The sequence below is a fragment of the Phocoena phocoena genome, chromosome 9 (genome assembly GCF_963924675.1).
Source record: "Phocoena phocoena chromosome 9, mPhoPho1.1, whole genome shotgun sequence".
Lineage (NCBI taxonomy): Eukaryota > Metazoa > Chordata > Mammalia > Artiodactyla > Phocoenidae > Phocoena > Phocoena phocoena.
The window spans coordinates 91,845,447-92,051,703 of record NC_089227.1 but is presented as its reverse complement, the minus strand read 5'-3'; the positions used below and the strand labels follow the sequence as shown (position 1 = coordinate 92,051,703).

Genomic DNA, 206,257 nt, shown 5'->3' with positions numbered 1-206,257 from the left:
AAAGAGGGTACAGCCTGTGCCTTGCCAGGCTTGTGAGCTTCCCATGAGTAATACTCATGGTTATTATGACGTCAGAACTTGACTATTCTTTACCAGGAACATAACCGTTGCATCATGCAACTGGGGACAGGGTGTGAAAAGTCCATTTTCCCCAGAGAACACAGCAGCACAGGGCATCAGCTGGTTCTCCCACGAGGGCACGTAAGCCTAAATTCTGTAGTGCCAAACTCCTGTTTGGGTTTGGAGAGCAGCTTCCCATTTTTGTCACTGCAGAGTCATTTGCCTCAAAGTTTCCAAACCAAACAAGAAGCATTTGTGATGGGTGATCTTATACCTTCCACTTGTTCAGGAAAGTTATTGGGTGGGGATTAATGCATGTACACCTGAAGTCACTAATAGCTGTGAGGGTCAGAGCTGTTCCACCATTTGACCCACTGATCTCAGGAAGCATTTTCACAAAGCCCAGAAGTGATGCTAAAATATGGAAGCTAGGGACTGAACTATTTAATTTTTTTTTTTAAGTTGTCTCTAAAATATGTGTGCTCTGATTTTGGTGGGTGAGGATGCCGAGCGTCAAAAGGTAATTACAATCAGCCTCATTAATTCAGGCTCATTAGAGATAGGAGCATTAAGGAAGGTTACAGGGCTGGCTAGGATGGGCTAAGTTATACTGCGGCAGCAAATACCCCCCCCACACACATTTCAGGGACTTAAAATAACAAAGGTTTGCTCCACCATTTTTCTGCCTGTCCCCCTTGAGTCAGCTGGGGTCTCCGCTCCTTCTAACCCTCATTCCATCCTTCCACCCACCCCGGGATCATCTCTGGTTATGTTCGCAAGGAGAAGTGGGACCAAATAGGCAAATTGCACACTGGCTGTAAAAAGCTTCTGCCCAGAAACGACACTTGTCACTTCCTTTTTATTAGCCAAGTCTAACCATATGGCCAAGACTAATTCCAAGTTACTTGGCTTTAGCCACTCGAGTTATAACAGGGATTTTCAAAATGCAGGGCTCAGAACAATTTATTGGGATGTAGAAGAAAATATTAGAATACGTATATTTTATCTCATCCTTTTAAATTCTCTATTTTTGTGTTTTTAATAAACATAAGAGTAAAGTAGAACATATATAATTTTTTTTTTTTTTTTTTGCGGTACGCGGGCCTCTCACTGTTGTGGCCTCTCCCATTGCGAAGCACAGGCTCCGGACGCGCAGGCTCAGCGGCCATGGCTCACGGGCCCAGCCGCATCCGCGGCATGTGGGATCTTCCCGGACCAGGGCACGAACCCGCGTCCCCTGCATCGGCAGGCGGACTCCCAACCACTGTGCCACCAGGGAAGCCCGAACATATATAATTTATTAAACATAATTATCACATGTATTAGAGTCTTCAGTCTTTTTACGGATTGTCGATCACAAATGCTTAGGTCATAGTTTATACAGTAGATACAAGTATGCAATGAGTACACTGTGCGTAGAAACTGGGTCCTGTTTATGACCAGGAGTAGTGCTTTTCTTTTTAGTTTTTTAAAATTGAAGTATAGTTGGTTTACAGTGTTTCAGGTGTACAGCAGAGTGATTCAGTTACACAAAAATATGTATATATATTTATGTATTTTCCAGATTCTTTTCCATTGTAGGTTATTACAAGATACTGAATGTAGCTCCTTGTGCTCTACAGTAGGTCCTTGTTTATCCATTTTGTATATAGTAGTGTGCAGGAGTTGTGCTTTTGATTAAAACGTTACACAGAAAAGAAGGACATACGTTTTTAAGGTAAAGTAGGTAAAATACAGAGTCTGTATCTGAATCTTCTGAATCCCTCCAAGTTTCCCTGGTGTCCTCTTCAGAATCGTTGGAAGTTGCTTCCTCCTGTCCAAACCTGCCTTCCCTCCAGGAACAGCATTTGAGATAAGTGACAAATGAGCTCTTGTCCCATTTCATTGTCTTTTCTGTCTTTCCTCGTCCGGTCATTCAGAAATAGGGTACCGAGGCCCTCGTCCTGCCAGGCGTGGTGCTGAGGGGATCCCTGGTACCCTGTGAACTTGGTTCATCTCAGGCAGCCGGCGTGTTGGCCGTGCTGCTTGTTAGATGGGCCTCGGCGAGCCAGCTGACCTCCCCCTCCCCCTCTGTCACCGGACACTTACGTAGAGCTCACTCTGGACCAGGCACTGCTCTAAGTGCATGATAGACACTGACTCATTCCCTTCATACCAGGACCCTGTGAGATACTGTCTCCATTTCAGAGAGGAGGAAACTGGGGTGCCGAGGCTGCATCACTTGCTGAGACTCGCAGCTGGCAAGGGGCAGAGCCCACATCTGACACAGTGGCTGGGAACTCAGAAACGATCTGAATTGAGCCCTTGGAACACAAACCACTGTTAAGTTGGGACCAGCTATGTCACCAGCTGCCATCCTCTGTGCCCCAGAGCAGGACACGTGAGAGCTTTCTGACGCCTTCACTGTGCTCTGGGGGTGGGAAGCAAGACCCGGTATCATCAGAGTGGGCACCTCCCCTCAGGCCGTGTGCCAGTGCCAGCACTGTGGGGTTGCTGGGTCACAGCAACACCAGGACTGGTTTGATGACAGTGACTCACAGCATAAAAATGTCCTCGCAGCGGCCCAAAGAGCCCGCTTTAATTTGCGCGGCTTAGAACGGGCTGTTGGTTGTCCTGCCAAGGGATCCCTGTGCCAGCTGGTTTTTATATCTGCAGCATCCACACACAAATACATGCCTAAATATTGTGAATAATACCATGTAGCATTTTTCTTGTGCTAGATAGTTTACAAAACACACCGCAGTGTTCCTTTATTATTCTGCATGTGCTCACAGTACCATTTCACTTGCATTCTGTGTTCTCCCTTCCCATCTTGTATTTCTTTTTCCTTTTCCTCCTCCCCAACCTCACTCCCTCCCAGCATCCCAGCCTGCTTTTTCCCCATCCCTCCGGCTTTTCTTTATGTCTTTCCGCCCCCCTTCCTCCCTTTACACCATCGGGCGGCGTTTCCTCTACCTTTTCCCAAATTGATCGCTAGTTGAGTTTCATCAGACGTCAGTTAAAGGCAAACTGAGAGTAATGAAAAAATTCTCCGAGGAGCAAAGGAGCTGTAACGTAGAGTTACTGTTGTAAACAGCAGTCACCATTTAAATCAAGTAGGAAGGATTATATTACTGTGCTTTTAAGAGGAGGGATGAAAGAATATTGTCTTTGAAGAGAACCCAGGAAAAAGAGCTCCGTGCACTTGGCCTCATGGGCATCCCTGGGTCTGTATGACATCTTCACAAAGTTTTCTTTGCAGGTAGGTAGCAGCCCACGAGAGAAATGTTCAAAGAAACACATAAACATGAGTGCAAGAGGCAGCGACAGGTGTTGCACTGAAGGCAGGACGCAGATGGTGGTCTCTTGTCTTGGTTTGTCTGTACAATAGCAAGAAGCTGAGGTTTAGAGAGGGCAGGTCCAAGGAAGTGCTGGCCGGGACTCCTTAACTGTTGCCATAGCCGGTGAGAACAGACTGAACTTTTCTGTGCCTTCCAGAGAAGTCACATGTTGGCCACGAAGAACAAACATACTTGCATGAAGAGAAGAGGTGTTTAGCAACCCCCTTCCAGGACTCGGAATTCAGATGGGGGCGTGTAAGGCTGAGGATGCTTCTCCTGTCTTTCAAGTGAGAGCCTGAGAAGACAGGCTGTCAGGGCAGACTGCTGTTCCGGCCAGCGTGACTCTGCAATTGTTATAAATACTTTATCGTAGCTTGAGTACAAACATGTTTTCTCAATGAAATATATCCTGAATTACATCTCAGAGAGTATAGTTTCCTAGGGCTACTATAATAAAGTACCACAAACCGGGTGACCTAAAACAACAGATATTTATTCTCTCAGTTTTGGAGCCTGTAAGTCTGAAACCAAAGTGTCAGCAGGGCCATGCTCCGGCTGAGACTCGAGGCAGAACCCTTCCTCGCCTCTTCCTAGCTTCTGGTGACCCCCAGCCATCCTCAGCGTTCCTTGGCTTTTGCAGCTACATTACTCCAGGCTCTGTCTCTGTCCTGATGAGCCATTCTCTCTGTGTGTCTGTGTCCTTTCTCCTTTTCTTATAAGGACGCCAGTCATATTGGATTAGAACTCACACTACGGCCTCATCTTAACTTGATGACACCTGTAAAGATTCTATTTCCAAATAAGGTCACATTCACAGGTACTAGGGGATAGGACTCCAACATACCTCTTGAGGGGTCACTTCTTAATAGAATTTACCCAGAGTAACAGAGTAATAGATTTATATAATTTGTTGGTGTAAAAGAAAGTTGACAGTGGCTCGATAATAAGAACACCAAAATGGAAAAGAGTAAAGTAGGTTTTCAATTCCAATTCTGAGCGTGCCAAACATTGCTGAAGGAGAAGCTAATTAAATTCACAAGACAAATTAGTTGTGGACTGGGCACAGGATGGGTAAGGTTAAATAAAACACATAATTTGGTAAGAGGAATTTAAGAATAACTACTTTTTTGCCTAAAAGAGAAAACAAGCCTACCAGATTTTTGGTCTTGATTTGGACCTTATAAACCATTTCTGAAGGGTAGAAAAATTCAATCTGAGGTTTACCCCAGCATCGCCTGACACGTAGCTAACCCCTCAGTACCTTGCCCCCGCTGCAGCTCACCACTTTCTTGAGGTATTCAGTCCGGGGACACAGTGCTTTTGTAAAGATTTGTTGTGACTCAAACACCTGAAAATTAATGCTGCTGAGACTTTGACTGCCTCATTTAGAACATTTCAGGGACAGTGTGAGCAGCCTGCTAGATCTTTGAAAAATGTGTATTTAAATGAAATTCTGGGTTAAACCCAGAAGTATAGCTGATTTTGTTTTTCCGGTTTGTGGGTGTGTTACCTTTTTCATCCCACCAGATGTGTTTAAATGTTCTCTTCTTGAGATCCTCAGTTGGAAAGAAGATGCAAAGTTGAAAAATGTAAGCCTCTACCACCTTTGGACTAAAAGGACAACATGGGTAGCAGAAGGGAAGTAGAGTGTGTCTGAGAAAAGACCCATCCGAGGCTCTATTAAGGCGAGAGTGGCCCTGAAGAAGGAAAGTTCCTCGTCCTCGCCCAGCCCTCACCTGATTTGCCTCTTGAGTGTACTCATGTCTCCTTCAGAAATGTTTGGAGCACTCAGAATCTGAGCTAGAAACTTAGAGTTTACTTTCCCATTTTGGTATTATTAATATGTGACTTTCAGTTCGCTTTTATACCAGAATGACAACAATTATTCCTCGATATACATTGCAGAGACATTCCTGCATGGCCTTTTCCGGAAGCACTGCATAAGTAACATAAACTTATGCAGAATTTAATTTGAAAGAATCACTTTGCTTTTGCTTGTATCATATTTGACTAACTGAAATCCCCTCCTGGGTCCAGTGAGGCAAGATATAGGGAAATTACAACATGGAATGTCTTATCTCCAAGGAGGGAAAAACAGAGTTCTTTTAAAATATGGCAATATATCCTGAGAAGGTTATGCGTTAGTAAAATGCATTTGGTTTCCTTAAACCTTCCGTTAAGGGTTGAAGTGTCTCCCTAACTGCCTTGCCTGTAAAAACACATGTTTAACACTTAACTCCATTACCTCAGAATGTGACCTTATTTGAGGAAGGGTCTTTACAGAGGTAGTCAAGTTACAGATCATTAGGGTGGGCCCTAATCCTATATGATTGGTGTCCTTAAAAAGGGGAAATGTGGACCTAGCGACATGCACAAAGGGAAGACAGCCCCCTGCAAACCATGGAGAGGCCTGGAGCAGATCCTTTCCCTCAGGGTCCTCAGAAGGAACCAATCCCTGCCAACACCCTGATTTTGGACTTCCAGCCTCCAGAGCTGCAAGACAACGAATTTCTGTTGTTTAAGCCCCGCAGTCTGTGGTGCTGTGTTATGGCCATCCTAGCAAATACATACACCTATGTTGAGAAGTATTTTTTTTAAATAATTAACATTCTTAATTAATGCAATTATTGCTTGAAAACAGAGTTTTTGAGGGTTTTTTAAATACACTTGTTTTCCTTTCATTGATTCTCCAGTTTCCTGGAGAAAGAAACTGAAAAGCATGTTTATTTTATCAGTATCATTCTTTTTTTTTCACCAGAATTATCTTGGATTGGTAATTTTTAGATTGCTTATGAACACTTGGTAACATGGCCTCTAGATAATCAATTTATAGGCTACATTTACTTACCCACTGCAGTGAAAGGCTGGCACATCCATAGTGATTTATGGCTTAGTCCCAGGCAAAGAGGCAGAGTCACAGGAAGGGGAATTTGAGAGAGGCTTGACTCTGTTATAGGTGAAATTAACAACTTTCAGAAAGAGAAAGTAAGTCTGAAGGTGGATAAGGGCTGACTTGGACAAATAATGAGCCAGTAGGTAGATAGATATGTGGAGAATTTGCAAATGGTAGGAAAAGGATGTTTTCTCAACTGGAGAAACACAGCTTATGGTAGAATTTGCAGATTCAAGGAAGATGACGTAAAAGATTTTGAAAGTCCTTAAGAGAATCATATTTCTTGGGAAAGCAAGGGGCATAACATGGTGCACTTGGTTCTCTTCCCAGGGGAGTGCCACTTCTTTCTCTCCTCCTGACCCTGTGGGAAAAAAGGGCTGGTGGCTTATTCCTAGCCAGGCCCAGTAGCGCTTTCTCTGTTTTCATTCTCCTGGATCAATCCCTTAATTGTTTTTTGGTTTTTTTTTTTTTTTTTGCTTTTTCATCATTTTATACTTGACTTCTTCACTGTGACTCATACTGTCCTCCTCATCCTGTTTGACAACGTCTGTGCCCCCAAGGATTACTTTATTTGCCATCTGCTCTACTTTCTACACCATTTCTCCTGGGAAACAGCTTTACCCACATGGATTCCATTTTCATCTAGGTGTTGTTGGCTGCCCTCAGGCCAATGACCCCTCGCCCATTCTCCCATCCTGGTTTTTCTGTTGGTACATATAGAACGTCGTCTCCTCTCTGTTGTTACTAATGCCTTCAGTGAAATCTCTCCAAAATCGAGCTCTTCCTTGGGACTTCCCTGGTGGCGCAGTGGTTAAGAATCTGCCTGCCAGTGCAGGGGACACGGGTTCAAGTCCTGGTCCAGGAAGATCCCACATGCTGCAGAGCAGCTAAGCCCGTGCGCCACAACTACTGAGCCCACATACCACAACTACTGAAGCCAGCGCGCCTAGAGCCTGTGCTCCACAACAAGAGAACCCACCGCAATGAGAAGCCCGCGCGGCGCAACGAAGAGTAGCCCCCGCTTGCCGCGAATAGAGAAAGCCCACGTGCAGTAACGAAGACCCAACGCAGCCAAAAATAAATGTTAATAAATAAATTAATTAATTTTTAAAAAATCGAGCTCTTCCAGCTCACTTGGCTCTCATCTTCAGCAATACCGTTCCTTTCCCAGTCTCTTTGGGATGTGATCCTTTGATTTCAGTCTTTTTCCCTTTCCATATTTTTGTCACTCTGTCCTACTGATATTTGTTTAGCCATATTTTTGTCTTTACCCCTTTGTCCTTGGTCTTATGCGTGGACTGGTCCAGGGTCACCTTGCCCTCTCCCCACTCCGATTCATCCTGTGCAAGCTTAGCCCATCTTATTGATTTCCATTGTCTTTTCAAAATGGTTTGTCTTCATTCAGGATTCAGCTCAGCAAATGGGAACTAGATGCTTGATTGTCAATGACCAGCGGCTCCTGACACTGTAACTTTGGTAAATTAAGCACTTCCCTGCCTCAGAGTTTCAGTATGAATAGCTGAACAGTGAAGGTTTCAACTTGGATCTCTTGTCAGTGCTTGTAATTCATCTTGTTCAAAACCCATTCCATTATCCCATCTCCCTAGAGAAACAACACTTTAAGACCACCTGAGGGCAGAGACCACAGTGCTGGCTGCAAGCCCCCAACACCCAGTTAGCAGGAGCTGGAACACTGTCCTTATGCCCTTCAAAAGATATTAACATCTCTTTAGTCGCAGCTCAATTCTTACCTCCCCTGTAAACCCTTGCCTAACCACCGCCCATAGTGATTCCTGCCTCTGAACTCCTGTTGCATTTACTTTGGCAAGTTGCTTATGTTGCCCAGAATTGCCAGTTGTCCATTTTACTTTGCAGTGAACTTGGCACCCCCATGAGATTTTAAGCTCCTTTAGCGCAGTGTCGATGTCTTAGATGTCTTGTGCTTCCTTTTGTCCCCAACTCCAGTCTTTTTATATAGAGGGCCCTTAATGGAATCAGTAGTATTGTGATTGTCATTATTGATAAAGAATGCTGTAGAGCTTGTGGTTGATCCTAAACTGTGCTCTGGTGGAATATACTACACATTTAACATTACACAACTAGCAGATAAATAGACTTTGATGGAAAATGATATACAAGCCCCATAGACATTTAGTATACACTGTTCTGGAAATGTATTATTTAGAAATGGGCTAACCTGAAATTATCTTTGTGCTACTTGTAAAATATATAAACTTGACAAGCAGGATTACTGTCATTAAAATTTATGAATATTGTTACATATATCAGTGAAGAAAATTTTTCTATTACTGTTCAACCCCCTGAGGCATCAAATTATGGTAATCAATGATTATACAGATTAACCCTTTTTAGGCGTTTTTAATGTCCATTCAGATGCGTATTTCTAACATTTGTATATTTTTTGAAATATTCTATAATTTTACTATACCTTATGTGCATAATGTGACATGTAAGAGAGATCTAGCAGTCAGCTGGGTACAAAAAAAAGATCTGTAGCTTCTATCAAATACTTACTATTCGGTAGAAGTGTGTGGCCAAAGGACTATAGGAAGTGGGGAAGTTGGCACCTCCTAAACTAAGGTGTTCTTTTTCTTATTTTGGTCGTACTGTGCAGCTTGCCAGGGTCTTAGTTCCCCGGCCAGGGATGGAACCCATGCCCACAGTAATGGAAGCATGGAGCCCTAACCACTGGACTGCCAAGTGAATTCCCAAACTAAGGTGTTCATGATTCTGTTCTCTTTAATAATATAACTGGATTCTGAGTGGTGATCTGCAACACCAAAATTAAACTTTACATACTGATAAAAATGGTGCCACTGTTTCGCTTATAGTTCCTCGAGCTTTGATAAGAGTCCAGTGAAATTGAATTCAGCTTAATTATTGTTTTAATCATAGTTGAACCCTCACTCATCCCTGTAGTATCGGCAGAGTCTGATCTTCCAGTAGATAATTTTGGGGTGGTGAAATGGAAAGGAAATGTACTCAGATGTGAAGCAACTTTTCAGTTCATCTAATTGTGAAATATAAAATTATGAAGAAACCAGGCAAATACGTGGAAAAAATGAACTAAATGAGCCAATCCTTTAACAAATGACCTTTTAAAAATTCTTGTGACTTAAGAGCTCAGGAAGATCATGAAGATTTTTAACTATCCTTTTTTTTTTTAAGGTGGAAAAAAATTATTCTTAACCCTAGAAAAATAAATTTCTCTTTAAACTATTAAGACAAAGGGACACATAGAATTACCCAGATTTGAACTTCTGGGGTCAAGGTCTGGTTTTTCCACTTACTATGGGAGCCTGAACCCATCACTTGACTTCCTAGTTTTCAAACTAGGACCCTCATAAGAATGAAAGTGGAGAGGATGCTCTTACTAATTCATTTGGAATAGCAAGGGTAATTCTGGATGGTCCCAAAGTCGGATGTACGTTTACCCTGTTCGTAAAACATCCCGCCCAGAGCCTGGTACTTACTGGGTGCTCAAGATTTTAAAATCTGGAGAATCGTGAGACTCCTGAGTGATAGGGTTTGAATTCAAGTGTGACAGCATTTGATGGACATAAATGGCAGCTCTAATAAAGAGTAGAAGGCAAATGTTTTTAAAATATTATTTTGAAATGCAGACTTTCGTGCATATCTTTTTAAAAATGCAAAATGAGCATGTGAATAAAATGGCTAAAAGAGGGCCCACCCAGTGCTTTCATTGCCTTTAGCAGTGTCAGAAATGCACCCTAGGTAGCTGGGACCTGGATTTGTTTGGGGCATGAAAGAAGCAGTCTTTCATCTTTGTGGTAATAAGAAATGACTTCTTACAAATAATGGAGTTTAATTCTGCTAACTATAGGATGTATTTTAGTGCCTGTTTTATAGGGGCTCTGTTTCATTTGCCATATGCAAGGAAGGACATATTACAGTTGTGTAGTACAAGTTGACTTAAATTTTAATAAATTTGTTTTTAAATGCTTTTTACTGGTCACTTTTATAACATCTGCATAAACTTGTATCAGTAACATTAAAAAGCATGCAAGGCCCTGATGAATATCTAATATTCAATGCTTATAATTTCGACCTTCTTATGAGACAGATGGTAACAGCGATGTGCCTTTTAGAAAGTTTAGTTCTAAATTGTGGTGACTCACTGCTTTCACATGAGTGACAATGCGGCAGTCCTGTCAGGAGTTATTTTGGGAGGCTACTTGGGCTTTTGTGGAACAGTCTGGGTCTCGTGGCCCCCTCTAGGGAGCAGGTGTGAGTTTTGCAGATTTATCTCACAGTGATTTCCCTGGTGCCTCACTCCCCATGGGCTCAAAACCTGCCCTCACACCCATATGGTAAGAGCCTCCCAGTCTCCCAGGGAAGGTGGAGAAAAATTCACTTCCTCTTCCAAGAACCAAATAGGAAGGGCAGAGATGACTTAAAAAGTGATTGAAATGGTGACGTAGGATCAAACTGAAAATGCCCATTAAACCCCCTGCCTTTTCTGAGAAGAAAATTGACAGATAAGGAAGGCAGCAGGCCTTGAAGAGCACAAAGGTCAACACAGAAAGAAATGAGAGGAAACAGCTCTTCCTAGAGTGGAAAACATAAAGGCCCTTGCCTTCCTCGGCCCCAGCCTTGGGGATCTGAATAAATAGAATGCAAAGGGTGTGGGCTGGGATCCCTGGGATTCTCCACGAATCAGGAGTACTTGTTCCAGAAAAATACTCTCAAGGAGAAATGTTTGGCAATAAGTTTGGTTTTTCCTGTAGGATTGTTTTGAGACTAAGCTACGCAACTATCAGAAACGGTTTATCACTTATAAGATAGTTTAGAGATTTAAAAATAAGTAACAGTAGTAGTAATAATAATAATTGCTATTATTATTATTGAAGACTTTCTTTACCTATATTTTCTTTGAGCAGTTTGCTTCGCAGAGCAAAATGGCCTCTGCTACAGAATAAAGGTAATAAGACTGTAATGGCAAACTTCCAGCTCTAAGATAAATAAGTTCTGGGATGTTAACGTACAGCCTGTGACTGTAGTCAACAACGGGGTATTGTGTATTTGAAAACTGCTAAGAGAGTAGATCTTAAATGTTCTCACCACACACACACACACAAAAGGTAATTAGGTGATGGAGGTGGTAACTAACCTTATTATGATCATCGTTTTGCACCATATATTCGTATCAAATCATCACATTGTACACGTTAAACTGCCACGATTTCATGTGTGTTATATCTCAGTCAAGCTGGAGGGGGAAATAAGGCGGTATCGGGAATTGCTAATCTAGTTCTTAGAATAGTGGCTGCTGACCTTATAAAGGAGCAGCAGTGGCCACACCAGGCCAGGCCAGAGTCTGCAGCAGGCGGTGCGGCGAAGGGTGTCTCTAGCCATGCAGGTCTCCTCTCTGATCCCGCGAATGTCACCAGAGGTACCCAGTGACAATTTCCACAATTTTATGACCCTTGGCTGTCATCCCAGTAGCAAATAAGTCATAAGCCATTCTCTTCCCCTCTGTAAAATTCCACTGCTACACCCTGGCCTTTCCACCAAGATTTTTCTGAAACAGTGAAAACAGAGAATAGAGCTACATCTCCTTTATGTAACATCAGCATATTTCTTCGGCCACCTCTGACCCCTCGCTGCCCCCCTCCCTGTCCTTCTGCCACAAAGCACTGAGGATGGAGCAGTAAGGGGCAAGCTCGATACCAAAGAATAAAGGAAATGCTTATTCCTTTGCCCCTTCAGTGGATACGTTACTAAAAGCTGAGGGATTGGTCATTTCTATATTGTATAAAATATCTAGAACAATGTGGTTATTTAATACTGATAAATGTAGAAAAGCTATTTTCTGTGTTATTATAGAATTAAGGGGAGATTGACTTGAACAAAAAGTACCATAGGAAGAAACAGGTAAAGTGTGAATTCTGAATGAGCAAGCCAAAATTGTCTTTGTCAGGCAGAAGGCTGTCCACAGAAGTATAGTCATGTTACACAAGTAGATATTGGAGTTCAGGAACAAAACAAGAAAGGAAGCTTCTGTCAGATCTATGGGATCAGGGTCAAGGTAGGGTTCAGAGCAGGTGCTGGGTGTTAGACAGGTTGAGGTTGCCGCTGGGAAGTGAGAGCACATCCAGGATGAAGTATAGACAGAACATGACTGCTGACAGGACAGGAGCTGCCTGGACTCTGCCTTAATTTGGGTGGAAAAGTATTGGCAGGTTTTTCTTTATTCTCCAGAGTGAGGCCAGGTTCCATAGGTGCTTGTGACTGGTAATTGCTCTATAGCTAGAAAACTAAGCTCTCCTCGAAGCCTGATCAGTTAGAGTGCTTTATTCCATCAACTGAGTGCCTCCCATATATAACAAACCCGGCTTAATGCTAGGGGGAAAAAAGTATAACCTGTAGCTCGCGCCTTCCGAATATAGCCTGGTTATGGAAACATGACTTAAACGTATAAAAAGTTATGTAGCACAAAAGACAAGTAATTCAGTTCAAGACAAGAGATTCTGCAAGGCAGAAATGCAGTTTGTGGGCAGATGGGCAGTGCACATGGTAAGTGCCTTAGGAATGGAGAGTTGGGAATATCAGTGTAGGTTGGAGTTGTCTGGGAAGAGGAGGCATCTGAGTTGTCTTATCTTTGGATAAGCTGAGAGAAGAGGTGAAGGCATGTCGGATGGGGGAATTGTGTAAGAGCATGGAGGTAGGAACTGTAAGAGACATTGTAGAAACAGTGAGTAGAACAGCTTAATTTAAATTGAGGGTTCAGGAAGGTTAATAGTTGGAGGTGAAGCCAACAAAGCAGTTGAAATAAAAATGTGAAGGTGTTAAGAGTCCTCAAATTTATCTTCTAGACACTAAGGAATCATTGAAAGTTTCTGGACAGAGACGTGACATGCTTAGAAATGTTCTAGGAGGATAATCTGGTGGCTGAATATGGGCAAATTAGAGGAAGAAAGAGTGCTCGGGTAGACCAGATGTCTATGCTTGCTTTTGTCTACTGGAGAGTGATAAATGTTTTAACTGTGGAAGAGGCAGCAAGAACAGAAACAAAGAGATGGTTACAAGAGACATTTTGAAGGACAGAGAAATGAGACTCCAAATCTTCTTGTCTATGGAGGCAAAGAAGAATCCTCAAAGGTTTGGAACCAAGTGACTAGAAGAATATTTTATGAACAGTCATGCAGACATTATCATGGAGGGTGAAATGGCTAGATTTTAAGGAAAAGGTAAGGAGTTCATCTTTGGAAGATCATCCTTGATTTTGTAGCAGGAGGCAGAAATACGTCACTGGAAGGCACGAGGGAGCATTTCGCCTGTGATGAACGTGTGGGGGTCGCCTGCATAGAGGTGACAGCTTCGATCCAGAGAGAACAGAGTCCAAACATTGGAGACGCCCACATTTTAAAGGGGGAAGAGGAAGAGGAACCAGCCAGCACACAATGTGCAGTCAGACGCGGGATAGGGAGGTTACAGATTCACACAGCACAGATAAGAGCATCAAGAAGGAAGTCGTGGTCCGCAGTATCAGATTGGTCAGTTGCCGAGAGGTCAAAGGGATTAGAGGCTGAAAAAAGGCCATAGGATTAGGCAATTAGGAAGTCGTTTACCTTTAAGAACAGAGTCCTGTAGTGTGTGTATGTGTGTGGGGAGATGGATTAAGGAGTGAGGCCTTGAAGAAAAGGGAGCATAAACCATTGATTTCAGGTGAGAAGAAGGGAAGTATCAAAAAGGAAGAATACGGCTGTTACTCCTCTTACCTTCCAAGTTGGGGGTTGCCATGTGCAGATGTGAAGGCAGAAGAGAAAGATTGTCACTAATTCTTTCGGCAAAACTTTATTAAGTACCTACTAAGGACTTGGATCCAATCAACAGGGAGAAGTTGAAAGCCAACAGAGCGGACAGCGGAGGGAGCATAGCATTCAAGAGAAAATGAGAGCGGCTGAATCGTGAGAATAGGGGGAACTTTTAGTGTTGGAACAGAGAGACACCTCTTCCTCTGAGACCAGAAAGATGGAAGAGAGGATGGATGCAAATTCAGGAGTGTTTTGAAATGAAGAGAATAAAGGTGGACAGCAAGGCTGCTGGCCTCAGGCTTCTGGACAAAGTGGAAGATGGGTTCTTGCTGAGAGAGAGGGTGGACTAGGGTGATGGGTGACAAGGAGAAAAGGAAAATGTTAAATAACCACCCTAGGTAATGCTACGGGGTCAGAGAGACACGAACACTGGGATCGCTGAACACCAACGGTGCTTGATCGAAACCCCAGTTTCCTTATGCTTTTATAGGAAATGTTTCTCAACTGCAGCTTAGAAGATGGGCAGTGTTTCTGCTTTTACCTGTAAGGACTTATCCTTCCTCATCACCTTGTTACTTCTCCTTAATTAATTTTTATGAATTTTTGTTTGTTTCCACTATCACCATAATTATAATTGTACAGCCATTCCAGAGTTATGGTCTTACAGCTTTCTGAGGTTATCTAAATTGTGGGTGAGGTTTTGATAGGAAATAGTATTACTTTCTAGATAAATTTATTGATAGATAGATTTAGCAGGAGCGCTGAGTGAACAGAGCCCATGAATTGTGCTGCCCACTCCTCCCCTCCAAAACAAAGCTGATAAAATGATTTCAGACTGTCTAAATGAAAACATCAGACCAACTGCTGGTCGATTCAACCCTACAGAATCATTTAAGGTGACTGAGACGCCAGGGGGTCATTATGGTTCATCCAGAAGCCAGCAGATCACGAGTGGCTCTGTGATCGGACCTGTATGGAAGCTGTTTCCTCACATGAGTAAGCCTGACAGTCTTAGGGCCTGTGACAGAGAGGAGCTGGCCACATGAGACAACTAAGTATGTGACAGCTGGGCCACCTGATACAGTCTTCAGTTTTAATAGGATTGCAGCCCAGTGAGAACTGAGGAAGAATTTGTTTCTATCACAAACAATATTTATTTTAAAAAAACTACATAATGAACTAAGTTCGGGTATTCTAATTGTGTTTCTGAGTCTTGAATGTCTTCCCACCCTGCGAGTCTCCCACCCTCCTGATGGTGGCGGGCAGAACACTGGAACCCCTGGAGCCCACAGACTGAGTGACGAGCCGGTGCTTCTGGGTGGAATAGATTCACTTTTCCGACGTTGTTTCGAAGTGAGAAGACAGTATACTCTAGGACCCATGCCGCCGGTCCGAACTGCAGTGGCTCTGTCACGTTCATTCGTGTAAGGGTGACTAAGATATTTCTTTTCGCCTTTCTCTTTCTCACAGGTATGGCCTCACATGTGCAAGTTTTCTCCCCTCACACCCTTCAATCAAGTGCCTTCTGTAGCGTGAAGAAACTGAAAGTAGAGCCGAGTTCCAACTGGGACATGACCGGGTACGGCTCCCACGGCAAAGTGTATGGCCAGAACAAGAACGCGCCGCCATCCCAGCCAGCCGCCACGACCGTCAGCGCCTCCCTGCCCATCCCAAACCCCAGCCTACCGTACGAGCAGACCATCATCTTCCCAGGAAGCACCGGGCACGTCGTCGTGACATCAGCAGGCAGCACTTCCGTCACCGGGCCAGTCCTCGGCGGACCGCACAACCTCACGCGTCGCAGCACTGTGAGCCTTCTTGATACCTACCAAAAATGCGGACTCAAGCGGAAGAGTGAGGAGATCGAGAACACGAGCAGCGTGCAGATCATCGAAGAGCATCCACCCATGATTCCGAACAATGCGAGTGGGGCCACCGTAGCCACTGCCACCACCTCGACTGCCACTTCCAAAAACAGTGGCTCCAACAGCGAGGGGGATTATCAGCTGGTCCAGCATGAGGTGCTGTGCTCCATGACCAACACTTACGAGGTCTTAGAGTTCCTGGGCCGAGGGACGTTTGGGCAAGTGGTCAAGTGCTGGAAACGGGGCACCAATGAGATTGTGGCCATCAAGATCCTGAAGAACCACCCGTCATACGCCCGCCAAGGCCAGATCGAAGTGAGCATCCTGGCCCGCCTGAGCACGGAGAGCGCCGACGACTTCAACTTCGTCCGTGCCTACGAGTGCTTCCAGCACAAGAATCACACGTGCTTGGTCTTTGAGATGCTGGAGCAGAACCTCTATGACTTTCTGAAGCAGAACAAGTTCAGCCCCTTGCCCCTCAAGTACATTCGCCCGGTCCTCCAGCAGGTTGCCACAGCCCTGATGAAGCTAAAAAGCCTAGGTCTTATCCATGCGGACCTCAAACCAGAAAACATCATGCTGGTGGATCCATCTAGACAACCGTACAGAGTCAAGGTCATCGACTTCGGTTCAGCCAGTCACGTGTCCAAGGCTGTGTGCTCCACCTACTTGCAGTCCAGGTATTACAGGTAAGGCCGTTCGCCCCGAGACAGGAGATGCTGAATGAATGCCCAGTGGCATTCACAGAGCACGTGCAGTGTTGGTCACTGCCTGGGAGGTAAGATTGCTGCCCTCAAGTGATCACGATTTAGTCGGGAAATTAGGACATGTGCACATTGAAATGATGATTAGAAGCCATGTAAGAATGGAGCCGAGTAAGATTCTTGGTGTAGAGGTTCTGAGTTGGGAGGGATTCCTGGGGGCTGTGGGCAAAGAGCAAAGGCATGGTCGGGGAGTCAGGTTGTCACGGACGGGTGGAATCCAGACATGGGCGAAGGAGCGAGAGAGACACGCATTATGATCACTCTGGCAAGAATGCCCAAGACTCGCACTGCAGACCAGGAGGACACCTGCCTGGCAGAACAGAGAATCCATGGGTGGTGGAAAATCGGATTGCAGGGATAGGTTGGGACCAGGATGTTGGGGTCTTAGATACCAGCTGAAGGGGTTGCAACCGTGTCCATAAACGTGGAGCAAGTGCCGAAACATTTGAACGACAGAGGGTGGGTCATAGGATGAAAGTGATGCTCTGAGAAGATGACTCTGTGTTCATGTGGGAAGGGGGTGGGAGGAGGGAGGGTCTGTAGCCTAGGGACCAGTCAGCGTGCTCCGGTGGTGGGAGAACTCTGGGGTCGGGAAGATGAAGGATTGTAGTAGCACCCTTGGTGGGAAAGTGTGACGCTTTCGTTCCTTCACTCATTCAACAAGGATTTATTTCACTTCTAACATGAGCCAGGCACAGCGCTGGGGACCGGGACACAGCCGGGAGGGCAGAGGCAAGGCCCTCGCCATCCTGGAGTCTGTGGCGTACTGCTTCCCACCCTGGCTCCATGTCAAAAGCACCGGTGGGTGAAGCGGGCTTTACAAAATAACCTGATTTAGGTCCCAGTCCCCACAAACCGAATCATCGACAGCTCTGGGGGTGGCGTCCTATATGGGTGTTTGTCACAGCTCTCCTGGGGCTCCCAGTGCGCAGCCAGGGTTAGGAATCGCTGCTCTGGTGGGACCCAGATGAGAGCACTGGCTCTGGAGTCAGGAAAGCCTCAACCCTCCACTCCGTGAGCTGTGCGACTGGGCTGGTTGCCTCGTTTCTCTAACCCCTTCGTTCCTGACCCATAACCTGGGCGAGTCCGGGCAGCAGCCGTGTTGGGGCTGTTGGATGGCGGAGCCGGGACGCAGCTGGGTTCTTGGCTCCGTATCTGGCATGTGGTCAGTGCACAGGGCTTGGATGGAAATGGGAAGCGAGTGAGTCTGTTCTGGGGAGATGGCGATGGGCTGTGTCTGAGGGCATGTTGAACGGTCTGGTGAAAATGGAAGTTGGCGAGATACGAAACTAAAACTCCCATGAGAAGATGGGGCTGACAACACATTTAAGAGGTTGACACGTGGGCAGTAGACCCAGGATCCCACGACTCCTCCGTGCCCGAGCCCTGCTGGCCCGACCCCCGAGTGAGCACGTGCTTTCCCCACACCTCCTTCCCGGCCACGGAGGAAGGCGGGGAATGTGCTTGAGCCGCATCAGCACAGTTGGCCCGTCACACGTTCTGAGGCACACCCGTCCCCCCCACACCTTGTTTGCCGATTTGCTCACCCCTCCAGCCGGCTGGCTTTGTCACAGGTGCCCTCGCCCGGCCCTCAGCCCGTGGGTCTCTGTCCTTGACCTCGTACCCCTTCCCCTGCGAGGTCTGTGGCCACAGGCCACACGTCCACACTGCCCCCTCACCTCCCTCATCTCAGTCCCGAATTACACAAGTCTCTAGGCCCCTCCACCCATGCTGTCCTCCCCCCACCCGCCTGCCCTGAGCTTCCAGGGAGGAGCCTCGCATCTGCGTCCCTGCTCTGCTCCGGGAGGGGTGGATCTGTACTGCTCACCCGGTTCCTCTCCGCTCACCAGCTTCTTAGACACCTGCGGTCTGCTGTCAGGCCCGCAGCCCCAGAGCCAGGCAGAGGCGGAGGCTGTGAGCCCAGGGCTGTGGCCACCGAGGAAGGGGAGCCTGGGCCTGAAGGTGGAGGGAGCAGGCCCCGCGGACCCCCGGGAGAGGGTGAAGGAGGACACTGGCCAGGGGCTGGAACAACAGGCGTGCTCTCTACAAAGTGCCCTTCTCTGAACGCAAGCTCTGGGTGGCACCATCTAGGGTCACCAGCCCATCCGAGGGATAGCCAGTGCCTTGGCCAGCTCCCCGCCGCCGTTGTCACTCTACACTGGGGGGTGCCGGTTCAGCATGCCAGTCCGCTCCTTCCTAGGTCTTGGCCTGAATTTAGGGTGAACTGCAGCAAAGTCAAGGCTGCTTGGACTTTTATTATTTTGTTAACTTGATGCCGTTTAATGGATGATACCGGCTTTATTCATGTTTTCTAAAACTTGAGCCGAGCAACTTGTAAAATGGCTTTTAAAAATTCTATTTAAAAGGCAATGCAGGGGCTTCCCTGGTGGCGCAGTGGTTGAGAGTCCGCCTGCCGATGCAGGGGACGCGGGTTCGCGCCCCGGTCCGGGAAGATCCCACATGCTGCGGAGCGGTTGGGCCCGTGAGCCAGGGCCGCTGAGCCTGCACGTCCGGAGCCTGTGCTCCGCAACGGGAGAGGCCACAGCAGTGAGAGACCCGCGTACCGCAAAAAAAAAAGAAAAAAGGCAGTGCATACTCATAGCCAAACTTGATGCACTGGGTAAGCTGACTTTGGGACTCTTGGCCTCGCTCGTGTTCTCACCTTCCTGTGCCCACGTGACGTGTGGCACCCCTCTCGCAGCAGACAGACTCTCCAGGCTTCCTGCGCTTTCGTGTCGGCCCCGGTGCCCGGGGACCGGGGACCCCAGCGCAGGAGCTCTGGGCGGCAGGAGAAACCGCTCCGCCGGGTATGGAAGGCTCGTGTGCCGAGAGTCCAGGGCTCTCCTTAGCCCCCCTCTCCGTCTTCCACTTGCAGCCCCGGTGCCCCCATTTACCTTGGAAAGCTCTCCCTCTGGTTGTGATGTGACCCCTTTCTTTAGACCTCATGTGACTGTTGCATAAGTTTCTGAGCAGGACCTCTTCCTCCTGTGGTCGCTTTGACCAAAAAAGGCGAGTGTCCTTCAGGTCCTCCTGGTGGCCCCCGTGTGCCCAGCTCTGCTTTTAAGGGCACAGTCAACATGAAAGCCAGCCCAGTGTTTCTGCCTGAAGTGATGCTTCATCTCTAAATTGGTCACAGCGTCCTGTTCCTCCCCCGGGGCTCGTCTGAACCCCGGAGTAGTTTGCTACCACACACAGCAGTTTGAGGGTTTGAGGACAGCCTCCAGCCCGGTCGGCATCAATCCTTGCTGTGGGACAGCCAGCTCCCGGCCACATTGGTCCAGTCGAGTTTCCTGATTGTGTTGCCTCTTACGGGGGAGAGGAGGTGGGTGGAGAAGGCTCCTCAGTGGTCCGTTGTTATCTGAGAAGGTCGGCGTTTTCAGCTGCGTCGTGAGAGACTCTGTGTTTGAGCCACCTGGAGTAGAAGAGTCATCACCCTGTGGACCCAGCCTTCGACAGGGCCTGGGTTCCCCAGGCCCCCTGTGTCTGAGCTGGGCCATCATCCCCTGGCGACCTCACTTTCAAAGAGGAGGACATTTAATGTCCTGCCCTGTTTTTAAGTGGACAGTATTAAATGTCTCAGCCCACCGTCGTCCCCGCCTAGTGATGTGGAAACAGTCTGATATAAAGAGATGTTCCTGTCCTCGTGGGGCCGGGGCGGGGGGGGTGTACCTGGAAAAGTAGGTGTGTCTTGGGGAGCAAACGGTTTCCCCCGGCTATTAGGCACGTGCTTGGTCAAGGCCAGGGCATATTGCCGTGGTATCCTGTGAAGCAAGCCTGACCATGTGTTTTTCAGGAAACAAAGGCTGCTTTTTTCATTGTTTAACCATGATGCGTGGGTAGCCCCTTCCAACCTGACCTTCCAACTCGAAGGTCAGTTACCTAGTTAAACCATCAAACCACGCTGGTCACAGGCTTTATTGTGCCTAAGAATCACTCGGAGAGCGTGTTAAGAACACACTACCGCCACGGCCCTGCCCCAGACCCACTGCACCCCGGTCTCCAGAGGGCTGTCCCCGGAGACGGTCCTCGCCCTGCACACACCCGAAGACTCGCCACGGGGAATCAGAGGTGAGCTTGTGCAGGTGGCTGGAGGCCCACTGAGAGAGAAAGGGGTCCTTAATGGTGTCTCCTTTGAAGTGTTCACACCCTAAGGGATGGAACTGAAGCAGATCCTGTGCAGTTCTATGAACGTACCTTGGAAGTCCCTGCCGTTTCCCTACAGCAGCCCTGCCTTATCCTCCAGGTTACGTTCCAAGACCCCCAGTGGATGTCCCTGAAACTGAGGATAGTACCAAACCCTGTGTACACTGTGTTTTTTCCTATGCATACATACCCGTATGCATAGGAAATTTACAAATTAGACACAGTAAGAGATTAACATTGATAACTAATAATGCAATAGAACAGTTACAACAATATACTGTAATAAAAGTTATGTGAATGTGGTGTCTCTCTCAGAATATCTTATTGTACAAATTCGGTGCCTTTTCCATCTTAACAAAGCCCTATCATACACTGGCCGTAACTTGCAGTTTGAGGTGCGACAGCAAAACTAGCATGAATTTTTTTTTTCCTTCTTCACGATTTAACGGATAGAAGATTCATTCTTACCGTAGATCTTAGCAACCTCAGCATACTTTCTTTTTCTTTCCTTATTAAATAGAGAACTTTCACCTTTTCACTTAAAGGAAGCACTTTCCAGGCTTCTCTTTGGAGTATCTGAATTGCCAGCATCAGTGTTCTTGCCATTTGGGGCCATTATTAAGTAAAATAAGGGCTACTTGAACACAAGCACCACGATGCCACAGTCAGTCTGATCACCGAGCGGGCTACTCGGAGACAAATGGGCAGGGCGTGTCGGCCAAAGGGAAGAGTCCCGTCCTGCGTGGGACGGGATAGAACGGGACTTTGTGAGACTTTATCACGCTCCTCAGAACAGCAGGCAGTTTAAAACTTAAGAATGGTTTGTTTCTGGAATTTTTCACTTAATATTTTTGGATCGCGGCTGACTGTGATTAAGGGGGGACTACTGCATTTGATTCTGCATTGATGCCAGTTATTTTTTTGAAGCAAGCAATAAATTGATGCTGGGGTATTTCTGCTGTCAGTGTGACCAGCAAACTGAAAACAAGACTAAATATTAAGCTCTACTCAGGAAAAACAAACAAAAAGCCATGCCATTCAGGCAGGAGATAGCGATTAAAATGTGTGGATTCTTTTGTTTCTGCTCCGGTTATTCAAAATACTCTTGTCTAGACTTAATTTGAAACACTTAAGACCATTACCAGGACCAAAGAAAAAGGGTGGGGCGTGCATAAAAATTTAGGACATGAAGAAAAGGCCAGTAATCTACTCTTTCAGAATAATGTAACCTTTTTTGTCTGGTTCTTTTGGTTTCAGACACGATCTTCAAATTGATTCCATGGTGGTTTTAGGTGGTGGGGGGAGATAAATTTTAATTCAGTTCAATTCATCAAACATTCATTGGGTGCCTACTGTGTGTCCTGTGCTGTACTGACGGGTAGGAGATAAGGCGCAAGATGTCTAATCTGGAGGAGTTTATGGTTTCTCTGAGGAGATTAAAATTGCCTAGAGTGTATTTCTGATACTTTGATATTACACATGCTTGATCACTCCGCAGATATTCATTGAGACTCTAGGGAACCCGTGACGAGAAAAACCAGTTAAAGAGATTCAAAGCCAGTGAAAGATTTTGCGAGATGGGTTAATAGGGAGGGTTTTTATTTTATTTTATTTTTTTTTACGTCTTTATTGGAGTATAATTGCTTTACAATGGTGTGTTAGTTTCTGCTTTATAACAAGGTGAATCAGTTATACATATGTTCCCATATCTCTTCCCTCTTGTGTCTCCCTCCCTCAATAGGGAGGGTTTTTAGAGAACAAGCTATATTGAAGTACTCTTGAGGTCCATCTTAAAGGAAATGTGAGATGGGGGTGGGAGGAGCCTGAGAGGCATGGAGATTGGAATTAATAAGGGAAGATGGGGGGAGGGGGGATGACAGTGACACCTGCAAGGAGTTGAAGGCTTGGGCTGGCAAGTAAGGGTTAGGTGAGGGAGGCCTGACCGTGGAGAATTTTGATGGAGGCTTGAGGGGCTTGGACTTAACAAAGGAGTAATTCAGTGAAGTTAAGGATATTAGTGAAGTTAGTCAATTGAAATGGGGGCAAAAAGTTGGGGAGCACCCAGAGGCTAGGAGACAATAGTAGTTATTCATAAATAAAGGGAAGAGGCCCTAGATTATAATGGGGATCCCCTCCCCATCCCCCATCAGTAGCCAGTATAAATGTGAACACTTTTAATGCTTTTAAATTCTGGTACTGTGATTGCAGAGTTGGCTAAGAGGGAATAGGTTTTGTTCGTTTGTTTGTTTTGCTGTCTTTTGTTTATGGACTTTGCTTTCCCTAAGGCACAGTTGTGAAGCTCTGGCCTCCAGAACCGGGTTTCAAGTCCCACCACTGGTATCAAGTAATAGCCTCTGGAAGGAGAGTTAAGAGACCTTAGCTCCAGTCCTGGCCCCGTCCATCCCCAGCTGACTGTGTTCCACTGAGTCAGTATATTGGTAGAATGTCAACTGTGAGGCATCCACAGCCCCACATCTGGATCTCATTATGACCGGGGCCTGTGCTTAGTCCATGGCCAGGGGGCAGTGTTCTCTCCTGTGGGCTGACCTTGGCCTCATTGGCTCAAACTGGGGACCCTCCATCATCTCCCCATCAGCAGGGAACACGGCATCTTCCAAAATATCTTTCGCTAAGTCGCTTCAAAAAAGGGGCATAGGGCTTCCCTGGTGGCGCAGTGGCTGAGAGTCCGTCCGCCTGCCGACGCAGGGGACACGGGTTCGTGCCCCGGTCCGGGAAGATCCCACATGCCGCGGAGCACCTGGGCCCGTGAGCCATGGCCGCTGAGCCTGCGCGCCCGGAGCCTGTCCTGCGCGCCCGGAGCCTGTGCTCCGCCACGGGAGAGGCCACAACAGTGAGAGGCCCGCGTCCGGCAAAAAAAAAAGGGGGGGGGGCATAACTTAATAAAGTCATAAAAATAGTTTCCAAAATTGCATAGCTTGTGCAGATTCCTGACTAGAAGTTAGGTTTGATTGAAAAGAAGAGCTCTGAAAGCATCTGCATTGCAGGCATTAGCTTTTTAAGTTAATTTGTGTTTTATTACTAGTAGATACAACAGGAAAGGCTTCTAGTTTACCCTTGAGAAGATTGAGTGAAATATTCAACCCACTGACAGTCTCATTCACCCAGATGAGGGAGGTGGTTATAAATATGTAAAAGCTTTTAGAGTTGCAGTGTCTTTTCTGAGGAGAAGTGATCAATAAGTTATCTGGGCTATTAGGTTATCTTTAGTTTTCCCTTACTTGTCTCTAGGACCTTGAGTTGTGTGGTGAAATAATTTGAAATCGAATTTTTTTTTTTAAGTATGAAATAATTAAAGGGAGAACCTCTCTGTGTATTTGAGTGTATCTCTGCCCTGGTGTTCCAGTCCCGCCTACACACACGCACGTGCACAGTCACACGGATAAACACAGATAACACAATATAAGCCCATGCGTGACACACGCACAGCTAGGTGTGCTCGCAAGCACCTTGGTGACAGAAGCTAATGCTCAGCTGTAGCAAAGATGCTGATATACATAGATGCCTGCCACATGGAGGGAGACACACGCATCAGACATGCGTATACACGCAAGGACACACACACTTCAAAGACATTGAAAAACCATGTACATTCACAGACCACATGAACCAACCAGAGCGACCCCAGAGCAAGGGCCCAGGTGCAGAAGCAGTGTTGATGCCCCAGAAACTTGGCCCAGTTTTCTGCCTTGCTGCAGAGTTGCCATCTACATGTCCCCAGACCTAAGGACAGGAGGGCTGGAACCACTCTTGAGCTCAAGGTATAAACCAGTTGTTTTCAAAGGGTGATCCAACGATCCTCCTGCCGAAGTATCCCCCAGGTGCTTGTTAGACATGGAGATTCCTGGGTTGCAAAAGAAATCTAAGGAACAGGCTCTCTGGGGGGTGGAGCCAGATGACAGATTTAAGCAAGCTCTAGGGTGAATTCTGTTTTTAAAGCCACTGTATTGAGGTATGATTGACATACAAAAAGCTGCACTTATGTAATGTGTACAGCTTGGTGAGTTTGGAGGTAAAACCATCACCACAGTTTATGCCTTAAAGAGATCCATCACCTCCAGGAGTTTCTTCCTGCTTTAGTTATTTATTTACATTTTTTTAATTATTGTTTTGTCCTTTAAGAACTGTTGCCAGAGGTGGCTTGGATCCCAGAGTCGGTTGCCCCACAGAGGGGGCTGCCACCTGCCCCGTCAAAATGGGAGAAGTGGGGTGCCGTGGGCAACCTGGCACGGGGCTGTTGCCCTTTTACCTGGGTAGCTCAGAGCCCTGCCGTGGGGCCCAGTTGTTAGATTCCTTGTGGTCCAACCCCTTACGCCTCAATGGTGGTGACAGTGAAGATCCAAAAATCATTGGTGCGTGCTACAGGAGGGGTTACTGGGTGGACTGGTGAACTGCCAGGTGGATGGTTGGGAGGGGAAGCAGATGGACAGAGGAGACATGAACACGCGTGACTTTTTGCATAATTTGCAGTCGACGGAGTACTTACTGCTTAGTAGCTACTGAACTCTCCCTGTAGCCACAGCTGGGTTTGGAGCTATAATCCTCACTTATGCATCGAACAAGTAATTTTTTGAATTCCGAAGATGTGCCAGACACTGTGCTTTGTGCTGGGGTTTCAAGAAATGAGTAGGAGTGCCCTCAGCTATGCAGCTCTGCCCCCGAATCTGTCATGGAATGAGCTGTCCCTGGGGAGCCAGCGGTGGGCGTGCCAGGCTCCGCTGTCCTCGTCTACCCCGGTGTAGACATCTCTCCTTAAGCCAAGAAGGCAGAGCATGTTGCCTTTGAATCGCTTTGCCCAGTCTCCCTGGGCCGCTTGTATTATATGTTCTGAGTCCTGAGTGCCCTCCCCAGTGAAGGGGCCCCCTCCCCGCTGCCCTTGGCCTCCCCTGGCTGCGGGTCTCTGCATCACAGCTGGGACAGATCGGGCCAGCCTTTCCCCACCGCCTCACCAGCTCCCCAGAGGAGGAGGGAGCGCCCAGCCACAGCCTTGCCAGGGCAGCTCGAGCCCGGCGTTCTCTTTCGTCCTTGGCGCCATCGGCCTCTGGCTCCCCGGGTCTTAAAGCCAGGTGGAGGAGCAGGGCTCTTGGTGACGAGTACTGGACTGTGGCCCTTGTTCCTGGAAAGAGATGGAGATGGTGACATTGTAGAAGCAGTTGTCGTAGGTGAGGTGTCCCCAAAGCAGAGCCTGAGGCAGGGCTTGGGTACAGCGTGTCTGTTTGGGAGAAAACTTCAGGAAGCAGGAGGAAGGGAATGGGGTGGGGGGATACCGGGAGGAGTTAGGGGGTGGCTCCATTCTCCCTCCAAGGGGCCTGCTGTAGGCCTCAGGGACTGTGCCCCGGGACGGGGGAGGCTGGGGCTCTGGGCCCTTTGAGACCGAGGGCCCTCAAGGGTATTGGCTCTCCTGTGCCTTTGTTTGGGCCGAGCTTGTTCGAGGACTGGGTGGGCTTGAGGCTTAGGGGAGACTGCGAAGCAGAACAGACCACATGACTGTGGCCAAGGTTAGCGGGAACGTGACACGAGCCCAGAAGGACCCAAAGTGTGAGCACCAGCCCTGTGCTCGGGGATCCGCTCTGTCCTCCCCACCGATGACCTGTGTGCCATTTTTAAATGGAAAGGGAATACAGGGGAAATGCCTTTGTAGGCAAGTTTAAGTATTGCAGTGTAAGAATTCAGAGTTGAACTCCAAATTTTGGTTTTGGGGAGAGTTGGGAGATCTGAATGAAACGCTAAAAAAAATCTTGCCTCCACCCCACTCTCCTTTTTTATCTGGCCAGCCTGCCCACTAGAGGTGGGAGATGGAGGCTGTGTCTGGGAGAGGAGACACCTGAGCAGGGGGAGGTGCCTGAAGCCTGAGTTTGTCAGAACCGTGGGGCGATGTGGAGGCGGGTTACTGTCTGCCACGTTCTCTCTGCTGGTGTGTGTAGCTGGTGTGTGTTCCCCAAGGCGCCTTTGTTGAATGAGCGAGTGACTAACTGGCCGGATGAACGGATGGACGGATGAACGGATGGATGGATGGACGGACGGATGGACGGATGGATGGATGGTTGGATGGATGGATGAACGGATGGATGGATGAACGGATGGATGGATGGATGGATGGATGGATGGATGGATGGATGGATGGATGGTATCAGTGGCCTCATGTTTATAGCTCAACTCACACTGTCACAGCAGAAACATCCACATGCCCAGCTTCTTGTAGTCCTTCCTACAGTCCTTTCACTGTTGCCCTAAACCTCAGGCCCATGGCATCCAGCATCTCCAAACCCTGGATCATACGGGCCCCCTTTATCAGCATTCTGGGGATCAGACATCTCACCAGAAATGTTCGTTCCGTCCACCTGTGCGATTTCAATTTAAAACCTGAAGACAGCTGACTCAGGTTTTAACAGATTAGTTCCCTGAAATCGGCCAACATCTGTCATGTCCCATTACACCTTGACAGAAAATTAGAAATGACTTCCCAGTATGAAGAAAGGGCCGAGCCCAGCAAGACCTGACTAGGGAACCTTGCACGTGTGGAGACAGCCCTGTCCTCTGGGCCGCTAACCCCTTATCTGCTTTTCTGTTTCTGAGATGTTACGGACATGCTAGTCGTGTGCCCCGGAACTTTGTCTTCATACGTAGGAACTGAATGAGCAAAGATCTCCCGCGGAGGATAAAGTTCCTGGCACATTACTCAGCGTGTTCCTGGCACGAGGCAAGCACTCAGCCCATGTTTGCTGCTATTATTACTTTTACTGCCACTACTGTTATCATCATTATCATTATTCTTATCGTCATCACTCTATTGGCAGAGATCTGGATTTGAATTCCAGATCTGCTGCTTTATAGCTGTGTGACCTCAGGCAAGTTCCCAAACCTCTCTGAGGCTCATTGTTCTTTCTCTTATGAGGGAAGTACGACAGCAGTTCCTGAGGTTGTTCTAAGGACTAAACGAGATGGCTGTGGTGCGTGCTCACCTGTGTGCACCTCGCCTCTGCTGTAAGTAACCATCACGCTCTCCCCTGGGCCCCCTTCCCAGTGTGTGTGCCTCTGGCTTAGCATTTATTTTATTTGGCCTGGTGTCATTGTAGGCTATCGACATCCCCAGTGTTCCCGAGCTCCTTGGGATCACGTGTTGTTTCTTTTTCATCCCCGTGGACACGTGGAAGCCCAGCACGTACTTCACATCCAGTAGGCGCTAACGGAGTATGTTTGGTGGGTTTCCTCTGGTGTCAGGAAGGGACAGCGTCCAGCGCGATGGTGAAGAGGTTAGTGTTTGAGGAGAGGAACAACATCTCTTCCCCTGAGTCAGGAGGGAGACACGGGTGCAGCATTCTTGACTGGAGGGCACGGGCCCGGCACTCTCCTGCCGCTGCTCGTGTACCTGCGGTGAAGCTATAAATCCTGCACTTGGGCTGGGCACACGAGCCTCACGGCAGTGGGGAGTGGGCACAGAAGCCTCAGGAGGTTACATCGCATTTGCCACCTGCCGTGCTTCCCGCATCCACTGTCCGTCTCCGCTGACCTCAGAAGGATCCAGGAGCCAAGACTGGAGTGGCGGGCAGGACGCTGCTCAAGGACTCCCTGAAGGCGTGCGTGCGTGTGCGTGCGTGTGTATGAATGTGTGTTGGTATGTAGTGTACGTGTGGTGTGTGTGTTGGGTGTGAATGTGTGTTAGTGTGTGTTGTATATGTGAGATGTGTTGGTATCTGGGGGGGGTTTGTGTTGGCTGTGTGTGTTGGGGTGTGTGTGTTGTACACGTGGGGTGTGTGCCTTTTATGTGTGGCATATATGTTAGTATGTGTTGTATATGTGATGTATGTTGCTCCGTGGGGAGAGTGTGGGTGTGCGAGTTCAGTGGCAGCAGGTAGGCTGGTCCCTAGGGTTCCCCATACTCGGAGCCCCTTCTGATCCTGCTTCGTGTGACTGGGGAAGCGTACTCTCCAGTCACAGCCTCATTTATGTAATTATTGACTATAAAAATCAAAGTTGTTTGGCCAGAACACGAGGGATCAACCGTTGGTGCCGTCTCTTTGTCATCCACTGACCACCAGTGAAGGCTTTCTATTCCTCTTCTCTTTGTAAATTAGAACTTACATTGGCAAATAAAAATAAACTAAATGTGAACCCCCAGAACAGAGATAGCTCTGGCACTGAGAGTCAGATGTTCTCACTGTGAAAGGTGAATATTCACCCTGACGAGCGGCCGGGAGGTCTTCGGGAGATGGCACTGCTCTGTGTCCTGACTGTCGTGGTGGTAACAGGCTAAAACTCATAGAACTTACATCCGAAAATTTAAAAATTCCAAGTGAAAATTTAGAATCTGTTTACCCTTAAAGATCTCGAAGAAACTGTTGGTAATATTAAACCCTTCAACTTTATCTTGCCTAGTTTTTCTTCCTGTTTTTGTTGCGTTGTGTTTGGGTAAAAGAGATACCTTTGTTCATCCTGTAACAGGATGGCCAGCAGGGAAACAATCATTTCTGGAAACTGCTGGGCCAGGGAACTATGAAAACAACTCTGGGGAATAAACAGCTGTTGATGACGGAAGCATTTCTCTCCCACAGTTTCTTTACTTTACATCTGCCGTTTCATGTATAGGTCATGGACTTGCCCTCTAAAAGTGAAGGGCAGTGACTGCTAGAAACAGAGAAGTGAGGGACTGTTACCCCTGAAATGCCAGAGTCCAGGAGGAAAATGAAGTCTTTGTGGAACTTGGTCATCCAGCCTTACTGTGCCTACAGTGCCCTGCCCTTGGCTCTTACATTATCATGGCCATGGCCAGCAAACCCAGGTGTGAAACAACATCGTTTTCGATAAAATAGCTTTCCTAAAACCAGCTTTTCCCAACGGCAGGCCTCCCGTCTGTGGGGACATTCATGCTTATTACAGAGAAGTGGCTGGTTTTGTAGGAAAGGTCTTTTATCCCCTCGAAAGAGAGGGCACCTGCCTGCCATCTTGGATGCAGTGGGTTCTGTTGTCTGCATTCTGAGTGATGGGCCTTGGAGAGGGGCTCCTGTCCCCAGCGGTGATCCCAGGCGTGATGAGGCCAGTTCCCAAGAGCACCGCCTGGGCCACGCACCCCAGTAACTGGGCCGTGACCCAAGGCCACATGCTGGGCACAGAGCCACGTTCCTTCTGTTCCCTCTCCACTGACAGGAACTCTTCACTTGTTTCCTTGGAAGAAACGAGCCCACAGCATGTAAATGTCGTTGCAGGGGGTCCTCTGCAGCTCAGAGTGGCGGGTTGAAGACGCGTTTTCTGTGACCCTCCCGGCAATGAGATCCGTGCGTTCACAGATACGAGCTCGTGGCCACCCCACCCGTTTCCCATGCCCCGTGATGCCACCCAGGCTGCTCTCTACATTAGTTCCGAGGAGAACTGGGGGCTCCTTCCTTGCTCTTCCACGTGCCCTTTTCCTTCTCAGAAGACAGCCCTTTCTCCCTCCAGCTCCCTCCTTGATTCCATGTTGCCTCCTCTGTTGCCTGCTCTGGCTCCCACATCCCAGTTCCCAGCCCGGAATTCGGAGTCCTGTTCCACGGCCCCAGCCTCACGCTCAGCACCCGTGTGAGCCCACAGTGTTCCCAGGATACCTCCCCTGCCCGCCGCCGCACCCAGGCCCCAGAACCCAGCCCTGTCCGGCTCCTGTGGCGGAGCCCAAGTGCCAGATGTGCCACAGCCAGAAATGGTTTCTTCCTCCGGAGACATTCGGACGTTGTGTAATCTGGCATGTTATGCACTTCTGGGGCCAGAGTCTGGCTCTTAGACCCTGTGAAAGAACCAGGGCTGATATTATCAACCCACTTTACAGTGACCTGAAATGACCAGCCACCACTGGCATCGTCGAGGGAGGTGACGCAGAGACAGAGACCCGGGTCTCAGTGTCCCACCAACCATGTGACTCAGGTGAATCTCCTAACCTCCCTGACGTGCCATCTCCTTAGCTGGGCCAGTGACATAACACACCAGGGCCGTGGGCACCTTGAAGGTCTATGTGAGTTCGCCCCGCTGTACTTAGCCTCACGTAGCCCCTCCGAGCCTTGGGCATAGCGGAGACTGTAAATAGGTTACTATTTCTAACCATGCCCAGCCTTTCCCTTCTATCCTGCCTTTTCCTTTTTCTTCTCTTCCTCTACCTGTGTCCCCAGGGTTCTCCCACGCTAATCCAGGTGGACACAGCAGTGGTGGGACGTCTCCAGGCACCAAGGCACCACCATACGTAGACTCTGGGGACACAGTTAAGCGAGAGCTCGGTTCTTAGAAGGTTGCCAGTTAATTGCTTTGCTGCCCCCGCAAGATATGTATTCATGTGCGGCTCTCAGTTTGGGGCCATGCGGACCCAAATGAGGTTTCTGCTGGTGCAGACAGAAACAGTAAGATTGAAGATAGATTTTTCTCTGAAAATGAGCCATTAGAATTTTTTTTCCAGCTTTTCCTGTTCATATTCTATGTCATGGTTTGTATAGAAAGACCCATATGCTCATCTCGTTGCTTTACTTTACAAGCTGTCTTCAGCAGGTGATGACATCAGATACCTGTGTGCACGACACTGCAGATGCTGTGGGTACCCCCCCCCCCCGACCTTTGGGGAATGTGCCGCAGCTCCTCCGGAAAGAGCCTCTCTTAGGAACACACCCATTTGACGAAAGTCTCAGGAACACGAAGCCACCAAAGAAATCAGCAGAAGTGCCTAGTGGGGCAGACCCTGTCGGAGGGGGGAGTTAACTGTTTGTATTTGCCTAGGCCTTTGATTACAATGGTGACTCGCATTTTCTGTGTTCCAGGAACTTTATGTGACCGTTATCAGAACTCCGAGGGTAGCTCGGGCAGCGATGTTGTCCCCGTCTCACTGTGCGGTCATTGTCTTGTCGGGGGTCACCCACATGTTGGTGACCAGCCCCACGAGTGCAGCCTGCGTGTCCCACTCTGTCCAGGCCATTCCTGCCCTGGCGGAGGGCCCCGGGCCAAGACACCTAGAACAACGTCAGATGCAGAGGCACGGCCTCTAGCTCCTGTGCACAGGCCCGGGCCGCACGCAGGCCCAGAAATGTGTTTGGTCTGAGCAGGCTCCCCTCCACCCTCCTGCCCTCCCCACCCTCATACAGACTGGCGGCCTGTCCTCTGGAGGGGGTGCCGCGGAGCCGTGATTCATTTTCCCATCACGTTGGGAGTCCGTGCTTGGTTCCGCATGGACACTGGGATTTGCATACTGCTTGGTTTTGTTTGTTGCTCCCTCACTGTCCCCGTGGTAGCGAAAGGTGGTGTCCTTGGCTCGAAGAAACAGACGGCATCTACGCCCGCTCGGAAATGAACGAGTCGGGCTGTGAGAGGCCATGGGGCAGGCGCGCGGCCACAGTGCGCACGCGAGTCCTCGGGGGCGTGCTGCAGCCCCGCCCCTCGCCCCTCGGTGCATTCGGGGACCAGTCAGCCTCGGCCCCAAGAGCTTACCCCCCAAAATGTAAATAGGATGGATGCAGACAACGGCAGTGCCAGGTAGAGAGCAGTTGATCTGTCAGCTCGCTGAAGTTCAAGTGCTGCGGGCTTCTGCGCTGCGGAGGACCGCGCCCGGGCGTGGGGCGCAGGGACCCGCACTCCAGGCCCTGCCCGGCCCTCGGACGGCAGGGTGTGCCCGAGTGTCACACTGACCTGCGCTTTGATGAAGCGTCCCTCTGCACAGAAATCTAACTTATTGCTGTGGAAGGAAGGCACACGCAGCCTAGGCGCGGTGGAGGTGTCCAGGCACTGCAGGGGAAGCGGGGAGGGACCTTGTACATACTCATGTGATCCCTCCTTCCATCTAGCAAGCCAGACTCACCACACTTAAAATACAGTTTTGCCCGCACAGCGTGAGAATTGCTGGGTTTGTTTTGCCACAGAAATTGAACATTTCTAACAAAACACGACAACGTCGCCTTTCTTAGCAGGTGGGTGGGGCGTTCTTCTGCAGGAGATTTGCTCCCTGCCGCCCTTGGGAAATGAGGTAGGGCTCTGTGCTGGCGAGGCAGGTTGAGGATCCCAGCTCTTCGTTTCCTTCTCAGGACGCTTGCTGCCCAGGCTACCCTGAAGTAACAGAGCAGAGCACCCCTCAGCCCATAAGGCGGCCATTGGATGGAAGCCAGGGGTTATCATGTTTCTTATTTATTATACCCGTCCTTCAGGGGATCTTACTCAGGCTTCATTTCTCTATTCATCTTTCTTTGGCCACTTTGCTCTCCGTGCATCTCTCCCTCGTCTGCTATAAATTCTTGTTGCATTTAAAAATCTGTATTTGATGCCTCCTTACATTCGATGGAACTTCTGGACTTAGATTTGTTTTGTAATTGTGTCCTGAGTGTTAGTCCTGGGCAACTAGCTAGATTGTAAATGTCCTGGGTGTCCGTTCTGGTGATTAACATATTCTCCATACTTGATGGGGGGGGGGGGGTGAGGGGGTGTTGAAGATTAGAGATTTCACAAGGACTGTTAAAGGAAAGCTGTTACATAAATCCCCTAAGCCTTTCATGAGCTGCAAAGGTCAGCATTAATAAAAAATCATTTCAGGAATTTTTTTTCATAAATTAGATATGTTTAAAAGAACTTTTTCAGGAACCTTCATACATTCCCGGTGGGTATGTAAAATGGTGCAGCCACTATGGAAAAGTTCGGCGGTTCCTCAAAATTTTAAATGTAAAATTACCAGATGATACTTACAGTTCCACTCCAAAGGAATTAAAAACAGGTACTCAGACAAATACCTGTACATCCATAGCAGCATTATTCACAATAAACTGGAGGTGGAAACCACCCAGATGTCCAGCAGTGGACGGAATATTAGCTATGAAGAGGAAGGAACTTCCGACAACCCTGCCACATGGGTGTACATCCAGAACACCGTGCTCAGCGCAAGGAGCCAGGCACAAGAGGCCTCATGTTGTGTGATTCTTTTTATATGAACAGGACAGATAAACCCGTAAAGACATAATGCAGGTTGGTGGTTGACAGGGCAGGGAGCGGGGAGGAATGGGTGAAACTGCTGAAAGGACAAGAGGGTTTTCTTTGGAGTGATGGGAATGTTTTGGAACTGGGTAGAGGTAGTGGTCACACAGTATTATAAGTATACTGAATACCACAGAATGGTACATTTTATGTTATGTGAATTTCACCTCAATAAATAACTTTTTAAAAAGAAAAGAAAAACTTTTTCAGACTAAAAAGTTGGAATGGGATGAGAATTTACTGGGAACTGAGATTTAGGCCCTTTTTGGTTTATTTGTACATGGGACCCAGCATTGTTAAAAATGCCAGCTTGAATATGAGTAGCTTTGAGAACTGTATTTGTGCGGTAACTATGGAGCTGATTTTAAAATCCTTACAAAAGCAGATTTTTTAGGATCATTTATACTTTCCTGGTACTAGGCTGAAACACTAAAGAACATTTTGTTTTGTTTTGTTTTTTCCTTGACTGGGGAAGAAAAGGGACAGCTTTATCTTCACCCTCTTTGACGGCCCCAGGCACCAAGTGTGCAAAAGTGTAGGTCGGTGCTGTTCTGAGGAACACGATCTCACCTACAGAGCAGGTGCAGTGTGGATGGTGAGCCGGGGGTGGCTCTCGCTCTCTCCCTCTGTCTTATAAGGGAGACTAATCTTGGTCTAAAAAAAAAAAAAAAAAAAAAAAAACACCTTTGTTTATGGCAGTTTTAGTATTCTTAAAGTATATGGTATTGCTGGTTTTAGAGCAGGCAAACCTGAAATAAAATTCTAGTTCTGCAACTTACTGTGTCCTTGGGCAGCTTATTTAACCTTCCTAATCCCTACATTTGGGACAACAACACTGTTTTAGAAAAGTGTGAGGATTAAATGAAATCCACGCATGCAAGGCCTGGCCCGTGGAAATACGCGGAGATGTCAACCTCTCTGGAGAAGAAAATGCCGAGAGTCCCCTGGAGAGTGTGGACCCCAGGGAGACGCAAGTACTTTTCTTTCATGCTTGCCTCCCCCTGGCCCTTTCTGCCCTTCCTTACATCTGTGCCCATTGTGTGTCACACCCTTCCTTGGCCCTGCCATTTAGAGGATGTACAAAGTACCTGGGTTTTGTTTTCACATTAACTGTCTTCCCTAATCAGTAAAGACTCTGCGTTTCACCCTCCCCAACCCCTGGATTGCCACGTAGATAATTAGATTTTATTCTCACAGGCCTTTAGATGAAAAAGGAATTTGCATATTACCACACGTATATTTACATATTTGCTTTTTTCCCCCTACTCTCTATAAAACGAACCAAAGTTCCACAAACATTATCTTATCGATGGCTTTCCAGGTACCTGCTCCTTGCCTTGGTATCTGCTGGTCTGCAAGGCACTTTCCCCTTCTGGCCAGTTCTCCCAGAACTGTCGTAAACATTCATAATGTATCTGTTCTTCTCCAAGTCTTGACTTACAGCTTTTCGTTCCCCCTTCATTCAGGAAACGTTTATAGGATACCTGTCACAAGCCAGGCAGTGTGCCATGATGAATCAGAAGTAGACCCCTCTCGCAAGGAGAATCCAGTAAGGAAAATTAGAAATCGCTGTGATCAAAGTTAAGCTGTCTTAAGTGGGATAAGATTTCATTAAACTCTATTTTTACAGCCATTTTATTCCCCAGTCATGCTTCCCCATGATTTGGGGTGATTTGTCCAAGCCATCTTTTATGGGGGATACTTCCCTACAGTTTTCTCCTGAGTGTACATTCTTTGTCCTCTTGGAAGTTTGTATTGGTTGTAACAAACTTTCCGTCCTGTAAATTGTCCAGTAGAACAGCTCTGATTTGTTCTGGTTCTTTGCTTTCCTCTGGCCCCCTCGGAAAACTTTCTAACGTCCTCATGCTCAGCTAGATCCATTTCTGTGTCATGCATACAGAAGTTTTCCTCCTGGTAGCACTGACGTCAGGTAACTGGGTTGACATCATCGGTCCCATTTCATGGATGGGGTGGCCCCAGGAGGTGGTGTGGTGAACCCCCCAAGGCCACCCAGCTGGCCGGTGATGAAAGGTGGTTTCTGACCTCTCGATGGCTGTGCAGTTATATTTAGGCCTCACCCTTGGCTCTGGAGCTGCCCGCTGTGATGGTCCCTTTGATGACAAGGACCGCTGTTCCTGGAGAACCGGCTGCCAGCAGCCTCCGCCTCTAATGCTAGAACACATGTGGCTGCTGGCCCACCAGTGGGAGACAGTGTGAATATTCATAAACTGTATGTCACTTTTATTACTTTTTCCTTGGGTTTTCGTGGAGGTGGTGTTGGTGAGGGAAGCCCATGTGCTGAGCTGAAGATGGGCATTTTGTTTTCTTGACAAAATGGCGAAGTCGTGGCCAGAAGAGGGCATGTTGAGGAGCAGCTAGCCAGGAGAAGCTGGCTTCTAAAATGGGGTGACCCTGGGAATTTTTTGTGTGTGTGTGGTACGCGGGCCTCTCACCGCTGTGCCCTCTCCCGTTGCGGAGCACAGGCTCCGGACGTGCAGGCTCAGCGGCCATGGCTCACGGGCCCAGCCTCTCCACGGCATGTGGGATCTTCCCGGACCAGGGCACGAACCCGTGTCCCCTGCATCGGCAGGTGGACTCTCAGCCACTGCGCCACCATTATATTGTGACCGTCATCTGAGGCAGATAAGTACCATCGTTCACCAGTTTTGCAGGGAATTTCTAATGTGGCCGCGGCAGCGTCTCGCCCCTTAAGTGATTCCCAGGCACTTGCCCCGGGTTGACATGGGACCATCGCCCTCCTCGCAGCCCTCCTCCCCCACCTTCCTCCGCTCATCAGCATCCTTCCACCAACTCAAAGCAGACACCGCTTCCCCCATCCCTCACGTTGCACCATCTTTCTCTGTTCTCGCGTGACCTTGGACAGCACTGGAATGTACAGGAGTGATCGGGCTGGCAGGTGACGGTAGTCTTGTCCAGACCGCTGAACCCTGGCCCGTGGCCCTTTGAGACTCAGGTAGACCAGGACGGTGTGCCCACGTGTCTCCAGAGACAGGAGGTGGTTCTGCACGGGAAGAATGTGCCTTTGGTCCTGCCCTGGTGGGGGGGACACCCCACGGAGCTCCGAGCCGAGTGTGGCTGGGATGTCGCGGTCAGTCCACGTTATCTCTGTGGTGGAGAGGAGGGTGTTGCTCGCTGGGCTGGGTGACAGAACCTCACTCTTGCCCTACATCTGGTGTCTGGTGGCACTATGAGTGCACGTGTGTCTGGGCAGGACAAACTGTGTGAGAGTTGTGAGGGCACGGATTTTACTGAATACATCTCTTTCATGAGTCAGGAAAATGAAGTGAATTTCTGCTAACTCGAAGTTAACTAGTCTGTGTCAGCCAGGTCAAAAGAGAAACTTGAGAAACCCAAGGTACTGAGTTGTGCAGAGCACCTAGACTTAACCATTCTTGATTATTTACGGAATAGGAAAAAAAGTATGTTCCTGCTTTTTCAATTCCAGATTTTTTTTTCTCAGTTTAGAACGAATTATTGCAAGGAAAGACTGCACTTTTTTTTTTTTTAATGATTTATTTATTTTAGGCTGCGTTGGGTCTTCGTTGGTGTGCGCGGGCCTTCTCCAGTTGTGGAGAGTGTGGGCTACTGTTCGTTGCAGCGCGCATGCTTATTGTGGTGGCTTCTCTTGTGGCGGACCACGGGCCCTAGGCTCACGGGCTTCAGTAGTTGTGGCACACGGGCTCAGTAGTCATGGCACACGGGCTTAGTTGCTCCGCGGCATGTGGGATCTTCCCGGACCAGGGTTTGAACCCGTGTCTCCTGCACTGGCAGGCAGATTCTTAACCACTGCGCCACCAGGGAAGTCCCAAGATTGCACTTTTTATGCACATAAAAGTTGCTTGTTTTTTGGTTGGATTATCACTCCTTTCATGTATTCAATTTGCAGCAAGTATTCATTAAACGCTTACTGCATGCTGTATACTGTGTTTTAGTGCTCTAATGAATGCAGATTTTTTTCAGAAATGCTCACACGAGTCACACAATACTGAAGACTAAAGAATATCCTGTGTGTATAAGTTTTCCAAGTGACTGAAACTTACCCATTTCAACACCATACTTAAAAATGTTTTCATTTTTCTGGACAGAAATCTAACAAGAAGACATCAAAGCACCCACTGCCATCTGATATGGAGTAGAAGACAAAGGGGGAAAGGCTCTGACATTTAATAAGCACCTGCTAAAAGCCAGGGGCCTACATTTAATTCTCATGACAACCGTTATTATCCCCATTTAGTAGATGAGAAAATTGAGTTTCAGGAGACCAATGGCCAGTGTCACAAGGCTAGTAACTAGGGCTGCTGGGATTGGGACCAGAGTGTCAGACTCCCAGACACAGCTTCCTCCCACCAAAGGGTGCTCTCCCCTCAGCTGAGCCTTTTCTGAATCCCTCAGGGTTATCATTATGATGTGATGAAATGTGCTAAATTCAGAGATGCACTTATGTATTCTATGTAGATGTTTCATTCTCTTTGCTCCAGAGTTAAAAGGCTCCTGTTAGCTGTATTCATTGAGTTCGTAAGATAATAACTAGAGCTGCCATTTATTAAGTGCCCATTATGTGCTGGAAACTTTACGTACATTCTCTCTTTTCTGCACAAGTCTTGCAGCTAGTTATTATCGCCGTTTTATAGATGAGGAAACAGGCTCAGAGAGGTTAAGAAAATTGCCCGTGATTGTGTAACCACTGAGCCATAGAGCTCCCAGGGTTCAATCATCTCCGCTCACTGCTGTCAGTGTGCCGAGCCCTCCCCACTTCCAGTGTGATGTTCTAATCCGTTCATGACTGCAAGTAGCCACCTTGTTAAAGGTAATGAAAAAATACGCAGGAACCAAAGGACCTGGATTCTGGCCTCAAGGCTGGACGTGTGACCTTGAGCAAGTCACTAACTCCTGGGATTTCAGAGCTGGAGGCCCATAGTTTCTGCTTCCCTGCCTGGACCTTGGTCACAAATGTAGGAGGATTCTCTATGCTCCCCCCACATAGTGTGTGTTCACTACTTATGTTTGGTACAGGTGCACAGGACTTTTTTTTTTTTTTTTTGAGGCATACAGACGTTCTTGTGATGAAAATATTGAAGAGCATTACTTGGCTGTCGTAGCTTTTTGGCATTTTGTATTATCTCAGTTAAAAGATAGTAAGAAAAGTACAAGTACTGTCACGTGGCTCTTACTGCCCCCCCCACCCCCATTTTGCAGAAAAGGACAGAGTTCTCCTTAATGTCTGGGGCCACAGTCCCCACCGCGGGGAGGGTACCCGCCCTGTACCCCTTAGCAGGTTTGCTGTGCATGTCCAGGATGTGGAACATTGCAGGGGACACCGAGCCAGCCCCATGGCTCTGCCCTTGCCCAGTGGCGCTTGTGTGAAGCAGGCTCTTGGGGAGGGCCTGACCCCCTCGCCATGCGGCGCGCACGAGCCTCATGTGTAGACTCCAGGACACCTGTCTGTGGCGCTCTAAGGCCTTTTGGAGTTCACTTCCAGTTTCTGGATTATATTCTAGGTCGTCGTTGAAGCCAAATACATGAGCTCCAAATGTTACTACATTTATATATCTCAACTAAAAAGAAAATGGTGTTTCAGATACTTTATGGTTAGAGATTGCATCAGACTAGCATTGCTCTGAGCACGAGTTTTTTTTTTTTTTTAAAAAGTAGATTTTTATGCATGTTGGTACAGTAAATACCTTTTACCTTTAAGTTTTATTTTTGAATAAAGAATTTTCTGGAAACTTCTCTTTTTATACAACCGGGTTGTGATAGTTTCAGTACCTTCCCTGAAAGGAGAAATAAGTGTACCACATACATATTTCTATTCCAAAGAATATCTGGATTTCTTTTATAGGACACAGTTCTTAATTTATTGCTTATTTTTAATATATAAATATAATTGTATACTTTACAGAGCACGACCTTGTGTACGATTCCCTTTACTCATCAGAACAGCTCCGTTTCATCATCCCCACTTACACACGTGGAAGCTGAGAACCTACCTTACCCCAGGACACAGAGCCAGAAAGGTGGCAAGCCAGCGGTCCCCAGCCCCTGCCTGCTCCCCCGACACCCAGGCTTTCATTTTAGTCCAGTTTCTCATGCATAAATTGTGTTCCATACAGTGGTGCCGGGTCAGAGTTACATGATTCCAAGCAACATATTACTATGAGGGGTGAAATAAATCTCTAAAGAGCAAGCCCCAGTTACATTGGATATCTAATGTGTTGTCTTATAAAAAGAGAATATTAAGTTTGTTGGCACTCCCTCCGCAGACCTGGACGCTGAAGTTTGTTAATGCTGATGGTAAAGGGCTCATCCGAGTTGTAAATGACCAACAACTGCCGTGTTGCTGGATGCCCAGTTTTATCAGCAGCGGTGCCAGATGTTTGCACGATAGAAACTATAGAACTGTAGGGGCTCTGCAGCTCACCCCATATATATCCAATACTGGACGGTGATGGCAAGGAGGGGAATTTGCTTTTGTCTGAAGAGAACCTTTCCCACAGAGTCCCAGCACCGGGGCGCCAAAAGCCATCCGACAATTACGTAATCCCACCTCCTTCGGTGTAGGTCCCACTCAGCACATTTACGTCTAACACATACTAGGTTTAGGTTTAGGGTTCAGGCCTCCAGCCAGGGGCTGAATAGGAGTAGCTGGAAGGCCTGCGTGGCTGAGTTTGGCCGGGATCAGACCCCGGGTTGGGAGGGGGCTCGGCATCCATCAAGGGCCCGAGTGTGTGTGCGGGACCGCAGCCCGGCTCCCCTGACGCCGTGTCCTGTGCTTACGACACTAAACACAGGCAGACGTTTCCACGTTGGTGTGGTCCCTGATCCTTTAACCGGCCAACATGTGCTCTGTGGTGCTCCAGAGGCCCGCCGGGCACGCCTCCTCCGAACACTGCCCTGCGGCCCCTTTGAAATCTGTTGTCTCTGCTGCTTGCTGTCCTCGGGTCCCTGACATTGGGCCCCCGTGTGCCTCTGCGCCCCGGGCCGCCTTTGTCTCTGACCCCATCAGGGAAGCTCTGTGTCTCTCAGGGTTACTGACTCATTTGTCCTGACCCTTTCCTCCTCCTCCTCTTTTTTTGATTTCAAGTTAGGTACCTCTAGACCCCAGTTAGTCTCTAGCAAAGTTCAAGCCATGACATTGGCGTTCTGAGCCACGTGGTCCAGTGGAAGTCAGGCATCACCCTCAGACCACCCTTGGACCAGTCGGACGTGGGGGACGGGCAGGGATGGTCAGGTTTGTAGGGGGGGAGCTCTGGTCTGGGCTCATTAGGTGGGAGCATTTCTGAACAGCTCCCCTGTAGCAGGCAGAGTACTGGGCACCTTCAACAGTTCCGCGAATACATGTAAATGACGTTGTATGAAAATAATTTGGGACCGTTTCACAGGCAATATTTATTTTCATTCTAGAATGGATAGCAAGTTGATTCTTCTCATAAGAGAAGATGTGACATAAATAACTTCAAGGTGACGCACTTGTACTGGCTAAACCTTAACCGTGAGAACTTCGGGGTTCTGTTTTGTGCAGGAACTTCACTGTAGTGATTGGATTAGGCAGCCCCATTAACACTAGCAAAACGGGACCACTTCTCTCTGATTGCCTGGGCCCGACTTGGTCAGTGTTCACCCGCAGCAGAGCAGGCCTCCCTGACAGAAGTCCCTTATTTCCCCAGCTCTTGGGGAGGAGACCACAGGGTCCACGGCTGCAATCACACCCTGGGCAAATTTGGCACTCAAAAGGCACCTCCTGGCTACGACAGGATTAATCTTTCGCTATTGCTCTGAGTCACCAACTGGCAATTATGTTTTTTTCATTTTGAGAATTTCTCTTCATATGCCTTGCGAATACTGGGGTTTGACTTGCAATGATACCTGAAGACATGAACTTAATAAAACTAGAAGTAAAAGTATAAGTATATTTTAATACACGAAAGCTACTGAAAGTACCCCCAAAGTCTTGTGTGTTAAGGGTCCTTTTCACCAACTATTTTTCAGGTTCTATACTGGTAACATTAAATATACACATAAGCAGAACTCACTTTGTAGTGAACGTTAATATTTTTAAGTTGGTTCTCCGGGTCTGGGTTGGATAGGAGGTGAGAAGAGGGAAAATGATTGTACATGGAAATTCATCTCTGATGTTAAAAAAAAATAGTAGTCAACGGAGACATACAAGTGATAGACAAATATTATCTCGTACCACATTATTCAGGGAAACATCTGATGCCAAAGTTGTAGGCTGTAGTAGAAAATAAGTAGAAGACCAGCCCTCTGAGATACGTACCTGTAGCTGGGAGCAGACCCCCCAGCAGTAGCCCTGGGAAGAGACCCCGACGGCAGCCGTCAGCTCCCACCTTCTGGTTCTTGACATCTGACCCAGACTCTAGAGGTGGGAGAGTAAGAAGCCAGTTCTCCCAGACCTTCCTGGGTCTTCCAGTCTCGGGCTGCCCTCCACTGCTTCTGACATTCAGAGGTCAGGTTATCACTTACTCGACACTCCCAGTTGGCGGCAGCGGCCAGAGAGGATGAATGTGGAGAAGTCTGAGGAACCTGTAGAGCCAGGAGAGCATCTGGAGGATGAGCGTCATCCGTGCCAGACCCACACGGCCAAGCAGGAGCAAGACCTCCCTGGGCTGGGTCCGGTCAGGCTTCAGGGAGAGCGGGAGGGACGCAGCGTGCGCGGGTGCGTACACGTGGTGGGCGCTGGACTTGTCCCTGCAGGCCCAGTGGGACGTTTGTGTCTGTCTGCCAGCCTTGGCAGCACCTGGCAGTGGGTTGGGCTGACAGGAACCTGTGTTGCTAGAGAACAAGGCCAGACTTACCTGCGGGTATGCTCAAACTCAGCTGTTCAGAGCATGGCTAGGAAGGGCCCTAGCTGGGTTCTTTTCAGAGATCTTTGCCTCTCTGTGGGAAGTCTTGTTTCATCTCGTATCTAGATTGTTCTCTCATCCACCCATCCATCCACCAGCCCCAAAACTGCCTCAGAATATTATTGAGCACAAAGCTGGGCTGTTTTGGCCAGAATTTTGTTTAGTTTGGAGCAGGAGGGATTGATAATGAGACCCACTCCGTACTGCTTGATGTTTGCAAGTTTAGGAATCCAAGGAACTAGTATTTCCTCCCCAGTGCTGGCCTCCTGGTCCTGGCAAGGGTGCCTGGTGGCAGACCTGACACACGGAAGGGGGGGATTGAGACAAAACTTGGAGATAACTTAGCACCCACACTCTTTGTTAAAATTAAAACCGAAATTCTTAAATAACGGCAGATGTTCTGTGTTCAGCACATTTCTGTTTTCTTCACCAATGTGCTCCATATCCCAAGCGCCTAACAACGCCTGGCACGTTATAAAAATTCAATAAATATGTTGTTGAACGTTACAAATTAATTTTTTTAAGTGGTAGGCATTTAGAGTTTTGAAAAATACATAAAATTCCATCACTGACCACTTATCTTTAATCCTTATCATTGACACTTGATTAAACCCTAGATGAGTGGATATGCCTTTAGACACCCCCTCCATCCTCTGTGGAATGGCCCCAGGGCTTTGGATGTTCTGGCCTCAGAAGCTCTCTTAGGCAGCGGCTCTTTCCCCCCTCATTTACACGGAGCCCCGTTTCACCTTGTGATGGGTACCCGTGGCCTAGTAAAGGAATTGTTTCATAGGCCAGATGGCCATAGTTTGCTTTCCTACTGGAGAGGAGGGAAGAACTTTTCTCTTTATATATTTATTGATTTTTAAATTTTAAACTTCCCACCCCAGCTGTTTAGTATTATTATCTGAGTTTTGTAAGAGCCAAAGTTGCGTTATAATGATTGATATTTCCTTTGCAGAGGCTCTCACTCAGGATCTGTTGTAAACTTGTCTCAAGAGGGCTGTTTGTTTGGATTTTGAAAGAACACATATATTTTACTATAGAACATTCTTTTTTTAAGTGTTATTAGCCAAAGTGTCACATTTTTAAATAGAGGTAAACCTGAGTTTCTTTACGGTCATTCTTGATACTCACCAGGTTGCCATGCCCCAGCCTGCACCAGGTGGAGAACCAGGTGGAGCCCAGCCCAGGGCGGGTCCAGAGAAGATCTACCCTCATTCCTTAAAGTTTCCCAACCACTAACCTTGGCATTAATTCAGAGACAAGAATACTTTCTACTGAGGTCTTGAAATGATACTGTATCAGTGACATGGATAGTTGAAAATGTTTACAACGTTTACATATTTAAAAACGTTTAAAAATAATCTTCGTGGACTTACCCGGTGGTTCAGTGGTTAAGAATCCACCTGCCATTGCAGGGGACACGGGCTCGAGCCCTGATCCAGGAAAATCCCACATGCCGCCGAGCAACTAAGCCCGTGGGCCACAACTTACTGAGCCTGTGCTCCACAACTGCTGAAACCCGTGCGCCTACAACCCGTGCTCCGCAACAAGAGAAGCCACAGTGATGAGAAGCCCGCACACTGCAACAAAGAGTAGCCCCCCGCTCGCCACAACTAGAGAAAGCCCACACGCAGCAATGAAGACCCAATGTAGCCAAAAATAAATAAATTAATTTAAAAAATAATAATAATCTTTGTAGGGAATTCCCTGGCACACCAGTGGATAGGACTCGGCGCTTTCACTGCATGCGTCCCGGGTTCAATCCCTGGTCGGGAACTAAGAATCCTGCAAGGTGTGCCGCACGGCCCAAAATAATAATAATAATAATAATCTTTGTGCACCCATGTTCATAGCAGTATAATTCACAATAGCCAAAAGGGGGAAGCAACCCAAGTGTCCACAGATGGATGAATAGACAAACAAAATGTGATATACGTATGCAACGGAATATTATTCAGCCTTAAAAAGGAAAGAAATTTTGACACGTGCTACAACATGGATGAATCTTGAGGACATTACACTAAGTGTAATAAGCCAGGACAAATATTGTATGAGTCCTCTTATATGAGGTACTAAGAGTAGCCAAATTTATACAGACAGAAAGAATGGTGGTTGCCAGGGACAGGGAAAAGGGGAGGGTGGGGTGTTATTATTTAATGGACACAGAGTTTCAGGTTTACAAGATGAAAAGAGTTCTGGAAATGGATGGTGATGGTGATTGCACAGCAGTGTGAAAGGAGTTAATGTCACTTGCCTTACACTAAAAAATATACATGCATACATGTGTGTGCGGGGGGATAGATATAAAAAATACACATGCATACATGTGTGTGGGGGTAGATATAAAAATATACATGCATACATGTGTGTGGAGGGTAGATATAAAAATACATGCATACGTGTGTGTGGGGTAGATACAAAAATATACATGCATACATGTGTGTGCGGGGGGTAGATATAAAAAATACACATGCATACATGTGTGTGGGGGTAGATATAAAAATATACATGCATACATGTGTGTGTGGGGTAGATATAAAAATACATGCATACGTGTGTGTGGGGTAGATACAAAAATATACATGCATACATGTGTGTGGGGGTAGATATAAAAATATACATGCATACATGTGTGTGTGGGGTAGATATAAAAAATATACATGCATACGTGTGTGGGGGGTAGATACAAAAATATACATGCATACATGTGTGTGCGGGGGGGGTAGATATAAAAAATACACATGCATACATGTGTGTGGGGGTAGATATAAAAATATACATGCATACATGTGTGTGTGGGGTAGATATAAAAATACATGCATACGTGTGTGTGGGGTAGATACAAAAATATACATGCATACATGTGTGTGGGGGTAGATATAAAAAATACACATGCATACGTGTGTGGGGGGGGTAGATATAAAAAATATACATGCATACGTGTGTGTGTGTGTGTGTGTGTGGATAGATAGATAACCGTCCTCAGATTCTGAGCCTATTAAATATTTCACAACCATTCTCTAAAGCATCTATAGCCTTCAAAATCACAGGAGGGAAAAAAAAATCTATCTGTGTTTGTTGTGAGCAGCCCAGTAGAGTCCCATGTAGAAAGAAACCGAGGCCTCCAGCCAACAGCCAGAGTGACTGAGGCTTCCTGCCAGTAGCCACGTAGGTGAGCTTAGAAGCAGATCATCTTAATCCCAGCCTCACGAGACACCCTGAACCAAACCACACAGCTAAGCCGCTACTGTATCTCTGACCTATGGAAACTATGAGATAATGACTGTTATTTTAAGCCACTGAGTTTTGTGGTGATTTGTCACCCTGCAACAGTAGCCAGTGCAGTGTCTTACAGTGTTTTTATCTGGATACATGTAGCATATGCGTGTATAGGAAACACATGAGCGTGATGTGCTCATGGTGGTCGTCGTCCAGACTCTACGTTTGAAAGCCGGGCCCCCCTGGGTAATGCTCCATATCACACAAACAGCAAGGTTTTGTTCAGTAATTAGCGAGTGACCTTATTGAAGGGATGGTGCGTGAGTGGTGAACATGCTTCCTCTCTAAGGGGGGAGGTGCATTCTCCATCCACCACCAGAAAGTCTCGTCCTGCTGCTGTCTTGCTCCCCGGGGGCCTGGACCTCTCCTTCCACCTGCTCCCCATCCGGGGCCTCTACTGTCCTGCAGATGCAGATGGGGGACAAGGGCCGGAGGGGTCTGAGGACAGGCTTTGGAAAGCACACAACTCAGAGTGGGGAGCTGGGGCCGGCAGGCAGACTCCTGACTTCAGTCGTCTGGCACGCTTCTGCCCCTTCCATCAGAAGAAGGAGGAACGTGGGTTCTCGGTGCAGTACTTTGGGAAGGTTGCTGTTCACCCTGAGCCTAAGATTTACTATTAGGTACATTTGAATCAGCTGTAGACATGCACGGAGCATTCGCCGTGTACAAGCCAGGGTGTCTATCGAGGACTGTTCATGCCTGTGCGGGCCGAGGTTGAGCACATTCATTACTGCCCTGCCCCCCAAAAGGACCCAGAGGAGGATGGGTGATGACGGAAAGCTTCCCGTCAGAGGTGGCATCCAAGCTGGGCCCTAAGGAACCAAGAACTGCCATCTCCGTCCTTGGTGCCTGGATAGAACCCTTCGTCCGGACCTTTTACTGCACATACATGCTTATAGGTCTGCCTACCACTACTCAAGTGTGAGTTTCTTTTTTTTGTTTTTTAGGGTTTTTTTTTTTTTTTGCGGTACGCGGGCCTCTCACTGCTGTGGCCTCTCCCGTTGTGGAGCACAGGCTCCGGACGCGCAGGCTCAGCGGCCATGGCTCACGGGCCCAGCCGCTCCGCGGCAGGTGGGATCTTCCCGGACCGGGGTTCGTGTCCCCTGCGTCGGCAGGCGGACTCTCAACCACTGCGCCACCAGGGAAGCCCAAGTGTGAGTTTCTTGAGGAAACTCGGCTAGAGATGCGTGATATTTAGTGTCTCTGGTACCAGGCACAATGACTTGCTGTAGGCCTCAGGGGATCTTTATGAATGAATGAACAGATGAAAAAGGGAGTGAGTGAATGGACATGGTGGTGATTGATGAGACTGGCAACTTGGACTGAATTATCAGGGGCTGGGATGCCATGAATATTGAGCTAGTAATTGGCAGTCAAGAATGTTTTCCTTCTAGGGTGGAATGAGCAGCACCAAGGAAAGCTGGAAGGTGGGGCAGTGGCCACATCGGTGTGTTACCATGAGCCCAGCGCCACCCTGGGTCTGTACCGAAAGTGGCACAAGCTGTGGGCCAGCAACAGACGTGGCACATTAAGGGAAGGAACCAGACTTGAAGAATGCAGTTGTGATTCCTGGGCTAGAAAGAACAAAGCCCACGCAGGCCAAGCAGCTGTGGGCTGGCACAACTCTCACTCCACAGGGAGGCTGTCCTGCAAGCGAGGCTCTGGGTCACTGGGCAAAGACCTATGGGGGGATTCTGGCTCGGAGAACTTGAGGCCTTCCACTCCCAGGAGCGGTGGGTGCTGCAGTGGACTCGGCTTGGCCAGCGGAGAGTCCAGGCTGCATTCTGAGACTTTTCTTAAAGAAAACCTTTTGTCCCTGGGGTACCGGGACATGTCATGTGAGAATCTTTAAATGCGCTGCCTGGTAGGGGCTGCGGCATCCTTAATTTTCATTTAGAGCAAACAGCTTAATTTGGGTTCACAGAAAATGTGACGTTTTTCCTATGTGGCATTAAGCAGTTGCTGGAGATGATTTTCCATGGTCGCCTCTTGATCGTCCAGGCTGAAGGGAGGAGGAGATGGGAGGGTGGGTGGAGCATTGGGGCTCAGTGTGTAAAACGGCAGATAATCCAGACATGGGCTGTGGAAGTGGATTTGTGCTTCTGTTTATATAGAGGGGTTATACCTGGCGTTCTGAAAATTCACCACAAACTTTTGAAATCAACTTTTAATAAGGACAACTCAGAAGGACCCAAAAAGCAGGGTTTCTTGCTCCCTCCTCCCCATTCGCCCCCATCCTGTCCCCGGTCCTCACGTCGGATAGCAGCGGGCTTGCATTCTCAAAACAAGCCAAGAAAGAGAACGATTAAAAGCCAAAGTCCGAGAAAACATCGCAAGTTTAGTTTTCAAGTCGGTTATGGGATGTGGCAGTGAAGACGTTGACCCAGTTAAAACTTCAGAGGCCCGCACTTAATGGCCTCTCCTGTACGTTTATAGTAGGAGAGGTGTGTTACCAGCTCCCCCGAAGTGCATAGTCTACCCGAAATAGAGACTGAAGAGTGGCTTTATCATGTAGTGAGTCAGCGTCAGCCAAGACGAGGATGAATAGTAGTCTCCACGGGAAATCCACGAGCGGGTACCCGGGACAGGGGGTGCTGTGTAACCCAGGGGCCCTGTGCTCTAAGCAGGGTCCTCGTGACAGGCAGGAGACACAGCCCGTGGAAACGGCCTTAAAAGGACACGCAGAGCCACCATCGGTGGCTGTCCTCCGAGCTTTATCAGGTGCCATGTTCTGAACCGGGGCGGGGGGCGGGGTGCTGTGCCCTTCTGTCCCGGCTGGGAAGTTCAGCGAGCATATTTAAACATACACATACCCACGGATGTGAGAAAGATTCTGTCTTCTGAAGACTTTGGCCGATCTTAACATCAAGTTAAAAATGGTTTGCCACGTTTGAGGCATCCTTCAAGCCAGTTTGGGATACAGACTCTGATAATTCCGTTACCGGGGGCATTCAGTACCCATGTCTGTCCCGGTCTATACTTTTCAAAACAATCCCTTGCCGCCACAAAAGCCTTCATAAAGCAGCGTCCCCAAAACACCCAAGGCACCCTGTGAGGCAGGATTTTAAGTCAGCAACATAAACTCAATATTGGGTACCTGAGCCAGAGGCTGCTCCCTCCCAAGTGCCCCAGGTCAGGGCTCTCTCCTTCTGAAGGCCCCATGCCCACCAGAGCTGTCAGGGCAGCATCTAAGCTGGGGTGTAAATCAGGTTCCCAGCTGGGAGGAGGCTTCCCGGAGTCGGGTCCTTGGGAAGCAGTCTGGATCCAACACAAACAGCCCTGGGGCAGAGAGGACCTTCCCTGGGACCTGCATCCAGAGTGGTTTGAAAATACAAGACTTAAAGAGTCTTGGGGAGGGGGAGGGGTGTTTTTCAGAGATCAGTTTGCCTTAGAAAATTCTGTGTTCACCCCTGCTTTCCAGCCTACATACACTGTACACACGGTCCCTCGGCATCATCTGCAGAGAACTTTGCACCGCCAGGGTTCTGGCTTTGGGGACCGAGAGAGACTAATGTCTGTCTCAAAATGTTTCTTGATAAAGGCATCCTAGGTGTTAAATATTTACTTTAAGCGGAAGGTTCTATTTCTGAGAGGTTAAAGAACAAATGTAATTTCAGGCAGAGCCTTTTACTAGTCAGGGTATGAATGTCTTGGGGCTTTTTTTTTTTTTTTTTTTTTTGGCTCTGCAGCAGCCCGCTAACAAAGTACATTCCTGAGGTGAGCTGACAAGAGTGCAGAAATGAAGAAATAAACAAAAAGCCATGTTAATTTCAAGCTTCAGTAGGAATACAAAAAGAAACATTAACATTTGCTGAATGACAAATATTGAAACGGCTAGGAATTTTTAACGCTTCTAGTGAGGTTTTGTAAGCTCTCATGGAATTTTCTCCCAGTCGAGTATAGCACATTTATAACTGGCAGTGCCCCGTGAAGGTGTTTTGATAGGAGGTTTAGTTTAAAGGTGGTCCCTCCAAGCATATGGCGTTCCTAATACGATTCCATAGCCCCATTTCCACTTCTCTAATCTACTCGGAGTGGTCACGTCTCCTCAGGGTAATCTTTGCAAGTGCATGTCCACAGAATAAGAGTCATTTCGCCAGCTAGAAGGATGGTCACAGAGCTGTTGTGTTGTTGTTTGACACATACGTAAAAAAATACGTATGTCAGCCTCCAGCTCCTACTTATTTCCGGTTTCTTTTATGGTTCTGTTCTTTGGAAATAGGTCCCCTCACCTTAACATTGTATTATATTTATTGAAAAATATTAAAGTTCTAAAATTTTTTATTTTTAAAAAAAATTTATTAAAATTCTTTTCAGCCTTACTGAGATATAATTGACATATAGCATTGCTTAAATATGAGGTGCACAATGGGTTCGATACACCTTTTTTTAATTAAGTTTTATTGGAGTATAGTTGATTTACACTGTTGTGTTAGTTTCTGCTGTACAGCAAAGTGAATCAGTTATACATGTACACATATCCACTCTTTTTTAGGTTCTTTTTCCATATACGTCATTACAGAATATTGAGTAGAGTTCCCTGTGCTATACAGTAGTTTCTTATTTAAAGTTCTAAAATTTGTATGCATGTGTCAGGTAGACGTGAGGCACTATTAATTTAAATTTTAATTCACTTTATTAACTGTTTTTTGAGTACCCACTGTGTGCACGGAACCATGTGAGGTGTCTTCTCCAGAGGGGCCTCAACTCCAGGGTGTAGATGTGGAAGCGCGAGGTGTTCCGTTGTAGAGAGCAGGTGCCGTGGCAGGTCAGAGGCAAGGGAGCTTCATCCGGGTCCTCCGTGCTGTTGAGGTCATCCTCACCTGTCTGTCACCCCTACTGGACTCTAACACTCCCATGCGGGACCAGCCTTCCACTCTGTATACCTGGCGCTGAGCACACAGTGGGCGGCCCACAAATGTCTGCTGAAGGGGCTGGTTGGGGGAGCAGACGGGTGTAACGGCGGAGGGGCCTTTGAGGCAGGCAGAAGAGCGTGTGGGATGTTGACAGCCAGTAATGAGTGTGAGGGGACTCCGTGGAAGGAGGTTGGTCTCTCGGCTGGAAGGCCCAAGTGGGACGGCCAAGGGCTTAGCATGGCTGGGCCCAGCCTTGGGATGTCTACATAAGGGTCAGCAAACCACGGGCCACAAGCCAGCCCCGTCCATTCATTGCCAGGTGTCTGTGGCTACTCTTACGCCAGGCCAGCCGAGGTGAATAGTTGCAGCAGTGTGGCCTGAGAGCCAGAATTATTTATCACCTGTCCGTTTGCAGAAGGAGATTGCTGGCCTCTACTCAGACGAAGGAACCAGGACGAATACAGTTACCTTAGGACCATATTTTAGGGTGACAGCCCGTACTTGGTCCTCCAGAGCAGGGGACTGACCTGATGGGACGTGTAGTTTGGGAACGTTGCTGTGGGAGTGATTCATACTGGGGAAGGAGCTGGGTGTAGGAAAACCACCGAGGAGGAGCGTAGCGCAGCCATCTGTTGAGGCATCGTTGAAGGAAGTAGGTTGTTTTGAGTCTCATCAGAGAGTTGGCTTGTCACACTTTGTCCCTGGACTGGAAACCCTTGCCCTCTCCTAGCTCTTAGCACTAGCTTGAGGGTCCACCTCAAAGCTCCTTCCAAAAAACTCAAGTCAGCGCCACGCAGCTGGCCAGGCCCTGACTTTTCGTGTTGTTTTTTGGTAGGTGTGTGTCCCATCTCACAAGCTGTCCATACCCTGGGGCCAGGGACTTCAGCCCGCCACACCTCTCTCAGTGGTTAGCTAGTATTTTTAACATAGCTACAGTCACTTTGAAATGTTTGGTGATGATACAGTCACTGAGCAGGATGTGTTGCTGGAGAAAACGTACCCTACCTCGTTCCATAAATTAGTCAGAACGCACCAGGCTAATAAGTGTAGGAGCGAGCATCTGTCCGTCGGATGAACCAACACCCATCTGAGAAAGCAGTTAAACCCACGTCAGTCATTTTGGTACAATAAAACTAAAATTAGACACAGCACAAATACAGAAAAGATGAGAGCACTTATCCCAGGATTAGTTTTAAGACTGATAGAGGCAGACGCTTAAGGCATCTGGATTCCAAGGACAGTTCAGTTCGATGGTTCTTACAGAGAACAGCCTGGCTGGATGGAGGGAAGGTGATGGCCAGGGCTGGAGTCCCAAGTTCATATCCAGCACCTCTTTCTCGTCTTGACCCTAAGCCCTATCAAGGGTATGAAAAGCGAAAGTTTTAGACATACAAATCCAGTTTTACTTAGTAATATTCATTAATGACTGGAATCAAGGGAGAATCTCCTACTTAATGAAGTAATTAATTTGCTCTGGTAATTGAGGTTGGAAACAGAAGACTAATTGATTAGTATGATTACCGTGTTCCTCTTTCTTCCTCTCGTGGAAAGGAGCAGCATTCGGTCCATGCCAGGTTTGATACTCGGGGCCAGACTAGACCAGTCTGCCTGAGAGCTGCTTTTACTGTTCTGTCCTAGCCGGTCTGGCTCCCCTCTCTGTGCCCCTGTTCCTACTTTATCCCCAGGCGAAGGCCCTCTCTCTACCGCGTTCCCTGCAACACCTTCCTTGCTCAGGCTCAGCTCACACCTTGCTCCCTGGATGGATTCGGGCTGTCTTGTCCTTATGGATCTCTCCTTTGTTTAAGTCACCATTTTACCTAATCAATACCAAGCAGTTTCTCGTTTAATTTTTCTTGCTGCTTTCTATGTGGGATAACGGAAGAGGATTAAAAGATGAAAAACAAAAATCTCTCCTCACTTTGCATAGTGTGAAATCAGACCTCACTGAACCCATAAGCCGCCTTCAGCACAGCTCTGAGGGACGGAAGACAGGGTGTTGGGGAAGACACCTTATAAACTGTGAAGAGCCACACAAACTTTGGTTATCGGCATCACTGTTATTTTTGGCCATATATAGCTTCTTTACTACGTTTATACTGAAGATCCCAAACCGAAAGACAGCAGGTGTTTGAACACCACCCTCTATGAATGGGCTTTACCCGGTGCCAGACGATGTGCTGGAGATAAAACATTTTAAAAATAGACTTCTTTAGGGTACCTGCTGCCCTTGCAGGTAGAAGGACAGCAAAGACCCACTTGAAACAGTGAGAGGGAATTCGAATGCAAACACCTGGGGCCACAGCCCGGCCAGCATCTCCACCCGACCCCAGCCCGCCCAGAGCCTCACACAGGTAGCCCCACAGACCTCAGTCCCCAGGGGCTCCCGCATTTCATCTTATAAAAAGAAGCAGACAATGCTGGGCTGCTGCTCGGGGAGGGGGGTTTTGGCAGTGTGCTCAGAGCACTGGTGGCTGACTGACTTTTCCTCTGTGAGGGAGAGAGAGAACTGACAGAATATGAATGAGAGCGAGAGTACATCACTGTCAAGGTCAGGAGACTGCCACCACTCCCTTCGTTTGCTGCCAGCCAACATGCTCCTTCTGTTTCTTCCCGACTGACACTCTTTTCCAGTCTCGGCGTTGTCAGCTCATCCTTTGCCCACTCTTCACCTCTACCCGGGCCTCAGAGCAGGTGGGATGACTCTGTAGGTCTCTAATGTCATTTACTGGCCATCCTCTCCCCCAACCTCCCCTCCCCCTCCTTTTTTTTCCATAAAAATGTTCTAACCACTGCTTTTCTAATCACCACTGTTCTAACCACTAGGACTTTCTGTTCTAGACAGATTTATGGCTGTTAAAATATTTGTCTTAATTGTTGCAGGTGGTAATTTTGCCTTCTAGGCTTTGTTCCAACTTGCGTTATTGTTTTTGCAAGGAGGATACTGAATATGTTATAAAATACTAAATCATACCATGTCTGAGGATAGTAAAAGTGTAAATTCTTTATAACTATGATAGGAGTTAAAGATGAGGTAGTCATGTGGAGGACAACCCACAGTGACTAAATAAATCATGATTCTGGTTTAATGATCTTAATTGACCCCAGAATTAATAAAAATGTTACTTTTAAGTCCTTATGTTCTGAAGTCAGGACTTGAACTGACCTTTCTCCAGTAATTAATGACTAGTTGATATGACATATTTAAAACTTTCCCAGTTATTCTTATAAGCCTGACTAGTCTTCCATATCAAAGATATTGTATAATTTCATGCCAGCTTAAATAAATGTAATGTATTTTCAAATCACTAAGTCAACAGCTAATCAATTCTATTAACATTCCGTGTGTTATATGAGGTAAAATGTAAATTCCATGAGGGCAGGGAGGTTTGCAGTGGGTGTGTCTGTTTTATTCACTGTATTATCTCTAGCATCTAAAACAGTGCCCAGCATGCATTGTGGTCACTAGATTAAATATTGAGTTAATGAATGAATGAATGAGCTGTAGACAAACTATAAGAAATTAATAAAAATTGTTTTACAAAAATCCAGAACAAGGTATTATAATGTTAAAATTCAAATGTGTCATTTTAAACTAGATCTATAAATACAAGCATACCCTGATTTATTGCTCTTCACAGATATTACAGTTTTTACAAATTGAAGGTTTGTGACAACCCTGCATTGTCAGATAATGGTTAGCATTTTTTAGCAATAAAGTACTTTTCTTAAGCACAATAGGCCCACGGTATAATGTAAAAATAACTTTTATATACACTGGGAAACGAAAAATTCGTGTGACTCACTTTATTGCTGTGTTCTGGAACCAAACCTGAAATATCTCTGAGGTCTGCCTACAGTGAACAAATGGGAGTAGTTAAAATAGTCTGCGTTGCCCATCTGAACTATAGCACTCAAAGCTCAGAGTCTGGCAAAGCCCGTTTCTAATAAATACATTGAAGTCACTTCATTACAACTTTACTCACAACTGAAAGCACTGTAATGGAGTCCAATCCATTTGGGCACACAGATCGTGTAAATAGTTCTCAATCGGCTTTGATTTTCTGATCTGCATTAACACTTTTTTTTTTTAACATCTTTATTGGAGTATAGTTGCTTTACAATGGGGTGTTAGTTTCTGCTTTATAACAGTGAATCAGCTATACATATACATATATCCCTATATCCCCTCCCTCTTGCGTCTCCCTCCCACCCTCCCTATCCCACCCCTCTAGGTGGTCACAAAGCACGGAGCTGATCTCCCTGTGCTATGCGGCTGCTTCCCACTAGCTATCTGTTTTACGTTTGGTAGTGTATATATGTCCATGCCACTCTCTCACTTCATCCCAGCTTACCCTTCCCCCTCCCCATGTCCTCAAGTCCATTCTCTACGTCTGAGTCTTTATTCCTGTCCTGCCCCTAGGTTCTTCAGAACCTTTTTTTCTAGATTCCATATATATGTGTTAGCATACAGTATTTTTTTTCCTCTTTCTGACTTGACTCTGTATGACAGACTCTAGGTCCATCCACCTCACTACAAATAACTCAATTTCGTTTCTTTTTATGGCTGAGTATTATTCCATTGTATATATGTGCCACATCTTCTTTATCCATTCATCTGTCGATGGATACTTAGGTTGCTTCCACGTCCTGGCTATTGTAAATAGAGCTGCAGTGAACATTGTGGTACACGACTCTTTTTGAATTATGGTTTTCTCAGGGTATATGCCCAGTAGTGGGATTGCTGGGTCGTATGGTAGTTCTCTCTTTTCGTTTTTTAAGGAACCTCCATACTGTTCTCCATAGTGGCTGTATCAATTTTAGAGACTGGCATAAAGATGGGTGCAGAGCAATCACAGTATTAGAGAAAATGTCACATTCGCAGTTCTTTTCAAGTCTATAAATACAAAGTTAACCAGTGTGGTTTTCTATAAACCTGTCCTGGGTATAATTACTGTTTCTTTTAGTTATCCTACCTTTTACTCTTACAGTCTTCTGTTGTGTTTGACGTGCCAATTTCACTTCACCAAATTCCAGTTGTAATACTTCGTTTTCAAGTATTATGAAAATACCTTAATGTTCTTTCTGTCACAAATTACTCCTTTGGTTCACTGTTTCAAATTGTGGGTTTTAAGAATGTTGCTTTTCAAGTTATCATCAAAGCTGGAAGATGCTTAAACTTGGCTGAAAACAATCCGATCTGAATATCAGGAGTGAGAGGTGCAGCTCCCCCTCCACTGCCGGCTACGGGAATGATCAGGAATTACATCGTGTCGCTCCTGCCACCTGAGAGTCCAGAATCTTAATCAGGGCGCAGACCTGGGGGGACCCTTTGACTCTGCACCCCTCCACCAGTTGTGTGGGGAGAGGTGTCCACTGAAGGAAGAACAGCTTCTTGTATGACTTCCGAACCTTCTCAGGCCGGCCTCTCAAACCCATCATGAGAGTTGAAAATGTTTAGCGTTTACCGTATCCGTTCTCACTTGCCCAATGTCTGAAAGCAATTTAAACCAAATCTTTTAGTAGAGCTAGTAAAAAATACATTTAACCTGTTAATTGTGCCACGTCTTGCTCTGTCTTGGAATCTCCATAAATAAAAGATTTAAATGATGGGCATTGCAAGACATAAATAAAGCTTAATGATCCCAGTTTAAGATTCAGCCAGGTACGCCTGTGCCTAGCTGTTGTGCTGACCTCATTGCCATGACTGCCGTCAATAGCTCTTTATATTTCATCCGTTTCCTCTAAAAGCCACACTAACACATTTATAATGTTTGTAGACTATTTTTTTCCATCATAGTTGATGTAGTTTCACATTATTGAAGTCTTTTTTGAGATACAGTCTATTTGGTTATCCTAGGCTTTAGTGCTTTTCTACTTCATCACTTAATTTGTGTGTGTGTGTGACTGTGGTAGTATCGTTGCTCGTGAAACAATTCGGTGACACCTAGGAATTTCCCATTGCGTTTACGTGGTTTTAGGTCATCCTCCACTTGCCATATATCATCTGTGTAAGAACCATACTCATCAGATAGTTTATGGAGAACCTTTTATAGTCTTGTTTTCTCATTCACAAATGAGTCTTGAAAAGCTGGATTTAAGAAGACCATTTTTAAGATCTTTCCCTGTTACAAAAGAAAAAAATGGGCTTATTAATGGTACCGCTGTCTTTAACTACGTGAAGTCAGTGTAGCTATCTCCCCTGCCAGATCACCAGCTCCTCAAAGTGAGAGATCAGGGCTTCTGTTTATGGTTCATCCTTTTAAATGACTTAACAGCAGGCTGAGTACACAGTGACCCACTGGCCTAGGGGGTAGACTGTGGCCTCCTGAGTGGGAGGAGGGCTCTGAGACTCTTCCAGAAAGGTCACTCCCTAGTCAGAATGATAAACCTCCATTTTTTAAAGTGGTTGTTAGCTAAAGGGATTAATTAACCCAAAGGAAGGGATTTTAAGGCCGTGTTCTTGGTTTTGTTTTTGATAAGAAAATTGAATTGGCCCTTCTGTAAATTCTACACCTCACATTAGAAAGCACAGGTTAAGTTGATCCTGCCACTTCATGAATTCTTCCATGGTCCGTTATTTTCAGAATATCTTGACAGTTGGAAGGCATATAGACAAAAGCCAATCAGTGTAAATAGTTACATTTAAAGGAATAAAAGACAGTCATCAGTCCTTTTTTACTTCACCATTTTTAACCACTTGGATTCAAAGCTGGATTTTGTCTCAACGAAATAGAACAGCTAATATCCAATCAAATGTGCAATTTTAACATTAGCCAGACAGTCCTAGAAAATCTGAATTAACATTTGTAATTTTAATCACAAAATTAATGGCATTAAACTCTAATAGAATTGATTTCATTTATTAATTTCTTCTAGTCAATCTAGAAGAAATAAATGTGATAAAGCACACTTATCAGTGCTTTACGTGAGTGATGTCTCACCAGACACCCAGTTAAATACAAAGTAAATCATGTCTGTTTCCCACAACATGTAGCATTAATCAGACTTACTTGGTTAATAGTAAGTTATCTAACTGTTGTTGCATAAGATAGTGTTAATTTTAATTTATGTGTAAATAAATGCTCTCTTCTGTCTTACCTAAAAGATAACCCAGGTAAAATAGAAAGTGTTCACAACTTATTACATATGAAACCAGATTGTTCTGTGTGTAAAGGAGATTAACCAATATGTTTTGTACATTGTACAAATGTACAAACTTTTTCCAGGATATATGGCTTTTTTTGTGAGAGCTTTCCCTTTGTTATTGTTTTTCTTATTACAAAAGCCAGCAAGTCAATGCCGTTTTTGAAATGGCAGTCACTATTTTAGGACCCTGCAGCAGTGACTCAACACAAGAGGTAGATCAAAAATTATAAAATTGAATTTAAAACTATATGTTTGTACAATCCTACTAAAGATCAACTTGGCAAATTATAACAGCAGCCATAAATATATTTATATCCTTTCACCTGATAATCTCATTCCTTAAAATTACAAATAATTGATTTTTAAGAGCTGTATGCATATATATAATTATCCAACTATTTTTTCTAAGAATTGAATATTAGAGACAACAGAATCAGCAAATGAGCAATGAAGAATAAAAGTTTGAAAATGGAATATTAATAGTTGGGTGGAGTCTGGGTTACAAGTATAAAGATCAAAAGTATACAGGAGTAATTACAAGCTATCAGTGACGAAAGAAAGCAAAATTGTACGTGGACTGTGATTACGACTATATAAAAAATTGTAAGTGAAAAACTTTTGTGTTAGAGTGGCAATACAGATTTTTAATTTTTTTATTATTACTATTTTTTTGCGGTACGCGGGCCTCTCACTGCTGTGGCCTCTCCTGTTGCGGAGCACAGGCTCCGGATGCACAGGCTCAGCAGCCATGGCTCATGGGCCCAGCCGCTCCGCGGCATGCTGGATCTTCCCTGACTGGGGCACGAACCCACGTCCCCTGCATCGGCAGGCGGACTCTCAACCACTGCGCCACCAGGGAAGCCCCCAGATTTTTTTTTAAATATAGTTTTTTAATATTGTTACAAGGTTGTTGAATACACTTTCTAGCATGTTTTTGTTCCGTACCACTTTAAGGAGGAATTGAAAGGATCAGTCAAAATGACTGCAGGTCATAGCATGAAAAATAAGGTGTCTCATGGTGCCATTTAGCAAATGACTGTATCTATTTGTGGCATCCTCAAAGAACGACTGCACTTTCTGGGAGTCCTTTACCACCTCCCAGAGAGTCACACAGTGGGACAGTTCCTTCTGGAGTGTCTTATCTGTCTAGTTAAAACTTCAAGGAAGAACATGATATTTGCCAGTCCATAAAATGACATGGACTGACCTTTGACTTTTAACAGGGAAGCCCTGACTTACTGATGTTAAAGAGCTTATAGTCTCGTTGGAAACAGAACAACTGAAGAACTTTCTCAAAGCTCAAAATGAACAGGTCGCACCGTGAGCATTGGCACTGAAACCCCAGTCCTGGGTCATCCTCAGATGAGCAGCAGGGTCAGGTTAGCTGAGCCCTGGGTGTCCCAGCTGGGGTGACTATATATGTAGGAGAAAGTTAAGTACCAGGTACTAATTTAACAGGGGATGAGTTTGGTAACGTAGTGAGAATAAAGAGCAGTTGTAGATTTCTGGAAAGTGGGTAATGGAATAATAATTGTGACTAGGGCGTGAATTGATTGATGAATGTGGCCAGGGGCTGAAGACAGGAGTCCAGGCAGAAGAGCTGGGTCAGTGCCTGCATAGCTTGGGTGTCTGCTGAGAAAATGGGGGAAGACACAGCAACGTTAGATCTTTTACAGAAAAGGAATCTGCTGGGTTTCATAAAGTATTGAATGTGAGATAAGAAGAAGGAAGGGTAACCAAGGGAAAGGAATTTTAAGCATTTGGAAACCGTTGTTGTGTTGGTGTTGATGACAGGCTGGGGACAGAGTACCTATAATAAGACAGAAGAGGGATTCCGAGTTGCTTGTTTGGTGTGTTGTCTCCATCCAGTATCAGTAGAATGTTCATGTGGACAATTAAGGTATAGAATTCAGGAGCAGTTAGGAGCAAAGATTAGATTTATCAGTCTTGTGTGCTTTGGACGAGTTCGCACTCAGAAGGAAAACGCAGTTGAAAGTCATGGGGAGGATTAAGTCTGTGGTGGAGAGGGGAAAAGGGCCAGCAGAGAAATAGGGCCATAGTGTGGCCTCAGACCCACATCACTGCCGCCGCAGAGACCACCAGAGGGGACGCTCTGTGGCCTCCACAGGAATGTTCTAACACAGCAGCGCAAACAGAAGCCATGCTGTAGGGATGAGGGAGAGAGTTTTCAGGGGAAAAAACTTATTGGAGTAGTTGAGAAAGGAGGACAAGAAAAACGCAGATGACAGGGAAAAAAGGAAGATGAAAGCAGGGTGATTACTACTGTGAGGGTTTTTCCAGTTAGGAGAAGCCTGGGTGTTTAGGCATGAAGTGGGGGTGGCAATGAAGCCAGTGACCAAGTGTGAGGAGAGAAAGTCCCCATGGGAGCAGCCTCTTGGAGGGAGGCCCAGACACCACTTCATTCTGCTGGGGACAGTTGCTGGACGGAGCACGCTCAAAACAAAGGTGGGCTTGAGGGGACCTGGAGATAGAGTGTAGGTTTCTGGGCTAGTTACTTCTTATCAGTTACTCTGTGGCTAGTTTCCAGGGTTGGAAGGTGGAAAGTGCTGGTCTCTCAAGGTCAAATTGTACCCCAGAGTCTAACCGAATTTAGCTTTCACATGTTTCTGTTTGTTTCTAATGTCTCATGAACCCAGTTTTACCTGTAGCTGTTATTTAAAGTTTGGCCCCTAATGCTTATAAATAGCACTATTTAAAGCTAAATAAAGCCCCTCTCCATGCACAGTTAACTCTAAGGTTTTCACCCTCTAGCTGAGGGTACTGGTAATACCACCGGCAGCCAACAGCCGTGTGGCTCTTTCTAAAGAACTTGCTATATAGTCTCGTATCTGAGCCTCAGGCAGTTGAGGAGCCCATGGGGTGTGTCACCCAGCTCCTATGGCAGCGCAGTCACTCAGGCCCAGGTCCTGGGGCCCTCCAGCTACATGTGCTGCTGCATCTCTGGGTGTAAACTCCCTTCTAAAGCTAAAGGGAGAGCTCAGCCTGGTGGTCTCCAGTCCAGTCTTCCAGGTTGTAAAGGCCATTATTCTATGACTCCACAGCTGTAAACATTCAAATGAATATTATATAAAGAAGGCAAAGGTCAGTGAGGAACAGAATTGAGAGGAAAGCTTCATGAAGGAAAGCTTCATGGAGGAAGGGGCTTGAGGTGCACCTTGAAGAGTAGGTAGGAATGAGCAGGGCAGAAGGCAGGGAGAGTTTACGGGCTGAGGGTGGTGGAAGCAGGACTTAGTGTAGCCAGCAGTGGACAGACGAGAGGCACCAGACATAGAGCCGAAGGCGGGCGGTGGCCAGGTGGGGTGGCGGGGCCAGGAGCGTCTTGAACACAGGGCGACATAAAGAAAGTGGCGTTTTAGGAAACTTGGTTTGGCTGTAACACACAAGAGAGTGAGCTAGAGAGATCTGTGGGAACCTGGGTGAGAACCTAGGTGGTAAACCTGTTGTTAATTCCCAGGAAGATTCTAAAAGGGATTAACTGGCAAGTGGTTTATAAGCAGCTATGGAACCATCATAAGGTCCCCGTTATTTTCTTCGTAACACTTCTGGAGGGATAGATCTGCAGGGGGGTGGGGTGGGTCAGAGGCAAATCCTTACCTTTATATAGTGCTTTTCTGCTAAAAGTACATCCTAAATTTCAGCTCAGCATTTGATAGGTGTTTGAAACTCTAGGAGCAAGATGAAGAAATATGGACTGGACAGTGGTAGAGTCGGTGGATTTTAGCTGGTGGGAGGAACACACTCAAAGATCATGGGTTAAAGAATCGTTCAGTGTAGAAGGAGGTCTTTTACAGCTGCTGCAGAATTCTGTCAAAGTGAGTGAATTGGATGAAGACATAAAAGGCTTGTTTATCAAGTCTGTGGGTAACACAGACTGTGGAAGAATAACTGCGTTACTGGAAAATTGGAAAAGATCTCAGTAGGACAGAAGCCCGAGCCAAGCTCACCATATAACATTTAGTAAGAATAATATAGTCATAGCATATGGTGTTTTTAAAAACCGATTGATGGAAGAAACCTGAATTAGTTGTGGAATATATTAAAAGACTTTGGGATGCAGGGTTGGCCGGGTTGGGGGCCTTTGGGAAAGACAGTTGTGTAGGATGAGTCGTCGGTATAGGATGGCTGTCAAAAGAGTTAATGCAACCTTAGGACAGAGTAAGAAAAACGTAGTATTTACAACAAGGGAGATGATAGGGATATGATTCTCATTGAATCATATTTGGGTCATGTTACATACAGAACATTTTCTTTTCATTTTATTGTGGGGGGGCCAGTTTTACTTTTGATGTGAAGGGTGGTGATTGAAGAATCTGAGGATGTTTGTTTAGTAAGGAGAAGAAAACACCTCCAGGTTTATGGTAACTGTCTAAATATGTAGAGGGTTGACATGTTGAAGACACCACCCCAGACAGGTAGATTTATCCTGCACTCTTCCACTGGGCACACCTAGGGGATTCTAGGGTGAGCAGATTTGGACTCAGTGAGCAGCTAGCTCATCAGTGGAGGATTAGACAGAGCTTTGATGAAGAATTGTCAGGGATTCTGCAGAAGAGACTCTTATTGGTTGTAGGGTTGTACTCCATGGTTTCTAATGTGTTATCCAGTGGTGTGCTGGTGGCTTATACCAGCTTTCAGGGGCTAGTGGTTAAATAATCAGGAATTTTGCAAGCCAGGAGTTCAACTGTTGGTGGCTAGAAGTCAGCCATGGGGGCAGTCTTTACACCACAGAAGTCCACAAATATTACAGATGACCTGCTCCACCCCCACCCAGTGCCAGCGTACCAGCACACCCCGGGATTGTCCCAAATAGAGTGTCTGTTAGGGGCTTCCCTGGTGGCTCAGTGGATAAGAATCTGCCTGCCAACGCAGGGGACACTGGTTCGAGCCCTGGTCCGGGAAGATTCCACATGCCGCGGAGCAGCTAAGCCTGTGAGCCACAACTACTGAGCCTGCACTCTAGAGCCCGAGAGCCACAACTACTGAGCCCGTGTGCCACAATTACTGAGCCTGCACTCTAGAGTCCGAGAGCCACAACTACTGAGCCCATGTGCCACAACTACTGAGCCTACGTGCTCTAGAGCCCACGAGCCACAACTACTGAGCCTGTGTGCCACAACTACTGAGCCCACGTGCGCTAGAGCCTGCGAGCCACAACTACTGAAGACCGTGTGCCTAGAGCCCCTGCTCCACAAGAGAAGCCACCACAATGAGAAGCCCAAGCACCACAACAAAGAGTAGCCCCCGTGAGCAGCAACAAAGATCTAACGCAGCCAAAGATAAATAAATAAATTTTTCAATTAAAAAAAAAAAGAGTGTCTGTTAGAAGCCATGAGCCTGTGGAATGTGAGACAGCAAATCGGAGAAGGGAACGTCCACGTTTATGTTCTTTGGACTTTTCAGATTCTGTTTCCTTCCATTGTACACAGCTCCCCTTGTTGGTGCTCAAGCCACTTCCTATCTCCTGCCAAGATCTGAGGGCTGGGAGTTTTTCTGTCACCGGATCTGCCAGGGAAACTCAGATACCTTCTGTTTCTTGGAATAATTCTTTCCTTGTTAAGTATCTAGACTGGCTAGCCCTGGGCACGAGGCAGCCTGACTCCGTTCTCAGCACCAGCCTACAGAACTGTGAGTCCCAAATGAGTTCAGCCATCGAAACAGGATTTGGAAACACCTGGGCTGTGGAGGACAAGTGATCACAGGTGCAAGGTCCAACTCACAAGTGTAACAAAGCCCTGGAGGCCATATGGCAACAGCAGACCTCAGATCAGCCTCTGTCCCCATGGCTTGTGGGCAGAGAGCAAACAATGATTTTAATTCTGTTTCTCTTACTTCTTTTTTCAGAAAGGATTTGAAGGAAGTCTGAATCGTGTGTAAGGGAAAAGCACATGTCCTGTGGTAGACATGACAGCAAAGTCAGCTGTGGTCACGCAAATAATACTTATTTGAGTGTGTTCTGAAGTTCTAAGTCAGAAAATTGTTTTTACTTTTCTCATATGTCTACGACGTCCCACTTGAAGCCCCCAGTGCTTTTCTTTTTCCCCCAATGCTGCCTTCTCCTCACTCCCACCCGTTATTGGTTCCCCAGGAGACAGACAGCAGCACCCGGGAATGGTTAGGCTGTACACGGGGGATGGCCCTTCCAGGAACGTTCATATGGCCAGCCAGTGAACGGCTTGTATTTGATAAAAAGTTTTCTTGCCAAATAAATCTATGCAAAGGTGATTTTTGAACTGTGGAGCAAGCTACTCTGAATCTCAATATCCAAATTATAAATAAGGAGGCTTCCCTGGTGGCGCAGTGGTTGAGAGTCCGCCTGCCGATGCAGGGGACGCGGGTTCATGCCCCGGTCCGGGAAGATCCCACATGCCGCGGAGCGACTGGGTCCGTGAGCCATGGCCGCTGAGCCTGCGCGTCCGGAGCCTGTGCTCTGCAACAGGAGAGGCTGCAACAGTGAGAGGCCCGCGTACTGCCAAAAAAAAAAATTATAAATAAGGGAGTTGAAGTATAGGGGTTGCTTTTATCATTCAGTAATGTGTTGTGAAGCTGTAAAGAGGTCTGTTTTAGAAGTGACAAAACCAGTGACGATGAGCTGTATCCCCGAATGGAGATGGAGTGTGAAGAGGGGTCAGAGAGAACTGAATAAAGGAATAAAGGCAAGACAGGAAGGGCAGGAAAGAGACGGAATGCAGCTGTAGCACCACAAGGTTACAGGCTAGGGACCCACCCTTAGAAAGGTGTAGGCCAAGGACAGGGAATAAAGAGAAGACGGGTTCCGACGGGTTCCTACTTCAGAAGCTGTAGGATGACAGGAGGTGGTGACTTGATGATCATTTTAACCGCAGGCCGGGCCTGGGACCCTAGGAGCCCAGGGAAGAGCGTCACTCTAGACTTAGAGAAGCCACAGCCTGGGCTCGGAGCTCTGCCGAGCCCTGGGCTCAGGACCTGGAGAACCTTGCAAAAGGATGGACTTGAAAAGGATTGTTTAAGACTTGCAATAAGTACAGAAAGAACTGAATGCCGTGCAGTTGTGCCCGTGAAAATCTTCAGCTGAGTGAAATGCATACCTGAGTGCAGAGTAGAGAGTTTGGTTTGAATGGCCTGATTGTGATGCAAGTCAGGGAGAATGTGAGGAAAAGGGATGCTCCCAGGAAAGACGTGGGGCAGCGAGGGAAATGTGGACACAGGGGTATAGAAAATGGACTGAGTTCCTTAAGGCGGTGCTCGTGAGTAAAGAAAGTCCCTCCTGCCCCCTTGCCCTTGGTGGCAGCAAAGAAACAGGGGCCCTGTTGGTTTTGGTCGACACATGCTGCTGGCCTCACTGAGAAACACATCCACTGGTCGGCATCTCACCTTCTCCAGCCAGGGCTTCAGGGCAGAATGAAGCCCCGCCGCCCTAGACATCCACTGTGTGTAAAGAGTCAGTTTCTCGGGCTTCCCTGGTGGCGCAGTGGTTGAGAGTCCGCATGCCGATGTAGGGGACACGGGTTCGTGCCCCGGTCCGGGAGGATCCCACATGCCGTGGAGCGGCTGGGCCCATGAGCCATGGCCGCTGAGCCTACGCGTCCGGAGCCTGTGCTCCGCAACGGGAGAGGCCACAACGGTGAGAGGCCTGCGTACCGCCAAAAAACAAACAAAAAACAAAAAACCGTCAGGTATTTTAGCAACCTACTGGGGTTCTGCCTAAAGAGGACTGCAGAAAGCAGCTGGCCTCATGGGCAGTGGGGATTGGGAATGTACAAAACAAGGTCTTACCCACCTTTGAAACATTTCCCAACTTTGCTGTACCCATCAGAACCCCAGCTGTCCCCTCTCTTTACCCAAGATGAAGTCTTTTATTAGTAAACCAAATCTATGCTTCCAAAGGCTCACCCCTGTCAAAAAACTTTTAGTATTGGTTTCTAGTCGTGTTGGCATTAGTTAGTTTCTATGAAGAAAATTTTGTTTTTGCCTTCCCATTTTCTCATGGAAATTATTCCATGAAAATAACTTCGTGGGATTGAAAATTCTTGTCTCATCATCCCATAACAGCTTTGTCATTTCTATAGTGTCCATTGAATAATTGAGTGAGTGAGTGAACTAAGCTTACGATTAACAGTCTTTCACGTATATTGACACTCTGTTGACCTTTACCCCAATATATAAGGCGACCAGGTAGGAATTATTCTTAGCATCTTACATTTGAGAAAACTTAGGCTCATAACAATTAAGAGACTCAACCAGGAAAACAAAGTATGTACATGGCAAAGTTGGGTGTAGAACCCAGGTCTCCCGATCCCTGATGCAGAACTTTTAAAGGGAATCTAGAAGAATGATGGCCAGGTGCATGGTGTGAGACAAAATAGGACAACCAGTTGTGTCTTGATGAGCACCTAGTATATAACACTGGGTCCTCTGATGTGGGTGTCCAGGAAAAGAAGATGCCATGGTTTCCCATCAAGAAGCTAACAGCTTAATTGGAGGGATCAGACTGCCACACCTAGAAACAATTAGGTTTAATGGAAGGTGAGTGAAGGGAAAGAAGAAAGTTCTGGAATGCACCAAAAAAGTCCCTGGGGGAAGAAATGAAACTGAATCTTGGGCAGAGATAGGACTGCATAACCATACACCAGCAAGAGTGAGGGTCTAGCAAGCAGGGCCTTCTGGCCAGGGATCCTGTGGGTGCAGGCAGAATGTGCAGGTCCTGTCATATCTAGAGATGAGCTAAAGGTGAGGTCTGAAAGCTCCACAGAGGTCAGGCCCGAGAGTTTGGACCAGTAAAGTGAAAAATTGAGTAAATGAGGTCTGAAGGGACATTTGGGTCAACTCGAGCCACTGTAAACAGTGTGATCATGAGCTGTGATGGCAAAGCAAACATTGTCTAACAGAAGGCTTGGGGCTGATGTAATGCCTCCCGTGGAGAGACAGTGGCAAGGGGGGCAGAGAGCAGTCTGGGGCTCCTGATGGGGCAGAGCCTGGGTGAGGCCTGGAGGGACGGCCAATAAAGGGGGTGGAGCTGAACCCCGAGGATGTTTCAGATTTGAATCGGAGAGGGGAAGGCATTTCAGGTGGAGAAGGCAACACACACAAAAGTATGGAGTAAGAAGGGAAGATTCTGGCCTGACAGAAGAAGTTAGGAATTGAACAGAGAGAGACAGGATGGGATAAAGAGACGGGAATGGCTGCTCAGGGGCTGGGAGGCAATTCGAATTTGGATTGCATGTGATAAGCAAATTGGTTCTGGAGGAAGGAAGTTGGTATGATGAAAGCGGTTCTGGGAAAACAAGTCTGGCAGCATCTTAGATGGGATTGGAAGGGAGAAAGATTAGAGGCAAACCAGCCAGGAGACTGTCAGAAACCTGGATAAAGCCACGGGGGGGTTGTGGCACTGAGAAGGAAGAGGAAAAGGTGACTGAGGAACAAAGAAAGCAGAAACTTGCGATTTAAGGGAAGATGCCATGGGCAGAGACGACCTGAGGGTCCTAACTTTGGAAATGAAAAAATAATGGTTCTACTGGGATCAATGGGGCGGTCTGGAAAGGAACCCCATTTCGAAGGGGGAAGGTGATAGTTCAGTTTGAGGCATCCAAATAGAGATACTTCCTTCCGTCTTTGAGAATATGGACCTAGAGGCCGAGAGGTTGGGGCCGGGGATGCACCTGTCTGACAGCCAGTGCCTGACAGTGAACAACAGTGGACCAGTCCCACAGGAGGGTATGGGGGTCCAGAGTGACGAAGAGAGAGAAGGAAGAGGAGGCAGCAAGGGAAAGAGAAGAGCGATGGGAGAAATCTATGGAGAGCCGGCAAAGCACATTCTAAATCTAAATGGACTTCGAAAGAGTTGAAGGTTATCAGGGTCTGTTATCAAAGAGAGGGGAGGCTAAGGGTGGGAACTGAGGAGAAGGCCAGCGGGTCTGCACAGAGGGAGGTCAGGGCTGGTATGAGAGCAGTCTCCCTAGTTTCCTTAGGGTGGGCCTCCCCTGAAATTATCAGCCGGGCTCCAGACTCCCTGCCCCCAGCCTTCTCAGCTCTGACTGGTTCTCTGGAGGCCTGTCAGGAGAATGCGCTTGCTCTAAAATCTTAATCATAAGCTATTAATAGTTATGTTTCTAAACTACAGATCTAATGATACATCTTAAATTGGATGGGTGAGTTACCTGGGCAGAGGAGGAAGGTCGTGTGGGCTCTAGGTCAGTGGGGAGAAGAGGGACGTGCTGAAGAAAGGGAGGGCGGCACAGGCAGCAATGCTAACGAGGAAGAAGGGGGGACTTCCCTGGTGGTCCAGTGGTTAAGACCCCGAGCTTCCACCGCAGGGGGCGCAGGTTCCATCCCTGGTCCGGGAACTAAGATCCCACATGCGGCACAGCACAGCCAAAAATGAAAAGTAAAAGAAAAAAAGGAAGAAGGAGAGAAGGGAAAGGAGAAAAGAAAGAGGGAGCGAGCACGTCTGAACCCGAAGCAAAAACTTTACAGCCTGGGATGAGGTGCAGCGGCTACAGCAGGAGACAGACGGCTCTGCAGGTCCCTCCTTCCTGCATCTCCGGGAGCCCAGGAACTGGCCGCCACCTCCAGCGGAAGGCCTCTCCCACCTCGTCTCCCCACGAAGCTCTGCTAACCTCCTCTGCACTGCGGCTTATAGCTTAACTGACGGTACATCTTCCCTTTGTTCCAAAGGGAAGATTTACGTTTGCTTCTCGATCATAAATTGCTTCATTTGCTCTTGTCTTCTCAGTACTTCCGTCCGCTGTTTCCCTGGTTTGCATTTATCGTGAAGGTGTTCCCTCAACTAAGCGTGGTTGTTGCCGTTGACTCTGCACTTTGTGGGCACCTGGAATTCAGTCACTTGCTCACAGCCCTCAGCTCCAGCCTTAGACCCTCATTCCCAGGGACGCTTTCTGATCGGAGTGGGTTCCCTCCGCAGTCATACAGCCCTTCATGCAAATGCGTGATCTTCCACTGCTCTGTGTTGCCTGTGCCTGTGTAACTGCGTGTTCAGAAGGAAAGCAGAATTGAATCCTAGAATCATGATGTTGGCGAGGACTTGAGAAATCACCCCATCCCGGTTCCCGCTCACAAGGAACCCTTTCAACGGCTTTTGTTTAACTTATTAAATAAATAGCTTTTCTCTTGATTTAAACTGTTCCCAAAATAAATATTGGGTGGGTGATCCAAGGAGTGGTTTGAGAGTTGATATTACCAAGATTATCGAGACGGGCATGCTTTCTGCAAAAACAGAACTTTGCTGAATTTGTAAGAATCGGAGTCTCGCTTGCTGCCATCCCCTCCGTGGAGACAGCGCTGGTGCTGTCATGGGGTGGGGGGCGGAGGGGGCCAGATGACAGGCTCAATGAAGCCCTAGTCCAGAACAGACCCACCCCTTCCTAAATGCGCGAAGCAGCTCCAAAGATGTTGTGAACGATGTTTACCTTGAAGAGCAGCATTCGTGCAGCAGCCGCTTTTCTGTGTCCCGTACCATTAAGCCCACGTGAACACGGGCCCCGTCAGGTCTCTGCGCCGTTGGGACCCCGTTTCGCCTCTTTGTCACCCGACATGCTGGGCTGCATGTGTGTAAAACTGTCTCGGGTTGTTACAGACGCAGACTTCGGGGCGGGGGGAGCGTGGTTTGCTTCTTCCCCCCCCACCTTTGAGAGGGAAGAAACACTGCCCAGGTGGAAAAGCCTTGCTAACGCGACAGAAGACTTGGCAATGTGCGTCACGTGGGGCCGGGGGTCCTGGGCTGTGCTCCCCAAGGCCATGTGTCTCACTTCCTTTGTCACTTCTCAGCTCTCAGTGGCATCTCCAACAGGAGACCTTGGCCTCCTTCCAAGGTCGGTGTGTCAGGCGTTTATGGTATGTGCTAGGAGCGTGGGAGTCCCATCAGATCTCTAATCCCACCATCCATCTTACAGCGTTTAATAAGTCTCAGTACCACCTTTTCCAGTTACTCATATTTAGAGACAAACACCCTTGTGTCTGTACTTTCTGAGTAAAGGAATCAAAGAATAGCTTATTGTCTTACCTCAGGGCCGGGGCCCCAGAAAGGCAGAGTTAGTGTTTGCTGCCCTGGGGTCTTTTACCCGTTACTCATGCCGGCCTAGCCCATCGTGTCCCTTGCTTGTTCTCTTGGACATTCCTTGTGTTCTCCTGCCTCTGCGCCTTCGCTTATAGTTTTCCAATCTGCAGGCCCTCTGCCTTCTCTGGACCCTCTAAAGTCAGCTGAAAGTCTACCCATCCCTAGCAGTCATAGTTAAATCCTACCTTCTTGTGTTCTTCCCAGCCTGGAGTGAATCACTGAAGTCCACTAGAGTGTAAGCCCCGTGAGGGCGAGACCACCTTTTTTGTTTATTGCCAAATACTAAGCGCCCAGGACAGAGCAGATGCTCAGTAAGTTTTGTTGAGTGACAGTGATTGCTCTCTGTAAACTTGGTGGCCATCTGACATATATCCCTTCTGTCTGTATCCATCCTTCTCTACATGTCGACCAGATGCTAAGCTTCTTGAGAACAGAATCCATGACTTCGTATCACCCTGTAGCAGGGTCTGGAACACGCTGGGAGCTCAGTAAATACTGATGATTGCATTTACGACGTAATCGCTGAGCGTGGGGCGGGGTAGGGGTGGGGAGGCAGGCAGAGTGTCTTTCTCTTGCTCTTACATAAAACCACCCTGAGCAGCTTTCTAAGCCAGTCCAAGGGCCCCTGTCCTCCCGCCCAGCACTTGAGTGTTTAAGAAGGACATTCTTAAGAGCATGATGTTAACATTGCATTCCTCTTCCGGTAAATTAGCGAAGGACTGTATAGAATTGTTCAAGAATCAGCTATCCAGGGGTTGGCTAGTTGACTCCTGAGTAAGCCACTCTGAAAACTGATTATAATCCTATTTCAAATGGAGAGTTGGGCGAGGGCCAACAAAGGGTATATTATTGTATCTTGTAGGAGGGAAGAATCCGGCAGATAGTCACTGAGTTATGGCGCCAGAGCCTTCCTTTCTTCTGTTATTGTAAATTATTGTTACAGTAGAAAGCCAGGTCAGCAGAGTGAGACTCCAGCATCACACTTCCTCTCAGCTGAGGTCTTATATAATGGAGACTTTCATAAACACACACTGTATACACTTCACGTGGGATCCTTTTTAAAGTTCATGCTGTTCAGTGTAAAGTGTGATAATTGTTTTCTATTCCTTCTAAGTTCTAAAGTGTCCCTTGCTTCTGGGGTAGCTGTTGACTAAACCTTCTTTGTTTAATCAAAGAAAACTAGTTTTATACCACTCAAAAGTCCCCAGTATATAGCTAAAAACAATCATTTTCCTTAGCTACCCCATTTGTCTTGCCTCTCGCCTCTTTCTTAAGGGCTGCAAACTCACATGCCTGTAGGGCCAGGCGGGGCAAGTCAGCGAAGGTCAGTGAGCAGTGAGGGCGCAGCAGGGGGCACACCTGGGTGCCATTTAAGGGGGCAGCGCTACTTGGCCCAAGCTGATGGCTGCCAAGCACAGACATGTAGCCCTGAGTTGGCAAAGCTTTGGATTTTCAAGAGAGCTTTGGATTTTCAAGAGAAGCTGGAAATCTAGATTTTTAGGAGATTTCACTCGATTTCTAAATGTTAATAACTAATTCCAAAAAAATTTTTAACTCTTTACAGGCCAGACAGTTTATGTGTCTGTGTCAGATGCTTCCTATGGGGATAGCAGTTTGCAACCTTTGCTCTATCCCTCAGGCCTTCCTGCCTTTGGGCACTTGAAGGTCCTTCTTGGGCATCACTTTCATCGTGCCACCTACCTTTTTAAGAGGGTGATCGGGGCTTCCCTGGTGGCGCAGTGATTGAGAGTCCGCCTGCCGATGCAGGGGATACGGGTTCGTGCCCCGGTCCGGGAAGATCCCACATGCCGCGGAGCGGCTGGGCCCATGAGCCATGGCTGCTGAGCCTGCGCGTCCGGAGCCTGTGCTCCGCAACGGGAGAGGCCACAACAGTGAGAGGCCCGTGTACCGCAAAAAAAAAAAAAAAAAAAAAGAGGGTGATCGTTGATTGACATCCAGGGTGTCTGTCCCTGCAGGGAAGGGACCAGGTGGAGCGTCAAGTACAGCATTGGGCACCAGGCAGATGCTCAGCTGAGGCTTGTCAAATGAACAAGTCTCAAGCTTCTTTTGCCTGATCCCTCCTCTCTTAGAGGTATGGTCACATGTGGGTGTTAGTTATTTACCGTTGCATAACACACGACCTCACAATTCATTGGCTTAAAACAATAATAAACATGTATTATTTCACAGTGTCTGTAGGCCTGGAATTTGGGAGCAACTTGGCTGGACAGTTCTGCTCACGTTCTCTCGTAAGGTTGCAGTCCAATTCTCAGCTGGGGCTGCAGTCGTCTGAGGACTTGCCTGGGCTGGAGGATCTTCCACGGTGGCTCTTTGTCATGGCTGGCAAGCTGGTGCTGGTGGTTGGCAGGAAGCCTCAGTTCCTTGCCGCGTGGGTTTCTCCATAAGATTGCTTGAGCGTCCTCACAACGTGGCCGCTGGCTTCTCCCGGAGTGAGTGATCCAAGAGAGAGCAAGGTGGCAGCTGCAACATCTCTTATAACCTAGTCTCAGAAGTCACATGTTATCACTTCTGCAGTATTCTGTGGGTTACACACATTTGCCCTGTTCATGTGGGAGGGGATTCACTGATGAATACCAGGAGGTAAGGATCACTAGGGGCCATCTTGGAAGCTGTCTGTCACAGCCGTGCTCACAATAGTCACTAAATCCTTTTTAAACAAATGATCAAACACTGAGAGTAGTGTTTGATCTCCCAAAAAAACCTAAGGGAATAATATTTATGTCCTAGTGATTTGTCCCTAATATTCATCTCATTTACTACTGTGTTCTTGAGATCAACCTCAGAAATTAAATATCCTATTTTTCATAGCCCATCTCAAAACTGTCATCCCTGAATGTGTCAAAAATCACTTTTTAAAAGTAGATTTAAAAATTCTACCTGTATCACCTCTTAGAGTGATAGACTCAGGTGTACCATTTGCTTTTCAAGGAAGCCCTTTCAATTATTGCTTCCCTCTGTCTGCTTCGTGGGGTTTCCTTGTTCTCGTATTCTCTCGGTTGCCAGAGATGACACTTCTCTACTGAGCCTAATGGTTTTTTTAAGATTTGAAAGGAAAATCCCCAAGAAGTAGTGTCCTGAACAAAGAATAGTACCCTCTTTGATGTATTAATAGCATTTGTGAAGACAAATAGCCCCCTGAGATTCCCTGGGGCCCTCTGAATTGGTAGGAGAGGGGTGCCAGTTATCAGAGGGTCAGAAAGAGAGAGGAGTGACCTCAGTTCCTGCCACAGGATCTATTTCAGGTACCCCCTGTGCAACTCCCCACCCCGACTCCAACCGCAGGACCAAGTGGGAGCTGCTACTGCTTCCAAACATACACACACACACACAGAGTCTCTCTCTCTCTGCACCTTTCCTCTGTGGGAGCTGCCGCTACTTCCAAACATAGACACACACACGTGCTGCACCTTGCCTTTGCCTCCTTTAAGACCACCCTAAAAACTCATTTTAACCATATTTCGCCTGAATACAAATGTTCAGGGGGAAGGAAGAGTGCCCCACTGTGATTTCCCCTAGGAAAATCCCCGCTGGTAGCTAGTGCTTATTTGTTCAATAAACAAAACCTTAGGCTAGGAGCTGAAGGGGAGCACAAGGCGAGTCCACGCGTGCGCACTATGCGCGGGGCTCAGGGGCATGGAGGGGGCAGCGTTTGCCTGCGCACCTGGGGGAGGGGCCTACTCCGCCCCGCCCCGTCCCATCCACTCCGCCTTAGCAGTGGTCACCGAGAAGAGTGCTGCTAAATGGAAATGACATGCATAATTCATAAGGCCGTGATGGCGTGCCATCTGTGGAAAGCGGGGTGGTAGTTACAGAATTGAGAAATGAGGCTGCAGGCGGGTAAGTAACCTTTCTAGGTTAGAGGCTGCTGTGATAGATGGCCTGCATTGTTCTCTTTCTGACCTTTTTCTGAACTTCCCCTTAGAAGAACAGAGGAAATGCAGTTCTGCCTTTTCCCGTATTGTTTTTGAATAATACCTTCAGATGCCAGCTTTTAGCGTTTGCGTTCTTCCATTTGGGGTTTTGCTTTCCTGACCCGCCCCCTCCCCCCCCCCCCCCCCCCCCCGCCTCGGGTCCCCCCCTACTCCGTCCCCGCCCCGCCCCGTGCTTTGCAGCTTCCCATAGTAAAATCTAGTCACTACTTCATCCCGGTATTAATGATAAATACAGAGGCTACACATGTGTTTGTCCATATTGAACACTGTGTACAGGGAAAAAATACCCCTGCAGCATCCTTTCCCCACCTCTGCCCCCTGCCTTTCCCTCCCAAAGCTGGCTCCCCCAGCCAAGCAAGACAGACCTGCGAGTGGCCCTCGGGGATGATGCAGATGGGCCGGTGAGAAATGTGTGGGACGTGGCCTCTCAGTAGGAGGGATGACGGAACCGATGATGGACCGGAAGCCCCAGCTTGCAGAATAGACTCATTTTCACCAGATGTTAAGGTGCATATGCAGGAATGAGACTCATCTAAACTACTGAGGCAATCGCAGAGGAAAAAAAAACATAACTAGGCTGGGGAATGTGTGCCATTATTTCTTTCATCAACCTTTCCTCTCTGCAACCCGAAATATTTGGTGTTGTACACTCCACACTTCCTCCACTGGTATTGATTTCCTGGTCTGAACTGTGAGTCCCCGGCAATGGCCCGTAACTTTGGGCTCTATGATCATCTGAAGCCTATCAGCCTCTGTAAAGTCAGGGGACCCCAGAAGAGAGAGGAAGGAAGACATCTGTTTGATTTTCACGCAAGTAAGCGTCGTTAAAGAGTCAGGCAGAATTGTTCCACTTAGCCTCAAAGTTGAATCTAGAGTTGAATCTTTGGGGTATTTGGTGTTGTTTTGTTTCTTGAAAAACAGACCCTTTTTGAGGCTGAATGAAAAGGAACTAGACAGTTCTGTGTCAGAGGCTTTCAAACCGGAGGGGATGGAATTTGGTTAGTTGCATTTCGTTGGTTAATGCTGATTGAACACCTGCTGTGTGCAGAGCACCACTGGGCTGCATGGCAGCTCAGCGCTTGCGCAGGAGGCAAATACAGGCTCTCGCTTCTCCAGGAACTTTTGATCTCATGGGGGAGTCCAGGACAAGCCTAAATGTGTACGTACAAAAACCTACTTACACAGCCGACACTCTACAGAGGCGCGAGTGTGACAAGCAGCCGCTCGGTTACTTTAAATGATTTTTCAAAATTTTTATTCTTTGACAAAAAAAAGAACCCAAAAAAACCGAGCTCTTCATACCAAGGATGACTGCCGTTCTTTCAAACATCCATTTAATTGCTTGTGGTTTTTTTAGTTGTATTTTTTAAAATCTCCCTGGCTGCCTCTTCTCTTCCCATCTCCATTTGCTATTCCTTTCCTCAATTCCAGATAAATAGTTTCTCCTTTTCTGCCACCATTCCTCTGCTGACATATCTTTTAAGGATACAAACTTCCTGTGTCAAGCTTCTCCCACTAAAAATAAATAAAGCTGTATAGGTTTCTCTTCGGATTTCTCCATGGAAATCCCCACTGTCAGAGAAGTACTAGAAAGGGCTTGCTTGTTCCCTACCCCTTCTCTTTCCTTAAACATAAACACATACATCCATAAATACATAAACAACAAATAGTAGGAAGTCCCCGTGTTTACTTCTTTCTCAGACCATCACTTCCGTTCAGCACGCATCTGTATGTTGAGCGTTTACTACGTCTTGCGTGGGGCTTGTGGTAGGAAAAAGAGTGAGCCCGGCGCTTCTCCCGGCCTGTGAGTGTGAAGCGTGACTGTCCATATCTGTGGAGAGCTCACCCCACAGCACCTGTGCCAGGTATACGGATGAACAATGAACAATCCACTGCCTCAAGATGCCTCCAGTCCAGCTGAGAAGCTGCCAAAAGAGTTTTCTCGTTTTAAGAAATAATTATCAGGGCAGGGATGAGTGAAAGACGGAATCGTCAGGAGACAGATGTGGGACACAGAATAGGAGCGAGCCTCAGGGCAGAGCTCTGGAGGAAGCAGGATTCGAGTTGGAAACCTTGCGGTCCAGAGGAGTGCTTTCCAAGGAGGCAGACTCGGGGTGGCAGTGGAGGAGGCGGGGGATGCCTGAGGGTGTCCAGGGCCTCGTCCTGACCGCTCTGGCGAGTCTGCAGGGTTCTGCCCTGTTTCCTCCCGTGCTCCCAGCAGGTCAGTTCCTCCCTCCCTCTCGAGTCCTTTCTTCCCTTCCTTTTACTCCCCCTCTTGAGCCCCAGCTGATTGGCGTGCGGCGCCCTGATTCCACACGCGGGTTAGCTCCCTCGGCTGGAGTGGGGTTCGGTGCTCGAGAGAGCAAGGTGAACGTTTTCATCTCTTTTGCTGGAGGCTGCTCCATTCCAGAGGCAAGATCCGAGTCTCATCCCTTGGATCACAAAGAAGCCTCCTTGTTATGATGAGAAAAACAGTTTCTGGGTAGATGAGCAGTGGTGTCCTCGTCTGCGAGGACAGCCGCCTCCCCTTCCACCGACAGAAACGTCTGCCGGGCTCTAGTCTGCAGTGTGCTGTGGATCTGCCACCATGAGGTCCCGGGCTGTCCCCCGTGGGCTCCGTCCCTCGGTCCCGCAGGAGCCGAAGGTCCAGGGGCCTCTCAGAGGGTGTGTCCGCTGCTCTCCGGCAGCCCCTGATGTCAGCTGCAAAGAGCCAGCTTCGTTTTTCCTCCGTGACCCAAGCAAGCACAAGAAAGCAAGCTTGAGTTTCGTTTTGTTTTGTTTTCCAGTTCCTTTAGGAAGAGGTGAATATTGGAAGGTTTTCCCTAAATCAGCTGCCCTTGGTTGGAGACCCGGGATGTATGCCCACTTTGTTTGGCGAAACTCTCCCGTCCTAACTCCTGCCGGAACCGACAACCAGCCGCCATGGGTGCGGCCTCCTTGAACTGACCGTGGCGGGTCCTAACAGACCGTGGTTAAGTCCACTCTGCAGCATGTCCTGCTGTAGAATTGGGTGAAGGATGTGTCCTCAGCCCTCTTCTGCCCGCCTGGTCTCCTGGCAAAGCCAGAACGGTGTGCACGTCCCCAAGGGAGCAAAGCCAGCCTCGCCTTCCCCTGCTCGCGCCTGTCCGCTTGGAGATGGGTCGCATCCTGCTCTTTGTGGGCCAGAACCTACTCAGTCGGCCAGGATGGCCCCTGACTTTAGTCGAAAACTTGCTTAGGTAGCATGTCAGCTGGCATTGGCCCTTCTTTCTCTGTAATTCTATACGAACAGCGCAGTATCGGGAGGGAAGCCTTCTCTGAGGAAATGGGAATATCCCTGCAGCTGCAGGGGAAATTCACCCCCCAGCGTGTGTTCAGCATCTTTACTCAGTGGATTCCTTTTCCTGTCTCAGGTTTCGGCGCCCGCTCTCTCCATTGGTAGTTCTCCAGTCAGTGACGCCAAATGCATCTCCCTTTCAGAGAAGGAACAGGTTTGTGTCTTCAGGCCTTGTCTTCCTTACCCCCATCCATCAGCCATAAAGAACGCCTCGTGATTTAGCCCCACGAGCCACAGGATCAGCTGGTGCTGTAGGAAAGGAAATAACCTGAGGATGAGCCTTGTCTTTGGTACCGTTCGCTTGCTGAGAGCTGGGCGCTCAGGGGCCTCTATGCAGGGCAGGCCCAGGGACCCCCGGGAGGACAGCATCCGGATTCTCCAGCCTTGTGCTGGTTCAACCCTTCCCCCGACAAACGTTTCTGAGTACTCCCTACAGAGCCAGTCGAAGCTAAATGTCAACCAATGGGAAGTTTTACATTTAAATGGTTACTTTGCACATAGGTAAGTAATAGTACCTTCTTAGTGAGCTTTGAATTCACTGACTCAAAGGTGTGAAGGAGGCCCGCCTGCCTTCCTTCCTGGCCTGGTGTCCCACTTTCACTCCACTGGGGGTGACACATCACCACTCTGAATAAAGTGGAGGGGCTGCATCTACACCTGGTCCACGGGAATTGAAATTCCAAATTCCCTCCTAGCGCAGAGAAAAGAGGAGTGGCCTCGGGAAGACAAGGGTGACAGTGTGACAACATGGGTTAGGCCTTCCTGGTATCAGCATGCTTCCCAGGGAAGCTCTAAACGCACGGTTTTAACCCTCAGCTTCAGTCAGCAGACTAGCAACAAAGCAGAAGAAACAGTCAACCAAAGGAACTAACAGGAACGTCTGAGGTTTTGTCTCCTTCCTCTCCCTCAGCCGGCCGCCCCGGGCCTTTGTGCTGAGCCCGTTACTGCAAAGCCGGGAGAAGGCAGAGCCCGGCGGAGGCGTGCGGTCTGCACCTCCATGTACGTCACCACTGCGTGCGGACAGGGGACAGTGTACGGGAGGGGCTTTGTGATGCCAACCGCGTCTCTCTACCCGGCTGGGAGTGACACCGGGCGTTGCCTTCTGATTAAGTCATGGAGCTATATGTCTTTGCTCTGTGCACTTCTTGGTATGTGTGTTATCTTTCACAATCAAAGTGGTTTTTTTTTAACTTTATAAGAACCTGGAGCAGGACATGTGTAACATGAATCATTATGTGTCGATAGTGCGAACCTGAGATTCCATTTCCCTGGCTGACAGGTGCTTCCACAGACGTTTACTGAGCATGTTCTTTGGCCAAAAGTATGAGTATAAAACCTGATAACAGGGCTTCCCTGGTGGCACAGTGGTTGAGAGTCCACCTGCCAACGCAGGGGACACGGGTTCATGCCCTGGTCAGGGAGGATCCCGCATGCCGCGGAGCGGCTGGGCCCGTGAGCCATGGCCGCTGAGCCTGCGCGTCCAGAGCCTGTGCTCCGCAACGGGAGAGGCCACGACAGTGAGAGGCCTGCGTACCGCAAAAAAAAAAAAAAAAAAAAAAGCCCTGATAGCATTATAGTCCTCTGGGGTGTTGGAAAGCAAGATCCAGCTTTCTCCAGCAATCCTTGGCTTCATGGTAAAAGCCCCAGAGACCAGACTGGGAGATACAGGGCTTGGGACGGACCAAGTAGACACAGCACAGTGATATGTGTCAAGAGGATAAGGAAGGCCAGGGCAGTGTGCATGTCTTTGAAATGACCCATTGTGGAGTCCAAGGCGTTCTTCCTATGAACATTTCTTACTGAGGTTTACAAGGAATTAGAGGCTGACATCAGATTATCCTCCAGATTCCTGGGAACTGGTTTCCAGTTCACACCAGCATCATTTAGAAGCCTTTGGAGATTTTAGTCATTTGAGTTCTAGATCCAACCTTTTTTTCTGGTATGTAATCAAGAAGGTTAGATTTTGGCCCTGCACTTTGCAGCGTTGGAGCAGTGCTGGGAACCAAGGGTCGGCACAGGGGTGGGCGATGGGAGTGGAGAGATACATACGTTTCTTTAGGGCACACCAGGAAAGTCTTCTTCCGAGCCAGGATGTTCATTGCTAATCCAAATCCAAAAAACTTCCACTCTGATTGTAACATTGTACTGAAAATGGTCAGTTGAATCAAGGAAGCTCACTTCCTTTGGGAGGCTGTCCCAGTATGGCGTGAGAATGACGTCAACACCACAGCCAAACCCACAATCAACCGAAGTTGATTTTATATATATATATATATATATATATATATATATATATATATAAAATCAACTTTCCATATGGATGTGATGCTTCATTCTGATGTCTTGAGCATTTCTGTTGGTGAGAGCTGGAGATATTCAATTACAGCAGAATCACCAGTGAGGGTGTTGAATCCTCATCAGCTCACACACAGTTTTATGGATATCAACAGTGGCCCCAAGGTAGAGCTTCTAGAACCTCTCTGCAGCAATTCTGTTGCATATGTAACATCAAGCTGGGACCACCACAGGCACGAGTGGGGTGTCTTTCCTGGCTTTCCTTCTAGAGTCAGAGCCATGGTACCGTCAGATGACATGCCATCCTCAGCTTATTACAGGGCTGAAATACTCTTCTGTGGGGTGTGTCTGGAGCTCTTAGGGTGCACAGTGTTTGGCTAGGCCGTTGGTAATAAGGACAGTCTCCGTATTACCTTGGCTCAGTGCAGGCTCACACAACAAGGGGGCTCCTGGTCAACCACACCCTGTGTTTTGTCCCTGGAGCTCCGTCTCTGAGTTCCTTTGTCTTTCACCTCATCTTTCTAGCACCCCAAAGACAGAGCTGTTTCTTTCATATCTCCTGTTCACCAAGGAAGCTGTGTCTTTTTCAAAATCAAGTCCCAGGTTGACCTTAGATTAGCCAGGCCTCTGTTGCTATGTTGATCTCCACTTGGACCTTTCTGGATCCCCCAGACATGGTATGAACCCATGCTGTCTTCCATGCAGATCCTTTGGGCTTTGGGGTCCAATTTCTCTAAAATAGCCTCCTCGTAGCCCTCAGATTTCTGCCGTTTCTCGGGTCCTGTGTTGCTCTGATGTAATCCTTTGCCTTCTACTCCGGGTCACCAGCTCAAATAGTGGCTCTGAGAGCATGTCAGCATTTCCAAGTCTCCTTATTTTTGTGGTGGAAACATAGGATTTAACAACCCATCTGAAATACAGTTTTACATTTTGATTGCTTCTGCCCTAGCCATACCGAGGTTACCTTCAATCTACATATATTTGTGGGAACAGGCTTTTTTCACTGCAGTTCAGTTCAAGTACACCTTATAATATCAGTGAGTATGAAATACCATGGGCTAACAAAGTGTCTTGCTTCCAAGGAGTTCAAACTGCCTTATAATTCTACCGACCATAATTTATCTTCACAAGCTGCTGTAGAGGCAAGAAAAAAAAAAAAAGGCAAGATTAATAATCACATTTTATAGATGGTGAAATAAAAACTCGGAGAAATTGAGTAACATTTTTCCAGAAATGCACAGTTCTTCCTGTGCTCTCTGATTAGTGTTGCAGATTTATTGCCCAAGCTGGGAGTGGCCGTGAACCTTGCACTTGTTTTATTAGTGTGCTGTGTGGTTGATGGAGACATGGACTTGGCCGGGGGGAGGTTGGGTGAGGAAGAGACTGTACCGTGAAAGGCAATGCAGACTTAGAGCTGTGCTTCCCGGTAGGAGGAAGGGAGTGGGCTGCGGATGGGCAGTTTTCTTTCTAAAGCTAAATGGTAGCGACTTAGTTGTTGGTCATATTAATCTTTGTACCTTTTTCATATAAATAAATGAAGCAAAAATGTTTAATGCGTATGCTTCAATATACTTAAACAGTTTTCCTAATGTCCCAACTTATAAGGAGGAAATGGACCTTAAAAATGAGGGAAAGGGATGCTCTTTATTTAACTGCTGTCGCGTGGACTTAGACACGTTATAGACAAGTGATGTGCTATCTGTTGATTGCCTGCTCCATGCTAGGCCCTGGGCTAGGTGCTTCCTGTGATGCTGTTTCGTTTCATCCTCCTACCAACGTCAGGAGATCGGTATACAGCCACAACCTAATGGCACTGGATTATTCTACCTGTGAACATGGGATCTTGCATGTTTCCTCTCAACTCGGGTGGTGTCCACATCTCTGTTGGGGGTCATTCCCCTATAGGGTCACAGGATCTGGACATCTGGGAATGCCGTATCAGCCATGTACACTGTCAGGAGAGCCAATGGAGTGAAATATCGAAGCTTAACCATTGGTGTGTCGAAAATGACAGTTGTCCATTCTCTTTCTATAGAAAAGTAGAATTTTCCACGTCTTGCTATGGGAATGTTGGAAAGGAACAGTCTCTCTCTTTCTTAGGTGCAAATTTTGTCTGACACTTCATGTATGTTTAAAGTATTTTTGATGTTCCAGAATAGCACCGAAGAGCCTCTGTAAGAGGATTCCACGGGCTGGTGAGTGAAGGATGAGTCACTGACAGGACCTGGGCGATTCTGAGCCCAGAGGGAAAGGCCATTTCCCAAGCCAGCCATCCTATCTGCTGCGGAGCCGAACGGAGAACAGAAACGGCCCCCATGCAAGAAACTGGAATGTGATTTTTTTTTTTTTAAGCATGTAAACTTTGAAGCAGAAAGGCCAAGTAGTCTGTCTTTTGTCATAGGAGGTGTTGCCAAGGAGAAGGTGCCAGCTTCAGGGAAAATTGGCACCTGCTGAGGGTGTGGGGTTGAAACAGAAAGATGCACTCCTTCTACAGATGTATAGTGAGCACCTACATGCCCCAGGCGCTGTGCTAGGCGCTGGAGGTATAGCAGCGACATGGGCGAGAAGCCAGGGAGGGACGTGCACTCACCCTGCCCTGTACCTGGAGGCCACCCCACCTGTCCACTTCTCCTGAGAAGCGCCCTGGGCTTTGCCTCTCCTCCCCGCAGTACCCCCTCTTTCGTGTGCCGGGCGCGCGTTTTGTGTTAGCCGTAGGCCCACTGTTGCCTCTGACTAGATGGTGAACTCCTAGAGGAGCCACAGGGTCTGGCTTCTGATCTTCAGCACCCAGCACGGTGCCTGGCATATAGTAGGTGCTTAGGAAAATGGCAGTTGAATTGTTCCACTAAGTGAGTGAATGAGTGACGCTAAATTCTGGCATGGAATAACCCTTGGTAAGAATGGTTTCTTCTTCACTGAAGACTAAGCGCACCTTCGCAACCATCAAACGTGCTTCAGGTGTGCTAAACAAAAAGAAACAGATTTTAGACTTGACTTTGAACATCCAGGAGCTCAGAGCCTTATGGACCAACAGAACAGGGGCCAGGCATCTGCCAGGCCACAGCAGAAGGATCTTCATTCCCCAAGGATTACTGAGGGGCCAGAGAAGTGCCTTCCTTACCCGAGGGCTGATGGCCTGGGTTTTGAGCAGATTATTATGGAGCATCTGCTGTGTGCCAGACTGAGGATCAAAACACACGAGACAGGGCTTCCTTGGTGGCACAGTGGTTGAGAGTCCACCTGCCGATGCAGGGGACGCGGGTTCGTGCCCCAGTCCGGGAAGATCCCACGTGCCGCGGAGCGGCTGGGCCCGTGAGCCATGGCCGCTGAGCCTGCGCGTCCGGAGCCTGTGCTCCGCAACGGGAGAGGCCACAGCAGTGAGAGGCCCGCGTATCGCAAAAAAAAAAAACAAAAACAAAAAAAAACACACACACACGAGACACAGACTCTGCTCTTGGGAAGGTTTAGTAGAGGGCAGACACAAGGACATATATCTACAGTAGTAGGTGGTCAGTTAATATTTATTGGACCGATCTGGTGGTTCGTGTCGATATGTTCATCACGTGGTCCACCAGCACAGAAAACAGGGTGTGTTTGAGTGAGGAAGGAGGTGGGGAGGGGACAGGCTATATCAGAAATATGACCAATGTGTCATGCATGCAGAGAAAAGGACACAGCCTTTGAATGAGGGGGAGTTTCGGGGTAAATTGGAAAAGGTTGAAATCCAAGGCAGGAGACCAGTAGGGAGTTACAAGAGAGGCCTGGATTGCATAGGGCACCAGCAAGCCCGCAGCTGTGGAGGTGAGAAGGGATGGGCCTTTGCAGCCCTGTGGTCCTGACCCTATATTCTCCTGGTGCCACCTCCAGCCCCCCCACTACCTTCGCTGGCTTTTTTGCTATAATTCGTGAGCCACCTACAGGTCCTCCGTCCCTCGGTGCCAGCCCCGCCATGAGTGCCGTGCTTGGCTGAGCAGGGCCTCGTGCCCACGCCTGCCTCTGGGCCTCCACTCCTGCGGGTCCCGCCCGCACAGAGGCCCGCTCTTTCCCGGGCGAAAGCCTCGTGCCCAGTCTTCCATCCTTTGTGAAGATTTGCCCCTTCCATCCTCCTTTGTTTTGTGCTGCCTTAGAACCTTCCATCTGAATCACGTAATTTAGCACTTCCTTATATTTAATAAAGGTTTATTCAGTCAACAAATCCTTACTGATTGACTGGCTACTAAATACCAGGGACTGTGCTGCCCCTGTGGGCTGAGCAGGGGAGACAGACAGTAAGCAGGTTATTGGGCAAGTGCTGTAAAGTGACATTTATGGCACCGTAGACAGAGACTCACTGGTGCCGAGGGATGCCTGTCTGTGGCGGTGACGATTAGGCTGAGGTTTGACGGCTGAGAAGGAAGCCACCACCTGAGAGCCAGCGGAGAGAGCATCTGAGGCAGAAGCGACGACACTGCGTGAAGGCTCTGGGTCCAGAAACTGAGAAACGAAGCTGGTTAGTCTGGAGCTTATTGAACTTGGACAGTGCCAAGCTGGGCAGGGCCCGGCCGAGGAGGTCTCCGTGGGCCTGGAGGGCATGGAGACCTCATCCTAAGTGTGGCAGGGAGCCTCTGAAGGGCTTCAGGCCGAGGGACGTGTGACCTGTCCAGCCAGTAGAGACTGGACAGGAGGAAGGGGTGACGAAGTGGAAAGACCAGATAGGAAGCTCCAGGTGAGATGGGTGGCCAGGGCCAGAGCAGTGGCAGTGGGAATGGAGAATCAGGGGCCAATTTGAGAGGTACTTCGGAGCTGCCATATTGATGGATTGGGTGGTGAGGATGGAGAGGGAGAGAGAGGAATCAAAGGTCAATTCCAGGTTTCCAACATGAGTAACAGCGGGGTGGGGTGGTAATTCCATTTAGTGAAACAAGGACAGAGGGAGGAATTATTTAAGGGGTCGGGGGCGGAGTGCAGAAGAGAAGAGTTCCCTTTCAAACGTAGTAAGTTTCAGATGATTGTGAGATATTCCGGTGGAGATGCCAGGCCATCAGAAACATAAAGCTGAGGCTTCCCCAGTGGCGCAGTGGTTGAGAGTCTGCTTGGGAGTCCGCCTGCTGATGCAGGGGATGTGAGTTCATGCCCCGGTCCAGGAAGATCCCACATGCCGCGGAACAGCTGGGCCTGTGAGCCATGGCCGCTGAGCCTGCGCGTCCGGAGCCTGTGCTCCGCAACGGGAGAGGCCACGACAGTGAGAGGCCCGCGTATCGCAAAAAAAAAAAAAAGAAAAAGAAACATAAAGCTGGAGCTGACAAAAGTCCAAGATGGAGATAGACATTTGGAAATACACAAAATGGGATTTAAACCTGTAAGAATGGATACAATGACTATCTCAGTTTCCTAGCACTGCAGAAACGAGTACCACAAAATGCATGACTCAGAATAACAGATATTTATTCTCTCACAGTTCTGGAAGCTAGGAGTCGAAAATCAAGGTGTCAGCAAGGCTGTGCTCCCTCTGAAGCCCATAGGGGAGGATCCTTCTTGCCTTTTCTGGCTTCTGCTGGCTCCTGGCATTCCTTGGCTTGCAGCAGCATCACTCCAATCTCCGCCTGCATCTTCACATGGCCATCTTCCCTCTGTATCTGTGTCCAAACTTCCCTCTTCTTCTAAGGACACCAGTCACATTGGATTAAGGATCCACCCTACCCCGGGATGACATCATCTTAACTAATCTGTAATGACCGCGTTCCCAAAGAAGGGCACATTTTGAGGTAGCAAGGGGTTAGGACTTCAACATGTCTTTTAGGGACACAATTCAACCCATAAGAGTTACCTAGAAAAACAATGAAAAGAGAGAAGAGAAGGGGTCCTAGGGCTTTGCCATCAGGTAGCAGCTGGATAAAGGAAGACAAGCCATGAGCAGAGGGGCAGGACAAATGCGGCAGTGCATGGTGTTGTGAAAACCAAGACTGCGTGTTTCAAAACAAGACAGAACGGTCAACTGCGTGGAAGAAATGCGGCTCTCGGGTTCCAGAGCTTACAAGCTGACCAGGGGATGTGACGTGGTCCCTGCTGGTCTCGGCGAGCTCTGCAATTGAGTGGAGCGGAGGGGAAAGTTCAGTTAGAGGAGGGAGGGAAGGTGCATGAGGCAAAGCAGTGGAAGCTACCGGAGATGACTCTTTAGAGATTCAGCTTTCGAAGGAGAACAGAGAATTAAGGCAACAGCTGCGGGAGCTGAAGGGATTAGGAGAGGTTTGGTTTTGGGTTTGGCGTGTTTTGTCCTTGCGTTCTGCTTGATTTTTTTGTGTGTGTGTGTGGTACGCGGGCCTCTCACTGTTGTGGCCTCTCCCGTTGCAGAGCACAGGCTCCAGACGCGCAGGCTCAGCGGCCATGGCCCACGGGCCCAGCCGCTCCGCGGCATGTGGGATCCTCCTGGACCGGGGCACGAACCCGTGTCCCTTGCATCAGCAGGCGGACTCTCAACCACTGCGCCACCAGGGAAGCCCTGCTTGATTTTTTAAAACGGGAGATGCTGGAGCAAGTTTGTGTGTTTGGATTAGCTCTGTTTTCATATCTCTGTGTGTGTGTGTGTGTGTGTGTGTGTGTGTGTGTGTGTGTTGTGTACGTTTTGTGCTCGACCTCACTTGACGTGTGCTTTAGTGCTGCCTTCCCAGCATTGGGGCCCAATGGACAGGGCTGCGCCCTCTGTTTCTTTTGTCTCCCGGCCGCCCTGCCTGACGCTCAAGCATTTTTGTTCACTATGGTCACGACAAGAGAAATCCTCTGCTGTAGACGTCGCGGTACCACGAATCGCCGCCGTTCCCTTTTCCGATGGAAAATGGACTGAACAATTTTCTCAGGCCCTGTCCGTGTAACGTCCGCTGACAGAGTCCACGTCTAGTGTTTCTCTCCAAAGAACATTGCTGGAGCGCCCTTTGCGCGACAGTCTTACTTGTTGGATTCTGCTAGGCAGAACATCAGGGAACAGAATCTGGGAGATGGATTTCCAGAGGTTCCCAGTGACCTGCTTAGGGGCATGGGGACCAGTTGATTAACCTGATCGGAAGGGCAGCCCCATGGTCACATCCAGAGACTCCCCATGGAACAGCAGCCGCCTGTTCCTAAGACCCAACCTGGAGACTGGAGTGTCCAGGCTGCAAAGGGCAAGGGGACAGGTCACAGGAAGAGGGGACAGAGGTGCCGAGATGCTTGATCCTGAGGCAGCAGTGGCTGCCACAGGAGGGGCTTCTCAGGACCAGACCAGAATACCTCTCCCAGGGAGAGGAGGCAGGTGGACACATCTGACTCTAGAACAGAGGGGGCAGAAAGCAAAGCAGTTTCTGACACATATGTAGGAAAAGCACGTTCTCTCTATAATGTTCTTTTCAAATATTCCCTTCTTTCCTAAAAGATGTGTTTTTTTAAATAAACCAAAACCACCTCTGAAGAGATTGCATTACCAGAGGCAACCTGCAACAATTTGGTCGGTTACACACAATGATCGGGGGGGCTCCTGAAGCCCTGGTGTGGGGCGGCAGCGCTGGACAGTGACCTAGGCCAGTTGTGGGATCGGAGGCCCTATGACACAGGACAGTCCAGCAGTGATGTGTCATAAAACCGTCCCCAGGGCGTCAGTGCCAGAGGGCGAGAGCAGCCTCCCATATTCACACGGACCGTCAGCTACTAGGCTTGGAGGAGAAAAAGACCAAAGACAGGGCGAAGTACCAGGCAAACCCTGGCAGCTGAAGATGCCCAGCAGTGAGGGGATGGGCACAGGGCAGACCCATCAAGCAGCAGCTCGCTCCCCCCACCCTCCGCAGCAACTCCCTTCTCCCGAGCCTGGGGAGACCCAGCCTTGGGCCTCAGGACAGGCACTCTTGCCTCCCAGATCGTGACTGTGGAGCTCTGGAAGCACCGGCGGCAGTGCTGACTCTCCAGCTCCAAGGAAGTGAAGAAACTCCTTTTTACACCTGAAAAGTCAAAAGACTTGGTAGCAAGACACTTTGGTTCTTGTTTTTTGTTTTTTTTCAGTACCATGATGTAGAGAAAAAGAAGATTCGCAATGAGAGCAAATTTAAAGGAGCAGGTGGGGAGATGCTTTTTAAGCAGGGAAAATTCAGCTTGAAGCTCCAAGTGGAGGTGTCTCTGACGCCTCCTCCCTTGCCACCCCCCGCCTCTCGTGCTAGCTGGGCGAAGATAACGTAGGCAGAGAAAGGTCTCCCCGCTCCCTGCACTCCGCTCCGGGCTGCTGAAAGGGTGGAGAGTAGCATCTTCCTGTATGGCTTAATCAAGGGGACAGTTGAGAGAGAAAACAGAAGTTGGGCTAATGTATCAGCAGAGTGCCTCGAGCCATGTTTTTTTAAAAAACATAAACTGGGTTCGTATCTCATACTCTGAATGTGGTTTTCTCCAAAATGTACCCCTAGCAATCATGACCAATTCCTAGAAAAGAAGAGGTACTCTGTGGTCTTTGGTTTTGATTACCAACTGCATGTGAAATTTTCTCTTTGGGTTTAGGTGATTTCCTTTAGAAGTTCCAGCATGTAACCTGGTTTATCATGTGAAGGAACATAATTTCTACAGTTAGGAAAGGGTTTCTAATGGAATTCTGATCGATACCCAAACTAGGTATCGCGAACAGAGTTCTATAATTGTCATAGTAGAGAACTTTTTAGAAGCTAATGAAAAAAAACAGTGTTTCCTTGGGAAAGTGATACAAACTCCTAAGGATTGTTGGCATAAACAGATATTGGATGTAATCCCATTCTGGGTGGAGGCCACCTGTTTTATATATATTACTGAAAATAGAATACCTGTACTTAAGAATTCCTTTGTAAAAACTGGGCACTCTAAAGGTTGGTTTCCCGAGTTTTCAGCTACAAAACATAATTCCCCAAGTGTCTCTGAAATGATACTTAGCTCATCTGGCTGGAGTGTAATGGTAATGAAGTCAATAGCTGTGGTTCCCTGGGGGTCTGTTCTAGAGCCACAGACCTACCCTTCTTCACAGCCAGTCATTCAGCCAGGCTCCCTGCTGATGGGCAGGGCCAAGTCAAAGGGTGGAGGGGTCATTTCAGTCCAGCACGAGAATGACAGGCCCTTCAGGGGGTCAATAATGGTACCTCGGGTTTGAAAGACTGGATTTTATGTAGAATTCTTGAGGAAATACCTGCCTGCATTTCCAAATTGCTGATGATTTTTTTTTCCGTTCTTCCTTTCCAGGGCCCCTGAGATCATCCTTGGTTTACCATTTTGTGAGGCAATTGATATGTGGTCCCTGGGCTGCGTCATTGCAGAGCTCTTCCTGGGCTGGCCGCTGTATCCAGGAGCTTCAGAGTACGATCAGGTGGGTCTGGAGAGCACAGGTGTGCACAGCAAGCCCTCATTCTTCATCTGGATTGGCACCTCATTTATAACCTGACGTACGGATGGGGCTACGCGGTGTTACGTTGTCTCCCGAACCTTGCTTCCTTTCGCCTAGCTTTTCTTTCTTTATTCCTCTTTCTTTCCCCTTTTCCTTTGATAACTTCTCTCTCTCCCTATAAAATTGTTGTTTTTCTCCAAGACACTAGAGCCATCAGTGTACCACATGTATGATGACAGGAAAAGCCCTGACCTCATTCTCATCTTTTCTTGCAGATTCGGTATATTTCACAAACACAGGGTTTGCCAGCAGAATATTTATTAAGCGCAGGAACAAAGACAACTAGGTTTTTCAACCGTGACACAGACTCGCCATATCCTCTGTGGAGGCTGAAGGTAGGAAGAGCGTCCCCTCCAACACCCAGCACGCAGGGAAGAAGGTCCCATCGGTGGGGAGCCTTTGACAGCGGCGCATTGGTCCTGGACCTGATTGTGATTCGGCCACGGGGGAGGCGCGACTGTGGTTGATACATGGTGTGGATGAATCTGAATGTTCAGAAAGCACCACTTGGGCTTCCCTGGTGGCACAGTGGTTAGGAGTCTGCCTGCCGGTGCAGGGGACACGGGTTCGTGCCCCGGTCCGGGAAGATCCCACATGCCGCGGAGCACCTGGGCCCGTGAGCCATGGCCGCTGAGCCTGCGCGTCCGGAGCCTGTGCTCCACAGCGGGAGAGGCCACAACAGTGAGAGGCCCGTGTACCAAAAAACACCACTTTGTTTGACCTGCTGCCTTTTGCGGCTCAAACTCTGATCTCTAAACTCCTGAGATTTAATCCAGTAAATCTTAATGACCTGTCTGGTTGGTTACTAGACAGAGAAATGAACCACCCCCTGCCCTCAAGGAGCTCCCAGTCCAGAGGGAGCCTGAACCTGTGTGGCAAGCCCTGCCTCCCTGCCGTGACCAGCGCTCTGTTCCCGGCAGGAACAGAGCGTGGCGTGGCAGGCCGGAGGAGGGAGCCTTTAATCCCGCTGTGGCAGAGGGTCGGGGAGGAGCATTCGAGCCGGGCCCTAAAGGATGAAGAGGGCTTCCAGAGGAAGCAGCCTAAGCCACACAGCGTACGAAGGCTCCGGGGAGGGGTCTGCTGGTCCCGGCCAGCAGGTGGTGGAGCGCACCGTTGCACACCGTAAACTCTGGTGGTTTGACTTTAACAGAAACGTATTTTGCTTTCACTTTGATCTGTGCCTAGTAATTAAAATTAATGTTTTTTTCCTGGGAAGAAGAAAATAATACAAGTCTTAAGTGTGTTTTGTGTTCATTTTAGGAGTTTCTTTTTTTGCAAGAGTGTGGGGTGGGTGTTTTTTTTGACAGAAACCACGCTATATTCTAATACATTTAAAGATAATGTGTGGCCAATGGTGGCAAAAGACTTTGAAAAGAGATCTGGAAGCTAAACAAGGATCCTAGGCTATTGACGGGAGGCTGGCATTTGGCCCCTGTGAGGGTGAGCAGCTCAAGGTCAGGTCCGGTGAAAAAGAGTCCCGGTGGGGAGGAGGCCGAGGCCGGGCAGGGGCAGGGTTCACTTCTACGTCCTAGTTAAGAGCCTCAGGCCCACTTGGCCAGCTGTTCCCAGATCGAAGCCTGGATCGTAGCAGCTCCAGGTGTGCTGTCCTTGAGTGAGATCTGAAGGATTAATTACCTGTGATCCATGAATGAGTCCCCAAATCCATAGTAATTGGAAACAGCAGCTTCCTAGACTGAGGCCAGTTCGGGAACTGGGTGTGTGCGCCCCGGGCCCAGGCGGAGGGGACACACAGAACAGACTCCGGAGCCAGCTGCCATTCACTGGCCCTGGGACCTTGGCAGGCCCCTCAAGCTTTCTGTTCCCGTTTCTCCCTCTGGAAAATGGGCTGGCACCTGCCCTCCGTAAGATGGTTGTGAAGGGCGTTACATGAGTTCACGTGCTTTAGAATAGCGCCTGGCACATAGGGAGAGCTCTATGTATACGAGTTTGATACATTAAATTAACATTTTAAAGCAACTGGAAAAAGGGCTTCTGCTTTTCCACATATGGAACCTGACCTTATTCCTTAAACTTAGGGGAGAATGTAGGTCTTATCAGGGTTGTGGCATATCTTGCTCATCTGGGGATCCTCCAGACCTGACTCAGAGCAGGCCCCCAACAGGTGTTCATGGGAAGGAAGGAAGGAAGGAGGAGGGATGAGTTAGTGTGGAGGCCGAAGAGAGGAAGGAATTCGTACGCAGGTCACTTTAAGAAGAATCCTAGTCTCCTTCTCTGAAAGGTGGGAAAAGACCCTCTGGGAGAAGCAGAAGCTGGCAGGTTTGAGTCACAGTGACTAGGAAATAATTCATATTACCAATGGGCTTTTGCCTCTCTTGACCAGACACCAGATGACCATGAAGCAGAGACGGGGATTAAGTCAAAAGAAGCAAGGAAGTACATTTTCAACTGTTTAGATGATATGGCCCAGGTAAGCTCCGTGGGTGAGTATGCAGTGTTAGCCCTTTAAAAACCAAGCACAGCAAGACTTCTGCGAGAGCAATTAATATAGGATGGTGGGTAGAAATCCACATTACTCAACTGTGGTGGTTGACCTTGACCTTAAACAATGATATGCCAGCCTTAGGAAGAATACCATTGGGTTTGTGGAACATTTTTAAAACCTTACACCAGGACTCCCCTGGTGGCGCAGCGGTTGAGAATCCACCTGCCAATGCAGGGGACACGGGTTCAAGCCTTGGTCTGGGAGGATCCCACATGCCGCAGAGCAGCTAAGCCCGGCGCCACAACTACTGAGCCTTCGCTCTAGAGCTCACGAGCCACTACTACTGAGCCCATGTGCCACAACTACTGAAGCCCACGCGCCTAGAGCCCATGCTCCGCAACAAGAGAAGCCGCCACAGTGAGAAGCATGAGAAGCCCGTGCACTGCAATAAAGAGTAGCCCCCGCTCACCGCAACTAGAGAAAGCCTGTGTGCAGGAACGAAGACCCGACGCAGCCAAAAATAAAAAAATTTAAAAAACCTTACACCAGCTCTTTAAAAATGGCTTCAGTTTATTGGTTCCCAATTGTAAAATAGTACTGGACAATCTTACTGATGTCTTCACGAGAAGAATTCAAGCCCATTAGTACATTTGAGTTTAATGCCCATGATTAGTTCCCTAGGGCTACCTTAACAAGGGGCCATAAACTGGGTGACTTAAGACAACAGTTCTCGCAGTTCTGGAGGCTGGAAGTTTGAAATCACAGTACCAACAGCCCATGTTCCCTCTGCAGGCTCTAGGAAAAGACTGTCCATGCCTTTCTCCTAGCTTCTGGCGGCCCCTGGCAATCCCCGGTTTCCCTTGACTTGTATCTGCATCCGCCCAGTCTCTGCCTCCTTCTTCATGTGGTCTTCATCCCTATGTTCCCTCTTGTCTCTGTGTCCAAATCTCCCTTCTTTCTCTTATAAAGACGGCAGTCATTGGATTTATGGCCCACTCTACTCCAGTATGACTCCAGTATGACTTTAACTTGGTTCCATCTGCAGAGACCCTATTTCACAGGTACCGGGGATTAGGAGTCACATCTTCTGCGAGAACACAGTTCAGCCTACTGCACTCAGTCTCTCTCAGCTCACTGGAGGGACCACAGGCTCTCACCTTTGTGCCCAGAGAAAATTCTAGAACGTCAGCTATTTTTAGGGTAAAAACTAGTCTGAAATCAGGGCAACCCAAAGTGAGTTTTTCTTCAAAGCAATGAAAAATAAAGCTACAGACCAATAAAGACTTAGCACACCTCTTACGGAAGAGAAGTGTAACCAAAAATCATGATTCTGAGTAAAGTATACTTGTCAGTTGATTAGGAGCTTAGATTGCCTGAGAAAACCGAAATCGCCTTCCCGCGCATGTCTTGGAAAATATAGAAAGCACCACAGAACAAGGCTTTTAAAGGCCATCCTAGTATAAGCTTTTGCTCTTGCAAGAAAAATCCTGTGTTCAGATGTCCTGCCTGCCTTGGCCAGAGGTGATCCCAGGCGAACCCAGGGACTTGAATAATTCGGGCCCTAGTTCAGGACCTGCAAGAGGACTGACACACCGTAGGGGTGGGAAGAGGGTGCTGAGGCCCCAGCATCTTCCTCGGAAGGTTAAATAAAAAACCTTTTTGCATCTTATTTTTTACCACTTGGTTGTAATTATTGTTTTTTTTACCTGTGGGGAAATACATGTAGCGTAACTTTTATCATTTAAACCATTTGTAAGTGTACCATTCAGTAGTATTCCGTGCGTTCACATTGTCACGCACTCCGTCTCCAGGACTCTTCATCCTGTGGTTCTTTGCAGTGAGGCATGATGTGAGGTGCATTTCCGCCTAAGTGATGAACAGGAGCCGGGTACCCCTAGCACGTTTATACATTTGCAGGTGCCAGCAGTGGCCTCTCCCTTCCCGGCGTGCCCTCCCTCTGTCTCTCCTGCAGAGAGAACAGCCGCGTCCGGTGGGCAGTGATGACCCGAGGCAGCACCTCCCACGGGGCAGACACAGCCTTCCGGGGGTTGGGAAGGGGTGACCGAGAGATTAGGATGGAGCTGCAGGGTGCAAAATAAGAGGGGTCGGGGAGGGAGGCCGCGCGGGCTCTTGGTAACCTGTCCCCGCTTGCTTTCAGGTAAACATGACGACGGATTTGGAAGGGAGTGACATGTTGGTGGAAAAGGCGGACCGGCGGGAGTTCATCGACTTATTGAAGAAGATGCTGACCATAGACGCTGATAAGAGAATCACTCCGATCGAGACCCTGAACCACCCCTTTGTCACCATGACACACTTACTCGATTTTCCCCACAGCACACAGTAGGTGTTCCATGCGATGCTTTATTCCAGGGCTGGGCAGACTTTTTCCTGAAAGCCCCAGATAGTAAATATTTGAGGCTTTGCGTCCATACGGTCCCTGTCACAGCGGCTCAGTGCTGCCATTAGAGCTGAAAGCAGTTGTAGACGATACATAAACCGATGAGGGAGGCTGTGTTCCAGTAAAACTATTTATCAAAACAGGTGGTGGCCACATTGGGACCCTGGGCCGAAGTTTTCTTGACACCAAAGAGGGGGAACGGTGGGGCGTGAGAGGGCACGAGGCCGGGTGGGCCGGACCCTGGGGGTCTGTGCACGAAGCGAGGTGCTCAGAATGGCAGCGTCTGTGACGCAAAGCCACGTGCGAGGGCAGAGGTCACGAGTGGACTCAGTCCAATGTGGATCAGGGTGTGTTCTTTCGTTCATTCATTCATTCGCTGTGCGATGTGCTTGCTATGCCAGGGGCTGCAGTATGTGGGGAGTAAAGCAGATGGGACCCCCGCCCGCTGGAGCTTACAATCTATAGGAGAGAGGAAGGTACTAAACCAGCGGTCCCCACATATCCAGGATGCTATCAGGGGACACATAGGACGGGGAGAGCATGTAACAAGGGGGCCTTGCTTGGGGCATGGCGGGGAAGACCCGAGGACAGGACCGCCAAAGGAGAGGGAGGTGCCTGGTGGAAGGGCCTGCGAGAGCGGAAGGGGCGTTGCCGTATGGAGACTCCAACACGGGCAGGACCGGCACTGGAGCTGAAGGACAGGGGGAGAGATGAGGCCCCAGGATAAGCCAGGGGCGGGCCTTCCATGTTACAGATTTCAGCCTTTCTTCTAAGAGCGACGGGAAGTCATTAAAGGATTGATGGCAGAGGAATGGCTGGTGAGAGTTGTGTTTAACAGAGATCTGTCTGCTGTCGCTTGGTGAGGTCAAATAAGCTTGGAAAAAAATGCCCATCAGATTTGGCAACTTGGAAGTTGTTGGTAACTTAGTGAGAGCTGTTTCAGTGGATGGTAGAAGCAAAAACCAGTTTAGCAGGTTGAAAGATTGAGAGGTGAAGAAATAGATAGTACCCTTTTCAAGAAGGAAGGCTGGGAAAGGGGAGGGAAATAATAAGAGGGGTGACTAGGGAAGGCCCAAGGGTGGGGTTTCTTTTCATATGGAAGAGACTTGAGCAATTTAAGATGCTGATGGGAAGTGTCTGGTAGTAAGAGCTTAGAGATAAAGGATGCTCAGGAGATGTCTCCCGAAAGTTTAGGTAGTGGGAGGTGGCAGAGTAAATGGAACAGAGAAATAGAGCAGAACCGTTGAGAGTGGAGGTTGGACATGAATAGCGCGGCTGTAACTGAGCTCCCCAGGTGAAGGCATGGAGAGACATGGAGGGATGGAGGTAGCTGGGTCCGTCAGGTGGAGTGTTGCCGGGCTGCTAAGAGAAAAAGGTTGACACGGAGTTAGGCGTTGGCAATGGAGCAACTGAAATCCAAAGTGATGGCTATAGGAGGCTTAGCCAGAAGAGAAAAGAAGGGAAGATGGGAGGGGTCCAAAGAGACTGAGTGGTCTGGTCAGCTCAGAGATCGGTTAGTATAGTAATAGTCGAATAAGCCAGATGGGTAGAAAATGTGACCGGATGGGAGGCTTGAATTTCTAGGCTTGAATTTGGGGGAAGCGAAGCAGTTTCCGGTTGGACAGTCTAAGGAATGGGTGGCTGGAATTGACCGCAGGTCACTGGAGGTGAGACGGAACTAAGAAGCCAGGATGTCTGACGAGGAGTCAGGGTGACCTCTGAAGTCTCCCAGGTGGGCGGGACTGAGCTAGTGGCCCAGGCCTCGGCGAAATGAGGAGGAAAGGAAAGACGTGAGGCTGTGCGGCCTCAGCGTGGGAGGGGGTAGTAGGAGGCACCATAACAAAGGACCACTGAGTGGCTGAGTGTCTTAAACAGCAGACATTTATTTTCTCATCATTCTAGAAGCCCAAGATCTAGGTGTTTGGCAGAGTTGGCTTTTTCTGTGGCCTCTCTCCTTGGCTTACACATGGCTGTCTTCTGCCTGTGTCTTCACATGGCCTTTCTTTTTTGCATGTCTGTGTCCTAATTTCCTCCTCCTTCTGAGGAATTGGATTAGGGCCCACCATAATGACCTCGTTTTACCTCTTTAAAGATCCCATCTCCAAAGTCAGTCACATTCTTAAGTACGGGGGGATTAGAACTTGAACTTAATGTGAATTTGGGGAGCACAGTTCAGCCTATAACAGAGTAATGAGAGATAGCACTTCAGCCTCTCGACCCCGAGGTGCTTGGGATGTGAAAGAATAAACAGTCACCTCCCTGGGTGTCTGCTGGGAGAAGCAGGGTGCTCGAGAGAGCAGCAGATTGTAGACAGGGTCAGGAGGGGGAGGGAATACACGGGAAGAGGCCGCGGATCAGAGACAGCTGCAGGTCATCATGGGCCCTGCCGTGGCCACAATCAGATTGGGCTGATTAAGGCTGGATTTGACCTTAACCAGCATATGAGAAACGATGGTGTGGCACCTACCATGGATGGTGCTTCCTCAGTTTTAGGTCTGTTCCTTATTAGCTGTTGTTGAGCAAGTCAAATTTTATTGCAACGACCAGACATTGCCTCTAATTTAGAAGCACGTTTGAAACTCCTGTATAAAGAAGGAACTTGGACGCATCCCTTGCAAACTCTCACGGGATTTGTCCTTTTTCTGGGTGTGGTAGGGGTAAGTCAAGGGGTGTCAGTCTATACCACAAAAGAAAGGCAAACTTGGTGATTTACTGGATGGGGCCCCATAAGATCAGTCTTTGCGTATTCGGGGTGAAGTGGGATGACTGAGAAACAGCTATAGATAGGAGATGGAGGGGTGCTGACTAGAGGGCTCCCGTTACCATCTGCACCAAGTCAGTGAGACAGTCCCCTGCATAAAGTTGGGGGCTTGGTTGAATGGCCTCAGGGTTCTGTCTGTCCCTGGGTTCTGTAAGGAAACAGATATAGATAGGGTGCTTCACTGTGTGGGATGAAGACCAAGCATGGAATCCATGGGCATCAGCTTCCAATTCAGAACTTGGTGTGAGACCAAGAGAAGGACTGACAATTTAGATTTCGGAAAATAAGCCTCGGAAGGAAAGAAGGGTCTTTGCGCATACCCAGGCTTACCCGAGAGTAGGCCTGATCCCCAGGTAACCCTAGAACTTGTTGGGCAGACCATGGAGAACTCTGGGGCTAGAAGAAACCTCCAGGCCACCCCACCGCCCTGCTAGAGACCCCACCTCTGGGGCTCGGCCAGGGTTACGCCAGCATCCAGATTAACAGGTGAAAGAGACTCCACTCATTTCTCCACACCAGGATTCTAGTGCACAGATTCCTTAAAACCACTCTCAGAATGAACCCAACGTGAAAGTGCTTTCCTCTAACTGAAACTAAAAACTCAGACCATTTCAGCTAGAAGATTCTGAGTCTAAAAGCTTTGTGCTGAATTGTCAGAAAACCGTTGATGCATTAACTACAGTCCAAAAAGAACACAAAATCTATTGTTTTATTCCTTCAGCCTCCATGTGAAAGCACTTAGCAGTGGGCTTGATACTTAGTAGATGCTCAAAACATGTTGGCATTACCAGCATTAGTAATAGTGTTTCTAGCTCTTGGTTACTGGAGGATACGTTTTCCTTCCTCTCCAGGGCTGTCCGTCAGTAAATGTTTATTTAGTGTGCATTGTGTAGCCAATGTAAGTAGTCATTAACTCAGAAAGAATGTCTAAGTCAGTTCAGAACATCATTCATGGAGAGGATGTTTTGCGATAGCCCACAAGCACCTGCTTGGCCCAGAACATAACTTACCTATAGTATGTGGAAACAGTGTGCATTTGTAATCTTAAAAGAGTAGAATTTTATATTGTTATTAAACTATTTATACTTAAAATAAGTATTTTAAATTGAAATTTAATATTCATTATCTTGAATATTACCATTTGAGGAAAATTAAGTTTAATTAGAAGAAGACAAGTGAATGAAAAACAATATAAATTCTAAAGGACACTATATGGTGGATTTTCAAAAGCTCGGTCAGGGCCACTCGTGGCTTTCCTTGTCCTTGATGCTGGTATCAGCAACACTTCTATACTTGACTTTCATAATTAGAGTTTTGTTTTGATTCACAAATGCAATGGAGGAAGAAAAAGAGGAAGAGAAACTTTACTTCATGTAACTGGGAAAGAATTAGAAAACTGAAACGCAGAATGAAGGAAGGTGAAGAGAATGTACATGTGTATGTGAAGACTGCCAATAATTAGGTCTTGATCTTGACAAATTACCCATCCTCTGTCTGCTTCAGCCTTACTCGTAAAATAGGGCCAACGGTCGTATCTCTTCCCCTCGTGGTTGCTGTAGGACTGAATGAGACAGTGCTTGCAAACAACTACCACACTGTCAGTAAAGTTAGCCACTAGCAGTAATCATTGAGATCATTGTTCTCATTCCATACACAATCCAGGGAGGAACAAGCGTGGCACCAGGTCCTGGTACTGGGTTGGCTAGTTCCTTGGCTGACCCCTAGATGGCGCTGGTGCCCTAGACTAGCTGGAAAGGGTGAGCGCAAGGAAGGTGGAGGCAGGTCATCAACTGCTGTTCGACGCTCCCAGAGAACTTACACGTTTGTTTATGCGCCAGAATGAGCAGTGAAGGTGCAGGCAGATCAGCAGCATGAGGAAATGCAGTGAGAGCCCAGAGGTCTGTTGTGCTGACGGAGAACCTTTACCCACCAGGATGGGGAGAAGAGGTAGTGAGACAATGGGGGGATTCATCTGAGTACCGCCGACTCTTACAAATGCAGACGCTGCATGAGAAATCCGGGAAATTGAGACCTAACGTGAAGCGTCCCGGTTGTTTTGTTTATTAGATTAACTGTTCTCTCTTTTTCTCTCTCCGTTTTCTCCCCCGGATTCCACCTTACCCTCTTGTCTTTCCCTAATGCCTCTGTCTCTGCCTTTTGCGTGAACAGCGTCAAATCATGTTTCCAGAACATGGAGATCTGCAAGCGTCGGGTGAACATGTACGACACGGTAAACCAGAGCAAAACCCCTTTCATCACACACGTGGCCCCCAGCACATCCACCAACCTGACCATGACCTTCAACAACCAGCTGAACACCGTCCACAACCAGGTGAGTGGGGAGCGGAGGGGAAGGCAGGCGGGGCTCATAGTGTGAGCGACAGGAATTGTACTTTCCCACCAAACCGAGTCAGGAGACAGAACTCCTCCAATATCACGTACAACAGACAAAATCCCTCTGCTGTCACGTTCAGCTCTGTAAGAAAGTGTGTGTTCCCAAGGTTATTTCATCTGAGAGTCCCAGGCACTCTTTGTATTGACTACTGGCTCATCGAAAGTTCCCAGAAATGACTCACTAAGGGAGTTACTTCTGAGATGGTACCGCTTACTGCTCTCCTGTCTTGATGTGGGAACAAGGTAAAGGAGATGCTGTGATCTTTTTATGACCGACATCTGCCTGACAGAGAATTCTAGAACTGGAAGGGATGCTGGCGGTCACCCAGCTCAGGCCCTTGCTCCTGGCGTCCACACTGCTGGGTCCACATGGTCTCCTTTCAAGACAGATAAAACCTGTCCTTTTCCAGTTCTCGGGGAGAATCAGTTCATCAGTCTTGTCGCCAGAATTCCAGCAGTTAGAACTAAAAAGGGACCGGGAAACTGAGGTTTTCTTCCTGCAGCTTTCCAGCCTTTTGCAGAAAATTAGCAGAATCTAGCACCTAATACACTGCTCGAAATATGGATGACACCCAGGAAATAGTTACTGAATGAATAATCCCCAAGTCCTCATTCAGGCTGCCGCTGGTATCTAAGAGACTTTTACTTTTATTCCCACCAACCAGCCTTACCAGTTCCACCAAATAAATGTCCCTAGATTTTTTTCAGTCTTAATATTCAATCTTTAATGACACCAGCACACCTCTGTGTGTGTGTATGTGTGTGTGTGTGTACACACACACACCACCCCATAGGAAAGGAGTGTATATGTTCTAATCCTGAAGTGTGAATACTCTGCTGGGCCATCTACTCCTTTCCGACAGGTCCCCTACTCCCACAGAAGAGCCACTGACCCTGTTTTCCAGGCCATTCCTGGCATGGTGTGTTGCCAAGGCCCACCTTTACTTCCCAGCCTGTCCTCTCCTTCTGCCTAAACTCTAGGAGAGGCTGCCTGGAATCTGCTGCCCCCTGGGGGCCCTTGGTGTTCTTACAATTCTCCTTAGTGGGAAGAGCTAATGTTCTCTACAGCCTGGAGTCCAAAATAATAAACATTCCCACCCAGTGCCTAGCTCAGTCCTCAGGCTAAGGCAGCCACAGCCAGTCGGGTGAACTCCTTGCCAAAATATCACCGTGGTTTTGGTCTTCATCACCAGAGCGCCATCACAGTGAGTGGACTATCTTGCTGGTGCCATAAGCAGGAAGAGTAGAAGATACGTTGAAATGGGAAGGTTGGCCTAACTGTGAGGAAGGAGGGCCAGACTAAGATGCATATACAGTATTCGTTAGGCAGCAATTGGAGATTTTTGAGCAGGGTGGTGACATGCACAAAGTAGTCTTTTGGAAAGAATGTTCTAGCCTCTGTGTCCAAAACGAATTGGAAGAGAGGAAGCAGAGGCCACAGCATCACTAGTCAGGGCCTTACAGGTCCCAGGCACCAGGACAGGCCTCAGCTAAGGAAGTAGTGATTAAAAAGAGGGTTCTGGGGACGTTTTGAAGGAAGGAGCAGCAGTACCAGCGACTGGCCAGAAGGGGGAGTAGTTGAGCGCCAGCGTGGGAACTGGAGGAGATTGGTGCTAGTGCCCTGAAGAGGGAAGCCCAGAGGCAGGAAGATGTGAGGAGGGTCTGGTCTCTGGTGTGTAGAGTGCAAGCACGTGGTGGGAAGTGTGTATCTGGGGAAGCCTCCCAGAGAGGTGAGGCCATGGAGAGAACACAGAGGAAACACAAGTCGTGCCATCAGTAGCAACACAGATGCTGGCCCAATACAGATGACTGTATATAAAACAGATAAACAACAAGGACCTACTGTATAGCACAGGGAACTATATTCAATACCTTTTAGAAACCTATAATGGAAAAGAATATGAAAAAGAATACACACACACACACATATATATGTAACTGAATCACTTTGCTGTGCACCAGAGACTAACACAGCATTGTAAATGAACTATACTTCAATAAAAAATTTAAAAATTAGATTGGCCCAAAAGTTCGTTCAGGTTCATAAGATCTTATGGAAAAAGTTCATAAGATCTTACGGAAAACCCAAACGAACTTTTTGGCCAACCCAATAAAAGATGCTAGCCCACACGTGTCACACGTGCATCCCCAGTCACACTACCTGGAGGCCAATTGTGTGGTGCTGCAAAAACAGACACTTATTGTTACAATAATATCTTAAAATCTAAACATGGGCGCCAAATAATTTAGTGATTACTTTCAAATTCTTTTGCTTTGCACTGAAATTCAGCATCAAATATAAGTATAAAGATCATGTAAAATGAGACTTTATCCTTTTTATCAAATTTGACACACATGCATACCCTTCTTGAAATCCTGATTTTGTACGTGTCCACGATATCCTTGTGGCTCTTTCCCTCCTTACTTTTTTAGTGCTTGTAACCTCTAGTGGCAAAACCTCTTATAAAGGTTGAATCTGAAGCCATAGGTAACTCCACCTATCTGCTAAAGGCTCAGCATGAAGAAGACTAAGATGGGGTGAAACTGGAGAATTCTCAGTGTAGAATTTCTTTTCCTTCCGTGCGTGGCTTTGCGTCACATGGAATTTCAATCTCAAATGCTGTCTCTTTCTGGAAGAGAAAGGAAAGAGGACATAACTTCAGTATCTATCTAACCCATCTCCATTTAAGTTCTCTTGACCCACTGGCATCTTTTCTCCCTGCCTTCCAGCTTTAGTAGTTGAACGCCAGCATGAGGATGCACCGAATTCCAACAAGTAACCCCAGTCTCAGCATGTCCCTCTCCGTCTCTATTTCTGCAGCGTATTTCTTAACAGTAACAGTGCTCTGCAAACATCTCAGGGCATCTGTAAACAGTGCTGCCCTTACACCTGAGAAAAAGGGCCCCCTGCCTGGGCCCTCCCCAGGTATGTGTGCCTCCATGCCAAGCTCTGGGTACCTGGCACCCCAGGCTTGGTTTCATCCTCCCTGGTATGGACTGTACCACCAAGTCCAAATACATTCACCCAAAGGCCCTCAAGTTGTGGGACAGAGCTGGGACAGGGAGAGAAGGAAGGCAGGCATTCAGCTCCACGTTCCAGTGGCCAAGCCAAGGAATCCAAGAGGGATTCAAACTCAAACCCAGTCTTCCAGGTGGTTATGAAAGTGTACGTGTCCAGGTGGAAGGGCAGAACGTAAGTCCTTTAGCCGATTTTTAACTTTGCAGTATTTAGACATGATATGCAGACGTCCACTTGCATTTGCAGGCCCCATAAATGTTAGGAATAGGCCTGGATGTAAGCACCGAAGGTGGTTCTGTGTCTCATGGGGCTGCAGGTGCCTGCTTTTCCCTGCGACTTTCCAACTGTATTTCCACTCCCCTCTGTTTTTGCTTTTTTGCTCTTGGTTTTCGTTTGTTTGTTTGCTCTTCTTTGAGTTCATTTATTTGATTTAGATTCGTGTCTCCCAACGTGCCACCTCCCTCATTTTTTATTTGTGTTTATTTTTGTTTAATCCCCACCATTCCTTTAGGCTCCCACCTCCACCAGTGCCACTCTTTCCTTAGCCAATCCTGAAGTCTCCATACTAAACTACCAATCTGCACTCTACCAGCCCTCAGCGGCATCCATGGCTGCGGTGGCCCAGCGGAGCATGCCCCTGCAGACAGGAGCGGCCCAGATCTGCGCCCGGCCCGACCCCTTCCAGCAAGCGCTCATCGTGTGTCCACCCGGCTTCCAAGGTAAGGCTGAGTGGACACAGCCTCTCACCTGCTCCCAAGAGGACCACCTCTGGGGCGCCAGCCCCCAAACTCTTCTGTCCTGCTAAAGCCCTCTTCATTTCTTTTGCTGAGAGCCCTGGCATCACTGAACTTGAGGGCCCCCGTACTGCGGCGGCCAGCCTAGAAACAGTGGGACTTACGTTTCGGCACCAAGTCAGCGCCTTATTATTCTCATCACCTGCCAGTGGTTTCGGCCCAGGCCCAGTTGCTGTCTGTAAATCAGCGCATTGTGTGTGTTCCCATTGTTATGCTGATGTCAGCTCTTGCGTTTCCTCACATGGAATATCCTGTGTGGCTTATCTGTAAAAAATTGCCGATCCCGACAGCCAACTAGTCCCAGTTCTTGTGAAGAATATAAATCTGTCTGGAAAGCATTTCCTGGACACCACCCCCCGACCATGTGCCCACCAGGTGATCCTTTGGCCATGCACCCCGGCCTCTTCTCCTGAAAACTCTAAGGTGGAATTGGCCGCTTGGTTACAGTTTACACAGAAAGCTCAAGAATTTGTCTCTGAAACCCTCCTGGTGTAAGTCTACGTGGTTCAGTCTGAATCAGTGCAATTCCAGCCGCCTCACTCCTCCCCCAAGGCCTGGCTTTGACATACACAGATATATCTTCATGTCAAAAGCAGTTGTTTTCCTGCTGTAATTTGCCAACATAACTGTTCCACTTTTGGCTTTAAAGATTCCTTAATCTTTCAAAGACCTAGTCTTTGAAAACATTCAAGGCTGTTTTCGTGGTTTTTTTAAATTTTAAGTTAGAGGGAATTCCATGGCGGTCCAGTGGTTAGGACTCCACGCTTTCACTGCCAAGGGCCCGGGTTCAGTCCCTGGTCGGGGAAGTAAGATCCCGCAAGCCACGCGGCACAGCCAAAAGAAAAAAAAAAAATTTTTTTTTTTTTTTAAGTTAGAAACTAAAGGGGAGACTTCCAAAGGACCAGGCGGTATCTAGTGCCAAGGGAAGCTGAGAGCTGACACAGCGGGCTAGGAAGGTTCTCCTCGTCCAGCTGTTTCCAGTCACTTAGCCCTTTTCCCCCTTGCCCGTTGTCTGGACTAGGATTGCAGGCCTCTCCCTCTAAGCATGCTGGCTACTCTGTGAGAATGGAAAACGCGGTTCCCATCGTCACTCAAGCCCCAGGAGCTCAGCCTCTTCAGATCCAACCAGGTCTGCTTGCCCAGGTAATTCTTTCTTTATTATTACTGGTATTACCATGGTCCATGTTAATGTTGTTCACAAAAGAGCTATATCTTCGCTAATTCCCTCCCTGGCAATGAGTTAGATGCTTGAAATCATTAGAATATATCAGTAATATTCTGAATGATGCCCAGGTGAATTACCTCCCTAAGTATCTAGCTTACAATTACAAGAAGAAATTTAGACACAGGGAGAGTCTGGGGAAATTATCACTGTATCTTTGCAATGCAAATTAATATGGGAGACCTAGGGTTTCATCCTAACTGTCTGTGACCCAAGGCAAGTCAGTTAGCATTTCTTCCTTGTAAAATTTAAATTATTTTTTTAAAGCCAAAAAGAGCCTTGGAGATTATCTCTTTGTTTTATAGTTGAAAACCAGGATCACAGAAGCTTTGGGCTGGAACCTTCCTTATCTGTTCACACAGGTACTCTGACAGATTCTTAGAATGAAATCACAGAGGTGAAACTGGTTGAAAATATGTAAAGCGTTGTGGAAATTTTAGGTAACCATAGCGGTGTAATGATAATAGTAATCAATCCTTAATGTCACTTGAACCTTAATAACAAATACATCCTCATTATGCCGGCACTTTACAGTTGTTATTGATTTAATCCCCACAACATAGAAAAGTATTTGTCTCCTTTTGACAAATAGGGGGACTGAAGCACAAGCACCGGTTCGAAGTCACACGGCAATTAGGTGGCAGAACCAGAACAGAAACCCAAGACACTGGCATCTGTATTTTTACCACCATGCTGTACTGTTTCTGTTGTTGGGCGTCAAGGACAGCTTGACCAAAATGTCGTTAGTTTAGAGGCACTTTTGTTTTTAAGTAAAGTTGGTTCCCAATGATACTTACTTATGGTGTCTTTTGTTGAATAGAGGTTTGGGGTTTTAATATAGTCAAATTGCATAGGTCTGTTTTGGGCTCACTCTATGCTATTCCATCATCCTCTCCAATATCCTATTGTCTTAACTATTATGACTTTAATATATGTCTGGTATCTGGTCAGAAAAGCCCTGCTCCTATATTGTTCTTCAAAATTTCGCTGTCTATTCTTATCCCTTTGCTTTTCCGTGTGAATTTTATCATCACCTTTACATAAGAATTTTGGTTCCAAAACAAGCCAAAACAAAACCCAAAATTTCCTGGTTTGTATTTATTGGACTTGCATTGGATTTATGTTTACTTTTAGGACATCCTTATAATATTAAGTCATCCCTGAACATGGTATAACTGTATATAAATTACCTTTTATTCCTTTCACTAAAGTTTTCTTTTGTTAGAATAATTCCTAAATATTTTACAGTTTTGTTATTAATAACTCTTTTAACTGTATGTTCTAATTATTTGTCTTTGGTTCATAGGAATGTAACTGATTTTTCTTTATTGAGTTCGTTATCTAGCAATCCTTCCAAACTCTGATTAGTTCTGATTGTTTCTGTGAATTCCCTTGGATTTTCTATGTAGACTATCTTTTCATTTACAAATGATGCAGTTTTGTTTCTTCCTTTACAATCTTTATAACTTTTATTTATTGTCCTTATATCACTGTGCTGCCAGCCCCTCCACAACAACGTTTAATAACAGTGTTAATATTGAACATCCTTAACTTGAACCTAACTTTAAAGGAAATTCTTCTAGCTGCTTGCCATTAGGGATTTTGTTTACTCTGAAGAGTTGATAGGGACGCTTCTTCAAGTTTGCTAATTTTTAATGAATTAATATTAAGTTGCATCAAATGTTCTTTCTTCATCTATTGAAATGCTCCTGTGTTTCGGTTTCTTTATCTGTTAGTGTACCAAGTTACTTAATAGATTTTGTAATGTTAAACTAACCCTGTATGTCCAGGGTGAACTTTATTTAATCATGTTGTGCTTGATGTGTTTGTATGCTTTTCAATTCTGGATAGTTTGCAAACACTATAGCTAGTATTTTTGCATCTATGTTCGTAAGTGAGAAGCGGCATGAATTTCTCTTTCTTGTAGAATCTTTATCTGCTTTGGGCATCGAGATTACACCAATCTCATAAGATATGCTGGATATTATTACCTCTTCTTCTGTTTTCTGGAACAGCTTGTTTGAGATTGATATTAGCCATTCTTCATCTCTTTGTTCTTAAGTCCAAATTGAGACTGCAAATGACCACTAACACCAGCTTCCGATGGCACAGAAAGCTGTGTCTTGCTGAAAGTTTGTAAACAGAGAACCTTCAGTGTATAAAGCACACCTTCTACTCCTTCCTCTGTCTCTGGTCCTCATAGCTCCCTTTTGTTTGCAGTAGGAGTGGCTGGGCCCGTGAGCCATGGTCGCTGAGCCTGCACGTCAAAGACATGGTAGACCAAAGTGTCTTGACATGCAGAGACGCCTAAGAGAGATTAAGTTTAAAAAAATAAAATAAAAAAAGTCCTGTCCTATCTAGCATCACTGTGTGTCTTTTTGTTTATTGGTTGCTTTTGATTTTTCTGTCACTCAATTCATGCCAATATGTTAGCGTCTTAAGGTCGAGCTTTCCTAGGTTTTTGGGGTTTTTCTCTTTTTTTGGCTACATTGGATCTTCGTTGCTGCGCACAAGCTTTCCCTTGCTGCACGCAGGCTTTCTCTAGTTGCGGTGAGCGGGGGCTACTCTTCATTGCAGTGCGTGTGCTTCTCATTGCAGTGGCTTCTCTTGTTGTGGAGCATGGGCTCTAGGCGTGCGGGCTCAGTAGTTGTAGCTCGCGGGCTCTAGAGCACAGGCTCAGTAGTCGTGGCTCACGGGCTTAGTTGCTCCGTGGCATGTGGGATCTTCCCGGACCAGGGCTCGAACCCATGTTCCCTGCCTTGGCAGGCGATTCTTAACCACTGCGCCACCAGGGAAGTCCTCTCCTAGGTATTGTTTAATGGTCCCTTCAAAGGACGAAAATAAGCTAACTTCTAAAACTAGTAGGGCAGCTATAAAAAAAAAAGAAAAAAAGCAATAATTAAACACGCAAGCTGACGCCTTCATTTTTCTTGGGATAAATTTCTAGGTATCAGGCAGAGGCACTCCAAAGATTATTACTTTAAATATATCCCAAAATTCTGCATATTTCTTTTTATCTAATAGTTACACTTTTTCCAGGAGTTAATCTGTGAAAGTTTATAGAGTCTTTTAAATCCATCCCTCATGTTAGCTTTGTTTGCTCTGCCCTTTTCTGCCCCACCTCCCAGCAGCATCACATGTCCCTCAAAGGACATGTCCCTCTCTCTGGGGCACCCCAAAGATGTGTTCATGGAAGAAGAGAGTGTAATCACACCCTCTCATTTCAGTGACACGAGGGTGATATGGATTGCCTTACCAGTAACATTTTTTTGATACTGCCTAAAAGGAGCTGTCACCTCTGTCCTTCCAAGCCCCAGCCCAGAGCTGGCATCTTGACCACCATCAGAAACTATGAATGAGTAGGTAAAGGTAGAGAGATGGGAAGTACAGTTCTTGATTGATACAGTATTGAATTTATCTCACTTTTCAAATGGCAAGATCCCAAACCCGCTTTGACCCTTCAGAGCCCCCAGGATATGGAGATTTCTGTTTGCCAGATCCTTGTAGACTCTGCCCTGCCATGAAGAAGTTTTGTGCATTCTTCTAGGCAATCAGCTTGTATCACCTGAACCCCTTTAAATGTTTCCCTAAGCATAAACCACTGGCTTGGACTCTTTAAACTGTTAAAATACAAAACTTCGATGCTTCTCAAAACCTTCTCTGGTTATTTTCAGCCAGTCTTTCCAACCATTCTGTCTTGCCGTCTGTGTCAGTCCTGCTTGGTGCCTGATATTGTTAATGAATAAGGAAGACTCTTTCATACCACTTTTATGCAGTTACCACCAACACCTGATCCTGAATAGGGCCAGCACTTTCATGTATCATCTCCATAAAAAGAGGTAGTAGTTTGGCTGAGAGCATGGGCTGTAGAATTTGACCGCCCATGTCCAGGTGCCAGCCCCACCACTTACTGGCTGTATCACTTTGGGGAAGTTATTTTTGAATTTAAATATAATTAATTATTATCATCGATATTGTATCATATTATTTTCAGCTGAGCCTCATAATATACTATGATTCCATTTCTTTTCCTGTACAACGTGTTTTTCCTGGAATTAATGATTGTCTCATCTTTTCATTGGGTTAGTTTCCTCTATGTCTATTATTATGCAGCCCCAAACTCTTCCAGAGTTCTAAAAGACTTGTGTGTTTGATGTGTTGATGTGTTTGAGCACGTTGTTCAGTCGTTGTTATGTTTCTCTCTTTCTGAAATCTTTTAAGACTCTCCTTGTCTGCAGTGGTCTGAGATTTCATGACTGCATGTTTCCTTGTGAGTCTTTTAGAATACATTGTCCTGGACAACCTATTTGCCCTTTTTACCTGGAGAATTTTCTTTTATTTTTGCCTTTGTTAACTTCTTCCCTTCCATTTTCTCTGTTCCCTCTTTGCAGAATTCTTATTAATTAGGTGCTGGTGTTTCTGAAGTGATCTAATGATTTTCATATCTCCCCCTGACCCTGCCCACCTTTTTGTCTCTATATATTCGATCTATGCTACTTCCTAATATTTTCTCAACTCTATGGAATCATTAATTTCTGTTGTCATAGGTCTCATTTCTAAGAGTTCTTTCTCATTCTCTGAATATAGATATATCTTCTTATACATGATCTTGTTTCATGGAGATATATAGATAGATAGATATATTTTTTTTACCTCTATGAGGACATTAATTATATATTTTTTTTGAAATTTTCTTCTGATTCCTACACTGTTGTTGTTTCCTCTGAGTTTCATTTTTTTGTTTTAGTCTCTTTCATCTTAGAAGCTTCCTTTAAAATCTGACAATCCCTGTCTGTTCATTCATATCTAAGACTGAAGCACTGAAATAACTGGAGAGCTTCAGGGGCAGGGCGGTGGACTTCTCCATAGCTGAATGTGGGCTTCTGTATAGACCAGTAAGGAGTGAGCTCAGCATTTTCATTGGCAGATCCCCTCTTGTCAAATATGTCTATATATTTTTTTCTCTTGGAATAGTCAGTTTCCCTAGAGAGAATCCTCCAGGCTCCTGCTTTGAGACTGGGGAGGCTGGGTAATAATTCTACATACCAGGGATCTGGGGGTGAAGACATCTCATAGTTTAATATACAGACTTGTCCTTAGATTCCTTCAGTCTGTGAACTCAGTAATCGCCCTTCTGGTTAACAGCTTCTAAAATTTTGTTAACTGTTATTGTCACTTCCTGTTCTCTTTGTCCTATGGCTCTATATATTTTTTTCATTCGTTCACTGTCATTTTAGTTGAGCTTAAAGAGGGAGAGCAGTAAATGTATGTTTAATTTACCATATTTCCAGGCAAGCTATTTAACTTCTCAGTGTTTCAGTTTACTCATTTGAGAAAAGGGAGGGGAAAACGGTCCCTACCTCACAGGATTGGTCTTAAGAGAAAGTCAGAAAATCTATTTATGGTCTTAGTTCTATGCTTGGTACACAGTATGCATCCAGAAATATCAGTGCTAATCTTATAAAGCAGTAATAAATTATAGAAATATCTGATGAAGTGTTGTCTGAAATGAGTTGAACACATCAATCAGTGATAGAGGTACAAAAATATCTCCCTTTGAAGTAAAATGTTAATATTCATTTTAGGGAAATCGGGAAAAAATAATGTCCTTAGCTTGATATCAAGATGTATTATTTTAAAATGACATTAGTCAAAACACATGCTTTTTATGAGATCTGAAATAAGTTCCAGGCAAAATCAGTAGAAATCTTACTGCCAGTGAAACTTATTCATTTAAGCTTTTGAGCTCATAACTGTTTCAGTCAATTAAATTATTTTTCTGCTCACCGTGTTTGAATTCAGTAAACCTGAAATACAGTTAAGTATAGTTACTTGCCTTGGTAGAACTGCTTCCTTCATTTCATCAACAGACATTTATTAAGCATTTACTGTTTTATCTGTGGTCCCTGAGCTTTCTGCCTCTATCAAAAAAGATCAGTAAGCAAACAGGCAATATCTACAAGGTATACGAGATTTCACTGGGTCTCATCTGCCACAGAGATGACAGGATAGACCAGGTGAACGATCCACTCAGGTCTAAACTGCGGCTATATCATTTTATACACATCACTGCTTATTAAGCCTTGACTCAAATTTGTAATCCACTTCCAGAAGTGCTTGTTTGTACACGTGAGCCTAAACACACGCACAGTTTGTGGAGCTCTACATTATATTAATTACCCAGTGTCAGTCATCTCCATCGCAATGGAAAGAGAGATATAACTAAGATCCCAAATCTTTTAAGTCCTTGATCTACCCAAGAGGAATTTTACCTTAGTGGTGTTCCTTCAAGTGTCCAGCTTTGGACAGCTGTGTTCATTGTGAATCATTTAATAACCAAAGGCAAGCAGAATAGTGACTGAAGATACAGAGAGCTCAAAACACGATACACGCACGTGCACGCACACGTGTAAGTCTGTTCAAGGAGGAATCAAGAAAGTTCGTTTTAGACTTCTTAGAAAACGCTTAATATTTACAAAGAATCAAGCTGCGACTCCCCCACCGTCTCATTTTTGCTTTGAGGAAAAGTCGCGGTAATTCTCAGGTAAGCTTAAGGTCCCAGCTAAGGATTGTACGTCACACTCGCCTGCCCTCAGTTGCAGGCAAGTATCGGATACTTGGTGATCTCAGAATTATGTTAACTTAGATTCAGAAGATAACACAAGTTGGACCTCTAGATTCTAGCTGATAAACACAAGGCAAAATATTAAATAAAGGATACTAGACAGAAAACTTCTTGAGGGCAAGAAGTTACCCTTGTATGGCCCAATGCAACTACCTCAATCTCTTGCACGTAATTGTGTGACAGAATAAATCAATAAATGAACTCTTGGAAATTTTAAGCTTTGTTCATTAGAGCAAATTTATAAATAAATCATCCTTCAATGTGAATGAATTGCTTCCATACAGTTCTTTGCCCATATCCTTATTATCTTCTGTTGACGTCCCATGTGCTAATTTTATCTCCCCTGGATTTTGAGGCCAAAGAGCAGGTCTCCACTTTCACACCTATCACAGGGTCTAGCACAACTGTGGGCACAGAATAAGTGCTTGACTCATGCAGATTGATTTTATGACTAACACACATGGTGACAGCAAACGTCCTCTGTCCTACAGCAGGCCTGGCCAAGTGGGACCCAGCAGATCCTGCTTCCCCCGGCGTGGCAGCAGCTGACTGGGGTGGCCACGCACACGTCGGTGCAGCATGCGACTGTGATTCCCGAGACCATGGCCGGCACCCAGCAGTTGGCCGACTGGAGGTAAGCGAGGCAGCAGGCACGTCTGGGATGGGAGGCACGTCTACCACTGACCCAGAGAGCTGCCGGGCTGGCCTGTACCAGAATCTCCTGCTTTTTAAATTAAAAAGATTATTAGGTGGAATAGACTACAGTGTAATGAGAGGTTATTTTTAAATAAATGTGTACCAGGACACTAGAAAATCAGCTTCATTACATTATGGTCAGTTGTCATTTTCAACCCAAAATTCAGTTCCATTATTTGATCACCAGTGTAATTCACCAGACTTGGCATGGGACGATTTTTTGGTTGTTTCTCAGAATTAAATTCCACTCCCAGAAAACAAAGATTTGTCACCAGCGAAAGGATGCGGAAGAGAGTCCCCGGGGCTCCTATGCAATTCCGGGAAGTGTTCTCGAGGTGTTCTGAGACGCGAGCACACTGGAGTCATCGCAGACCTCCCAGGGGAGGCTTGACAGAAAGGGCTTTATTTGGGATGATACACTCTGGTGTGTTTGCTGAGTGTGTCTCTTCAGTTGATAGTCATATCTTCGAGATCCAAGTGCACTTTCCGCAGACCCCAGAGGCAACCAGCTGACAGCCACCAGCATGCCACACCCCCTGCATCTGTTTCCAGAGCCCCCCACCCCATCCCGCTCGCCAGCTTCATCACTGACACGTCGCTCCGTTGTTTTTATGGCCGCTTTCCACTTTTCCTTGTACCTGCCACCCACCCCACGCCAACACCACCACCATGCCCCGCTGCACCAGTGCAGAACCAAATGGCAGCCCCCAAGTTGTCCCCAGCTTCCCGTGGCCCCCTGCACTGTCTCTCTTTCAGCCCAAACAGCGGGGCAGATCACACCCCTCACCCTCTTGACAGTCTCCATACCAACCATGGAGCCTCCGGACAGCTCCTTTTCTGACCTGAAAGGCTACTGTGAATGAAGAGCTCTGGACAAAAGGTCGAGAGGTAGAGAGACAGGCCCCCAGTCCAGCCTCAACTGCAGCTTCCTCTGTTCTGCCAGTTAATTTTCTAATTACTAATATACTAATTCTAATTTAATTTACTAAGAAGAAGAGAGGAACACGGGCTGTTTATCACAGCCCCATTCACTTCCCACTGACAGCACTCCCCCTACATTTCCCCCCACTCATTGGCAGCATTTTCAAACCAGGTAAAACTGGGGTCATGTCTGGCCCTGCAGGACCTGGGAAAAGTTACTTAACCTGTATGAGCCTTGGTTCTTCTTCAGTAAAGCGGGGATATTCGTCTATTCATAGGATCGTTGGGAGGTTTAAATTTAAGATAAAGAAACAAAGCACTTGACTGAATTTAACATACCCTGCCAGCGCCTGGTACATGACAGGCAGTAAATAGATCTGTTATCTGCCCTTCCCCCATTCCCACTGGTTCATGCTCAGCAAGACCACCTTCCCTCTTCAGCTCATTAGGAACAGCAACCAAGTGGAAAGCTGTTTGACCAGTTGTGTTTTTTTCCTCACCCCTTCTTCTGAAAGACCACACATACGCTGTACTCCTTCTTTCCTTTGTCTTTCAGCATTTCTAGCTCATTGAATTTCAGCAATACTCACTCACTCATGCATATTTTCTTATCCCTCATCCCTCCTCATCTCTGATCTGGTGACCACAGAAGACACCTAAAGCCGACACAGTTTCTTTTCAGTCTCTTCTCCATTTCATGTGTGGTCCAAAGAACATCTGTAATCATGGCTAATAAACAAAAGAGAAGTACCAGTGCTAGACCTGTATCAAAGGAAAAAGAGTGCCATGTCTGTAGATGAAATAGCAACAAAGTAAAGAAGCTACAACATCAGTTTCTAAAGCTCATGGAAATGTCCAAAAGTGTCTTCCTACTTCTTTTTTTCCTATTCATCTTTCTCCCTAAGTTTCAAATATAAATTTCATAATATTTTAAAAATTCAGATGAATTCTATACCTTTTCATTTTATTATGTATTAAATGGGTTTTTATGGGCAATTCTCTTAATTCATCACTACTCTTAATATTTCTGTGGGAAAACAAGCCTTTGAGCGCCACACAACCCAGATCCCATATAACCCATTTTCAGGATAATGGCTGGCAGTGTTTCTTATCAGCATGTGTCTGACGTTAGTAATTTTCACTTAGTACCAAACTCTATGCATGTCTAGTCAACCTTCAGTTAATCTAATTGTTCATTCAGGAAGCGTGTAACTCATTAATCAGCTGCTACACGCCCGAGCATTGTGCTAGCCGCTGAGAAAATTCTAAAGTGTTAACACTTCGGAACGCCAGAAACATACGGCGCCCAGTCTTCGAAGTTTGTTTTTCACATAAACTACAATATCCTCCCTTATAAAGTGGTATTACTAAGATATCCTGCCTCCCTCACAGAGTGGAATCACCCACTGAAGGCACTTGGTAAATTCTAAAATAAAATACACAGCACAGTCACCTGTTCAGGGACTTGAAAAGCTGGAGGGAATATTTATTTTCTCTCCCCAGAACTTAAGCTGAGTCTGCCTACTTGGCATCTCCCCGCTTGAAATGCCCTCTTTCTCACTCACCAAGTTGTGTCCCTGCCACTTAAATGTTACTGCACCAGGGAAACTTACCTGTTGAAGTCACCTGGGGTGGCTCCTCCCTTCAACAACTCTCTGGGTAGTGAGAGACCCACCTTTTGGGTTTAGTTTGGCTTTTAATTGGGGAGGGAACTTTATCTTATAAACGAGCTCTGTTTCTATAAAACCAGTAAAGAGCCTCTTTTCCCATCTTTCTTTTAGGAACACGCATGCTCACGGTAGCCATTACAATCCCATCATGCAGCAGCCGGCGCTATTGACTGGTCATGTGACCCTTCCAGCAGCTCAACCCTTAAATGTGGGCGTGGCCCACGTGATGCGGCAGCAACCTACCAGCACCACTTCCTCCCGGAAGAGTAAGCAGCACCAGTCCTCTGCGAGGTAGGTGGTGAAAGAGCCTATCCCTGTAGGAAGGAGACCTCGAGGAGCTTGGAAGTTAAAGATCTGGATCCCTGGAGTGGAACAGGAAGTGGCCAGTAGAATTTGCTAGACCATGTGGGGAGCACTAGGGTTTGAAGGAGGCACTCATTCTGAGGTCTGAGTGCTGACCCTGCCAGCACCCAAAGGTTGGGGGCCTGGGACCACAGTGTTCAGTGTCTGGGCCTTGAGCGGTTCTCCACTTCTCTAGAAAACACTCAGGCTGACCTCTGAAGTTGCATTTTCAAAACCATAATAACTTTATTTAAAAGTAGTAGAGGGAATTCCCTGGCAGTCCAGTGGTTAGGACTTGGTGCTTTCACTGCCATGGCCGCCCTGTCAATCCCTGGTCCGGGAACTAAGACCCAGCTTCCAGTGCAGCCAAAAAAAAAAAAAAAAAAAAAGGTAGTACAGAAATGTGCTTTCTTTGAAATCTAAGGTCAGAAATTTAACTCATTTAGCTACTTGCTTAAATATAAGCAGTAACTTTGGTTAATCCTAGACACTGACCAGCAGAGCAATAATCTTTCCCATTTCCTTTAAATCCAGTTTCATCTCCATGAACTCTTAAAAATCAAGATTGACAAAGGCCATGTGCTGTTTAATTGCATTGATAAGGTATTTTGGAAAAGGTTAAACTATAGGGACAGAGATCAGATCAGGAGCTGCCAGGGACTAGGGTTGGAGAGGAGAGGATTGACAAGGAAAGAGCATAAGGGAATTTTTCAAGGTGATGACAGAGTTCTATATCTGGATCGTGACGGGGGTTACCTGACTGTATATTTGTCAGAACTCATCAGACATTTCAAAAGGGTGTCTTCCACCGTACGTAAATACCTCAAGAGACCTGACTTTTAAAAAATAGAGATTTCCCAAAAAAATTTTTTTTTAATTTTTTTAAAAAATAGAGATTTCCAAACAAACGAACAAACAAGAAAATCAAGATTGTGTGGGGGCAGAATTTTTCCTGCATCTCTCTCCAGTGGCACTGGCTGGGAGATACCTAATTGCTCATTTGGAATAGGCTAATCAAGAGAAGTCTAGTATAGGAAATGTCTAGTGAATTTTGGTTTTCTACTTCCTTGTGTAGGAAGGTGCCAGAAATTAGGCCCGCCCTTTTTCATTCTTTTTCACTTGAAAACTAATCCAAGAGCTGACTTCCTTAAGTTGTCATCCTTCCCGAACAAGATTCTTATTTGGAAGTTTCTGACAACTTAGGGAAATTCATGTCAGATCAGTGGCAGGCTTCCAGAATGCTTTTGCGTGGCAGCCCTGTGACAGCACACCCGTGTCTTTGTTAGATTGGGTGGCAACAGAAGCCACTGTCTCGATCCTCACGTGCTGTCATGCTCACCCTGGTAGGTGGTCACCAGAACCCTGGTCTGGCCAGGAGGTGGGGTTTAGCCTCCTTGTAGCTCACCTTGGCCAGGTAGGGGCAGGAAGAACCCTTGGCCTCTGACCTGCTGGCAAGTCCCTCTTTCTTGCCTCCTCACCACCCAGCTGCCTTTAGGAAGGCTCATTGCCAGTGCATTTCAAGATCAGTATCACTGTAGTGAAAATTAGGTGTTTTCCTATTTTTTAAGACCAGTGCCTTAGGCATAACAGTTGGGAAGACCAGAAGGCTTTCCCCTGTCAGGTGGTGCCATCAGGCATACTTTTCTTTAACAACACCAAATGGACCATATTTTAACTGCTCGAGTAGTGAAAACATAATCTCAAAATTGTAACGTATTAGTAATAACAAATACGTAGTTCTGTGGTAAGTACAAGGAATGGGACAATCTTATCAGTAACACTTCTTACTACGAGCCCCCCAAAAGGAACAAGCAACATATCTGATATCAACTAAATAGAAAATTAAATAGATCTGCCTTTATGGAATTATTTTCATCTTTATTGCCATCCCTTTAGCTAGAAGATGCTAGAATCTCTAAGGACATATCACAGTCTTAAGTTTCATCATAGGCTGGCTTTGATCTCACTGTACAGATAGGACCAAGGTCAGCAAGGGTTGATGGGGAGGGGAAAAGGTAAGGTATTTTTTTCTCCAAAGTTACCAGAAACTACATTGGCTGATTTGGTAAGTAATTTTGAGTTGATCAAAATCAAGATTAAAAGGTCCCTTTTTAAGGATACCTTTTCCTCTTGCATTTTTCCTGATTTTTCATTGCAGTTGAAACAGACTGGTAAGGTTCCTGTGATGCCCATGTGTCAAAATCCAAAAAAATCGTTCTTTGAAAAATTATACCCACGCAGATACTTTTATGGTCATGTCCATAAAAGGAGGAAGAAGGGAAAGCTAAACTTTAACATTAGATCCTTTAGATCCAGGAACTCTTAGGAAGTGCGTGTTTTCGTGTAATCAGTGGTAAACCAGCCATTAGCAAGGAAACTGAAGCTTTCTGTGCAGATACCTTTCTTCCACCTCTCAAACAAGAGCTAAATACATTGGCGAGGATGACCAGACTGAGCTCAGGGAGTTGGGCCTCGACCCTGAAGACAGGGGGCCGCATTGGGGCAGACACCCCTGAAATCCTGGGCGTTACGTCTGCCCCCACAAGACCAGCCCAGTCATGGGTCACAGCCCTGTGCCCTCTCCTGAGAGCCCTGACTACTCCCTTTGTCCCGCTGGGGGCGGGTGCAGGGGGCCAGGCCAGAGCCCAGAGAAGGCCAGGCTGCTGCCCCCGTCTGTGTCGCAGCTAACTGGAAGAGAGAGCTCCACAGGCCGCCGCTTCTGCAGTCACATTAGGTCTGAGTGCCCTGGTCCTCTACCTGTTTTACGGAGACTTGGCAAAGCTGGTGTTTCTAGACAGTTGAGCTCCTCGGAAGGAGCTGCCGGGTCTGACCCTCTCCGTGAGCGTGTGTGGCTTTGTCGTTCCAGAAACGTCTCCACCTGTGAGGTGTCCTCCTCTCAGGCCGTCAGCTCCCCGCAGCGGTCCAAGCGTGTCAAGGAGAACACGCCTCCGCGCTGCGCCCTGGTGCACAGCAGCCCGGCCTGCAGCTCCTCCGTCACGTGCGGCTGGGGCGACGGGGCCTCCAGCACCACCAGGGAGCGGCAGCGGCAGACGATAGTCATTCCTGACACCCCCAGCCCCACGGTCAGCGTCATCACCATCAGCAGCGACACGGATGAAGAGGAGGAGCAGAAGCATGCCCCCGCCAGGTGAGGCTGTGCCACCTTCAGACTCCAGGAAGGAGCGGAGTTGCGTTTCCGTCTCGCATGGAGACAGTTATGGTGGATCTGGACCACCTTGCATCGTCCAGCCTGATGACCCCTCTCTCCCGGCCCCTGAATTTTGGCTTTGCCGTGTCCTGGAGCCCTAAGGTGATTTCAAGGGAATGTCAAACAGATTTTCCATAATTGTTGAAAGCCGAAATGATTTTGAGTCACTTTGGTCTTAAAAAATAGTCACCGGCCCTTTACACTTGGGGGACGTGAGGCCCTAAAAATCAGGCACACGGTGCCAGTGTATTTCGAGCCTCGTGCGCTAAAAATCTCTGCCTCGGGCTATTGAATTTATTCCTAGTTGGTCAGGCTGTTTCTCTAACACTGCCTTGGCTCTCTCAGAATTTGAGGTAATTGTCCAATTAATCAGAAAGTTTCCTGTGTCTGATTAACCCCATCTATGGAACTGCCAGTTGGCTCTTCACCCAGAGAGCATTACTGTTTATTCCAAAGCAGTAAGAACTCATTTCACTCTCTATATGCTTCCTGGGGAGAGGGAAGAAATATTTATTATATTTGCGGGACTGTTCACCCTAGTGCCAGAGCCTCTTCTCTACACTTTCCAGCCAGACTGCAACGGAGTGCGGTGTGAGCTTGGGCTGTCTGATGGTCCCCTGGAACTTGCCCCTCTGAACGGTCGGTCCCCTGGCCTTCAGCACCCCCGGGCCTCGGGACCTTGTAGATCCACAGTCCCAACCTGCTGGCCCCTCCCTTTGGGACCCAGGAGCTGGGAAGGGAGGCCTGCCCCACGCTGCCAGTCAGCGCACATCCCATGACCTGATGTGAAGCTTAACTTTAACAGTTAGGCCCGAATTACTAATTCCTGATTGGATACAATGTCTCTGATTATAATCACAAACCCTTTTGATTAGATAATAAATTCCTACACTTAAAATCATTACAAGATGTGCAGATAGAATGATTCAAACATTCTCACTACAGCTATTTCTTCCTGCATGGGGCATCCCGTTCCCATCTTTATAGTGAACTCAGTGTCTTATCTTCTCAAGATAGGGCTAGTGTATCTTTCATTCCAGTATCCTCTTTAGTGGCCCAGCCTAGGCTTCAGTGTGTCTCAGAGAAGCATATCGTGGAGCATTTCTGGTCCTAGCATTGGGCCAGGCGCTAGAGGGGCCACGGGGCCGGGGGCATGGGGCTCAGTGCTTCATTCCCAGGCTGCCTGTTCCAGAACTGGGCTCAGTTTCCTTTTGGAGGACAGTCCCAAGTTGAGTCAATACCCCGTCCTGCCCAGTGCCTCGTGTCTCGCCTGCCCTTCCCAAAGAGAAAGGCTCCTCCCGGCTGGCTCCGGCCCGGCCCCTGGCCTGGAGCAGCTCGTGCACACATCTGTAGCATCAGGCACGAGAAGGACCAGAAACCTTTGCCCTTTGCCACAACTGGAAAAAGGTGATTTTAAAATCCGACAACTGACTAGATTGGAATATCATTTTGACATTTGAATTGACACAGAATCTCAACCTCTGTGCTCCAGAGAGAATTGAATAGTGGGTCTGAGGAGAAGGAGGATGAGAGAGCCATCTCTCCACCTGTCAGGCCGCTGCCGGGGCCGTGAGCGCAAAGCGAGCCAAAGCACAGGCTGCTTCCGCAGCAGCTCCGGGGCCCAGAAAGAAGAGAACTGGGGTACTTGACAGCATGTGAGGACCTTGGTGACTCCACAAATGAGTCAAGACGTAGGGGAGGGCAGGGAAGGAGCTGACTGCCAGGTGCGTGTGTAAGCGACAACCACAGACAGCGACAGTGGGCTGCTGAGTACCAGAGCTTCATACAGTGGAAAGCGCAGGGGACGGCCTGCCCAGGGGAACGCAACACACCAGAGAGGTTCCGCCAAATGGGGGAAGCTGCAGGCTGAGGCCCGCGCGTAATCGAGACGGGTGTCGGCTGCCCACAGGTGTGAGGGGAGGCGCACAGAATGGGATGATAGTGTTTTCTGGAGGGCTCAAATGATCCTTAAAGAATGTTTTAGGACCCAGGAAGACAGGCAAGTGTATTTGAGTCTGAGGAGGATCAAACAGAAACCAGTAGCTATTTTATTCATAGCAAACCCGCCATGTAATGTGACCACGTTAATGTGACTGCATTTTGTAATGAGAAAAAAAAAAACAGGGAAATACGATTACTCATTCTTAGATATCAGAATTATGGCAAACTTTAACACTGGCCCCACTGGTAAGATACTACGCTCGGAACCACAGGTGCTACATAAATAAGGTGGACAGCCTCTGTCCTCAGGAGGTTTGCAGGGTAATAAGCTAGGTAAGACGCTTGCAAATCATCATAACATAAAACAGAATATCAGCCCCTGGAAGCTAGCAGAGGCCTGTGGGGATGCAAAGGGGAAGTAGCTTGAGGAAGTAGCAGGGGAGAGGAGGCGTTTCAAGGTCAAAGGTCCTGATGGGTGTGGACAGTGGGTAGAGGAGGTGAGACTGCAAATTCCAGCGAGATAGGTGGTGGGCGGAGCCTCAGAGGTGGGCAGAAGGGATCAAGAGCACGTGGGGCCGCTGATCAGAGAGAAAGGGGGAGGCAAGGAAAGAAGGGACTTCAGATTGGAAAGGGAGATTTGAGGGTCTCTCCTTAGGTGGGCATGGCCAGCTTTGCGAGGAGCTGCTGAGGAGCTGGTGGGAAAGCATCAGTCCTGGGAAAACAAGGACGTGCCCCCAGGTGCAGCCCTCCAGCTGGAAGCTTCTCTACCTGTCAGTGCTCCAGTGTGAACCGTGGAGACTTCGCTCCTAGATCCTGACCGTTCTTGTTCCCAAACCTGATTTCTCCCAGCCGTGAGCATCTCGATTCTGATCTTCTGTGCCCCTGACCTCATTCCCTATTTGCAGCTCACCCCCAGCGCTAGCCCTGTGACTCTGCCTGAAATGCCGATCACTCCCCATCACGTGACTCAGCCTCAACACAGCAGCCAGAGAGCGGGGTGGGGGGGTGATGCTCACAGGGGCGGTGAGCACGGACCACATGGCAGCGTCTTTTAGAGCCGACGTGAGACAAATAATAGTAAATCCACCTTTTTTAGGACTAAGCTTGTCACTAAATCTCTGGGACCAGCTGATAATTGCCTAGAATTTTCAGAAGAATGCCAAAGCAAAATTATCATTCCTGCCCCCCAGTACGTGGCACTGTTCGTTGCCAGATTAGGTGGATGGTCAGCAAGTCCTCCTTGTAAGGAGGACTCCAGAGCATGGGGCAGGCTGGGGGCGAGTGAGTTAGAGAGGAGGGGAGTCATAACAAACATTCCCCAGGTGTTCTCACCTGCACTTCCTGTGCATCATTCGATGGAATAGACAAGGCCAGTAGTTGTAGTCCCATTTGATAGATGAGGAAACTGAGGCCCAAGAAAGGTAAGTGACTCGCCCAGATTGACAAAGTTCTAAGTAGCAGAATTAGGATTCAGGTTCTGTGACATTGAGGAAATGGCAGTCTTAATTACCGGCAGAAATAATGGATTTCTCTTCAGTCATTAATTCAACACATTATAAATTGTGTCCTGTGCTTCCTCTGACCACCACCATGCCCACACCCATGGTCACACCCACTGTGTGCAGGGCACCAGGCCAGGGCAGTGGGAGAGTCCAGGGTACGTTCACTGAGCCCTGACTGGGGCGAGGCATTGATTGGTCAGAGTGCTGGGGCTCTAGCAGCAGGCAGGGCAGAAGTCAGCTCTTCTCATTCTTTAAGAAGATGTGAAAAAGTGAGGAGGCCAAGGAAGACCCAGCAGCCTCCTCTTTCTCGATGTTGGACGAGGGGGCCCTGTGGTCATGGCTAGAGAATTTGCCTAAAGATAGCAAACAGGTATTTTTCTGGGTCCCCCAGGATTAGGAAGTAGAACCAGTCCTATTTTAAATATATTTAAATGACTTTGATCAGAGGAGCATTTGACTGTCCACACGTGCTGAATAAGCTATCGTTTCTGCCTTGAACTTTCCTTGGAGAAAGTTTATGGGTGCACGTCTTACTATTCAGACCCTTCTGCCAACCTTGCCTTGTGCTGAAACTGTCTTTTAGAGGCCATGAGGCTACATCATACAGTCTTCCAAAGTGTGTGACCAGAGTGGCTCATTTCAGCTGATCAATTAGAAATCATTTTGCCCAGTCTCCATTATTCATTCATTTATCTGTTCGTTCAATTATCTATTTCTGGTGGACGGGGTTCATTACTTAGGTCATCAGGGCACTGCTATATTCTGCAGCACGTTGGGAGTGTGTTACAGTTAATGTGACGAAAATGTGAACTTCGGTAGAAGATTGATTCATCAGGATCACTAAGTATTTTAAACAGGGATCACTCTGAAAATGTTTACGCGAAAAGAAATGTGACCCCAAATGTTCTTCTTTACACTAAATTGAAAATCTATAGAGAAATTACTATAGAAAAGGCACAGTCAGGGAGCTGATGTACTGCTGCTCAAAAGACAGCCTGAAAAATTAACATCCACTTACCAGTGGGAAAGCGCACATGCCCACTTAGGCCGACATTGTGCTGTGCGAGTGGCATCAGAGTCAAGCTCGAGGGAAGAAGCAAAGGACCCGACTCACAGTGCCATTTGGAGGGCTCGTTGCTTTGCGGTGTTAAGTTACACCCCACAGATGAACAGAGGATGTTTTGTCGAGGGAACTCTACTGCATCTTTATTACAGGGTTACGTTCAAAACACCCCAGTGGGGGGCTTCGCTGGTGGCTCAGTGGTTAAGAATTCGCCTGCCAGTGCAGGGGACACGGGTTCGAGCCCTGGTCTGGGAAGATCCCACATGCTGCGGAGCAACTAAGCCCGTGCACCACAACTACTGAGCCTGCGCTCTAGAGCCCACGAGCCACAACTCCCGAAGCCCACGCGCCTAGAGCCCGTGCTCCGCAACAAGAGAAGCCACCGCAGTGAGAAGCCCATGCACCTCAACGAAGAGTAGCCCCCGCTCACCACAACTAGAGAAAGCCTGTGCGCAGCAACGAAGACCAAACGCAGCCATAAATAAATAAATAAATCTATTTAAAAAAAAAAAAACACCCCAGTGGTTAAGGGGGTGCATTTTATGAAAACGCTGTGTTTTGAAGAGGAGACATTGCACCGGACTGTCCCCAGCCACCTGTCCTAACACTGCCGCACGTTACAAAGCTTTCACAGACATGTAGCGACTTCGTGGTGTCCTCCCTGCCTTCTGCAGGGCAGAGGGTGGAGGGCAGGAGCGGGCTGGGAAGCACAGGGCAGAGCCATGCCCAGCGGATGGACCCAGCGCGATCCGGAGAGACTCGCAGGCTGGAGCGCAGGAGGTGGAGGGAGAGTGAATACCTGCTGCTGTGCGTGATGCGTGAGGACTGGGGCCACCCTTTGCTCCTTCTAGGCCCTGTTTCAGATTTCTCCAGAAGGTAGTCATGTAAAACGTGACTGTAATGGTGACACGGATATGTGTGTGTGTATGTTGAGAGACATACACATAGATATAAACATGTGGATAATGTAGCGCGAACGTAATGTATGCACCCAATTTAAAATGTAGATTTTTTTGGTTCTCACTAATGACTTTAAATTGGAAGCCATGTGATACATCAGAAGCACACTGGCCTGGTGGCATCGTCGCCTGGCCCCTCTTTTCACATGAAGGGCTGGTTAAAAGCCGTCGGCCTTGTATTTATTTCTAGCTGGGTGGAGAGGGAATGGGAACAGCATAGCGAGCTGTGCGCACGCCTGTGCAGGTGGCCGGCTTGGCAGCTGTCACCTCCATCAGCTGGGACAGCTGTCCATGCGAACGACCCCATGGCCCACCCTTGGAGGAGACCACCGTCACCAGCTGTGCCCCTGGTGGAAGCAGCAGGAACAGTCTCAGTTGCCTTACGTTCTCAGTCTCGCGGGTAGGAGGGGGCTGTGTAGCTAGTAATTAAAAGGGAGTGCAGGCTCTGGACAACCCAACAGCGAAAAAAATAACAACCTAATTTAAAAGTGGGCTAAGGGGGCTTCCCTGGTGGCGCAGTGGTTGAGAGTCCGCCGGCCGATGCAGGGGACAAGGGTTCGTGCCCCGGTCCGGGAAGATCCCACATGCCGCGGAGCGGCTGGGCCCCTGAGCCATGGCCGCTGAGCCTGCGCATCCGGAGCCTGTGCTCCGCAATGGGAGAGGCCACAACAGTGAGAGGCCCGCGTACCCAAAAAAAAAAAAAAAAAAAAAAGGTGGGCTAAGGACTGGGACCGACGTTTCTTAAAAGAAGACATGTACGGGGCCAACAGCCATATGAAAACTGCTCCACGTTATTCGTGATCAGGGAAATGCAAACCAAAACCATGATGAGATATCACCTCACACCTGTCGGGATGGCTATTATCGAAAAGAACCGATAACGAGTGTTGACGAGGAGGATGTGGAGACACTGGAACTCTTGTGCGCTGTTGGTGGGAATACAAATTGGTGCAGCCGCTATGGAAAACAGTATGGAAGTTCCTCAAAAAAATTAAAAATAGAGCTGCCATATGATCTAGCAGTCCCACTTCTGAGTATTTATCCAAAAGAATGGAAATCAGGACCTCAAGGAGATAGCCACTCCCATGTTGATTGCAGCATTAGTCACAATAGCCAGGATGTGGAAACAACCTAAGTGTCCATCAGGTGAGTGGACAGATGAATGGATAAAGAAGACGCAGCGTGTGCACACAGTGGAATACTGTTCGGCCTTAAAAAGAAGAAAATGTGCAGTATGCAAAAAACCTCTCACATGAGCTGTCTAAAAGAGTCAACTTCACAGAATCAAAGAGTGGAATCTCGGTTGCCAGGGACTCTGGGTAAGGGGAAATGAGGAGTCACTGATCAACAGGCATACACTTCAGTTGAGATGAATAAGCCCTATAGATCTGCTGTACAGCGTCACAGCTATAGTCATCACTACTGTATTGTATACTTAGAATTTTATGAAGGTAGATCTCGTGTTGCATATTCTTACCACAATAAAATAAAAATTTTTTAAATAAATAAACTAAGACCACACTTAGTCACAAAAAGAAAAAGAAGAAGAATTCTAGCTCTTGGTTCCAACCTGACCTTGCCCCTAACCAGCTGTGTGGCCTTGAACAACCAAGTGACCTAAGCTCTCCACATCTGAAGTTGGTTGTTCTTAAAATGAAAGTTGTAATATTCTTCACCTCGTAGTTTTGCTGTGAAGATTAGAGGGGATAAAACATGCAGGGGACTTTGAACAGTAGTTGTGCATTCAATAAACGTTTCCTGTGTTTAGTAATCAATGTCATAGTAACAGAAGAGCAGTATTTTTCACATATAGCATTGATTATGGCATCAGAGGCATGAAATAAGTCATGGAAAGTTCATTGGTGGAGATGAGTGTTGACTCAGGTCTTGGAGGACGGAATTGATGGTGATTGGCAAATGGAAATCAGAAGCACATTCCAATTAGGGTCCTACAGAGAAGGGGGTCACAGATTTGTGTCTGATCTTCCCGCAGTGTTTTCTCCATTGAGGCCGATTTCTTTACTTAGCTCCTTATTTCTTTTCATCATTTTAAAATGATGAAAATCATCTGTTGCCATCACAGCACAAGGCAGTCATGAGCTCTGGCAGCTTTGGTTTTTATTTGGAAGTGATGTTCTGTCGAGACCACTTAAGCAAGTATCTCTCATTCTTCTATCACTGTTTCTCACTTCCATTAACCAATTCATAATGGGATTGATAAGCTATCAATAATAATTAGACACTACAGTGGGATGAAGCCCAGTAGAATAGACACATAGGAGCCAAAAGAACCCATAGTACTAATGTCAAATGTGTGCTCATTTTTTTTATAGTCTCTAAGTGATTAGCTTTTTTTTTTTTTTAATTTATTTTTGGCTGCGTTGGGTCTTCATTGCTGCGCGCGGTCTTTCTCTAGTTGTGGCGAGCAGGGGCTACTCTTCCTTGCGGTGCGCAGCCTTCTCATTGTGGTGGCTTCTCTTATTGCGGAGCACAGGCTCTAGGCGCAGGGGCTTCAGTAGTTGTGGCATGTGGGCTCAGTAGTTGTGGCTCGCAGGCTCTAGAGTGCAAGCTCTGTAGTTGTGGCACACGGGCTTAGTTGGTCTGCGGCATGTGGGATCTTCCTGAACCGGGCCCGAACCCCTATCCCCTGCATTGGCAGGCGGATTCTTTTTTTTTTTGCGGTACGCGGGCCTCTCACTGTTGTGGCCTCTCCCGTTGTGGAGCGCAGGCTCAGCGGCCGTGGCTCACGGGCCCAGCCGCTCCGCGGCATGTGGGATCTTCCCGGACCGGGGCACGAACCCGTGTCCCCTGCATCGGCAGGCGGACTCTCAACCACTGCGCCACCAGGGAAGCCCGTGTGCTCATTTTTTTAAGCTGACTCGTTTAACGATTTCTCATTTGTTCTCTAATCTGCCTAGTACATCAGGTAGAGCACAGAGATTTCTAACAATAGAAGAGATTAAAAACAGAGCTATCAAATTAATTCACCTTTTCCAAACCTGTCACATGTAAATCCAAAGAGGTGGGTAAATCAGCATTAGACTGTGTTGTACCTATCTGCTCCTTGGGCATGGGGAGTGCCAGATCAGAAAAAAGGGATGGGACCCATGAAGAGTTCGGAGAGGTTTTCTCCCACACTTCTTGGTGTAGAGACAAGATACTGACGTGCAGAATTCCTCAGCATTTCCGTCGGGAGATGGCCCCCAATTCTGAGGGTCATCTAGACCAAGCTGTCAGTTGTTACAAGACTTTTGCCAGAAAGCCTTCCTTCAGTGATGGTAAGCTCACCGATTCATTAAGCGGCCCCTTGTATGTTCAGATAATTCCAGTTGTCAGAGAATTCGTACTCGTATTGAGCTGAAGCTTCTCCACAATTTCTGAAATTGAAGAGTTCCAAATATGTCCAACTTGAATTTTATTGCAGCTTGGCCAAACTTAGTGGTGTGTGTGTGGGTGTATGTGTGTGTTTAGTTTGCTCATTTTCTAAACTATTCAGAACCTAAGGAGGATATATAGTCAGCAGGAATTGTCTGGACCTGGGTCAACATATAAGGTACACTTACTAAAAGGATTTATTTTCTCTCCAAATTAGGAGTAAAGCGAATCCTGTTTTAAGTGTCTTTAATAACAAATCTTCAAGGGACCATCACGATGGCTCCTTTAAGGCCACTCTCCCTAACGGATGTCATAGCAGGTTAGAGCTGGAGGGACATCCAGGGTCACCCCAATATCCAGGCCACTGCCCGAGGTCACACCAATAAATGGACAGCAGCGCCAGGACTAGAGCACGAGCTCCCAGGACACACTTGGGAGCAGCCAGCCTCTGTTCTTCGCGTGGGGTCCGCCCCCCACAGGCCATGCACCTGCAGCAGAACATTTCTGCGTTTCGTGAGGTGACCAGATGCGTCACTGTGTGTGTGTGTCATTTAACCAGGCACAACTGGCTGTGACCGAAGCTGAGAGTGAAGGGCAGGACACCTGGAGCTGCATGCTCATGGCCTCCGGCGCTGACCCTGGTCCGGGGAGCGTTTTGTGATGGTGCCGGTGGGGGGGTTGGGGGGGTGGAGGTGGAGGGCTGGGCGTTCCTTTAACCGCGTGGCTCGCAGACCAGCCCCGCCACCCCCCCCACAGAAAGCAGTTGCAGGTTTCACCTGTCTATGCTTTTTTTTTTTAACATCTTTATTGGAGTATAATTGCTTTACAATGGTGTGTTAGTTTCTGCTTTATAACAAAGTGAATCAGTTATACATATACATATATCCCCATATCCCCTCCCTCTTGCGTCTCCCTCCCACCCTCCCTATCCCATCCCTCTAGGTGGTCACAAAGCACCGAGCTGATCTCCCTGTGCTATGTGGCTGCTTCCCACTAGCTACCTGTCTTACATTTGGTAGTGTATATATGTCCATGCCACTCTCTCACTTTGTCACAGCTTAACCTTCCCCCTCCCCGTGTCCTCAAGCCCATGCTCTAGTAGCTCTGTGTCTTTATTCCCGTCTTGCCCCTAGGTTCTTCATGACTTTTTTTTTTCTTAGATTCCATATATATGCGTTAGCATACGGTATTTGTTTTTCTCTTTCTGACTTAACTTCACTCTGTATGACAGACTCTAGGTCCATCCACCTCACTACATTCATTGCAGCTCCATTTACAATAGCCAGGACGTGTCTATGCTTTTTAAGGCAGCTCTCCTTCCTCTCAGGGTTCCTCCCAGTTTCACAGCTTTCCACAATTCCTGCTGCCCTTGGGTCCCTTGTCCCTACTTTCCAGGCATGGGGCCTTTCCCTGGTGCCCCACTTTCTAGTTCTTCTGCCAGATCTCAGTCGTCCCCTCCCCAATGATACCATTTGCTTCCTTTTTTATATATATATATATATATATATATATATAAATTTATTTTATTTGTCTATTCTTGGCTGTGTTGGGTCTTCGTTGCTGCGCGCGGGCTTTCTCTAACTGGAGAGCGGGGGCTACTCTTCGTTGCGGTGCACAGGCTCCTCATTGCGGTGGCTTCTCTTGTTGCGGAGCACGGGCTCTAGGCACGCGGGCTTCGGTACTTGTGGCACGTGGGCTCAGTAGTTGTGGCGCACGAGCCCTAGAGCCACGGGCTTCAGTAGTTGCAGCACGCAGGCTCAGTAGTTGTGGTGCACGGACTTAGTTGCTCCGCGGCATGTGGGATCTTCCCAGCCCAGGGCTCAAACCCACGTCCCCTGCATTGGCAGGCGGATTCTCAATCAGTGCGCCACCAGGGAAGCCTGTTTTCTTGTTTCTGAATAAGCATATGGACTTCTAAAAACTTGAGATAGAATTTGCATGCCATACAGTTCATCCATTTAAAGTGTACAATTAAATGGGTTTTGGCCTATTACATTAATTTTTTAAGTTGTGGTACTACATATGTAATAAAATTTGCCATTTTAACCATTTGTAAATGTACAATTCAGTGACATTAAATACATTCACAGTGTGTGCAGCCATCACCACTATTGCCAAAACTTTTCGTTCACCTCAAACAGAAACTCTGTACCCATTAAGCAGTAACTCCCCAAACTCCTCTTCCCTCAGCCCCTGGTAACCTCTAATCTACATCTGTCTCTATGAATGTGCCTATTCTAGAAACCTCATATAAGTGGAATCACACAGTGTCTGTCCTTTTGTGTCTGGCTTATTTAACTTAGTGTAATGTTTTCAAGGCTCATCCATATTGTAGTATGTATCAGAACTTTATTCGTTTTTATAGCTGAATAATATTCCATTGTGTGGCTATATCACATTTTGTTTATCCATTGATCCGTTGATGGGCACTGAGGTTATTTCCACCTTTTGGCTATTGTGAATAATGCTGCAGTGAACATTAGCATACAAGTATCTGTTAGTTTCTGCTTTCAGTTCCTTTTCGTACTTAACCTAGAGCAGAATTGCTGGGTCATATGGTAACTGTTTACCTCAAACTATGTTTGAGCAACAAGCATATGGGCTTTTTGCATTTCAACTGTTATAAGTAGGAAGTGTAGTTCTTACTATAAATGTATGCAATCAGTTCATTCCTCGCCTTCTTTTGAGTTCTTAATTATCATCTGCACAGCTCCTTTGACAGTTCATCGTGGAAGTCTTTATGACATCCCTTCTCTTTAACTGATTATTTTAAGGATTTTACTGTTTAACTTGTCATGTTTTTATACAGTCCCCCACTGAGATGTTAATCTCCTCCAAGAGCGGAGACGTGTATTATATTTCTTTATACAGAAATTCCCTGTAGCGCCTAGCGTAGATCTCTAAGATGCCTAATGGATGAGCTTTAACTTCTTTCATATCAATCTCTGGTTTATTCCTAGACTAGAAACTTTTCCAGCAAGTATGTACCTTCATAGAATTCATTTTGCCTAGAGATGTTTTTTGCAAACCTGTTTTCACCTGTTTTTAAATGAAGTAACACTAATAATAATCATGGTAGAAGCTAGCTTTTTTTTTTAATTGGAATATAGTTGCTTTACAGTGTTGTGTTAGTTTCTGCCACACAGCGAAGTGAATCAGCCACATGCATACATACATCCCCTCCCTCTTGGACCTCCCTCCCGCCCCTACCCCACCCCCATCCCACCCAACTAGGCCGTCACAGAGCACCAGGCTGAGCTCCCTGGGCTATACGGCAGGTTCCCACTAGCGATCTGTTTTACACATGGTAGTGTATTTACGTCAAACCTAATCTCCCAGTTCATCCCACCCTCCCCTCCCTGCCGTGTCCACACGTCTGTTCCCTACGTCTGCCTTTCTATTCCTCCCCTGCAAATAGGTTCATCTATACCATTTTTCTAGATTCCACATATATGTGTTAATATACGATATTTGTTTTTCTCTTTCTGACTTACTTTACTCTGTATGACAGATTCTAGGTCCATCCACGTCTCTACAAGTGACCCAATTTCATTTCTTTTTATGGCTGAGTAATATTCCATTATATACACGTACCACATCTTCTTTATCCATTCATCTAGAAGCTAGTTTTTACAGTATACTTACTATAAATGGTAAGTGCACCATCCAAAGCACTTTGCATGTATCTTCTCACTTCTCAAAACAAGCCTGTGACATAGGTACTGTTAATATACGTCTTACTGATAAGGAGACTGAATCGCTCCGAGGTTGAACAGCTACACCACCAGCACGTGCTGAAGTTAGACATCTGTCTGCCAGGCGTGTGTCCTTATCCACAGACACAGTTAGGGAGGGACCCTTCTACCCTGAACCGGGGAGGACAGAATATGCAGCCCCAGAAGAATTATCTGGCCCAGATGTCAGCAGGGCAGGGTCCAGGGAGCAGGGCGTCAGGCCCCCTCCGGGCTCACTCCCAGCCCCTCAGCCTTTTGTAGGCTAGCAGCCCTGCTGTCCTCCCACTTCCTGGGGCTCGAGTTCCCTCATTTCTCTGCCGCCCTTAGTGGTGGTAGGATTGATCTTGGAATGTGGCCTGTGGCTGACTGTGTGACCTTGGGCAAGACACCTGGAAGGGGGTGTTGTGGCTGCATTAGGTGCTCTATAAATACCAGCTTCTTCTCTTAGCAAAGTAGTTGCAAACTGACCGTCTTATTTAGGCAATAGATATTTCTTAAAAATAGACGATCAATATACAAAAATAGATGAAAATCCATTTTTAAAACCTTCCCAATAAGCAACAAATTCCATATTCGTCATCGCACCAGCCTCTCACTAGCTTGGAGGCAGACAGAATCGGTTCCCAAAGGAACCAAACATAAATATCTCTGGAAAAAATGTGCTGGCCCAGAGCCATCCAAAGCCAGTTCCTCCTGATACCTCCTGGTATCAGTGTATTAAGTCTCAGTTATAGGATGAAGACCAGGGATTCAGAGCCACGCCCTCACAGACTCAGCATCTCTGCCCTCACCCAGATACTGTGTCGGTCCCCCACCCCATCGTCGGCCGGGCAGAGGGGGAGCTGCAGGAGGGCCGGGCCTCTCCTGAGAAGGGGACTCAGAGGTCCTGGGTCGCTGCTGTGTATGGGATCAGCGTGCTCGGAGCCTCACTCTCTCCCGTCCCTCTCGCTGCGTCCCGGTTCCTCTTGGATGTCCTGTTCCCTCCTGCCTAAATTGGCTGGGTCTTCCAGGTCCCGAGCCTCACGAGCTTATGTTCCCTTCCCGGCGGTGTTTTTCTCCTACACCTGGGCCTCAGGTGGCCTGGGTCTGGCTGGGTTCTCTGTTTGCTTTCGTGTCCCCTTCCGGTGGCTCATAGGGCACCGCCACACAGCTCTGTGCTGCATGCACCTCCCCGGTAGGTCAGCTGAGCCCGGCTGCACAGGGGACAGCCCAGGCCTGCCCGGAAGTTTCTCTTGCCCCCATTTCCAGACGCTTCTGTGGGCCCCCTTCCAGCCCCTTCTCCCGTCCTCACATATTCCCCCACCCCCGCTGGTCAGACTGGTGACACTTGTGCCTCCCCGCTAGGGTTCTGGAGAGCAGAAGTCACATTCCCACCCCGTCTCCGTCTCCGGCTCTGCCTGTCCCCGCCCCTGCCCCAGAGCACAGAGAGGCTCTTCGCCGTCTGTTTGGTGTCTCCCTCCCCAGCCTCTCACAGTCCTGCTTTCTCCCCTTCCGTCTCCAGCCCTGTGTCCAAGCAGAGAAAAAACGTCATCAGCTGTGTCACGGTCCACGACTCTCCCTACTCCGATTCCTCTAGCATCACCAGCCCCTACGCCGTGCAGCACCGCTCCGGGCACAGTGCCGCCACCTTCGACACCAAGGGGAACCTGGAGTCGCACTGCACCGGGAACCCCCGGACCATCATCGTGCCGCCCCTGAAAACCCAGGCCAGCGAGGCGCTGGTGGAGTGTGACAGCCTGGGGCCAGGTAATTTGGGGCCGGGGCGGCCAGGAGCATCTCTCCGGAGGCTGGTTTTCTGGTTCCCTGCTGTTCGCCATCTTGTTACGGGAGAGCTACTACGCCCTGGGTGGTAGTAGATCCTCACCCAACGATCCTGTTCAAGAAGACTCCCTGTTGTCAGCCCAGGAGGCCAGAGCTGACCTCACATCTGTCAGAAAAAGTCCTCCCTGGGATGGCCACCTCACTTCTCAACTGTATCTCATGGATGGATGGATGGATGGGGTAGGGAGTTTGCAAAGAGTTGGCTGCCTGAGCGAAAGAAAACAAGCCTGGTCAGCCCTCAGTGTTTCCTACTGAGAGGGGCTTGTCTTTGCTCTCACGGGACTGTCCTTCAGGAGCCATTTGTTCTGGAATTATCCCATTTGGGCAACCCTTAGGGTTCTCACACCTGGAGGCAATGCACCATTTTAACATCCAAGAGAGTGAGAAGGAAGCCTTTCTTTTGTAATATGGGAGAAGGGTGAATGAGAGAGAAGGCGAGTAAGGGAACCGGTGGGTCCCAGGGCCGGTGCATCTGTTTAGGAAAAGATACATCTGAAAGGTGAGACTCTGGACATTGACCCCTCAAACCTCTGCTTGCCGTGCACCCTCAGGCCCTCAGGTAGCCCCGCACGTACCCCAGTTATAAAGATCGCAGCCTTAAGTGCACACAGCTTGGTGTGAAGGGCTCTCCTGCTTAAATAACAGTGAAGGTCTCAAGACTGTGTTGTGGAAAACCTCAAGACCAGCCCTTTTACCGAACAGGAGGAGAAGGAAAATTCCTTTTCATCTGTAATCTAAAATCCAAAATGCTCCAAAAACCAGATTTTTAAGTTTACAGTAAATCAGTCGGTGAAACCTGACCTGAACTAACCAGAGGCGATTTATAGTCCCTTTGTCATACTCCTGTTTGTGTCAGAGTCATATTTGTGCCCCTTGGTGAAATGTCCCAGTATTCTGTAGCAGAAATAATCACTTTTTTTTAATTACGTGGTAGTGCACAGGGCTCCACTGGGGGTAACCTAATATATTGAATATATACCACATGACCTTCTAAAATCGGAAATTCTTGATTTCAAAAGTGTCCGACCCCAGGGATTTCAGGGAATTCCCTGGCGGTCCAGTGCTTCGGACTCTGCACTCTCACTGCCGAGGGCCCGGGTTCGATCTCTGGTCGGGGAACTCAAATCCCACAAGCCACGCAGTGCGGCACAAAAAAAAAAAAAAGTGACACCAGGGATTTCAGATCAGAGACTGTAGACCTACAGGAGGAGACGATGCATGCTGTAAATCGAGGATGCCCATGTTCCAGGACATGTCAGGGGAACTCTGTAATAGTAACAGTCCCTTTACACTTCAGGACGATGGTCTATAAGAATGGACTCAGGATAGACCTTATGCAGGTCCTCTAGGAATTGATAAAGGCGGGGGAAAAGGTAGCTGGTGCTGAATTTCCCTTGGCCTTTTAAGTACGGTGGAGGATGCACGAGGCAGCGGCCAGATCACCGCAGGCTCGATGTCTTCAGCTCGGAACTTTGTCGGCCCGGGTGCTGGCGCCACAATGTGGAAGGTGACAAAATTGAGAGCTACTGAAATTTTAAGACTAGTCCAACCCCCTAGTTAAGACAGGTCAGGGGACTGAGGGCCAGCTTTGTCCCACATAACGCAACAGTTTTCTGTGGGGAACCACGACGGCGAGAGGCGGGGAGGCAGCTCTGTGGAGCCCACAGGTCACGCCTTTCACGCTCCGTTGCCCATTTCCACCATCAGCGGTCGGGCTGTGGGCCGCCCCTGGCGGTTTTGAGCACTCACCCCAATGCGTTTCCACAAGGACTGCTACAGCTGAAGGGCTGAGAATCTCTCAGGGATGTTTTCAACCAAAAAAAAAAAAGGAAGGTTATTCTCAGTAAGGCAGCTGGTTCTAGGGCACCTAGTGCCACTGTCTCTGGGGAAGCCCATGGTATAGTTTCCCAATGGAAAGAGAGATTTATGTTCCCCTGTGAGGACACGCTGCACGGTCTTTCTAGTGACAGGCAAGGGGCGGGAAGGAACTTCATTCTGGTGCCTGTCTGCCCCCAGAACGTGGTCCTTCTCTACGCTGATATCCTCCGTTAGCTCAGTCGTCCTAGGCTTGGAGAAATCAAGCAAAGCAGCCTTCCTCAGCCTCCTGGGGCCCCACTGGCCCATTTACTGCCAAGGTGAGAAGCGTTTCAGCCACCTCTGCTGGGCTGCCAGGCTTCCCTGAGCCCCCCCAGGTCAGGACGGAGGCTGTGCTTGTGACAGTCCATTTTCTGTCATTGCTAATCCCCTCTGTGGGTCTCAGGAAGGATCCCTATTTCTCACGTAGCCTCCTCGAGTCTCTTGGGTCAGTTAAGGTTCTTCTGGGAGGCAACAGAGTGAACTCTGCAGTGCCTTAAGGCAAATAAGGAATTTATTGGAAGGGTGCAGGGCTGAGAGAAAGTTCAACAACTAAGTCCCAGGCGGGACAGGAACCAGAACTCCTTGGTCTGAGCCACTGGGGGCCCGACACCTGCTCTCTGAACCCTGCTTCACCCTGACCCAGTGAGCCCCGGGCTCCCAGTTTCCCAGTCCCAGGAAACAGAACTTGCTGGTCCCAGCTTGAGGCAGACACCTGTTCCTTGAGCATCGCTTTGGCCAGGGGACAGGGCGCTAATAAAGACATCAACTATAGTTAACACAGCTAACACCTTTAAGGGCTCAACATGAGCCGGATACTAAGTGTTCTACGTGCGTTAACTCACGTAATCCCCACAACGACCCTACACTGTTACTTTCCCAGTTTTTCAGATAAGGAAATGGAAGCACAGAGAGGTTAACTAACTCCACCACGGCCATGCGGCTGTCCCTCCAGGGCTCACCCAGGATTGAAGCACTCTCCCACCTGCCTTGTACAGACAGGGCCACCAGGGGCCATCCGTGAACCCAGGGCTGTTGCCGGGCAGCAGATCTATGAGAGCAGCTAGGCAAGGCTCGAGCAGAGAGCTCTGTACTGTCCTCCCAGCTCCAAAATACGCCTCCGGAACTTGACCTTCAGCACTTGCCTTCTCCACTCCATGGTCACTTTCTCTGCAGGAGGAAATTACTATTTTAATCTCTTGGTCCCTTTCAGGACTCCCTCCCTGATTCTGGGGTCCCCTGCTCTGGCAACTTGACAAGTTCCTGTCCCACGTCCTGTCCCCGCGATGATGGTAGCGTGGCTCTGTCACACCCATTTCATCTGAAGCCCTCTAATCTCTTCACTTGCAGCCTCACGCTGTGGATCCCTCGCACTCAGAGTTTCTCCCTCAAATATAATTACCGCAAAATGCCCAGAGAGTTGAAATAGGAGCAGAGAGGTGCCATTCACAGCTGGGCCCAGGCAGCAGACACAGCTGGTGATGCGCTGCAGGGCAGGAAGGGTTGGATGCCTGCACGGTGGCACCATGGCTGATCGACGGAGACAACGTTCTCCTGATAGGCAGCATTTGCAGCTTTGCATCCCTCACCCTACAGTGGGTCCCCCGAACCCCGCCCTCCACCCCCCAGGCTTTGGAGGGCCTTTGAGTCTAACCAAGCTTGGCCTGAGCACGAGACCCCGATTCCACAATGCAGGTCAGCTGTGTCCACCAAGGCCTGGCTGGCTCCTGCTCTCCTGGGAAGCTTGTGAAGGATACGAATTCCTGGGCACCCCCGACTGGGGTGCGCTTCGGTGGGTAGGATGGGAGGGCCGCTGGGCCCCAAACCACGGTTGGATTTGGGGTCTCTGTTAGGGCACTGCCCCCTTCCCAGTGAGGCAGCTCTCCCTTTACTTGAGGGGGACTGTGGCCTCGGGGGGCAGAAGGCTCCCCTTGACTTCATTGTGCCCCCCAGTCTCCTGTCCCCCGGTTTCTGGTTTGCCTTCACTTTTCAGCTTTCTCTCCTTCAACAATTGTCAGCATTCTCTCTTGCCGGCCCCAGCCTCACGCGGCTCCTCTTTGACCCTGATCTCATCACCCTGGGGCTCGTAACAGAATTGATCCAACCCAGTTACGTCAAGGGCCTGATCCTTATTACGTGTGCTTCATCCGTTCTTAGCATCCTTCACCCCCAAGAGCTGCCAGACTTGCCTATTTTACGCTCGCGACCCCAGGGTACCTGACTGATACCGTATTAGGCTTTTGTGTTTCCCAACGATGCTCGGCCCCAGGAAACCTTCTGAATTCTCTGCTGAACAGCACAAGAAACGGACCTGCCTCTGAGGTCCTGTGTATGTCTTGCCGGTTCTCCCTCAGCTACCAGGGTCTCCTCTTGAACTCCCCACTCTGGGCAGCTCCCTCAAACGTGAGTGGTTTTAGCGTCGGGGAGTCTGCGGAGGACAACGTAGGTTTTGGCGGATGTCCGGATTCCCTGTGCCAAAGGCTTCTTGGCAGTCACTGTGGATCACTTCCTCTTGATCTAGACAGAGCTTCAGCACAGAAACGTCTGACGTCAAGAGAGACACTGAGAGGCAGGCGAACGGTCGCACTTGATTCCGCACATCCTGTACCCGGGCGTACAGTCCTCTGCCTGTGCCCCCTGGAGACACGAGCCCCACCCTGCCAGGAGCTGGTGTTCACAGACCACTCAGCACCGAAACTGACGCGAATGGGTTCTTTGATATAAACCTCCTCGCCCTATTCATTTTATTCCGGCTGTTTCTCCCCCTGGGACATGTAGTGCATCTTTTGAGACTCGGTTTTCTGTACGCTGCTGCATCTGTCAGCGTGTCTCTGCATCTCGGCAGATGGCCCCCTGCTGCACCCCTGGCTGGGACACGAGGAGCTGCAGAGAGCTCTCCTTCTGTCTCTTAGACTCTCCTTATGCTTTTCGGTGTCACCAGATAGTAGTTCTAAAATCCAGCAGGGTTTGCTCCCAAGCCGCAGGCCAGGTGCCAGCCCAGAGTCGGCATCGTCACTGGGTCTGGGGGCGATGCTGCTGAATGGTGATCACCCAGTCTCGGGAAAGGGTTCTTGGAAGACCACTTGTTGTCCCCCAAGGAGTAGGGTCTTCCGGGCAGCTGAGGGCCTGTGACGGACCTGTGACCTTTTCCTCCTCCCAACACAGTCACCACCAGTCACCACTCGTCCTCCTACAAGTCCAAGTCCTCCAGCAACGTGACCTCCACCAGCGGTCTCTCTTCAGGGAGCTCATCTGGAGCCACTGCCTACCGGCAGCAGCGACCTCTCAATCTCAGCCAGGTAAGCCCGCCCGACAGCCCCTCGTCAGGGGCACCAGGGTGGACCCTTGCCCACCTCCCGGAGATTCAGCCCCTCCCGTGGCGGCAGGAGGCGCCCCGAGTGACCTCTGGTGTTCTCGTTCTGCTGTGGGTCACCTTGGGGGAGGCGAATCCCTGATTCACAGAGAGCCGGCCCAAAGCAAAATGACTCGTCTGATGCTCCGAAGTACTTAGTGACGTGGTGCCAGAGCTTAAAAATAGGCTGGCCCACGTCTTGCTATTTCGGCCCAGCAAAGGGTAAAACACTGTGTCTGGGTCCCATAGTCTGACCATGCTGGGCCTAGTGAGTCATTACAGTGAAGGAGGCCTCCCACAGGGACCTCAAGCCCAGGAAAAGAGCCGGAGGATTCGGAGAAGGTGGGTGACATTCAGGGGGAATGTAAACAAGACAGAGTCTCCACGGGCAGCGCTCAGCCTGTGTGTAGAGGGTCACTCAGGTCTGAGTTGCAAAGTGGACTGCGGGCCCTGTTTCCTTAGAAGCTCAGAGGTAAGATAAGGGGGAGTTTGTGTTGAGAAGCCCTTCATCGGAAGCGGTGCCCCTGGCTGTAAACCGAGGCCGCGTCCGTGTCATGACTTGGGTTCTCCAGGTGAGAGAGGGCTGCTTCCTGTGTACCTGTGACCTCAGACAGCGAAGTGTCTGAGAGCCTGCAGTTTAGGGAGCAAGACTTCACGGTGAGAGAGAAAGGGGCTCCTTTCGACACTTCACAGCTGCAGGATGCCCTTGGGGGACCTACTGGCTCCCTTTCCCTTTGCATCTGGCTCTGAGTGTCACCCAGCCCGGAGCATGGCTGGGCACGGCTTTCCTTCTCAGCCCAGGCTAATTGACATTTCGCGGGCGCGCGAGGGAGGCGTCTTCTGTTACGCCTGCCGCTCCTCTCCCTCCGCCTTCCCCGCGCCCCCGCCCCCTCCTCCCCACCTTGCTCTCCTCCGCACTCCCCGCCTCTCCCTCCTCTCCCCCGCCCCTCGCGGCCTCTCCCGTGTGGTGCGCATGCGTGCGCGTGTCCAGCCCTGATGACGCAGCCCTCTCCTGGTGCCTCTCCCCTCCAGGCTCAGCAGCACATCGCCGCAGATCGCACGGGGAGCCACCGACGGCAGCAGGCCTACATCACCCCCACAATGGCCCAGGCACCATACTCCTTCCCACACAACAGCCCCAGCCACGGCACCGTGCACCCGCACCTGGCCGCCGCCGCCCACCTCCCCGCCCAGCCCCACCTCTACACCTACACGGCGCCCGCCGCCCTGGGCTCCACTGGCACCGTGGCCCACCTGGTGGCCTCCCAAGGCTCGGCGCGTCACACCGTGCAGCACGCCGCCTACCCAGCCAGCATCGTCCACCAGGTCCCCGTGAGCATGGGACCCCGGGTCCTGCCTTCGCCCACCATCCACCCGAGTCAGTATCCAGCCCAGTTCGCCCACCAGACCTACATCAGCGCCTCTCCAGCCTCCACCGTCTACACTGGATACCCACTGAGCCCCGCCAAGGTCAACCAGTACCCTTACATATAAACACTGGAAGGGGAGGGGAGGGGAGGGAGGATGGCCAGAGGGTAGGAGGGAGAGGAGGAGGGACGAGGGGGGAGCTGGGCTTTTTATACTGAAGGTTCCGCACAGAAACAATGCAAACGGGGCAGGGGAGGGGAGCAGGGGGCAGGGACGGGACACAAATGAAACTTGAACTAGGAAGTAGGAGGACTGAGAGCGGAGAAGAGAACATTTTAAAAAGGAAGGGATTTAAGGAGGGGGGGATATCTATGCTTTTTATTTTAAAAAAGAAAAAGAAAAAAAAGAAAACGTCAGTAACAAAAAACCACAGCTCACGAACCCATTCTGCACCAGACTGGAAAGGAGAAGAAGAGAGCCACGGAAGATTCCAGAAATGGGGGGGGGGGGCGCCCAGTGTTTGAAGAACTTTATGAATTTTTCAAAGATGATTTTCATATGGCGGCAAGTGGCATTTAAGAATTTGCTGTCAGGGACACCTGACACGAGTTTTAATCTGTTGGATTAAAAATCCAGTAGATTTTTAATGATTGAACGTAAGAATTAGGGATTTTTCCAGAACTCTAAAGGGTCAGCAACCGTCTAGAAATGTCAGGCCGTGGCCGGAGGAGGCTGGTATCTGGGGGCGGGTCCGGGGCTGGGGAAGCCCCGATCTGGCCCACTTGCTGGGAGCAAGGGGGGCAGCCGGGCTGAAGGAGGACCCCTGGGAGAGGAGGGCGCATTTTCTCTTTCTGAGCTCTCTGGATAAATCCCTAAGCAATGATATTCCTCAAATGTCATTAATGTTTTTTTTCTTTTCTGAAGATTTCTTTTCTCTTTGAGTGCATCCCTCGTCACGTAGCTTAGGGCCCGCGGCGTCGCCGACACCCTGGTAGATGTCGCAGTCTGCACCTGTCTGTGCTACTTTGTGTTCACCCCCAACGATACCAAGAGACTATTCCTCAATGTAATTGCACAAGAAGAGCGATCTCACCTAGGCACGTGACCCGCGCCGTGGTCCAGGTGCACGCGCAGGTGCCCGCGGTGCCGCGCTCCTGTCCCCGGCACCACCGCCGGCTCTCGCAGACTTGGTTTTACATCTTTCCCTCCTAGTGCCTTAGCGACCGGGGACGCGGTTGAGGGTTTACTTCCACGGTACTCCAAGAAGCCGGCTGAGGCGAGTCACATCATCTCAGCCCTTCTTCTGTGCTGTTGCAACATTTTACTCTGGTCTTTACTCTTTTTTGTTTGTTTGTTTAATTTCTATTTTATTTTAATACCTGTTGTCTTTCCTGGACTGTTTGCTAGCAGAGGGGTGTCAGGCAGCTGGCAGGGGCTAGGTGAGCCCGTGGATCTGGAGAGAGATGTGCGAGATGGATGGTGGTGGGTGAATCTGATGATGGTGATGGCTTTGGATGACTTTTACTTTGGAGACAGAGCAAGAGAGACTCCCCACCCTGTACCCTCACCCAGTTCTGCCCCCAGGGTTGGGAGAGCAGGGGCTCTGCCATTCGTTGGGACCGCAGGTCCCATCTCTGTTTTAGGAATGTTGGCCTTGCCGGGCAGCCGCCTCCTTCCCGATGTAGAAGCATCAAAGGAGAGGAGCCGCCTTCAGCCTCCAGTCCTGGCACAGCCTTCCTGTTGCTGTCCGCGGGATGGAGAGGAGAGAGGAGGCCTGGTAGCGGGCCCAGCCCCGTGTTCTCAGACTCGCGCCCCTCCCCACCCCCCCCACCCCCCCGCCCCGCTTCACTCTCGCAGCCCTGCCCCCTCTCCTCTGGTTCCACCAGCTGTGTTTTGCTCTCACCGTTTTGCCGCGTCCCTCCCCCTGTAGACAGCCATCAGCCGTCGTTTGCTGCTGAATCGTTCCTCGAGTTACCCAGGCCTACCCAAGGAACGCCTTCGTTTTTGGTTTTTGAGGAGTCTGGTGGGCAGAGGCTGGAGGGACGTTTATGAGGGTAACCATGTAGTCCTGTACTGCACTTTGGAAAACACTCCCATGGGCAGTTCAGTTTCCAAGGAAATTTGCCCTTTGCCCTCTTTGCACCTTTGATACATTCTGAAATTTTTCTCAGGCTTTGAACACTGGTGGGGGTGAGGGCAGAGGGGTCCCTCTGTCCATAGCAAATTATTCTTAAAATACGTGAATGTTGGGAAACGCTATCTGGTCATCAGTGGGACTTGAAAGGGTGGTCCTAATTGTTTGATTCTTGATGCCGAGTCCTTAACTGACCCCAAAGCCAAGTTTCCAGGGTGCAGAGAGATGGCTCTCAGTTTCGGACAGAAGTCCGTCCTCACCCTCCCTCACTTTCTGTCCTCGTTCTGTGGTCTCCCTTTACGATCGATCTACTGTGAAAGGTGTTTTTATCGTGATATCTGACCTAATTCAGTAACGAAGCCAAGCCCTTACCTTAGCTCTTAGCTGTGAAATGTGAAATAACTCTGGAAATTTCCCCTCTCCAAGCATAAATTCTACTTATCCTACAAAGAAATCGGTCCCCAGGTTGGAACCAGCCTAGTCCCAGCCTTAGGCCGGAAGGAAGGAAGGATACCATGTCCACTCGAGGCAGGGCAGGCTCGGGCAGAGCCCCAGGTACCCAGCGGGCCCGCCGGGGAGCCATTGGCAACAGGACAAGATTCTGTCCTCGTGGTGCCACGATCAGTACGTCTTTATCCGGACATGGGGAAGTGCCGTCGTTCTGAGACAACAGAAACATGGCCCGTCCAGAGAGAGTGAGGGGAGGAAAGCCTTTGGAGGACATGTGAGCTCCCAGAGCCGCGCCAGCCTGGGGAACCATCTCTGTTCTGGACTCTTGGCATCCGGAGGGCAGCAGTGCCCCGTCCGATCTTCCCGCGCCCAGTTACAGAAGTCTTGGCGGCAAATGAGCCAGCATTTTTGCCTTATTGGGTAGCATCCTGGACCCCCTTGTACAGTTCACTTCCAGCCCTTTCTAGATCTGATCTTTTATAGGAAAAGACAACATAGCCTTCCATTTTAAAGAAAATTATTTTGTCTACTTAAGTTGGAAGTTGCTCTTTCACCTGACATTTTCTTTCCTTTTCTTCCAGATCAGGAATGAAAGTTTCGTGCTGCTCATAAAGATATTATTGTTCTAGTTATTTTGGTTGTTACCATTGTAATTATTATCATAATCATCATTTTGATATTTTAGTTGGGGTTTTAAAATGCACATTTATTCCAAGTATCTTTGTGTTTTCTCTTTAATATTTAAATTTATTTTATTATATCTGTGAGTATCTGAGTAAACAGGAGGGACATGCAGATGTCTAGTTTTGTCAGACCAAAAAACAAAAACAAGGAAAGGAAAGATCCAGGAATTAGGAAAATGTCAAGAAAGATCCACCACGGAACAAAAGTTTGAAGAATCAAAGCCTTTATCTCTATACAGGTCAAATTGGGCTCTGGACAACATGGTCCATGGTCACCATCAATACTGTATTTTTCTAGATTCTCAGTGGCCTGAGAGGAGATCTGAGGAGGCATCTCATGGGCTGAACCCTTAGCCGTGGTCCTCTCCCATGTTCCCTGCACTTCTGAAACCTGCTAAATAGATCCCGGGCATGCCTCGCGTCTGATACTGACCTGTCAAGCAAAAAAAAAAAAAAAAAAATTCCCCTCTGCCCAGAGCTGACTCAGCCCCTTTCCCAAATGTCCCCCCCTTTTTCCATCAACACACCAGGAGTATGGCTTACATCCTTCAGTGCAGAGATAACTGACCCCTCCTAGAAGCCACAGGAGGTAAACAAGCTGATGGAAGGTGCTAGGCAGGTGGTACCTTCCCCTGGGAAACATCAGCCTCCCTTCCTCTCACCACACTGCCCACTTCTTCAGTGCCCCCCAAACCCCGGTACATGTTCTCAGCACACAATTGTAGGGACAAACTATGGAGCCCAAAAAAAGGTGGAGGGTTAATAGGAGGCCAGAGGAACACAGACGAAAGTCCAGCAGCTCCTTGGACATTGCAGGCTGCTGCCCCCCTGAAATAGTTGGCCGACGGAGGGGCACAGTGGGGCCTCGAGCCAGGCCCACGGGGCTCCGACTGTGCCCCTTAGGGCATGGTGCTGTGTGCCATGGGCTTTTTAAATCAGCTTGAGGTGCCTACATGCTACCCACCAAACCCAGAAACTGCCGGGCCCCGGGTGGGTAAAGGAAGGTCTGGAATGGCTGGCTTCACTGAAGCTAATGAAGGGAGATGCCAGGCCATGCCCAGCCCAGAGCCGCTCAGCAAACATTAGCGCCCTCCCCAAGTCGCTATCTGCCTTCCTCTTCCAGCCGAGCACAGAGCTGTGGTTCCGAAGCCCCAGGAGAAGACCCCAGTGGGAGAGGCCAGCCCCTGCGTGGGCTTCCTTAGCATCTGCCCCAGCTCCCATCCTGCCCTCCAACTCCGAGTCGCCCTGGCAAATAGGATGAATAAAAGGCTGCCCGTCCCTAAGACCCAGCTCTCACGTAGAGGAATGCAGACCTAGTCCTTATTTAGATCACAAACAACTTAGAACATCATCTGCTCTGGAATTGACTCCATCTCTCTTTACTGAGGAAACGTGGTTAAGGCTAAAAGGGAAGGTTGAAAAGGACCGGGCAAGGTGAACCTCATAACTGGGGCCTTAGGAACCGCAGGTCGATTTGCTTCTGCTCGGTGGGGTCTCGCAGACCCCTCTGGGTATTTGCACCCGTATCTCTGCACTTAGTGCCTCTTCCGTGATGTTTTGGCCGTTTCCAAGGAGAGGGGTGAGCAGGCCGATGGGTGTGAGAGTCTGAGGCTTGGTGCCAGTTAATACTGTGAAGTGGAACATGTGGTTGATGGAGTGCAGAGGGAAGAGAAGGGTTGGGGTAAACCAGCGGTTGTCTCCTGGACTGTATTTGCATTCCGGCCTTACTGGCGGTGGGTGGCTGGCGGGCTGTGGGAGCCAGCTGGCCTTGTCCTCTTCACCCTGGAAGACTCAACCCGCCCAAACACCAGATTGTGGGATGTAAGGAAGGGAAGGTGAGATCAGCCCAGCTGCTAACGGGCGGATTTCCCTTGACCAGACCTTTGGTGTTGCAAACACTCATTTTGGAACAAGCTTGCGGTGGAGGATTTGGGTTGTGTGAGTGCGTGTGAGTGAGTGAGTGGAGCAGACTTTCTTGGAAACTGGAGGAAGGAGATGAGGAGGCTTACGGAGCTATTGCTGATGGGCTGTGGTTGATGAAACGCGGTGCGCCGACGGGCTCGCCCCAGCTTTCCTCCCGGGTTCTCTGGCGCTGGGGCGGGGTAGGATGTGGGGCTCTCGCTGGCCTGTTCAGCAGCTGCTGGGACAGAAAACAGACAGAAGAGGAAAGCGAGGTGCCCCCAAGCAGCAGGGAGGGCGCGGCAGAGAGGCCGGGGCTCCTTCCGCAGGTCGCGGGCCTCACCGGATGCCGCTCAATGCCAGCCCAAGCAATTCTGCCAAGAAATATGCCAGCCAGGGCCATGCATGCTTCCCTCCCTTTTCTTCTCTGTCTTTTCCTTCTGGTGTGTCTTACAGATTTCAGATGGGGAAGCCTCAGAGTTGAGCAGGCCCGAGCTGTCCTAACCAAATTGGAAAGGAAAGTGAAAGTCTTCCTTTCTTTAGCCAAAGAACCCTTCTCAAAGACACCCCAGATATGGACAGAGTGGCGTTCCTCTCCCGGCAATAATGACTTTGTCAGAGATGCGATCCCATTTGTCTCTCTCTTTCGTCTCTATCCTCACTTGGAATTTTTTTTTTGCTTTTATTTTAAAACTGTGCTCATCTTGTAAGAGGAGTGGAGGTTCGTAACCCTAAATGCTGCTGCTGTTGGGAAACTGGAGGCACCGCACAGATCTGTGGGCTTAACTAACTTCACGTTACCTCGGGCATCAGCCAGAGCAGACCTTCTGCCAGGAGGTGCGGCCGCATCAGGGTCCGGTGCACGCTGGGGCCAGACTCGGGGTGTCAGTGCTTTGCTGCCTTAGGACGCTCACTTCTGATCTCCACAGACTGGACTCAGTGGAGAAGTGGAGACGGTGAAATGACATTTAAATGCAGTAGAAACCTTTTGGAGGCTTTCGGCGCCCTCGCTCACTAGAGCGACCCAACCTAGGAAAGGCTGCTCACATCCTTCCTGCAGCTTCCAGAAGCCCAGGAGAGCCAGCTTCAAGCCAGTTCTTCCCTTGAGACCCAGTGAGAATTTACAGAGAAGCGACCCTCCTGTGGGGTAGCTTGCTCTGGGTACCTCTACCAGCAGGGAGCTTCCTGATGCCCCAGCTTGACTCCTGCAAGCCTTCGAGAGCCCCTAATCACAGGCCCTTGCATTAGAATGCTACGTTGACTGTCTCTTCTTGGTAAAACTTGTCACATCCCTCCAGTGAATAAGAGCCGCCATTTGCTGAGTGCTTTCAGTACTCCAGGCTCGTGCCAAGCCCTGTGTGAGCTCGTGGCGCCCTCAGATCCATGCCATTTACAACACCCCCTCCCCCATTTACAGAGGAAGGAGTTGATGAGACAGCTGACCCTCTAAGAAAGCAGCATGTGTTAAAGGAAAGAAAATACCATGGTGGCCCCAAATCCCCAAGTTTCTAGTGAAGTTTTTTTGTTAATCAGACCTTTACTAAAATATGAATTGTTTCACTTCTTAAATTAGCATCAGTAAGTGGCCTCGTGTTTCTGATGAACCATCTAATGATGTTCCCATTGACTGTGTGCCAAACACTGTTCTGACAGTCGCTCACGTTTATCCCGTGTCCTTCAGTCTTCATAACGACCCCATGAAATCTGCAGTACTAGTCCCTTTACAGATGAGGTAGCTGGCTTGGTGAGCTGGTAACCAGCCTAGGATCACACAGCTAGTAGGGGAGCCTAGCCTTGAATCTGGGCCTGCCCAGCTCCAGAACCAAGCTCGCAGACACCAGCCTCGGCTGTCTTCTAGGTGTGTGAGCGAAGAAAGGTCTCGAAGGAACGTTGCCCCGTGCCACCCCTGCCCCATGCGTGGAACTCAGCAGAAGGTCTGTGTGTAGAGAGAGTCCTGAACTGGATCCAAACAGCAGGGGCAGAATTAGTTTGACTTTTAGAGAAAATCTTAGGGGAGTTTCTTGATTCATAGTAGAGTTCATTTTCTATTCCTTTCCAGTGTAGCAATTAGCTTTAGTCGTGCTGCTACAACAAACTCTTATAAGAGTGAAGGAAAAAAAAGTGTTCTTTTCTTTAAAAAAGAAAATAATTTTTTTTCTTGCTTATAGTTAATTCTAGAAAGGCAATACTAAAGGTATATATTTTTTTCAAAATGCTATTTTTTACTGCACTGATAAATATGACAACTCTGGTCTCTGTAATCGATCCACTCTTCAGCTCTGGGTAGAACCAGATGCGGGATTCACACCAAATTTGTAAATACCGTATGTGGGTCTGGTGTCCAGGAACTGTTTTCTTTGTGCTTTAAAAAAAAAAAAAAAAAAAAAAAAAAAAGAAGAAGAAGAAGAAGGAGAAAGACAAGATGACTTTCAGAAAGAGGAACAAAGTTTTCTTTCGAGATAGTCTTCTCAAAGAAATGGAAAGCAACAGTTGTGTAAACTGAGAAAAGCTAGCCAACTTTCAGGAGATAAGGAAGGAGAGTCTCTTGCCGAGGCATGAGATTAATAGTAACACAGAAGATTTTTACTTTGCTTGAAAGGTGGCGAGAATTTAGAAATGCTTTAGGACTAGATTTTTAATTTTTTAGAAAACTATCACCATTTGTTATGAAACATCTCCTCAGTTGTTTGGGGTGGGGTTTTCGTTTCTTTTTTTACTTTAAAAACTACTTTATTGACTGGCTCCAGGCATGTTTGCCTAAATTCTTAGGTAGTTTACACAAGTTCTAGAATCTTCTAGAACTTAAATTCCATTGGAAGCAAACCCAGCTGATCAGAATTTGAGATCCTGGTTGGTTTCATTCAATAGGTATTCTGGAATTCTGACAGAACACCTAAAGATTTTTTTAAAGAAGGTTTTAGATACATTATCTTACACAAACTGTGACCTGATGGCAATAATTACCTCAAATGTGGGCATTCATCCTGGTTATAGCCTTTTTTGAAATCACGTAGCCAGCTTGATCTTGGGATTTAAAAGACTATGAACTCTGTGTGGGCTGAAAATAACGATTAATGCACACCCTGGTCATTGTTGCTTAAGTGAACTCTGAAAATAGGTAATCTTTACAACAAAAATGGAACCAAGGAAGAGATTATTCCTTGTGTTTTGTAATCAAATGTGATTTTCAAATGCACATGTTAAGTATATATGTTTTTAGCTACTGTAAAATGCTGTTAGGCTTCTAAGATATCAAGAGAGTCACATTTTAAAACGCGTGAACTAAATAATTGACTGTGGATACTTAAGCATATTTCTGGCTACGTTTTATAGTTAAAGTGTTTTATAGTTTACATGTAAACTGGTACTTTTTAAAGAAAATTTCTGTTTATAACTGACATCTTCAAACCCCAGCAATTTCGCCTCTTTAGTTGGAGGCCACGTTCCCCCAAGGCACCCCAAGGCAGGTGTGTTCTACCCGTACTGTTGTGTAGCCTTCCATATTACTGGTTTCCATGGGAACGTGAGAGAATATGAAAGGATTTCCAGGTCGAGCAGGGAAGGGGTGAGTCCACAGCCTGGGCCAGATGCGAAGATCTCGTGCCACGTTGTATCCACACTGGTCGTCAAGGCCTTCTCTTTGACATCTTGGAAGAGGCAGAGAGAACAGATACCTGGTTTGTTGATTCTGTCTTGATTTGAATGTTTAATTTATTCATCGGTCCACTGACTTCCAGTCACCGGGCAGTAGAAGACACTGGGATTCAGGTGGCCCCGAAGGTACAGCTGCTATTTCTGGGCCCCCAGCAATATTCTGATTGGCGTTTTGCAGGGGAGAGTCATACACCCCTGTGCCCATATTTATTGGTTGGGTTTTCCATCTATCTGCTGTCATTTATTCCTTTTCTCCTTTAAAACAAAATAAGTGTAAAAGGTTGTGTTTCCTTTTCACTCTTTGTCAAACTTCGTTTTAAAGCCTAGGTCATTAGGAGGTGGGATCTAGATTTTTTGCTAGAGATTGTAAGTGCTGCTGAGTGGGGGAGGAGGGGACTGGGGACTGAGGGGCAATGGGGGTGGGGGGAGGAGCAGTGAGATCCGTCCAAGTAGAGGTCATAATTGAGAGGGCCCATCACCATGATGCAGGAGCCAGTTTCCCTAAGAGTTTTGGTTCATTTCTTCTTTTCTCTTGTGCCACAACCTTGGTGCAGAGGACCTGCTGTGATCTGAAGGGCATTCCTTTAGCAGATAACACCTTGAAAACTGCAGAACACCTGGGACCAGGGAACGAACTGGTGGTTGTTTTTAATGCATTTGCTTTTTCGCTGTGAACTCTGTTGACAGTATGCTCTTATCACAGTTTTTGGTTGGAAATGTCATTGTAAAATATTTTTCATCTTGCCCCTCCTAATTATCCTCTGCTTTCCTCTGTTTGGTTTTTTCCCTTTGATTTGATTAACCAAATGAATTTTATGTCATGGTCTTTGGGGCTTAATCATATTTTTTAAAAATAAAGGTATAGAAATTGGCTTTTTTTTTTTTTAAGTAAATACGCTGTATCTGAAAAAGGACTCTGCCCTCGCTCTCTGGTTGCCTTTCAGCCAGCCTCCACACGAACCTCCTGGCACTCCCTCCCCCCTTCTTGTGTTGGGTCACTGCCCCCGTGGCCACCTTGGCCTCTGCCCTGCTGTCACCACAGCCCCGTGCCCAGGCACCCAGGACTCCCAGGAAGCTCTCAAGAGCCAGGAAGAAGGACCCACTTAGACTTGTGAGTGGTGGTCTTGCCTCCCTGTTAGATACTCGCCTGCTTGGTTGAAGGGGCAATGGATTTACTATTATTGTTGTTATTGTTTATTATTATTATTAATTATTATTTTAATAGTTTGGCTCAGGAAGAACTTGGGAGATGGAAAGTGACTTGACCACGCCCATCCTTCGTAGCTTTCTGTGACTTATGGATGGAACCTAAAGTGTCCCCACCTCACCCCACCCTCCTCCCTTCCTGCAGATATTCCTGTTCGCCGTCACCGCGGCGCATGGTTTCTCCCCACCGTCTCACTCCCCCGTCACCTTTCACCCTTTCACTGTTGTGTTACTGCTCATTTAAAGCTTTCTTCTGTGGCTTTCCCAGGGCACAATCATTTCTGGCCCCCAAAGCATCTCCTCAGCCTCTTTCTGTGCGTTTTTTTTTTTTTAACCAAATGAAGTAGACCAGGAAGTCATAGTTTGGGGCAGCAGAGTTTCCAGTCTAGTAGAATCACTGTATAGATGTAGATGCTGATATATATGTTTGTGTATATATATATCAAACCAAATTTCTGATAGGAAAAGTATAGCTTTATGGATGAAGGGGGGAGAGGAGCTTTTAGAAGTCGGAGTCAGCGTTGGGTGGTGGATGGGGGGAGCCCGGGGCGGCCCAGGCTGCACCTTCGCACGTGGCCTGAGGCCGGGCGCCGGGCCCCGGCCACCACCCTGCCACAGTGGAGGCAGGTGGCCCCAAAGGGGAGCCGCTGCTCTCTCTGGGTCCCTAGCGACAAGGGCATAGATGAGTGAGGGGGGCAGCACATCAGAATGACCGGAATTTTCCATCCTGTTTTGCTTTGACCACATGTATTGAGCTGCAGCCTCTGATATTATATCACGTTTCCAAAAATGGTATCCATTAGGATGGAAAGAGAACGGATCTGTAGAAATGTTTACCTTTCAACTGCCCACAAATTCAGGACACCCTGGATAGAAAGCCGCACTCCCCAGAACGAGAGCAGGGAAGAGGAGGCCCGGTGAGGCTCGGTCACCGGTCCCAGGAACGTGGTTCCTCCCCAGGGCCATCTCGCCCAGATCTTTCTCTACCAGGTCATCTCAGCTCAATTACCCTATGGAAGCCCTGGCCTGTTGTGTTCCTTCACTGTACGGTTTCTGTAATAAAAAGTGTTAATCCATGTTAATCTTTGTGAAAATTATTGCGTGCAACAGTATTTTCTCGTGTACCTCTTTTTCCTATGTGAATTGTCCCTCTTTTCTTTTTTTATTTATAAATGTCTACTTTTTTAAAAAGACAAACCAATGTGTTGTAGGCCTATATGTAACCTATCCCTTAGTCTCATATTATAGGTATAAGAATGGATATTTTACTTGGCTTTAGAATGTTTTACAAGAAAAATAATTCTTAACTGATCAAGTCCTTGCTACTAAAATGCTTGTGTTTTTCATCATGACGTCGTGTGCTTCTAAATTAATGATCATTTTCGTTGTAGAAAAATGGAGTGAATTTATATTAGTCTTGGAAACTAATAATAGCATTGTAAATTTATGAGATGATTTTAACAGAAAAAAATTATAGAAGAATATAGTTATTTTAATTGTAATATTACTAACTGTAGGGTGAGAAAGGGGGGTCCCGTTGTGGTGAACTATGTTATAGCTTGTTACTTACAGTTTCTTTTTGATCATTTTTTCGGTCTCTGAGGTGAAACGAGTTATTAATTAAAATTTGTAAACTCACATATGCATATTGTATATGTGTAGAAATGTAATCACACTTTGTCTTGGAATTACATTAAACTGTTTGGAATCACTGTTCACTCAGCCTGGCATGCTTGTTTATTCTAGAACCAGACCAGTTCTGAGGCTACAGAGGTTATCGTTACCAGCCACATCTTTTGTAAGTTATTTAGCCCTCCGGAAAGTATTCAATACCTCTGAACATGTTCACAACCCACCACTGCATTTAAAATTTGCCACTATGTGTGGCGGTAGAGGGCGGGCTTTGAGGTCGTTTCACTACCTGCTCCCGGGCAGCTGGGCGGGGGGCGGGGAGCATGCTGCCACTAGCTCTCCCGAGCCGTTCCAACCCCCACGGCTCCCCAGCTCCATCCGTGAGGCCTAAGGCGTTGCTGTCACCTGCCATCCGAAGAGCTTCCCAAGTTCATCCCGGATCTGGGCGCGGAGCCGCCATCCTCTCACGGGCCTTGCCCTCTCAGGAGACTTCAGTGCCAGGCAGCCTCTGGCTCGCCGGCCTCACCACCAGGTCCTCCCCGGAACGGCCCACCGGAGCTCCACCACGGTGAGTCACCATCCCCTCTGACGGCCTTCTCACCCTTCCAACAGTTTTTGGGGTTTTTTTTTTTTTTCGGTACGCGGGCCTCTCACTGTTGCGGCCTCTCCCGTTGCAGAGCACAGGCTCCAGACGCGCAGGCTCAGCGGCCGCGGCTCACAGGCCCAGCCGCCCCGCGGCATGTGGGATCCTCCCGGACCGGGGCACGAACCCGCGCCCCCTGCATCGGCAGACGGGCTCTCAACCACTGCGCCACCAGGGAAGCCCCCTTATTTATAATTTCCCTTCTCTAGCTACATCATTTAAGTGGAATCGTACAATATTTGCCCTTTTATGTATGGCTTATTTTACTCAACTGTGTTTTCAAGGTTCATCTATTTATCTTATAGCATGTATCAGAATGTTATTCCTTTTTAAGTCTGACAACATTCCATTGTACGTGTACACATTCTGTTTATCCATTCATCTGTTGATGGATGAGTGAGTGGTTTCCACCTTTTGGCTTCTGTGAATCATGCTGCTTGAGCACTGGTGTGTAAGTATCTGTGCCCCAGCTTTCAATTCTTTAAGACATAACACCTGCAAGTGGAATTGCTGGATTGTATGGTAATTCTTAACTTTTTGAGGAACTGCCACACTTTTCCACAGCGGCTGCACCATTTTAACACTCCCAGCAACTCCAATATCCTCACCCAGCCCTCTTATCCTGGCTTCCATGGCCAGTGTTCTCGGGCCTGAGGACTGCCAGGCTCCTGGGCCTGCCTTTTCTGTGCCTCCTGGTTTCACAAGGTCCCCAACCAGCCTAAACTCCACCCATCTTCTCAGCCATACCCTCAGCTCCCTGCTACCCACCTCAGCCATCTACAGCTCTGCTTCTCCACCCAGACTCCCAGAACTGCGGGAACCTCGGGCCAGCGTCTGTGCTCATCTGCTCCATCTGTGGCTACTTGGAAACCCACCACTCTCTCCACCCCCAACCCTTACCCTCCAGAGTAACCCAGAGAAATCCAGGCCACCGCAGGGCTCCCTCAACCCCTCCCCTTCCCACAAACCTGTACCTCACACCTCTTTCTCCCTTCAGCCTCAGAGGAGTAAGGCCCTGCGCCCACCCCATCCCTTCCTGTATCCAGAGCTCTTTCTGTCAAGCATCCGCCCCCTACCTGGGATCCTCCTGCTTTTCTCACACCTGTGCCCTTCAAGAACCAGCCTGAGTCATTTTTCTAGGAGGCTTATCCTCAGGCTCCTGATGAGGTGGGTGTCCCTTGCCCAGGTTCCCAACCCCTTGTGCATAATTCTCATTATGCCATACTGTCAACCTTTCTTTCTTGATTTTCATTCCCCATGGAACCACAGAATCCTTGCAGGTAAGGATTTGTCTTTCATCTCTATTTCTAGGGCATCTGTTACCCTGCCGGGCAGAGTAGGAAGTCAAGAAATATTTGGATAAATAAACTACTCAGCCCGTGTTATTGTCCAGTCAACTCACCTTCCCACCCTCCAAATTCCGTGTCTCCCAGCATTCAGGTAATACTAATAAACCCTAAGTGCAGCCAAGGTCAAATGCAACTCAACCAAAATTCAAGTTCCATAAAAATCCATGCAAAAGATTTTGACAGAATTCGGAATGCTTCCAACATACTTTTTTTTTTTTTAAGTTAGAAATGCACTGCCAGGGATCCCAGTCCATGGAAATGGAGGGAGAAGCAGACCCTATGTTCCAAGTGAGATAAGAGCGTGTCAACAGGGGAATGCAGGGCAGCTGTGTCTAAGGATCTAACCACCAGCGTCTCCAGCAAGTTATATGAATCTAAAGTGAAAAGACAAACGTATTGCGCTCAATATGTTCCTCCAAGCACATTCAGTACTGGGGAAATTAAAAAAACAGATTCTTTCCTTGAACTGATAATGAACAGGAAGCAGAGTTCTAGATGCCCATAACAAGTGCTATTTCCCAGCAGAGCCAAGGAGCCCCTGGAGGAGGGCCAAGCCACAGATAGATGGTGCTCTCACCCGGCAGCCAGCTCGGGACTCTGCCCACTGGGGCTTTGGCTTTGGGGGTAGGTGCTCCCACGTCACCAAGCTCCCCTTGCTTTGGGGGCACGTTGTTGTGTAGTGGATGTCGTGCCCAATAGACGGTTCCAAACAGCCAGGTGTACTACATTTTTTTGTGAGAGTCTGACTGACATGTTTTCTAACTCTTCCCTGGAATAGCTAAGCTTAAGCGAATATCAATAAGTATAAAAGCAGAGAATACACTAAGAGCAAAGGGTAAATGTAACACTGGCGGGGTGGGTGTCCTCATGACCTCTTCACTGAGCGCGGTCCCTCCCTTCTGCCAGTACTCAGCTTTAACGAAGGAGCCTCGGACCCTCCCCCCTCCCACCTGGCACGCTTTAGGTCCAACTTGGTCCATGCAAACGGCCTCCAATAGATCTTCCTTAGAAGATCTATGTTCCTTACACTGCCTGGCACTGCTTGAGGGTGGGAAAAAACCCACTGTTCAGCAACAACCCTAATCCTCACTCTATAGGGAAGAAACAGCCAGGAGCGAGACAGTCCTCCAGTTCTGTGAGACTGAAACGGTGCGTGATGAGTCACATCCACTCCACCTGCCTTCACTAATCACGATCGCTTTAACGCTTGCCTGTCCTCCAAGCCGCATGCAGCCCGAACAGCAAGAGCTTTGCCCGAGTTGTTTTCCAGGAACTTGGAGCTGCAGCTGCCTCTAGTTCAGCTTAGCCAGTTAAAACTGGATAGGACCGGCGATCCTCCAGCTGGTCACCTGCAGAGACCCGTAGCTTACTTACGCCTGCGCAGAACCATGATTCCCGCACCTTTTTCCCATAACCTTTCCCTGTGCGCCCACGCTTCACACCACCCTGCTTCTTTATTCGTCATCCCGTGAATACGCCAAGCCCCTTGCCTTTGGGGAGGCAGGTTTGAGATCTGAGATTTTTCTCCCATATTCTCTGCTCGGCTGCCTTGCGAAGAACTCTTTGCTGTGAACTTCGGCGTCTCAGCGTTTTGGCTGGCTGTGCGACAGCAGGACAAGGCTGGTTTGGTAAGGAGGCCATCTAATGCCCATTCTTTTTTTTGTTTTTAAAGCAGCTTGGGTACACTTTATTTTTTATTTTTGTGGCTGCGTTGGTCTTCGTTGCTGCACGTGGGCTTTCTCTAGTTGTGGCGAGCGGGGTGGGCGGGGCGGGGCTACTCTTTGTTGCGGTGCCTGGGCTTCTCCCTGCGGTGGCTTCTTGTTGTGGAGCACGGCCTCTAGGCGTCCGGGCCTCAGTAGTTGTGGCGTGTGGGCTCAGTAGTCGTGGCACGTGGGCTTAGTAGTTGTGTCTCGCGGGCTCTAGAGCACAGGCTCTGTAGTTGTGGTGCACGGGCTTAGTTGCTCCACAGCGCGTGAGATCTTCCCAGACCAGGGATCAAACCGGTGTCTTCTGCATTGGCAGGCAGATTCTTATCCACTGCGTCACCAGGGAAGTCCTAATTCCCATTCTTAAGTGCTTTCTTTACACGCGCTGATCTATAGATGTGGTCTCTTCTACTGAGACACTTTGCATTTGACAGCACTTGTAAAACAACACTGGAGGGCAGATACCCTGTCAATAAACCACTTGATATCTGCTTCTATGTCACTTTGTGTTCTGTTTCGATGTCTTCTTATGGCTTATTGCCATGGCTCTCAGACTCTTTATCTGCTGAAGACTAAGCCCGTGGACCAGGCTGCTTATAAGTGAACAAATTACCCATTAATAAAAGCCAGAACGAGAAGGAAAAAGTGGATGCTTGGAGGAAACCCTTGTAAGGGGGAAGAGATTGCCACAGGTCTTAAGATTGCACAGGCCAGTGAGTCAGTAGGAGAGAAAGCATTATCCATAGCAGAGCGATTCAGAGCATGACTCTGGAGTCAGCCATATTGGGGTTCAGTTCGAGGCTCTGTTGTTTATGACTGTAAAAGCTGGGAGATCACTTAACCTCTCAAGCCTCAGTTTTCTTATCTGTAAAATGGGGATAATGCCACATGTGGCAAGGACTGGGTGGATATTCCCCATAGCCATTTCCTGTTCTTGCTGAGTACAGGGCTAGATTATATTTCCTAGCTTTCTTTGCAGTTAAATATAACCAGACCTGACCCCTAAAACAAAACTCACATACTTTGATCCACACTCTGTCCCCTAAATTTCTGCCCACATGTGGAAGAGCTGATGAAGGACTCTGATGAAGAAGCCCAGATCACTGATGATTTAATGGCCTCCTAATAAAACCACTTTGGACAAAACCACAAAAAGTAAGAAAGAAATCTTTTTATTATATTTAAGCCACTGAAATTTTAGGATTTCTTATACAGCAATTAACCTACCCTGACTAATATAGACATTAGTTCCTGAAAGTGAGGTACGGCTGTAGCAAACAGCTAAAATAAAATACATGGTGGGCTTCCCTGGTGGCGCAGTGGTTGAGAGTCTGCCTGCCGATGCAGGGGACACGGGTTCGTGCCCCGGTCCGGGAAGATCCCACATGCTGTGGAGTGGCTAGGCCTGTGATCCATGGCCGCTGAGCCTGTGCGTCCAGAGCCTGTGCTCCGCAACGGGAGAGGCCACAACAGTGAGAGGCCCGCGTACCAAAAAAAAAAAAAAAATACATGGCATTGGCTTAGCAGCTGGACAGAGAAATAAGGAAATTGATTTCAGGCGCTGGAATCATGGTGGCCCATGTTATGCTTTAATAAAAACATTGGATACACATGCAACTAAAAACCCTGTTCAGTCTACCAAAAAATCTAGAACTAACAAGCCAATCTGTAAGATTACAGGCTAAAAGATCAGTGTACAAAAATTGATTCTGTTTCTTTTAATAGAATTTTTAAAGGTTGCATTCTGGGGCTTCCCTGGTGGCACAGTGGTTAAGAATCCGCCTGCCAATGCAGGGGACACGGGTTCGAGCCCTCGTCCGGGAAGATCCCACATGCTGCGGAGCAACTAAGCTCATGTACCACAACTACTGAGCCTGCGCTCTAGAGCCCACGAATCACGACTACTGAGCCCATGTGCCACAATTACTGAAGCCTGCGCACCTAGAGCCCGTGCTCTGCAACAAGAGAAGCCACCTTAATGAGAGGCCTGTGCAGTGCAACGAAGAGTAGCCCCCGCTCGCTGCAACTAAAAAAAAGAAAGCCTGCGTGCAGCAACAAAGACCCAACGCAGCCAAAAATAAATAAATTTATTTATGTGTGTGTATATATATATATATATATATATATATAAAGGTTACTTTCCACTTACAGTCATTACAAAATATTGGCTATCTTCCCCGTGTCGTAACATACATCCTTGTAGCCTATCTTACACCCAATAGTTTGTACCTCCCACTCCCCTACCCCTAGTGTGCCCCTCCCCCTCCTCTCCCCACTGGTAGCCATTACCAGTGTTTGTTCTCTATATCTGTGAGTCTGCTTTTTTTTTGTTATATTCACTAGTTTGTTGTATTTAGATTCCACGTATAAGTGATATCACACAGTATTTATTTCTCTGTTTGACTTATTTCACTTAGCGTAATGTGCTCCAAATCCATCCAAGTTGCTGCAAATGACAATTTCGTTCTTTTTTGTGGCCATGTAATATTCCATTGCGTATATATACCACATCTTCTTTACCCATTCATCTGTTGATGGACATTTAGGTTGCTTCCATGTCTTGGCTATTGTAAATAGTGCTGCTATGAACATTGGGGTGCATTTATCTTTTCGAATTAGTGTTTTTGTTTTTGTTGGATATATACCCAGCAGTGGGATTGCTGGATCATATAGTAGCTCTATTTTTAGTTTAAGGAACCTCCATGCTGTCTTCCAAAGCAGCTGCACCAGTTTACATTCTCACCAACAGTGTATGAAGGTTCCCTTTTCACCACATACTCGCCAACATTTGTTATTTGTGTTCTTTTTGAGGATAGCCATTCTGATCGGTGTGAGGTGATATCCCGTTGTGGTTTTGATTTGCATTTCCCTGATGATTAGTGATGTTAAGCGCCTTTTCCTATGCCTGTTGACCATCTGCATTTACTCTTTGGAGAAATGTCTATTCAGTTATTCTGCCCTTTTTTTAAATCAGGTTGTTTGGTTTTTTTGATGTTGCTGTTTTGTATGAGCTGTTCATATATGTTGAATATTTATGAGCTATTTATATATGTTGGATATTAGTTTCTTATTGGTCATATCATTTGCATATTTTCTCCCATTCAGTGGCTCGTCTTTTTGTTTGGTTGATAGTTTGCTGTGCAAAATATTTTAAGTTTAATTAGACCTCACTTGTTTATTTTTTATTTCCTTTACTTTAGGAGATGGATCCAAAAACATATTGCTGCTATTTATGTCAAAGAGTGTTCTGCCTATGTTTTTCCCCTAGGAGTTTTATAGGATCCTGTCTTACATTTAGGTCTTTAATCCATTTGGAGTTTGTTTTTGTACATGGTGTTAGAGAATGTTCTAATTTCAGACTTTTACATGCAGCTGTTCAGTTTTCCCAGCACCACTTATTGAAGAGACTATCTTTTCTCCATTGTATATTCTTGCCTCTTTTGTCGTAGATTAATTGACCATATGACCATAAGTGCATAGGTTTATTTCTGGGCTCTCTATCCTGTTCCATTGATCTATATGTCTGTTTTTGTGCCGGTACCATACTGTTTTGGTTACTGTAGCTTTGTAGTATAGTCTGAAGTCAGGGAGCATGATCCCTCTAGCTCTGTTCTTCCTTCTCAAAGTTGTTGTGGCTAATTGGGGTCTTTCGTGTTTCCATATAAATTTTGAAGTTATTTGTTCTAGTTCTGTGAAAAATACCATTGGTATTTTGATAGCAACTGCATCAAATCTATAGATTGCCTTGGGCAGTATGGTCATTTTAACAATATTCATTCTTTATACTAGCAACAAACTATGAAATTTAAAAACAAATCATCTACAGTAGCATAAAAAATAAAAATATTTAAATAATTTAACAAAATATATGCAAAAACTCTACCCTTAAAACTTGTAAAATGTTGCTGAAATTTTTAAAAAGTTAGATGGAGAGAGCTACTTCAGCCATTGATTGGAAGAGTCAAATTGCTAAAAAGTCATAGTTCATCAAATTGATTTGTAAAATTGATCAAAAAACTTGAGCATTAGACCTGTGTGACAATCTCAAACAGCCTTAATTGGAGTTCTGGAAGGAGAGCAAAGAGTCGGGCAGGTGAAATATTTAGAGACAAAGGTGATGAATCTTCCAAAATTGATGAAAATCCTCAACTTTTAGAATCAAGAATCTCATGTATCCAAGCATACAGCTGGAAGTTATTTCTCAGCCTTCCATGACTGTCCTGGCCAATGGAATGTGTGCCACCTCCAGGCCTGGCCCCTGTCTAGTCTAGGGTAAGATAGGCTGTGATCACAACAAACCCAAAACCTCAGAGGCTTTCCAGGAAGCTTCTCCCCCACACACTGACTTAGCATCCCAGGATGCTTCAGTCTTATGGAGCCTCCAAATCAAAAAATCACGACTTGGGGGAGGGAGAATATGGAGGAGTATGCACTGGTTCTTAAATGTTTCCACCTGGAAGTGACATCTGTCACTTTTCCATGGTTAAAGCTCTGATGTCACCTGACACCTACCTTCAAACAGACCAGGAAATACAATCCTTCCATGTACCTAGAATGAGAGGGAAGGAAACGTTCTCGATGCATAGCCGCCACATCTACCACATTTCCTAAAACACATCCTGTGTGAGCCTCTATGTTCAAAGACCCTGGATGGAGCAATGCTATTCCCTGTCACTGACCTGCATTAGTGGTGCAAGCCAGAAAGGGATCTTTTCTTGGGTAGGCCTCTGAAATGTGGGTATTACAAAAGCTAGCATGCTCTAAGAGCCTACTCAATTTACATCATAGTGAAACAAGATGATAATTGTTTTTTTTTTTTTTTATAATAAATGTATTTATTTTTGGCTGTGTTGGGTCTTCGTTGCTGTATGCGGGCTTTTCTCTAGTTGCGGCGAGCGGGGGCTACTCTTGTTTCGGTGCGCAGGCTTCTCATTGCGATGGCTTCTCTTGTGGAGCATGGGCTCTAGGCACGAGGGCTTCAGTAGTTGTGGCTCGCGGGCCCTAGAGCGCAGGCTCAGTAGTTGTGGCGCACGGGCTTAGTTGCTCCGTGGCATGTGGGATCTTCCCGCACCAGGGCTTGAACCCATGTCCCCCGCATTGGCAGGCGGATTCTTAGCCACTGCGCCACCAGGGAAGCCCAAGATGATAATTTTTAAGCACTTACTATGGGCCAGGCACTTTGTATGAATGGCTGGCCCTAATAAGCTCTTAACTAGTGTTCATTGTTATTACAATTTTGTCTTAGATGTGTATGTCTTTATTCAAATGGAATCTGTGCTCTAGACTACAGGACCCTAAAGCACATTGCAAGGCAGTTGAGCATCTTATCTTTTTCTCTAAAACATCAGTAAGTTTGCATACTTTTTGTGGGCAGCTGGACTGGCAGTACAGATTTCTGAGATCAGAGACAGCATGGTGTAGAAGAAGGAGCCCTTGAACTAGGAGTCAAGATCAGTTTAGGTCAACACACGTTTACTGAGCACCTTTAGTATGTACCAGGCGCTAGAGAAAAAAGAGGCGTGAGAGTGGATCCCTGCCCTCTAGGGGCTTACACTTCTGCGTGGATGGTGGACAGGTAAATAAACAAAGCATGATACGTGCAATAATAGTATCAACAACGAATAGAGGAGCCACAAGACCTGAGCTCTAGCTCTGCCACTAGATGCGTGGCTAGATGCGTGACCTTGGACGTGTTATTTAACCTCTCGGGGTCTCATGGATAGTGAGAATGGGGTCGATAATGTCTAATCCCTGAAATTCTAACATCTACAGTTCTCAAAACCCTGTGAGGTAGGCAGGGCAGGCACGATTTCTACTTTATATTAGAGGCGAAGCCTGGGGTCAGGGAGGTTGAGCACAGCAGCCTGAGCTACACGTCTGCTTGTTGGTAGAGCTGGCCCCAAACTAGACTCTGGCAGGTCTTCTGAGTCAGGCCAAGTGTGTATCCATTCCAGGCTGAGACGTGGGATCTCTGATGGGCACGGCAGGAGGTTTTCTGGATGACCCCTGTTTGAATCTCATACTTGCTCCCAGTTTGGAGTTCTTTACGGACTAAGGAAAGAGCAGTTACCTCCTCTACCTCCACCCCCTCCTGGTGTAAATACACAGCAGACAGTGGGCATTTCTGAAAACCAGGTCGTCTTTCACAAACAGCACAGTGATGTTAGCATAATTATCCTGGTGACCACAGGAATGTTCAGCCGCCGACCGCAGTCACTGATGGAAACCCTCCCCGGGCCTGGTTTCCACTCGCAGCCAGCTCCTTGCCCTCGCCAGCTGGGCAGCTCTCCCTCACGGCCCAGGTGCTCCCTGTCACCTTCACTCAGCCCGCCCAGTATCTACATGCTTAGGGAATGTGAGCGAGCTAACTTAGCTGAAGCAAAACAAACTAAAGAGTGCATGTTGCCGGGCCTCTAAAACCATGCCACGCCCACCAAAGCCAAAAAGCCACGCCCACCAAAGCCAAAAAGACGAGCCTCTTATGATGGCCGGCCACTGCTGTCTCCCAGCATGGCAAAGAGTTTCAGAGATGACATTTGGGGGCAATCTTATTGTCATATACAACAATTTTTTTTGAGCACATGCTACGTGTGCTACAAAGAGGCCAGTGACACATAATCCCTGCTATCCAGGGGCTTATAATCAGATGCCAAGAGCGGTCAGATGACTTTAGAGATGAGTCACAGATGAAAACTTCCTAGAGACTCCGGAGGTGTGAGAGGCTGTCTTAAGTGCTGGAGTTGCTGGGGTGAGGGAGTGGTCACTGAGGGCTGCCGCTGTCCTGGAAGGAGCCCCAGGGAGCTCGAGCTGGGCCTTGAAGGGAGAGAAGGACTGAACTCAGTGTTTGCATTACCCCCTCCCTATGGGAAATTCACCAGAAAACCATACGACCACGATAAAAGTGCACAGGAAAAAAATCGCCTGTGGGCACCCCACGTCCTCTCCCAAGGTGGCCCCTTCCACCCCACCTTCCCTTCCACCACCTCCTAGGCCTGTGATGTACAGCAGTAGAGCAAGTCCCTTAACCGCCCTGAGCCTGCTTCCTCATCTGTAAGGTTGTAGGAGGGTTTACTAAGCAAACACTAGTGAAACCCACCAGCACGGCAACAAACGCTACCTCCCAGTGAGTCCTCCAGCAAAAAAAACCCCGTCCTTCCATCTTCACAAAGGACGTCTGAGGGTGACCTGGTGTCCCCTGCTCCAGCCTTCTACCCGCATCCTGCCGGCTCCAGGGGCTACGCCGAGTACAGGGCTGCCGTGCGGGGTCAAATTCACCCAGGGCGCAGCCGCCCAGGCTCCCAGCCAAGAACCTTCTCAACTCCAGGGGCAAATCCTCCAAAGGGGCTGAGGAGTGGGGCTGGAGGAAGGGTGGTCCCTTGGGCCTGCCCGCAACACCTCCTCCCACGCTCCACCGAGGGGGGGCCGGCTCGAGCTCCGAAATCGGCAGAGCGTCCGGCCTCCGTGCTGCCACCTGTGGCCGCCGGCCCCCAACTGCACCCGACTCCGCGGCCCCGCCCAGCCAGCCTGGCTCCGCCCACGTGGGAGGTGCGGGTGCCTGGTTGATGTATAACCTTTGGAAGAATTCTCAACGTTTCTGAAGTTCGGCGTGCCAGTGTTTTGTTTTGGTCTTCCTCTTAGGAACAGATAAGAGAGCTCTTAAAACGCCCGTGACCTTGGGTCAGAGTTCCTCTTAGCTCTACCGGACTTAGAATTGTTGTGCGGTCCCAGGGCAAGCCCAAGGCTAGAGAGCTCATCTGCCAGAGTGCCTTGAGGCAGCAGACTGTGGATATTGAATGGGAACTAAGATCCCAGTGGCCCGGGTTCCTCGGTCCCTGCCGTCCCACACTGCTCCCTCCCCACCCACGTCGTGGCGCCCTTCTTCCCGCCGGAACCCACAGGACAGGATGAGAGCACAGCCCTAGCCCACCCCGTCCAGGACGTTTTGTCACCCGTGGCAGCGTTACCTGCCTCAGGGTCTTTCTGAGAGACTTAAATGAGGTGCCACGTGGAAAGCAATGAGCCCATCTTTGAGGGGAAGATACTGGTGAGAACTGGCGTGAGGGAGAGACGCCCTCCCACTTACCACCCGGACCCCTGACCAACCCAAGCAGCAGTAGCGGCAGCTGACCGCTTCCTCAATCCCAGCCCCTCAACACACTTCCGCACCGGGGCTGGGAAGGCGGTGGGCTCCCACCACCCCTCCACAGGCCGCACTGAATTCCCTTAGCTTCATTATTGCACACTCAGGTTCCACGCTGGCTTTCCCGTAAAGATAAAATATGAAACCACAAAATCCCCAGATTTTACTAAATACCTGGAAAGCTTTCAAAAAGCTCAACGAACCCAAGCTGACAGTTTTGTCTGAAAACTGACAGTAAAAGGACTGAGCCGAGCAGAGCAGGACCTGTTTCCCTGTGAGCCATTTTCTGAAGATGGGCCGGGACCCAGATTCACACACGTGGCTCCCACGCGGGCTGGCTGTATCTCACCCGGCCACAGCTTGCTCTGGGCTCCACGTGTGTGCGTTGGAGAGGGTGGCACTTGCAGCCCCTGTAGGCCCAGGGGAACCGCCAGCCTCCCCCCACACCCCTGTCCCCGCTTCCTCTCCAGGCAGACCAAGGGGGGACAGGAAGGGGCCCCAGCACCTGCACAAACTCTTAACTGGCCCAACATGAACATCATCTCTTCTCCATGCCTCATCCTCCTGCTTTCTTCACCCCATCTTCCCCTAAGGCAGAATAAGCCATCCTTCAACTGGGTTCCAGAACGTTCTAGTGCTTTCCAAGCTGTTTCCTCTGCTCCCTGTGTGCTCCTTGGGGGATAAAGCTGTGGATCCCCATGCCTAGTGTGGTGTCTGGCACGAAGTAGGTGTGGATCAATGTTTGTCACGCTGAGTTGAATAGTAATAAAGGAACCAGATGGAGCACACCCCTCAGACATCTGAGGATAACTCAGTGGCCTGGCAACATTAAACGGTGCCCTGAGGCCACAGAGTGTGTTTTTGGCCTTGCTTCCTACACATGCCGCCTGCCACACCGGTGCCTCTTGGTCGTGTCCCTCCAAGGACGGGCACCCAGACATGCCCCTCCCCCAAGCCATGATCCTGGAACAAATGGCAGTCGACTTCTCTGGACTCCAGTCATCTCTTTAGTCCATCAGTGACCAACACGGCAGCACCACGGACACAGCAGGGGCCTGCCTGAGACCCCGGGCGAGGCAAGGACGGTGGATGCTGGGCCCAGGCAAGGGGGCTTCCCTTCTGGCCTCCCCAGCAACCAGGAGAGAGACGCGTGGGGAGGGGGCCCGTCTGTGTGGACAGTACCGCAGCCTGTCAGCCCCCAGCCTTCCTCAGAGCACCAGGGCCTCCGGAGGAGGGAATGTTCCAGGGTAGGGCCAGGGAGGGACTTGTTGGGGTGACTAAGGGTGGACTCTGAATTTGAGCGGGGGCTGTGTGCCCTCGTGGGCATGCGTGAGCGTGTCAGTGTGTATGTGTGGCTGGGGACAGGTGCCTGCTGTACTACTGACTCATGGGATTTGACTGCCGAGCCACAGGACCTGCCTGGGGCCAAGGAGACCAGGGACCAAGACTCCGGGGCCTGGGGGAGCGCCCAGGGGTGGAAGGCAACCTCCTCACTGCTTCGCTTGGAGACGAGCCCGGGGCTGGCAGGCCTCGGAGGCTGGCTGGAGGGCCGCCCCTGGCCTGACCCACCTCATGTGTAGGCCATCTTGCTGCACACCCAGGGCCGGGTCATCAAACACTCCGTCGACACCAGCCTGCTGGGCTCCACGAAGACGCACTCCCCCGGGCCCGAGATGGGGAATCTGTGGCGGGGAGAGAAGAGACCAGGCACTCATGACCTGGCAGACGCGGCCCGTCGCTGGGCAGCCCCAGAGGCCCTATGACTTGTCCTTCCCTCTGTAGCGGCCTTCCGGGACAGTCGGCCCCCACAGACCTTGCTAGCGTGGCTCCCGTCGCCTCCAGACAGTGTATCACGGCTCCAGCCCCCCGGTGATGCCCACGGGTGTTTCCGGGACGCACCCTGCACTCCTCCATCCGGCTCCGCCATTCCTGTCGGGCTCAGCTCACTCATCCCAGGAACCCGGGGCCCCGTCTAGGACCACACTCCACACACCCACCTTCCCCACAGCACCCTGCCTGCACCTCCTGTGTCTAGCACAGGGGGGGTTCTCCCCGCCTAACATCATCCCTTTTGAATCTCAACACTTCTTCTTCACCTCATTTGGTCACCCTGACCTGAGCCCCCTGCCAAGGCTGGAGCTGGGGTCTCATAAGAGAGGGCATCAGAAGGACCCCAAGAGGGAGAAGGGGGGGCCAGGACCACCTCGATGTCAGAGAAGCGTGGCCCCAAGGCCCGCTGGTTGTCAGGTAGTCAGCGCTCTGGGGACCCCAGCCTCCAGGGCTCCCTGGGTTCCGGGAGCAGGAAGCTTCCAGAATGGGAGAGGTGGGAGCAGCAAGGGCAAGACGTTCTCAGCAGCTCTAAGAACAGATCTGGGATGAGGGCAGGACAAGGAAAGAGAAGGAAAAAAAAAAAGAAAACAAGGAAGAGGCAGTGAGGACAAAGACAGGTGCAGGAGACAGGGAGAAGCCGGCACAGGGAAGGAGTTGTCACGGGCCGCAGTTCACGTCAGGTCAGCAGCTGTGCCCCTGCCCGGCTCCTCGGGCCTAGTCCTCCAGCCTTAGAGTCTACATCAGAAGCTGAGGTTCTTACTCCCCTGTGTGTGCTGCTCTGCGTCTCCCTAAGCCTAAACTGTCCCTACACCCATGACTGCTGCCACCATCACCCCGCAAACAGTCCCTGGCTTTGCACACCCACCAACCCCTCACACACTCCCCGCCACACCACTTGGGCCACACAAATAATCACCACTGCACACACCACCGACGCCCTCAAGAGGTGTTCTCTCTAAGGGAACCCTCCTGGTGCCCAGGGTTCAGATCCCCTTTCTCCCACAGTGTTTAGGTGACACGTGGCTGCCCAGAACAGAGGCCCCACCTCCCTTGCAGTCAGGTGTGGCCGTGAAGCTAAACTCTGGCCAATGCAGAGGGATGTCCAGGGCACGTCCTCCCTTTCCCTGAGCCACACTGAGCCGTGCAGATGGACTGGGGAGCCACAAGATGGAAAGAGCCCGGGCCCTTTCCAGCAGCAGGAAGCTCTGTTGCCTACGTGGAACAGGGCCACCAAACCAGGCTGGACTTTACCAGGGAGACAGTAGTAAAGCCATTATCGTGACTGGGTCTCTGTCCCACACCCCTGACCCTAGAGGTGAGTGGCTCCAGCTAGCACAAAACCAGGTTCTTCAGGAGGTGCGTCTGGGAGGCTATGGCTTCCCCGGTCTAAGCTCCTTGGCCAGAAGATGAAGCCTCAGCTCACGTGTCTGGGTCAAACGGGTCCCCGTTGACCCAGTGGAATTCGTCCCCCACTCTGCGCAGACCAATCCAGGGCTCCCTCCGTGTGAACTTGAACATGAATTCCTGCACCAAGGAAAGAGGGAAACCTCAGAGTCAGGTGCGGTCTCCTGACTGCTCACACGTCCCCAGACTAACCTCAGCTTGGAAGACTGGCTCCCAAGATGTGTAGACACGGAGAGGGTGATGCCTCACTGCATCCCAAGAGTGAGGAGCTGGGGTTACAGACACCCTGCACTCACATGGAGCTGCCTGCAATGGCCTCCAAGGGACCCGGGCTCTGGGAGTGCACCACTGGGCCGGGAAGCCTGGACCAGGGTTTGTCTCCTAGCTCAGTGGGCCAGCATGCCTGCGTTCCTCACTTTCAGGAAGGCTGGAACTGCCTACTTGATGGATTATCTGGGACGCATCTCAAAGCTCAGGCTGGATGTCCTTCTACCCGCATATTCCTGGGCCTTTCTCTGCCGAAAGGAGCTATCAGACTGTGTATCAGAGAAAAACAGAAGCGACTTAGATTTTCTGCTAATTTGGATTGCATGAATTGTTGCCCTCAAAACCCCAAATGGCCAAGAGACCCACTAATTGTGTTTCTTTCACATTTCTTGTGATATAACTGTTTGGGGTGTTAAATGAGAGATCAGGCCCTGATTCGGACTAGTAGAAGAAGCCAACGTGATTTTTCATTTCACAGGTGCGGGTATAATTTGTAATGCTCACGCTTCAATACTGAGTTGAGTCAGCAAACCAGCCTCGGGTGGACATAGTTGGCCTTGACAATAGCAGTGGAAACAAGAGCCCCTCGTGGACCTGCTCAGACCCCATGGAGCCCACCTGCACCCCCCACCCCAGGCTGTGCTCTGGAAACAGGTCACAGGGGACACCAGGTCCTTGGGGCAGGGCTGTCCCCGAAGGTCCCCGCCCCACCGGCACGCACCAGCTCCTTCTGGCTCTGGATCACAGCCAGCGCGGCCTCGTGGCCGTGACAGTACTGCCTGCCCGTGTTCCAGTCTCTCGGTTCCTCAGAAAAGAAGTAGCATTTCCTTCCGTAGAGCAGCCAGTCCTCCGGGCAGGGCGCCTCGCACTTGATGCAGCCCTTGGAAGCTGCAGGGAAGAGGGGTGGCTCAGTATCCACCAGCACAGTGGGCCTCTGTGGGCCCCCCAAGGCCCCCCAAGCTCCCCGCCACTCCCTCCACCTGCCTCCACTTTGGTGCCCATCAGCCACGTGCCTCGGGGGAGCGCCTGTCACAGTCCCTGGCAGGCAAAAGGCTGGCGGCTAAATGAGTAAGGAAAAGGAATTTGGGACACTGGCGGGGACACCGCCCCGAGGGGAAGTGACAGCAGGTTAGGCCCCTGGGTTAAGCTCTCCTCTCTCTCCCCGAACTCCCCGAGGCGTGGAACCCGAGAAACTCGGACTTGGAAGGGACCTGGGGGCCATGTGTCCTCTCTCTCCAGCCAGGGTGGGAACCATCGGTGGACTCGATGGGCCTGCTCTCATTGGCCACACCCTCATCAGCTAACACTGCTGAATTGCTGGAAAGATCCTTTGCAATTTTTGAGTTCCAACCTGCCTTCCCATGACCTGGAACCTGTGGGTCCAGGATCTGCCTCTGGAGTGACCCGGACAGACCTGGTCTGTCTTCTACCTCCTACTTGAAGAAGGACCCCTGCCTCCCCTCTTCCAGGATTGAACAGACACCATCCTTTCCACAGTCCCTTGCAGGGGGTGCCCTCCAGAGCCTTCTCCATCCTGCCCGGCTCAGTACGGTGTGCCCACATCACCGGTGAAATGCTGCCACCAGAACAGGCTGGGACACGTCAGCTGTGGTCCACCACCCAGCAGTGATCACCATACCCCTTCCAGCTGCTGTGGGTTTTCCAGTCTTCAGATGCTCCAATGAGAAGAATCTGCTTATATGTGCCTATGTGCACTTTTCTGGGAAGGAGGCCCAGAACTTCCATGAGATTCTCTAAGCCTCCTTGCCAAAAGGAATTCAGCCATACTCTCCAACTATTTTCCTATGATCTCTTTCTAAGCCAGGTCTCCCCTGTCCAGAACTTGTGTAAATCACATTTAAATCCAAATGCAGGATCTTGTGTTTATTTCTTCCACAGTCATCTCATTCACATTGATTGGCTCATTTGAGTTTCTGAAGATAAATTTTAATCTTGACTTCTTTTTCATCTGTCATATTGAGCATCCCTCTTTGAAGTGTTTCACCTGCAGATTCCATAAGCATATTTTTTGGTTTGTTCTCATACAAGAGATTGACTAAAATGTAGACCAGGACAGAGGCAAGAACAAGTCCATGGTACTCGAGCCCCCAAGGGAGCTACCACCACACCAACACCAGTTAATTAATGGGCACTCTGGCATGCCTGCTCGATGAGCTCCAGGCCCACTTAGACCTACTGGCCATGCATTCCCACGAGGATCTCCAGGGACTCTGTTGTGTTTTACCGCAATCTCAATATGCTGTGTTTACACGTTGCCCTGTTCTCCCAACCTAGCAATAGAACAATTTAATTTGTAACAATTAGTCTAGGTGAACCCAGGCTCACCCCAGCGCTCACCACATTCTTTGCTAAGCGCTCACGACTCCCTGCGTAGCCTGCATGCCCTACAGGTGAGGGTTTGGTAGGAATTGATGTTATCAGTGGATTTTCCTCCCATTTTGAGGTCTTAGGGTGCTTCTCGAAGATGAAAGACAGAGGTCTTGAAGTCACTTTGCAAACCCTTCAGGAGCCATGACGTACTTTGACTTGAATCCATTAAAAGCAGCAAATCCCAGGGTCATATAGCCTCGCCTCCCTTGCTTAGTAGCAGTTTCCTCTTTTGCATTCCTCCTTCAACCCTTTCAGTCCTACCTGCCACTCTGTGTTTTTCAGGCCTCTCCCCCTTGGAATGCTCTGGTCCCTCTACCTCCTGCTCTCTAGGAAACTATTCATTCTTCAGGGGTTAGCACATGTGTTCCCCCTCTCTGGGAAGCCCCCAGGCAGTAACACCTCTACCACTGGACAGGGAAGTTGATGTCATACATTTAAAACAATCTCCAGCACTTAGCCCAGGACCTGACACACAGCCGGGCTCAATAAATGTTTGTTGAGTGAGTGAATGAGATCTTTAAGGCCCTTAACCCCAAACCGTCTCCTTCAAGAAGCATTACGTGACTAATACACACCAAGTTTGTTCTGCGTTCCCGAAGCATTTTTGTGAACGTACCTAAGTTAACATCTCCACTTTCACTGCATGGCTTAGCAAAGAGGACGGGTATAGTCGATGTGTGAATGTACTATTTTAGGCTAAAATCTCATCTAGAACCAACACTCTATTTCCTATTTACTTTGACCCCACAGAATTGGCGGTATGTCTGGAACCTTTCTTTACCTAATTAGACATGCTTTTGACAAGGTGTGTAGGAACTGAATTGCATAAATGCTCTGACATCCATGCTCACCCAATATGCTCATCACCACCAGGATGGCGAACAGAAGCACTGCGATGGCCCCCAGCAGGAGACGCGTGGTGGTGTCTGAGGAGAGAGAAAGGGGTTATTACCTGGCACATCCCCACCACCCATCCCCACCTCCAGCCCCAAGTCCTGATAGTGAGAAGCTCTGGGGCTGTGTTTGAACAAGCCCTCCAGGAGATTCTGATGCCGAAGTCTGAGGTGCCGTTCTAAAGCACGGGTCTGTCTGATTCTGCAATCCCCCTGCTTAAGAACCCTCCCTCCGGGGCTATGCACTTGAACTCCTTCTGTGGCTGTCGGAACTTTCCAATCTTTCATCTCCTGCTGCTTCTCTACCTCATCCCTGGTTTCAGCCAGACGGACTCCTTGAAATACCCGAGTCCGTCCTCACAGCCCTTCAGCTGGGTCTTTGCTCCCAAATTTCTTCTCCTCCACTGCAGTCTCTTGAAATCCTGCCCCACACCCTCCATTCTCTTCACGAAAGCTTTCCTGATCCTCTGGCTTCTCCCTTTTAAATTTATATTTATTGCTCTCACCTAAAATTTTAATTTGATGTTTAATGAATGAACCCTTTTAGACTTCAGACACAGGGTCTTTGAAAGTTTTTTTGTGATAAAATATACATAACATAAAAGCTGCCATCTTAACCATTTTTAAGTGTGCAATTTGTGGCGTTAATTATATTCACAAGGTTGTGCACTGTCTATTTGCAAAATGTTCTCATTACCCCAGACAGAAACTGTGTACCAATTAAGCATTAACGCCTCATTCCCACCTCCTTCCAGCCCCTGGTAACCTCTAATCTCCTTTCTGTCTCTATAAATTCACCTATTCTAGGAACCCCATGTAAGTGGAATCATACAATATCTGTCCTTTTGGGTCTGACTTCTTTCACTTAATGTTTGCAAGGTTCAGCCATGTCGTAGCACATCAGAATTTCATTCCTTTTTTATGGCTGAATAATATTCCATTGTATAGTTATATACATTTTGTTCATCCATCCATCCATTGATGGACACTTGGGCTGTTTCCATCTTTTGGTTATTGTGAATAATGCTGCTATGAACATTGGCAAATATCTGTTTGAGTCCATTTTCAATTCTTTTGGGTATATACCTAGGAGTGGAATTGCTGGATCGTATAGTAATTCTACATTTAACTTTTTGAGGAACCAGCAAACTGTCTTTCACTGCTGCTGCACGATTTTGCATCCTACCAGCAATGCCGGCGCACAAGTGTTCTAACTTCTCCATCTCTTCACCAACGCTTATTAATTTCCATTTTTGTTTGTTATAGCCATCCTAGTAGGTGAGAACTCCCTTTCTATTTTTAACCATTTTTAAAACCTTTTAAAAGTTATATGTGGGGGCCTCCCGGGTGGCGCAGTGGTTGAGAGTCCGCCTGCCGGTGCAGGGGACACGGGTTCGTGCCCCGGTCCGGGAAGATCCCACGTGCCGCGGAGCGGCTGGGCCCGTGAGCCATGGCCGCTGAGCCTGCGCGACCGGAGCCTGTGCTCCGCAACGGGAGAGTCCCGCGTACCGCAAAAAAAAAAAAAAAAAAAAAAAAAAAAGTTATATGTGTGTATAGATGAAAGAAGTGTCTCCACAGCCCAGTGCTGGGCTGTCCACCATTACTCACCCATGACGAGCGAAGTACCAAAATCGAGAGGAAGTATCTAGAAACTTTTACAGCAATTCAGCCTTGCTGTGACATCCAAGTGCCTGATACTGTTTCTAGTAATTTGTCTGTATTGTACTTCACAACAAATTGGGAAAAGAAACCTGGTCCTTTATCAAGGATCTGAAAAGCAACAGATCTGAAGTCAAGAAATTCTATCAGGCTTCACTAAACAAACTAACAACCAAAGAACATTGCCCCTTCCACAGAGGCAACTACTTCCAACCCTTTTAGCTAATTCTTTTGGTATTTACCTCCAAATCTCTAAAAGCTTTGAGCATGTCAATACTTTTTGACTTTTCTATTTAAGACACTACTCATTAACTTCCCACAATAATGAGGAAGATTTAATTCTCTGCATTACTGTCCCCATCCTGACCACTCACACACTACCTGCTCTCTCAACATCATAGTTTGGGTTACACTGATAATTAGGTGTTCTTTTCGTATGGCAATGTAAATGCTACTCCCAGGAAAGCTATGCGGTGTATTATGATCTTTATTTCTACACAACTTCTTGTTTCCCTGTAATTAATCATTTTCCTTTGCTTACACTTCTGTGTGCTCATCATTATTTCAACTTCAAAACTCCTTTAAGCTGAAGAGGCAAAATCAGGAATTCTACTTCACCTTTGACTTAGTCTGCACAGGCTGCTCTAACAAAAACCACAGACTGGGTGCTGAGCCAACAGTCACTTCTCTCTCACAATTCTGGAGGCAAGGAAGTCCAAGATCAAGGTACCAGCAGATTCCATTCTTGGTGAGGGCCCCCAGGATGGGATTAGTGCCCTTATTAGAAAAGGAAGAGCCACCAGAGAGGAGAGAGGAAGCTCTCATATCCACTTTGCCTTTGCTATTTCCTGAAGATTTTTTTCAACTTTATCTTCCCACTCTCTATTGAATCTTTTATTTCTACAATTATTTTTAACTGCTAAGGTTTTTTTGGGTTTGTTGATGCTGTTCCCTGAATACTCCCTCTTAAAGCATCCTGTTCTTTTTTTTTTTTTTTTCTCTTTTGCGGTACGCGGGCCTCTCCCTGTTGTGGCCTCTCCCGTTGCGCAGCACAGGCTCCGGATGCGCAGGCTCAGCGGCCATGGCTCACAGGCCCAGACACTCCGTGGCATGTGGGATCCTCCTGGACCGGGGCACGAACCCGTGTCCCCTGCATCGGCAGGCGGACTCTCAACCACTGCGCCACCAGGGAAGCCCCCTGTTCTTACTTTAATGATGCAAACTTTTCTTTTATCTCTCTGAGGATATTGCTGATAGTTTTTTAGGGTTTTTTTTGGGGGGGGGGCTCCAGAGGGGGTGGGGGAGAGGTGGGCAGAAAGTTTAATCTGTATAATCTCTGTTTTCTCCAAACTGTTTTTTTTTTCCTGTTCATTAGTTTTGATCTCTAGCTTCCATGTCAGAGACTTTCCTCAGATGTCTGGAGATCCTTGGTTATTTGTTCATGATTAAGGCAGGAGGAATAGGACTTCACTGGCACCTCTGAGACAGGAAGGGGGGCTTATTAACTGTGAGGGTCGTGGCAGAGTGACGGGCTGGTCCTCAAGGCTGTTTGTTGACCTCCTTGGGTTTTTCCTCTTGGGTCAGTGTCCCTGGAGACTGCTCTTCTGTTTTCCCTCCTGGAGGGTGTAGGCTTGGCTGGGAAAAGAGGCTAGGAGGCCATCCTGAGCCCTCAATACATAAATGTCGCCTTAACTGCTTGCTCTCAAGTGTGTTGGTGTCCGGAGGCCCTCTCTCCCCAAGGCAGAGGGCTGGGGATGGGCTCACAGGGTGGGGAGAGGATTTGGGGATCTGAAGTCTTCCTAACACGTGTTCAACCAGCCCTCCTGATTTCAGCTCCCTCTGCATTCACGGCCGTGCTGACTGGTGCCCCGGTCTCTGCGCTGTGGGGTTCCTGTTTGTGACTCAGGTTGCTCCTCTGCTTCCTGAACTTTCTCAGGCCAGTGGATTCAGTGTCAGTTACACCATCGTGGATCCCTATGTGTTTGTTTGTTTGTTAAATTTATTTATTTATGTTTGGCTGTGTTGGGTCTTCATTGCACCGCCAGGTTTTCTCTAGTTGCGGCGAGTGGGGGCTACTCTTCATTGTGGTGCGCGGGCTTCTCATTGTGGTGGCTTCTCTTGTTGTGGAGCACGGGCTTTAGGCGCACGGGCTTCAGTAGTTGTGGCGCACGGGCTTAGTTGCTCCGGGGCATGTGGGATCCTCCTGGACCAGGGCTCGAACCCGTGTCCCCTGCCTTGGCAGGCGGATTCTTAACCACTGCACCACCAGGAAGCCCCTCGTTGCTATTGTTTTGTCTCCTGTTCTTGTTATCCTTGTGACCTTTTAAAAATCCCTTTACGGTTGTATTAATGAGCTTTGGAAGAGGAAGAAAATAAACGCATTCAGTCTGCCATCTTTACTTGCAAGTCCAACAGACATCCAGGAGTCCTTCCTATGAGCACGGTCTATACTGGCAAGTGACCAGGAGTCCAGAGGTGGGTGCCTTCCGGCACGGTAAAAACAGAGGCTCTCGCCTGCCCTCGAGGGCTGGGCTCCTTCTGTATCTGCTCTGCTGTCCTCAGGGGCAGCTTGTTGTTAGACTAATCCCCTTGAGCTGCGTATGAATCCTGCCTTTCCCTTCTTTATTTTTTTTATTTTTTAATTTGTTTTGGCCGCACTGGGTCTTTGTTGCAGCTCGCGCAGGCTTAGTTGCGGTATGTGGGATTTTAGTTCCCCGACCAGGGATCGAACCCGGGCCCCCTGCATTGGGAGTGCAGAGTCTTAACCACTGGACCTCCCTCTTTTCCCTTCGTTAAACGCCTCTCAATCCTCTTCTATAACCCTGGCACTGCAATAAGAGCATAGCATCGTCAGCCACTTCACGGGAGTTCAAATCCCAGCTCTGCCACTTTTTAGTGGTAAAGCTACTTAGCTTCTATTTTATTTCATTTTTCTCATCTTTCAAATGAAGTCATAATAGTGTCTCCCTCTTAGAATTTTATGAGAATTCAACGTATAGGCCTTAGAGCAGTGCCTGGCATGGTAAGCTCTCCCTCAGTGTTAGCGGTTACCATCATGATGATAATCGGCCCGTGGGCTCATTTAGGGTGAGGGCAGTGCTTTACTTACGTTTGGGTTCCCTATAACAGGGCTCGGTCATGGCCTTGCATGTTACAGAGCACCCACTGATACTAAAGAACACAAAGGGAATCCAGCTACCCTGAATGACAATGCCCTTGGCCATGCGGATATACACCTGCTTTCAGGGAAAGGGGAGTCTGTGCCTGTGTCTCCAGCATCACCAGAACTGAGGACTCTCTTCATTCTTTCATGGGGATAAATGCTCTGGCTGCTGCACTGTGGACAGAGAGAGGGTGCGCTACAGAGTCTGACAAGCCAAAACAATGTTGTATTAGTTTCCTAGGTTGACGTAACAAAGCACCACAAAGCAGGTGGCTTAAAACACCGCAAGTGTGTTGTCTCACGGTTCTGGAGGCTAGAAGTCCACGATCAAGTTGTCAGCAGGGCTGTGCTCCCTCTGAGACCTGTAGGGAAATCCTTCCTTGCCTTGTCCTCGTTTATGCTGGTTGGCTGGCGATCTTCAGCGCTCCTTGGCTTGCAGCTGCGTCACTGCAGTCTCGGCCTTCGTCGTCACATCCTTCTCCCTGTGTGTCTCTTTGTCTTCATGTGACCACCTCTTATAAGGACACCTGTCATGTTGGGTTAGGAGCCCACCCTGCTCCAGTATGCCCCCATCTGAACTAATTACAACTGCAATGACCATATTTCCAAATAAGGGCAGATTCTGAGGTGCTGGGGAGTTAGGACTTCAACATATCTCTTTGGGGGGGATACAATTTAAGCCGTAACAAATGTCTAACTCAGCAATCCTTCCTTCTATGCAATGGCCCTTATTAGATGGAGTTTGAGGGTACAGTTTATTTATGTTATAAATGTATATGACTTAGCCTAATGTTAGAAGGAACAACTGAAAAAAACCTGGCACCCAAGCCCGGACAAATCTCCCAACACCCTCATATCCACAGTGCAAAAGAGAATCATAGCTGATGTCTCTAAGTTGCCAGGGCCACGGCCTGGAAAGCATACTCTTGACTGTCACAGACTATCAAATGCAGAGTTTGGTAATTTTTACATTTTTAAGAGGCTTTGCTAAATGCACGTGTGTGGTTTTGAGCAGGAAGTTGTGGGTTTATGTCTTATCAAGAAACTTTCAACATTAAAAATTCAGAATTGGTGAGCACTGGAAAATCTATAGCCTGAGATTTGCAGAATCACTGTCCCCACTCCTGTACCCCCAGGCTGCTTTTCCTCACCCTCCCTACCCCAATGCCAGAAATATTCCCATCTCCAATCACCTCCAGTCTTCCCAGAACCCAGGCGGGAGCTCTGGATCACTTTTCCCGCCTGTCCCCCAAGGCTGAGGGTGGAAGGAAAGGTTAGTATCCACAGGGAGAGGACTCAATCAGGAGAATTTCTGTTTGGTTTCCTATTTATAAAGCTAACTGTTCATCGAAGGAGAGTCTTAAAGACCTGGGCTCTAATCCCAGCTTCAGATTTAAGCCGTTTTCCACGTCACTTAACCTGTGAAGAGGAAGAAGCACCCGCCGGAGGTGGCAGGGCTGCCTGAGGAGCGCGGGGAGGGGGGCTACACGCGTCAGAAGCACAATTTGATCCTCTCCAATTAGCCTCCCCAAGCCGCATGTTGGTCAGCTCAGGACAGGGTAAGAGGTTTCACATCAGAGGGCCTCGTGGCAAACCCGACGGGATTTCACGAGTGAGAGAGCAACGTGCATCCTTGGGCAAGACACTTAGCCTCTCTGAGTCTCGGTTTCCTCATATATAAGATAGGTACAACACTCACCAAGCCCCTGCAAGGGCAGATGTGAGGGTTAAACACGACAGCTATTGTGGAAGCCCCAGCACGGGGCTGGCTCTTTGTAGGTACGTGATAAATATTCGGTACGTGGTAATACAGGAGCACAGGCCCCCTGAGGGTTCAGCTTGGTCAAATCAAGAAGTCTCAAGACAGATGCTCGGCTAAGCAAGGGCTGCAAAACCCCTTGGTCCCCAGACCTGGCAGACCCCTCATCCCATCATGGGTGTTTCTCAGGGTCTGTGGACGGGGCTCATTATGAGGACTTCAGTTTGGGGCGGGAAGTGGACTCACAGTAGGCAGACGAGCAAAGGATTTCAGATGAGCGGCTGGTCATACACTTTCCCTGGGTTCCCTCATCAGGGATGCCGGGCTCTAGGGACTGGGGAAAGGGATCGCCTGCACACAGCCTACACCCCAGCACCTTTGTCCGTGTAGCCCCGAGAGGCAGAAATCCTTATCTTGCTTAGCAGATGAAGAAACTGAGGCTCAGACACGTTTGGAAACCTGCCAGCCCGCTGGCAGTGGGAGGATCTGGCTCAGGCTTACCCAACTCCAGAATCCGTGCTCTTTGCACTGCAGCAGGCTGCCTCAGCCCCTGTGCTGTGACTTCTGCAAGGGCAGGGATGTTCCCAGTGCCTAGATCTGCGCTGGAACAGTGGGGCCTCCAGGAGTGTTTGTGGGAGGTGAGGAAGAGTGCGTGAATGTGGGGGGATCAGCACACGGCAGGACCCTGGAGAGCACCATCGTCGTCCGAGAGCTCCCCTCTCCCCGCAGGAGACACGGCGCCCAGGAGATACTCAGGGGACCAGTGGAGGGGAGACCCCTGGCAGGGACACAGACCCCACATCCTAAAACTCCTGTGGGAAAAGGCCCACAGGCCCCAGGCGCTGAGCCCCCAAGGTCCACAGGCACCAGGGTGGGGCTGCTCCTGGTGGACCGTGGGAACGAGGGCAGGGGCCGGAGGTGCCACGAGACACAGAGCCAGGCCAGGCAGGGATCCATGCCCAGACAGGCGAGACGAGGCTGGGCCACAGGTGGGCACTGAGCACAGAGTGGGCTAGACTCCACAGGGCCTGGAAGACCCAGTGTCCTGAGAGACCCCCTGGGCCATTTCCTGCCGGGCGTGTGGCTTCTTCTTCAGCCTAACTTGCAGGTGGTCGGCCCAGCCATGGCTGGGAGTGGGAAGCAGAAGGGGCCAAGGTCAGGATGGGAGGTAAGACGGGAGCCAGCCAGCCGGAGGCACTGAAAGAGGCCGCACCACCCCTGAAGTGGCCCCTAAGCACTGGGGGTTAGAATGAGGTTAGGGCAGCCCCTGGAGAAATGCTTACGCATGAATGAGTGGAGATATACAGGCAAGAGGCGTGAGCAACTTCAAGAAATAACCTGGGCAGGAGGGAAGCAGGGGGTCACAGGCAAATCTAACAGTGAGCCCGAAGATACACGACAAAGAGAGGGTTTGTCCACCTTTATTCAGCTCAGCTCTCCCCAGACCGAAGGTCCTCTGCAATGGCTGTCCTACACTGAGTTCCAACATCTTTGCCTCCTTTGTCCCAAATCACCATCCAGGTGTCCAGCTTTCCCCTCAGAGTCTGCACAGCCCCTCCTCAGGCCATCTGTGTCCCCTGGCCTACCAGCCTTTGGGCCAAATGCTGACAGAACTGTCCCCCCCTCTCCCTCCTTGGCCAGGCACCTGCCCTGGCTGGCACTGGTTATGTCCCTCCCCTGACCACAGCCCCGCCTTCCTCACTGACCTGGCCTTGGTCTGACCCCTCTGGGCCACCACCACTTTTCCAAGGGCCACCCACTGTCTCATTCTATGCTTCAAATCTCTCAACAGCCGCTTCAGACAAAGTCCAAACACTTTGGCAAGGCCTGGGTGGCCATTCATGGTCTGGGCGCTCCAGATTCCTCTCTTCTCACCACGCCCCACCCCGATCCTGGTATTCTGGAGGTCAGTTCCCCACAAGGGACAGGCGAGTCCTCGCCACTTGATCCCTGAACGTGTCACTCCTCGAACCTGGTGCATCCATCTTTCTCTTTCCACACCTCCTAAGAGGTCACCTACTCCAGGAAGCCCTCCTTTTTTGACACTCCTTCCCTAATGGTTGGGTGATCCAGGTCCTGGGCTTCCCTAGTTGATGCCATCCAGTCAGGTCCTCGGCCTTTGGACTCCGGGTGTCCAGAGTACCGAGAAACGTCCAGAGGACCAGCCCCTCCAGGCAGCTCCAGCACCTCCCACACCACACAAGTTAACTGAAAGAACTCATGAACTTGAAATCTGTCTTCCACTTTGGTGACCGCCCCCTTGACCAGTCAGGGGTCAGGCCGTGAGCCCCTCTGACCGGAAGAGGTAGGTGGGACCCCGACTTGCAAGGAAGGCCCTCTGGCCGATTCTCCCTCCCGGCACCACCAGCGCCCCATCCCCCAACCCCCTTCTCAGGGGGCATTAGCACCGCGTCGGGGTCCATAGCTTTTGTCACTTTGCCCAAAGCACTTTCACTGCTATAGGGTCAAGCCACTCTCTCAATATGCCTATCGGGTGAGTGCCGGACAGTAACTGTCCCCCTTCACTCATAAGGAAACAGGCTCAGAGCGTGAAACCTGCTCCCAAGGTCAAAGAGGGAGCTGCAGAGACAGGGGCAAGGTTGAACTATAGGTGGTCCCCAGTTACCTGTTCCCCATCGCCCCACAATGTGGCATCTGATGCCCTGGCAATCCTCCGGGTTCCAGAGTCGCGCTCCCCGCTCTCCCCACCGGGAGACCGGCCAAGGTGACTCTGTCCCGCCTCCCGGGTGCCCGGGCCGGGGGATGGAGGGCCGCTAGGCGCTTACCCTCCAAGGCCGCCTTCCAGCTGGTGCTGCCCTCGTAGCCCGACCCCGATCGCCGCAGCAGCCCCTCGGGACCGCGGCCCTCCGCTTCGGCTGGCGAGCGCAGCCTGGGCGCGGCGGGGGCGGGCGCGGGGCGGACGGCGGGGGGCGGCGGCGGCCGGGCCCGCGCGGGGGGCTCCTGGGCCGGCTCCATGCCTGTCGCTGCGCCGCGCCGCGCCCGCGCTCCTGTGCGGAGGTGCGGAGCCCGGCCCGACGCGCACTCTGCGCTCCGCGCGCCCCGCGGGCCCCCCAGGCCGGCCTCGGGTGGGCGAGGGTCGGGGCTGGCGCAGGCCGAGGCTGAGCCCGGCTCCCCGCGCCTGACCCGCTGCGCCCGGCGGCCGCCACCGCCTGGGTCCCCGCGCGCCGCGCCTGCCCCGCTGAGCCGCAGCCTCCGCGCAGAGCCGGGGCGGGGGAGGAGGAGCGCGGGGAGGTGCGGCAGGGCGGGCGCAGGGAGGGAGGAGGCTCCGGGCGCGAGGGGACCCGCAGCCCCGCCCCCCGGCCTCCAGCCCTCTCGGCAGGAGTCCAGATGCTGCGGAGCCGGGAGCGCGGACCCTGGAGCCGGGAGCCCTGGCTTCTAACCCAGGTCCACCTGGCAGCCTCCTGCTTGTCCTCTGTTAAAACGGGAATCAAGTTCATGCGGCTCAAGGAAGATGAGGGGCTTTCCTCTGGGCTACCCTGGAGCCAGAGCAGAGGGGTGAGGGCTGTGTCTTCGGCCAGAATCGGCGAGCACGAGAGAGCAAAGTGCCGATGGGACGCATGGAGCAACATTTCAGATTCAGTTAACACTGAGCATCTAGTAAGTGCCAGGGGGCTTTACAAATGTGAACTGACAACACCCCCAGTTTAGGATGAGGACCGGAATTAGAGAGGTCAAGGGCATTGCTGAAGGCGGCACCGCACGAGCGCACGGTTGGCTGGTTTTCTGACTCCCAGGCCAGGGCTCCCTCGATGGTCTTCACTCGAGCACTCTTTCCGTGGCTGAGCCCGGGCCACCTCCGGCTCCACGCCCATCCCCACGTCTGCGTCCTCTCTCAGCCCATGATTCCTCATCCTCAGCCTTCCTGCTCTGTCCCCCACCGCCAGATCCAATCAGTACCGACTCCTGTGAACCGTCCCTTTCAGAGGCTCCCTTCTCACAGCCCCTCGCCAAGTACAGCAAGTCCGTTTCATCTGTCTGGCCGCAGCCTCGGTCTCCTTACGGTCTCCCTCGGCTCCTTGCTTCCTCCTATCTCAGCACCAGAGGCATCTTCCTAAAATGTGAACCTCACCAGTCCTTCAGGGCCCCCTCTACCTGGGGACTTGGTCCAACTTTTTTTTTTTTTTTTTTTGCGGTACGCGGGCCTCTCACTGTTGTGGCCTCTCCCGTCGCGGAGCACAGGTCCTGGACGCGCAGGCTCAGCGGCCATGGCTCACAGGCCCAGCCGCTCCGCGGCATGTGGGATCCTCCCGGACCGGGGCACGAACTCGTGTGCCCTGCATCGGCAGGCGGACTCTCAACCACTGCGTCACCAGGGAAGCCCTGGTCCAACTTCTTACAAGGCTACAAGGTCCCTCATGTCTTAGCCCTGCTCCTATTTCAGGCTTCATCTCCTTCTACCCCTTCTCTGGTGGCCCCAGACACCCAACTGTGTTCTGTCTTTCCTCCAGGCCAGGGAACATTCTCTCCCCTCTGCCTGGAATACGTTTCCTCTTGGTCCTTCTCATCCCAGCCTGTAGCCCCTGACACACCAGTTTGCCCATGTAACGTCTGCTAATGCTTCAGATCACACATCCTCTAGGATGCCGCATTCTTTTGGATTCGATTCTGCAGACTGTAAGAGAAGACCCCAAGAACAAAGGCTTAGACTCGAAAGTCCAATAAAAGAAGTCTGGAGCTGGTCAGCCCAGGACTGGGCTGAGCTCCGAAGTGATCAGGACCCAGTCTTTTACCCCTGGGCAGTGTTTTTACCACCTTCTAACACACTCCGTGTTCCTGTCTCTAGAGCTCCATCCCAGGTAAACCTGGGTCCTCCTGTGTCTCAGGATACAGGCTCCTTTTCTTAGGGTTAGATAATAGGAATGAGTCCTGCCCACAAACTCAGAGGTTGGGGGAAAATTTTTCCTTTTCCTTTAAATCAACTTAATTGTAACTTCAGGTCACCATCCGCTAAGGTGGTAGCAAATTCCAGCTCATTTTTTAAATTGAGATAAAATTCACATAACGTAAAATTCACCATTTTAACCATTCTAAAGTCTACAATTCAATGTCTTTGAGTACATTCATAATATATTCACGACGTAGTGCGACCATCATCACTATCTAGTTCCAGAACATTCTCACCACCCCAAAGAGAAAGCTGGTCACCCCTCATCTCCCTCTCCTCCAGCCCCTGTCCACCACGAGCCTGCTTTCTGTCTCTATGAATTTGCCTAGTCTGGGTATTTCATATCACTGGAATCCTACACTCTGTGGCCTTTCGTGCCTGGCTTCTTTCACTTAGCACGTTTTCGAGGGGCATCTGTGTTATAGCATATGTCAGTCCTTCATTCCTTTTCATCTCAGTCTGTTTTGAAGGCTGTTGTCCCTCCAAGGTGGTATCAGAGTCCCTGAGGCTTATGAAGGAAATCCTGGCTGGTACCTGTCCTCCGAGCCGGGCAGGCCCTGCTTCCTGGCTTTCCAGGGATATGGAGTCTTTGCTGGGCCTGGGGCTCGGGGGCCAGAGCTGCCTCTCCTGGCCACCGAGCCATGTGGCTCCAGAAGGCTCTCATGGAGTGCTAGTGACCCTGCTGCCCTGGAGGAGTCCCCAGACCTCTCTGCCCTTCCCGGGCAGGGGCCCGCCCTCCTCACCTCACCGCTTCTCCAAGGGCCCCCTCTCTCCAGGACACCCCATCACCTCTTCAGTGGCCTTAGGTTTTTAGTACAGATCAGCTTCATTTTCAGGCTGCCTTGCTGTCTGCCCCACCACAATTATTAAGGCAAAGACATACAAAGCCTGGCGAGTTGCTTACAGTTAGGAAATATGTAGAGAGCCGAACAAAAATTTCATGAGAATAGGTTATCCTACTACCTGCCAGAGTGTCATGGTTGGCCCTGCATCCCCACATGCACTGAGCAGTTCTGGAACGCTGGTGTTTACTAGACCAGGAGGGCACAGAGTTGCGAACCCAAATGTGCAGGGGCAGACATTTGAAGGAAGGAAGGAAGGAGTAAATCCTACCAGTGGGGGCTGTGGGGGACCCCCTCACTCAGGTCAGTGGGTTATTGCCAAGTGGCCATGCTGCTCCCCTGTTAACAGCGCTTCCCAGCATTTTGGTGTTTTCCAAAGGGGTTGGAAATATGAGTTGTTGTATGAAACTTTATGATTTTTAATTCTGGCAAATAATTCGTATTTTAATAGAAAACTTGTATAAGCCAAAAAATAACAGCCACAGCACGCGCGCGCACACACACACACACACACACACACACACATCTACATGATTGATTCAGCCTCTGGGCTACCAGTTGACAGTCTCTGATTTACGGATACACTTGATGTCAGGGACCCCATATAGCACAAGACATCACAAACCCTTAGGTAAATTGTCACTGGATGAGACCTAAAGACAAACACCTCCTAATTAGGCAAGGGCCTCATTTGCTGGCCTATCTCCCCCGTCTGGAAGGAAACTTCCTCACTGCTTATTACGTGAGGATACGGTGTGGGTCCTCATGGTTATGAGCAGGTGCTGAACTCGGAGGATATTAGGAAAGGTATTTCCATATGGATGAGGGCTGAACCTATATACGAGTTGTAGGTTTCTCTGCTTATTCCTTTGGAGTAGGCTTGAGAAATCACACTGCCTACTCTCCATACGTCAGTGAAATCACCTGAGATCTGCAACCAGACTGCCTATTACCGTGGAACACCGGGAAGGTCTTAGCTCTTGGCAGTAAGAGGAGTAGGAACAGATCATTTATAACAACAAACATAAATAATTCCGTTTACTCTCCATAAGTTAATAAAGTGAAAAAAATTGTGAAACCAACGCAAGGAGAAGACTAAGTACTGGTGGTAGAATATATTTTATTACATGGCTGTATTTTGGCATAGTTTCCTTCGCAGAGTCTGTTCTTGGCTGTCTACAGTCAACTTCTCATTGCCAAGTCCATGTGAGTATTGTTGTATAACTCACTATGCTGCTTGGAGCCATGGGGTCTTCAAGGTCCTTCTTCCTTGGGTTCAGGAAGACACTGTCCTTTTTGTGGCACAGAGGAGACATCCTTCTGGTGAAGAAGTTCCTCTCCACCGGGGCAAAGCCTCCCCTGTGTCAGGTTGATGTGTATTTCTCTCTAGAGCATGGCTCATCTTGCTGAAATAAGTCTCCACTCCCCTGTCCTGTCCTTCTTTGTCACAGGGCCCCCAGTGATGTGATGATGTGCTTTGTCCTCTGCTGGGTTTTGGTTTTGTTTTGTTGCATTTTGTTTTGTTTTTGGCTTGCACAGCACAGCTTGCGGGACCTTAGTTCCCCTGGGCAGTGAAAGCGCGGAACGCTAACCACTGGACCTCCAGGGGATTCCTAGGTCCTCGCTGGTTTCCATGAGGCCAGATGATGACTCTGAATCTTTCTCATCCTCAACCTAACCCTAATACACTGTCTATGCTGGCGACCCCAAGTAGCGCACACAGATTGTTCAAGCAGAAATACTGAGGGTCATCAAAAGGCTTTGGCCAAGAGATTTTCCTATCCCAGAGCCAACTGTGAGACCCACTGAACAATGATACTGTGGCCCAGGAAATGAGCGTCAGCTCCTGGACGTGGGCACACCAAAAGAGGATTGTGGTGAGTAAATCTTCGAAGCACCGGAATAATATTGTATGGCCAGTGGTTTCCCGAAGCTGCTCCACAGGTTGTTCTCTGGAAGGAGGAGAGTCCACAGAAGTTAAAGCACGTGAAAGTGAAGGGGAGGGTAGGCAAGGCAGCAGCCGCGAAATCCCCGTGGCGTGGGCTTTTCTGCATCCAGGGAGAGAGGCACCGCGCTGGTGCAACAGGGCCTGGAGGTCACCCTGGGACTGAGGCTTTGTGAGCTGGTGTGGGTTTCTCTGACAACACGATCCGCTTGGGATTTCAGGGGGCTTCCAGGCTATTTGTGTCCCAGTGCCATGGAGTAGGAACAGAACCACTGACTGCCCAGCTCACAGTCCTGACTCTGTCCCTTACTTCGTCGAGGTTTATTTGTTTAACTTCCTCCTGCCTCTGTTTTCCTCATCTGAAAATCAGCATCTACCCCAGTGGGTTGTTATGAGTAAATGAATTCATATAGGCGAACACGTACAAGAGACACCTAAATGTCAGTCTGCGGTACTCGCCTCCTAAGTCCCAACTTTCTCTCTTGCTCTTTTCTGCCTCTCAGCCTGTGGTCCCTGTGCTCTCGGCTTGTTGCAGAAAGTTCAGCTTTTCCAATAGCGCTTGACCAGACTCTTAGCCATATTGGATTGCAGGTCACAGGCCGAAAGGGCCTCTCATGATAAAGCTGTATCTTCTTCTTTCTGTGTATGTTTTATTTTAACTCTAGTAAAAAACACACAACATAAAATTTACCATCTTAACCATTTTTCAGTGGCATTCAGTACATTCATTTTGTGCAAACATCACCACCATCCACCTCCTGAACTCCTTTCATCCTGCAAGACCGAAGCTCATTACCCACCAAACAACTCTGTTTCCATCTCCTCCCAGCCCCTGGCAACCACTGCTCTACTCTCTCTCCCTGTGAATTTGACTAGTCTAGTTACCTCATATAAGTAAAATAGTGCACCTAGTCTGAGTGACCACAATTTAATTAGTTGCTTCATTACTGGGTAACGAGAATGGCCAACTTGCTGCCAAGAAGAGAAGGCTCTCCACCTTCCTTGACTCAGCCAATTCCATATTGCAGGGTCACTTGCCAACCCCCCTTCTTTTTTTTTTTTTTTTTTGGCTGTACGCGGGCTTCTCACTGTTGTGGCCTCTCCCGTTGCAGAGCACAGGCTCCGGACACAGAGGCTCAGCGGCCATGGCTCACGGGCGCAGCCACTCCGTGGCATGTGGGATCTTCCCGGACCGGGGCACGAACCCGTGTCCCCTGCATCGGCAGGTAGACTCTCAACCACTGCGCCACCAGGGAAGCCCCCAACCCCCCTTCTTGATGCCAGTTTCTATAGCAAGACTCTTCCTAGGGTGAGCTACAGAAAGCCCTGCCCAATTGGCTTAGGCATAAAAGGAATCCATTGGCACATGTAACTGAAAGTTACACGTGAGCCCCAAAAGGGCTCCAGGTAAACCTAAGCCAGACTCTTACACTGTGTCATCAAGGCCAGCAGCTCTGTATTTTGGTTCCATTCTTCTCCATTCTGCCTGCCTACTCAGACTCCACACAATGGAACGTGTTCCAGGACCACACCTCCCCAGATGCAAGGTCAGCAGGAAAGAGAGCTTCTCTTCCCTAAATAATTCAGATAAAGTCCTGGCCCTGACTGACCTTGCCCGCACCCGGGTCACGTGTCCACCCCTGAACCAATCTCTGTGGTAAGGTCTAGGTCATATGTCCAAGCCTGTAGCTGAGGTCAGGGTCATCCTCACCCAAATCACAGGACTGAGAGTGGGGAAGAGACAAAGAAAATGCTACTGTCACAGGAAGAAAGGGGACAGGCTGTCAGGCAGGAAGAAACAGCAAATGTTTGCCATATAGACAGTGGAATAGTAAAGCCCTTTAAAAAGAATAAAGTAGGGCTTCCCTGGTGGCGCAGTGGTTGAGAGTCTGCCTGCCGATGAAGGGGACACGGGTTCGTGCCCCAGTCCGGGAAGATCCCACATGCCGCGGAGCGGCTGCGCCCGTGAGCCATGGCTGCTGAGCCTGCGCCTCTGGAGCTTGTGCTCCGCAACAGGAGAGACCACAACAGCGAGAGGCCGGTGTACCAAAAAAAAAAAAAAAAGAATAAAGTAAATCAGTATTTGTTGATTCGGAGCAATCTCCAAGCTAAGTTAGAAGGAAGCAAGATGCAGAAAAGCAGCAGGGTACGTGTCCACCTGTGGCCACCAAAAGATGCGTATGTGTTCACGTACGCGTGTGTGCTCGTACAGGCATGAAGATTTTTGCGAGAATATACAAGAAACAGTTCACGGGTATTTACCTCTGTACAGCGGAACTGGGGGGCATGGGACTTCTTTTGTTTTCTGTCCTTCTGAATTTTTAGCTGAATATGTGTACATTTTCATTAAATATCAACTTACCAGGCCCCACCTTTAAGTCGTATTCAGAGCATCTGTGTTAGAATTGTTACCTCACAGAAACTGGGGAAGATCACTGGGTCCGTGGAATCTGTGGCCTGGCTGAGATTTTGACTGAGGGGCAATGGGTCTGGGATAGCGAGGCCCCAGGGCCCTGGGCCAGGAGCTGGGCAAAGCAGAGCCACCTGTCATGTTTTCTATGTCAGGGGTAGCGGCTGGGGAGCCCTTCAGTGGGAAAGGGGAGCTTGGGACTCAGCTCTGAGAGCTCACAGCTGGGCACTGTCTTCCTTTTTCAGGAACAAAGAGAAAACTAGCATCTGGGTGGGCCTGGATTTGGGGTCCAAAGCATCTTTGGAAGGATCTCAGAGCAGCTACAAGTCCCCTCTTTGGCACCCTGGCCCCAAAGGTGCCCCCAGAAGTGCTTGATTTTACCTTGGCCGTGAACCCACTTACCATTATTTATATAAGGTGATTACCGTTTACATCTAGATATCATGTAGCAGAAACATTCTGCAAATTGCTAAAACATCAAATCAACTCTGCGGTATCGTTTCTAAGTGCAGGGACAGCGTCTGCCCCTGTGTGTTAAGACTTCATCACGTGCTGCTCAGGTGGCTGGGCCATCTGCTTACAACCTTCCAAAATTAGGAGCCCAGGAGACACCCCCAGACTCGTGACCCAGGAACTGCCAGCCACCTTCACAGACACCCCACTTCCCCAACCTGAAAATCAAGCCAAGAGAGATCAAAAGCTCTTCCTTCAACAAATTCTTTAACAATTATTGAGCATCAGATACACACTGGGCACATTGCTAGGTGCTGGGAATACAGAGGCCAAGGACACACCCAGTCCCGGCCCTCGGAGCTTCATGATGAGAGCCTAAGCAGTGGATGGAAGCTGAGCTGCCGGGTGAGCGCACTGGCTACCAGCTCTGAGAGTGAGAGGGCAACTGTGCTCAGCATTTCCTGATGGAAGCAACCTCTGCAGGCAAGAAAAACTGTTCCTGGCCAAAAGATTGACTTCACAATGAGAATGATGTCTCAGGCATTAGCCCTCTCCCTGGAGGGTAACAGGAACCTGCAAGTGACCCAAAAAAACTTGCACCAAGTCTTTGTTGTATTCACCAAATCTGACTTTGTACTTTTTTTCTAAAATGACAAAAATAAATTTTTAAAATTATAAAGTCAATACATAAGCTGTTTTCATGCAAACAATATATAAATTTTTTAATTTTAAACTTTCGCTTGAGTTTGGTATACTACATATGCTTCTAAGTACTTTTTAATATATGTAAAATAAATATGATTTTTTTTTTACAAAAGTTAATACATTCTGCAACTTGCTTCTTATGTCACTTCATATAGCTCTCTTGCATTCTTTTTTAACACTTACATAGAATTCTACAGTTTGGAGATACCATAATTATTATTACTTCATTATTCTCCTAGGGATGGACATTTAAATTGTTTCTAATTTTTTAATAGCACAGGCAATGCTGCAATGAATATTCTAGCATATTTAATTTTGTGCCGTTGTACAAGTGTTTCTTTTTTTTTTTCTTTTTTTTTTTTGGCTGTGTTGGGTCTTCGTTGCTGCACACGGACTCTCTCTAGTTGCGGCGAGCGGGAGCTACTCTTTGTTGCGGTGCGTGGGCTTCTCATTGCGGTGGCTTCTCTTGTTGCGGAGCACGGGCTCTAGGCGTGCGGGCTTCAGTAGTTGTGGCATGCAGGCTCAGTAGTTGCAGCTCGTGGGCTTTAGAACACGGGCTCAGTAGTTGTGGCTCACGGGCTTAGTTGCTCCTCAGCGTGTGGGATCTTCCCTGATCAGGGATCGAACCCGTGTCCCCTGCATTGGCAGGCAGATTCTTAACCCCTGTGCCACCAGGGAAGTCCCTGTACAAGTATTTCTATGGAAGAAGTTTCCAGAAGTGGAATTACTGGGTCAAAAGTTCTCTGAAATGGTTCAGCTTGAGTTTGAAGTGAAAATACTGTGTAAGTAAACATTCTGCAGAGCAGAGAGTTATTAAATAATGCACAAGATGAATTATTCAGAGTGATATTTAAAGTGTGCCCAAGGGTATGCTTTGTGCCTTTGGGCTGCCGTGTCAGAAATGTTCCAGTTTCCTCGTGAGGACAGGAAGTCAGCAGAGCAGGATTCCTGAGCCGGGGTCTCCCTGATCCCACTGACAGGAACGTGTGAAGGGTTTTGATGGCAGCATCAGAATTATTCACAGACTGAACGCATCAGTTGATCACACAAGAGGATGGATCACACGTGCGCATGAGAAGCCCTCAGACTATCCTAAGTGCTGTTCTGAAGAGAGAACAGCATACCCAAGAGGCATTTGGGTGTCAGCACCTGTCCTCACACAGCACCTGATCCTCTTCCTGCTTAGGTAATAAGCTCCGGGTCAGTTTCTCACTTACTCAAAACTCACACTGTATATACTTGCTGTCTAAACCTCTTTTTTTTCCTTTTGGCTGTGTTGGGTCTTCGTTGCTGTGCGGGGGCTTTCTCTAGTTGCGGCGAGCAGGGGCTACTGTTCGTTGTGGCGCAAGGGGTTCTCACTGCGGTGGCTTCTCGTTGCGGAGAGCAGGCTCTAGGCTCGCAGGCTCAGTAGTCATGGCACGTGGGGCTCAGTAGTCGTGGTACGCAGGGCTCAGTAGTCGTGGCACGTGGGCTCAGTAGTTGTGGCTTGCAAGCTCTAGAGCATAGGCTCAGTAGTTGTGGCGCACGGGCTTAGTTGCTCCGCGGCATGTGACCAGGGCTCGAACCTGTGTCCTCTGCATTGGCAGGCGGATTCTTAACCACTGCACCACCAGGGAAATCTCCAACATCTCTCTGATTGAATAACTTTCAACCTGAGAGAAGTGAGGGACCAAGCATCATATTTAGCCCCAAGTTCCCTGAATCTTACACAGTGCCTGGCACACAAGCGGTCTTGGCAAATGCTTCTTGTAGTATGGCGCAGAGTAATGTCAGCGCTAGTTGGGCTGTTAATTTACTACTGGGCATGGGCAAATCACCTCCCTGCTGTAAGCCTCAGTTCCCCATCTCCCTGCTGGAGTTGTTTCAGGGCTGAAGTGAAACATACACATAGCCCACAGTATTGTGAATTGATGTAAAAGGTAAGAATTAGAAAGTGGCCTCCATATGTGACTTTTCAAATATGCCCAGACATTAAGGAACATTTTGGGGTCTAAAAAGCAGGTTAGAGTTTGTTTTTCTCACAGACATTTTACGATTCAATTAAGCAGGGATTCAAAGTGGTAAAAAAAAAAAAAAGCCCTGTTTCCTGTAATACTAAAACTGTTTTCATTTTGAGTGGGGTAAGAATACAGCCTTTGAAACTTTTTTTTAAAATACATTTATTTTTGGCTGCACTGAGTCTTCGTTGCTGCTCGCGGGCTTTCTCCAGTTGCAGCGAGTGGGGGCTACTCTTCGTTGAGGTGCGCAGGCTTCTCATTGCGGTGGCTTCTCTTGCTGCAGAGCACGGGCTCTAGGCGTGCAGGCTTCAGTAGTTGTGACACGCGGGCTCAGTAGTTGTGGCTCACGGGCTCTAGAGCGCAGGCTCAGTAGTTGTGGCACACGGGTTTAGTTGCCCCGCGGCACGTGGGATCTTTGCGAACCAGGGCTCGAACCCGTGTCCCTTGCATTGGCAGGCGGATTCTTAACCACTGCGCCACCAGGGAAGTCCCTGAAACATTTTTACGTTCCCTGGTTTGGCTTTGAAAACGACTGGTGAAAGTTTCTCTGAAGCTCCGCCCCCTCCCTCATTCGGTTTGTTTATTACCCACAGGTGACACCGATGGCCTCGCGGAGCCTCGAGCCTGAAGCCCTGGACAGGCATGTTCTAGGATGCCTGAGCCCAGCATTTTCGGCATTTTCGCAGAGCCGAGTGAATTCACACCAAGCGTGAGGTCTAATCGGGCCACAGAAAATTCGCTCTCAAGGGCCATTTCTTCTACCTTAACGGACTCATCGATAACTCAAACGCGTCGATTTTGGTGCCGTGATATGCGTGACTGTGGAGCAGTTCCACAAGCTTCCAAGCACACTGCAGAGCTTTTATTATTATTGTGGTGGTGGTGGTGGTTGTTTAAAGTGTACAGCTGTGAGCACACAGAGCCGCTCTGGTTTTGTGTCTGGTTTTGCTGCTTCCGCGAGCGGGAGCCACCTTCGCGGTGGTCTTGAGCCCGGAGTCTGTGCCTCGGAGGCCCCCGCTCAGCAGGTGAGTGTTCTCTCCCCCTCTCGCAGGGCTCACGTCCTTGCCCTGAGATACTGCTTCACCTGAAAACAGCATTTGGGGGGCAAAACAGGTCCCAACTCGGTAACGAGGAGTCACTTCGCGTCTGCGCACAGCTCCGGGAGCCCCGGCTCGCTGGGCTGGCCCCTGGGTCGTCTGCTGGGGAAGGACCCCGGGACTGGGGGAGGAATTGCCCTCTGGAGCCACGCCTCCCGAGCCCCCGGGCGGACCCGAAAGTAAGCACCTTCCGTATCCGGCCTCTGCTGTCTTGAGTACCTCCAGGGACCCCGCCTCGAGAGAAAGAGGCATCCTGGCGGTGGGCGGCTTCCAGCGGCATTTTGCTTTCCCTTTACACAGGGTCGCCATCTAGTGACAACAAGGATGTACTACCACGTTCTAACTTCGGCAGGCTAATGCTCCAAGTGTGGAACGTTCTGGTGAGTGCGGGAAAGCTCTGTGGTGGGGACTGAAGCCAGTTCCAGGCCTTGCTGGGGGCGGATGAGGGCTAGACCTTCCCTGCCCTGCAACACGCGGCCTGCGGCCATCTCCGCAGGGGGCGGTGGGTCTGGGGCAATGGTCGAGTCCGACCTCGGGTGGACAGTGCTTTGTTCTTCAAAAGGGGAGGCCGGTGGCCCCCCGAGTTCGGCTCTGAGAGCCACACTCGGCATAGGACCTGTCTGGAGGAATTCTGGCTTAGGATACCACACTCTATGTCGGGACTGGGAAAGGTGTTCGGGAAGACAAGGGTGCCAGATGGAGAGCCCAGATGGGCCTGCCTCGTGCCCTCCCTGAGCACACCTCCAGTTAGAGACTCTGCAGATGGGCGAAGGGAGAGGGCTGGCTTCCCAGGTTCCTGGAACAGTCTGGCCCTGAGCTACCTCACCCCCGCCATGTCCACTTGCTCCAGAACAGACCCAAGGGGCAAGTGCCTTCTGCAACTCAGCAAACATTCAGGTGGAAAGAGACTCCAACCTCCTCTTTTTTTAGAGACCCCCGTATCTTTACTAGGGATTTTCTTGTAGCTGTCAACTTGGCTTCATGGAGGGAAAGCACCGCACCCCACATCCCCACTCTTTCAGAGAATAGCTTCTCTCCAGAAGCGCTGTGCTCCCAAAGGCGGCTGACCTCCTTCCCTCCTTGTCCTATACTGAGGGGGATGGGGAGAGGGGAAAGAGGGAAAGTTCTCAGTAGTCACTGCTCACTGAGCCCTGTGGATAGGTTGCCATGTACGTTTGTGCAAGTTGCTCACTGCACAAGGGCGCCTGGCCTGGGGGACCACTAGGATCTGGAATTCAGCTCTTACCTGATCACAGAGCCATGCCACCTGGAGGAAGGGATACACTTTTCAAATTTACCTGCTCTCGGTGATCCTGCCTACAGGGACCCCCTTTTCCTAATTCTCACAGATAGGGGCCAGCTGCAGCTTTTGGGGAGTTAGGTGATGCTCCTTGGAGAAGAGGCTCCTGCATGGAGCCCCAGCCCAGGACTCCTTGGCTTCTGTGGGCCCCAACTCACCTCTCTTCTCCCACAAGTAGAAATTCCCCCCCGAGGTGCTCAGTGTATTAGCTGGAGCGGCAAACCTATTCCAGTGCTTGTGGTCTCCATCAAGGGGCTCTGCTGGGGAGGAACGGCAATACTACTCTTGCAGAGGTTTGGTATTTGATTATAAGATTTTCAGGCAGAAGACATGTCTTTGCACCATTCTGCTGACTCTAGCCTAGTTCCTCAAGCCAGCCCGTGAATGGCTCACCTTCATTTCTCTTGTCCCCAGAATATCTCAGATACACACACACACACACACACCTCTATAGACAGAAAGGTCATTACAGTTCCAGTGGACAGAGATTTAGGTGGGCCCAAGGGTGGGTTTATGTTTCTGCCACCTGGTCTATAAAATCTGGGTAGTTTAGCACTTTTTGATGTTTGAAATGGGACAGTGAGGCGTTTCCTTGTGGCCTGTCAAAGGCCCAGGTCAGTGTGTTTGTTTCCTAGGGCTGCTGTAACAAAGTACCTTAAACAGAAATGTACTGTCTCACAGTTCTAGAGTCTAGAAGTCGCATCCGCAGGATTCCTGCTGAGGGCTGTCAGGGAGAATGTTGCCTTTCTCCTAGCTTCTGGGAGTTTGCTGGCCATCTTTGGTGTTCCTTGGCTTGTAGCCGCATGACCCCAGTCTGCCTTCATGTTCACATGGTGTTCTCTCTGCAGGCATGTCTGTGTCCAAATCCCCCCTTTTTACAGTGGGTTAGGGCTCACCCTAGTGACCTTACCTGAGCTAATTACATCTGCGAGGACCTTATCTTCCAACAGTCACACTCTGAGGTACCGAGGGTCAGGAATTCAACATATGAATTTGGGAGGACACAATTCAACAGATAACATTAAGATCCCCCCAAAAGATAGCACTAAACCCCTCATCTTCTACCCATTGCCATGGTGACAGGAGGAGGGGAGGCTGGAGGGACAGGGAAGTTCAGCTCAGAAAAGCTACAAGAAAGCTTTTCTTTCTGTGTCAGGTTGGGATCAGGAAACTGTCTGATCCCCACGTAACTGAAAAAAATCTCTAAGACAGACAAGCCAGACGGTCTCATGTTTATGCATCTCCAGACCACAAAGGAGAGGGAGGTTTTGGTAGCCCGAACAGACCCTGAGCTGTCTCAGCGCCCAGAACACAGGTCTGTGGAAGGCTGGCCTACTCAGCCAGAGCCGTCATGGTCCTTGCAGGAGGTTGCCCGTTAGGCTTTTGAAATTATACATTGTCTTAATCATCACTGTGAAGGTCTCCTCAAAATTAACAATAGCTTAACTGCCTGTTTTGGTTGTTGCATTTTGCTTGCAGAAATGGCACAGTTCTGGCTCAAAATCACAGTGTCTAAATCTTGAGCACTGTGGCCAGACTGGCTCTCCTGCTGCCTGAGTCATGGTATTTCAATCTGTCACATATGACAGTCACATAATCCCACTTTGAGGCTCTGATGAGACAGGTGGAGAACAGCCTTCCAATGGCCTGTGAAAGCTTCATGGGCAAACATGCAGTGGAATCGATAAGCCAGCTGGCTAGAGCTTCAGCCAGAAGACCAGGGGTCCTTACATTGCTGTTCATGGGTGGGCTTCAGGGAATCTGTGACCCCCCAACACATGTATTTTTTAAATAGTTTTTTTTTATGGTGTATGAAATTTGGAGTGAGTTTTATTAATTAATTTATTATTTTTTGCTGTGTTTGGTCTTCGTTTCTGTGTGAGGGCTTTCTCTAGTTGTGGCAAGCAGGGGCCACTCTTCATCGCGGTGCGCGGGCCTCTCACTATGGTGGCCTCTCGTTGCGGAGCACAGGCTCCAGATGCGCAGGCTCAGTAGTTGTGGCTCACAGGCCCAGTTGCTCTGTGGCATGTGGGATCCTCCCAGACCAGGGCTCAAACCCGTGTCCCCTGCATTAGCAGGCAGACCCTCAACCACGGCACCACCAGGGAAGCCCCCAACACATGTATTTTATTAGGGAGAGGGTTCCCAGCATTCACTGAAGATTCAAAGGAATCCACAGATAAACCAGTTAAGAAATACTGCCCTGAAAACTCCCATCCCCCCCACATCTTTATGGTAAATGAGTAAAGTCCATTTTCTTCTAAAGCACAGAAGCTCATCATGAAATTGGGAACTGTTAATGATGGGAGCAAGACCTTTAACCTTGACAATGGTTATCTCCCAATCTGGACCCTGAAGTTCCTGTCAGGGTTATGCATGTGGATCTATAATTGGGAGTGTGCAGGCTAGGTTCTGTGGTCACACAACGGCATATAATGTGGCTCCCTGTGGCCTGGGCTCTCTGATGGGTCCCCAGTAATAGAAGTGTCTGTTCCTTTACGGAGAAGGGTGAACCTTGATGGAGTCCATGAACTGGGTCCCAAGATTGTTAGGGATGTAAGACCCTTCCCCCAGAAGTGTGCCTCCCTAGAGGGTTTTTGTTCACATCAACCAGAACTGAGCGGCAGACAACTTCTACTTGACCAAAGGATTCACGATGTTTGTATTTAAGACAGAAGCTGGTCCAGCGCCCCCTCTCTCTCTCTCTGTCTTTCCGTCTCTCTCTCTCTCTCTCTATTTGTCCAACCCGTCTCCACCACTCTACCCTATGATAAATAAATAGATGACAGATCGATATTAGATAGATACATGTACATCCATGGTACACGGTAGGGAAAGTTCTCAGTCTGAATTATTATAACAGGGACAGCCAGATATCAACTTTTTTAAAAAATAATTTATTTATTTTTGGCTTTGTTGGGTCTTTGTTGCTGCGCACTGGCTTTCTCTAGTTGCGGTGAGCTTCTCTTGTTGCAGAGCACAGGCTCTAGGTGCGAGGGCTTCAGTAGTTGTGGCACGTGGGCTCAGTAGTTGTCGCTCGCGGGCTCCAGAGCTCAGGCTCAGTAGTTGTGGTGCACGGGCTCGGTTGCTCTGCGGCACGTGGGATCTTCCCAGACCAGGGCTTGAACCCGTGTCCCCTGCACTGGCAGGTGGATTCTTAACGACCGTGCCACCAGGGAAGCCCGATATCAACTTTTACAGAAATAAAAGAAGAAATTTTAGCAAACTGTTTAAACTATTTTCTTAAATAGATTTCCTTCGCAGCCAGAGGTCTTCAGTAGCCTCTGCATCCGACATCAGTTCTTCACCAACTGATGAATTTGGCTTTTATTTTGGGGAAAGAAGCCTCTTTTTCTCTACTTGCTTGCATTTTTGCTTTAACATCTTCTAGCAAGCTGGGGTGTTTCAATGCACATGGACAGCACCTGGGAATATCTCCACCTCGCTCTGTGCTGTGACCACCTCTATCTGGCCATCCCTCTCCTTGTACTTGACAGACTGGCAATCTTGTTACACTCATTACCGTGCAGGACTGGGTAGGGTCTGCACAAATATGCTCGCTGTTTGGAAAGCTTCTGCATGACATCACCCAGAGTGAGGCGTAATGAGATCCCCCTCCCCAGCCCAGCCTTCTGCACAGGTGTTAGTGACGGTGTGTCACGCTGTCGTGTGCTCCTGGTCTCCCTTCAAGGCTGGGGTCTTTACCAGTGTTATTAACCTGGGCCAAGGAAGAGCCTCACAAATCCCATTTCTGTGACCATGAGGTGTGCTGGCATCAGGCTGGCAGGGAAGACGCAAGGCCGGGACTTGGAGGCAGCGTGTGGAGAATCCCTGGATTCTCCCTCTTGAGGAGGGTGGGAGTCCCTGCGAAGTCTCACACAGTGTTTGTGTGAGACCCCTCCTCTTTCTCACATGGAAAGTTGGAACCCTTCCAATATCTGAGACAGGTCTCAGGAAGCAGGCCCACCTGTGGCTGAAGGTGGCTGAAGGGGCTCAGGGGAGACAGGTGAGAGGGAGCCATCACAGAGCACAGAACTGAGATGGACCAGGGCCTAGGAGGGCAGGTGACTCCATGCCTCCGACAGGCGACCCCATATGCCTCTGACAAGCAGAGGTAGCCAGGTCAGTTCAATCCCGATAGAGCCAAGTCCTGGGCCCGAAAGACAGTCAGGGGATCCCTAATGGGCTGTGGGGTTGCTGAGACCTTTCGTCTGACCTTTTGTCCTGAGCGACCTTGGGCTGCCTGCTGGCTCCAGTACCACCATCTAGCCTAGCATCTAGCCTAGCATCTAGCCTAGCATTCCCACCTGCCCAGGAAGACCAGGCTCTTTGTCCTCACTGAGGTCTGCACTGCCAGGCATACAGACGGTAGTTGGGGTCTTACAGGGAGACCCCACATCTTCCTCTGTGATCAGTCACCCACTGGGGCTTGGGCACAGGGTCTAGCAGAGGGCCTCTTGACCAGATCAGTCACCCACTGGGGCCTGGGCACAGGGTCTAGCAGAGGGCCTCTTGACCAGATCAGTCACCCACTGGGGCCTGGGCACAGGGTCTAGCAGAGGGTCTCTTGACCAGGTCAGTCTCCCACTGGGGCCTGGGCACAGGGTCTAGCAGAGGGTCTCTTGACCAGATCAGTCACCCACTGGGGCCTGGGCACAGGGTCTAGCCGAGGGCCTCTTGACCAGGTCAGTCACCCACTGGGGCCTGGGCACAGGGTCTAGCAGAGGGTCTCTTGACCAGATCAGTCACCCACTGGGGCCTGGGCACAGGGTCTAGCCGAGGGCCTCTTGACCAGGTCAGTCACCCACTGGGGCCTGGGCACAGGGTCTAGCAGAGGGTCTCTTGACCAGGTCAGTCACCCACTGGGGCCTGGGCACAGGGTCTAGCAGAGGGTCTCTTGACCAGATCAGTCACCCACTGGGGCCTGGGCACAGGGTCTAGCAGAGGGTCTCTTGACCAGGTCAGTCACCCACTGGGGCCTGGGCACAGGGTCTAGCAGAGGGTCTGTTGACCAGATCAGTCACCCACTGGGGCCTGGGCACAGGGTCTAGCAGAGGGTCTCTTGACCAGATCAGTCACCCACTGGGGCCTGGGCACAGGGTCTAGCAGAGGGTCTCTTGACCAGGTCAGTCACCCACTGGGGCCTGGGCACAGGGTCTAGCAGAGGGTCTCTTGACCAGATCAGTCACCCACTGGGGCCTGGGCACAGGGTCTAGCAGAGGGTCTCTTGACCAGGTCAGTCACCCACTGGGGCCTGGGCACAGGGTCTAGCAGAGGGTCTCTTGACCAGATCAGTCACCCACTGGGGCCTGGGCACAGGGTCTAGCAGAGGGTCTCTTGACCATGTCAGTCACCCACTGGGGCCTGGGCACAGGGTCTAGCAGAGGGTCTCTTGACCAGGTCAGTCACCCACTGGGGCCTGGGCACAGGGTCTAGCAGAGGGTCTCTTGACCAGGTCAGTCACCCACTGGGGCCTGGGCACAGGGTCTAGCAGAGGGTCTCTTGACCAGGTCAGTCACCCACTGGGGCCTGGGCACAGGGTCTAGCAGAGGGTCTCTTGACCAGATCAGTCACCCACTGGGGCCTGGGCACAGGGTCTAGCAGAGGGTCTCTTGACCAGGTCAGTCACCCACTGGGGCCTGGGCACAGGGTCTAGCAGAGGGTCTCTTGACCAGATCAGTCACCCACTGGGGCCTGGGCACAGGGTCTAGCAGAGGGTCTCTTGACCATGTCAGTCACCCACTGGGGCCTGGGCACAGGGTCTAGCAGAGGGTCTCTTGACCAGGTCAGTCACCCACTGGGGCCTGGGCACAGGGTCTAGCAGAGGGTCTCTTGACCAGGTCAGTCACCCACTGGGGCCTGGGCACAGGGTCTAGCAGAGGGTCTCTTGACCAGATCAGTCACCCACTGGGGCCTGGGCACAGGGTCTAGCAGAGGGTCTCTTGACCAGGTCAGTCACCCACTGGGGCCTGGGCACAGGGTCTAGCAGAGGGCCTCTTGACCAGGTCAGTCACCCACTGGGGCCTGGGCACAGGGTCTAGCAGAGGGCCTCTTGACCAGGTCAGTCACCCACTGGGGCCTGGGCACAGGGTCTAGCAGAGGGTCTCTTGACCAGGTCAGTCACCCACTGGGGCCTGGGCACAGGGTCTAGCAGAGGGTCTCTTGACCAGGTCAGTCACCCACTGGGGCCTGGGCACAGGGTCTAGCAGAGGGTCTCTTGACCAGGTCAGTCACCCACTGGGGCCTGGGCACAGGGTCTAGCAGAGGGCCTCTTGACCAGATCAGTCACCCACTGGGGCCTGGGCACAGGGTCTAGCCGAGGGCCTCTTGACCAGGTCAGTCACCCACTGGGGCCTGGGCACAGGGTCTAGCAGAGGGTCTCTTGACCAGATCAGTCACCCACTGGGGCCTGGGCACGGGGTCTAGCAGAGGGTCTCTTGACCAGATCAGTCACCCACTGGGGCCTGGGCACGGGGTCTAGCAGAGTGTCTCTTGACCAGGTCAGTCACCGACTGGGGCCTGGGCACAGGGTCTAGCAGAGGGTCTCTTGACCAGGTCAGTCACCCACTGGGGCCTGGGCACAGGGTCTAGCAGAGGGCCTCTTGACCAGGTCAGTCACCCACTGGGGCCTGGGCACAGGGTCTAGCAGAGGGTCTCTTGACCAGGTCAGTCACCCACTGGGGCCTGGGCACAGGGTCTAGCAGAGGGCCTCTTGACCAGATCAGTCACCCACTGGGGCCTGGGCACAGGGTCTAGCCGAGGGCCTCTTGACCAGGTCAGTCACCCACTGGGGCCTGGGCACAGGGTCTAGCAGAGGGTCTCTTGACCAGATCAGTCACCCACTGGGGCCTGGGCACAGGGTCTAGCAGAGGGTCTCTTGACCAGATCAGTCACCCACTGGGGCCTGGGCACAGGGTCTAGCAGAGGGTCTCTTGACCAGATCAGTCACCCACTGGGGCCTGGGCACAGGGTCTAGCAGAGGGCCTCTTGACCAGGTCAGTCACCCACTGGGGCCTGGGCACAGGGTCTAGCAGAGGGCCTCTTGACCAGGTCAGTCACCCACTGGGGCCTGGGCACAGGGTCTAGCCGAGGGCCTCTTGACCAGGTCAGTCACCCACTGGGGCCTGGGCACAGGGTCTAGCAGAGGGTCTCTTGACCAGGTCAGTCACCCACTGGGGCCTGGGCACAGGGTCTAGCAGAGGGCCTCTTGACCAGGTCAGTCACCCACTGGGGCCTGGGCACAGGGTCTAGCCGAGGGCCTCTTGACCAGGTCAGTCACCCACTGGGGCCTGGGCACAGGGTCTAGCAGAGGGCCTCTTGACCAGGTCAGTCACCCACTGGGGCCTGGGCACAGGGTCTAGCAGAGGGTCTCTTGACCAGGTCAGTCACCCACTGGGGCCTGGGCACATTCAACAGCACAGGCCGTGAGCTCCTTAGCCCCGGGTGCCCCTCCTCTGGACTCTGACGTGAGCAGGTTGGGTGTCTCTGGAGTTGAGCATCTCATCCCCTCTGCTCCTGACATAAAGAGACAAAGCTGATGTGTACGAAGAGTCTGATGCGAGGTTAGCCGTCTCACTCTCCTATAGACTCATTACCAAAACAGAGAGGTATTTTCTGCTTCTTCCTCTTCAGAAGTCAGTTGGACTTGTTGTCCTGGAAATTGAGGTGTTCCTAGCCCCAGGAGAGAGTTGAGTGCTTTCATTTTTAAAAGCCTAGACTCATAAAATAATCATAACACAGGAGGTTTAGGATAGAGGAAGACTCCAAGGACGGAGTCCAAAAACAGCCCAAGGATGGAGGAGACTGGGTGGGGGCAGGTGTTCCCACAGTGCCAGAGACCTGCCCTGGAGGGACAGGGAGGGGGCAGGGCCTCAACCGGGGGAGGGCATGAGGGGATGCATGTGGAGGCTGGCTGGCCAGGGAGGAGGGAGTCTGTAACACAAAGGCTGGATTTGTCGGGGTTCTTCAGAGAAACAGAACCAACAAGGACATGTTTGTATATATATTTCATATGTTTATATTTCCTATTTGTATAATTAGGAGCTAACTCACCCCCTTATAGAGGCCAAGCAATCTCATGGTCTGTAGTTGGCAGGCTGGAGACTCACTAGAGCTGATGGTGTCGTTCCAGTCTGAAGGCAGAAGACCCAGGTCCCAGCTGCCTGCACCCACATGTAAAGGGTGGGGTTAAGCCTGGTAAAGACCGGCACCTGGAGGCTACATCGGTCTCAGGCAGAAGCAGCAGCACAATCAGGACCCAAAACCCAAGAATGGGCCTCCTCTTTCAAGGCACCAATAAATCCTGGGGTCCTTGTTTAATCTGCTTGCGAGAGGGAGCCCTGGAGATTGACTCAGTGAAGTTCTCATGCATCTTCATAAGTGACAGCTTGAATTGGGTATCGTATGACTTAGGAAAATAAAGAAAGGTGACATTTCTTGCCCTTGAATGCTGAAAAGCACATTACTACCCATTCTGAATCTTTAGGAGCCCTGTCCATCACAACAGTGATGCAGAAATAAGAAAGGAAGTTGATAGGATTCAACTAACAAGTCGTTAATCTCTGCAGCTACTACCTAAGGTGAGGGGTTGAATTTTTTTTAATTTATTTATTATTATTATTATTATTTTTTGGCTGTGCCAGGTCTTAGTTGCAGCACGCGGGGTCTTCGTTACGGCACAAGGATCTTTAGTTGCAGCATGTGGACTAATTAGTTGTGGGATGCGGACTCTTAGTTGTGGCATGCATGCGGGATCTAGTTCACTGACCAGGGATCGAACCCGGGCCCCTACATTGGGAGCGCGGAGTCTTACCCACTGGACCACCAGGGAAGCCCTGAGGGGTTGAATTTTATAGAATGTGAGACAGAGGTCAAGGATGGTAAGGATTCTGGGTATCAGTTCCCACGTGGGAGGGTATTCCCACACAACCAATCAGTTCTCAGAGCTCTCATTCCACAACTAAAAGATCCCACATGCCGCAACTAAAGAGCCCGCATGCCGCAATGATGATCCTGCATGCTGCAACTAAGACTTGGCGCAGCCAAAATAAATAAGTACTTTTTTTAAAGTTGAAATTCTTAAAAAAAAAAAAAAAGGAGCAAAGAAAAGAAAGTTTCAGCCCTCTAGTCACATGGTTGGTTCTCCTGACAAGCAGACCCATCCTTTGGTGTAGTCCAAAAGTCACCTTACAAACATAACAAAAGACACCTTTATTGCTCTCATCACTTAAGAAATTCCAAGGGTTTTGGGAACTATGTGCCAGAAATGGGGACACAGACCAGATATATATTTCTTTTTCTTTTTTTAAATAAATTTTAAATTTTTTATTTATTTTATTTTTGGCTGCATTGGGTCTTCGCTGCTGCGTGCAGGTTTTCTCTGGTTGCGGCGAGCGGGGGCTACTCTTCCCTGTGCTGTGTGAGTCTCTCATTGTGGTGGCCTCTCCTGTTGCGGAGCATAGGCTCCAGGCGCACAGGCTTCAGCAGCTGTGGCTCACGGGCTTAGTTGCTCCGCGGCATGTGGGATCCTCCAGGGCCAGGGGTCAAACCCATGTCCGCTGCATTGGCAGGCAGACTCCCAACCACTGCGCCATCAGGGAAGCCCCTATATTTCTTATAAAATGCAATGTCGCAGATGGTGTTTCCCCAGACACAGTGATTGAACCTGGAGATCTCTGGGCTCTCGTCTGAAAAACCAGGCTGGTGGGGCTTCCCTGGTGGCACAGTGGTTGGGAATCTGCCTGCTAATGCAGGGGACATGGGTTCGAGCCCTGGTCTGGGAAGATCCCACACGCCGCAGAGCAACTAGGCCCGTGAGCCACAACTACTGAACCTGCGCGTCTGGAGCCTGTGCTCCACAACGAAAAGCCGCGATAGTGAGAGGCCCGCGCGCCGCGATGAAGAGTGGCCCCCGCTCGCCGCAACTAGAGAAAGTCCTCACACAGAAACAAAGACCCAACACAGCCAAAAATAAATTAATTAATAAACTCCTACCCCCAACATCTTAAAACAACAACAACAACAAAAAAAACCAGGCTGGTGGTCACCAAATCACACATATACCAGAATTCAAGACTATTCACACATGGTGGGGGAGGTACTGTGGACATGGCTCCCCGCTCCTGGCTGCAGGGAGCTCCTTGAAGGGAGGAAGCCAAGAATAGGCAGAACAGGAGCTGGAGCCATCAAGATAGATGATGGAGCCCTAGTGACGGGGCCACTCAGACCACAAGAGAATACTAAACTCTAGACCAGGCAGGATCCAGTCTAAGTGGGGGTGAGATGGTTTTCTTTTCTTTTTTAATAAGGTCTTTCCTTTTTTATTATTTATTTATGTATTTGTGTATTTATTTATTTTTTTGGCTGCGCCGGGTCTTAGATGCAGCTCGCGGAATCTTCGTTGCCGTGGGGGGGATCTTTGTTGCAGCATGCAGAATTTTTAGTTGCGGCATGCGAGATCCAGTTACCTGACCAGGGATCGAACCCGGGCCCCCTGCGTTGGGAGCGTGGAGTCTTACCCACTGCACCACCAGGGAAGTCCCGAGATGGTTTTCAATGGTGAGTTTTCACCATGGGCTAAAGGGCTCAGCTGTCTGAGTCCATAAGAGGAGGGTGGGTGGCCGGGACCCATCAAGGCACTGACAGCTGGGCCAAGCTTGAGCACGAGGCTGACCTCCAAAGGGTCTCAGTGGGAAACAGGGCAGAAGGCCAGGGAGGCAGCAGAGCCCTGTACTAAGGGGTTAGACAGGGAGGCTGACAAGAGATGAGAGATGTGCCCCAAACTTACCAGCTACCTGCACAGTAGTATTGAGGGACCCCTTATCCTTCCCAGCTGGCCCTCCCCGCCCTTCGGTTCCGGGCCTCAGTTTTGTTGCAGGAAGGAGAACCCTTTCCAAGGCCCGAGAGTGGGCTCCTTTCTAACACTCGGAAATGCATTGTCCGAGGAGACACACGTGCTGACAAAGCAAGAGACTTTATCAGGAAGGGGCACCCGGGTGGAGCTGGTAAGGGAACCCAGGAGGACGGCTCTGTCACGTGGCTCGCAGTCTCGGGCTTCATGGTGATGAGATTCGTTTCCGGGTTGTCTCTGGCCAGTCACTCTGACTCAGGGTCCTTTCTGGTGGCACGCGCAACCGCTCAGCCAAGGTGGATTCCAGCGAGGAGGATTCTGGGACGTTGGTAGGACATGCGGACGGGCGTCTCCTCTCTCCTTTTGACCTTCCCCGTATTCTTCTGGTTGGTGGTGGCTTGGTAGTTCCGTGTTCCTTACCAGGACCTCCTGTTGTAAGATAACTCATGCAAATTGTTACTGTCTTGGCCCGGCCAGGGCAGGCGGTTTCAGCCAGTGTTTCCCTAACAGTTCGGGAGTGGGGACTGCCAGTGATAGGTTATCACCACCACTGGCGACGGGTCGCACGGGGCAGGCAAGGGTCCCCCGCGTCTCAGGGGACTAGATTGTCTGCTGTGTCTCTATATCAAGCAGGGCTGGGAAAACTTGCCAAATTCTTGTATTTGGGAGACATTTTCTTATGTTCCACTTTTTTCTCCATCCCTCATTTTCCCTGAAAACGGCTTTTTTTTTTTTCTGATTATATAAATAGTTACCACCTTTGTCTTGAAATACACGTGCTCCAGCTGTTAACATCTTAGCTTAGACTTACATCCTCATTTAGTCAGCCTTCCTAGTTATATACTCTAGGCCCTTGTTTAGAGTTCGCGAGGCCTGCTTTGACTTGGGAGATCCCGGTGCCCGAGGACTCGCTAGGAAGTCTCCCCCGCGGCGGGCTGACTTGGCTCCGGGGGTGGGGGTGGGGGTGGGGGTGGGGGAGGGTCCCCCACATCTGGATGCCGCTCACCGAGGTGCTTCTGGGCGCTGCTGTCTTCTCCTTTTGCTGCTCTCAGACTGTGGCTCTAGGGGTCCCACACAGCCTGATGAAGAGTCTTTTGCGTAGCAGCGGTGTGAGGTAGTGGGTGCCGCTTCTGCTCTCACGTCCCTTTGTTCCCCCCTCATCTCTTTCTGCCCCTGTCTCCTGTTCCCTGCACGGCTCCCATCCAGGTCTTTCTGGGTGTTGAGCCCCAGGCCCAGAGAGATCAGCTGGGTGTGCCTCAGTAGACAGTGTTACTATCTATTCATCAGGGCTGTCTATTCACACAGGTCAGTAACTCACAAGCCCCAGTGCACCGCATTGTAGCAGATTCCGGGAGTGGCGCTCCCAGCAAGGGAGGATCTTTGTTTTGACATGCCGGGAGCAAGCAGACGGTGACTCAGGGAGCTGTTTTCCTGTCCTGTTACGGCTTCCAAGTCTCCTTGGATGAGCTTGCACGCGTCCAGGTGGAATATTTTCTCACCCCCGTTTGCAGCCTTACCTTTACCTGCTCACCCGACTGAAGGCCACCGTTTGTTCCTCCACTGGATTCACGTTTGTCTCTCCTCTAGCTGCAAGCGGATCCTTCACCAAATAACTGAGGCAGAAACAGGATGCCTTGTCACTCCCAGCAGAAAGCTAATGTCCCAGAGAACAACAGGGATAAGATCGGGGTAAGGAGGTGGCTGGAGGAACTTGAAAGCGAGGCCCCGGCTGCTGAGTAACTAGGTCAACTCCTGCTCCTTGGCCCCAGCCCATGACTTGCATGGACCAGAGACTGGGAAAGAAACCTCCAAGAGCCCAGAGGATGAGGGGAACAAGATGCAGGAAACGGGGAGAAAAGACGTGTTTGGCAGTCGCAGATGCATGATGGCATCGTGAGTCTTCCACTTAGGAGTTCTGTGACCCTGGCAAGTACCTCAACCTCTCTCACTCTCAGTTTCCGGTAAAGAAGGAATTTTAGTGTCTTCCTCACCGAGTTATTGTGAAGAGTATTTACTCATAACAGCCAAATGCACTGTGTGAAACTTGATTGGATCCTAGTTTGAAAAAAATTGGGAGAATTTAAATACGGTCTCTGTAATATCATCTAGTATGGAGTACTTGCTCATTTCTTGGTGTGAGGATGGTATGGACTTCTGCAGAATACTATATTCGTGGGTGATACATGCTGAAGTATTTAAGGCACAAGTTTCGCGAGGTCTGAAGCACATTCAAATGGTTCGGCAACAAAAAGTACATTAGCATGGAGAGAAAGACAAAGACAAACATGATGAAATGCTAACTGTTGAGTCCAGGTGGAGGGTCTTTAAGAGTTCGCTGTGTGTGCTTTCTATTTTTCTTAATGTTTAAAATTTGTCAGAGAAAAATCGGGGGAGAAAAAGAAGAAATGAGACAAGGTATGTCAAGTACCCTGCACAGCGCCCCATTTGGCAATGTTTATTTCATAAATATTCATAATATGTCACCAGGGTGACATTGGCCAAGAGCCGGGGATGGGCCTGCCAGGTACTGTCCTGGGGTTACAGCAGTGGCTGCCAGAGGGCCGGAGACAAATAGTAAACAACGAAACAAATATGTGAACACGTTGGCCGAAGACAGTGCCGAGTGCTATGAAGACAGTCACAGGTGAGGGACCAGGGACCCGGGGGTGGGAGTGCCACACTGGCTTGGCTGCCCCTGAGCCTCTGAGCAGGTGGAATGTGAGCTGAGGATGGACCGTGCCAGGGAGCTGGCGGTGCAGAGACCTCCCCCTGCCACCACCTGTGCATCCAAGGACCCTAGAAGAGCTCAGGATGCCACAGGGGGTGACATCGGCCAAGAGCCGGGGCTGGGCGTGTTTGCTTCCTCTCTAGGAGCAGCCAGCCATGGCTCAGTTTATGCTCTTACAACTCCTCAGTTTGCTCAGGTGGCCCCGGTACCATCAGCCTCCTGGAGCAGTGAACTCCAGGAGGGCGTGACAAGGGTGCCTGCTGAGCCACTTCCTGGAACCAACCGGTGATCTGGAACGGGCCTTAGAGGGAATCTCCATGGCCCTCTTCACAGGCCCTGAGACTGGCAAAGACTTCTCAGTAACACAATTAACAAAGTATGTTCAGGGGGCTTCCCTGGTGGTGCAGTGGTTAAGAATCTGCTTGCCAGTGCAGGGGACACCGGTTCAATCTCTGGTCTGGGAAGATCCCTCATGCCGTGGAGCAACTAAGCCCGTGCGCCACAACTACTGAGCCTGCACTCGAGAGCCCGCGAGCCACAACTACTGAGCTTGCACACCACAACTACTGAAGCCCGTGTGCTCTAGGGCCCACATACCATAGCTACTGAGCCCGCGTGCTGCAACTCGTGAAGCCCGCGTGCCTAGAGCCCGTGCTCCACAACAGGAGAAGCCTGCGTACCGCAAGGAAGACCCAATGCAGCCAAAAAAAAAAAAAACCTCATTCATAACTCAAGAAATTCGAGTTGAAATTTCACCCATCAGATTAGTAAAGACTAAGGAGAATGGAAATATCAAGTCCTGTTGATGCTGTGTGGACGACCCTCTCTCATCCTTCATTTGCTCAGCCTCTTGTGGGTAATCTGGGTCATTTGGGCCCTGTCCATCAAATTTGAAATTGTGACCACCCTTTGGTTCCATTTTAATTAGTCTATTCTGAAGATATCATCAAAGAAGTGATTTTTTAAAACAATGTAGAAGGATGGTCACTGAATTATAACTGTAGCGTTTGCAGCACTGCAGGAACTATGTCACGCAGAAGGAAACAACCCAAATGTCCACCAGGAGGAGACTGCTTAAATAAATCATGTATAGGTATGCATTTAATATGAGTGGAGTTTTGGAAACAAAATATATGTACGTATAATAGCAATTGAGGTCAGTGTATGCATAGAAAAAACATCCAGAAGACTGTATGTGGAAATGTTAGTAACAGAGGTCTCTGGGGCATGAAATCCTGGGCACTTTCACTTTCTACAGTGTGTCTTTCTGTAATATTTAAATTTTGTATCACAAGCATGTAGCGCCCACTTCTCTTGCTGCCCTCGGTCTCCCCGCCCGTGACCCCTCAGCGCCGGTGTGTGCCGCCAACTTCCCACAGGCACTGTGGTCTACAGCTCAAATTCAAGATGGAGTTTAGATGGCCCTGGGTGCTTCTGAGTCTGAGCCCAGCCCAGGGTGGTGGGCTGTGGCTGGGGGAGCCAGGCCTTGGCGTCTCCCTCTTAGGGACTGTGACACAGTGACGCACATCATGTTTTCCTCGCGGACTCGCTCTGAGCCAAAACACGTGGAAGGTAAGAAGTCTTTGATTTTATAAACTACATATGTGATGATCGTCATCCCAGGCGAAGATATTTAAGCAGGAAGGCCAGTCAGGATGCTCCCCTCTCAGCTCCAG

General features: G+C 48.9%; 2 protein-coding genes across 3 annotated transcripts; one reads left to right on the top strand and one right to left on the bottom strand.

The window, feature by feature from the left end:
* The first annotated feature begins 15,544 nt into the window (after nucleotides 1-15,544).
* On the top strand, nucleotides 15,545-138,613 carry HIPK2 (homeodomain interacting protein kinase 2). The gene is made up of 14 exons (XM_065884388.1): nucleotides 15,545-16,626; nucleotides 88,821-88,944; nucleotides 89,238-89,357; nucleotides 91,364-91,450; nucleotides 93,624-93,808; nucleotides 98,797-98,959; nucleotides 102,633-102,759; nucleotides 103,856-103,977; nucleotides 111,173-111,315; nucleotides 114,080-114,259; nucleotides 117,177-117,458; nucleotides 131,594-131,838; nucleotides 136,933-137,066; nucleotides 138,152-138,613. Exons 1-14 carry the CDS (start codon nucleotides 15,545-15,547, stop codon nucleotides 138,611-138,613), a joined length of 3,456 nt encoding a protein of 1,151 aa, XP_065740460.1.
* Nucleotides 138,614-163,553: 24,940 nt separating this feature from the next.
* On the bottom strand, nucleotides 163,554-178,325 carry CLEC2L (C-type lectin domain family 2 member L). 2 transcript variants are annotated; one of them, XM_065884271.1, is made up of 5 exons: nucleotides 178,136-178,325; nucleotides 168,727-168,801; nucleotides 166,206-166,372; nucleotides 165,237-165,337; nucleotides 163,554-163,665 (listed from the first exon to the last, which is right to left on the bottom strand). In XM_065884271.1, exons 1-5 carry the CDS (start codon nucleotides 178,323-178,325, stop codon nucleotides 163,554-163,556), a joined length of 645 nt encoding a protein of 214 aa, XP_065740343.1. The 2 variants fall into 2 exon arrangements, with proteins under 2 accessions (XP_065740343.1, XP_065740345.1); XM_065884273.1 differs by lacking the exon at nucleotides 168,727-168,801.
* Nucleotides 178,326-206,257: the final 27,932 nt, after the last annotated feature.

Bases quoted from the DNA above. Each gene is read 5' to 3' on its own strand.
- HIPK2 (XM_065884388.1), top strand. From the start codon at position 15,545: ATGGCCTCACATGTGCAAGTTTTCTCCCCTCACACCCTTCAATCAAGT. The intron at 89,358-91,363 runs GTAGGAAGAGCG...TCTCTTGACCAG, and splicing joins ATCCTCTGTGGAGGCTGAAG to ACACCAGATGACCATGAAGC. The intron at 102,760-103,855 runs GTAAGGCTGAGT...TGTCTGGACTAG, and splicing joins GTGTCCACCCGGCTTCCAAG to GATTGCAGGCCTCTCCCTCT.
- CLEC2L (XM_065884271.1), bottom strand. From the start codon at position 178,325: ATGGAGCCGGCCCAGGAGCCCCCCGCGCGGGCCCGGCCGCCGCCGCCC. The intron at 165,338-166,205 runs GTGCGTGCCGGT...TCCTTGGTGCAG, and splicing joins TCCAGAGCCAGAAGGAGCTG to GAATTCATGTTCAAGTTCAC. The intron at 163,666-165,236 runs GTGAGCTGAGGC...TCCCCGCCACAG, and splicing joins GACCCGTTTGACCCAGACAC to ATTCCCCATCTCGGGCCCGG.